General features: G+C 42.1%; 5 protein-coding genes across 6 annotated transcripts; 3 read left to right on the top strand and 2 right to left on the bottom strand.

Moving 5' to 3' along the window:
* Positions 1–5,278: 5,278 nt before the first annotated feature.
* Positions 5,279–75,379, bottom strand: LOC128690634 (golgin subfamily A member 6-like protein 7). 2 transcript variants are annotated; one of them, XM_070089608.1, is made up of 6 exons: positions 73,785–73,921; positions 42,964–43,067; positions 34,456–34,581; positions 13,549–13,723; positions 7,380–7,482; positions 5,279–5,743 (listed from the first exon to the last, which is right to left on the bottom strand). In XM_070089608.1, exons 2-6 carry the CDS (start codon positions 43,009–43,011, stop codon positions 5,599–5,601), a joined length of 597 nt encoding a protein of 198 aa, XP_069945709.1. In that variant the 5' UTR covers positions 43,012–43,067; positions 73,785–73,921; the 3' UTR covers positions 5,279–5,598. The 2 variants fall into 2 exon arrangements, with proteins under 2 accessions (XP_069945709.1, XP_053635336.2); XM_053779361.2 differs by lacking the exons at positions 5,279–5,743; positions 7,380–7,482; positions 13,549–13,723; positions 34,456–34,581; positions 42,964–43,067 and adding exons at positions 65,293–66,818; positions 75,135–75,379 and having other exon boundaries at positions 73,785–73,952.
* Positions 75,380–85,372: 9,993 nt separating this feature from the next.
* Positions 85,373–100,314, top strand: LOC138853366 (dnaJ homolog subfamily C member 10-like). Its single transcript, XM_070089607.1, has 4 exons — positions 85,373–85,510; positions 94,726–94,890; positions 98,696–98,814; positions 100,194–100,314. Exons 2-4 carry the CDS (start codon positions 94,735–94,737, stop codon positions 100,297–100,299), a joined length of 381 nt encoding a protein of 126 aa, XP_069945708.1. The 5' UTR covers positions 85,373–85,510; positions 94,726–94,734; the 3' UTR covers positions 100,300–100,314.
* An 11,895-nt stretch (positions 100,315–112,209) lies between these two features.
* On the top strand, positions 112,210–157,686 carry LOC128690632 (dnaJ homolog subfamily C member 10). Its single transcript, XM_053779360.2, has 10 exons — positions 112,210–112,368; positions 121,119–121,334; positions 121,624–121,836; positions 128,630–128,716; positions 136,503–136,649; positions 143,550–143,763; positions 144,806–144,967; positions 148,954–149,230; positions 153,964–154,162; positions 157,425–157,686. Exons 1-10 carry the CDS (start codon positions 112,210–112,212, stop codon positions 157,653–157,655), a joined length of 1,905 nt encoding a protein of 634 aa, XP_053635335.2. The 3' UTR covers positions 157,656–157,686.
* Positions 157,687–195,884: 38,198 nt separating this feature from the next.
* On the top strand, positions 195,885–198,645 carry LOC128690414 (uncharacterized). Its single transcript, XM_053779093.2, has 6 exons — positions 195,885–196,001; positions 196,977–197,018; positions 197,685–197,768; positions 197,929–198,090; positions 198,249–198,380; positions 198,461–198,645. The coding sequence occupies exons 2-6, from the start codon at positions 196,977–196,979 to the stop codon at positions 198,572–198,574; spliced, it is 534 nt and encodes a 177-aa protein (XP_053635068.1). The 5' UTR covers positions 195,885–196,001; the 3' UTR covers positions 198,575–198,645.
* A 41,447-nt stretch (positions 198,646–240,092) lies between these two features.
* On the bottom strand, positions 240,093–241,825 carry LOC128690415 (uncharacterized). The gene is made up of 6 exons (XM_053779094.1): positions 241,715–241,825; positions 241,034–241,075; positions 240,879–240,962; positions 240,611–240,772; positions 240,363–240,494; positions 240,093–240,276 (listed from the first exon to the last, which is right to left on the bottom strand). The coding sequence occupies exons 2-6, from the start codon at positions 241,073–241,075 to the stop codon at positions 240,163–240,165; spliced, it is 534 nt and encodes a 177-aa protein (XP_053635069.1). The 5' UTR covers positions 241,715–241,825; the 3' UTR covers positions 240,093–240,162.
* Positions 241,826–248,703: the final 6,878 nt, after the last annotated feature.

Raw genomic sequence — 248,703 nt, 5'->3', positions numbered from 1 at the left:
GAACTCCAGGAGCCAATTGCTGGACAAGGTCTGCAGCCTGTCCGGATCCCTTTGTAGTTCTGCCTGGTATTCGTCCGAATGAATTCTTCTCATCAACTTCACATCATCTGCAAACAGGGGCACTTCGGAGTCAATTCCTTCCGTCATGTCGATCACAAATACCAGAAACAGCACTGGTCCTTGGACTGACCCCTGTGGGACCCCACTTGTCACAGGTGCCCACTCTGACACCTCGCCTCGTACCATGACTCGCTTCTGTCTTCCTGACAAGTATTCCCTGATCCGTTGTAGTGCCTTCCTTGTTATCCCTGCTTGGTCCTCCAGTTTTTGCACTAATCTCTTGTGTGGAACTGTGTCAAACGCCTACTTACACTCCAAGAAAATGCAATCTTCCCATCCCTCTCTCTCTTGTCTTACTGCCTTCACCATGTCATAGAACTCCAGTAGGTTTGTGACACAGAATTTCCCGTCCCTGAAGCCATGTTTGCTGCTGTTGATGAGATCATTCCTTTCTAGGTGTTCCACCACTCTTCTCCTGACTACATTTGCTGTCTTTCATGCCTCAGGCAATCTCCCTGTTTCGATAGATGTATTGAATATTGTTGTTAGGGATACACATAGCGCCTCTGCTTCCTCTATCAGGACCCATGGAGAGGTGTTATCCGGCCCCATTGTCTTTGAAGTATCTAGCTTACTCAGAAGCCTCTTCACTTCTTCCTCGGTTGTGTGTACTGTGTCCAGCACTTGGTGGTGTACCCCACCTCTCCGTCTTTCTGGAGCCCCTTCTGTCTCTTCTGTGAACATTTCTTTGAATCTCGTTTTGAGTTCCTCACATACTTCACGGTCGTTTCTTGTTGTCTCTCCTCGTTCCTTCCTTAGCCTGATTACCTGGTCTTTGACTGTTGTTTTCCTCCTGATGTGGCTGTATAACAGCTTCAGGCCAGATTTGGCTTTCGCTGCTATGTCGTTTTCATATTGTCGTTGGGCCTCCCTTCTTATCTGTACATATTCATTTCTGGCTCTATGACCTCTTCTTATTCTCCTGGGTCCTTTGTCTTCTATATTTCTTCCATTAACTAGCACATTTGGCTTTTGCCTCCCTGCACCTTTGGGTGAACTATGGACTCATCCTGGCTTTTTCATTATTCCTGTTACCCTTGGGTACAAACCTCTCCTCAACTTTCTTGCATATTGTTGTTACATATTCCATCATCACATTTACTGGCTTCCCTGCCAGTTCTCTGTCCCACTGAACCCAGTTCAGGAAGTTCCTCATTCCCGTATAGACCACTTCCTTGTAGTTTGGCTTCATTCGCCCGGGCCTTCCTGCCTCTACTGTGTATTCGAAGCTTAAAACCACATGATCGCTGGCCTCAAGGGGTCTTTCATGTGATGTCCTCAATATCTGCACTACTCAAGGCGAATACTAGGTTCAGTCTTGCTGGTTCATCCTCTCCTCTCTCTCTCGTAGTGTCCCTTACGTGTTGGTATATGAAATTTTCCAGTACCACCTCCATCATCTTAGCCCTCCATGTATCTTGGCCCCCAAGTGGCTCCAAGTTGCTATGATGATTGTGTGTACTGCTATTGTTGATATGATGATTGTGTGTACTGCTGTTGTTGCTATGATGATTGTGTGTTCTGCTATTGTTGTTATGATGATTGTATGTACTGCTATTGTGGATATGATGATTGTGTGTACTGCTATTGTTGTTATGATGATTGTATGTACTGCTAGTGTTGCTATGATGATTGTGTGTACTGCTATTGTTGCAATGATGAGAAAACTTACCCTCATTTCTCCTATTGCCACCTTTGCAACATTGCACAGCTCCTGATGATGCACTGAGAAGTGTGAAACTACCTTTCCTAAAGATTTCCACCCCCAGTGGCTTGTCTTGCAGTGTTAAGATTATACGTCTGCGATTCAGATTTCAGATTCATTTATTTCTTTGCAAGTAGTACACTGAGATTATATTTTTTTGCAATGATGGGTTGCAGTGCAAAAAGAGCCTCTATTATGCCTTGGCATTATGGGCTCTTTGCTTTATGAACGCCACTCGCCAACTCTCTTTCTGGTTCTCACGTGTTTCCTTCCTTGACTTTTGCTGTTACCTCCTACAAACGCTCACTCTTCAAACCCCATAAAGCTGCACTCAATTTAGTATTCCTAAGTAAGTGCCTAAGTGAACAGGTTCAACCGAAATCGCTACTGCAGTACAGGTTGGTCAGGTTGGCTACTACACCGTTTGATCAGCTACACAGGTTAGTGATTACTAAAAATATTGAACTAGTACAACATGAGAAGAAGATCCTTTTTATAGAAACGAGGAGAGGCAAGATGGTATTCTTTAAAAAGATTCCCATAGGTTGGCAAGACTTCTTGCGTGATTATATTTATAGTGAGCTTAGAAGAGTTAGAAAGAATACTGAAAGTATGCATACGAAGAAGTTAAATAATCTCATAGCACAGAGTGGCTGGACTACACTGTCTAGCAATAAAATAGTGAACAGCAGGTAGCACTAGGGTTTGGATTAAGTTTCGCCATGACTAAGCTTCTCCATGACTTTGAATTCTATGTATGTCAGTGATATTGGTCTGTAATTTAATGCTGCATGTCTGTCTTTTTTTTTTAAAAATTGGGACTACATTTGCTGTCTTCCATACCTCGGGTAGTCGCTTCTGCTCCCTCTCTCAGGACCCATGGAGAGATGTTATCTGGCCCCATCGCCTTTGAGGTATCTAGTTCGCTTAGCAGCCTCTTCACCTCCTCCTCGGTTGTGTGTATTGTATCCAGCACATGATGGAGTACCCCACCACTCCGCATTTCTGGAGTCCTTTCTGTCTCCACTGTAAATACTTCTTTAAATCTCATGTTGAGCTCCTCACATACATCTTGTTCATTTCATGTGAGCTCCCTTCCTTTCTTCTTCAGCCTAATAACCTGGTCCTTTACTGTTGTTTTTCTCCTGATGTGGCTCTACAACAGCTTTGGGTCAGATTTGGCTTTCGCTGCTGTGTCATTTTTGCATTATCGCTGGGCCTCCCTCCTTACCTGTGCATATTCATTTCTGGCTCGTCGACTACTCTCCTTATTCTCCTGGGTCCTATACCTCCTATGCTTCTTCCATTCTCTATTGCTTTTGGTTTTGGCCTCTCTACACCTCCAGGTGAACTAAGGGCTCGTCCTGGCCTTCTTGTTATGTCTGTTGCCTTTGGGCACAAACCTCTCCTCTGCTTCCTTGCAAATTGTTGTCACATGTTCCATCATCTCATTTATTGATATCTTTGCCAGTTCTCTGTCCTACTGAACTTCAAACAGGAAGTTCCTCATGCCTGTGTAGTCCCCTCTCCTGTGGTTTGGCTTTATTCTTCCTGCCCTTCCTGCCTCCCTCTCAACTTGTAACTCTACTATGTATTCAAAGCTCAGAACCACGTGATCACTAGCTCCGCGGGGCCTTTTGTATGTGATGTCCTCATTATCTGCACTGCTCAAGGTGAATACTAGGTCCAGTCTTGGTGGTTCATTCTCTCTTTCTCTCCGGTAGTCTCCCTAACATGTTGTTGCATGAGATTTTCCAGTACCACCTCCATTATCTTAGCCTTCCACGTTTCTGTGCCTATATGTAGTACCAGGTTTTCCTAGTCAATTTCTTTGTGACTGAAGTCACCCAAAACCAGTGGCTTTGCCCTTCCTACATGGGCCCTTCTGGCCACTTCAGCCAGAGTGTCAGCCATCGCTCTGTCACTCTCATCATATTCTTCTCTTGGCCTCCTGCTGTTCTGCGGTGGGTTATATATCACTGCAATTACCACCTTGGGACCTCAGGACTGAAGTGTTCCTGTCATGTAGTCTCCTGCTTCTCCTTTGTCTCCTCTCTCCAGCTCCTCAAAATCCCATTGGACTTTGATGAGCAGTGCCACTTCTCCACCCCCTCCATTTTTTCTGTCTTACCTCAGGATCTCATACCCAGTTGGAAAAATGGCATCAGTTATCATACCTGTGAGTTTGATTCTTGTGAGAGCTATAATGTCTGGTGCTGCCTCTTCGATTCTTTTGTGCCACTCCTCCTATTTGTTCATTATTCCATTAGTGTTGGTATACCATACCTTCAGTTTCCTCTCCAACACTGTGTTGTGAGAGGTCTGTGGGGTTTGGGGGAAAGGGAGACCTGGCAGGGTGCTGTGAGATTCTTTTGCAGAGTGTGAGGCAGGGGCTGTGAGTGTCGATTGTGGTTTGTATTGGGACAGTATGCTTGGCTGTGGGGTTCTCAGGGTGGTTCTGTTTGTGTTTACACTTGTTGCTCTGTCTGGCTTTGGTTGTTCTCTGCTGACTCAGTCCTTGCCTCTCTTTCTAGTCCCTTGCATTTCTGAGTCCTCTCCCTCAGCTGCTGTCATTTTGATCTCATTCTGTCGTGGTCTAGGAACACCCTCCTGTATGTTGATGATTCCTTCAACTGTGATTTCTCTTGCAGGATCCTGTTCCTGACCATTTCTGTCTTGAAAGTTAGTTTGACTGGCCAGTTTCTCGCCCTCGAGTACCTCTCTATTCTCTGAAAATTTATTATCTCAGTCATATCCTCCTCGCCTATTTCATTGATGATGTTTTCAATCTCTTGTTTTTCTTTCTGCCATCTTTCATTGTATGTCCTCCTTCCCTTGCATGTGTGTGTGTGTGTGTGTGTGTGTGTGTGTGTGTGTGTGTGTGTGTGTGTGTGTGTGTGTGTGTGTGTGTATGTGTGTGTGTGTGTGTGTGTATGTGTGTGTGTGTTTGTGTATGTATGTGTGTGTGTGTGTTAGTGTGTGTGTGTGTGTGTGTGTGTGTGTGTGTGTGTGTGTGTGTGTGTGTGTGTGTGCATGTGTGTTCACATTCTTTGTGCTAACAGGGCAAGGAAAAAAACAACTTTTTAATACAAATTTTGTATTTAACTTGCCAGTGTAGCAAGTTGCTTAAACAAATATATTTTAATAAATAATATTAATAAAAAAAGCTGTTTCAATTATTTGGCATTAACAGTAGAAGGAAAAAAATTTTGAAATGGGGAAATATCAGTTACCAATATTTCTGAGACCTCAAAGGATATGATTTCAAGACATAAGAAATTTCTTAGTTTTCTTGCTCTTCCTTGCATTATTATTATAATCAAGGGGGAAGCGCTAAACCCGTAGGATTATACAGCGCCCAGGGGAGGGGGGATGTGGAAGGCATTCAGGCTTAATTCGGGGAACTGGAGCACAGATCCAATTCCTTAAATCAAGAGCCCCTCACCAACATCAAGGAACCTTCCATGAGGGGCTCTTCCTTGCAAGGTTGTCATTACTGAGCGGAAATGATGGTGCAGCTTACAAAAGTTTTAGTGGAGCAAAGAGTACAAAGTTTAACACCGTCATTTTCACGCATAAATTAAAGGTTGACTGACACTCGGGGCATTTCAGGGAAGACGTAGGAGTTAATTTAGTGAATAAAATAACACTTGATGCTTGAAGAGGGCTGGCATCCTCTTCTGTTTCCTATTTGAGTAAGTGAGGAGGAGAAAAAATGACAGGAAGGGTGAAAGGAAACTAAAGAGATGTGAGAGAATGAAGGATGGGAAAAGTTAAGCCCGAAGTTCACAGATGACAGGTTTCTCGTGGTGACAGGCCACGTCGTGCCACTTGATGCCATCACCATAAAAGTTGTTGAGGATGGCCAGGCAGTTCTCCCGACCATCCTCACGGTTGTCGGGCTGAGGTCGCCGGAGTCTGTAACAAACACAACACATATATGCCATTTCTGGATATTAATTTAAGGGATAAGTTGGGTGTTCCCTAGTGGATATACCAACACACATAATGATAGAAGCATTTGTGCAACAAAGTTGATGTTTGTATATTACATTGTGGATAAATATTTTTTGTATATGCATAGTTGAGTCTACTATATTTTTATAAATAAAAAATACACCTTGTATCAATAATATTTTTTAATATTTTTAATATTCTACTTTTTATAATTATAGAAATGTAATTGTAATTGTAGTATCCGGCTAGTTTTATTGTCAAAATATATTGTAAGTATTTCAGAAGGTCGTAACACACACACTATATCTTTTTGAACTTTATTACATTTATATATCAGTCCACAGCAGGATTCGAACCTGCTCACTCTGCATTAAAAGACGCTGTACTTTATCTACACAGCCAGACCCTGGAAAAGTATGAGCTCCTAGCCAAAACTAGACGGTAACTCCCATACCCCAGAGCATCAGGTTTGTGCAAAGTTATTTCATTAAATCCTGCCATCTACAATCTTGTTTTCAAAAATCTTGATACAGGAAAATAAAAACATTTGATTAAGAATTCCCCCCAAAATGCTGATGGCCGTGTCTATAAGAATCCCTGCAAAAAATTGCTATAAGCTCTATTATGATCAAACCGGAAAAAGCTTTGACCTGAAATTAGATCAACATAAATATAGCATTAGAACTGGACAAGTCTATTGCTCTGTTTATTCATGTGATAGATTTTAAACCACACAATTAATTTTCAAAAGGCCAAGAAAGTTGTAACAAGCAGGTCCATGGTTGACAGAAATGTAATCGAATCAAGATTCATAAAATTAGTACTGATTTTAATATGAATATTAGTTCAGGGCTATATAAATTAGATTAATTTATAATAGAATTTGTGAGAAATTTAAGTTATGTATGACATATCACTCGTAAGGTTCAGGTAACATGTAGCCTGACTAAATTTAAACTTCACTCCCATACTCAGCGTGCTGAGTCAGGTGTAACGTCATGTGTGAGGTGATATCTCAGCCTGAAACAGGCCTTCTCTATCCAGTCTATATTTGTCCAACCTATTTTTATGTTACCCAAGTAATAGCATTTATATCCTTTACTCGTGTACGAATTAATTGCTCTACCATATTGTAATTCTACTACTACAACTTTTGTCACTACTACTACTAGTATTGCACCTCACTCTGAGCCTTATACACCCTCTGTGTCCATATACTGTTTGTATCGGCTTGACAAAGCTCCTGGAGAGCGAAACGTTGCCACAATAAAATGTCACATTAGTTGCACTTGTGTCCTTTTACTTTACATATTGTCGGTAATTCTACCAACATTATTACAGAATTAGTTTACAAGAGCACCAGGGCCACTTAGCACCAGGGCCACTTGGTTATATCAGCAACACCGACTGTGACTTTGCTGCCTCAACCCACCAAGGTTCGAGTCGAGTCCCCATGCAGTATTCAATACTTAATCTCTCTGTCTCCCACTTGAGGATTCTGTGATCCATTGTATTTTCTTTGTCTTTTTCATTGCCTATCCTGACTTATGTCTGTCTCTCATGTTGTACACTATCGATTATAGAGTTTACAACTTACCCTCCAGTGTGTGACCAGTCAGTAACAGTGAAAGGCTCGCCATTTACCCACTTGAAGCCGCTGCCAGACTTCAACCCACCAGTCCAGATGTAGTCCAGTCTCTCTGTTTAAACAAATTCAAATGTATATTACTCCTAAGAACCAAGTCTAGTATGTGTGAGTGTCATATATATATATATATATATATATATATATATATATATATATATATATATATATATATATATATATATATATATATATATATATATGTGTGTGTATGTATATATATATATATATATATATATATATATATATATATATATATTTTTTATTTTTTTTTTTTTATTATCACACCGGCCGATTCCCACCAAGGCAGGGTGGCCCGAAAAAGAAAAACTTTCACCATCATTCACTCCATCACTGTCTTGCCAGAAGGGTGCTTTACACTACAGTTTTTAAACTGCAACATTAACACCCCTCCTTCAGAGTGCAGGCACTGTACTTCCCATCTCCAGGACTCAAGTCCGGCCTGCCGGTTTCCCTGAATCCCTTCATAAATGTTACTTTGCTCACACTCCAACAGCACGTCAAGTATTAAAAACCATTTGTCTCCATTCACTCCTATCAAACACACTCACGTATGCCTGCTGGAAGTCCAAGCCCCTCGCACACAAAACCTCCTTTACCCCCTCCCTCCAACCCTTCCTAGGCCGACCCCTACCCCGCCTTCCTTCCACTACAGACTGATACACTCTTGAAGTCATTCTGTTTCGCTCCATTCTCTCTACATGTCCGAACCACCTCAACAACCCTTCCTCAGCCCTCTGGACAACAGTTTTGGTAATCCCGCACCTCCTCCTAACTTCCAAACTACGAATTCTCTGCATTATATTCACACCACACATTGCCCTCAGACATGACATCTCCACTGCCTCCAGCCTTCTCCTCGCTGCAACATTCATCACCCACGCTTCACACCCATATAAGAGTGTTGGTAAAACTATACTCTCATACATTCCCCTCTTTGCCTCCAAGGACAAAGTTCTTTGTCTCCACAGACTCCTAAGTGCACCACTCACTCTTTTTCCCTCATCAATTCTATGATTCACCTCATCTTTCATAGACCCATCCGCTGACACGTCCACTCCCAAATATCTGAATACGTTCACCTCCTCCATACTCTCTCCCTCCAATCTGATATTCAATCTTTCATCACCTAATCTTTTTGTTATCCTCATAACCTTACTCTTTCCTGTATTCACCTTTAATTTTCTTCTTTTGCACACCCTACCAAATTCATCCACCAATCTCTGCAACTTCTCTTCAGAATCTCCCAAGAGCACAGTGTCATCAGCAAAGAGCAGCTGTGACAACTCCCACTTTGTGTGTGATTCTTTATCTTTTAACTCCACGCCTCTTGCCAAGACCCTCGCATTTACTTCTCTTACAACCCCATCTATAAATATATTAAACAACCACGGTGACATCACACATCCTTGTCTAAGGCCTACTTTTACTGGGAAAAAATTTCCCTCTTTCCTACATACTCTAACTTGAGCCTCACTATCCTCGTAAAAACTCTTCACTGCTTTCAGTAACCTACCTCCTACACCATACACTTGCAACATCTGCCACATTGCCCCCCTATCCACCCTGTCATACGCCTTTTCCAAATCCATAAATGCCACAAAGACCTCTTTAGCCTTATCTAAATACTGTTCACTTATATGTTTCACTGTAAACACCTGGTCCACACACCCCCTACCTTTCCTAAAGCCTCCTTGTTCATCTGCTATCCTATTCTCCGTCTTACTCTTAATTCTTTCAATTATAACTCTACCATACACTTTACCAGGTACACTCAACAGACTTATCCCCCTATAATTTTTGCACTCTCTTTTATCCCCTTTGCCTTTATACAAAGGAACTATGCATGCTCTCTGCCAATCCCTAGGTACCTTACCCTCTTCCATACATTTATTAAATAATTGCACCAACCACTCCAAAACTATATCCCCACCTGCTTTTAACATTTCTATCTTTATCCCATCAATCCCGGCTGCCTTACCCCCTTTCATTTTACCTACTGCCTCACGAACTTCCCCCACACTCACAACTGGCTCTTCCTCACTCCTACAAGACGTTATTCCTCCTTGCCCTATACACGAAATCACAGCTTCCCTATCTTCATCAACATTTAACAATTCCTCAAAATATTCCTTCCATCTTCCCAATACCTCTAACTCTCCATTTAATAACTCTCCTCTCCTATTTTTAACTGACAAATCAATTTGTTCTCTAGGCTTTCTTAACTTGTTAATCTCACTCCAAAACTTTTTCTTATTTTCAATAAAATTTGTTGATAACATCTCACCCACTCTCTCATTTGCTCTCTTTTTACATTGCTTCACCACTCTCTTAACCTCTCTCTTTTTCTCCATATACTCTTCCCTCCTTGCATCACTTCTACTTTGTAAAAACTTCTCATATGCTAACTTTTTCTCCCTTACTACTCTCTTTACATCATCATTCCACCAATCGCTCCTCTTCCCTCCTGCACCCACTTTCCTGTAACCACAAACTTCTGCTGAACACTCTAACACTACATTTTTAAACCTACCCCATACCTCTTCGACCCCATTGCCTATGCTCTCATTAGCCCATCTATCCTCCAATAGCTGTTTATATCTTACCCTAACTGCCTCCTCTTTTAGTTTATAAACCTTCACCTCTCTCTTCCCTGATGCTTCTATTCTCCTTGTATCCCATCTACCTTTTACTCTCAGTGTAGCTACAACTAGAAAGTGATCTGATATATCTGTGGCCCCTCTATAAACATGTACATCCTGAAGTCTACTCAACAGTCTTTTATCTACCAATACATAATCCAACAAACTACTGTCATTTCGCCCTACATCATATCGTGTATACTTATTTATCCTCTTTTTCTTAAAATGTATTACCTATAACTAAACCCCTTTCTATACAAAGTTCAATCAAAGGGCTCCCATTATCATTTACACCTGGTACCCCAAACTTACCTACCACACCCTCTCTAAAAGTTTCTCCTACTTTAGCATTCAAGTCCCCTACCACAATTACTCTCTCACTTGGTTCAAAGGCTCCTATACATTCACTTAACATCTCCCAAAATCTCTCTCTCTCCTCTGCATTCCTCTCTTCTCCAGGTGCATACACGCTTATTATGACCCACTTCTCGCATCCAACCTTTACTTTAATCCACATATATATATATATATATATATATATATCTATATCTATATATATATATATATATATATATATATATATATATATATATATATATATAGATAGATAGATAGGTAAAACTTCTTGCCGAATAAGGCAAGCGAAAATTTGTGTATGCAATAATGTCGCAAAAATCATTCTGAACCTAACAAAGAAAATATATTTCATTGTGTTTGTCTATTATTGAATTATTGCAAACTTATCTAAAATATATTTAGCTAGAGTAGGCTAAATTAAATTGCGCTTGTTATATTAAGGTTAGGAAAGTTTTGTAAGATCTGCAACAGGAAGTTGAGGGGAAAATTCTCTTGGAGGTGAGCAAGAGTATCCGACATATGGCCCACTCAGCCAGAGAGAGCGACACATGGCCCACTCAGCCAGAGAGGGCGACACATGGCCCACCCAGCCAGAGAGAGCGGCACATGTCCACCCAGCCAGAGAGGGCGACCCAGGCACTAGCAACCCACATACTGTCCCCTCTTCCCTTACCTCCCATATGAGAGGTTACAATATTTCAAGCAAGTTACAGAATATGGACAAGTGATAGCACAAAACCGCATCTAATCACTATCAACTAGTCAAGCAAGGATTTCCAATTAGCATATTAATAATAAAGTTGACTTTACAAAGAAACTCCAAAATTTAAGTGTTTCATATGACTTTTTGACTTTACTAGAGAATTTTGATGCCACAACATTGTACACCAGAGTTCCTGTCAGTGACTTGTTTATGTATCTTGAAGAGGAACCAGAAAACTTCTCTATGCTCTATCCCACGAATAGAATTATTGAACTTATTAAATTGTGTTATGGACTGTTAGTTTTATTTGAAGTTAAATACTACGCTCAAAAAACAATACATGGCCATGGGGAAATTCCCTCAGCCCCTTACTCAGTAACATGTGTAGGAATTTCAGTGAGAGACTAGATTCCTTAAAGATATCTTCCAATGAAAAGCAAAATGGTTTAGACGCGTAGACGATGTTCTTTGTATCCTAGAGGTCACGATATTTATGAGCTCCTTCCTAGATTCAGTGGTTTTGTACCGTCAGTTAAGTTCACTACTGAACACGAAGTGGATAACAAACTGTGTTTCCTAGATGTTCTGATCCATCATGTTGACAGGAGATTTAAATTTACATTGTACACGAAGTCAATTAATGTGTCGTCATACATTCACTGTTATTCTAGCCATGAGTCTAGAGTTAAAAGGAGTCTTTTCCTTTACAATGTTCTCGAGAGCTCTGCTTATTTGTATCCCGGAGTATTGATGTGAAATAAATATTAACATTAGCACAAAACTGAGATATCCCAAGTAATTCATTGAGGTGTTATTATCAGCTAGGAAGATTTTCTTCAGGATTGAACCTAGGCAACTGCCCTTCAGGAAAAATACATTGGTTTTGCTTTACAATAAGATTCTAGTCAGATGTGTAAAACACTAAAAAAGTTCATTATAAATACTACCTTCAAAAATAATGGAACGGTGAAACAGAAGTTGAATACTGAATACATTGCCCACCTTAGTTGGTGGTGTTTACAAGGTCCCATGCACACTATGCTCTCTTTTATACGTTGGGAAAACAGGTAAACCACTGGAAACCAGATTAGCCTAACATCAGTACTTGATTAGGAAGGGCCAGGAGTCGAGTGCTATCTTGAACCATTTTAGTACTTGCGATCATCTACTAGGTTGGGCTCAAGTCATTGTACCCAATAGTTCTGTCATTGTTGCTTCTCATTTTCTCTGACTGCGTTCAGAGGGTAGATTGCTACATATTAGTGAGTCTGATTAGGAACACTTGCACATGGGTACAGTTACATAAGTTATGTGATTGCATCTAACATATATAGTAACATATATGTGGGTTGTCTAAAACAAACCAATAATGTCAGAGGGAGTGACTTGTTGATACTGGAGTCTTTGAGAAAGAGGTATTCAGGCTTCTAGGAATATCTGTTAATACAGGTGAATGGTCACAGTTACAAATATTTAGGATGTGTAAACCATCCTCTATATGAAGCAAAGTAGATAAGTTTATGATATAAATATTCAAAATATTTACTTCAAGTAATATCCGGGATATGTAGCGATACGGAATATTCCGCACAATAAGCAATATTCAGGATATTATGGGAGCAGGAATATTAATGCATTTTCGGAATATTTAGCGACAGGGAATATTCAAGATTTCTATTAGCAGTATTCAGAAGAACTTGTGACAAAGAACATTCAGGAGAATTTCTGTAAGGAATGTTCTGCACATTTTCTGAAAAATTCAATAATATTCTCCGACAAACAGTATTATAGTGACAACGAGGCACAAGGGGTTCTCATATTAATACAAAGTTCTGCATAAACCCAGAGTCTTGGTGGAAGAACCACCAGGATCAGAGGATTTCATACTAATACTTGAACAGTTGGAAGTAATTAGATGCAGTTTTGGGCTGCTTGTTTCCTATCTATATTATTCTTCAACTTGCGTTCCGAAAACCTTGGAGGTTCCCATGCACCCAAATGGTGGGTGAGGGGACAGGATGTGGGTGGTTGGTGCCTCAATTTCTCTCTGGCAGGACACACTGACTTACCTCTGAGAGAATTTTCCCCTCAATCGATCTGCTGCAAGTATTGTAACAGTGCATAGCTACTGACGTAGCACGAGAAACATTAAGGCCTTTGCATACTATATATATATATATATATATATATATATATATATATATATATATATATATATATATATATATATATATATATATATATATATATATATATATATATAAGGAATTTTTATGCAAGTTAAATTTCTGAGCATTGCGCACGCATTAACCTGCATGAAAGCATTATAAATACAGGAACAAGCTGGGTATTGGTAAGATTATAAGCAGATAAAGCAACAAACGTAACAGAAACTAACCTCTGGCAATAATACCATAGATATATTTGAGTTCGTCAAGGGAACTGATAGCCAGGGGCTGCCACCCATCACCCAGACGTGTACACAAGCGGGCAGCAACAATGCCAGTGTACATTCTACCACCATCGTGTCTCCATGAGAAGTAATATGCGCTACCACCGTGGCTGTCATCAATCTACAAGAAACATTTAAATATTAGCATCGCCATAAACACGGTCCTCCTCACTTTGGTGTGTTTGTGTGACTTGTAAATGGCCCGAGTCATGGCCCGAGTCAGACCGATGTGGTGTCATAAGCTTCTCCTATGGGCGGGTTACTTAAGTATTCAATCATTGAAAGTGTTACTCCTCATCTTCAAATTAATTTTTTCTGTTAATACAGTTACTTGAATAAATTAGGTATATTATGGAATATAATTTTACATAAACTTTCGCATGTTCAATTACGGTCGCTCAGGTAGGTAATAACTTACCAACAAAAAGCACGATTATATTTAACTGGTAAAAATGCTAGTTAAATCCCACATTTTCTTGGTAACAAGAACGAAATATAACCATAAGGATGTGTTCTATTGTTTGCATTTTATGTGTTATATTTAATTGTTTTTTCTGGGAATGAGAAAATGCACACACACACACACACACACACACACACACACACACACACACACACACATACACACAGGCTAAGGAAGGAAGGCGGAGAGACAACAAGAAATGACCGTGAAGTATGTGAGGAACTCAACATGAGATTCAAAGAAGTGTTCACAGAGGAGACAGAAGGGACTCCAGAAAGACGGAGAGGTGGGGCACACCACCATGTGCTGGACACAGTGCACACAACCGAAGAAGAAGTGAAGAGGCTTCTGAGTGAGCTAGATACCTCAAAGGCAATGGAGCCAGATAACATCTCTCCATGGGTCCTGAGAGAGGGAGCAGAGGCACTATGTGTACCCCTAACAACAATATTCAATACATCTATCGAAACAGGGAGATTGCCTGAGGCATGGAAGACAGCAAATGTAGTCCCAATCTTTAAAAAAGGAGACAGACATGAAGCACTAAACTACAGACCAGTGTCACTGATATGTATAGTATGCAAAGTCATGGAGAAGATTATCAGGAGAAAAGTGGTGGACCACCTAGAAAGGAATGATCTCATCAACGGCAGCCAACATGGTTTCAGGGATGGGAAATCCTGTGTCACAAACCTACTGGAGTTCTATGAGATGGTGACAGCAGTAAGACAAGAGAGAGAGAGGGGTGGGTGGATTGCATTTTCTTGGACTGCAAGAAGGCGTTTGACACAGTTCCACACAAGAGATTAGTGCAAAAACTGGAGTATCAAGCAGGGATAACAGGGAAGGCACTACATTGGATCAGAGAATACTTGTCAGGAAGACAGCAGCGAGGGTCCCACAGGGGTCAGTCCTAGGACCAGTGCTGTTTCTGGTATTTGTGAACGACATGGCGGAAGGAATAGACTCCGAGGTGTCCCTGTTTGCAGATGACGTGAAGTTGATGAGAAGAATTCATTCGGACGAATACCAGGCAGAACTACAAAGGGATCTGGACAGGCTGCAGACCTGATCCAGCAATTGGCTCCTGGAGTTCAATCCCACCAAGTGCAAAGTCATAAAGATTGGAGAAGGGCAAAGAAGACCGCAGACGGAGTACAGTCTAGGGGGCCAGAGACTACAAACCTCACTCAAGGAAAAAGATCTTGGGGTGAGTATAACACCAGGCACATCTCCTGAAGCGCACATCGACCATCCTATATTCAAATCAGGGGATAAGTATGTTTCTTCAAATTACCGTCCAATAAGCCTGACATCTATAGTAGGCAAAGTACTAGAATCAATTATAGCTGACATTATTAGAAGTCACTTTGAAGAGCATAACTTGATAAATGAATCTCAGCATGAGTTTACGAGAGGTCGTTCCTGCCTAACAAACTTACTGACGTTCTTCAATAGAACAATTGAGGCAGTAGACAGTGATAAAGAATATGATATTGTTTATTTGGATTTTAGTAAAGCCTTCGACAGAGTACCTCACAAGAGACTCTTAAGAAAAGTGGCAGCTCATGGTATAGGAGGTAAAGTTCTAGAATGGATAGAGGCATGGCTTACCAATAAAAAGCAGAGAGTTTCGATTAATGGGGTCAAATCTGAATGGGGATTAGTTACTAGTGGCGTTCCACAAGGAACAGTTTTAGGCCCTCTCTTGTTCATAATTTACATTAATGACCTTGATGAAGGGATTACGAGTGACATGAGCAAGTTTGCTGATGATACAAAGATAGGCCGTATGATTCATTCTGAGGAGGATAGCAATGAACTCCAGGAGGATTTAGACAAATTAATGTCTTGGTGTGAAAAATGGCAGATGAAGTTCAATGTGGATAAGTGTAAGGTACTGGTCCTTGGTAATGAAAATAACCCTCGAAGCTATAAACTAGGTGAAGTAGAGCTTGATCATACAGAGTGTGAAAAGGACTTGGGAGTCATGGTGAGCAGAAACCTAAAGCCAAGACAGCAGTGCCTAAGTGTACGCAACAAGGCAAACAGATTACTTGGATTTATCTCAAGAAGTGTAAGTAACAGAAGCCCAAAAGTTATTTTACAGCTCTATTCATCACTGGTGAGGCCTCATTTAGATTATGCTGCTCAGTTTTGGTCTCCTTACTACAGGATGGATATAGACTCATTGGAGAACATACAGAGAAGAATGACTAAAATGATTTACTGTGTAAGGAATTTCCCGTATGAAGATAGACTTAAAGCCTTAAATCTCCACTCTCTGGAGAGACGTAGAATGAGAGGAGATATCATTGAGGTGTATAAGTGGATGACGGGCATAAACAAGGGAGATATTAATAAAGTACTGAGTGTGTCGAACCAGGTAAGAACCAGGAATAATGGATTTAAGTTGGATAAATTTAGATTTAGAAAGGACATAGGTAAGTATTGGTTTTCTAACAGAGTTGTAGATGCGTGGAACAGTCTTCCCAGTGGGGTGATAGAGGCTAGGACCTTGGGTAGCTTTAAGAAGAGACTGGACAAATATATGAGTGCGAGGGGCTGGGTTTGATTGGTGTCATTGGGTACGGGAGTTAATTCTTAGGTAGCTTTGGGTAGAGGTCGTTTTGATAAGGACCTGCCTTGTATGGGCCAGTATGCCTTCTGCAGTGTTCCTCCATTCTTACGTTCTTATGTTCTTAAATAACGGCTGCAGCATATGGGCGCCTAGCAAACCTCAGAACAGCATTCCGACATCTTAATAAAGAATCGTTCAGGACCTTGTACACCGTGTACGTTAGGCCCATATTGGAGTATGCGGCACCAGTTTGGAACCCACACCTAGCCAAGCACGTAAAGAAACTAGAGAAAGTGCACAGGTTTGCAACAAGACTAGTCCCAGAGCTAAGAGGTATGTCCAACGAGGAGAGGTTAGGGAAAATCAACCTGACGACACAGGAGGACAGGAGAGATAGGGGGGACATGATAACGACATACAAAATAATGAGTGGAATTGACAAGGTGGACAAAGACAGGATCTTCCAGAGATTGGACACAGTAACAAGGGGACACAGTTGGAAGTTAAGACACAGATGAATCACAGGGATGTTAGGAAATATTTCTTCAGCCACAGAGTAGTCAGGAAGTGGAATAGTTTGGGAAGCGATGTAGTGGAGGCAGGATCCATACATAGCTTTAAGCAGAGGTATGATAAAGCTCACGGTTCAGGGAGAGTGACCTAGTAGCGACCAGCGAAGAGGCGGGCCCAGGAGCTTGGACTCGACCCCTGCAACCTCAGCTAGGTGAGTACAACTAGGTGAGTACACACACACATACACTCACATACACAGAGGAGGGTCAAGGGAGACATGATAACGACGTACAAAATACTGCGTGGAATAGATGAGGTGGACATAGACAGGATGTTCCAGAGATGGGACACAGAAACAAGACTCAGATGAGTCAAAGGAATGTTAGGAAGTATTTCTTCAGCCACAGAGTTGTTAGGAAGTGGAACACTCTGGCAAGTGATGTAGTGGAGGCAGGAAGATTAGACGAGGTATGATGTAGCTAATGGAGCAGAGAGAAGGAGGACCCAGTAGCGGTCAGTGAAGAGACGGGGCCAGGAGCTGAGTATCGACCCCTGCAACAACAATTAGGTGAGTACATACACAAAGCTGCTGATTATGGGTGACTTCAATCACAAGGAAATCGACTGGGAGAACCTAGAGCCACATGGGGGGCCCAGAAACGTAGAGGGCTAAGATGATGGAGGTGGTACTGGAAAACCTCATGTACCAACACGTAAGGGACACTACCAGAAAGAGAGGAGAGTATGAGTCAACAAGACTGGATCTAGTATTCACCTTGAGTAGTGCAGATATTGAGGACATCACATATGAAAGACCCCTCGGGGCCAGTGACCACATGGTTCTGAGCTTCGAATATATAGTAGAGTTACAAGTGGAGAGGGAAGCAGGAAGGGCAGGACGAATGAATCCAGATTACAAGAGAGGGGACTACACAGGCATGAGGAATTTCCTGCACGGTGTTCAGTGGGACAGAGAACTGGCAGGGAAGTCAGTAAGCGAGATGATGGAATACGTGACAACGATATGCAAGGAAGCTGAGGAGAGGTTTGTGTCCACGGGTAACAGAAATAACGAGAAAGCCAGGATGAGCCCATGTGTGCTAGAGAATGCAAGATGTATAGACGGCAAAGGATTCAGGAGAATAAGGAAAGCAGACTTAGAGCCAGAAATGAATAAGCACAGGTAAGAAGGGAGGCCCAAGAACAATACGAAAATGACATAGCAGCCAAAACCAAATCTGACCCAAAGCTGATGTACAGCCACATCAGGAAGAAAACTACAGTCAAGGACCAGGTAATCAGGCTGAGGAAGGAAGGAGGGGAGATCACAAGAAACGACCATGAGGAGCTCAACATGAGACTCAAAGAAGTGTTAACAGAGGAGACAGAAGAGAATCCAGAAAAACAAAGAGGTTTGGTACATCATCAAGTGTTGGACACAATAAATACAACCAAGGAAGAAGTGAAAAGGCTGCTAAGAAAGCTAGATACATCAAAGGCGATGGGGTCCGGATAACATCTCTCCATGGGTCCTGAGAGAGGGAGCAGAGACGCTTTGTGTACCACTAACAACAATCTTCAACACATCTACCGAAACAGGGCGATTACCTGAGGTGTGGAAAACAGCAAATGTAGTCCCAATTTTTAAAAAATTAGACAGACACGAAACATTAAACTACAGACCAGTGTCACTGACATGTATAGCATGCAAAGTCATGGAAAAGATTATCAGGTGGAGAGTGGTGGAACACCTAGAATGGAATGAGCTTATCAACGACAGCCAGTACGGTTTCAGGTATGGGAATTCCTGTGTCACAAACCTACTGGAGCTCTATGACAGAGTGACAGCAGAAAGACAAGGGGGGGGGGTAAGTAGATTGCATTTTCTTGGACTGTAAGAAGGCGTTCGACACAGTCCAACACAAGAGATTAGAGCAAAAGCTGAAGGATCAGGCAGGAATAACAGGGAGGGCACTGCAATGGATCAGGGAATACCTCTCAGGAAGACAACAGCGAGTCATTGTTCGTGGCGAGGCGTCAGAGTGGGCGCCTTTGACGAGCGAAGTGCTTTTTCTGGTATTTGTGAACGACATGATGGAAGGAATAAACTCAAAGGTTTCCGTGTTAGCAGGTGATGTGAAGTTGATGAGAAGAATTCAATCAGACGAGGAATAGACAGAGCTACGAAGGGATCTGGACAGGCTGCAACCTGGTCCAGATCCTAGGTCTAGATTGGGGAAGGGCAAAGAAGACCGCAGGTGGAGTACAGTCTAGGGGGCTAGAGATTACAAACCTCACTCAAGAAAAAGGATCTTGGGGTGAGTATAATACCGGGCACATCTCCTGAGGCACATATCAATCAAACAACTGCTGCAGCATATGGGCCCTTGGAGTAAGGAGTCATTCGCGACATTGTACACCGTGTACTTCAGGCCTATACTGAAGTATGCAGCACCAGTATGGAATCCTCAGCTAATCAAACACGTCACGAAATTGGAAAAGGTGCAAAAATTTGCAGCACGATTAGTCCCGGAACTGAGGAGAGGTTAAGGGAACTCGACCTGATATCCAACGTGTGTATTTCTTATTCTAATGTCTCCTGACAAACCCCCACTACAGCTTTTTATTAGTGGTGCTATGATTTATGTCAGTTTACCTGGAGTTTACCTGGAGAGAGTTCCGGGGGTCAACGCCCCCGCGGCCCGGTCTGTGACCAGGCCTCCTGGTGGATCAGAGCCTGATCAACCAGTGCCTGGGGGGAAAAGAACGTCTCACTGTAACAACCAATTACTTCATTTTAGTTTTACTCTTTGAGTTATATTTGTTACGGAGTGAAATAGCCATCTGTCTACTTTTCCGGTTATTCCTTTGCTTACATTTCAAGGTCAATACATCATGATCGCAGCTGCAGAGCAATAGACACAAACAGTAACAACCTGGTCTGAACCCATGCCACCCTGGGTCGCTCAGCTGTTGTGATTCCATGTAACATGTTCTTTAAGAATCACCATTAATATAGTTTGTTAATTAGGCTTAAAGCCAATCGATTTCTCGAAGGGTGTCCAGAATATCTTGCTGTCAATTTTGTCAAGGTTGGGAACCAAAGCAATCATAGTACTAGGGGGAGAGAACACAACTTTTTAGTACCCACAGTCAGTGGCCAGGCTTCAAACACCTTTTATTGTACAGCAATAAAGGAATGGAACAGACTACCCGCACATGTCAAAGCCAGTCATAGCATGAACCAGTTCAAGGACCCCAATGGAAATAAGTCACTCTGTCTGACTTTTTTGGGTTATCCTAGGTTCTCTACACATATGCTGCTATGTATGATAATTCTATGTAACTGTATTTGTGTATACCTGAATAAACTTACTTACTTACTTACTTACTTACTTACTTACAAGAAGAGTGCCAAAAGGTGTCTGATGAATGTAGCTACAGAAAGGGAGGGGAATGATTTTCTATTTTTTATCTAACATACGTGTAAATTTTACCTTATTCCTAGTAATGACCCTCGTATTGTAGATAGTCTTAATGACCCTCGTGTAGTTGATAGTCTTTTTAGTATGATAATAAGATGTTATCTTCATTATAGAATAATAAGAAAATATTATAACCTTTATATTATAATAATAAGGTAAAAGGACCACAATGGAAATAAGTCACTCTGTCTGACTTTTTTGGGTTATCCTAGGTTCTCTACACATATGCTTCTATGTATGATAATTCTATGTAACTGTATTTGTGTATACCTGATTTATTATTATTAAAGATTAGCCGGTATTCTCCCGGCCCGGGCCTTTTCCAAGTGGTGGCCCGGCCTTGGCTCCCTCTTTAGGGAGTGTCTGAGACCTAAGTCTCCCATGGGAGGAGGCACAAGTACCCCCTCATCTTTGGAACCAACTGTCCCCAGGCCTAGCCACAAGCTAGGCCTCTCTGGTCTGCCATCCCCGCCCCAAGGGGGCAAATGGGAATGACAGTCTTATGAGCTAAAGGCTCGGGCTCAGGCACCTACCCTACCCTAGAAGGGTTAGGCATGGTGTCGATGTGTATACCTGAATAACTTACTTACTTACTTACTTAACATTAGGATGTGTTTCCGCAAGGCACCTACTGTCCATGTTCACCTATCATTAAAATAGGTATCTAGTCAAAAATTCTTAGTAAGGTAAATATTACTTCTGGAACACATTTTGCCAAAGCACATTGCATATCAAAGCATAAAAAACGGATGATAAATAAACGAGAAAGCCCGAAACAATTTTAAAAATTTACTTTAGTGTACCATTAAACATTAGGTTAAAAGAAAACAAAGTTCCGTCTTTTGAGGGTAACTAAACAATTTGTACTTTGGTGTTGCTGGCACTATGGCAGGTAACTGTAATCTAGTGTTGCTAGGACTGTGATAAGCAACGGTGTCCCATGGCTCGGTTGGCAACACTCTCCCCTCACACACTGAGTGTCCGTGCTTCAATCCCCGGCACGGGTGGAAACGTTGGACATTTATCCTTACACCTGCTGTCCCTGTTCACCCAGCAGTAAATAGGTACTTGAGTGTTAGTCACCTTAAACCTGCTGTCCCTGTTCACCTAGCAGTAAGTAGGTACCTCAGTGTTAGTCACCTTACACATGATATTCCTGTTCAACTAGCAGTAAATAGGTACCTCAGTGTTAGTCACCTTACACTCGCTGTTCTTGTTCACCTAGCAGTAAGTAGGTACATGAATGTTGATAGTCACTTTACATCCGCTGTTCCTCTTCACCTAGCAGTAAGTAGATACCTGTGGGTTGGTCACCTTACACCTCCTGTCCCTGTTCACCTAGTAGTATTAGTCACCTTACACCTGTTGTCCCTGTTCACCTAGCAATAAGTAGATACCTTAGTGTTAATCACCTTACACCTGCTGCCCTTGTTCTCCTAGCAGTAAGTAGGTAACTGAGTGCTAGTCACCTTACACCTGGTGTCCCTGTTCACTTAGCAGTTAATAGGTACCTTAGTGTTAGTCACCTTATACCTTCTGTCCCATTTCACCTAGCAGTAAGTACATACCTGGGCATTAGTCACCTTACACCTGCTGTCCCTGTTCACCTAGCAGTAATTAGGTACCTGTGTATTAGTCGCTTTACACCTGCTGTCCCTGTTCACCTAGCAGTAAGTAGATACCTGAGTGCTAGTTACATTACATCTGTTGTCCCTGTTCACCTAGCAGAAAGTGGGTACTTGGGTGCTAGTCACCTTATACCTGCTGTCCCTATTCACCTAGCAATAAGTAGATACCTGGTTGTTAGTCGACTGATGTGGGTGGCATCCTGGGGGACAAGACTGAAGGACGAAAATAATAATAAGATCTTTATTTCTACAAGTACATGTACAAGGTATACAGTCCTAGCTGACGTCAATGACATACTACTGTATAGAAAGAACCTTGTTATGTGGAGCATTTCAGGCGACCCACACCAGTCGATTAACACCCAGGTACCCATTTTACTGATGGGTGAATATGGACAGCAGGTGTCTTATGGAAACACGTCCTAATGTTGTCAGTCGTACTGGGGATCGATCGCCGGATCTCAGTGTGTTAGCTGAGTGCACTAGGGATCGAGCTACTGGACACCAGTGGGACACAGTGGAAATAAGACAGACAGTCCTCGATAACGCATTGATTTTCTTATATTATCCTGGGAGTCGAAGTCTTAAATCATTTTTTTATGAGTGAGACATAATTTGGTAGATTCAAACCTATCTGATATTATCCAAACACCAAATGACTACGAAAAGGCGATAAATGACATTCCCATTCATTCTGCCCCAGGCCCAGACACATTGAACTCCGTGTTCATCAGGAACTCAAAGAAATCCTTATCATGTGCTATTAACATCCTTTGGAGAGGGAGCATGGACACAGGGGTCGTTCCACATAGCCCCACCCCACAAAGGTGGCAGTAAATCGTTAGAAAAGAACTACAGACCAATAGCGCTAACGTCCCATATCATAAAAATCTTTGAAAGGGTTCTAAGAAGCAAGATCACCACCCATCTAGATACCCATCAGTTACACAACCCAGGGCAACCCGGGTTTAGAGCAGGTCGCTCCTGTCTGCCCCAACTACTGGATCACTATGACAAGGTCCTGGATGCTCTAGAAGACAAACAAAACACAGATGTAATATACGCAGACTTTGCAAAAGTCTTTGACAAGTGTGACCACGGTGTAATAGCGCTAATAATCATTTAGGTTAGGTTAGGTAAAGATTAGCCGGTATTCTCCCGGCCCGGGCCTTTTCCAAGTGGTGGCCCGGCCTTGGCTCGCTCTTTAGGGAGTGTCTGAGACCTAAGTCTCCCATGGGAGGAGGCACAAGTACCTCCTCATCTTTGGGACCAACTGTCCCCAGGCCTAGCCACAAGCTAGGCCTCTCTGGTCTGCCATCCCCACCTCAAGGGGGCAAATGGGAATGACAGTCTTATGAGCTAAAGGCTCGGGCTCAGGCACCTACCCTACCCTAGAAGGGTTAGGCATGGTGTCGATCAATCATTTAGGTTATCGTAGGTAATTTGTGCACATTATTATGCACAACAGTTGTAATCGTCCAAAGATTATGTAATTGTACCTGAATGATATAAACCTCGGCAATTAATTCCGACAAATTCAATTAAATTAAATTCAAGTTTATTCTCTAATAGGGTTACAATGTGGGGTTTACAGGTTTTGGGTATTGTGTGGTTTACATGTTATAAAATACTAATTACAGAGGGGGCCACTAGGACACCTAGCATGGCTAGACATTTCGGACAGACTTAGACTAAATCTTAACATTAAATCCTTACAGATTATGGTATTAAGGCTAAGTGACTACATCATAATTTGTGAGTTTAGCAATGTGAATGCTTTTGTTTTGGCATAATACAAGGTGTCTATATTGGAGTATCATAGGCAAACTTGTGACTAGTTAGGATTTATTATTTTAAGATTAAGATTAGTATTTCTGGGTTTATAGTCAGTGGGTGAGTGAGTGTAATTGTGAACCACCAGGTGGTTATCATGTAGTTAGTTGTTGGGGTGGATCAGGGAGATAAGATATTTTCTAACTGTAATTTTGAAAGTGATGAATGTGTCTGCAGTTCTAGAGTTTTCAGGTAGGGTGTTCCAGATTTTACGTTGGTTTAGAAAGACACAGGAACAAACACTTGGACATATTTATTAGAAAACGTTTCGGTCCTGGGACCTTGATCACTTCTAAAACACATAATACTCAACTGAGTAAAACATCACCCACCTAACAACACAGGAGTCACGTGACCTCATTGTCAACCTGTCCTCATGCCAATATGGCATTCTTAAGGTCACTATTTGACACTCACACCTCACCCCCTGCCTGAGTAAACTGTCATTTTAATGTGTGTGTTATAAGGTCAAGAGAGGCCTGAGCTTGCTACCATCTGCAGCTCACAAGACTGCCATCCCCACGAGCCCCTTTGAGGCGGGGCAGATGGCAGACCAGAGGCCTAGCTTCTCCCTACGAGCCCCGTGAGGGCGGGGACTGTGGCCAGGCTTGGGGACAGTTGGTCCCAAAGATGAGGGGGTACTTGTACCTCCTCCCATGGGAGACTTAGGTCTCGAGATACTCCCCAGATAGGGAGCCAAGGCCGGGTCACCACTACTTGGAAAAGACCCGGGCCGGGAGAATACCGGCGAATAAAAAAAAAAAATGTGTGTGTTAGAAGTGATCGAAGTGCCAAGACTATAACGTTCTGTATGTTAGAAGTGATCAAAGTGCCAAGACTGAAACGTTTTGTGTTAGAAGTGATCAAGGTGCCAAGACTGAAACGTTTTGTGTGTTAGAAGTGATCAAAGTGCCAAGACTGAAACATTTTGTGCGTTAGAAGTGATCGAAGTGCCAAGACTGAAACGTTTTGTGTGTTAGAAATTATCAAAGTGCCAAGACTGAAACGTTCTTTATGTTAGAAGTAATCAAAGTGCCAAGACTGAAACGTTCTGTGTGTTAGAAGTGATCAAAGTGGCAAGACTGAAACGTTCTGTGTGTTAGAAGTGATCAAAATGCCAAGACCGAAAAGTTCTGTGTGTTAGAAGTGATCAAAGTGGCAAGACTGAAACGTTTTCTGTGTCCTAATGCTTGTTCATGTTTCTTAAAGCAAATTATTATTAACTTGAACTCCGTGGATGACACACTGCGACCCGTCATCTTCAACAACAGTCGGAATTATGACTGTTGATAAACAGTGCGTTTTCTAACTTAAAACCTATAAGCAAATTTCTCTCTTTACATTATTTATGCTTAGGTTTGATTACAATTTCATTTAGGGGCTTTGAAATATATTTTAATTTGTTTAATTCAATTACTAGGCAACAATCTTACGTAACTAAAGTTAAATATGAAGATTCCTGCTAATAAGAAATGGATAAGAATTCTATGTGACAAATCTGTTTATTAACAGTCGAATTATGACTGTTATTGTTGTTGTTGATAGGCTGCAACTATACCCCAGCCGTGTCCTGGCCAGCACTGCTCACAACGCTTAATCCGGCACTGTTAATAACTCTTAATCTGGCACTGTTAACAACTCTTAATCTGTCGCTGTTAATAACTCTTAATCTGTCACTGTTAATAACTCTTAATCTGGCACTGTTAATAACTCTTAATCTGTCGCTGTTAATAACTCTTAATCTGTCACTGTTAATAACTCTTAATCTGGCACTGTTAACAACTCTTAATCTGTCGCTGTTAATAACTCTTAATCTGTCACTGTTAATAACTCTTAATCTGTCACTGTTAACAACTCTTAATCTGTCACTGTTAACAACTCTTAATCTGTCACTGTTAACAACTCTTAATCTGGCACTGTTAATAACTCTTAATCTGGCACTGTTAATAACTCTTAATCTGGCACTGTTAATAAGTCTTAATCTGGCACTGTTAATAACTCTTAATCTGGCACTGTTAATAACTCTTAATCAGGCACTGTTAATAACTCTTAATCTGGCACTGTTAGTAACTCTTAATCTGGCACTGTTAGTAACTCTTAATCTGGCACTGTTAATAACTCTTAATCTATCACTGTTAATAACTCTTAATCTGGCACTGTTAATAACTCTTAATCTGGCACTGTTAATAACTCTTAATCTGGCACTGTTAATAACTCTTAATCTGGCATTGTTAACAACTCTTAATCTGGCACTGTTAACAACTCTTAATCTGGCACTGTTAACAACTCTAAATCTGGCACTGCTAACAACTCTTAATCTAGCACTGTTAATAACTCTTAATCTGGCACTGTTAATAACTCTTAATCTGTCACTGTTAACAACTCTTAATCTGGCACTGTTAACAACTCTTAATCTGGCAGTGTTAATAACTCTTAATCTGGCACTGTTAATAACTCTTAATCTGGCACTGTTAATAATTCTTAATCTGGCACTGTTAATAACTCTTAATCTGGCACTGTTAACAACTCTTAATATGGCACTGTTAATAACTCTTAATCTGGCACTGTTAGTAACTCTTAATCTGGCACTGTTAATAACTCTTAATCTGGCACTGTTAATAACTCTTAATCTGGCACTGTTAATAACTCTTAATCTGGCACTGTTAACAACTCTTAATCTGGCACTGTTAATAACTCTTAATCTGGCACTGTTAATAACTCTTAATATGGCACTGTTAATAACTCTTAATCTGGCACTGTTAGTAACTCTTAAACTGGCACTGTTAATAACTCTTAATCTGGCACTGTTAGTAACTCTTAATCTGGCACTGTTAATAACTCTTAATCTATCACTGTTAATAACTCTTAATCTGGCACTGTTAATAACTCTTAATCTGGCACTGTTAATAACTCTTAATCTTGCACTGTTAATAACTCTTAATCTGGCATTGTTAACAACTCTTAATCTGGCACTGTTAACAACTCTTAATCTGGCACTGTTAACAACTCTTAATCTGGCACTGCTAACAACTCTTAATCTAGCACTGTTAATAACTCTTAATAATGGCACTGTTAATAACTCTTAATCTGTCACTGTTAACAACTCTTAATCTGGCACTGTTAACAACTCTTAATCTGGCACTGTTAATAACTCTTAATCTGGCACTGTTAATAACTCTTAATCTGGCACTGTTAATAATTCTTAATCTGGCACTGTTAATAACTCTTAATCTGGCACTGTTAATAACTCTTAATATGGCACTGTTAATAACTCTTAATCTGGCACTGTTAGTAACTCTTAATCTGGCACTGTTAATAACTCTTAATCTGGCACTGTTAATAACTCTTAATCTGGCACTGTTAATAACTCTTAATCTGGCACTGTTAACAACTCTTAATCTGGCACTGTTAACAACTCTTAATCTGGCACTGTTAACAACTCTTAATCTCGCACAGTTAATAACTCTTAATCTGGCACTGTTAATAACTCTTAATCTGGCACTGTTAATAACTCTTAATCTAGCACTGTTAATAACTCTTAATCTGGCACTGTTAATAACTCTTAACCTGGCACTGTTAACAACTCTTAATCTGGCACTGTTAACTCTTAATCTGACACTGTTAATAACTCTTAATCTGGCACTGTTAATAACTCTTAATCTGGCACTGTTAACAACTCTTAATCTGGCACTGTTAACAACTCTTAATCTGGCACTGTTAACAACTCTTAATCTGGCACTGTTAACAACTCTTAATCTGGCACTGTTAACAACTCTTAATCTGGCACTGTTAACAACTCTTTATCTGGCACTGTTAACAACTCTTAATCTGGTACTGTTAACAACGTTTAATCTGGCACTGTTAACAACTCTTAATCTGGCACTGTTAATAACTCTTAATCTGGCACTGTTAACAACTCTTAATCTGGCACTGTTAGTAACTCTTAATCTGGCACTGTTAACAACTCTTAATCTGGCACTGTTCACAACTCTTAATCTGGCACTGTTCACAACTCTTAATCTGGCACTGTTCACAACTCTTAATCTGGCACTGTTAACAACTCTTAATCTGGCACTGTTAACAACTCTTAATCTGGCACTGTTAACAACTCTTAATCTGGCACTGTTAACAACTCTTAATCTGGCACTGTTCACAACTCTTAATCTGGCACTGTTAACAATTCTTAATCTGGCACTGTTAACAACTCTTAATCTGGCACTGTTCACAACTCTTAATCTGGCACTGTTAACAACTCTTAATCTGGCACTGTTAACAACTCTTAATCTGGCACTGTTAACATCTCTTAATCTGGCACTGTTAACAACTCTTAATCTGGCACTGTTAACAACTCTTAATCTGGCACTGTTAACAACTCTTAATCTGACACTGTTAACAACTCTTAATCTGGCACTGTTAATAACTCTTAATCTGGCACTGTTAACAACTCTTAATCTGGCACTGTTAGTAACTCTTAATCTGGCACTGTTAACAACTCTTAATCTGACACTGTTCACAACTCTTAATCTGGCACTGTTCACAACTCTTAATCTGGCACTGTTCACAACTCTTAATCTGGCACTGTTAACAACTCTTAATCTGGCACTGTTAACAACTCTTAATCTGGCACTGTTAACAACTCTTAATCTGGCACTGTTAACAACTCTTAATCTGGCACTGTTAACAACTCTTAATCTGGCACTGTTAACAACTCTTAATCTGGCACTGTTAACAACTCTTAATCTGGCACTGTTCACAACTCTTAATCTGGCACTGTTAACAACTCTTAATCTGGCACTGTTAACAACTCTTAATCTGGCACTGTTAATAACTCTTAATCTGTCACTGTTAACAACTCTTAATCAGGCATTATTAACAACTCTTAATCTGGCACTGTTAATAACTTTTAATCTGGCACTGTTAATAACTCTTAATCTGGCACTGTTAATAACTCTTAATCTGGCACTGTTAATAACTCTTAATCTGGCACTGTTAATAACTCTTAATCTGGCACTGTTAGTAACTCTTAATCTGGCACTGTTAATAACTCTTAATATGGCACTGTTAATAACACTTAATCTGGCATTGTTAATAACTCTTAATCTGGCACTGTTAACAACTCTTAATCTGGCACTGTTAACAACTCTTAATCTGGCATTGTTAACAACTCTTAATCTGGCACTGTTAACAACTCTTTATCTGGCACTGTTAATAGCTCTTAATCTGGCACAGCTAATAACTCTTAATCTAGCAGTGTTAATAACTCTTAATCTGGCACTGTTAATAACTCTTAATCTGGCACTGTTAACAACTCTTAATCTGGCACTGTTAACAACTCTTAATCTGGCACTGTTAATAACTCTTAATCTGGCACTGTTAATAACTCTTAATCTGGCACTGTTAACAACTCTTAATCTGGCACTGTTAACAACTCTTAATCTGGCACTGTTAACAACTCTTAATCTGGCACTGTTAACAACTCTTAATCTGGCACTGTTGTTAACAATAACTGTTAATAACTCTTAATCTGGCACTGTTAATAACTCTTAATCTGGCACTGTTAATCTGGCACTGTTAATAACTCTTAACTCTTAATCTCAGGCACTGTTAATAACTCTTAATCTGGCACTGTTATTAACTCTTAATCTGGCACTGTTAACAACTCTTAATCTGGCACTGTTAACTCTTAAACTAATCTGGCACTTAATCTGGCACTGTTAATAACTCTTAATCTGGCACTGTTAATCTGGCACTGTTAACAACTCTTAACTCTTAATCTGGCACTGTTAATAACTCTTAATCAGGCACTGTTAATAATTCTTAACAACTCTTAATCTGGCACTGTTAACAACTCTTAATCTGGCACTGTTAACAACTCTTAATCTGGCACTGTTAATAACTCTTAATCTGGCACTGTTAATAACTCTTAATCTGGCACTGTTAACAACTCTTAATCTGGCACTGTTAATAACTCTTAATCTGGCACTGTTAATAACTCTTAATCTGGCACTGTTAACAACTCTTAATCTGGCACTGTTAATAACTCTTAATCTGGCACTGTTAATAACTCTTAATCTGGCACTGTTAACAACTCTTAATCTGGCACTGTTAACAACTCTTAATCTGGCACTGTTAACAACTCTTAATCTGGCACTGTTAACAACTCTTAATCTGGCACTGTTAACAACTCTTAATCTGGCACTGTTAACAACTCTTAATCTGGCACTGTTAACAACTCTTAATCTGGCACTGTTAACAACTCTTAATCTGGCACTGTTAACAACTCTTAATCTGGCACTGTTCACAACTCTTAATCTGGCACTGTTAACAACTCTTAATCTGGTACTGTTAACAACTCTTAATCTGGCACTGTTCACAACTCTTAATCTGACACCGTTAACAACTCTTAATCTGGCACTGTTAACAACTCTTAATCTGGCACTGTTCACAACTCTTAATCTGGCACTGTTAACAACTCTTAATATGGCACTGTTAACAACTCTTAATCTGGCACTGTTAACAACTCTTAATCTGGCACTGTTAACAACTCTTAATCTGGCACTGTTAACAACTCTTAATCTGGCACTGTTAACAACTCTTAATCTTGCACTGTTAATAACTCTTATTCTGGCACTGTTAATAACTCTTAATCTGGCACTGTTAACAACTCTTAATCTGGCACTGTTAACAACTCCTAATCTGGCACTGTTAATAACTCTTAATCTGGCACTGTTAATAACTCTTAATCTGGCACTGTTAATAACTCTTAATCTGGCACTGTTAATAACTCTTAATCTGGCACTGTTAACAACTCTTAATCTGGCACTGTTAACAACTCTTAATCTGGCACTGTTAACAACTCTTAATCTGGCACTGTTAACAACTCTTAATCTGGCACTGTTAACAACTCTTAATCTGGCACTGTTAATAACTCTTAATCTGGCACTGTTAATAACTCTTAATCTGGCACTGTTAACAACTCTTAATCTGGCACTGTTAACAACTCTTAATCTGGCACTGTTAACAACGTTTAATCTGGCACTGTTAACAACGTTTAATCTGGCACTGTTAACAACGTTTAATCTGGCACTGTTAACAACTCTTAATCTGGCACTGTTAATAACTCTTAATCTGGCACTGTTAACAACTCTTAATCTGGCACTGTTAACAACTCTTAATCTGGCACTGTTAACAACGTTTAATCTGGCACTGTTAACAACGTTTAATCTGGCACTGTTAACAACGTTTAATCTGGCACTGTTAACAACTCTTAATCTGGCACTGTTAATAACTCTTAATCTGGCACTGTTAACAACTCTTAATCTGGCACTGTTAACAACTCTTAATCTGGCACTGTTAACAACGTTTAATCTGGCACTGTTAACAACGTTTAATCTGGCACTGTTAACAACGTTTAATCTGGCACTGTTAACAACGTTTAATCTGGCACTGTTAACAACGTTTAATCTGGCACTGTTAACAACGTTTAATCTGGCACTGTTAACAACGTTTAATCTGGCACTGTTAACAACTCTTAATCTGGCACTGTTAATAACTCTTAATCTGGCACTGTTAACAACTCTTAATCTGGCACTGTTAACAACTCTTAATCTGGCACTGTTAACAACGTTTAATCTGGCACTGTTAACAACGTTTAATCTGGCATTGTTAACAACGTTTAATCTGGCACTGTTAACAACGTTTAATCTGGCACTGTTAACAACGTTTAATCTGGCACTGTTAACGTTTAATCTGGCACTGTTAACAACGTTTAATCTGGCACTGTTAACAACGTTTAATCTGGCACTGTTAACAACGTTTAATCTGGCACTGTTAACAACGTTTAATCTGGCACTGTTAACAACGTTTAATCTGGCACTGTTAACAACGTTTAATCTGGCACTGTTAACAACGTTTAATCTGGCACTGTTAACAACGTTTAATCTGGCACTGTTAACAACGTTTAATCTGGCACTGTTAACAACGTTTAATCTGGCACTGTTAACGTTTAATCTGGCACTGTTAACAACTTTTAATCTGGCACTGTTAACAACTCTTAATCTGGCACTGATGACAACTCTTAATCTGGCACTGTTGATAACTCTTAATCTGGCACTGTTAACAACTCTTAATCTGGCACTGTTAACAACTCTTAATCTGGCACTGTTAACAACGTTTAATCTGGCACTGTTAACAACGTTTAATCTGGCACTGTTAACAACTATATGATAAACTTGTAGACTAAAACAATGTTCAGTGTTATAAGTAAAAAATTTTTGATTTTTGGACCACCTGAAGATTCGCTGCCGCAGTGACTTAGTTTAGTTTAATATCTTTATTATGCACCCCACACCCATCCTGTGGGCGGTAGTCACCCCACACCCATCCTGTGGGCGGTAGTCACCCCACACCCATCCTGTGGGCGGTAGTCACCCCACACCCATCCTGTGGGCGGTAGTCACCCCACACCCATCCTGTGGGCGGTAGTCACCCCACACCCATCCTGTGGGCGGTAGTCACCCCACACCCATCCTGTGGGTGGTAGTCACCCCACACCCATCCTGTGGGCGGTAGTCACCCCACACCCATCCTGTGGGCGGTAGTCACCCCACACCCATCCTGTGGGCGGTAGTCACCTCACACCCATCCTGTGGGCGGTAGTCACCCCATACCCATCCTGTGGGTGGTAGTCACCCCACACCCATCCTGTGGGCAGTAGTCACCCCACACCCATCCTGTGGGCGGTAGTCACCCCACACCCATCCTGTGGGCGGTAGTCACCCCACACCCATCCTGTGGGCAGTAGTCACCCCACACCCATCCTGTGGGTGGTAGTCACCCCAAACCCAGCCTGTGGGCGGTAGTCACCCCACACCCATCCTGTGGGCGGTAGTCACCCCACACCCATCCTGTGGGCGGTAGTCACCTCACACCCATCCTGTGGGCGGTAGTCACCACACACCCATCCTGTGGGCGGTAGTCACCCCACACCCATCCTGTGGGCGGTAGTCACCCCACACCCATCCTGTGGGCGGTAGTCACCCCATACCCATCCTGTGGGCAGTAGTCACCCCACATCCATCCTGTGGGCGGTAGTCACCCCACACCCATCCTGTGGGCGGTAGTCACCCCACATCCATCCTGTGGGCGGTAGTCACCCCACACCCATCCTGTGGGCGGTAGTCACCCCACACCCATCCTGTGGGCGGTAGTCACCCCACACCCATCCTGTGGGCGGTAGTCACCCCACACCCATCCTGTGGGCGGTAGTCACCCCACACCCATCCTGTGGGCGGTAGTCACCTCACACCCATCCTGTGGGCGGTAGTCACTCCACACCCATCCTGTGGGCGGTAGTCACCTCACACCCATCCTGTGGGCGGTAGTCACCCCATACCCATCCTGTGGGCGGTAGTCACCCCACACCCATCCTGTGGGCGGTAGTCACCCCACATCCATCCTGTGGGCGGTAGTCACCCCACACCCATCCTGTGGGCGGTAGTCACCCCACACCCATCCTGTGGGCGGTAGTCACCCCACACCCATCCTGTGGGCGGTAGTCACCCCACACCCATCCTGTGGGCGGTAGTCACCCCACACCCATCCTGTGGGCGGTAGTCACCTCACACCCATCCTGTGGGCGGTAGTCACTCCACACCCATCCTGTGGGCGGTAGTCACCTCACACCCATCCTGTGGGCGGTAGTCACCCCATACCCATCCTGTGGGCGGTAGTCACCCCACATCCATCCTGTGGGCGGTAGTCACCCCACACCCATCCTGTGGGCGGTAGTCACCCCACACCCATCCTGTGGGCGGTAGTCACCCCACACCCATCCTGTGGGCGGTAGTCACCCCACACCCATCCTGTGGGCGGTAGTCACCCCACACCCATCCTGTGGGCGGTAGTCACCCCATACCCATCCTGTGGGCGGTAGTCACCCCATACCCATCCTGTGGGCGGTAGTCACCCCATACCCATCCTGTGGGCGGTAGTAAAAAGATTACAGAGGTACATAAATGATCCAGGGACTGGACCCCAAAGTTATGATAGCTGAACTAGTTGCCGCAGTGAGAGAACCAGTAACTGATGAACAACTTTCTTTTCATTCTTACTTTTATGTTTCACAAAAATTACCTAACAACCTACTTTAAGCATGCTAATATTTACTTGAAATATTTTCGTTTGATTTATATAACTTATCAAAGAGCTTGTTTGGGTAACTACTGTATATCTAATTCTTAAGCCTGGATAAAGGGCAGGAAAGTGCAAGAATGTTCATTTAGCCTCGATTTGGTAATGTTAGTATTAAAAACTATTGATTTATTTTGATAAGGAGTATTATATGCTCACCACCCGGCCGCCAGAACCCTGAAGCTCAGGTCCTCCCTTGGGAGGAAACCTGTCGAAAATCTGCCTCCGTGGGAAGAACTGACACGCCCCCAGCCCCACCAGCGTCATCAACAACACCAGCTTCATCTGAAAAGAAAAGTGTGCATGAGAATACCTGCAGAACTGCTCGATTTATTGTAATGTCTTTCTCACTGGACAAAAATACCAAAAGTACTACTCCATAGATTGTTGATCACTATCAATAGAGATAGATAAATTTATAAATAGTTTAGCACTAATATATTTTGCCTAGACGGAAAAATGTCTGGATCCAGTCTAGTGACATATTACATGCATAAATAACAAAAAAGGCACAATACCGTGACTGGAACGATACACAAATAACCCGCACATAAAAGAGAGAAGCTTACGACGACGTTTCGGTCCGACTTGGACCATTGACAAAGTCACACTAACTTGACTTTCTCAATGGTCCAAGTCGGACCGAAACGTCGTCGTAAGCTTCTCCCTTTTATGTGCGGGTTATTTGTGTATATTACACGCCTCTGTAATCTTTTTTAACTACCTCCCTGAGGCACTGTAGGGTGAAAGGGAGAGCAACCGGGAAAAAAGCACCTGGGGATCCCCACATAAAGGAAACCACAACAAAGCAGAGATCTGGATAGTCTATGCTCAGAAATATGATATTGTGAAGGATCATTGAGACGAGGAGAACCTAGAACCACACGGCGGACCTGAAACATGGAAGGCTAAGATACTGCAGGTGGTAGCAGTGGAGTGTTTCATGCACCAACATGTTAGGGATGCAACCAGAGAGTGAGAGGAGAGGATGGAGCAGCAAGGCTGGAACTTTTTATTCATTCTGAGTGGTTCTGTTATAGGGATATTATACATCAAAGGTTTCCTCGGTGCTAGTGACCACATGATCACTAATACCGAGAGGTTTTGTCGAAGTAACGGTGGAGAGAGAAGCAGCATGGAAAGAGGAGAGAAGACAAATTTCAAAAGAGGGGACTACAAAGGCATAAACGAAGCTAATGTTCGCATATATGAAGCTAATGAAGAGAATATAAGTAGAAGTGGACAAAGAGAGGTTACAAAGGGCTCTGGACAGGCTGCAGATCTAGTCTAACAAATTGCAACTGGAGTTAAACTCCAGCAAGTATAAAGTTATGAAGTTTGAGGAAATGCAGAGAAAACTGCAGATGGAATACAGCTCGGCGAGCAAAGGCTGCAAACCTTACTCAGGGAGAGGGATCTTGGGGTAAGTATTGCCCCGAGTATATCGCCTGTGACACATGTCATCCAAATAACTGCTGCAGAAATGTTTACCTGGCAAATCTAAAACTAGCTTTAAGACATATAAGTAAAGGATCTTTCACGATATTATAAACGGTGTACTTTATACCCATATTGGAGTATGAAGCACCAGCATGGAACCCACACCTGGTCAAGCATGTCAAAAAATTGGAGAAAGTGCAGAGGCTTGCAACGAGATTAGCCCGGGAGCTAATTGATACATGTTCTATGAGAAGAGGTTAAAGACACGTAAGTTTCCTCAGTCTTCTAATATCATGTTTATTTTTCCACTATAATCTACCTTGTCCATAATTACTATCACATTTGCTTTGTCTGTTTCGTAAAGTGAAGTCCAGGATCTTTCCTTAATTCACGGTATAACTTAACAAATCTTTGAAGACAATTGTGTTGTAGAGGTGTGAGCACAGCTCAGAAACCTTACAAAACAGACAAAGCAAATGCCATAGTAATTATGGACAAGGTAGATTATAGTGGAAAAATAAACATGATATTAGAAGACTTGGGAACTTACGTGTCTTTTAAAGAACTCATCGTGATGACGCTGCAGGAAACAAATACTGGAAAGTGACTGAGCGGGCGGGGACAGATGGGATACGGGGATACAAGGACACAGCTGCAAGTTCACAATACTGATGAGTTTCATGGACGTTAGGAAGTATTTCTTCAGCCTTAAATAGTCAGGAAGTGGAACGACCTGGAGAATGAAGTGGAAACGCAGGATCTATACATACAGTGCTTTAAAAAGATGTAAGATAATGCCCTGGAAGCCAGGAGAGAGAGTTGCCCTTGCAGCGATAAGCGACGAGGCGGAGCCAGGAGCTGTGAATCGACCCCCTGCAACCACAACTAGGTGATTACACACACACGTCTCATAGATGTGCTCAACATTTGTGTCTATTAAAGATATTAATATGTCTTCCTGACCCGGGATCAAACTCTATTAGACATTGTTTAGCTTTTTTGAAATATAATAATAATAATAATAATAATAATAATAATAATAATAATAATAATAATAATAATAATAATAATAATATAGGAAATAATATTGATCAAACATCAGCTTGTCAAAATGAAAGAGTGAACGGAGATGGGAATAAATAGAGGGAGCAGATTTGTGGTGCAAGACCCAGGAATGGCAAGGACGATAGCATTGAAATCTTGCTCTCACCTGCGCTCCCCCCCTCCCCGTCCCCAGGTTCTCCCCCAGCACCCGTCGAATTCATTACTCCCCAGTAAGTTGACAGTTCTTCCTTATTCCCCATCCACTTTCTCCCATTAATTATTTTCCCCAACGCCAGTAGTCAATTCTTCTCTCCTTTCCCAGTTATCTTTAACTTTTTATCCCACTTATCCTTCACTCTCCCACTTGTCCTTTTATCCATATCTCTATTCTCACTTTATCCACTACTTCCCTTGTCAGGTACACGCTGTCCAATATCTTTTTTTCCCCTTCCACTCATTATTTCAAGCACTCGTTACACTCCTGTACTTTCTCGAACCGCTATGATGTCCCGTAGCTCGGTTGTTAGCGCACACAGCTCATACACTGAGGTCCGGAGTTCGAATCCCCAGTACGGCTGCATGACATTATTATTACCTGCTGTCCATGTTCACCCATCAGTATAAAATGGGTACTTGGGTGTTAGTCGACTGGTGTGGGTCGCATCCTGGGACAAAATTGACCTAATTTGCCCGAAATGCTCTGCATAACAAGCGGCTTTCTATATAGTAGTATGTCATTAATGTCAGCTAGGACTGTATACCTTGTACATGTACTTGTAGAAAGAAAGATATTATTATTATTATTATTATTATTATTATTATTATTATCATAATTATAGATCTACCTTGCCTTAGGTCATGCACCAGGAGAGTAGAAACCTTTATCTATGTCCCACTCTCTCAATATCAGAACAGGTCACAAAAACATTCCCACTCTCTCAATATCAGGGCAGGTCACAACAACATTCCCACTCTCTCAATAACAGGGCAGGTCACAACAACATTCCCACTCTCTCAATATCAGGGCAGGTCACAATAACATTCCCACTCTCTCAATATCAGGGCAGGTCACAACAACATTCCCACTCTCTCAATATCAGGGCAGGTCACAACAACATTCCCACTCTCTCAATATCAGGGCAGGTCACAATAACATTCCCACTCTCTCAATATCAGGGCAGGTCACAATAACATTCCCACTCTCTCAATATCAGGGCAGGTCACAACAACATTCCCACTCTCTCAATATCAGGGCAGGTCACAATAACATTCCCACTCTCTCAATATCAGGGCAGGTCACAATAACATTCCCACTCTCTCAATATCAGGGCAGGTCACAATAACATTCCCACTCTCTCAATATCAGGGCAGGTCACAATAACATTCCCACTCAATATCAGAACAGGTCACAAAAACATTCCCACTCTCTCAATATCAGGGCAGGTCACAATAACATTCCCACTCTCTCAATATCAGGGCAGGTCACAACAACATTCCCACTCTCTCAATATCAGGGCAGGTCACAACAACATTCCCACTCTCTCAATATCAGGGCAGGTCACAATAACATTCCCACTCTCTCAATATCAGGGCAGGTCACAATAACATTCCCACTCAATATCAGAACAGGTCACAAAAACATTTCCACTCAGTATCAGAGCAGGTCACAATTACATTCCCACTCAGTATTAGAGCAGGTCACAATAACATTCCCACTCAATATCAGAGGTCACAATGACATTCCCACTCAGTATCAGAGCAGGTCACAATAACATTCCCACTCAATATCAGAACAGGTCACAATAACATTCCCACTCAGCATCAGAGCCGGTCACAATAACATTCCCACTCAATATCAGAGCAGGTCACAATTACATTCCCACTCAGTATTAGAGCAGGTCACAATAACATTCCCGCTCAATATCAGAGCAGGTCACAATAACATTCCCACTCAGTATCAGAGCAGGTCACAATTACATTCCCACTCAGTATTAGAGCAGGTCACAATGACATTCGCACTCAATATCAGAGGTCACAATGACATTCCCACTCAGTATCAGAGCAGTTCACAATAACATTCCCACTCAATATCAGAACAGGTCACAAAAACATTCCCACTCAGCATCATAGCAGGTCACAATAACATTCCCACTCAGTATTAGAGCAGGTCACAATAACATTCCCGCTCAATATCAGAGCAGGTCACAATGACATTCCCACTCAATATCAGAGCAGGTCACAATGACATTCCCACTCATTATCAGAGCAGGTCACAATGACATTCCCACTCAGCATCAGAGCAGGTCACAATAACATTCCCACTCAGTATCAGAGCAGGTCACAATAATATTCCCACTCTGTATCAGAGCAGGTCACAATAACATTCCCACTCAATATCAGAGCAGGTCACAATAACATTCCCACTCAGTATCAGAGCAGGTCACAATAATATTCCCACTCAGTATCAGAGCAGTTCACAATAACATTCCCACTCAGTATCAGAGCAGTTCACAATAATATTCCCACTCAATATCAGAGCAGGTCACAATAACATTCCCACTCAATATCAGAGCAGGTCACAATAACATTCCCACTCAGTATCAGAGCAGGTCACAATGACATTCGCACTCAATATCAGAGGTCACAATGACATTCCCACTCAGTATCAGAGCAGGTCACAATAACATTCCCACTCAGTATCAGAGCAGTTCACAATAACATTCCCACTCAGTATCAGAGCAGGTCACAATAACATTCCCACTCAGTATCAGAGCAGGTCACAATAACATTCCCACTCAGTATCAGAGCAGGTCACAATAACATTCCCACTCAGTATCAGAGCAGGTCACAATGAGATTCCCACTCAGTATCAGAGCAGGTCACAATAACATTCCCACTCAGTATCAGAGCAGGTCACAATAACATTCCCACTCAGTATCAGAGCAGGTCACAATGAGATTCCCACTCAGTATCAGAGCAGGTCACAATAACATTCCCACTCAGTATCAGAGCAGGTCACAATAACATTCCCACTCAGTATCAGAGCAGTTCACAATAACATTCCCACTCAATACCAGAGCAGTTCACAATAACATTCCCACTCAGTATCAGAGCAGGTCACAATAACATTCCCACTCAGTATCAGAGCAGGTCACAATAACATTCCCACTCAGTATCAGAGCAGGTCACAATAACATTCCCACTCAGTATCAGAGCAGTTCACAATAACATTCCCACTCAGTATCAGAGCAGTTCACAATAACATTCCCACTCAGTATCAGAGCAGGTCACAATAACATTCCCACTCAGTATCAGAGCAGGTCACAATAACATTCCCACTCAGTATCAGAGCAGTTCACAATAACATTCCCACTCAGTATCAGAGCAGGTCACAATAACATTCCCACTCAGTATCAGAGCAGGACACAATGACACAGGGCTTAAGAAACTGAAATGCAGTAAGAAAACACAAACTGAGAGTCTAGTACAGCAATACAAATGGAATCACAAACAAAAGAAAGGAAATAAAAAGATTGGTCGACAAAATGCCAGACGCTATACATAACGAAGAAACTAAATGGCACTATACGATGCCATAGTGCCAGCAGGATAATGAGGGAAGAAGGAAGAACAGAAGGGAGAGTGGCATTATTAACAAGGAACAAGTGGAGTTAAGCGCTAAACCTATGTGGGTTATTCAGAGCAAGACATGGTGGAGGCTTGATACTCCGTCTGCTGAGAGCCAGACAGACGCGCTTTCTATTTGTACTCTCCTAGGTGTCAGGAATAAGTGGAGCTTCGGGAACAGCAACGATAACTTAGGGGTCAGTATCAGGACTGGAAGACCCAAGGCAGTAGTGGTGGTAATCAAAACTCACCTGCTAGCCAAGAAGAGTGAGAGGAGAGTAAACAACCCATGGCAGTCACTACCAAGGAAGAGGAGAGTAAACAACCCATGGTAGTCACCACCAAGGAAGAAGAGAGTAAACAACCCATGGTAGTCACCACCAAGGAAGAAGAGAGTAAACAACCCATGGTAGTCACCACCAAGGAAGAGGAGAGTAAACAACTCATGGTAGTCACCACCAAGAAAGAGGAGAGTAAACAACCCATGGCAGTCACCACCAAGGAAGAGGAGAGTAAACAACCCATGGTAGTCACCACCAAGGAAGAGGAGAGTAAACAACCCATGGTAGTCACCACCAAGGAAGAGGAGAGTAAACAACCCATGGTAGTCACCACCAAGGAAGAGGAGAGTAAACAACCCATGGTAGTCACCACCAAGGAAGAGGAGAGTAAACAACCCATGGTAGTCACTATCAAGGAAGAGGAGAGTAAGCAACCCATGGCAGTCACTATCAAGGAAGAGGAGAGTAAACAACCCATGGCAGTCACTATCAAGGAAGAGGAGAGTAAACAACCCATGGCAGTCACTACCAAGGAAGAGGAGAGTAAACAACCCATGGCAGTCACTATCAAGGAAGAGGAGAGTAAGCAACCCATGGCAGTCACTATCAAGGAAGAGGAGAGTAAACAACCCATGGCAGTCACTACCAAGGAAGAGGAGAGTAAACAACCCATGGCAGTCACTATCAAGGAAGAGGAGAGTAAACAACCCATGGCAGTCACTACCAAGGAAGAGGAGAGTAAACAACCCATGGCAGTCACCACCAAGGAAGAGGAGAGTAAACAACCCATGGCAGTCACTATCAAGGAAGAGGAGAGTAAACAACCCATGGCAGTCACTATCAAGGAAGAGGAGAGTAAACAACCCATGGCAGTCACTATCAAGGAAGAGGAGAGTAAACAACCCATGGCAGTCACTACCAAGGAAGAGGAGAGTAAACAACCCATGGCAGTCACTATCAAGGAAGAGGAGAGTAAGCAACCCATGGCAGTCACTATCAAGGAAGAGGAGAGTAAACAACCCATGGCAGTCACTATCAAGGAAGAGGAGAGTAAACAACCCATGGCAGTCACCACCAAGGAAGAGGAGAGTAAACAACCCATGGCAGTCACTACCAAGGAAGAGGAGAGTAAACAACCCATGGCAGTCACTACCAAGGAAGAGGAGAGTAAACAACCCATGGCAGTCACCACCAAGGAAGAGGAGAGTAAACAACCCATGGCAGTCACTACCAAGGAAGAGGAGAGTAAACAACCCATGGCAGTCACTATCAAGGAAGAGGAGAGTAAACAACCCATGGCAGTCACTACCAAGGAAGAGGAGAGTAAACAACCCATGGCAGTCACTATCAAGGAAAAGGTGAGTAAACAAGTCATGGCAGTCACTATCAAGGAAGAGGAGAGTAAACAAGTCATGGCAGTCACTATCAAGGAAGAGGAGAGTAAACAAGTCATGGCAGTCACTATCAAGGAAGAGGAGAGTAAACAAGTCATGGCAGTCACTATCAAGGAAGAGGAGAGTAAACAAGTCATGGCAGTCACTATAAGGAAGAGAAGAGTCCAAAGGGACGAAGTCGAACTATGGATTATAGTATAATTTAACCACAAGGAGATTATGGGAGAAGTGGCAGTGGAAATGAACTAAGCTTTAGTCGATGGAGGATGACGTGGAGAGAGAGAGAGAGTAAGTAAGTAAGTAAGTAAGTTTATTCAGGTATACACAAATACAGTTACATAGAATTATCATACATAGCAGCATATGTGTAGAGAACCTAGGATAACCCAAAAAAGTCAGACAGAGTGACTTATTTCCAGAGAGAGAGAGAGAGAGAGAGAGAGAGAGAGAGAGAGAGAGAGAGAGAGAGAGAGAGAGAGAGAGAGAGAGAGAGAGAGAGAGAGAGAGAGAGAGAGAGAGAGAGAGAGAGAGAGAGAGAGAGAGAACTGTGCCAAAATTCTCAACAGTTCCACGTAAAAATATTGCTCCACCAAAGCCTTTGTTATCAGAGGAAAGTCGTCCGTACACGTCAGTCACGACAATGATGTTAAGTTGTATCTCACTGAGGAATTGTGTTGTGATAATGCTACAATGTGTAGGTATGTGGAGGCAGCGTATCTCAGCTACCTTGTAATACTTAGCAGGAGTGGATGAGTGTGGATGGTGGTGGCTGGTGTGCAACACTTAGCAGGAGTGGATGAGTGTGGATGGTGGTGGCAGGTGTGTAATACTTAACAGGAGTGGATGAGTGTGGATTGTGGTTACGGGTATCCAGCACTTACCTTAACATTAGTGGATGAGTGTAGTGGGTGAGAGACTGCTGGCATCATATATATAGACTAACTTCATCACTAGGTCAAGGCAGCTGCGAGGCTCCACCCTCCTGCTGAATAAAAAACAGTATCAATAGTGACAGCAGTGTTCAGTCTCGCCCAGGGATCACCAAGACTGTGTCACCTCCCTCACTCCTGGTAACTCTCAACTCACGCAAATAATGGGGGAAAATAACACTGTCATTCCATGATGTCAGTCCCTTTCAGAGGGGAAGCTTAACCCAAGAGAAGGGCTCTTGATCTAGGCAATAAGAGCTACTTTTCCTAACCTCGGATGGTACCTGTTTGCCTCTCACACGGCCACATGCACTGCATGACCCTCTGGTAGCCACTGCTTCCGCATCATTGGGCAACAAACTCATGACGAAAACTTTCAACGTTGTGAATAAAGCTTTTTATTTCCCAGAAGTCACGTAACTTAATATACGCAGGAAATACGAACTGATGATATGATAATTAATAATAACATAACTGGAGGGAGACTGGCAGTGTTGTCTACCAGAGGTGATAACTGTCTTTGACTGTGAAGTGAGGGTAAGACTTCCGCTCTGTACCCTTGGCCCTGATCACGCCTCTGCCAGCCCTGCTGCTCACTGTATCCTGGTGCTCACTATATCGAGGTGTAGCTATACTGGTCCTCACCATATCCAGTTGGTCACTATACTGGGTCTCACTATTTCCAAGTGGTCACTATACTGTTGCCTACTACATTCTGTAACTATGCTGGTATTCATTATACTGGTGTTCACTATACTTGTGATCACTATACACTATTATTCATTATATTCTCAGAATACCTATGATGATGTTCACAATACACTGGTGATCACTATATTAGTAGTCACTATACAGATGGTCACTATACACTGTAGTTCACTATTTTCTGAGAGGTAACTATACTGGTGGTAAGTACACAGGTGGTCACTATATATAGGTAGTCACTATATTCAGAGGCAAACTATACTGGTGATCCTTATACGCTGTAATTATCCGTGGTCACTTTGCTGTTGGTCACTGTACACTGGTGGTTACTACACGATGGTGGTCACTGTACACCGGTGGTCACTACACGCTGTTGGTCACCATACACTGTTGGTTACTACACGATGGTGGTCACTGTACGTTGGTGGTCTTTATATTCTGATGGGTCACTGTACTGGTTACAATAATCTGAGGGTAACTATGTAATGGTGATCACTACGTATTGGTGGTCACTATATCCTGTTGTTGCTATATCCTGGTCACTATATCCTGGATGTCACTATACGCTGGTGGTTAATATATTCTAATAATCACTATAACTTAGTGCTTGATATATTATGGTCACTATATCATGATAGTGTCTATCTCCTGGTGGTCACTATATCCTAATGATCACTCTATGCTGGTTATCACTATATTTTGGTGGTCACAATACTGGTGGTTACTATATCCTGGAAGTTGCTGTATAATAATGGTCACTATATCCTGGTGGCCACATTATGGTGACTACACTGTAACGGTAGTCATTATATCCTGGTGGTCACTATACGCTAGTATTTATACTTGTGGTCACTCTGTCCATGTGTTCACTATACCCTAACAGATACTGTATTTTGTTCACTATATCCGGGAGTCATAATAATCTTAACTTTTTCAACTTACTCAAACGTTCTTTAATAATAATAATAATAATAATAATAATAATAATAATAATAATAATAATAATAATAATAATAATAATAATAATAATAATAATAATAATAATAATAATAATAATAATAATAATAATAATAACAGTTATAATTATAATAATAATAATAATAATAATAATAATAATAATAATAATAATAATAATATTATTAATTATAATAATAATAATAATAATAACAATAATAATTCTCTGAACCATACTTCAAACATCGACACCATGCCTAACCCTTCTAGGGTAGGGTAGGTGCCTGAGCCCGAGCCTTTAGCTCATAAGGCTGTCATTCCCATTTGCCCCCTTGAGGTGGGGATGGCAGACCAGAGAGGCCTAGCTTGTGGCTAGGCCTGGGGACAGTTGGTCCCAAAGATGAGGAGGTACTTGTGTCTCCTCTCATGGGAGACTTAGGTCTCAGACACTCCCTAAAGAGGGAGCCAAGGCCGGGCCACCACTTGGAAAAGGCCCGGGCCGGGAGAATACCGGCTAATCTTTAATAATAATAATAATAATAACATACTTCAAAGACTGCAATAGAATATCACTTTGTTACTCACAATCAAAGACACTGTTTATCTCCACATGTCATTGTTTATTCTGAAAATGTGACATTTCATTACATGCAGAAAGCCGATGGTTATGCTGAGTATTTCGGGCAGGCTTAAGCCTAACTTAGGACTACAAGAGCAATAAACATTACATATATGTATTTAAGGTCGTCAAACGTACGCAAATAAGTTATCTGATCAATGTATATGTAAGTAGACATAATTCCTACAGCAGCAGTGGCTGCAGTACCTACGTCGTCCAGTTAGTAAGAATCGTTGTGAATTAAGTCACTTTGCCCGATTTTGGGGGGATTTCATGGGTAGTTTACATATAATAATAATAATAATAATAATAATAATAATAATAATAATAATAATAATAATAATAATATCTTTATTTTTGCATGTACAAGGTATACAGGCCTAACTGACATCAATGACATACTACTATATAGAAAGCCGTTTGTTATGCAGAGCATTTCGGGCAAATTAGGTCAGTTTTATCCCAGGTTGCGACCCACACCAGTCGACTAACACCCAGGTACCCATTTTATTGATGGGTGAACATAGACAACCGGTGTAAAGAAACATGCCCAATATTTCCATCCTTTGGCCGGAAATCGAACCCGGACCCTCACTGTGTGAATCGAGAGCTTTTGCCACCTGACCGAGAATGTCATCATCCTCCAGGACAACGCAAGAGTTCACAAAGCATTGTTCAACGTCACTGGTGATGGGGAAGGGCTCGAATACCCACCTAATTACCCTGACATTAGCCACAGTGATTAGGATTTAATTACACAGGTCAAGCAGTCATTGCTAAGGGTAGGTTTTTGCTCCTGATAGGACAGTCATTGTTGAGCATCGACCTGACTAGGTTAAGGCACTGGCTTAAGCCGGTGGGAGAATTGGACCTGCCTCGCATGAGCCAGTAGACCTGCTTCAGTGTTTCTTCTTTCTTATGTTCTTAGTAAGTAAGTCTATTTAGACACAGGTATACATAAGTACAATTATCATATACAATGTAAATTACTTACGAGAACCCAAAAAGTCACAGTGACTTATTTTCTTCAGGGTTCAAGTCCAGATGGTATTCGTTGTCTCCCTCGTTTACAAAATTTTTTTGCATCATGAAAACAGTTGCTATGAATTATAAAATAACCTTCGTATATATCAATTTCAACTTACAAGAGTTGGCCACCTACTTTTATTTCTCAACAAACACAGAAAACGGAGTGTAAGAAAATTTATGAAACTAATTTTCTTTCTTTCTTCAAGGGATACTAATATAAAATAATCTATCTGCACCTTTAAAAAATAATTCCTTCGTATATGTATGTACAAAAACGAGGTTAGCTTGTTCCCTAAAATTTATGTAAAACAACTCAGCTGAATTCAAGTAACCTACATACTAATATTTATTTATTTTTTTTTTTTTTTTGGGGGGGGGACTAAAACGTGCAAGTCACTACCCTCTCGTATATTATAATATTGTATATTATATTTACCGACAAGTACTAACCCCGTAGGTGTCATACAGTGCTTATTAAATGGAAAAAAAATATGTTTGCTCTTAGTGGATTAAGAGTCCATGAAGGGTACAAATATTTATACAACCATGAACAAGTGATATTATATCAATAACAAACTACGGCTATTGGGGGATCGAACCCGTGTTTTTTCAGCTCGCCTTCTGGGAGGCAAGTCCAAACTAACGACGTTCTAACCACTACACTATCAATGATTTTCGATTTGCTCCCCAAGAGGTGGGCTAGAACAACACGGGTTCGATCCCCGGCTCGCCTCAGTTTGATACATATATCCAGTACAATCGAAGACAGGCTTGTCTTGCTCATGTATCTATATTTATATGCAAAATTCGCAATCTATACAAGATGCAAAATAACCACGGGAGGTGATGTCAAGAAGATCAACCGACCCAGAAATAGCTAAACTCCTTACGATTCATAACCAAACGATCACCAAACTAACTCAAGAAATGCAGGAACTAAAAGCTAGCAATGCAGATTACCTCAACAAGATCACTGCTCTAGAACATAAACTAGACACACTGGAACAACAAAGCAACACCCACACCCAGTCCCTAGACACCATCAACACACTAAAAGACCAAGTCACCCTACTTACTACCAACATTACAGAGGAAAGATCAAGAGTGGACCAACAACTTGCCAATGTCATAACCAACTTCCAAGACCATAATGACCAACAACAGCTATCTGACGCTGTTGTAGTTAACAGCAAACATCTCCCACCCACAGTCACCCAAGAGACCTGCATGGAGACCACCCTGCAGCTTATCAAGGACCACCTTCGCCTTAACATACGTAGTGACGACCTAAAGGATTGCAAACTGATGGGCTACCAAGCAGGTAAAAAAACAGTGCTGTTAAAATTCCAAACTAGCCTACAAAGAAACAACCTACTAAAAACATCTATTTCTATGAAAACTGATGTTTACGTCAATGAGTGTCTTACCAAAATAAGACAAAACCTTCTTTATCGGCTAAGAAAATTAGGCTATGCCCAAAAAATCCACCAGTGCTTTGTGAGGGATGGAAAAATCGCAGTTAGGAAACAGCCCACTGGGAAGAGATACTTCATCTCTACAGAACATGACCTTAAAGCATTCCTAAGTGAGGCTGGACTAACAGAATCAGAGTAAAGTGCAGATAATACCCACAGTCCACAGTTAGTGTTATATTGTCATAAATTTGTGCCCCCCTAAAATTCTAGTACCCCAACTACTTTTGATTGCCATTGTTGTATTCAACGACCATTCTACCTCATAGTCTTAATTGTGTTTAATATCTACAGAATCTATCTCCTTTTTTTACAACTTACCGCATCACTGTTCCATCTTATTTTATTATAAACTAGCCATAACTTGTCCTCAATAACTCTACCTCACTTTAAGAAATACTCAATTGCCCAATTTTATTCTAAAATCCCTATTATTGCCCAATTTTGCTTTAAACTATATTGATCAAACTTATTGTAAACTTCTTTTATTGACCATTTTATTCTATACTTTTTTAAACTAGTATTTTCAACTACAACTTTTATATTATCCTGTCTACCATCTTACTAGCATATTATAACCAAGTCATTGCCATTTTTATTTTTATCATTTTTTTTATTATTATTATTCTTTTGCTACCTTAACTTGTATATTTTATCTTGTCAATTTAAATCTAGTTATACTCTAATTCTTGTAAACAACTTATATAAGACCTTAGTGCAATTACAATTGAGAGTCTTGTGCCTTTTTTATATTATTAGATTAAACTCAGTTGTACTATAGTCAATACCAAATTCATTATATTAGACCATAGTGCAATTACTAGTGAAAGACTGGTGCTATTTTTAATTTGTATTTTTATATTATTAGATTAAATCTAGTTGTACTATAGCTCATTCTAGCTCAAAACATAGACTCTACAACAGTCATTATATTAGACCTTAGTGCAATTACAAGTGAGAGTCTTGTTCTATTTTAAATTTGCATTTTTATATTACTACTAGTTTATACCTAGTTGTACTTTAGTTCATTCCAGCACAACACATAGACAACATCAACTTCATTATGTGTAGTAGTGACTATACTCTATATGACCAAAATACTCTAGCTATAAACTTATCCAAACTTCCCACCACTACAGATATCAGTACTAGAACTCAACAGACAACCCAGGATATAAATAACCATAATTTAAACCTAGAAGATGATTGATCACGTTGACCCTGATCTAAACCTCCATAATCTGACACCCAATCAAAACCTATTGGAAAGTAACTGCCTTTATTACACAGCATCACAAGCCAGCACTATCCTAAACAATGCTAAAAGTCTATCAGTACTTAACTACAACATCAGGTCCTTAAGCAAACACTATGATGACCTCCTGGCACTCCTTGAATCACTAAAGACACCCTTCTCCTGCATTATTCTTACTGAGACCTGGCTTAAGCAGGACACAATCGATATCTTTTTTTTTTTTTTTTTTTTTTTTTTTTTTTTTTTTTTTATTTTATTTAAAACATGACATTACAAAATATAATATGTAAAACTCATTTAAGTCGATAATTAACATAATCCTCCCTACATCTAATATTACACACCACACTTACAACTCCGTGTGGGTACACCCCCCCCCCTCCCTGCTCCCTCATCCTATCACTTAACCCAAACCTGTTGGAGCTACCCAACAGAATTACATGATATGAACAACACTGTTATATACACATCCCTCGAAATGGTACTTAATAATCGACTACAGACCATACAATGCATTGCACTGAACATATTATACAGACATATTACCCCCCCCCTCCGTGGTTATCCAACCACCCCACTATTTACAACCTAACATACTATAAACAATGACGTTGCCTAATCGAAAGTCACACAGCAATGATTCAACGTTAATTTATGTAATTGTCCTAATGGTTCAGTTACATAACAATATGTATTACATAACAATGGTGATATAGAAAAGTCACAAAGACATACAAAATTACTACAAAACCATAAGAATAAACTTAGTCTCAAAATCCAACACATGTAAGCCTTTACACATTTAAACATGCAATTCCAGTGTTAAAACAATAACACAGCTTCAACTATGACATTCAAGCTCTATACAGCTTTATATGGACATTACATAGTACTATTGACAACAGTACAATACAACATAAAATATAACCATGACATAAGTAACACATAAAGACTGTGCCTAGCACGCACCTAACCACAAAAACCTATAACACCACTGTTGCCCAACTTTATTACACTATCTGACGTGCATTAACCTCTTTACTCTCAAAACAAAACTGAATTGCAGAACACCAGTGACGAACAATTATGCACAGACATTAATACAAACATATCACATCATATCTCTGGACACCGTGCATGATCACAGCATCAACACTATGCAGTGCAAGGCACCTAGAAAACAAGTTGGAGCAAATACGTGCAATTATTATAGCAAATCTCCAAATTACAATGTCATTACCGTAAATCAATATTACCACACACAATATGTATAATAAGTATAAAGTCCATTTACACAAAAACTGGCCAGCTCCACAGGTGCAAGCACCCGTGGTCCACATATTATTCACTCATGCATCACTCATCCAACACTCTCGCAAAACTTTTGTTATCCATTACCAGGGAGGCCACCCTGTTTTCACCCCTGACTTCCCTACCCCAGCAACACTTTCCAATCATACCCTCCCCTCCCTCGTATATTACAAGTCTAATAAAACCTGTAACGTAAGTTGCCTATATCCCTCTGAAAAATCCTTCACCCACCTCCTCCCATAAATTTCCTTATTTCTACATACCGTTTTATAGAACGTTAACGCTAACACCCTCCTCTTCACCTCAGTAACCTGTTTGCCCCGCAATCCCCACACTATATAGATATAATCTGCCATAATGTACCCCACAGCTCTGATTACACTTTCTTCCCAACCCCCCACGTCGAGACTTAATGCTCTCAATACAGAAATTCCTTTACCTCCTATCCTATTTATCACCCTATTTAACCACCCCTTGACACTCCTCAGTCCATCACAAAAATATACTACATGAAAAGCCGACTCCTCCCCACCACATATCCCACACTCCCCCCCCCCCGTCAACGACTCGTCTATCCCGTAGAACCACACCCGACGGTAAAATGCCATGCAGAAAACGATACATTACATCCCGAACACGAGGTTGCAACCTCATCCTACTCAACCTATTCCATATACTTCCCCATGCATACATGGGGAAAATTCCCTCTACAGGCGCTACAACCCTCCCGGCTAACAATCTACACAACCTACCTATTTTAACCTTTGCTGGCTCTCGATCCCACGCCAGAGCCCTCAACACAGTTTCACACTCATGCAACTCAACTCCTGTATACATCCGTTGCAATCTGTTATGGATCCTGGCCAAACCCCCCCCACCCACACTTTCCCTCATCACCTCCCTTTTAATGAAGACACATTTGACCCTCCGCTTTAAGTCCAGCAATCCCAGCCCCCCCTTACTTACAGGTAACATTACCACATCCCTCTTAATCCAATCACAGCTCGAACCCCACAAGAATTTAAAAACCTTCCTAAGTATGTTCGTTATTGCCGGCCCAGTTAATGGGAACACGGCTGCCACGTGCCATACTTTGCTATACAGTAAGATATTAACAACAATGGCACGCTGCACAAGGGTCAAATGATAAGGTCACAATGCACCCAAGCGTCCCTGAATCCTTTCTACCATCCTAAGCGAGTTTTCCATGCGTGCCACAGGTAGATCGTCTGCATAAATAAGACCGCAGATTTTTAACGAATGCACCTGCCTCCTCACAACTGCACTACCCCAATCAACCCTACCCGCCCAAGCTCCTAACCCCATGACCATGGATTTATCTGAATTTACCCTCATACCAGTTGCCCCTGCGAACATTTGTACTACCCCGTCTAATGTGTCCATTGACATCCCCTCCCTGATCAGAACAGTTGTATCATCCACATACCCAATTAAAACTGGCCAAACCCTCGCAACCTCACACCCTGGTCCCTCTACGTGACACATACGCTGCTCCATCAATCTATAAAAGGGGTCCTGTACGCACGCAAACAATAATTGTGACATAGGACACCCCTGCCTAAGTCCCCTACCCATTACAATCTTCCCACCCAATCGACCATTAATCTGTACCCTCGCCATTGCACCTCCATACAACGCCTCAACCCAGCCCACTATTTCTTCCCCAAACCCCTGACCCCTGAGGATGGCTTTCAATGCTTTCCGATCCACTCTATCGTATGCCCCTTGCCAATCGAGCGCCACCAAACCTCCCTCCCTCCCCCCCCCTTTTGCCTCCACGAAATCCCTAAGTAACCCATGCCCCTCCACCATAGACCTCCCTGGCAAACCAAACTGAGTTTTTGATACTACCCGCCCTACCACACACTTGACCCGATTTCCCAAAATCTTTGCAAACAATTTATAATCTGCGCATAACAACGAGATCGCCCGGTAATCCCGAAGCGTATGCTGCCCCTTACCCTTCGGTACCAATACAACGACAGCCGTTGCCTGCTTCTCACCCAGCTCACCTCTCTCCTTCATGCAATTTAATAACCTAACCAGAAAATGCCTCAATAATTCCCAATGCTGCTGATAAAACTCTGCCGGGAGTCCATCAATTCCCGGTGCTTTGCCCTTTCGCATTCCACTTAAAGCCCTCCATATTTCCCCCTCAGTTATTTCCCCACCCAGTGCTTCCCTATCACTGTTACGCAACTGACATACCACACTCCCACACACCTGTTCTAAAACCCCATCCTCTACCCCTTCTCGTTGCCAGTACTTCTCATACCACTTGTCAGCAAACGCCCCCATTCCTTCCGTAGCTTGTATGACCTGCCCCTCCCTGTACCCTCCTATCGATTCATGAACCTCCAACCATGGAATAGTCATTGCCTGCTGTCTTTGTTTCTGCCTACGCAATACGCACGATGAAGGTCTATCGCCCCATAACACCTCTTCCACCCCCGCCTGTACCCTCACCGCTTGGAACCTCTCATCCTGTACCTCACGCAGCCTCCCTTTAATTGCCATAATTTCGTCCATTGGATAAGTGCCCGCCACCGCCCCCCTCGCATAGCAACCCCGTAATCTATCCTCCAAATAGTTAGCAAGCCCATATTTTAAAGAATTGATACGTTTCCCTTCCTTTACGTAATAGTGCTTAATCCGTTCTTTAGCCACACCATCCCACCACATCACCACATCCTCTACCCCTTCTATCTCTGCACGTAACCCCTCCCACAGCGTTGCAAATCCCTCTATCCCCTCCTCATCACCTAACACACTTGTATTTAATTTCCAATATCCCCTAGATATACCTGCTAGTGACTCCCACGCCACCTCTGCTACTACCGCCCGATGATCCGAATAAGCTACTTCTATTGTACGGAAAAATGTCAACCCAACCCCTTGAGATATATACAGCCTATCCAACCTAGCAGCGTAACCCCATCTTACAAAAGTGTGCTCTACCTCCCACGCCCCTCCTCCAACCGCATCCCGCAACTGAATATCCCTCAAAAGATCGCGCAAGGCCGCCGACACGTGCCCCGCCCCTTTTGGTTCCACGTCAGCCCTCCTAATAACGCAGTTCCAGTCGCCACCAACGACGGCCACTGCAGGTAAACCACGTAAGAAGAAAACTAGTTCTTCACATACAAAATCCCTTTTTACCCTCACATCATTTTCCGCTGGTGCATACACACATACAAAAGATACCCGCTGTCCCATCCACCACCCATCCACGCGCAATACTCTTCCCCCTCCCCCCCCCTCACTTCTTAGCAACACAAACGGGCTTGCCTCCCTGATCAATATACCCACACCACCTTTCAGACGTGCAGATGGCAGAGTCATGACCTGAAACCCCTCCACCTCGAGCACTCTTCCCTCCTTGAAATTGTGTTCTTGCAGGAACACTACATCCACCCTGTATTTATACAGAAACATTCGAAACCATTCCTTCTTCACACTATTACACAGTCCATTTACGTTCACAGTCATACACCTAAGGCCTCTTTATAGTTTCCAACCCTTCCTCCTCTCTTCATTCATCCCAGGGCCTCCTGCCCCAGAGCCAGCACAAGGCTTCACACCATCAACCCCTCCCCCTTTTTTGCGATGCCTCTTATCGTGACTGCTTCGACGTTGCTCTTCCTTCCTCCCAGACCTCTGCGCCGGCGTCAGGACATCATCTGAGTCTGACGCCGCCGCTCTCTTCCTCGTGATGCCCTCTACATCCATGTTATCTTCTGAGGTTCCCTCACGATGAACCTCAACCTCCACCACGCCCCGTTCCACAGCACACGGCGACAACTCTCTCTTACTAGTTGGCCCGTCAACCCTGCTATGTTTTTTATCCTTACATTCCTCTACAGGCACCGCCGTGTCTCTCACCAGCTCAGGAACAACATCCTCTGCAGGCGGTGTCAATGTCCTTAACACCTCCTGAAGCTCTTCCTCTAGAGCCTGCACCTCCTCCTGCACTTGCACTTCTGTACTTGTCCTTTGTGTAGTAACAGATCCTTTTACATCACAGCTTACCTCACACATGCCATTCTCCTCTTTGGAATCCTCCACCTCTTCACTCCACAAGCGCCCAGGCCCTTGCTTGCGCACTGGGCGCTCAACAGCTATCACGCTGGTAACTGGTGCTTCACCAGTTTGCGCTGGCGCCCTCCTCAGCTTCACGCACTCTGCCGCCATATGGTCGTACGCCCCACATATTCTGCACGTACGTCTCTGTCCGGCATACGATACCATAACTTGCGTCCTGAAGTCCTCCAACACGACGTAAGACGGTATGGGATGTCTCAGAGTCATCTTCAGGGAAAAGGTACCCTCCGGACGTCCCATGTAAGCACCTGCCGTCCACTTGCCCTTTTGTGCCAGATGTACGGTTCCATATGTCTCAAAAACACTCCTTATGTCAGCCTCATCTGCCTCAAATGGGACATTACGTATCTTAACCCACGTAAAGTGGCGAGATACGTCGATCAAACGCACCTTCACAGCTGGAGTAGCGTCAAGACTCACGTCTTGGAACCTCGTCACCAAAGACTCATACACGGACGTGGAATTCAGTTTGAAGAAGATTCTATAAGCCCCATTCAGGGCTACACCATACACCTCATCGTCCTGGATTCCATAGGTCTCCCTAATGATTGTCGGGAGTAAGACTTGCACTGAAGAGGGTGAAATCGCCCCACGAAGCAGCTCAATACCAATGGTATTTACGCGCCTCCTCACACTCAGCGCCATGTTGATACAAGGTAGCTCGCCTGAACAGCAGAGGGGTGCAGCGCACAACCTCACTCGACCGTGGTCAGGCAGCCAACTAGATACCAAGTTGGGGGTGGTATTGCAATCTATTACTCTAACCAATTATCTTGTATTAGCACCACTTGCTTTAGTGATGAATATGGGGAATACATTTTTGCTAATTTTACTGTAAAAAACCTTAAGACACCTATAACAATCGGTGCCATTTACCAGATATCTCACACAAACATCCCAAATTTCAGTGAGAAATTAAAGTCACTAATAACAAACAGACAAATGAATAAGTACCACCTTCTCTTAGCTGAAGACTTCAACATCAACCTTGGCTTACTAGATGATCAGCCTGTAACTGATTTCATCAACAATATGAACAACACACTTCTCATACCGACAATAACTAAACCAACCAGGCTCACTGAGACAAGTGCAACCATAATAGACCACATATGGACCAATATACTAGCCCCCCTTAAATCAGGGATAATCAAAGATAGCACTACAGACCACTACCCTACCTTCCTCCTGACAAACATTAGTAAACCACCACTTGAATACAACAAAGTCTCATTTAGACTCCATAACGAGGCCTCAGTAAGGAAGTTCACAGCTGACCTAGAGACTGTTGATTGGCCTACAGAATTCTCCAAGGCCAATGGTATTGATGACTGGACAGACATTTTTCTTAACAAATTACTTAGACTATACAACAAACATTGTCCTATAAAAACAAAACAGATCACAAACAAACGGCTTGGTTGCCCATTGCTAACCAGCACCATTCTGAAATCCATTGACAAGAAACACCAATATGAAAAGCAATATAGACAGGGCTTAATACACAAAGATATTCTTAAACACTATTCATCAATTCTCACCAAAGTAATAAAGAAAGCCAAACAAGGACCATAACATTGTATCAATCGCATCTGCTAGAAAAATGACAGGATGGATAATGAGAACCTTCAAAACTAGGGAGGCCAAGCCCATGATGACACTCTTCAGGTCACTTGTTCTATCTAGGCTGGAATATTGCTGCACTCTAACAGCACCTTTCAAGGCAGGTGAAATTGCCGACCTAGAAAATGTACAGAGAACTTTCACGGAGCGCATAACGGAGATAAAACACCTCAATTACTGGGAGCGCTTGAGGTTTCTAAACCTGTATTCCCTGGAACGCAGGAGGGAGAGATACATGATTATATACACCTGGAAAATCCTAGAGGGACTAGTACCGAACTTGCACACGAAAATCACTCACTACGAAAGCAAAAGACTTGGCAGACGATGCACCATCCCCCCAATGAAAAGCAGGGGTGTCACTAGCACGTTAAGAGACCATACAATAAGTGTCAGGGGCCCGAGACTGTTCAACTGCCTCCCAGCACACATAAGGGGGATTACCAACAGACCCCTGGCAGTCTTCAAGCTGGCACTGGACAAGCACCTAAAGTCAGTTCCTGATCAGCCAGGCTGTGGCTCGTACGTTGGTTTGCGTGCAGCCAGCAGCAACAGCCTGGTTGATCAGGCGCTGATCCACCAGGAGGCCTGGTCACAGACCGGGCCGCGGGGGCGTTGATCCCCGAAACTCTCTCCAGGTAAACTCCAGGTAAACTCCAGTAGATTCACAGACACTAGAGGAGATATAAAAAAGACCTGGAAAACACTCTCTCAGAATCTAGGGACCCACAAACTGAATAAAAACAAGAATATTGTCCTAACTAAACCTAATGAAACACCACTACATCTTGCACCAACTGAGCCCTCGGAAGTCACCGAGATTATAGTCACTTAAAAACAACTCAGGGAATCTGTCTAATGTCCCACCATTACTGTACAAGCGAGCGGCCCATATCCTTTCGCATGCTATTTCATTACTTTTTAACAAGTCACTAGAAACTAGCACCTTCCCGAAACTACTCAAGATGGCAAGGGTTACACCAATACATAAAGGTGGTGACCCTACAGACTTAAACAACTATAGGCCAATATCGAACTTACCATTGCTATCAAAAATCTTTGAGAAACTCGTGAACAGGAGACTATATTCATTTATAAAAGCACAAAACATACTCAACCCCTGCCAATTTGGATTCAGGAAAAATAAAAGCACTAATGATGCAATCATAAAAATGCTAGATCTGCTTTACACAGCATTGGAATATAAGGAATATCCACTAGGAATTTTTATTGACCTAAGAAAAGCTTTTGACACAGTAGACCACGACATCCTACTCCACAAACTTGACCATTACGGTATAAGAGGCCATGCGCTTGCTTATTTCAAATCTTACCTTACTAATAGGTATCAGTATGTCACCATTAAAGACACAGCATCAACAACATGGCCACTTGATACTGGAGTTCCGCAGGGAAGTGTCCTTGGTCCCCTGCTCTTCCTCATATACATCAATGATCTTCCAAACGTATCCCAACACCTGAAACCCATTCTCTTTGCTGACGACACGACTTATGTCATCTCTCACCCTAATCTTGCCACCCTCAACACAATTGTTAACGAGGAGCTGATCAAAATATCGACTTGGATGACAGCCAATAACTTACACTTAACACTGACAAAACCTACTATATTATGTTTGGTAGCAGAGCAGGAGATGCACAAATTAACATTAAGATCGACAACACTCTAATTACCAGACATAATGAGGGCAAATTCCTAGGCCTATACCTTGACAACAACCTGAATTTCAGCACCCATATCCAACACATAACCAAAAAAGTATCCAAAACGGTTGGGATCCTCTCCAAGATACGATACTACGTGCCGCAAAATGCCCTTCTCACACTATACCACTCACTTATTTATCCATACCTCACCTATGCTATTTGTGCTTGGGGATCAACTGCAGCAACACACCTAAAGCCAATAATAACCCAACAAAAAGCTACAGTAAGAATAATCACTAAATCCCATCCCTGGCAACACACCCCCCCACTCTTCATAGATCTAAACTTACTCCCTGTTCAGTACATCCACACTTACTACTGTGCAATCTACATCTACAGAACCTTAAACTCCAATATCAACCTTGACCTAAAACGCTTTCTTGATAGTTGTGACAGAACCCACAGGCATAACACCAGACACAAACATCTCTACGACATTCCCCGTGTCCGACTAAACCTTTACAAAAATTCAATGTATGTCAAAGGCCCTAAAATCTGGAACACCCTACCTGACAACTCTAGAACTGCAGACACATTCATCACCTTCAAAACTACCATTAGAAAACATCTTATCTCCCTGATACACCCCATCAACTAACTACACGAATACCACCTGGTGGTTTACACTTACACTCACTCACCCATTTGACCATAAACAGAAATATTAATCTCAATCTTAAAATAATGAATCCTATGATACTCCAATACTGAAACTATGTACTGTGCCAAAACAAAAGCATTCACATTGCTAAACTCACAAACTAGTATTTAGTCACTTAGCCATAATACCAACTTACCTCATAATTTGTAATATTTTAAAATAAAGAATTAAACTAAATCTGCCCGAAATGCCTAGCCATGCTAGGCGTTCTAGTGGTACACTCTGTAATCATTATTTAACTACATGTAAACCACACAACAACCAAATTCTGTAAATTCAACATTGTAATCTTTATAGAGAATAAACTTTGAATTGAATTGAATTGAATTGAAGTTGAATGATAGCTTTAGGCCTTTCATGTTGCAATCAACAGGTCATCAGGAGCATGCAATGTTGCAGAAAAGAGGAGGAGGTCCAAGAAAATACGATCGCAGGGAGTTCCTTCGCAGCAAATGAGTTCCCCGTGCTCATATTTGCTTGGACCTCCTCCTCTTTTCGGCAACATCGAGATCATTAAGATCGACAACATTCTAATTGCCAGACATAATGAGGGCAAATTCCTTGGCCTATACCTCAACAACAACCTAAATTTCAGCACCCATATCCAACACATAACAAAAAAAAGTATCCAAAACGGTGGGGATCCTCTCCAAGATACGATACTACGTACCGCAAACTGCCCTTATCACACTATACCATTCACTTATATATCCATACCTCACCTATGCTATCTGTGCTTGGGGTTCATCTGCAGCAACACACCTAAAGCCAATAATAAGCCAACAAAAAGCCGCAGTAAGAATAGTCAAGGACAAGATAAAACCAATATTACAAACTAGTAATACCACAGGAGATAGCAAACAAGGGGACTCCACTAGCAATAGTGAGGATACATTACCAAAAACAACTGGTGAGAGCCCCATTGTTAGTGCTAGTGAGGATAGGAAAGAGACAGGTAAACATGCACCAACAGGGAATACAATCACAGAAACCCAAGGCAAAAGGAAACCAAGCCTGTGCACATACCATGCACTTGGTATCTGTAGGCATGGGAAATCTGGAAAAACAGATGGGACGTGCAACTTTGACCACCCTAGAAAATGCCGTGCCCATATGGCAACAGGAAAATGCAAACTCCCTTCCTGTAAGCTTTTTCACCCTGAAATGTGTCCCTCTTCAGTACACGAAAGACTGTGCTATAACTTAAATTGCCAGGCACACCATCTAAAGGGGACAAAAAGATACAAAACATCCAGACCATGGGAAAACCTGGGTAGCCACAGCCACTCAAGAGGGAGAGGTTTTTTAGTGCCAGGAAGGAAAAAAAACTGGCAGGAAATGGCAGAAATCGTACACCACATCCAGTCATTCCTGGAGTGGAACCACAGTCGATGGCCTCCACTCCAAACCAACAGATACAGATACTAATGCCGGAAAAAAAAAGTCCTCCCCAGTACCATCAATACCACCAGTCCGATGACATTCTTCTTTGCAAATATACAGGGTCTAAAGCCAGCAACGAACAACAAAATATCTTTCATCCATGGACTGCTTGCAGAGGCAAATGCAATGTTCACGGCTTTCACAGAGACCCACATAAAGGATCACTTGGGCAACGAAATATGGATCCCAGGTTACAACCTATACAGATGCGACAGAGTGAACAGGCAAAAGAAGGGGTTGGCCTGTACATCGCAGAGTCATTTGTTTGCACAGAACTGCTTAATGCCTCAAATGATGTAGTCGAAGTTTTAACAGTAAAGATCGAGAACCAAAACCTAGTCATTGTGGTAGTCTACAAGCCTCCGGATGCAACGTCCCAGCAATTCCAGGAACAGCTGTTAAAAATTGACCACTGTCTTGAAAATCTGCCAGTTCCTGCCCCCAACATCTTGCTCCTGGGGGATTTCAACTTAAGGCACCTAAAATGGAGGAATATAGCAAATAATGTTGTTGCAGTGATAACACCAGGAGGCAACTCTGACGAGAACTCACACTCACACGAGCTTTTAAATCTCTGCACAAAATTCAACTTAAACAAGCAAATAATATAGCCTACTAGACTGGAAAATACACTAGACCTCATCTTCACTAACAATAATGATCTGATACGAAATGTCACCATATCAAGAACAATATACTCAGATCACAACAAAATCGAGGTTCAGACATGTATGCGCGGAGCCCCAGACCGACATAATGAGATTAGTCACGAAGGAGCCTTCACCAAATTCAACTTCAATAACAAGAACATAAAGTGGGACCAAGTAAACCAAGTCCTAACCGATATCAGCTGGGAAGATAGACTAAGCAACACAGACCCCAACTTATGCCTAGAACAGATTAACTCGGTGGCACTCGATGTATGCTCAAGGCTTATTCCTTTATGAAAAAGGAGGAGTAAATGTAAAATAGAAAGAGACAGGCGCTCCCTTTACAGGCGACGGAAAAGAATAACAGAGCGGCTAAAAGAGGCCAATATATCTGAAATGCGTAGGGAGTCACTGGTCAGAGAAATAGCAAACATCGAACTTAATCTAAAGGAATCTTATAGGAGTCAGGAATCGCGGGAAGAACTAAAAGCCATAAATGAAATCGAAAGAAACCCAAAGTATTTCTTTTCCTATGCCAAATCAAAGTCGAGAACAACGTCCAGTATTGGGCCCCTACTTAAACAAAATGGGTCCTACACAGATGACAGCAAGGAAATGAGTGAGCTACTAAAGTCCCAGTATGACTCAGTTTTTAGCAAGCCGCTAACCAGACTGAGAGTCGATGATCAAAATGATTTTTTTATGAGAGAGCCACAGAATTTGGTTAACACAAGCCTATCTGATGTTATCCTGACACCAAATGACTTTGAACAGGCGATAAATGACATGCCCATGCACTCTGCCCCAGGGCCAGACTCATGGAACTCCGTGTTCATCAAGAACTGCAAAAAGCCCCTATCACGAGCTTTTACCATCCTATGGAGAGGGAGCATTGACACGGGGGTCGTCCCACAGTTACTAAAAACAACAGACATAGCCCCACTCCACAAAGGGGGCAGTAAAGCATTAGCAAAGAACTACAGACCGATAGCACTAACATCCCATATCATAAAAATCTTTGAAAGGGTCCTAAGAAGCAAGATCGCCACCCATCTAGAAACCCATCAATTACACAACCCAGGGCAACATGGGTTTAGAACAGGTCGCTCCTGTCTGTCTCAACTATTGGATCACTACGACAAGGTCCTAAATGCACTAGAAGACAAAAAGAATGCAGATGTAATATATACAGACTTTGCAAAAGCCTTCGACAAGTGTGATCATGGCGTAATAGCACACAAAATGCGTGCTAAAGGAATAACAGGAAAAGTTGGTAGATGAATCTATAATTTCCTCACAAACAGAACACAAAGAGTAGTAGTCAACAGAGTAAAGTCTGAGGCGGCTACGGTGAAAAGCTCTGTTCCATAAGGCACAGTACTCGCTCCCATCTTGTTTCTCATCCTCATATGTGACATAGACAATGATGTCAGCCACAGCACCGTGTCTTCCTTTGCAGATGACACCCGAATCTGCATGACAGTGTCTTCCATTGCAGACACTGCAAGGCTCCAGGCAGACATCAACCAAATCTTTCAATGGGCTGCAGAAAACAATATGAAGTTCACCGATGAGAAATTTCAATTACTCCGATATGGTAAACACGAGGAAATTAAAACTTCTTCAGAGTACAAAACAAATTCCGGCCACAAAATAGAGCGAAAAACCAACGTCAAAGACCTGGGAGTGATCATGTCAAGGATCTTACCTTCAAGGTGGCCTGGTGGCTAAAGCTCCCGCTTCACACACGGAGGGCCCGGGTTCGATTCCCGGCGGGTGGAAACATTCGACGTTTCCTTACACCTGTTGTCCTGTTCACCTAGCAGCAAATAGGTACCTGGGTGTTAGTCGACTGGTGTGGGTCGCATCCTGGGGGACAAGATTAAGGACCCCAATGGAAATAAGTTAGACAGTCCTCGATGACGCACTGACTTTCTTGGGTTATCCTGGGTGGCTAACCCTCCGGGGTTAAAAATCCGAACGAAATCTTATCTTATCTTATCTTAAGGACCATAACACTGTATCAATCGCAGCTGCTAGAAAAATGACAGGATGGATAATGAGAACCTTCAAAACTAGGGAGGCCAAGCCCATGATGACACTCTTCAGGTTGCTTGTTCTATCTAGGCTGGAATATTGCTGCACACTAACAGCACCTTTCAAGGCAGATGAAATTGCTGACCTAGAAAATGTACAGAGAACCTTCACAGTGCGCATAACGGAGATAAAACACCTCAATTACTGGGAGCGCTTGAGGTTCCTAAACCTGTATTCCTGGAATGCAGGCGGGAGAGATACATGATTATATACACCTGGAAAATCCTAGAGGGACTAGTACCGAACTTGCACACGAAAATCACTCACAACGAAAGCAAAAGACTTGGCAGACGATGCAACATCCCCCCAATGAAAAGCAGGTATGTCGCTAGCACGTTAAGAGACAATACAATAAGTGTCAGGGGCCCGAGACTGTTCAACTGCCTCCCAGCATACATAAGGGGGATTACCAATAGACCCCTGGCAGTCTTCAAGCTGGCACTGGACAAGCACCTAAAATCGGTACCTGACCAGCCGGTCTGTGGCTCGTACGTTGGATTGCGTGCAGCCAGCAGTAACAGCCTGGTTGATCAGGCTCTGATCCACCAGGAGGCCTGGTCACAGACCGGGCCTCGGGGGCGTTTACCCCCGGAACTCTCCAGGTAAACTCCAGGTAAACATAAAGAGCCGCAAAATTTGGAATTCATTACCAGAAAATAAAGTAACCCGGTCTGAACATCATTTTAAGACTCTTCTCAAAAGGCACTTACTCACCCTAGACTAAATACTCAATACTCTGTATTTAGCTTTACCAAAAAATCTCCCAATTGCCTAAGTCTTAAAACTTCAAGACTAGACGCTCAAGTTCATACATTGACTAATACTACATAGTAGTAGTATAAATACCTACCTAGAACAATATTTCCCTACACCCAGATGTAACATTCTCATACTGTAAACTATCAGCAAAACGCAATGTTATATTCCCATAATATAATTTCATTATTTATTATTGAAACTACTGTACAACTTAAACTATGATAAATTTCTTTAGTGTTAACTAGTCTGTAAGCCATTAAATTAAGTATGCCCATAATGCCTAGGCATGATAGAGGCTCCCTTTGTGCTGCAACTCATTATTGTAAATACATAATCTCAACGTACTCTTGCAAAGAAATAAAATTTGACTTTGATTTTGACTTTGACTTATGTATCTCTATTCAAGAACACTCTAAAAGATCCCTGTTCTCTATTTCCTTCAATAATATTTCCAAAAACACCTGAATTGATTATAATTTTTAAAGATTTAATATAAACTTCGAGACTTTCTCATGCAACCTTTTTCCAGATTACTTTCAGCTTACACACTCATGCAGTGTGTGTGTGTTCATGTATATGTGGTTCCAGGGTTTGATTCACGGCTCCTGGCCCTGCCTCTTTGCTGGTCGCTGCTAGATCCACACTCTCCCAGCTTCAAGAGCTTTATCGTTCTTCTCCTTAAAGCTGTGTATGGAACCTGCTTCTTTTACATCACTCTCCAGAGTGTTCCACTTCCTGACAGCTCTAAGGCTGAAGAAACACTTCTTAACATTCCTCTGACTCATTTGAGTTTTCAGTTTCCAGTTATGCACTCTTGTTGCTATTTTCTCATGATCCCATGACATTACACAGTAATACAGTGGAACTCCGGTTTTCGCACGCTCCAGTTATCGGATGTTTTGGTTTTAGGACCGTTTTTTTGTGCGAAATTTTGTTCCAGATATCGGACCTTGATCCCGTAATTGGACGTGTCCACCCGCCCCAGGACGCCGCCACTACGCGTCTCATTCTGCTTGTCACTGGTCCACTGGTCGAGTGAGCATTACTTCTCGCATTCCAAAACATCTCATAATAATCCCTTGCTTTGGTGCTTGTTTATTAACTGGGACTGAGAAATAAGCCACCATGGGCCCAATGAAAGTTCCTGGTGCCAGGCAGCCCATTGGTAAAGGGCCGAGAGAGAGGAGAGAATGCGTCTTCTTCAGTGATTCTGCGATATGTACGATACTAAAGCAGCAGGAGTTGATAAAGGCTATAGTGCCAACCAGCGATAAAGTGTAGCATTAACAGTGTAGCTCCTTCGTTGTTGTTTGAGGTATATAGGGCCACTGACAACACCGCCGCCACCACCAACACTATATATATATGGCCTATGCTGTCAGTGGCCCTTATAAACCCAACAACAGCAACACCACCACCACTCCACATACGTAACGACATATTTTATTCATTCTATAGTGTACATCATGTTTCTATGTTGTTAATATTGTTTATTATGTCATATTAGATCAATTGTGATAGAGAAATAAGCCATAGAGTTGATATTATTGTCATATGCTAGCCATGGTGTGGAGCTAGGACTAGGAAACACTAGCCTCGTAGGCTCTAGGAATAGCATGACCACATCTTTCAGTGGGCTGCAGAAAACAATATGAAGTTCAACGATGAGAAATTTCAATTACTCAGATATGGTAAACATATGACAATAGTATTTCTCCACAATGTTGAGAGTTTCACTGTTAAAATTTTGTTAATATGCGGGAAGAACGGGGGAAAGACATCAGAGAAAAACAAAGGTTTTAATAAAAAGCAAATTGTAAATTTATCAATTTATATATAAGCAAAAATTTATTAAACATTATTATATTGGGAAAAAAAATCGTTCAAGGTAACTTACATGTATAAAAGTAATGTGTATAGGTTGCATATATGAGAAAAAATTTATGATCATCCTCAGAAAAATAACATTAACAAATAATACCAATTATTATTATTATAATCAAAAAAGAAGCGCTAAGCAAATAATACCAATAATAATACCAATCAGGAACATAATAAGTAATCTAATCGTTAAACGGTAATTTTAATCAATGGCATATGAAAGAAAAAAAAAAAAGAAAATCATCATTGGAAATGTTTAATGAATTTGTCTGTAAATGATAACCAAAGCAACGAAAAAATATTACAGGCAAACAGCCATCTGAGGAGAAAAAATGCCCTAAGGGCCAAAAACATAAGCTACTGGCATTTTTTTTTTTTTTTTTGAGTTAAGGATTTATTTCTTAGCATAGTTTGCAATGTGTAATTACAATTTTGATTTGTTAAATACAAAGAAAATCACTATCATGCTGTCCCGTCCTTAAATTCCCTCACCTTGGCATGGAAAAGTCTGTGTCATCTCTTGCTGGGTCCACACCGCTGCAGCTGACTGACGTTGTGATAAATGGTTTAAAAAACCGACAAGTTGTAGAATTGAGACACTTATGCAACATACAGGAATCTTTATTCAGGAAACGTTTCGCCACACATATGTTGCATAAGTGTCTCAATTCTACAGCTGACTGACGTTACAATCCTTCTGTGAGTAAACTGTCTTACATGAATCGTTGGAAACCTAACATCCTGGGTTTGTTCTTCGCGATTATCCTGTCTGGGAGGGTCTTGATGAATATTATATCTTGCTGGTAACACCCCAGTGTTCACGCAGCATCTGGATTGCAACCATGATCATGACATAGGTATGTACTTAACAGTTCCTTCTTCGCTCTGCCGCGAGTTGGTCGCGTTCTGCCGCGAGCTGGTCACGTTCTCCCTGGAGCTGGACACGCTCTGCATCGAGCTGTTCACGCTCTGCCGCAAGCTGTTTACGTTCTTCTCCTAGATAGTCACGCTCTATCCCAAACCGGTCACGCTCTGCTGCAAGCTGTTGACGCTCCACCCCAAGCTGATCACGTTCTGCCGCGAGCTGTTTGCGCTCTTTCCCAAGTTGCTCACGTTCTACTGCGAGCTGATCACGTTCTGACCCAAGCTGATCACGCTCTGACCCAAGCTGTTCACGCTCTGACCCAAGCTGATCACGCTCTGACCCAAGCTGTTCACGCTCTGACCCAAGCTGATCACGCTCTGTCACAATCTGGACGCGCTCTGCCCCAAGCTGGTCACGCTCTATCCCCAGCTGGTCACGCTCTGCCCCCAGCTGGTCACGCTCTGTCCCCAGCTGGTCACGCTCTGTCCCAAGTTGGTCACGCTCTGTCCCGAGTTGCACTCCTTTTGCCCCGAACTGCTCATGCACTGCCCCGAGCCGGTCATGCTGTGCCGCAAGCTGATCATGCTCTGCCACGAGCTGGTCACGCTCTATCCCGAGCTGGCTGCTACTATCCTAGAATAACAAGTCTACGATAACCTATCTAGCAATCAAAAATTGGAAGGAGAAAACTCTAGCAGCAGAAAGTGTTGGTTACAAGCTGAAGGAATAAGTTCTCTAAGAGAGGTGGAAAAACACGCAGTGAAGCTCTACCACATTATTACATATCGTTAGTTGTATACAATAAAATTTGGAGCTAAGTGCTGGTAGTTGTGTTAAATGGTAAGCATAGCTTGAGCAATAGGTTAATTTTATTTAGAAAATCATAAAGAGAGTGTGCATTAATATAATAATAATAATAATAATATCTTTATTTCTACAAGTACATGCACAAGGTATACAGGCCTAGCTGACATCAATGACATACTATATAGAAAGCTGCTTGTTATACAGAGCATATTGAGTCAGTTTTGTCCCAGGATGTGACCCACACCAGTCGACTAACACCCAGGTACCCATTTTACTGATGGTGAACATAGACAACCGGTGTAAGGAAACCCTCCCAATGTTTGCACCCTTGCCAGGAATCAAACCCAGACACTCGCCATGTGAACCCCTCAAGGAAGGTTCCTTGATGTTGGTGAGGGGCTCTTGATTTAGGGAATTGGATCTGTGCTCCAGTTCCCCGAATTAAGCCTGAATGCCTTCCACATCCGCTGTATAATCCTCCGGGTTTAGCGCTTCCCCCTTGATTATAATAATAATCGCCATGTGAAGCGAGAGGTTTAGTCACCAGGCCACGGGGCACCGTGCAGCTGTTGTAAATGTTCACCATTACTGTATAAGGAACACAATGAGATGAAGGGTGTCAAATTTCTGGATTAGTGTAATGCTCTGTGGGAGTCTGAACGAACAACAAATTACCAGTACGATTATTTTAATTCTGAAAAACAAGCACTAAACACGCATGAGTCACACAACAGTGTATAGGAAGGAGCGTGTGTCTGGTAGAGGTTAGAAGAGCTGAGGGATAGAGTAAAATGAGAGTCACAGTTGATGCAATAGGTTAGTTTTAGTTAAAATGTCATCGAGACAACAATTACCTGGAGTTACCTGGAGAGAGTTCCGGGGGTCAACGCCCCCGCGGCCCGGTCTGAGACCAGGCCTCCTGGTGGATCAGAGCCTGATCAACCAGTCTGTTGCTGCTGGCTGCACGCAAACCAACGTACGAGCCACAGCCCGGCTGATCCGGAACTGACTTTAGGTGCTTGTCCAGTGCCAGCTTGAAGACTGCCAGGGGTCTGTTGGTAATCCCCCTTATGTGTGCTGGGAGGCAGTTGAACAGTCTCGGGCCCCTGACACTTATTGTATGGTCTCTTAACGTGCTAGTGACACCCCTGCTTTTTATTGGGGGGATGGTGCATCGTCTGCCAAGTCTTTTGCTTTCGTAGTGAGTGATTTTCGTGTGCAAGTTCGGTACTAGTCCCTCTAGGATTTTCCAGGTGTATATAATCATGTATCTTTCCCTCCTGCGTTCCAGGGAATACAGGTTTAGGAACCTCAAGCGCTCCCAATAATTGAGGTGTTTTATCTCCGTTATGCGCGCCGTGAAAGTTCTCTGTACATTTTCTAGGTCGGCAATTTCACCTGCCTTGAAAGGTGCTGTTAGTGTGCAGCAATATTCCAGCCTAGATAGAACAAGTGACCTGAAGAGTGTCATCATGGGCTTGGCCTCCCTAGTTTTGAAGGTTCTCATTATTCATCCTGTCATTTTTCTAGCAGATGCGATTGATACATTGTTATGGTTCTTGAAGGTGAGATCCTCCGACATGATCACTCCCAGGTCTTTGACGTTGGTGTTTCGCTCTATTTTGTGGCCAGAATTTGTTTTGTACTCTGATGAAGATTTAATTTCCTCATGTTTACCATATCTGAGTAATTGAAATTTCTCATCGTTGAACTTCATATTGTTTTCTGCAGCCCACTGAAAGATTTGGTTGATGTCTGCCTGGAGCTTTGCAGTGTCTGCAATGGAAGACACTGTCATGCAGATTCGGGTGTCATCTGCAAAGGAAGACACGGTGCTGTGGCTGACATCCTTGTCTATGTCGGATATAAGGATGAGGAACAAGATGGGAGCGAGTACTGTGCCTTGTGGAACAGAGCTTTTCACCGTAGCTGCCTCGGACTTTACTCTGTTGACGACTACTCTCTGTGTTCTGTTAGTGAGGAAATTATAGATCCATCGACCGACTTTTCCTGTTATTCCTTTAGCACGCATTTTGTGCGCTATTACGCCATGGTCACACTTGTCGAAGGCTTTTGCAAAGTCTGTATATATTACATCTGCATTCTTTTTGTCTTCTAGTGCATTTAGGACCTTGTCGTAGTGGTCCAATAGTTGAGACAGACAGGAGCGACCTGTTCTAAACCCATGTTGCCCTGGGTTGTGTAACTGATGGGTTTCTAGATGCGTGGTGATCTTGCTTCTTAGGACCCTTTCAATGATTTTTATGATATGGGATGTTAGTGCTATTGGTCTGTAGTTCTTTGCTGTTGCTTTACTGCCCCCTTTGTGGAGTGGGGCTATGTCTGTTGTTTTTAGTAACTGTGGGACGACCCCCGTGTCCATGCTCCCTCTCCATAGGATGGAAAAGGCTCGTGATAGGGGCTTCTTGCAGTTCTTGATGAACACAGAGTTCCATGAGTCTGGCCCTGGGGCAGAGTGCATGGGCATGTCATTTATCGCCTGTTCGAAGTCATTTGGCGTCAGGATAACATCGGATAGGCTTGTGTTAATCAAATTTTGTGGCTCTCTCATAAAAAATTCATTTTGATCTTCGACTCTCAGTCTGGTTAGCGGCTTGCTAAAAACTGAGTCATATTGGGACTTGAGTAGCTCACTCATTTCCTTGCTGTCATCTGTGTAGGACCCATCTTGTTTAAGTAGGGGCCCAATACTGGACGTTGTTCTCGATTTTGATTTGGCATAGGAGAAGAAATACTTTGGGTTTCTTTCGATTTCATTTATGGCTTTTAGTTCTTCCCGCGATTCCTGACTCCTAAAGGATTCTTTTAGCTTAAGTTCGATGCTTGCTATTTCTCTGACCAGTGTCTCCCTACGCATTTCAGATATATTGACCTCTTTTAGCCGCTCTGTTATTCTTTTCCGTCGCCTGTAAAGGGAGCGCCTGTCTCTTTCTGTTTTACATCTACTCCTCCTTTTTCTTAGAGGAATAAGCCTTGTGCATACATCGAGTGCCACCGAGTTAATCTGTTCTAGGCATAAGTTGGGGTCTGTGTTGCTTAGTATATCTTCCCAGCTTATATCGGTTAGGACTTGGTTTACTTGGTCCCACTTTATGTTTTTGTTATTGAAGTTGAATTTGGTGAATGCTCCCTCGTGACTAATCTCATTATGGCGGTCTGGGGCTCCGCGCATACCTGTCTGAACCTCAATTATGTTGTGATCTGAGTATATTGTTTTTGATATGGTGATATTTCTTATCAGATCATCATTGTTAGTGAAGATGAGGTCTAGTGTATTCTCCAGTCTAGTAGGCTCTATTATTTGCTGGTTTAAATTGAATTTTGTGCAGAGATTTAAAAGCTCGCGTGAGTGTGAGTTTCATTGAGATTCTGAGGGAGGAGAACACCTAGAGTGTCACAGCGCTGAAGACTTCATTATCAATCTTAGATAAGATACTTTGTTAAGCCCAGAAAAAGAAATGAATATAGAATCGACAAACTGGGCGGCAGATTTGGTCCACTTAGAATGTATCTAAACCATACCACGGGCGGGGATAGAACCCGCGATCAGTCTCAAAACTCCAGACCGTCGCGTTAGCCGGGAAAGAAAGAAAGCAAGGAAAGAAAAAAAGCAAGGAAAGAAAGAAAGCAGGGAAAGAAAGCAAGGAAAGAAACCAAGAAATAAAGACATTCAGAAAACTATTATCATTTCATCGTAACAAAAAACAATAATACCACAAAGAACAATAAAAAATATCACAATGGGAAAAAAAATACAATTATAAGAAACGGCGACAAAAATTTGTGCCGATCAAACAGAAACAGACAGAGAGGTAAACATAATTGCCAGATTTTTCACTGTAAGATGCCTACGTCAGTCTCCCATTCAACTGTCTTTACAACAGTGAAATGATATTTGTAATTAAGAAGGCGGGCTGAGCATACATGAGATCAGAATATATACCTCTCTACATATTTTCCCTACAAATTTTAAATCTAAACATCTTAAGTAAATAATCGTAACTCTCTAACAGACACAGCTAATTATTACAATCATGATGATTGTCTCTGAAGTCGCAGTCAGACATCACTTGCTGACTTCACACCCCTGCACCTGACTCACCTTACCTTATGCAAAAAAAAAAAAGGAAAAAATCTCATGTGCAGTGCCTGGGAAATAGGAATAATCAAGTTTGATCCAAGGAAAGGGGATGCAATTCCTATTCTTAGCATCATCAGCGTTCCACCTGCATCATGGCAAACGACTTGCTAACAACTAAAAAATTATATTACTGAATGAAAGCATTATTAGACAACACAGTAAGTGTGAGGGGCCCTAGACTGTTCAACTGCCTCTCAGCATACATTAGGGGGATTACTAATAGACCCCTGGCTGTCTTCAAGCAGGCACTGGACAGGCACTTAAAGTCACTACCTGACCAACCGGGCTGTGGTTCGTACGTCAGCTTGTATGCGACCAACAGTAGCAGCCTGGTTGATCAGGCCCTGATCCACCACGAGGTCTGGTCACAGACCGGGCCGCGGGGACGTTGACCCCTAAACTCTCTCCAGGTATACTCCAGGTATTATTGTTATTATCTGTCAGCACAGCTTATGACCCTCACCAATTTTATGCATTAAGAATAAACTAAGTTTATACAATCCTCAATTTATATTCCAGTCACAATCAGTAATACTGTTCATAAAGTTTGATTTAATTACATTTTGTTCAGGCATTAATTTGCTTCTTACAACTTTCTCAGTTTTTAACTAGTCAATTGGGGGATTAAAATTTTTAAGTAACAGTGAGCTGGGCAAATGGACAGGATCTTGCGGCTCTTTATGAATTTCTCTGGCTTAAAAATAAAGTTAGGAAGCATAAAAATGGGACGCTCCTAGGAGACCTCGTAGGACCCCTCCTAGGTGCCCTCCTAGGAGAACTTCTAGGAGCACTCCTAGCAATCTCTGGCAACACTTTAAAGTCCTCGAATATAGCCATAAATCAGAACATCGCTCAAACATGGTTTAAAAACTGGTAACGCGTCGGTCTGGAGTTTTACGACGCACCGCGAGTTCAATCCCCGCCCGTACCGTGGTCTGGTAACGCAGTATATACACGTCGAAATAGCTAAAGTGGCAATGGTTCGGTTTCATTCTTCACAACTGTTGCATTATTATTTGTCAGTAAACTACCAGATGCATCGAGCAACTTCAGTACAGACTCAAATGGTTTTTAAACGTATTAAAGAGCTAAAGGCATCACCCCAAACAGTTTCAAGGTAATAGGTGCGTTTTATGAATTTGTACTCAAGGAATTAAATAGGTTGAGCCCAACCAAAAGGACAGTACATGACAAAGTTCGTCACTTTCCTAAAAATATATTGCAAATGAACTGAAAGTACCATAACTCACAATAAAATTATCCATCACTTTCACTGTGCCAGATGGACTCAAGTCTGCCAGAGTTAAACGTGTTTTCATGAAAAAAATATTAGATCGGATGTCAGTAACTATAAGCCTCGCAGTGTACGGAGCACCACCTGTCAAATCCTCGAGGAAGCAACGTATTACCAGGATTCGTCAGGAAACAGGACAACTGCTTCCTGACGCTGGTCTCAGTCATATGATAACCTGCCACTGGAGCTTATGGTCAACTGACCGAGGCCTTCCACTAGTTTACCCGTCCACCCCTTTATAAATTAAAATTATTACTGCGTGCATTACCAAGAAGTTAGATATCCTAATGACAATAATATCCTGCATAGTTACCAGGGTTGGTCACTATGGAATAGAAAAGGCATTTGGCATAGTGTATTATGTATAAATCAACAATCTATCGTAACAGGCTTAATAAACTAGTTTACCGTCTATCTGAACAACGGGAAAAACAATCAAGGTCAGTAACACATAATCAGAACCCTCGCGAATAACATGTGTAGTTCCACATGGAAATATTTTGGGCCCCTTATTCTTTTAGTGATATGTAAATGATTGTCAAATTCTGTTAAGTGCAAATTACTATTATATCCAGATGATAGTGTTCTGCTAGTGTCAGGAAAATATCCATCGGATAAAGCTAACTAGAGAAATTGGTACATTGTTAATATATATGAAACTAATGAGAACGTACAATAGTACTGCTGAGAATGTGGAAAGCAGCCACAAGCAAGTTGCAAATACAGAAGTATGTACTTCAGTATATACGTAAAGATTATTCATGCTCACAAGAAGCCTCGTAAAACTTAAAAACCAGAGCAAGGAACTCGAGCCTAAAATAGTGCTCTAGTGTTAATATTAAATAATTTTTCGGAAAACCTGAAGATTCGTTGCCTCACCATGAAGTCATATATGTGAGTATACATTTTTTTGTATGGCATTTTGTTAATTTCTTATTAAAACTGATCTAGCAACCTAATGTAACCTTGCTAAATTATTATTATTATAATCAAGGGGGAAGCGCTAAACCCGGAGGATTATACAGCGCCTAGGGGGGGGATGTGGAAGGCATTCAGGCTTAATTCGGGGAACTGGAGCACAGATCCAATTCCCTAAATCAAGAGCCCCTCACCAACATCAAGGAACCTTCCTTGAGGGGGAACCTTGCTAAAATGTATATAAAATAATGTCACTTAATTTATCTTAATTGTCAAAGTATTTGCATAACAGTATTTAACTGTTTCACCTAATTGATTTGAGGCAAAGTGAAAGAGGTGCAAAATCTCAGGTGACTGAGTTTGTTTAGATGTTACTACCAAAGAGTATAATAACTGTTGGAAGTATCAGGAAGCTCACCACCACCTGGCCGCCCCGAGGCACAGGTCCTCTTATCTGGGGGAAGCTAATAAACTGTTGCCGCCGAGGGGAAAACTGAGCTGTGGTCAGGTCAACTAGCGTCACCAGCGTCACCAGCGTCACCAACTTCACCAGCGTCACCAGCGTCACTAGCGTCACCAGCTTCATCTGTAAGTAAAGTACGTGAGAGTTCGCCTACATAACTGCTCGAATTACTGAAATATCTCTCACCGGACAAAATTACCAATAACAACTTTTCTACAAAATAAAACTGATTTCTTACAATTTATAGACCAAGAAGTTATCAGTAAAGTCATGAATGATTACCACAGATTTTTTCCCTCCACCGTGGTCTTTGGAAGAGTTAGAGCAATGGCCAGATATAAACACACATACAGGTCATTACCACTGTAACTAGTTCAGCTATCAGAACTTTGGGGTCCAGTCCCTGGACCCATTATGTACCTCTGTAATCTTTTGACTACCGTCCACAGGATGGGTATTGGATGCATAATAAAGATATTAACTTAGGACTCCATCGTCATGCTTCAGCTTCATATCGTTCCAGACCAAGGAAGTGAACTCGTCTCCAGGCTGAGGGACTGACCACCTCAAACTATTTCTCCAAGACTGATGGACTGATTACATCATCTTTACCTCGTCACGTCTGATGCATACAGTTCATTGACTGAAGAAACCTACTGTGCTGGCGAAACGTTTCAACAATAAAGATACCTAACTGTTACACATGTGTCTTTATCAACTTGTTGATATTTTATACCATTTTCAACATATGTGAGAGTGTAAGTTTATTTAGATACAAGTGCACATAAATACACGTACACAAAGTTATCATACATAGCAACATGTGCAAATTTCCTAAGATAACCCAAACAAAGTCAGATAAAGTGACGTATTTCCACTGGGATACACTAAAGAGTTTTGTTGACATAACAAGAAAGGAGCCTCAGTGGAAAGGACCCCAATGGAAAGGACCCCAATGGAGAGGACCCCAATGGACAGGACCCCAATGGAGAGGACCCCAGTGGAGAGGACCCCAATGGACAGGACCCCAATGGAGAGGACCCCAGTGGAGAGGACCCCAATGGAGAGGACCCCAGTGGAGAGGACCCCAATGGAAATAAATCACTTTGACTTTTTTGGGTAACTGTATTTGCGTATACCTGAATAAACTTACTTAGCACTGCAGAAGGCTTAAGAAAGTTTATTTAGGCACAACTAACATAGTGTAAATTCCCTAGGATAACCCAGAAAACTCAAAATGATACACTGTAGAGTACAGTAACAATGCTACAAGAGGCTCAGGGGGAAGCAACGTATCTGACTCACCTTAACTCAGCAGTGTGGAGAAAGCAGCAGGTAGCAGCACTCTTGTATAACGGATACCTTCAGTTAAAGGTCAAAACACCTCTGTAACTCCTCCCGCTTGTTCTACAAAGAACGAAAATATTCGTTATACAACTCGTCATTCTTGTTCTGTGATTAACACTTGCACATCTCGTTGTATGTATAAGTTCTCTTAATTTCACCCGTACAACTTGAACAACGGTGTACTGTCACCTGGTGTCTTCACTGCTGACACAGCCACCAGCATCAATCCACGAAAACATTTGAAAATAATCGAATCTTATGAAATAGTATTTTTAAGTAGTGGTAAGACATGTCAACATTTTATCGTATGTCTACCTTTACTTGCAAATTACTTAATTAATATTATAACTTATTACATTGTAGATATAATCATGTCATCGGTCGCAAAAGTCACATTGTAATTTCATGATTTGTATTCCCTTGTGTCTTATATATTTCTACTTGAGTTGGCAACACCATTAAAGCTCGGAGGCCATTGGTCAGGATTTGCCAGTGCAGCCTATGACATCACAGGCCTAGGAGGCATGTGCTTTTGAAGAGTCTCTCTTAATAACATCTTTATTTACTACAAGTATATGTACAAGGTATACAGACCATAGTTAACATCAGTGACATACTACTGAGCATTTCGGGGAAATTAGGTCAGTTGTGTCCCAGGATGCGACCCACACCAGTCAACTAACGCCCAGGTACCCATTTTACTAATGGGGAACATAGACAACAGGTGGAAAGAAACACGCCCAATATTTCTACTCTGACTGGGAATCGAACCCAGGCCCTCGACGTGTGAAGCGAGAGCTTCAACCACCAGGCCACCAGAGCCAGTGCTGCGACTCTCCCAATTACGTCAACATCAGTAAGTTACTATTTGTTTTCGCATCAAGAGTTCTACCCAGTTGTGCGGATGGAAGACTAATTCAAGATTGCGTTCTTTCGAAAAAGAAAAAAAAAAAACATAATTTCTAACTCCAACACTGAATGTGCATTTGACCTCAAAGCTATTAGAACCCATCAACCCAACACTGTATACTCACCTATTAGTACTCACCTATTTGTGGTTGCAGGGGTCGAGACATAGCTCCTGGCCTCGCCTCTTCACTGATCGCTACTAGATTCTCTCTCTGCTCCATGAGTTTCATCATACCTCGTCATTAAACTATGTATGGTTCCTGCCTCCACTACATCACTTTCCAGACTATTCGACTTCCTGACAACTCTATGACTAAAGAAATGCCTCCTAACACCTCTTTGACTCATCTGAGTGTTCAACTTCCTATTGTGACCCTTGTTTCTCTGTCCCATCTCTGGAACATCCTGTCTCTGTCCACCTTATCTATTCCTCTCAGTATTTGTATGTCGTTAACATGTCTCCCCTAAACTTCCTGTCCTCCAGTGTCGTCACACCAATTTCCCTTAACCTTTCTTCGTATGACATTCCCCTTAGCTCTGGAACTAGCCTTGTTGCAAACCTTTACACTTTCTCTAATTTCTTGACGTTCTTGACCAGGTGTGGGTTCCAAACTGGTGCTGCATACACAGTGTGGGCCTAACATACACGATGTACAGTATCTTGAACGATTCCTTACTGAGGTATCGGAATGCTATTCTCAGGTTTGCCAGGCGCCCATATGCTGCAGCAGTTATCTGGTTGATGTGCATCTCAGGAGATGTGCTCGGTATTATACTCACCCCAAGATCTTTTTTCCTTGAGTGAGGTTTACAGTCTTTGGCCTCCTAACCTATACTCAGTCTGCAGACTTCTTTGCCCTTCCCCGATCTTCATGACTTTGTATTTGGCTGGGTTAAATTTGAGGAGCCAGTTGCTGGACCACGTTTCCAGTCTGTCCAGGTCTCTTTGTAGTCCTACCTGATCGTCATCTGATTTAATTCTCCTCCTTAACTTCACATCATCTTCAAAGAGGGACACTTCTGAGTCTAACCCTTCCATCATGGCATTTAAATATACCAAAAATAGCACTAGTCCTAAGACTGACTTCTGTGGAACCCTGCTCGTCACAGGCGCCCTCTGTGATACTTCATCATGTAACATGACTCGTTGTTGCCTCCCTGTCAGGTATTCTCTGATCCACTGCAGTGCCCATCCTGTTATACGTGCCTGATCCTTTAGCTTTTGCACTAATCTCTTGTGAGGAACTGTATCGAAGGCCTTCTTGCAGTCCAAGAAAATGCAATCTACTCATCCCTCCATCTCGTGTTTTACTTCCTTACCTTGTCATAAAACTCCAGTAGGTTTGTGACACAGGATTTGCCTTCCATGAATCCGTGCTGGTTGTCGTTTTTAAGCTGGTTCAGTTCTAGGTGCTCCACCACACTCCTCCTGATAATCGTCTCCATGACTTTGCATATTATACACGTCAGTGACACTGGTCTACGGTTTAATGCCTCGTTTCTGTCTCCTTTCTTGAAAATGGGGACTACATTTGCCGTCTTCTATACCTCAATTCAATTCAATTCAATTCAAGTTTATTCTCTATAATGGTTACAATGTGGGGTTTACAGGTTTTGGGTATTTTGTGGTTTACATGTTATAAAATACTAATTACAGAGGGCGCCACTAGGACACCTAGCATGGCTAGGCATTTCGAGCAGACTTAGATTAATTCTTAACATTAAATCCTTACAGATTATGGTATTAAGGCTAAGTGACTACATCATAATTTGTGAGTTTAGCAATGTGAATGCTTTTGTTTTGGCACGATACAAGGTGTCTATATTTGAGTATCATAGGCAAACTTATGACTAGTTAGGATTTATTATTTTAAGATTACGATTAGTATATCTGGGTTTATAGTCAGTGGGTGAGTGAGTGTAATTTTGAACCACCAGGTGGTTATCATGTAGTTAGTTGTTGGGGTGGATCAGGGAGATAAAATATTTTCTAACTGTAGTTTTGAAAGTGATGAATGTGTCTGCAGTTCTAGAGTTTTCAGGTAGGGTGTTCCAGATTTTAGGTCCTTTGAAATACATTGAATTTTTGTAAAGGTTTAGTCGAACACGGGGAATGTCATGGAGATGTTCGTGTCTGGTGTTATGCCTGTGGATCCTGTCACAACTATCAAGAAAGCATTTTAGGTCAAGGTTAATATTGGAATTTAAGGTCCTGTAGATATAGATTGCACAGTAGTAAGTGTGGATGTTCTGAACAGGGAGTAAGTTTAGATCTATGAAGAGTTGCCAGGGATGGGATTTAGTGATTATTCTTACTGTGCCTTTTTGTTGGGTTATTATTGGCTTTGGGTGTGTTGCTGCAGTTGAACCCCAAGCACAGATAACATAGGTGAGGTATGGATATATAAGTGAATGGTATAGTGTGAGAAGGGCAGTTTGCGGCACGTAGTATATCTTGGAGAGGATCCCCACCGTTTTGGATACATTTTTTTGTTATGTGTTGGATATGGGTGCTGAAATTTAGGTTGTTGTCGAGGTATAGGCCAAGGAATTTGCCCTCATTATGTCTGGCAATTAGAGTGTTGTCGATCTTAATGTTAAGTTGTGCAACACCTGCTGTGCTACCAAACATAATATAGTAGGTTTTGCCAGTGTTAAGTGTAAGTTTATTGGCTGTCATCCAAGTCAATATTTTGAGCAGCTCCTCGTTAACAATGGTGTTGAGGGTGGCAAGATTAGGGTGGGAGATGACATAAGTCGTATCGTCAGCAAAGAGAATGGGTTTCAGGTGTTGGGATATGTTTGGAAGATCATTGATGTAAATGAGGAAGAGCAGGGGTCCAAGGACACTTCCCTGCGGAACTCCAGTATCAAGTGGCCGTATTATACAATGAGGCTGTGTTTTTAATGGTGACTTACTGATACCTATTAGAAAGGTAGGATTTAAAATATGCAGGAGCATGGCCTCTTATACCATAGTGGCCAAGTTTGTGGAGTAGGATGCCGTGGTCTACTGTGTCAAACACTTTTCTTAGGTCAATAAAAATTCCTAGTGGATATTCCTTATTTTCCAATGCTGTGGACAGCAGGTCTAGCATTTTTATAAATGACGTTATAAATGAATATAGTCTCCTGTGCACGAGTTTCTAGAAGATTTTGGATAGCAATTGTAAGTTTGATATTGGCCTATAGTTGTTTGCATATGTAGGGTCACCACCTTTATGTATTGGTGTAACCCTTGCTCTCTTGAGTAGTGTCGGGAAAGTGCTAGTTTCTAGTGACCTGTTAAAAAGTAATGTAATAGCATGCGAAAGGACATGGGCCGCTCGCTTGTACAATAATGGTGGGACGTGAGACACATTCCCCGAGTTATTTTTAAGTGACTTTATGATCGCGGTGACTTCCGTGGGCTCAGTTGGTACAAGATAGAAGGAATTTGGGAAATTTCCATGTAGGTAGTCCCCGGCATGGGCATTAGTACGTGGGATTTTACTGGCGAGATTAGATCCTATGTTTGAGAAGAAGTCGTTTATCTTGTTAGCTGTATCAGTGGGATGCAGTGGTGTTTCATGAGGTTTAGTTAGAACAATATTCTTGTTTTCTTTCAGTTTGTGGGTCCCCAGAATCTGGGAAAGTGTTTTCCAGGTCTTTTTTTATATCTCCTCTTGTGTCAGTGAATCTGCTGGAGTAGTACAGTTGTTTGGCTTTCTTTATTAATTTGGTGAGAACTGTTGAATATTGTTTAAGAAAATCTTTGTGTATTAAGCCCTGTCTATATTGCTTTTCATATTGGTGTTTCTTATCAATGGATTTCAGAATGCTGCTGGTTAGCCATGGGCAACCAAGCCGTTTATTCGTGATCTGTTTCGTTTTTATAGGGCAATGTTTGTTGTATAGTCTAAGCATTTTGTTAAGAAAAATGTCTGTCCAATCGTCAATACCATTGGCATTGGAGAATTCTGTAGGCCAGTCCACAGTCTCTAGGTCTGCTGTGAAATTCCTTATTGAGGCCTCGTCATGGAGTCTAAATGAAACTTTGTTGTATTCGAGTGGTGGCTTACTAATGTTTGTTAAGAGGAAGGTTGGGTAGCGGTCAGTAGTGCTGTCTGTGATTATCCCTGATTTAAGGGGAGCTAGTATATTGGTCCATATGTGGTCTATTATGGTTGCACTTGTCTCAGTGAGCCTGGTTGGTTTAGTTATTGTTGGTATGAGAAGTGCATTCTTCATATTGTTGATGAAATCAGTTGCAGTCTGATCATCTGGTACGCCAAGGTTGATATTGAACTCTCCAGCTAAGAGAAGGTGGTGCTTGTTCATTTGTCTGTTTGTTATCAGTGACTTTAGATTCTCACTGAAGTTTGGGATGTTTGTGTGGAGTATCCGATTGTTACAGGCGTCTTGAGGTTTTTTACAGTAAAATTGGCAAAAATGTATTCCCCATATTCATCACTAAAGCAATTAGTTTCTCAGTTTCAGTGAATGTGTTGAAAGTTGTGATTAGTGGCACACACAGTGTCTCAGCTCCCTCTCTAAGGACCCACGGAGAGATGTCCGGTCCCACTGCCTTTGAGGTATCAAGGTCACTTAGCAATCTCACCTCCTCCTCGGTTGTATTTCATCCAACACTTGTTGGTATATCCCTTGTTGGTGTACCCCCCTGTTCTGACTTCCTGAAGTCCTTTCTGTGTGTACTCACCTAATTCCTCACCTAATTGTGGTTGCGGGGGTAGATTCATAGATCCCGGTACTGCCTCTTCACTGGTCACTACTAGGTGATGTGTGTGTGTACTCACCTGAAACACCTGAAACCCATTCTCTTTGCTGACGACACGACTTATGTCATCTCCCACCCTAATCTTGCCACCCTCAACACCATTGTTAATGAGGAGCTGCTCAAAATATCAATTTGGATGACAGCCAATAAATTTTATACCTAATACTGACAAAACCTACTATATTATGTTTGGTAGCAGAGCAGGAAATGCGCAAATTAACATTAAGATCAACAACACTCTAATTGCCAGACATAATGAGGGCAAATTTCTAGGCCTATACCTCGACAACAACCTGAATTTCAACACCCATATCCAAGACATATCAAAAAAAGTATCCAAAACAGTTGGGATCCTCTCCAAGATACGATACTACGTGCTGCAAAATGCCCTTCTCATGCTATACCATTCACTCATTTATCCATACCTTAAGTATGCTATTTGTGCTTGGGGATCAACTGCAGCAATACACCTAAAACCAATAATAACTCAACAAAAAGCTGCAATAAGAATAATCACTAATTCCCATCCCTGGCAACACACCCCCCACTCTTCATAGATCTAAACTTACTCCCTGTTCAGAACATCCACACTTACTACTGTGCAATCTACATATACAGGACCTTAAATTCCAATATTAACCTTGACCTAAAATGCTTTCTTGATAGTTGCGACAGGACACACAGGCATAACACCAGACACAAACATCTCTACGACATTCCCCGTGTCCGACTAAACCTTTACAAAAACTCAATGTATGTCAAAGGACCTAAAATCTGGAACACTCTACCTGAAAACTTTAGAACAGCAGACACATTCATCACTTTCAAAACTACTGTTAGAAAACATCTTATCTCCCTGATACACCCCATCAACTAACTACATAAAAACCACCTGGTGGTCCATATTTACACTCACTCACTCACCCATTTGGCTATAAGCACAGAAATACGTATCCTAATCTTAAAATAATGATTCCAAACTACTCATAAGTTTGCCTGTGATACTCCAATATAGAAACTATGTATTGTGCCAAAACAAAAGCATTCACATTGCTAAACTCACAAACCAGTATTTGTCACTTAGTATTTAGTCAACTTACTCCACAATTTGTTATAATTTAGGGTTAAGAATTAATCTAAGTTTGCCCGAAATGCCTAGCCATTACCTGGAGTTTACCTGGAGAGAGTTTCGGGGGTCAACGCCCCCGCGGCCCGGTCTGTGACCAGGCCTCCTGGTGGATCAGCGCCTGATCAACCAGGCTGTTGCTGCTGGCTGCACGCAAACCAACGTACGAGCCACAGCCCGGCTGATCAGGAACTGACTTTAGTTGCTTGTCCAGTGCCAGCTTGAAGACTGCCAGGGGTCTGTTGGTAATCCCCCTTATGTGTGCTGGGAGGCAGTTGAACAGTCTCGGGCCCCTGACACTTATTGTATGGTCTCTTAACGTGCTAGTGACACCCCTGCTTTTCATTGGGGGGATGGTGCATCGTCTGCCAAGTCTTTTGCTTTCGTAGTGAGTGATTTTCGTGTGCAAGTTTGGTACTAGTCCCTCTAGGATTTTCCAGGTGTATATAATCATGTATCTCTCCCTCCTGCGTTCCAGGGAATACAGGTTTAGAAACCTCAAGCGCTCCCAGTAATTGAGGTGTTTTATCTCCGTTATGCGCGCCGTGAAAGTTCTCTGTACATTTTCTAGGTCGGCAATTTCACCTGCCTTGAAAGGTGCTGTTAGAGTGCAGCAATATTCCAGCCTAGATAGAACAAGTGACCTGAAGAGTGTCATCATGGGCTTGGCCTCCCTAGTTTTGAAGGTTCTCATTATCCATCCTGTCATTTTTCTAGCAGATGCGATTGATACAATGTTATGGTCCTTGAAGGTGAGATCCTCCGACATAATCACTCCTAGGTCTTTGACGTTGGTGTTTCGCTCTATTTTGTGGCCAGAATTTGTTTTGTACTCTGATGAAGATTTAATTTCCTCATGTTTACCATATCTGAGTAATTGAAATTTCTCATCGTTGAACTTCATATTGTTTTCTGCAGCCCACTGAAAGATTTGGTTGATGTCCGCCTGGAGCCTTTCAGTGTCTGCAATGGAAGACACTGTCATGCAGATTCGGGTGTCATCTGCAAAGGAAGACACGGTGCTGTGGCTGACATCCTTGTCTATGTCGGATATGAGGATGAGGAACAAGATGGGAGCTAGTACTGTGCCTTGTGGGACAGAGCTTTTCACCGTAGCTGCCTCGGACTTTACTCTGTTGACGACTACTCTCTGTGTTCTGTTAGTGAGGAAATTATAGATCCATCGACCGACTTTTCCTGTTATTCCTTTAGCGCGCATTTTGTGCGCTATTACGCCATGGTCACACTTGTCGAAGGCTTTTGCAAAGTCTGTATATATTACATCTGCATTCTTTTTGTCTTCTAGTGCATTTAGGACCTTGTCGTAGTGATCCAGTAGTTGAGACAGACAGGAGCGACCTGTTCTAAACCCATGTTGCCCTGGGTTGTGTAACTGATGGGTTTCTAGATGGGTGGTGATCTTGCTTCTTAGGACCCTTTCAAAGATTTTTATGATATGGGATGTTAGTGCTATTAGTGTTCTAGTGGCCCCCTCTGTAATTATTATTTTACTACATGTAAACCACACAGTAACCAAAATCTGTAAACCTTGCATTGTAATCCTTATAGATAATAAACTTTGATTTGATTTGATAATTGTGTGTATGCATGTGTGGCCAGAACGGTATCAGAACCCATCAACCCAACACTGAGCGTGTTTGTGCACTCGAAGGTATCAAAACCCATCAACCCAACATTGAGTGTATGCATATAGTATATGTATATATGTGTGTGTGTGTGTGTGTGTGTGGCCTCTAAGCTCTCAGAACCCATCAACCCAACATTTATTACCTTATTAATTATTATTATTATTATTATTATTATTACTTATTAAGATAAGATAAGATTTCGTTCGAATTTTTAACCCCGGAGGGTTAGCCACCCAGGATAACCCAAGAAAGTCAGTGCGTCATCGAGGACTGTCTAACTTATTTCCATTGGGGTCCTTAATCTTGTCCCCCAGGATGCGACCCACACCAGTCGACTAACACCCAGGTACCTATTTGCTGCTAGGTGAACAGGACAACAGGTGTAAGGAAACGTGTCGAAATGTTTCCACCCGCCGGGAATCGAACCCGGGCCCTCCGTGTGTGAAGCGGGAGCTTTAGCCACCAGGCCACCGGGCCACCGGTGAGGATCCTCAAGGTAGTATCATGGGTCTATTGTTGTGCCTGTCCTATGTGAAAGATATGCCGATCATTGTCAAATGCAAGACTGCAAGTGAGATGATAGTGCTTTGTTAGTGTTAGGTAAAGACCCACAAGACATCGCTAATATACTATCACTAGAACTAGTCAGGAGAACTGATAGGGAACACTGTAGTAAAGAAAGCGAATGCCAGACTAAAGTTCCTCTACAGACAGGCACAGTGTCTACCTTTTGAAGCTCACAGGACTCTATTTCTAACTCTCATACAATGTATTCTTGACTACTCTTCCTCTTCATGGTACTCTGCCTTAACAAAAAAAAAAGAAAAAAGAAAAAAACTAAAAGATTGGCTACAAGTCACCCAGAACAAAATGGTGAGATTCATTCTGGTCTTGGGTCCAAAAGAGAATGTTAGCCACAATGAATTACAACTGGATATGCTGAATGTTGAAGACAGAGTAAAACAACTAAAGCTAAATTATATTTATAAATTTGTTCACAACCAGTGTCCCCAATATCTTACTGCTAATTTTGTTAAGGGCGGGAACAAATGTAATTATAGAACTAAGGGAAGGGAGAACAACTTTGCAGTACCTAGAGTCACTAGTCAGGCTTCAAAGACATTTTTCTATACAGCAATAAAAGAGTGGAATAGACTGCCTGCACATGTCAAAAGCCTGTCATAACATGAGCCGGTTCAAGAAGAGAACCAAAATGTACCTCATGAATAAGGCTACAGAAAGTTAGGAGAGTGATTTCTTGTATGAAAATAACTAATTTTACCTATCTCCTAGTATATCTTCTTTATTTTAACTATTTACATAATTAAGATTCTTACTTGTTTTTAACTTTTAAACATAAATAATAATTATCATAAGGACCCCAGTGGAAATAAGTTACTTTGTCTGACTTTTTTGGGGTTATCCTAGTAAGTAAGTTTATTCAGGTATACACAAATACAGTTACATAGAATTATCATACATAGCAGCATATGTGTAGAAACCTAGGATAACCCTAAAAAATCAGAGTGACTTATTTCCATTGGGGTCCTAGGTTCTCTAAACATATGCTGCTAAGTACGATAATGTAACTGTATTTGTGTATACCTGAATAAACTTAACAACAACCCATCAACCCAACACTAAGCGACCTCAGGGCCGTCACAACTCATCAACCCAATACTAAGCGACCTCAGGGCCGTCACAACCCATCAACCCAACACTAAGCGACCTCAGGGCCGTCACAACCCAACACTGAGTGGGAGCTTCAGCTGGTGTCACCAGAAACATCGGCAGTCAGATAGCAACTTGTTGAGTGGTGGTACACGCCAAGTGTTGTGCTGCTGATCATACACAACATTTACTCATAAAGCTGGTAAAGAAAATACACCTGTATATTGCTGGGGTGTTGCTGCAATACTTGTGTGTAGCAGTTGTAATACATTTGTGTAGTGCAAAGGTTGAAGTGTGACGCCCACGCCTGAAACTGTCAAGCTGGATCACCACTGCCTGAGTGATCCATGGATCATGTTGGCCAGGATGTTGATCATCCTGGTGCAGGAGATCATGTTGGCCAGGATGTTGATCATCCTAGTGCAGGAGATCATGTTGATCATCCTGGTGCAGGAGATCATGTTGGCCAGGATGTTGATCATCCTGGTGCAGGAGATCATGTTGGCCAGGATGTTGATCATCCTAGTGCAGGAGATCATGTTAGCCAGGATGTTGATCATCCTAGTGCAGGAGATCATGTTGGCCAGGATGTTGATCATCCTGGTGCAGGATCATGTTGGCCAGGATGTTGATCATCCTAGTGCAGGAGATCATGTTGGCCAGGATGTTGATCATCCTAGTGCAGGAGATCATGTTGGCCAGGATGTTGATCATCCTAGTGCAGGATATCATGTTGGCCAGGATGTTGATCATCCTAGTGCAGGAGATCAAGTTGGCCAGGATGTTGATCATCCTGGTGCAGGATCATGTTGGCCAGGATGTTGATCATCCTAGTGCAGGAGATCATGTTGGCCAGGATGTTGATCATCCTGGTGCAGGATCATGTTGGCCAGGATGTTGATCATCCTGGTGCAGGATCATGTTGGCCAGGATGTTGATCATCCTAGTGCAGGAGATCATGTTGGCCTGGATGTTGATCATCCTAGTGCAGGAGATCATGTTGGCCAGGATGTTGATCATCCTGGTGCAGGATCATGTTGGCTAGGATGTTGATTATCCTAGTGCAGGAGATCATGTTGGCCAGGATGCTGATCATCCTGGTGCAGGATCATGTTGGCCAGGATGTTGATCATCCTGGTGCAGATCATGTTGGCCAGGATGTTGATCATCCTAGTGCAGGAGATCATGTTGGCCTGGATGTTGATCATCCTAGTGCAGGAGATCATGTTGGCCAGGATGTTGATCATCCTGGTGCAGGATCATGTTGGCTAGGATGTTGATTATCCTAGTGCAGGAGATCATGTTGGCCAGGATGCTGATCATCCTGATGCAGGATCATGTTGGCCAGGATGTTGATCATCCTGGTGCAGATCATGTTGGCCAGGATGTTGATCATCCTAGTGCAGGAGATCATGTTGGCCAGGATGTTGATCATCCTAGTGCAGGAGATCATGTTGGCCAGGATGTTGATCATCCTAGTGCAGGAGATCATGTTGGCCAGGATGTTGATCATCCTGGTGCAGATCATGTTGGCCAGGATGTTGATCATCCGAGTGCAGGAGATCATGTTGGCCAGGATGTTGATCATCCTGGTGCAGGGGATCATGTTGGCCAGGATGTTGACCATCCTGGTGAAGGAGATCATGGCCAGGATGTTGATCATCCAGGTGCAGGAGATCATGTTGGCCAGGATGTTGATCATCCTGGTGCAGGAGATCATGTTGGCTAGGATGTTGATCCTAGTGCAGGAGATCATATTGGCCAGGATGTTGATCATCCTGGTGCAGGAGACCATGCTGGCCAGGATGTTGGTCATCCTAGTGCAGGAGATCATGTTGGCCAGGATGTTGATCATCCTGGTGCAGATCATGTTGGCTAGGATGTTGATCATCCTAGTGCAGGAGATCATGTTGGCCAGGATGTTGATCGTCCTAGTGCAGGAGATCATGTTGGCCAGGATATTGATCATCCTAGTGCAGGAGATCATGTTGGCAGGATGTTGATCATCCTGGTGCAGGAGATCATGTTGGCCATGATGTTGATCATCCTGGTGCAGGAGATCATGTTGGCCAGGATGTTGATCATCCTGGTGCAGGAGATCATGTTGGCTACGATGTTGATCATCCTGGTGCAGGAGATCATGTTGGCCAGGATGTTGATCATCCTAGTGCAAGAGATCATGTTGGCCAGGATGTTGATCATCCTGGTGCAGGAGATCATGTTGGCCAGGATGTTGATCATCCTAGTGCAGGAGATCATGTTGGCCAGGATGTTGATCATCCTGGTGCAGGAGATCATGTTGGCCAGGATGTTGATCATCCTGGTGCAGGAGATCATGTTAGTAAGTAAGTAAGTTTATTCAGGTATACACAAATACAGTTACATAGAATTATCATACATAGCAGCATATGTGTAGAGAACCTAGGATAACCCAAAAAAGTCAGACAGAGTGACTTATTTCCATTGGGGTCCTTTATTATTTCCATTGGGGTCCTTTATTATTTCCATTGCCAGGATGTTCATCATCCTAGTGCAGGAGATCATGTTGGCCAGGATGTTGATCATCCTGGTGCACGAGATCATGTTGGCCAGGATGTTGATCATCCTGGTGCATGAGATCATGTTGGCCAGGATGTTGATCATCCTGGTGCAGGAGATCATGTTGGCCAGGATGTTGATCATCCTGGTGCAGGAGATCATGTTGGCCAGGATGTTGATCATCCTGGTGCAGGAGATCATGTTGGCCAGGATGTTGATCATCCTAGTGCAGGAGACCATGTTGGCCAGGATGTTGATCATCCTAGTGCAGGAGATCATGTTGGCCAGGATGTTGATCATCCTGGTGCAGGAGATCATGTTGGCCAGGATGTTGATCATCCTAGTGCAGGAGATCATGTTGGCCAGGATATTGACCATCCTGGTGCAGGAGATCATGTTGGCCAGGATGTTGATCATCCTGGTGTAGGAGACCATGTTGGCCAGGATGTTGATCATCCTAGTGCAGGAGATCATGTTGGCCAGGATGTAATGCAGGTTAGGATGCTGATCATCCTGGTGCTGGAGATCATGTTGGTCAGGATGTTGATCATCCTGGTGCAGGATATCATGCAGGTTAGGATGCTGATCATCCTGGTGCTGGAGATCATGTTGGCCAGGATGTTGATCATCCTGGTGCAGGATATCATGCAGGTTAGGATGCTGATCATCCTGGTGCAAGAGATCATGTTGGCCAAGATGTTGATCATCCTGGTGCAGGATATCATGCAGGTTAGGATGCTGATCATCCTGGTGCTGGAGATCATGTTGGTCAAGATGTAGATCATCCTGGTGCAGGGGATCATGCAGGCCAGGAGTTTGATCATCCTGGTGTAGGGGATCATGCAAGTCAGGCTGCTTATCATCCTGGTGCAGGAGATCATGTTGGCCAGGATGTTGATCATTCTGGTGCAGGAGATCGGGCAGGTCAGGTTGTTGATCTTCCTGGTGCAGGAAATCATACAGGTAAGGATGGTGATCATCCTGGTGCAAAGGATCATGTTGGCCAGGATGTTGATCATCCTGGTGCAGGGGATCATGTTGGCCAGGATGTTGATCATCCTGTTGCATGGTATCATGCAGATCGGGATGTTGATCATCCTAGTGCAGGGGATCATGTTGGTATGTTGATCATCCTGGTTCATTGGTTCATGTTGGCCAGGATGATCATCCTTGTGCATTGGTTCATGTTGGCCAGAATGTTCATCATCGTTTGTTCTTATCATTTTGGCCAGGATGTTGATCATACTGGCACAGATCATGCAGGTCAGGATGTTGATCATCCTGGTACAGGAGATCATGTTGGCCAGGCTGCTGATCATCCTGGTGCAGGATATCATGCAGGTTAGGATGCTGAACATCCTGGTGCAGGGGATCATGTTGGCCAGGATGTTTATTATCTTGGTGCAGGAGATCATGTTGGCTAGGATGTCGATCATCCTGGTGCAGGGGATCATGTTTGCCAGGATGCTGATAATCCTGGTGCACAGGATCATGTTGGCCAGGATGTTGATCAAACTGATGCATGAGATCATGAAGGTCAGGATGCTGATCATTCTGGTGCAGGAGATCATGCAGGCCAGGATGTTGATTATCCTGGAGCAAGGTATTATGTTGGTCAGGATGATCATCCTGGTGCAGGGGATCATGCAGGCCAGGATGTTGATCATTCTGGTGCAGGGGATCATGCAAGTCAGGGTGTTCATCATTCTGGAGCAGTGGATCATACTGGGCAGAATGATCATCCTGGTGCAGGAAATCATGCAGGTCAGGATGCTGATCATTTTGTTGGAAGGGATCATGTTGGCCAGGATGCTGATAATCCAGGTGCAGGAGATCATGTTTCCCAGGATGTTGATCATCTTGGTGCAGGAGATCATGTTGACCAGGATGTCGATCATCTTGTAGGAAGGGTTCATGTTGGCCAGGATGCTAATAATCCTGGTGCAGGAGATCATGTTGGTCAGGATGTTGATCATCCTGGTGCATGGGGTCATGTTGGCCAGGATGTTGATCATACTGATGGATAAGATCATGCAGGTCGGGATGCTGATCCTGGTGCAAGAGATCATGTTGGCCAGGATGTTGATTATCATGGTGTAGGAGATCATGTTGGCCAGGATGTTGATGATCCTGGTGCAAGGGAGTATGTTGGTCAGTATAATCATCCTGGTGCAGGGGATCATGCAGGCCAGGATGTTGATCATCCTGGAGCAGTGGATCATGCTGGTCAGACTGATCATCCTGGTGCAGGAGTTCATGCAGGTCAGGATGCTGATCATCCTGGTGCAGGGGATCAAGTTGGTCAGGTGTTTATCATCCTGGTGCAGGAGATCATATTGGCCAGGATGCTGATCATCCTGGTGCAGGAGATCGTGCAGGTCAGGTTGTTGATCTTCTTCAAATTCAAATTCAAATTCAAAGTTTATTCTCTATAAAGATTACAATGTTGAATTTACATTATTATTATTATTATAATCAAGGGGGAAGCGCTAAACCCGGAGGATTATACAGCACCTGGGGGGGGGGGATGTGGAAGGCATTCAGGCTTAATTCGGGGAACTGGAGCACAGATCCAATTCCCTAAATCAAGAGCCCCTCACCAACATCAAGGAACCTTCCTTGAGGGGTGTTGAATTTACAGAATTTGGTTGTTGTGTGGTTTACATGTAGTTAAATAATGATTACAGAGTGTACCACTAGAACGCCTAGCATGGCTAGGCATTTCGGGCAGACTTAGTTTAATTCTTTATTTTAAAATATTACAAATTATGAGGTAAGTTGGTATTATGGCTAAGTGACTAAATACTAGTTTGTGAGTTTAGCAATGCGAATGCTTTTGTTTTGGCACAGTACATAGTTTCAGTATTGGAGTATCATAGGATTCATTATTTTAAGATTGAGATTAATATTTCTGTTTATGGTCAAATGGGTGAGTGAGTGAACCACCAGGTGGTATTCGTGTAGTTAGTTGATGGGGTGTATCAGGGAGATAAGATGTTTTCTAATGGTAGTTTTGAAGGTGATGAATGTGTCTGCAGTTCTAGAGCTCTCGAGTTCTTGGTGCAGGAGATCATACGGGTGAGGATGCTGATCATCCTGGTGCAAGGGATCATGTTGGCCAGGATGTTGATCATCCTGTTGCATGGGATCATGCAGATTAGGATGTTGCTCATTCTGGTACCGGGAATTATGTTGGTTTGGATGCTGATCACCCTGGTGCAGGAGGTCATTTTGATCAGGGTACTGATTATCGTTTTGCAGGTGATCATGAAGATCAGTATGTTGATCATCCTGGTGCAGGGATCATGTTGTTATGTTGATCATCCTGGTTCATTGGTTCATGTTGGCCTGGATGATCATCCTTGTGCATTGGTTCATATTGGCCAGGATGTTGATCATCCTGGTGCAGATCATGTTGGTCAGTATGTTGATCATCTTGCTGCAGTGAATCATGTTGGTGAGGCTCATCCTTGTGCAGGGGATCATGCAAGCCACGATGTTGATTATCCTGGTGCAGGGTATTATTTTGGTCAGGATGATCATCCTGGTGCAGGTATCATGTTGACCAGGATGTTGAGGGTCATCCTGGTACAAGAGAGCATGTACTCACTGTATGTTTACTGCAAAAATTCATGTAAATTGTAAAGGAACAGGAAATATTAATAATTATAATACCTTTTTTCCTACAAGTACATGTCAAGGTATACAGGCCTAGTTGACATCAACGACATAATACTAGATGAGATGGGTCCTACACAGATGACAGCAAGGAAAGGAGTGAGCTTCTCAAGTCCCACTGTGACTCGGTTTTTAGCAAGTCGCTAACCAGACTGAGTCGAAGTCTTAAATGAATTTTTTATGAGCGAGACTCAGAATTTGGTAGACTCAAGCCTATCTGATATTATCCTGATGCCTAATGACTTCGAAATGCGATAAATGACATACCCATGCACTCTGCCCCAAGCCCAGACTCATGGAACTCTGTGTTCATCAAGAACTGGAAGAAACCCCTATCATGTGCTTTTAGCATCTTGTGGAGAATTCATTCGTTCATGTAGATTCGCCGGTACTTCTGACCCAGGTCTTCTCTAGATGGCGACCTGGCAGTGGCCCCTCGGGTGGGGGGGGGTGTCATTCATCCTCTTCTTTCTCCTGTCTTCTTACTTGGGGCCTTCTGGTTGGAGGGTGACTTCTTCTCTTTTGCGGTGACCCCCCAGGTGAGGAGTGTCTTCTGGCTTCGCATCTTCATCAGCAGGCGAGTCTCTCGGGTCTTCGGACACTTGTTGCCCCAGTGGACTGGTGGTGATAGGTGACATGGGCTGAGGCTAACTTCAGACTGTACTACTACCCTCAAAACACACAAAGGCTCCCATTGAGCTTTTTTTTCCCACAGCTGCTAAAAACAACAGACATGGCCCCACTCCACAAAGAGGGCAGTAAAGCAATAGCAGAGAACTAGAGACCGATAGCACTAACATCCCATATAAAAACCTTTGTAAGGGCTCTAAGAAGCAAGATTGCCACTCATCTAAATACCATCAGTTACACAACCCAGAGCAACATGGGTTTAGAGTAGGTTGCTCCTGCCTGTCCCAACTACTGGACCACTATGACAAGGTCCTGGATGCTCTGGAAGACAAAGAAAATGCAGATGTAGTACACAGACTTTACAGAAGCATTTGACAAGTGTGATCATGGTGTAATAGTGCACAATATACGTGATAAAGGAGTAACAGGAAAAGTTGGTAGATGGATCTGTAATTTCCTAACAGATAGAACACAAAGAGTAGTAGTAAACAGAGTAAAGTTTGAGGCGGCTGCTGTGAAAAGCTCTGTTCCACAATCACAGTACTCGCTCCCATCTTGTTCCTCATCTTCATATCTGACAGACAGGGATGTAAGCCACAGCACCATGTCTTCCTTTGCAGATGACACCCAAATTTGCATGACAGTGTCCTCCATTGAAGACTCTGCAAGACTTCAGGCGGACATAACCAAATCTCTAAATAGGCCGCAGAAAACAATATAAAGTTCAATGATGAGAAATTTCAAATACTCCGATATGGAAAATATGAGGAAATTAAAACTATATTTGAGTATAAAATAAATTCCAACCACACAATAGAGCGAAAAACTAATGTAAAAGACCTGGAAGTGATAATGTCAGAGGATCTCACTTTCAAAGACCACAACATTGTATCAATCACATCTTTTAGAAAAATGGCAGGATCTCGCTTGTTCTATCTAGGCTGGAATATTGCTGCACACTAACAACACCTTTCAAGGCAGATGAAACTGCTAACCTGAGGGCCCGGGTTCGATTCCCAGCGTGGTGAAAACATTTTGATGTGTTTCCTTACACCTGTTGTCATGTTCACCTAGCAGTAAATAGGTGCCTGGGTGTTAGTCGACTGTGTGGGTCACATCCTTGGGGGCAAGATTGAGGACCCCAATGGAAATAAGACGAACAGTCCTCGATGATGCATTGACTTTCTTGGGTTATCCTGGGTGGCTAATCCTCCGGGGTTAAAAATCTGAAGAAATCTCATCTTATCTTATCTTAACCTAGAAAATGTGCAGAGAACCTTCATGGTACACATAACTGTGATAAAACGCCTCAAGTACTGGGAATGCTTGAAGTTCTTCAACCTGTACTCCCTAGAATGCAGGCGGGAGAGATACATGATTATTTACACTTTGAAAATCCTAGAGTGATTAGTATCAAACTTGCACATGAGAATCACTCCCTATGAAAGCAAAAGACTTGGCAGATGATGCAACATCCCCACAGTGACAAGCAGGGGCGCCACTAGGATGATAAGAATCAACACAAAAAGTGTCAGGGTCCCAAGACTGTTCAACTGCCTCCGTCTTTAAGAAGGCACTGGACAGGCACCTAAAGTCAGTACCTGACCAGCCGGGCTGTGGTTCATATGTTGGGTTGTGTGCGGCCAACAGTAACAGCCTGGTTGATCAGGCCCTGATCCACCATGAGGCCTGGTCATGGACTAGGCTGTGGAGGCATTGACCCCAGAAACCCTCTCCAGGTATACAGTAGTATATAGAAAGCCCCTTGTTATGCAGAGCATTTTGGGGTAAATTAGGTCAGTTTTGTCCTGGGTGGCCTGGTCACAGGCTGGGCTGCAAGGTCCTTGACCCCTGAAACCCTCTAGAGGTATACTCCAGGATGTGACCCACACCAGTTGACTAATGCCCAGGTACTCGTTTTACTGATGGGTGAACATAAACAACCAGTGTTTACCTGGAGTTTACCTGGAGAGAGTTCCGGGGGTCAACGCCCCCGCGGCCCGGTCTGTGACCAGGAAAAGCACCCAATATTTCAACCCTCGCCAGGAATCTAACCTGGACCCTCACCATGTGAAGCGAGAGCTTTTGCCACCAGGCCACAGGCCACCATGTAATATTGTTGCTTTAAGATAAGATTTTATTTGGATTTTTTAGCCCTTGTAGGTTAACCACCCAGGATAACCCAAGAAAGGCAGTGCATCATTGAGGGACTGTCTATCTTGCATAAATATTCATGAGAATTCAATGAAGTTTTTAAGGAGTTAGGAGTATGAGGTACAGTGTTTATCCCAATAGTGCCATCAGGATTTCAGTCTGTGGGGGTTTAAGCTAGGATTCATTGTTATATAGTACTCTCCACCAAAGCAATTAAAGAATTCACTGAAATCCCTTTACCCACAATAAGAACACAGGCACATTAGTGGTCTTCAGTATGTCATGCAGTGGTTGTGTTTGCTTTTATTAATATTTTCCACATTCAGCATTTATTTTAAGGATATAGGCTACATGTGAAAATATGTCAACCCAGTTTGCTATAAGTACAGCAACTCAGCACAGTTGTATTTCATACAGGGCAGCAAGATGTTGGGTAGAACATTACTCTTCAGTTTATTTTATGCACTTGTTCTGGCCGAAGATTTTTATCAGCTGCTTGGGGTGACCAAGAATGCTGACCAAAAGGAGATTCGCAAAGGTTTCAAAGAGAAGGCACTTAAACATCATCCTGACAAGAACACGGTAAGATATTCTCATCAAAACATTGAATAATCAAAACTCGCAAATTTGGATTATCACAAAAATCAGAAATGTAGGTCTGACTATACAGTACACATGCATACTGTACTTTGAAAAGTGCATAAGCAGTATTATTTATTACATTTACATATGCCATATATTTAATGGTCTGCAATATATCATTGTCACTGGACGTAGCTAATTTCTACCTAGGAACTTTCAGATACCTGTAGTTTTCATTCCCATTTACAGAACTCTATTAACTTGTTTATCAGCTATTTACTCTAATGCATTTATGCACCAGTGCTGCTTTACCATCACCAGTAAATTACCTTGAATGAGTTTCGAGAGTCTTTCTACTTTTGAAGCCCAGCCATGGGCCAAGCTCGTCTGGTGCTAGCCTGGTCAACCTAGCTGTTGCTGCTGGAGGTCCACTGCCCCACATATCCATCACATATGTCTTGTGCTGTCATTCCTAATATGTTTACACTTGTATATTTGTACTGTACAGGAGGGCACCAACCTACTAGTAAGTTTCACTGGATGTTTATCAACTTATTGTTTCTTAGTGTCACATTGATATATGCGAATGCTTAAAATTCATGTTCTTTGTTATTTGGTGATTTCCTTTATCCTAACTATTCAACTTAATAAAATTCTTTTACAGTACTAATTACTTGTGTAACACTGGCCATCACCCACTGAGTTTGGGTGACCTAAAGATGAGGACCTTGTTCACTTTCATTCACTCACTTGCTGGTTTACCAGAGGTGTATTGATGCAGTTTAGATGACCCTGAGAACTGCAACATCCTCACCCATCCATTAGAATAAAGGCTACACAGTAGGCTTCTTCAGTCGAATACAGAAAGTAGGCAGGAACAGTAGAGATGTGAAGACGATGTAATCAGTCCATCACCCTTAAAGTCGTAGAATTTGAGGTTGTCAGTCCCTCGGCCTGGAGAAGTTCAGTTCCATAGTCAGGAATTATCTGAAGATCAAGCGACAGTGCGGAGACTTAAATACTGTCGGAAGGAGAGGTGCAGGGTAGTAGTAGTAGTAGTAGTAGTAGTAGTAGTAGTAGTAGTAGTAGTGAGAGGCAACTGAGAGGTCATGTCCCTCTCAGATCCAACCCTTCTCACTTGAAAAGCTTGTGCAAGGTGTTTTCTGTACCAAGATGCCACGGGACTGACAGTCCCTGACAACTGAGGTTGTCAGGGACTGACAACCTCAAATTCTACGACTTTAAGGGTGATGGACTGATTACATCGTCTTCACATCTCTACTGTTCCTGCCTACTTTCTGTATTCGACTGAAGAAGCCTACTGTGTAGGCGAAACGTTTCGGAATAAAGTTGTCTAACTGTTGCATATGTGTCTTACCTAACAACCTGTCGGTATTGTATACCATTTTTATGTTCAGAATAAAGGCACTGTATTTCCCATCAGCTAACTGATTTTCCTGAATCCCTCTATAAATGTTACTTTTCTCACACTTCAGTAGCATGTCAGGCCATGAAAACAGCTTATCTCCACTCAGTCTGAACTAACATGCTCATACAAGCCTGTTGGATGTTCAAGCCTTTAGCACTCAAAACCTTTACCACCTCCCCTCCAATCCCTCCTGGGATGACCCCCATTCCTTCTTCCTTCCACCCCAGTCTATAGACAGTAAAATCTTAGCCATCCTATTCTGTTCCATCCCAAACCACTTCAACAACCCCTCCTCAGCCCTCAGAATTATGCTTTTGGCAACACCACATCATCTTGTAATCTCCAAACTCTGAATTCTCTGCATATAATTTACACAACACCTTGAACTCAAACATGACATCTCCACTGCCTCCAGCCTCTTCCTTTATACATCATTTGTAGTCCATTCTTCACACCTGTATAACTATTTGTACTGGTATTCTCTGGTACATTTTTCCTTTTGCCTCCATGGATAAAGTTCTTTCTCTCCTCAGATGCCTCAAAGTATGACACATTTTCATTCTTGTCTGTGACAACCCCTACTTTGCAATGAATTTATTATCTTTTTAACCCCTACACTTCTCCCTATCATCCTTACATTCACTTCTCCACCTGTAAATATATTAAACAACCATGGTAACATCACACATCCCTGACCTAAGGCCTACTTTTATTGGAAAATAATCACTCTCTCCAGCATACTCTAACCTGAGTCTCAGTAACTGCATAAAGCCTCTTTTTAGCTTTTAGTAACCTACTGCTTATTCCGTACATTTGCAACATTTGCCTTATTGCTCCCCTATCCACCTTATCATATACCTTTTCTAAATCTATTAATGTGACAAAATGTTCCTTACCTTTTATCTAGGTATTGTTCACTTATGTTCTGTGTAAACTCTTGGTCTACATATCCCCTACCATTCCTAAATTATTATTATTCTGCTGCAACCATACTCTCTCTCTCTCACCCTTAACTCTCTCAGTAATAATTCAACCATTTATTTTATCAGTATATTTATCAGGCTTATTTCACCGTAATTCTTAAGCTCTCTTTTGCCCCTTTTCCCCATTATACAAATTAATTATGTATGAATAGTGCTCTACCAGTCTTTAGTGCAGGGGTCGGCAACCTTGTTCTGCCTAGGGGCCAGAGCTCATGTCTGCGAGCAGATGGCTTGCCACACCTATCACCATAGTTAATAAAGATAGTAATACATACTAAACTTTGACATACTGTATATTTAACATCATTTGAGCTGTGGCTCCGTTGGCTGGATCCGGCCCGTGGGCCATAGGTTGCCGACCCCTGCTTTAGTGCTCTCTCATCTTTTATGCATGTATTGACTAAATACAGCAGCTACTCCAAAACTGTATTACCACTTGCTTTTAACATCTCTGTTTTAATCCAATCTGTCCCAGCTGCTTTACTCCCTTTCATTCTACCCATTGACTCGCATACCTTTCCCACACTCACATCTGGCTCTTCCTTATCCCTTTAAGACATAGTTCATACCTTCCTTCCCAGTGCTTGAAACCGCTGCCTCCCTGTCTTCATCTACACTTACAGCTCTTCAAAAAATTCCCACTATAATCTCAGTTCTTTCATTTCTCCATCTAACATAAGAAAGAAGGAGCACTGCAGCAGGCATACTGGCTCATGACTCACGAAATCGTAATGACACGATTGCAAACAAACCATACCCCGGCCGGGACTGAACCCACGGTCAGAGAGTCTCAAAACTCCAGCCCGTCGTGTTAGCCACTAGACCAGCTAGCCACAACACGATTTCGTGAGTCATGTTGACGGCAGTGAAGGGACTTGAGCTAGAGTTCGTCACGGCCACGCTAGCTGGAGATTCGTCTGTAAAAACTTGCATTTGTGGTCACAGTGGTGCCTGTGCTAACCTTCCTATGGTGTAGAAATATACCTAGTTGGACGAATCTTATTGTTGCTAGCTGGTCTAGTGGCTAACGCGACGGTCTGGAGTTTTGAGACTCTGACCGGGGGTTCAATCCCGGCCGGGGTATGGTTTGATACTGGCTCATGCTAGGCAAGTCCAAATCACATCCACTTAAGAAGGATGGAGCATTGCTGCATTTCCCCTCTTTTGCTTTTAGCTGACAGATTTGTTTATCTAGGCATTCTCAACCTTTCTCCAAAACTTTTTTCTTATTCTCAGCAAAATTTGTTAATCAAGCCTTACCCACTCTCTGAGTGGCTCTTTTACATCCCCCAACCACTCTTCTAACATCTCTTCTTTTTTCTTCGTATTTATGTGCAATTTATATGCATGTTTTATGCAGTGTAAACATTTATCATATTAATATTTCCTTTAGGATGATCCCGAAGCACATGAGAAATTTGTTCAAATTAATCGTGCTTATGAAGTTCTCAAGGATGAAGAGCTAAGAAAGAAATATGATTTACATGGTGAAGAAGGTCTTGATGAAAGCAGGTGAGATTATTGTACTTTTTATAATTCACTGCTGCTAAATACTGTAGTTACTTTACTTGCACTGTTTCCAGTGGATTCGAGGTGGACGCCAAATTTTGACTTGCTTGTGATGATTCACATGCTGTGCTTAATGGAGTTGGCCAGGTAAATTTTGAACTGCAGCACAATCTTAGTTTTGACGGATTCAGGTGGTAGACTGTTTCATATTACTCTCTATGCTGATGTAATGATGTTTGTAGACACTGTTGATGAAGGTACAATCCTTCCTCCAAACACTAGTGAATTTATTTTCCAGCTTTTTACAGTATACAGTGGACCCCCGGTTAACGAACTTTTTTCATTCCAGTAGTATGTTCAGGTGCCAGTACTGACCGAATTTTTTCCCATAAGGAATATTGTGAAGTAGATTAGTCCATTTCAGACCCCCAAACATACATGTACAAACGCACTTACATAAATACACTTACATAATTGGTCGCATTTGGAGGTGATCGTTAAGCGGGGGTCAACTGTATAAGTTTTTGCACAATCTAAGCCCAGAATAAAAGTAGTTAGTTGTTTTAGTCTAAGTTACCATTCTTGAACTGTAATTAATATACAATATTATTAACTACACTTAATGTAACCAAAATTTTAAAATGGGAAGGTAATAGATGGCTGCAGAGAAAACACCTCATCGTTTCAGGAGTTGGAAACTATTGACATGTTGTTTACAGTGAAGGCTGGGTTGTCGGGTAGCAGACATTCAACCACCAAATTATGATGGTAATGTTTTCCAGGCTTTAAATTATACTGGTCTGAAGAATTATTTTTGATATAATTAGACAATTTGAGATCGTTTACTGTAAATATGTAACTTGCTAGTGTATATTAACATTCATCTTTTCATATTTATAGCTATTGACAAGATTAATTTTTTTTTAACACAGCTGTGTGACTTTGTCAATGGTCCAAGTCGGACCGAAACGTCGTCGTAAGCTTCTCTCTTTTATGTGCGGGTAATTTGTGTACAGCTGCCATCTCCCACCTAGGCAGGGTAACCTGAAAAAGAAGAAACAAAAGTTATCCTTTTTACATTTAGTAATTTATGCAGGAAAAGGAGTTACTAGGCCCCTTGCTTGCAGCATTTTAGTTTTTTCTTACAACATGCATGGCATTCAAAGGAAGGATTCTTTTTCTTGTTCCTCATGGGGACAGAATTAATGTAGTACTAACAATTTTTTTTTCATCTTCAAGGCAATATTTTATGACAATTTGTGATTTATGTAGATTATGACGATTTGATTCTGATCACCTTTGCCACAGTACCATGACATGCATTGTTTTCTAAACTTTGTTGCCCACACCCTGTATATATTGCTTGCAACTTTGTATTTCAGATCGGGTCAGCAGTATCACTCGTGGAACTACTACCATGATAACTTTGGTATCTATGATGATGATCCTGAGATCATTACTCTCAATAAAGCAGACTTTGGTAAGTAACTATAGTGTCAGCTATATTAAACCAGTACATTCTCTTTGTTCAGTGTTGCCACAAATTCTGCACTTAATCTAAGGTAAACAGCCATCATGGGAGGCTGGGCCTTGATCCTAGTGATGGGCTTGTGATTTTCTCCCACTATTTGCATCAAATAACATCTCTTTTCACTACCCAGGTACTATGTGACCACTACATGTTAGTACGTAGTTTCCAATAAAGATGATAATAATATCTGGATTTTTTTTTAACACTGGCTGTTTCCCACTGAGGTAGGATGTTCTGAAAAAAGAATGCAAGAGATTTTTTTCTTTTTACACTTAGTAATTTGTAATTGTTTTACATGATGGTAGGATTGCTGGTGTCTTTTTTCTGTCTCATAAACATGCAAGATTTCCGGTACATCTTGCTACTTCTACTTAGACTTAGGTCATGCTACACGTACATGTTTTTTTTTTTTTTTTTTTTTTTTCAACAAGTCGGTCGTCTCCCACCGAGGCAGGGTGACCCAAAAAAAGAAAGAAAATCCCCAAAAAGAAAATACTTTCATCATTCAACACTTTCACCACACTCACACATTATCACTGCTTTTGCAGAGGTGCTCAGAATACAACAGTTTAGAAGCATATACGTATAAAGATACACAACATATCCCTCCAAACTGCCAATATCCCAAACCCCTCCTTTAAAGTGCAGGCATTGTACTTCCCATTTCCAGGACTCAAGTCCGACTATATGAAAATAACCGGTTTCCCTGAATCCCTTCACTAAATATTACCCTGCTCACACTCCAACAGATCGTCAGGTTCCCAAGTATCATTCGTCTCCATTCACTCCTATCTAAAACGCTCATGCACGCTTGCTGGAAGTCCAAGCCCCTCACCCACAAAACCTCCTTTACCCCCTCTTTCCAACCCTTTCGAGGACGACCCCTACCCCTCTTTCCTTCCCCTATAGATTTATATGCTTTCCATGTCATTCTACTTTGATCCATTCTCTCTAAATGACCAAACCACCTCAACAACCCCTCTTCTGCCTTCTGACTAATGCTTTTATTAACTCCACACCTTCTCCTAATTTCCACACTCCGAATTTTCTGCATAATATGTACACCACACATTGCCCTTAGACAGGACATCTCCACTGCCTCCAACCGTCTCCTCGCTGCTGCATTTACCACCCAAGCTTCACATCCATATAAGAGTGTTGGTACTACTATACTTTCATACATTCCCTTCTTTGCCTCCATAGATAACGTTTTTTGACTCCACATATACCTCAATGCACCACTCACCTTTTTTCCCTCATCAGTTCTATGATTAACCTCATCCTTCATAAATCCATCCGCCGACACGTCAACTCCCAAGTATCTGAAAACATTCACTTCTTCCATACTCCTCCTCCCCAATTTGATATCCAATTTTTCTTTATCTAAATCATTTGATACCCTCATCACCTTACTCTTTTCTATGTTCACTTTCAACTTTCTACCTTTACACACATTCTCAAACTCATCCACTAACCTTTGCAATTTTTCTTTAGAATCTCCCATAAGCACAGTATCATCAGCAAAAAGTAACTGTGTCAATTCCCATTTTGAATTTGATTTCCCATAATTTAATCCCACCCCTCTCCCGAACACCCTAGCATTTACTTCTTTTACAACCCCATCTATAAATATATTAAACAACCATGGTGACATTACACATCCCTGTCTAACACCTACTTTTACTGGGAAGTATTCTCCCTCTCTTCTACACATACTAACCTGAGCCTCACTATCCTCATAAAAGCTCTTTACAGCATTTAGTAACTTACCACCTATTCCATATACTTGCAACATCTGCCACATTGCTCCTCTATCCACTCTATCATATGCCTTTTCTAAATCCATAAATGCAATAAAAACTTCCCTACCTTTATCTAAATACTGTTCACATATATGCTTCAATGTAAACACTTGATCTACACATCCCCTAACCACTCTGAAACCTCCTTGCTCGTCCGCAATTCTACATTCTGTCTTACCTCTAATTCTTTCAATTATAACCCTACCGTACACTTTTCCTGGTATACTCAATAAACTTATTCCTCTATAATTTTTACAATCTCTTTTGTCCCCCTTCCCTTTATATAAAGGGACTATACATGCTCTCCGCCAATCCCTAGGTACCTTCCCCTCTTTCATACATTTATTAAACAAAAGTACCAACCACTCCAACACTATATCCCCCCCTGTTTTTAACATTTCTGTCATGATCCCATCAGTTCCAGCTGCTTTACCCCCTTTCATTCTACATAATGCCTCGCGTACCTTCCCCACACTTACATTCTGCTCTTCTTCACTCCTAAAAGATGGTATACCTCCCTGACCAGTACATGAAATTACCGCCTCCCTTTCTTCCTCAACATTTAAAAGTTCCTCAAAATATTCTCGCCATCTACCTAATACCTCCCTCTCCCCATCTACTAACTCCCCTACTCTGTTTTTAACTGACAAATCCATACTTTCCCTAGGCTTTCTTAACTTGTTTAACTCACTCCAAAATTTTTTCTTATTTTCATTAAAATTTCTTGACAGTGCCTCTCCCACTCTATCATCTGCTCTCGTTTTGCACTCTCTCACCACTCTCTTCACCTTTCTTTTACTGTCCATATACTCTGCTTTTCTTATAACACTTCTGCTTTGTAAAAACCTCTCATAAGCTAACTTTTTCTCTTTTATCACACCCTTTACTTCATCATTCCACCAATCACTCCTCTTTCCACCTGCCCCCACCCTCCTATAACCACAAACTTCTGCCCCACATTCTAATACTGCATTTTTAAAACTATTCCAACCCTCTTCAACCCCCCTACTACTCATATTTGCACATGCCCACCTTTCTGCCAACAGTCGCTTATATCTCCCCCGAACTTCCTCCTCCCTTAGTTTATACACTTTCACCTCCCTCTTACTTGTTGTTGCCACTTTCCTCTTTTCCCATCTACCTCTTACTCTAACTGTAGCTACAACTAAATAATGATCCAATATATCAGTTGCCCCTCTATAAACATGTACATCCTGGAGCCTACCCATCAACCTTTTATTCACCAATACATAATCTAACAAACTACTTTCATTACGTGCTACATCATACCTTGTATATTTATTTATAATACATAAAATATGTATTACTTATTACCAAATCTCTTTCTACACATAGCTCAATTAAAGGCTCCCCATTTACATTTACCCCTGGCACTCCAAATTTACCTACTACTCCCTCCATAACATTTTTACCCACTTTAGCATTGAAATACCCAACCACCATTACTCTCACACTTGATTCAAAGCTCCCCACGCATTCACTCAACATTTCCCAAAATCTCTCTCTCTGCTCTACACTTCTTTCTTCTCCATGTGCATACACGCTTACTATAACCCACTTTTCACATCCAATCTTTATTTTACTCCACATAATCCTTGAATTAATACATTTATAGTCCCTCTTTTCCTGCCATAGCTTATCCTTCAACATTATTGCTACTCCTTCTTTAGCTCTAACTCTATTTGAAACCCCTGACCTAATCCCATTTATTCCTCTCCATTGCAACTCTCCCACCCCCTTCAGCTTTGTTTCACTTAAAGCCAGGACATCCAGCTTCTTCTCATTCATAACATCCACAATCATCTCTTTCTTATCATTTGCACAACATCCACGCTCATTCAGACTTCTCACTTTGACAATTTTCTTCTTCTTATTCTTTTTATATGTATATACAGGAGGGCCCCACTTATACGGCAGGTTAGGTTCCAGGCTACCGCCGTAAAGCGGAAATCGCCGTAAAGTGGAACACCCTTTTTTTCCACTTATAAATGCATACAAACACTAGATAACAAGTTTACACTAACATATATTAAGTTAGCAATAGAACCAGGCATCAAAAAACAATAAAAAGGTACAATACACACATAGTGCACTCATTACTTACCTTAAAATATTTATAGTCTTAATCTAGGGTGAGACAAGTAGTATTTATTGTAAGAAATCAAGTGTGGTATGTATTGTAATAGCCAGGCTACCTCGCCAGGCCACCCCACCCACACATACTATTCTATGATATTTAAGCATCCCAGAGCGATAAAATGTATATACAGTTCACTCATTACTTACCTTAAAATATTTGTAGTCTTAATGTAGGGTCAGGAGTAAGTAAATGAGATAAAACGAATAAATGAGAGAGAGAAAGAATGAGTACATGAGAGGTAACAGGCGCAGAGTTATGTAAACAAACCAGGCTCCCACATCTTATATTTATGTTTATTTATTCTATTGTGGGGTGTATTTATCATCTTTTTATGTTATGTATCGTGTTTATTATATAATTTTGAAAAAAATATCATGGCTGGATTAATGAAAATGTGTATATTACCGCAATATACGACATTTAATGAGACTCGGTGAGTATTGTTATTATCACCACTTGTGCAAGTCGTCTGCTACCACATCTCACATTTATGTTTATTTATTCTACTGTGGGGTGTATTTATCTTATTTATATGTTATGCATCGTGTTTATTATATAATTTTGAAAAAAATATCATGGATGGATTAATGAAAATGTGTATATTACCGTAATATACGACATTTAATGAGACTCGGCGAGTATTGTTATTATCACCACTTGTGCAAGTCGTCTGCTCACATCTCACATTTATGTTTATTTATTCTACTGTGGGGTGTATTTATCTTATTTATATGTTATGCATCGTGTTTATTATATAATTTTGAAAAAAATATCATGGATGGATTAATGAAAATGTGTATATTAACGTAATATACGACATTTAAATGACTCGATGTATGTAAGTTTATTTAGGTACAGGTATACATAAGTATAATTATCAGAGTATATATAAAATATGAAATAACTTTTAAAAACATTTGAAATTTTGGAGTTTCCAGACAAAATGGAGAGACTTAGTGCTTACTGAGCTCATGGAGAATGTAAACAAACAGGGTGGGGCACGGTGACCGTATTAGAAAGTCAGGTGGGGGGAGCCGTATAGTGAGTTTTGGTCATAATTTGAAACGTCCGTATTAGCGGAACGCCGTAAAGTGAAACGCCGTAAAGCGGGGCCTTCCTGTATATGTATATATATATATATATACAGTGGACCCCCGCATAACGATTACCTCCAAATGCGACCAATTATGTAAGTGCGTTTGTACGTGTATGTTTGGGGGTCTGAAATGGACTAATCTACTTCACAATATTTCTTATGGGAACAAATTCGGTCAGTACTGGCACCTGAACATACTTCTGGAGTGAAAAAATATCGTTAAGCGGGGGTCCACTGTATTACATAAATATATACATTTAAATATATATATATATATACATATATATATATATATAATATATATATATATATTATATATATATTATATATATATATATATATATATATATTATATATATATTATATATATATATATATATATATAATATATATTATATATATATATATATATATATATATATATATATATATATATATATATATATATATATATATATATATATATATATATATATATATATATATATATATATATATATATATATATATATATATATATATATATATATATATATATATATATATATATATATATATATATATATATATATATATATATATATATATACACACACACAAATATATACATACATACATACATACATACATACATACATACATACATACATACATACATATCTCTGGGTTTTCTATTTTACTATTTCTTGTTCTTGTTTATTTCCTCCATGGGGAAGTGGAACAGAATTCTTCCTCCATAACCATGCATGTTGTAAGAAGCGACTAACATGCCGGGAGCAAGGGGCTAGTAACCCCTTCTCCTGTATACATTACTAAAGTTAAAAAAGAGAAACTTTTCTTTTTCTTTTTGGGCCACCCTGCCTCAGTGGGATATGGCTAGTTTATTGAAAGAAGATTTAGTAATTTATACAGGAGTAGTTACTAGCCACTTGCTCCTGGCATTTTAGTCACCACTTACAACACACATGGCCTACAGAGGAAAGATTCTTTTTCCACTTCCTTATGAGTAACTTTATTATCTTGCATCACAGATAATTACATAGCTTGCTCCCAGGCCTTGTTTATATTTTAATGGGTGCAAGATTGGTCATCTACCTAGGGGTGTCTAATGAGTTGACAGTAGTGGATTTAGAGATCCAAAGGCCCAGAAGGGAACAACATTTAAAGGGGCCCCTCATTGCAGTCCATTGTTGCACTAGTGGAAATTTAATTTGAACATTAGAGCCAGGCATTTGATTGATTGTCTTTCTGCCTCTGGCCTGCTGTGAGCATGTTGTAATATAACTTGATTTTTCAAAAGTAAATACAGTGGACCCCCGCATAACGATCACCTCCGAATGCGACCAATTATGTAAGTGTATTTATGTAAGTGCATTTGTACGTGTATGTTTGGGGGTCTGAAATGGACTAATCTACTTCACAATATTCCTTATGGGAACAAATTCGGTCAGTACTGGCACCTGAACATACTTCTGGATTGAAAAAATATCATTAACCGGGGGTCCACTGTATTCAACAAAATAAGAGAGTTTGTAGATGAATGGTTCAGAGAACCGACATGTTGATAAATTAGACACATGTGCAACTCTTGGGTATCTTTATTGAGGAAACGTTTCGCCACACAGTGGCTTCATCAGTCCGTACAAAGGAGAATCTTGAAGAACAGGAGGAGAATGAGGTAATCAGTTCCTCAACCTTGAGTCGATGTGGTCAGTCCATCAATCTTGAATAGAGTACGTACTCTATTCAAGATTGATGGACTGACCACATCGACTCAAGGTTGAGGGACTGATTACCTCATTCTCCTCCTGTTCTTCAAGATTCTCCTTTGTACGGACTGATGAAGCCACTGTGTGGCGAAACGTTTCCTCAATAAAGATACCCAAGAGTTGCACATGTGTCTAATTTATCAAAATAAGAGAGCTTAAAAAGCATTTTGATTTTGGACTCAAAATAGCTTGTATAATATGAATGCTAAAGTGGGTGTAATGGTTATAGAGGGTGTGATAGGTGAGTTTGGGGTGCTAGGTGCAAATGATAATGAAGGGCGGCCTTGGATTGAATGTTGTATAGAAAGGGGTTTGGTAATATGTAATACATATTTTAAGAAAAATTAGGATAAATGTGTATTCAAGATATGATATAGGTCAAAATGACAGTAGTTTATTAGATTTTGTATTGGTAGATAAAAAACTGATGGGTAAACTTCAGGATGTGCATGTTTATGGAGGGGCCACAGATATATCAGATAATTTTTTAGTTGTAACAACAGTGAGAATGAAAGTTAGATGGGAAACAAGAGAATGGCATCAATGGAAATAAGTCACTTTGTCTGATTTTTTGAGTTATCCTAGGTTATCTACACATATGTTGCCACGTATGATAATCTATGTAACTGTGTTTGTGTATACTGTACCTGAATAAACTTACTTACTAAGTAAGAGAGAGATTTATAAACTAAAGGAGAAGAGAGTTAGGGTAAGACATAAACAACTATTGGTAGAAAGATGGGCTAGTGAGAGTATAGGCAAAGAGGTTGAAGAGGTATGAGAAAGGGGAAGAGGGAGAAGAGGAAAGGGGAAGAGGGAGAAGGGGGGAAAAAAGAATCAGGTTAAGTCATGGTGTTCTGAAGTTTGGAGCATTTTACAATGTAATGGGAAAGGAAGGCATTTACAGAGACAAAGCCAGAACTAAGATTCATACAGAGAAAGTTGTGTATGAGGGAGGATTCAACCAGATGACAACTGTGAAAATTAGATGTAGGGTAGACAGAAGACCAGTCAATAGGATGTTTGTGATCTCTGACATGACAGGAAACAGCATTGTTGGTGTCTGTCATGTCAAAGATACAATCATCCTATTGACTGGCCTTCTGCTAAAACTGTCTACCCTACATCTAACTTTCACAGTCACCGTCTGGTTGAACCCTCCCTTATACACAATTTTCTTTGTATGAATCTTAGTCGTGACTTTGTCTCTGTAGATGCCTTCCTTTTCCATCACATTGTAAAATGCTCCAAACTTCAGAACACCCATGACTTTACCTGATTCTTTTTTCCCCCCTTCTCCCTCTTCCCCTTTCCTCTTTCCTCTCTCTCCTTTGGGTTTTCTTTCTTCTGCCTTGGGTATTTGGTCCATCATTATTATTTCCTCCTCTCTGTGTTCTTGTTCCTACCCTTTGTGGGTCTCTAGCTCTCTTGCAGTGCTCCTCTTTGTTAGTCTTTGACTGACTCCACTATTACTACTACTACTACTGCATACTACCACTACTACTACTACTACTACTGTGTACTACTACTACTACTACTACTACTGCGTACTACTACTACTACTGCATACTACTACTACTACTGCATACTGCTACTACTACTGCGTACTACTACTACTACTGCGTACTACTACTACTACTGCGTACTACTACTACTACTGCGTACTACTACTACTGGAAATATAAACACAAATGCAGTATAATGTGATCCTTTATTGACAACGTTTCACCCACGCAGTGGGCTTTTTCAAGTCACACACGGATCTACCTGGGGTTGGAAGGTACGGGAGTATTTATAGTTCAGAACGTTGAGGTCAGGTGAAGATTGCTGCATCAGATGATCTACCGGGTGGGGTTGTAGAGTCTTGGGTAGCTAGGCGGGGATATTGGACAAGTTGTGAGTAGACCTTCTGCAGTGTTCTATGTTCTTATGTGGGATAGCGATGAAGAAGTTTCTTGGCGAGTGGTTCAGCTATGTTATAGAAGCCATTGTTCTGGTTGAAATTGTTGGTTATAGAGATAAACGATGATTCCAGGATTCTTCTGTATTGAGTGTTGTCTTCTGTGGCTATAAGTCTTGAGTTTCTGTAGTTAATTAAATGGTTGTGTGAATTGCGATGTTGTACACAGGCATTCCTTGTATCGTCAGTCCTGCTTGCATATTGGTGTTCTGAAATACGTGTTTGGAGGTCTCTTGATGTTTCGCCCACGTATAATTTGTTGCAGTCATTACAAGGGATTATGTATACCCCTGCAGAGGATGGAGGCTTGTCCTGTCTACTACTGGTGATGTCCTTGATGGTCGTGGTTGTGGAGGTAGATACTTGGAATGATGTTTTGGCAAAGATGTTGGAAACATGTTTGGCAATGGAGTTGGTGGGAAGGACTATGTATCTCTTCTCGGCAGTGTCTTCTCTGGGTGTGTTGAAGATGTTTAATGCTCGCCGTCTGCAGTCTCTGATGAAGTGACGAGGATAGTGGAGTTTGGAAAATACTTGTTCAATTATAGTGCATTCTTCCTCAAGGAACTCGTTGCTGCAGATTCTGAGTGCACGCAGGAAGAAGCCTATAATTACACCACGTTTGGTTTTGGTGTCGTGGTGAGAGTAGAAGTGGAGAAGATCGTTTTGGTTGGTGGGTTTTCGATAGACTTTAAAACGAAGTTCGTGGTCAGCTTTGCAGAGTAGAACATCAAGAAAAGGAAGAGTGTTGTCGACTTCTTCTTCAAGTGTGAATTGGATTGAAGGCTCGACCTGGTTGAGCTTGTCTTGGAGAGCTTGAACGTTGAAGCGTTTAGGAGTTATGAGGAGAATGTCGTCAACATAACGGAGCCAGGTGACAGACGAAGGAATAATGGTGGAGAAACGTTCGGCTTCTAGATGTTCCATGTATAGGTTCGCCAGGACTGCACTGAGTGGCGAACCCATGGGTAGTCCAAAAGTCTGCTGAAAGAGGTGATTTTCGAAAGAGAAACACGTAAAGCCAACACATAGTTCAACAAGGTCGATGAAATCGCTGGCTGGAATGGGAAGATCATGTGAATCGTCAATTTTCCTGCGCAAGAGATCGATGGCTTGTTTAGTAGGTACTTTAGTGAATAGGGAAGTCACGTCAAGGCTGGAAAGTTTCTTGTTCCTGATGTTGATGTTGCGAATGCGATTGAGAAGATCACCTGAGTGTTTGAGATGTGCTGGACTGATAGTGCCCAAGAGTTTAGAGAGGTGTTTGGCGAGAATTCCTGAGAGCTGGTGGGGAGCACTGCCTATTCCCGAGGATATGGGCCTCAGTGGGATACCAGGCTTGTGAGTCTTTGGCAGGCCGTACATTCTGGCAGGTCTGGGGTTGCTGGGCATGGTGTGCAGAAGTTTCTTCCCTTGTTCTGAGCCCCTCAGAATGCGGCGAGTCCTTTGAAGAAAAGTTTTAGTGAGGTTGTCCACTTGGTTAGTTGTGAGAGGTTTGTAGGTATCTGGGTCATTAAGTAGATTAAGCATTTTGTTCCTCTTGGGCACTATCAGTCCAGCACATCTCAAACACTCAGGTGATCTTCTCAATCGCATTCGCAACATCAACATCAGGAACAAGAAACTTTCCAGCCTTGACGTGACTTCCCTATTCACTAAAGTACCTACTAAACAAGCCATCGATCTCTTGCGCAGGAAAATTGACGATTCACATGATCTTCCCATTCCAGCCAGCGATTTCATCGACCTTGTTGAACTATGTGTTGGCTTTACGTGTTTCTCTTTCGAAAATCACCTCTTTCAGCAGACTTTTGGACTACCCATGGGTTCGCCACTCAGTGCAGTCCTGGCGAACCTATACATGGAACATCTAGAAGCCGAACGTTTCTCCACCATTATTCCTTCGTCTGTCACCTGGCTCCGTTATGTTGACGACATTCTCCTCATAACTCCTAAACGCTTCAACGTTCAAGCTCTCCAAGACAAGCTCAACCAGGTCGAGCCTTCAATCCAATTCACACTTGAAGAAGAAGTCGACAACACTCTTCCTTTTCTTGATGTTCTACTCTGCAAAGCTGACCACGAACTTCGTTTTAAAGTCTATCGAAAACCCACCAACCAAAACGATCTTCTCCACTTCTACTCTCACCACGACACCAAAACCAAACGTGGTGTAATTATAGGCTTCTTCCTGCGTGCACTCAGAATCTGCAGCAACGAGTTCCTTGAGGAAGAATGCACTATAATTGAACAAGTATTTTCCAAACTCCACTATCCTCGTCACTTCATCAGAGACTGCAGACGGCGAGCATTAAACATCTTCAACACACCCAGAGAAGACACTGCCGAGAAGAGATACATAGTCCTTCCCACCAACTCCATTGCCAAACATGTTTCCAACATCTTTGCCAAAACATCATTCCAAGTATCTACCTCCACAACCACGACCATCAAGGACATCACCAGTAGTAGACAGGACAAGCCTCCATCCTCTGCAGGGGTATACATAATCCCTTGTAATGACTGCAACAAATTATACGTGGGCGAAACATCAAGAGACCTCCAAACACGTATTTCAGAACACCAATATGCAAGCAGGACTGACGATACAAGGAATGCCTGTGTACAACATCGCAATTCACACAACCATTTAATTAACTACAGAAACTCAAGACTTATAGCCACAGAAGACAACACTCAATACAGAAGAATCCTGGAATCATCGTTTATCTCTATAACCAACAATTTCAACCAGAACAATGGCTTCTATAACATAGCTGAACCACTCGCCAAGAAACTTCTTCATCGCTATCCCACATAAGAACATAGAACACTGCAGAAGGTCTACTCACAACTTGTCCAATATCCCCGCCTAGCTACCCAAGACTCTACAACCCCACCCGGTAGATCATCTGATGCAGCAATCTTCACCTGACCTCAACGTTCTGAACTATAAATACTCCCGTACCTTCCAACCCCAGGTAGATCCGTGTGTGACTTGAAAAAGCCCACTGCGTGGGTGAAACGTTGTCAATAAAGGATCACATTATACTGCATTTGTGTTTATATTTCCAACCCAATGTGTTCCCACTGCCACACATTGGCTCCAGTGTGGCGAGAGGTTGCCAGGGAACTAGAAGGAGTGGTTAGAATAGGAGCAGTGAATTGTGATGATGACTACCACCTGTGTTCTTCCCAAGGCATACACTCCTATCCAACACTCCTCTCCTATCCTGGGGTAAGTGACTCTCAGAAATAACATGTACTGCATAACAGTATATTTTGCAGAGAGTTAGGAGTAACCTAACTTCCGGAGGCCAGATAGTGTAACTGGTTTTGTTTGTAGTAGCAAGCATTCTTCAGTATTTAATGTAAAAAGCTTGCTGGTGTTAATTTATTATTTTTTTTTATTAGCACACCGGCCGACTCCCACCAAGGCAGGGTGGCCCGAAAAAGAAAAACTTTTACCATCATTCACTCCATCACTGTCTTGCCAGAAGGGTGTTTTACACTACAGTTTTTAAACTGCAACATTAACTCCCCTCATTCAGAGTGCAGGCACTGTACTTCCCATCTCCAGGACTCAAGTCCGGCCTGCCGGTTTCCCTGAATCCCTTCATAAATGTTACTTTGCTCACACTCCAACAGCACGTCAAGTATTAAAAACCATTTGTTTCCATTCACTCCTATCAAACACGCTCATGCATGCCCGCTGGAAGTCCAAGCCCCTTGCACACAAAACCTCCTTTACTCCCTCCCTCCAACCTTTCCTAGGCCAACCCCTACCCCGCCTTCCTTCCACTACAGACTGATACACTCTTGAAGTCATTCTGTTTCGCTCCATTCTCTCTACATGTCCGAACCACCTCAACAACCCTTCCTCAGCCCTCTGGACAACAGTTTTGGCAATCCTACACCTCCTCCTAACTTCCAAACTACGAATTCTCTGCATTATATTCACACCACACATTGCCCTCAGACATGACATCTCCACTGCCTCCAGCCTTCTCCTCGCTGCAACATTCATCACCCATGCTTCACACCCATATAAGAGCGTTGGTAAAACTATACTCTCATACATTCCCCTCTTTGCCTCCAAGGACAAAGTTCTTTGTCTCCATAGACTCCTAAGTGCACTGCTCACCCTTTTCCCCTCGTCAATTCTGATTCACCTCATCTTTCATAGATCCATCCGCTGACACGTCCACTCCCAAATAAACCATGCCACAGGTGGGATTTGAACCCGCGGTCAGAGAGTCTCAAAACTCCAGACCGTCGCATTAGCCACTGGACCAACTAGCCACAATAATATTCGTCCAACTAGGTATATTTCTACACCATAGGAAGGTTAGCATAGGCACCACTGTGACCACAAATGCAAGTTTTTACAGACGAATCTCCAGCTAGCGTGGCCGTGACGAACTCTAGCTCAAGTCCCCTCACTGCCGTCAACATGACTCGTGTCATTACGATTTCGTGAGTCACTCCCAAATATCTGAATACATTCACCTCCTCCATACTCTCTCCCTCCAATCTGATATCCAATTTTTCATCACCTAATCTTTTTGTTATCCTCATAACCTTACTCTTTCCTGTATTCACTGTCCTCGTAAAAACTCTTCACTGCTTTCAGTAACCTACCTCCTATATCATACACCTGCAACATCTGCCACATTGCCCCCCTTTCCACCCTGTCATATGCCTTTTCCAAATCCATAAATGCCACAAAAACCTCTTTAGCCTTATCTAAATACTGTTCACTTATATGTTTAACTGTAAACACCTGGTCCACACACCCCCTACCTTTCCTAAAGCCTCCTTGTTCATCTGCTATCCTATTCTCCATCTTACTCTTTATTCTTTCAATAATAACTCTACCATACACTTTACCAGGTATTCTCAACAGACTTATCCCCCTATAATTTTTGCACTCTCTTTTGTCCCCTTTGCCTTTATACAAAGGAACTATGCATGCTCTCTGCCAATCCCTAGGTACCTTACCCTCTTCCATACATTTATTAAATAATTGCACCAACCACTCCAAAACTATATCCCCACCTGCTTTTAACATTTCTATCTTTATCCCATCAATCCCAGCTGCCTTACTCCCTTTCATTTTACCTACTGCCTCACTAACTTCCCCCACACTCACAACTGACTCTTCCTCACTCCTACAAGATGTTATTCCTCCTTGACCTGTACATGAAATCACAGCTTCCCTATCTTCATCAACATTTAACAATTCCTCAAAATATTCCCTCCATCTTCCCAATACCTCTAACTCTCCATTTAATAACTCTCCTCTCCTATTTTTAACTGACAAATCCATTTGTTCCCTAGGCTTTCTTAACTTGTTAATCTCACTCCAAAACTTTTTCTTATTTTCAACAAAATTTGTTGATAACATCTCACCCACTCTCTCATTTGCTCTCTTTTTACATTGCTTCACCACTCTCTTAACCTCTCTCTTTTTCTCCATATACTCTTCCCTCCTTGCATTACTAATACTTTGTAAAAACTTCTCATATGCTAACTTTTTCTCCCTTACTACTCTCTTTACATCATCATTCCACCAATCACTCCTCTTCCCTCCCGCACCCACTTTCCTGTAACCACAAACTTCTGCTGAACACTCTAACACTACATTTTTAAGCCTACCTCATACCTCTTCGACCCCATTGCCTATGCTCTCGTTAGCCCATCTATCCTCCAATAGCTGTTTATATCTTACCTTAACTGCCTCCTCTTTTAGTTTATAAACCTTCACCTCTCTCTTCCCTGATGCTTCTATTCTCCTTGTATGCCATCTACCTTTTACTCTCAGTGTAGTTACAACTAAAAAGTGATCTGATATATCTGTGGCCCTTCTATAAACATGTACATCCTGAAGTCTATTCAACAGTCTTTTATCTACTAATACATAATCCAACAAACTACTGTCATTTTGCCCTACATCATATCTTGTATACTTATTTATCCTCTTTTTCTTAAAATATGTATTACCTATAAGTAAACCCCTTTCTATACAAAGTTCAATCAAAGGGCTCCCATTATCATTTACACCTGACACCCCAAACTTACCTACCGCACCCTCTCTAAAAGTTTCTCCTACTTTAGCATTCAGGCCCCCTACCACAATTATTCTCTCACTTGGTTCAAAGGTTCCTATACATTCACTTAACATCTCCCAAAATCTCTCTCTCCTCTACATTCCTCTCTTCTCCAGGTGCATACACGCTTATTATGACCCACTTTTCGCATCCAACCTTTACTTTAATCCACATAATCCTTGAATTTACACATTCATATTCTCTTTTCTCCTTCCATAACTGATCCTTCAACATTATTGCTACCCCTTCCTTAGCTCTAATTCTCTCAGATACTCCAGATTTAATCCCATTTATTTACCCCCACCGAAACTCCCCTACCCCCTTCAGCTTTGTTTCGCTTAGGGCCAGGACATCCAACTTCTTTTCATTCATAATATCAGCAATCATCTGTTTCTTGTCATCCGCACTACATCCACGCACATTCAAGCATCCCAGTTTTATAAAGTTTTTCTTCTTCTCTTTTTTAGTAAATGTTTACAGGAGAAGGGGTTACTAGCCCATTGCTCCCGGCATTTTAGTCACCTCATACGACATGCATGGCTTACGGAGGAAAGATTCTTTTCCACTTCCCCATGGACAATAGAAGAAATAAAGAAGAACAAGAGCTATTTAGAAAAAGGAGAAAAACCTAGATGTATGTGTATATATATTCATGTGCGTGTCTGTGAAGTGTGACCAAAGTGTAAGTAGGAGTAGCAAGATATCCCTGTTATCTAGCGTGTTTATGAGACAGAAAGAGACACCAGCAATCCTACCATCATGTAAAACAGTTACAGGTTTCTGTTTCACAGTCATCTGGCAGTCATCAGTCATCTGGTGTTAATTGTAATTGAATAAATTAATGAAAGGAACAAAAGTATTTTAATACAAATACAGTAGAACCCCCATATCTGGAGGGGGATACAGTCCAAGATCTTCTGTGGATACCTGAAACCACGGATAGTAGCAAACCCCTTATATGTTTTTTTTCGTTTATATGCATACCTATGATATAGTTTAGTTGATATATTATGCACAATAAGTCAAGAATTATCACTTTTTCACTGATGGCTTTTCTTAGGTTTTGAAGAACTGCCATCATCACTACTTTGGTGCTTTGTGATCATTAGTAAGCAAAATTAAGGGTTATTTTTGGGCCATGGTAAACCATGGATAACTGAAACTGCGGAAATAGAACCTGAGGATATGGGGGTCCTACTGTATTAACAATTTTAGGTGAAAATTTAAGTGTTGTCAAGAAAATATAAATGTACATTAACCCGTAAACGGTCCAAACGTATATATACATTTTTACCGCTAGTGCCCCAAACGTATATAGAGGTCTCCCTCAACATTCGCGTTTTCAACTTTCGCGGGCTTCACACATTCGCGAATTCCCAACCGCCAAATTCCCAGCCGCCAAATCATATTTAAGTTTACCGCGACGAGTCCTTGCTACCCTCCCTCCGACCCCTGCAACTGGCAGCCAGCCCTCCCACCACTGTGTGGTGAGTGTTTTGTTTGTTCATTATTTGCTATTAAACTACAGTATAAATAATGTAAACCTATCCATGACTGCATATTAGAATGGCTATTCGGACAGGTATTGGAAGGTGACATCATGTGTTTACTCTTGAACACAGCAAAGAATCAAACATTTCTGCTACTGATAATAATAATAATAATAATAATAATAATAATAATAATAATAATAATAATAATAATAATAAATACGATAGAATTGAAGAAGGAAATTGTACAAAAATACGAGGGCTGAAGCAGTGGTGGAGGAAGTGGTTGACGCATCGTCAGTGTGGCTTTGTTTATGCTGGAGTGAGTATTAGTCTCCGTGCTCTTCCAAACATTTCACAATAATTCATTGTATTTGGTGCTTGTAGATTGAGTGTGACTGCTGTGTTCAAGAGTAAACACATGATGTCACCTTCCAATACCTGTCCGAATAGCCATTCCAATATGCAGTCATAAATGGGTTGACATTATTTATACTGTAGTTTAATAGCAAATAATGAACAAACAAAACACTCGCCTCACAGTGGTGGGAGGGCTGGCTGCCAGTTGTGGGGGGTCAGAGGGAGGGTAGTAGGGACTCGCAGTGGTGGAGGCAGTGGTATTTAATAACATACATGTTATTAAGGCATAATATATGTATTTAGTACAATTTACGACGTTTTCATGTATTTTATGATTGTTCATGGTTCAACAAGTTAAGGAAGCAGTATTGTATTATATTTCCCTACAATATATTGGGGCACCAAACATTCACGATTTTTCAACATTTGCGAGGCTCTTGATCCCCTAACCCTCGTGAATGTTGAGGGAGACCTGTATACGTTTTATGTGTCATACATTATACATTGCCATGATAAGCCTGAGTCGCCTAGACATGAGAGAATGGGTGTGAGCACTCACTGCGTGCCATATTAAAATAATTGGGGATGCCTGGGTACCATATGCTCTTTTTTCCTATTAAAAAACAGCAATGTTTTTTTTCTCAAAAAAGTTGGGGCACTACGTACATATACATTTGGACCGTTTACGGGTTAAGACTGTTGTGAGTATAGACACTTGGGTATAGTTCAGAAGTCACTTATGGTGATGTTTTACCATGAGTGACTTCTTCAGTCTTAGTATATAGTAGGGATAGGCCAAGGTATCGTTATCAGTATCGGTGGGTATTAGAAGTTTTTATGGTTTCGGTATTAATGAAAAAATGGCCAGTGCCAGCCATCACTTTTAAAACATTAATGTTGCACATGCTTACAAATAGTTGCATTATCACTACCTCATCATTAGGAGTTTTCACATACTCCTAGAGACACACACATACATAGCTTTAAGCAGAGGTATGATAAAGCTCACGGCTCGGGGAGAGTGACCTAGTAGCGATCAGTACAGACACTTCAGCTGACACTTCAGCTGGTTATACATGATTGACTTCTGGAGCAGAGACTAATAAAATATGTCATTGCTTACTGTAAGCAAAGAGTGAGCCACTTAAATTCAAAATTTTAAAATTAAATTTTTGTTTCTTTTTGTGGTACAAAAATAATGTAATTTTTTTTTTTTTAACAAGTTGGCCATCTCCCAACAAAGCAGGGTGACAGAAAAAGAAAGAAAATCTCCAAAAAGAAAATACTTTCATCATCATTCAACACTTTCACCTCACTCGCACATAATCACTGTTTTTGCAGAGGTGCGCAGAACACAACAGTTTAGAAGCATATATGTATAAAGATACACAACATGTCCCTCCAAACTGCCAATATTCCAAACCCCTCCTTTAAAGTGCAGGCATTGTACTTCCCATTTCCAGGACTCAAGTCCGGCTATATAAAAATAACCGGTTTCCCTGAATCCCTTCACTAAATATTATCCTGCTCACACTCCAACAGCTTGTCAGGTCCCAAATATTATTCGTCTCCATTCACTCCTATCTAACACGCTCATGCACGCTTGCTGGAAGCCCAAGCCCTTCGCCCACAATACCTCCCTGTATTAGAATGCTTTATTTGGGAAAAATCGCTTGGCACTCGACCAAACCAACACAGCCTGCCAGAACTTCGCTGTGAACTATTTCGTGTTTCTTCGCATTTTTTTGGTGTATTTTATATTTATTTGTATAAGTCACCATGGGGCCTAAGAAGATTAGTGATAACAGCCAACAAAAAAGAAAATTGGTTGGGAAACATTCATTTGGTACTCGAACAGATCAGCACTTGAACAGCCTTCTGGAACTGATTAAATTCGAGTACCGAGGTTGTGCTGTATATTGGTAGTGGGTTTGTGTCAACCATCTTTAGATATTTTTTTAATGTCAAGTTTGCACCTTTTATAACATTTCTAGTATATTTTTAAATGTTTATACAGTAGTGTACTGTATACAGTGGTACCTCGACTTACGAGTGCCCCACTTATGAGTTTTCCGAATTACGAGCCATCGCTTTGTCAATTTTTTTCTTTGAGTTGCAAGCCAAAATCCGAGTTACGAGCGAGCTTCAGATACACCGCTACTAATTGGCGGCGTATCTAAAGTCAAATCCAACTCTATACCCAGAGGACTGTCAGGTACTTTGTCCCATCCCACATGCTCTTCCAAGACAACTGGTAGGATAAGGGTGGGCGAGTAGAGAGGGTGGTGGATGTAGTAGACATGGTGGTGGATGGAGTAGTACTGAAGGTGGTGGGTGGAGTATACAATATTTCTTGTTTATAAATACATTTTTCTTATTTAAAAACCAATAACACAAAAACTGGGGTGGTGTTTTGGGGGCTGGAATGGATTAATGGCATTTCAATTAATTTTAATGAGGAAAATTGATTTGATATACAAGCATGTTGAGTTACGAGCTCAGTCCCGGAATGAATTAAATTTGTAAGTCAAGGTACCACTGTACTGTGACAAACAGAATAGAAGAAATCAGCTCTAATATACATTACTTAGGTTTGCATACTGTTTGGAGAGCTGGTCATAAGTCTGAGCGGTCAGTAAACGAGTACGTCACTAAGTGAGGAGAGCATGTATGTTATTTTTGGTATATTCCGGTTAGCTGGACTTGAGTCCTCAGGGTGAGAAGTACAGTGCCTGCACTCTGAAGAAGGGGTGGAGATGTGGTGCAGTTTTTGAACTGTGGTATCTGCACCCCTCTGGCAAGACTGTGATAGAGTGAGTAATGAAGGAAGTATTTATTCTTTTCGGATCACCCTGCCTTGGTGAGAAATGGCCGATGTGTTAAAAAATGTAAAAAGAAAAGCTTTAGTTTTTCTGTATGGGTCACCCTGCCTCAGTGGGATACAGCCATTGCATTGAAAAAAAAAAAAGGAATAAAATATAAATTGCCTTTATCAGTCACATGCTATTTTGAAAATAGAAGAGGAGGAATATTTTTTTCTCCCTGTTGGGGAGGGGAACCTTTACCCTGCACACTGATTTCATCTATGGTCCACCAAGATGAATTACTCCAATCGTGCGAAGATGAAACCCAACAGCGGGACAGTAAATGACTCGACCAAACTAGCACTTGTGACTGCCATCAGGGGTAGCCTGCAGGTCAAGTTTAATGCAATTCTCTCGCTAAATGACGCCTTCATTGTTATCTGCAATGACTATATCAAGGCCGATAAACTCATCACCGCCAATGCTACATCCACTCTTACTGAACAAGGATTCCAAGTCGAGAAATGCTTGAAAACATCGAAGAATATCAAGCAGACTTCGATACCAGGATCATACTTGTTCACATCTCAAGAACGAAATTTAGAAACATCAAAAACGCTACCCCTCCACTAACAAGCTTACTTTCAATCAATCATCATGAAGCTGAGCTTCCCCAGTGCTCAGGCTGCAGCCTAAAGCTAGGGCGTGGCTCCAGAGTGATTACTTCCTTTACCCTTTCTTGACATCACCTGCTGCTATGCAGCTGACATGCCTTTCAAGACACTCCCGTGACAGGGAGCCAAGGCCGGGTCACCATCTGGAAAAGACCCAGGCCAAGACAGTACCAATGAATCTTAAGCAAAGCAAAGCAAACAATGACAAGTGTAGTGTTCCTTGGATAGAACTGGGCTATCATAGATTACCACTTTTTTTAAGGAAGAGCAGTAGGGTCTCACAGTATCATAGATATAAGTATCTTAGATAACCGTTTCAAACTTTGAATCTAGTGCTTTTCATTTATTTTTTGAGTTACATACATATTGTTGAAGTTAACTGTATTGTGCTTCCAGTATACAGCATTGTATGGGGGGGAGCTTTTGAAGGTCCCATTAGATCATAACATAACTTGATAGTGCCAGGAACCTACATTAAATTAACAAGTGATTCTTCATGCTCTGTTTGAAGTACGTCTGTCAAAAAAATGTCCTTTAATTTTCATTTCAGAGGTCTAAATATACACAGGAGAAAACAAAGGAGCAGTTGTTGAAATATGTGCTGCAAAAGGTTCAGTCGTCTGCTGTGCGCCTTTCCAGTGCTAACTTTAAAGCATTATTATCAAAGAAGGAATATTCCAACAAGCCATGGCTACTTATCTTCCATAATGATAATGATGAACTTGATGACTTCTGGGTTACTCAGATTAAACTAAGTTCTATTTTAGTAAGTTACCCTTTTTCTAATATTACATAATTGTTATGTGAATGAAAAACTTTGCCAATATAAATTATATTAGGTAAAAGGACACGTGTGCAACTATTGTGACACATTTACTCTGGAAATGTTTCACTCTACAGGAGCTCTGTCATGTCGCATTAGTTGCACATATTCTTTTACCTAACATTGTTGGTAATTCTACCAACATTATTACACTATAAATTATACTTGCTAATGTCATGTTTGAACCAGTTTATGATACTTGTTTAATTTTAATAAGTTGCTTGACCTCTAGGATGGCTTGGTCACTGTGGGGTTTGTTGAGTGCTTCAAGGAGAGGGATTTCTGCAATACTTTAGGTATGCAATCAGGAATCAAGTTTTTTGACATTGGGAAAATCCAGTCTGGAGAAGGTAGAGAGATATCTAGTCTTAATGCCCAGGAGATTGCTAGAGAGGTCCTTCCGCTCCTACCAGAAATGAGACTGCTGGATGAAGACATGTTTAAGGTAGGTTTAGGGAGAAATTGTAATTGTGTGTATGTGCATGTTTGTGTGTGTGGGCAAGCGTGCCACTAAGACTGAAGACATGCTTCTGTTTGTTCACATAATTGTTTTGTCAAAAATAGCTGAAATCCATTAATGTGAGGTTTGTTAATGAGAGGTTTTTACTGTATATATTCTTTTTAATTCTGGGTTTCATTTTATTGTGTGTTTAAATTTTTCATAACTTTGTTGATGTAGACAGCACATCATATTTTACTTTTTCCATGTTTGTCTGTCAGATGTCATAACCAGTTTTTACAGTATTTCTTCACCCATTACACGTGAAAGCTGTTTTGAAGTTTGCCAACATAGTTTATGTTTCTCATCCCACTTGTTGCTCACTTAACTAATGGGTTGGGGTTTTGCTCAAAGGCATTTCCAGTTAAAAATATCCCAATTTTTGGTAGAATTTTTTTTTTTTAGATTTGACTTATTGCTTATATCAAACATGCTCAATTTTTTTATTTTTTTTTTATCTACATTTATGTCATATAATAAAACCTCAGTGTCAGGTATTTTTAAGTTGGAGTCTTAGTTTGTGCAAAATGCTTTGTATAACTATGAGTTTTTTTATCTAAGCCATGACACCTTTGTAAAGTAATTTTTATAGCTTGAATCTATATTCCTGGAAAATACATTTATTTATTAATTGTAGATGCATTAATGATTTGTGGTATTATGCATGTATTAAGGACAAGTATTTTGTTATGCTATAGAAATTGGTCAAGGAATGTAGTTTTTTTTTTTTTTTTTATAAAGAATTTTGTGATGGTTTTTGATCAGATACAGCTTGTCTTCACTTAATGATGGAGTTCCGTTCCTAAGACCACATCGGTAAATGAATTCATCGTCTAAGCAAGGAACATACTACGTATAATGGTAGTGGGTTTGTGTCAACCATCTTTGATATTGTTTTAATGTCACCTTTGCACCATTTATAACTTTTAATATATCTTTAAATGTTTATACAGTAGTACAAGTACCATTCGACTTACGACCGAGCTTGGTTCCGACCAACTGGTTGTATGTCAAAATGGACGTAAGTCAAACCTTTGAAAATTGCCGACATACTGGGTAGGGCATAATGTCAAACCTTTCCTATATAAACTACCTACATAGTACTGTAATGTAATGTACAATCATTATTTCATTCTTTTTTACCATAATTTACTTCTATTGATATATTTTAATTATTTATGTACATACTGTATAATATGTATACATGGTAGTGCACTGTATTGCAAATTTTACACCTCATACAGTATCATAGGTTACTGTTATCTTTAAGTATTGTCGACACAGTGGAACGGGAGAATACGACTGGTAGTGTCATCTTGCCAGAATGTCCTATAACCTATGCCCTAAGTAGAGAAACGATTCTGGAACATGTGTAATACGTATCCGGCTGGCTGGCTGGCTGGCTACCTGGCCAGGTAGGTGGGTGGGTGGGTGGCTACCTGGCTGACTGAATTTGGCTGTCTCTCTATCTCAGTCTCTCTCTCTCTATCTCAGTCTCTCTATCTCAGTCTCTCTCTCTCAGTCTCTCTCTCTGTCTCAGTCTCTCTCTCTATCTCAGTCTCTCTCTCTATCTCAGTCTCTCTCTCTCTGTCTCTCTCTCTCTCTCTCTGTCTCTCTCTGTCTCTCTCTCTCTGTCTCTGTCTCTCTCTGTCTCTCTCTGTCTCACTCTCTCTCTCTCTCTCTCTGTATCTCTCTCTCTCTCTCTGTATCTCTCTCTATCTCTATCTCTGTATCTTTATCTAACTCTCTCTCTCTCTCTCTCTGGTATGCATAAGTAAAGTTATCATACATAGTATAAATTACCTAGGATAACCCCAAAAATCCAGACAGTGCTATACAGTGGATCTGTGCTCCAGTGCCCTAAATTAATAATAATAATGTTAACAATAATTATGGATTTAGAAAAGGCATATGATAGAGTGGATAGAGGAGCAATGTGGCAGATGTTGCAAGTATATGGAATAGGTGGTAAGTTACTAAATGCTGTAAAGAGTTTTTATGCGGATAGTGAGGCTCAGGTTAGGGTTTGTAGAAGAGAGGGAGAATACTTCCCGGTAAAAGTAGGTCTTAGACAGGGATGTGTAATGTCACCATGGTTGTTTAATATATTTATAGATGGGGTTGTAAAAGAAGTAAATGCTAGGGTGTTCGGGAGAGGGGTGGGATTAAATTATGGGGAATCAAATTCAAAATGGGAATTGACACAGTTACTTTTTGCTGATGATACTGTGCTTATGGGAGATTCTAAAGAAAAATTGCAAAGGTTAGTGGATGAGTTTGAGAATGTGTGTAAAGGTAGAAAGTTGAAAGTGAACATAGAAAAGAGTAAGGTGATGAGGGTATCAAATGATTTAGATAAAGAAAAATTGGATATCAAATTGGGGAGGAGGAGTATGGAAGAAGTGAATGTTTTCAGATACTTGGGAGTTGAAGTGTCGGCGGATGGATTTATGAAGGATGAGGTTAATCATAGAATTGATGAGGGAAAAAAGGTGAGTGGTGCGTTGAGGTATATGTGGAGTCAAAAAACGTTATCTATGGAGGCAAAGAAGGGAATGTATGAAAGTATAGTAGTACCAACACTCTTATATGGATGTGAAGCTTGGGTGGTAAATGCAGCAGCGAGGAGACGGTTGGAGGCAGTGGAGATGTCCTGTCTAAGGGCAATGTGTGGTGTAAATATTATGCAGAAAATTCGGAGTGTGGAAATTAGGAGAAGGTGTGGAGTTAATAAAAGCATTAGTCAGAGGGCAGAAGAGGGATTGTTGAAGTGGTTTGGTCATTTAGAGAGAATGGATCAAAGTAGAATGACATGGAAAGCATATAAATCAATAGGGGAAGGAAGAGGGGTAGGGGTCGTCCTCGAAAGGGTTGGAAAGAGGGGGTAAAGGAGGTTTTGTGGGCGAGGGGCTTGGACTTCCAGCAAGCTTGCATGAGCGTGTTAGATAGGAGTGAATGGAGACGAATGATACTTGGGACCTGACGATCTGTTGGAGTGTGAGCAGGGTAATATTTAGTGAAGGGATTCAGGGAAACCGGTTATTTTCATATAGTCGGACTTGAGTCCTGGAAATGGGAAGTACAATGCCTGCACTTTAAAGGAGGGGTTTGGGATATTGGCAGTTTGGAGGGATATGTTGTGTATCTTTATACGTATATGCTTCTAAGCTGTTGTATTCTGAGCACCTCTGCAAAAGAAGTGATAATGTGTGAGTGTGGTGAAAGTGTTGAATGATGATGAAAGTATTTTCTTTTTGGGGATTTTCTTTCTTTTTTGGGGTCACCCTGCCTCGGTGGGAGACGACCGACTTGTTAAAAAAAAAAAAAAAAAAAAAAAAAAAATTGTAGGTAGTAGGTTGGTAGACAGCAACTGCCCAGGGAGGTACTACCGTCCTGCCAAGTGAGTGTAAAACAGAAACCTGTAATTGTTTTACATGATGGTAGGATTGCTGGTGTCTTTTTTCTGTCTCGTAAATATGCAAGATTTCAGGTATGTCTTGCTACTTCTACTTACACTTAGGTCACACTACACATACATGTACAAGCATATATATACACACCCCTTTGGGTTTTCTTCTATTTTCTTTCTAGTTCTTGTTCTTGTTTATTTCCTCTTACCTCCATGGGGAAGTGGAACAGAATTCTTCCTCCGTAAGCCATGCGTGTTGTAAGAGGCGACTAAAATGCCGGGAGCAAGGGGCTAGTAACCTCTTCTCCTGTATATATTACTAAATGCAAAAGGAGAAACTTTCGTTTTTCCTTTTGGGCCACCCCGCCTCGGTGGGATACAGCCGGTGTGTTGAAAGAAGAAAGAAATATGCAAGATTTCCGGTACATCTTGCTACTTCTACTTACACTTAGGTCACACTACACATACATGTACAAGCATATATATACATGCCCCTCTGGGTTTTCTTCTATTTTCTTTCTAGTTCTTGTTCTTGTTTATTTCCTCTTATCTCCATGGGGAAGTGGAACAGAATTCTTCCTCCGTAAGCCATGCGTGTTGAAGGAAGCAACTAAAATGCCGGGAGCAAGGGCCTAGTAACCCCTTCTCCTGTATAAATTACTAAATTTATAAAGAGAAACTTTTGTTTTTCTTTTTGGGCCACCCTACCTTTGTGGGATACGGCCGGGTTGTTGAAAAAAAAAAATTGTTAATTTATATGTTTATATGTTACATAGCATTTATGAAGGATGAGGTTGATCATATAATTGATGAGGGGAAAAAGGTGAGTGGTGCATTGAGGTATATGTGGAGACAAAAAACGTTATCTATGGAGGCAAAGAAGGGAATGTATGAAAGTATAGTAGTACCAACACTCTTATATGGGTGTGAAGCTTGGGTTGTGAATGCAGCAGTGAGGAGGTGTCTAAGGGCAATTTTATTATTTTTTTTTTTTTTTTTTTTTTTTTTTATTATCACACCGGCCGATTCCCACCAAGGCAGGGTGGCCCGAAAAAGAAAAACTTTCACCATCATTCACTCCATCACTGTCTTGCCAGAAGGGCGCTTCACACTACAGTTTTCAAACTGCAACATTAACACCCCTCCTTCAGAGTGCAGGCACTGTACTTCCCATCTCCAGGACTCAAGTCCGGCCTGCCGGTTTCCCTGAATCCCTTCATAAATGTTACTTTGCTCACACTCCAACAGCACGTCAAGTATTAAAAACCATTTGTCTCCATTCACTCCTATTAAACACGCTCACGCATGCCTGCTGGAAGTCCAAGCCCTTCGCACACAAAACCTCCTTTACCCCCTCCCTCCAACCCTTCCTAGGCCGACCCCTACCCCGCCTTCCTTCCACTACAGACTGATACACTCTTGAAGTCATTCTGTTTCGCTCCATTCTCTCTACATGTCCGAACCACCTCAACAACCCTTCCTCAGCCCTCCGGACAACAGTTTTGGCAATCCCGCACCTCCTCCTAACTTCCAAACTACGAATTCTCTGCATTATATTCACACCACACATTGCCCTCAGACATGACATCTCCACTGCCTCCAGCCTTCTCCTCGCTGCAACATTCATCACCCACGCTTCACACCCATATAAGAGCGTTGGTAAAACTATACTCTCATACATTCCCCTCTTTGCCTCCAAGGACAAAGTTCTTTGTCTCCACAGACAATGTGTGATGTAAATATTATGCAGAAAATTCGATGTGTGGAAATTAGGAGAAGGTGTGGAGTTAATAAAAGTATTAGTCAGAGGGCTGAAGAGGGGTTGTTGAGGTGATTTGGTCATTTAGAGAGAATGGATCAAAGTAAAATGACATGGAGAGCATTTAAATCTGTAGGGGAAGGAAGGCGGGGTAGGGGTCATCCTCGAAAAGGTTGGAAGGAAGGGGTAAGGGAGGTTTTGTGGGTGTGGGGCTTGGACTTCCAGCAGGCGTGCGTGAGCGTGTTCGATAGGAGTGAATGGAGACGAATGGTATTTGGGACCGGACGATCTGTTGGAGTGTGAGCAGGGTAATATTTAGTGAAGGGATTCAGGGAAACCGGTTATTTTTATATAGCCGGACTTGAGTCCTGGAAATGGGAAGTACAATGCCTGCACTCTAAAGGAGGGGTTCGGGATATTGGCAGTTTGGAGGGATATGTTGTTTATCTTTATACGTATTTGCTTCTAAGCTGTTGTGTTCTTATCACCTGCAAAACAGTGATTATGTGTGAGTGAGGTGAAAGTGTTGAATGATGATGAAAGTATTTTCTTTTTGGGGATTTTCTTTCTTTTTGGATCACCCTGCCGTGGTGGGAGACGGCCAACTTGTTAAAAAAAAAAAAAATGTTTATTATAATTTTGAAAAAAAATCATAGCTGAATTAAGCAAAATGTCTATATTAACTTTTTATACACATTTAATGTGCCTCAGAGTGATTATTATTGTGTTATTATCATTATTAATATGGTGTCTTCAAGACCAATTATACTCTTAATGAGCGGCTCTGAGACAGACAAGCAGAGAGAAAGACAGACACAGGTAGACAAAAAGACAGACACACAGGTAGACAGATAGACACACACACAGGAAGACATAAAGACAGATAAACAGACACACAGATAGACAGACAGATAGTCACAGATACAGACACAGATATACAGGCAAACAGATACAGACAGGTTTATGTGCAACAGTGAAAACAAATAGAGTTTGAGAGTAAGAGCCTTTCTTGCCACAATCTCCAGTGCAAGATTCAGACTTCCTCTTAGGGGCCATGGTGAAATTTACTGTCCAGTTAGTACAGTTAATACAGTATGATGCTGCTGATAGGGCAGGGTTACTCAAACTGATGCTGCCTGCATGGCGCATTGCCGCTGCGAGTATCGTCAAATATTGTACAGTGGTATGCATCAGCCGGCCCAGCCCAGCTGCCAGATGCACGGTCGTAAGTTGAGTTGACGTATGTCGAGCAGGTCGTAAGTCGGATGGTAGGTGTATACTGTATATTGTAATAAACAGAATATAGAGGAAATCAGCTTTACTATACATTATTTAGGTATGCATACTGGTCAGAGAGCCCATCGTAAGTCCAAGTTGTTGGTAAATGAGTACGTCGCTAAGTGAGGAGAGGCTGTACATTGATGTTTAGTATGGAGATGTCAACCAATAATACATCCTCCTCCCTCTCCTATCTCCTTAGATCAGATAGCTGAGGTGTCACTCTACTGTACTGTATGTATTTTACTTTACATATTTGTACAACATGGTATTAAATGTAGGTATATCACTAGGGTATCCGACGGAAACTGGAGCTGCACGAGGACTCCACATCATGGTTGATACACTTCAGGGGTGACAGTGATGATGATGCATTTGAGGTAAGGCCAAAAAAATTGTTCTCTACTTTTAACTACTCAGTATTTATTTAATATCCTCTCATTAGGTTCTTACTCTCATTGAGACCATGATTAATGTGTTTGTGTTTTTATATTCATTATTCTGTTTCTCACCGCCTAACAGGATGTTCTATATATTTGTATCTTATCATTTAAGCAAAATTATTTTTGCACTGTCCTTGTAATCCACCATACTTCTATGCCTTGTGTATTTCTATTTTGCATAGCCTGTATAGTTAATCCAGTATACTTATATATGGCACTTTGCCTAGTCAGGTTTTTTGCAAAGCCCATCTTTACACCCATTGGTCACTATAATCTTTGCTATATTTCTCCACTATTGTTTTTCCTTTGTTTTAACACTGGCTGTCTCCCACCGAGGTAAGGAGACAAAGAAGAGGAAAATACTTTCAACATCATTTGTCCACTGTCTTGTCAGAAGGGCAGCGACATCACAGTACGGTTGACCTTGCAAATTGCAACATCCCAACTCATGAAATCAAAATAACACAACTGCGAACAAACCACAGTATGCGTGGGGTTAGAACCCATGGCGAGTGATTCGTAAAGCTCACATACCTAGTTGGATGAATCTTATTGTAGCCAGCTGGCCCTGTGGCTTATGCACTGGCCTGGCCTGGCCTAGCCTGGCCTGGAGTTTTACAGCATGCTTGCCATGGGTTCTAACACCACCCGTACTGTGGTTTGCAACATCCCCATCCCATTTTCAGAGTGCAGGCACTGTACTTCCTACCTCCAGGACAGAGGTGTGTTATGTCACCATGGTTGTTAACCCTTTTGGTGTCTGTGCTTTAATATTATGCCTTTGAAGCCAATGTTGGTCCAGTAATATTCCGCCAAAATTCTAACAGCTTCAGATCTTCTGAGAGAAAGCTGGTAGGCCTTTATATGAAAAAATGGGTCTGCATGGTCAGTGTGCACAGTATAAAAAAATCCTGCAGCAAGCAGTTCATAATGAGAAACAAGCTGCGACCGTGTTTTTGATTTAATACAACGACTGCGGTGTATTTTCATATGGTATTTATGGTTGTATTCTAGTTTGTGTGGTCTCATTTGATAGAATGGAAGATATATTACAGAAATAGAGATGATTTTGAATGGTTTGCCAAATAAAAGTAGCTTGAAATTGAGCTGAAATTAGCAAAAATGTTAGATTTTTGACGATGTTCAAGAGTAAACAAATCATGTCCCACATCCAATACACATCAGATGGTTGGTTTAATATACATTCACGAATGCACTGATATTATTTATACAATTATTACAAATTATGCAGTAGTCTGAATAACAGTAAGTCATCTATTTTTTGTGTGAATAAAAATTCAAAATGATAAGCAAGCGTAATATAAGAGGGTCCGGGAGACACGACTAATGAACAGAGAAGATGATATTTTAGTGCCAGGAATGTCTGCATTCTTTATCCTGGCCCCTATTTTTAAATTGGCCTTTCTTGAATTTTGTGTGAAATTGGCCAAATTAGTAATTTCTGATCACTGTTTTGTGTAGTTGAAGTAGGTAAGTGGGCAGTTTCTTGTACTCAGTCAATAGAATAAAAGGAGTTTTAGCAAAATAGCTATGAGTTTGGATGAGTGGAACACAGGAATTGCCCCAAAATAGGGCTCAATGTGGGTGAAACCTCCAGTGCGTAAATATCGCTGAGACCGCTAACTTTGCAAGAGTGTAATTTTGTAAGTCTTCCATCAAATTTTGAACTTTTGATTTCATTACCTTCGAAAAAAGATTCTCTATCATTTCATAAGATTCTTTTTGTTTTTAATTCTTTGACACTATGAGTAAGTTTGCGAGAAGGGGTCTCAACACTCAAAGGATTAAGCATATTTACAGATGGGGTTGTTAAAGTAGTGAATACTAGGATGTTGGAGAGAGGTGTGTGATTAAAATGTGCAATATCTAATACAAAATGGGAGTTGTCACAGTTGCTTTTTGCTGATGACACTGCCTTTGGTAGATTGTGAAAAGAAGTTGCAAAGGTTTGTGGACAAATTTGGGAGAGTGTGTAAAAGAAGGAAATAAAAGTGAACATAATAAAGAGAGAGAGGTGATGAAGATAATAAAGGAGTTAGGTAATGAAAGGCTTGATATCAGGTTGGAAGAAGGGAGCATGGAGGAAGTGAATGTGTTCATATATTTGGGAGTGGACTTGTCAGTGCATAGGTATATGAAAGACGAAGAGAACCGTAGAATTGATGAGGGGGAAAAAGGTGGGTGCTGCATTGAGGCATCTGTTGAGAAAAAGAATGTTATTCATGGAAGCAACAAGAGGAATGTATGAGAATATAGTGGTACCAGCACTCTTATAAGGGTGTGAAACATGGGTTGTGGCTGTTGCACTGAGGAGGAGATTGGAGGCAGTGGAGATGTGTCTGAGGGGAACGTGTGGTGTAAATATTATGCAGAGAATTTGTAGCTTGGAGATTAGGAGGAGATGCAGAGTTACTTAACCCTTTCAGGGTCCGTCCCGTAGATCTACGGCTTTACGTTCAGGGTCCAAACCGTAGATCTACGCCATGAGCTCAGCTCACTCTGATAAACTGTGAGTGGTACATTTGGGCCTAGATATGAGAGAATACATCTATGTGGTATGTGTGCACCACATAAAACAGATCCTGCAGCACACTGTGTATAATGAGAGAAAAAAAATGAAATCATGATTTTTCGATTAAAACAGCAACTTTGCAGTGTTTTTTCGTATGTTTTTTATAGTTGTATTTGCGATTTCTTGGTCTCATTTGATAGAATGGAAGACATATTACAGAAATAGAGATGATTTTGATTGGTTTTAGCATTGGAAATGGCTTGAAACTGAGCTCAAAGTAGCAGAAATGTTAAATTTTTGCCGATATTCAAGAGTAAACAAACAACCTCACACATCTAATACACATCAGCTGGTGGGTCTAATATACATTCACAAATATGGTGATGATATTTATACAATTATTACAGTATTGCATAAGAGTAAATCTTCTATTTTTTGGTGTGAATAAAAATTCATTATGTGAATAAAAAATCAAAATGGAATTTATTTGTAAAGCCTCAAAACATAACTAATGAACAGAGGAAATGTTAGTTTAGTGCCAGGAATGCCTACATTGTTCATTCTGGACCCTATTTTGAAATTGGAGTATTTTGAACTTTGTGTTAAATTGGCCAAATTAACAATTTCCGATCACTTTATTTTGTAGTTGAAACAGTTGACTTGGCGATTTCTTGTGCTCAATCGATAGAATAGAAGTAATACTAGTGAAATAGCTAAGAATTTGGTTGATTGGAATAATGTAATTGGCCTAAAATGGGAGTCAAAGTCGGCAAAATCGCCGATTCGTAAATATCGCTGACACATCAAAATTCGCGAGAGCATAATTTCGTCAATTTTCCACCAAATTTCGTACTTTTTGTTTTATTACCTTCACAAAAAGATTCTCTACGATTTCATAAGAAAAAATAACAAATTTTTTTTTTGAAAATTCTTGGACACTGGTGCGTGACTCCAGATTTGGGCCTTGGACCCTGAAAGGGTTAAAGTATTATCTTGAGGGCTGAGGAGGGGTTGTTGAGGTGGTTTGGACATTTAGAGAGAATGGAACAAAATAGATTGAAGAGTGTATAAATATATAGTGGAGGGAAGGCAGGGCAAGGGTCATCCTAGGAAAGGATGGAGGGAGTGAGTAAAAGTTTTGTGTGCAAAGGGCTTGGATGTTCGGCAGACATGTTTGAGCATATTAGATAGGAGTGGAGGCTGATGGTTTTTTGGACCTGACAAGCTGTTGGAGTGTGTGCAAGGTAACATTTTGTGAAGGGATTCAAGGAAACCAGTTAGCCAGACTTTGAGTCCTGGGGGTGGGAAGTACAGTGCCTGCACTCTAAAGAAGGGGTAGATATATTTGCTGTTTGGAGGGACATCTGAACTGTCATATTTACATACCTTTGACAAAATAGTGATAGTGGGAATGATGGTGAAAGTGTTTCTTCTTCATATTTACATACCTTTGACAAAACAGTGATAGTGGGAATGATGGTGAAAGTGTTTCTTCTTCGGGTCACCCTCTCTCCGCTGGAGACACCTAGTGTGTTAAAAACAAAGGTAATTAGAGGCTAAAAATAAATAACAAAAGGCACAATACATTGATTTTGTCAATGGTCCAAGTCGGACTGAAACGTCGTCGTAAGCTTCTCTCTTTTATGTGCGGGTTATTTGTGAATTAGAGGCTACATAGCCCAATGAAATGCTAAATGTGCTTCTTCCACAAGCTAATGTTAACCAGATGAAGCATTCTCCACTTAAATTTGTTTTCCATATTTTCAGTAACTGTTTTTTTAATATTTGCAAATTTATACCTACACAGTTTAACCCCTTCAGGGTCCAAGGCCCAAATCTGAAGTGGTGCCCCAGTGTCCAAGAATTTAAAAAAAAAAAATTTGTTATTTTTTCTTATGAAATGGTAGAGAATCTTTTTGTGAGGGTAATAAAACAAAAAGTACGAAATTTGATGGAAAATTGACGAAATTATGCTCTCGCGAATTATGATGTGTCAGCGATATTTACGAATCGGCGATTTTGCCGACTTTGACTCCCATTTTAGGCCAATTACATTATTCCAGTCAACCAAATTCTTAGCTATTTCACTAGTATTACTTCTATTCTATCGATTGAGCACAAGAAATCGCCAAGTCAACTGTTTCAACTACAAATTAAAGTGATCTGAAATTGTTAATTTGGTCAATTTAACACAAAGTTCAAAATATTCCAATTTCAAAATAGGGTCCAGAATAAAAAATGTAGGTATTCCTGGAACTAAACTAACATTTCCTCTGTTCATTAGTTATGTTTTGAGGCTTTACAAATAAATTCCATTTTGATTTTTTATTCACATAATGAGTTTTTATTCACACCAAAAAATAGAAGAGTTACTGTTATGCAATACTGTAATAATTGTATAAATATCATCACCATATTTGTGAATGCATATTAGACCCACCAGCTGGCGTGTATTAGACGTGTGAGGTCGTTTGTTTACTCTTGAATATCGGCAAAAATTTAACATTTCTGCTACTTTGAGCTCAGTTTCAAGCCATTTCCAGTGCTAAAACCAATCAAAATCATCTCTATTTCTGTAATATGTCTTCCATTCTATCAAATGAGACCAAGAAATTGCAAATAGAACTATAAAAAACATACGAAAAAATCATGATTTCAGTTTTTTTCTCTCATTATACACAGCGTGCTGCAGGATCTGTTTTATGTGGTGCACACATACCACATAGATGTATTCTGTCATATCTAGGCCCAAATGTACCACTCACAGTTTATCAGAGTGAGCTGAGCTCATGACGTAGACCTACGGTTTGGACCCTGAACGTAAAGCCGTAGATCTATGGGACGGGCCCTCAGAGGGTTAAATATACAGATTATAATCCACTTTCTGAACTGCATCAGCATTGATGTTTTGAAGGTGATTAGGATAGGCATTGTTTATTTATTAGATAGTAATCAATATCTTAATTTATTTTATAAAATTGGCATTTTGTTACTTAAGCAACCCAAAAAACAAAGTGTAATGTGCATTCAGGATAGCATACTTTCACTAAAAGTTTGAAGCCTATCAGAAGCAGCATTCTTTCATTATAATATTGATTCCATTGGTTCAAGCTTTTTAATTTTTATATTGAAAAATTTGTACCCACACTAACTAAATTTATTGGGTATTATCCTGTCCATAAGTTGCACCAGCCATTAAATATTGAAACATTGTAGAAGAGGAAGACTTGAAGATTTTTAACTTTATTTAATAGGAATAAATTTTCACACTGTTTCCTATGTAAAATTGGTAAAACGATGCCTACGCACTCCAAAAATGATCCCAATCATCTTCTAATTAGCATATACCTTTTTTTGAATATTTAAAGACGATTAGAATGGACTTTTTTAGTTATGGTATAGGAATGAAATACACCTACCATCCAACTTATGACCGAGTTCGGTTCCGAGAAACCAGTCATAAGTCGAAATGGACATAAGTCGAACTTTACTACTGAATATCAACATAACATTTTTGTAATGACTTTATTTTATTGTTTTATTTTGGTATTTCATGTTTTACTTTACTTTTTATGCTGTTAGTACTGTATTTTATATTGTAAGGTTTAGGATAAACACTGTGTACAACACAAACACTTGTTTATTTCCCAGAAATTTGGCATAAAAAACACAGTCGTAAGTTGAGTCATTGTATGTCGAGCAGGTCGTAAGTCAGATGGTAGGTGTATCTAGAATTGGCTGTATAACATTGATTGTAGAGCGCCTGCACATGTCAGTAAATGTATGGTCTCTTCCCACAGTACAGTAAATGAGTGATGAAAGTTTGAATCTGATCAGATAAAGAACTTTCAAGTTAAGGAAAGTTTGGAGTTAGAAAAAATAGTCAACCACTTAAAAGTTTCCCTAACAAATTGGCAAAAAATCTTATGTAATAATTTGCTAGAGGGTGATAAAATGTACATTATTTTTATTATTTTTTTATTATCACACTGGCCGATTCCCACCAAGGCAGGGTGGCCCGAAAAAGGCCACCCTGCCTTGGTGGGAATCGGCCAGTGTGATAATAAAAAATAATAAAAATAATGTACATTTTATCACCCTCTAGCAAATTATTACATAAGATTTTTTGCCAATTTGTTAGGGAAACTTTTAAATAAGATGTGCATTTCTAAAATGCACAAGAAACTTCAGTGAATGTTGTACATAGTGTAAGTCCTCCTCAGTCTGAATTTCAGTAATTTTTTTATCCACTGTATCCAAATACTGTACCAACCATAATCTTAAATTTAAAATTTTGAGCCTTCAGACCTTCCCCTGAACCTTCAAACCTTCCCCTGAACCTTCAGACCTTCCTCTGAACCTTCAAGCCTTCCTCTGAACCTTCAAGCCTTCCCCTGAACCTTCAAACCTTCCCCTGAACCTTCAAACCTTCCCCTGAACCTTCAAACCTTCCCCTGAACCTTCAAACCTTCCCCTGAACCTTCAAGCCTTCCCCTGAACCTTCAAACCTTCCCCTGAACCTTCAGACCTTCCCCTGAGCCTTCAAACCTTCCCCTGAGCCTTCAGACCTTCCCCTGAACCTTCAGACCTTCCCCTGAACCTTCAAACCTTCCCCTGAACCTTCAAACCTTCCCATGAACCTTCAAACCTTCCCCTGAACCTTCAAACCTTCCCCTGAACCTTCAGATCTTCCCCTGAACCTTCAGACCTTCCCCTGAACCTTCAGACCTTCCCCTGAACCTTCAGACCTTCCCCTGAACCTTCAGACCTTCTCCTGAACCTTCAGACCTTCTCCTGAACCTTCAAACCTTCCTCTGAACCTTCAAACCTTCCCCTGAACCTTCAAACCTTCTAACCTTCCCCTGAACCTTCTAACCTTCCCCTGAACCTTCAAACCTTTCCCTGAACCTTTGTGAGGATGTTACCTATAATACTAGAAAAATCAATGTTTTACTCATTTATAATTGAACTACTATCCCAAATTATTTTATTTGCATATAATGTACTCCCTTTTTGCATGAATACTTGAAGACTACTCTCCATTTTTTTTATTTGGCATAATAGTAGATAACAGATTATGTAGATTTTTCTGAGTTTACCTTTCTCTAACAGAACTTCTCTTGTATATTATATTTTAAATGGTTAAATTGCAAATTTGTGAGGAATTTCATAATTTGTTTTCCTCAACAGATTCGCAAGTTGCCGGCTTTACTTCCATCTCTTAATCTTGGAAGAATTGAATGTTCTCAGATGAAGAAGCAGTGTGATGAGCTTTACATTGCTAAAACACCGTCATTCATCTTGTTCAAACCTGGTGGAGGATATGAATTACATCATGTAAGTCCATTCGAACCAGTGCATTATTTTATTGTGCTTAAACTAGGCTGCTGGAGTGAAATTAGCTAATAATGGGACTAATTTCAGGATTGTAGTGCAACAGTAGTTAGTTGGTAGACAGCAACCATGCAGAGAGGTGCTGCTGTCCTGTCATGTGAGTGTGAAATGGAAACCTGTTTTTTGTTTACACTCTGGCTGGATTACTGCTTTTTTGTGCCCTGTGAAAATGCACAATGCCACTTCAGCTTTACTCAATATTTACTTTTCTGTGTGTTTCTTAACAACTTAGTCCTGCAATATTTCCTTTATAATTTTAGAGGCTTTGGGGAGTAGTGAGCATCAGAATTAATAACAGATATCAGTGGTCATTTCAGTCATATCCCAGGTGATGGAAGGTCCTAGGTTAGAATCATGGGCTGGGGAACAATAAAATCCTTGGCTCTGAGGATGTCATTAAGCTGTGGGCAGGTACACCACATCACTTTTGTCTCCTTGACAGCAAGGAAACTATACAAATATAATTTTAAGTTCTTTAATAATCCCTTTTAAGATAGACTTCCTATACTCTCATGAGGTTTTGTCTTTTATTTGTAGTGTGTAGACATCGTTATCATAATTATCGAATAATTTAGCATTAGTTGTTGAAGGATAAGTTCCTCATTTCTATACAACAGTTTGACATATGTTAAGATTTATGATTTTCGTTAAACTGGATGTTTACATTGTATGTAAATGTTCAAAGGCTAGACAGATACTGCAAGGAACTTGCAATCCCATTCATTGACAACTGGAACAACTTTTATGGCAAACATGATATGTATGCAAGGGATGGGGTTCATCTCTCTGGGGCAGGGGTGGTAGCACTTGCAGACTCGATTGAGAAGGCCATTGGTGAAATGCCTATGATTTTAAACTGATGGAAGATAGAGGTATGGGTGTGTGTGGGAAACAAGCAGGTTGCAACACTTGGGTTGGAAACAGTAAATGTATAAAAGGCATTCAGCATGAAGTTATAAATAAAGACAATAGAACAGGTCAGCAAACAAAGGGGGACAGCAGAGGGCAGCAAGGGACTAGCTCCCTTAAGGTTTACTATACTAATAGCAGGAGTGTTAGAAATAAGATAGATGAGCTAAGATTAATTGCAAGTGCAGGAAACATAGATATTATTGCTATAACAGAGACCTGGCTCAATCTGAAAGATAGAGAGATGCCCTCTGAATGTCACATACAAGGCTATAAATTATTCCACACTGACAGGGTCAACAGGAAAGGTGGTGGAGTAGCGATGTATGTCAGAGACAATTTAAATTGTTGTGTTAGACAAGATATTAAATTAGAAGCGTCAGCCACTGAATCTGTTTGGTTACAGCTTCTCGAGGGCCGAGAAAAACTAATTTTGGGTGTGATTTACAGGGCCCCAAATCTTGATAGGGAGTGCAGTAAACTTCTATGGGACGAAATTCGTAAGGCATCTACATACGAAAATGTTGTGCTAATGGGAGATTTCAACTATAGACAGATTGACTGGAGCAATTTGACAGGAAATTTAGAGTCGGGTGACTTTCTTGATACGATCCAGGATTGTTTTTTAAAACAGTTTGTGACAGAGCCAACTAGGGGAAATAACCTCCTTGACTTGGTTCTTGCCAGTAGGGAAACACTAATTAATAATCTTGAGGTTAATGATGAGCTTGGGGAGAGTGATCACAAATCACTCAGTTTTAACATATCATGGAATTCCCCTAATAATGGCAATCAAGTCTCCGTCCCTGACTTTCGCTTGGCTGATTTCATAGGACTGAAAAATTACTTAGGTGGGCTGAACTGGAATGACCTGACTAGGGGTCAGGTAGGTGGTGATGGTTGCCGATATGATGCTTTCCAGGGCATAGTTCTAGCTGCTCAGTCAAATTATGTTCCAAATAGGGAAATCAGATCAAACAAAAATGATCCTAAATGGATGAACAATAGATTAAAATATCTGATTGGTCAAAAGAGAGGCATATATAGGCAAATCAAAAGAGGAGAGGGGCAATTAAGAAATCGATATATTCAGTTAAAGAGAGAAATAAAAAAGGGAATTAGAAAAGCAAAAAGAGATTATGAGGTTAAAGTTGCAAGAGAATCGAAGACTAACCCAAAAGGATTCTTTCAGGTATACAGAAGTAAGATCAGGGACAAGATAGGCCCACTCAAAAGTTCCTCGGGTCAGCTCACTGACAGTGATAAGGAAATGTGTAGAATTTTTAACACATACTTCCTCTCAGTTTTTACACAGGAGGATACCAGCGATATTCCAGTAATGATAAATTATGTAGAACAGGACGATAATAAACTGTGCACTATTAGGGTCACAGGTGACATGGTCCTTAGGCAAATAGATAAATTAAAACCTAACAAATCCCCAGGCCCTGATGAACTGTATGCAAGGGTTCTAAAGGAATGTAAAGAGGAGCTTAGCACACCTTTGGCTAATCTTTTCAACATATCACTACAAACTGGCATGGTGCCAGATAAGTGGAAAATGGCAAATGTGATACCTATTTTCAAAACAGGTGACAGGTCCTTAGCTTCGAACTATAGACCAATAAGCCTAACCTCCATAGTGGGAAAATTTATGGAATCAATAATTGCCGAGGCAGTTCGTAGCCACCTTGAAAAGCATAAATTAATCAACGAATCTCAGCATGGTTTTACAAAGGGGCGTTCCTGCCTTACGAATTTATTAACTTTTTTCACTAAGGTATTTGAGGAGGTAGATCATGGTAATGAATATGATATTGTGTATATGGACTTCAGTAAGGCTTTTGACAGGGTCCCACATCAGAGACTATTGAGGAAAATTAAAGCACATGGAATAGGAGGAGAAATTTTTTCCTGGATAGAGGCATGGTTGACAAATAGGCAGCAGAGAGTTTGCATAAATGGGGAGAAATCAGAGTGGGGAAGCGTCACGAGCGGTGTTCCACAGGGGTCAGTGTTGGGCCCCCTGCTGTTCACAATCTACATAAACGACATAGATGAGGGCATAAAGAGCGACATCGGCAAGTTTGCCGATGACACCAAAATAGGCCGTCGAATTCATTCTGACGAGGACATTCGAGCACTCCAGGAAGATTTGAATAGACTGATGCAGTGGTCGGAGAAGTGGCAGATGCAGTTTAATATAGACAAATGCAAAGTTCTAAATGTTGGACAGGACAATAACCATGCCACATATAAACTAAATAATGTAGATCTTAATATTACGGATTGCGAAAAAGATTTAGGAGTTCTGGTTAGCAGTAATCTGAAACCAAGACAACAGTGCATAAGTGTTCGCAATAAAGCTAATAGAATCCTTGGCTTCATATCAAGAAGCATAAATAATAGGAGTCCTCAGGTTGTTCTTCAACTCTATACATCCTTGGTTAGGCCTCATTTAGATTATGCTGCACAGTTTTGGTCACCGTATTACAGAATGGATATAAATTCTCTGGAAAATGTACAAAGGAGGATGACAAAGATGATCCCATGTATCAGAAACCTTCCCTATGAGGATAGACTAAGGGCCCTGAAACTGCACTCTCTAGAAAGACGTAGAATTAGGGGGGATATGATTGAGGTTTATAAGTGGAAGACAGGAATAAATAAAGGGGATGTAAATAGTGTGCTGAAAATATCTAGCCTAGACAGGACTCGCAGCAATGGTTTTAAGTTGGAAAAATTCAGATTCAGGAGGGATATAGGAAAGTACTGGTTTGGTAATAGAGTTGTGGATGAGTGGAACAAACTCCCAAGTACCGTTATAGAGGCCAGAACGTTGTGTAGCTTTAAAAATAGGTTGGATAAATACATGAGTAGATGTGGGTGGGTGTGAGTTAGACCTGATAGCTTGTGCTAACAGGTCGGTTGCCGTGTTCCTCCCTTAAGTCAATGTGACCTGACCTGACTAGGTTGGGTGCATTGGCTTAAGCCGGTAGGGACTTGGACCTGCCTCGCATGGGCCAGTAGGCCTTCTGCAGTGTTCCTTCGTTCTTATGTTCTTATGTTCTTATGTCTCTACCACTGCCTCTATCACTGCCTCTACCACTGTCTCTACCACTGCCTCTATCACTGCCTCTACCACTGTCTCTACCACTGCCTCTATCACTGCCTCTACCACTGTCTCTACCACTGCCTCTACCACTGCCTCTATCACTGCCTCTACCACTGCCTCTACCACTGCCTCTATCTGCCTCTACCACTGCCTCTATCACTGCCTCTACCACTGCCTCTACCACTGCCTCTATCTGCCTCTACCACTGCCTCTATCACTGCCTCTACCACTGCCTCTATCTGCCTCTATCACTGCCTCTACCACTGCCTCTATCACTGCCTCTATCACTGCCTCTACCACTGCCTCTATCACTGCCTCAACCACTCCAGTCACACTCAATCTACAAGCACCAAACAATGAATTATTGTGAAATGTTTGGAAGAGCAGGGAGACTAATGCTCACTCCAGCATAAACAAAGTCACACTGACGATGTGTCAACCACTCCCTCGTATTTTTGTACAATTTCCTTCTTCAATTATATCGTATTATTATTATTATTATTATTATTATTATTGTTGTTATTATTGTTATTATTATTAGCAGTAGCGGAAATGTTTAATTCTTTGCTGTGTTCAAGAGTAAACACATGATGTCACCGTCCAATACCTGTTCAAATAGCCATTCCAATATGCAGTCATGAATGTGTTTACATTATTTATACTGTAGTTTAATAGCAAATAATGAACAAACAAAACACTCACCACACTGAGTGGTGGGAGGGCTGGCTGCCAGTTGTGGGGGTCGGAGGGAGGGTAGTAGGGACTCGCAGGTGGCTGGAAACTTGAATATGATTTGGCGGCTGGGAATTTGGTGGCTGGGAATTTGGCAGTTGGGAATTCGCGAATGTGTGAAGCCCGCGAAAGCTGAAAACGTGAATGTTGAGGGAGACCTGTATATTGGCAATGATGACAGCAATTTGTTACATTAACGTGCTAAATAAGCCATGGATTTTAGAGTCTTTTAAGTCATATGAATCAGTCTGTTTAGAAGATGGTTAGTAGTGTCTTTGACCCATAGCCAAAGAACCCAGATTCAGTCCTGGGCAAGTTGAGATGTATAGGCATATCTTCTTCCTTTGGCCTTGTTCTTCTAGCAGTAAATAAGTACCTGGGTGTTAGCATTTTGCATGTATACTTGCTGTAAACAGCGTGTAGAAGGCCTGTGAAAATCACTCGTAATCTGACTTTAGCTCTTAGTTTCCAGTATAAAACTCTAGGTAGTGTTTATTTTTAAGCTTAGTGAAAATTTAGGGCTGCAACTTGAAGTTTAATATGCACATCCAGCACATAATAAAGGTCTCCAAAGTAGTAGGGATCCTTTCAAAGAATATTACTGTGTACCTAAAACAGCACTACTTGTATTATACCACTCCCTAATCTATCCTTACCTCACCTATTGTATTTGTGCCTGAGGATTTACTACATCAGTTAACCTAAAACCAATAATAAATAAAAAACCTGCTGTGCAGACCATCACCCATTTCACACCCTTTCCCTGCTCATCCAAAATTTAATTTACTTAACCCTTTGAGGGTCCGTCCCGTAGTTCTACGGCTTTGAAGCAAGAGTCCAAGCCGTAGTTCTATGCCATGAGCTCAGCTCACTCAGATGAGCTGTGAGTGGTAAATTTGGGCCTAGATATGAGAGAATGCATCTATGTGGTAAGTGTGCACCATATAAAACAAATCCTGCAGCACGCAGTGCATAATGAGAAAAAAAAACTGTGACAGTGTTTTTGGATGAAAACATTGACTTTGTGGTATGTATTCATATGTTTTTTACGATTGTATTTGTGGTTTCTTGGTCTCATTTGATAGAACGGAAGATATATTACAGAAGTAGAGATGATTTTGATTGGTTTGAGGACTGAAAATAGTTTAAAATTGACCTTAAACTAGCAGAAATATTCAATTGTTGCCAATATTCTAGAGTAAACAAATCATGTAACTCATCCAATACGCGTCCAACTGGTCTGTCTAATATGCGTTCATGAATGCGCTGACATTATTTATACAATTCTTACAATAATGCACAACAATAAATCAATTTTTTTTTTTTGTAAATAAAAATTCTGTGTGAATAAAAATTCAAAGTGGAATTCATATGTAAAGCCTGGGAACATAACTCATGAACAGAGGAAATGTTATTTTAATGCCAGGAATGCCTGCATTGTTTATTCTGGACCATATTTTTAAATTTTGTGTAATTGCCTAAATTACCAATTTCTGATCACTTATTGGGTAGTTGAAATAGTTGATCGGGCGGTTTCTTGTGCTCAATTGATAAAATGGATGTCATACTGGAACACTGTAATTGGCCTAAAATAGGACTCAGGGTGAGCAAAATCGCCAGTGTGTAAATTTCGCTGATACAGCAAAATTTGCAAAAGCATAATTTCGTCAATTTTCCATCAAATTTTGTACTTTTGCTTTCATTACCTTCAGAATTTTTTTTTCTACCATTACATAAAATAATTTTTTTTTTTTTTTTAAATTCTTGGACCCTGTGGACACTTTTTATATCGAGGGTCTAGATCCCTCAAAGAGTTGAGAGCAAGGCAAGCACTGATAATAATAAACATGAATATAATGGAAAATCACCGTAGTAGCGAAGTGCTCTAAAGCGAAAACATCTTAAAGCGAGGCTCACTCATATTTTCATAACTCCATTATGGAATTATGGAATTTTCCCTTGTAATTTTGCACTTTTTTTTTTTTTAGCATTTAGCAATCAAAAAGTGGTTTGATTTTCTTTATTCCTGCAATGTTTATTATGTATACCTTCCATATAAAATTGTACTTTTTACTTTTAACTTGCAGGGTCGCTTACTAGCACACGACATAGCAGTGTTTGCGAGAGAAGGCGCTTCAGCTCCACGTTTCCAAATATTAACTCCTCAGAAATTTCCTAAAGTGCTTAGCGATGGCACAAATTGGTTTGTGGACTTCTATGCTCCATGGTGTCCACCATGTATGAAACTGCTGCCAGAGTTTCGGAAAGCAAGCAAGCTTGTACACACGCCTATTAATTTTGGTAAGGATGATGTGTTGATGAGTGCTGTCATATAAAGTATTGTTTTCAAAGATTGTAAGAATGAAATTAAAATGCATTATAAATTCTATCAATTTTTACCTCTTTTTTTTAAATAGGTTGCTGCATTCTATAAACAAGTTTGTTACTTTACATGTCCAGTGTTTTTTGAAGCAAATACTAGCGATAAATGTAGAGATGTAAATCACCTTCTTTCAACAAACCAGCCATATCCCACCAAAGCAGAGATGCCCAGATAGAAAAATGAAAGTTTCTCTTTCCAACTTTAGTAATGTATACAGGAGAAGGGGTTAGAGATGTAAATATTTTTGAGCAAGCTACACAAGATAAAATTATAATGGAAACATCAGCTCACTCAAATTGTATAATAAACTGTATTCTGCTTTATAGAAATAAAGTTTGTATTTGCATTTAACCCTGATTACCTCCACCTCTGCCCCTCATTCCTTCCCATTCCTCAAGTCCTGTAAGGCTCTTGTCTATTTACCAGTTCACTGTGAATTTATAACAATAATTCTTCTGCTTTCAACAAACGAACCTTATCCCACCGTGGCAGAGTGGCCCAAAAGAAAAAAAAAAACGAAAGTTTCTCCTTTTAAATTTAGGAATATATACAGAAGGGGTTATTAGCCCCTTGCTCCTGTCACCTTCTACAGCACACATGGCTTACAGAGGAAGAATTCTGTTCCACTTCCCCATGGAGATAAGAGGAAATAAACAAGAACAAGAACTAGTAAGAAAGTAAAAGAAAACTCAAAGGGGTGTGTATATATATGCTTGTACATGCATGTGTACTGTTACCTAAGGGTAAGCAGAAGTAGTAAGATGTACCTGAAATCTTGCATGTTTATGAAACAGAAAAAAGACACCAGCAATCCTACCATCATGTAAAACAATTGCAGGCTTCCGTTTTACACTCACCTAGCAAGACAGTACCTCCCTGGGTGGTTGCTGTCTACCAGCCTACTACCTAGGATAACAATAATTATGATACATAATTTCTGACTATTGTATATGTTTGCAGGGAGCATTGACTGCACACTGCATCATGAGCTGTGTTCCAGGTTCAACATTCACCAGTATCCCACCACTATACTCTACAACCAGAGTGTACCTCATGAGTACTTGGGCTATCACACTGCTGCACAAATTGTTGAATTTGTCAAAGACACTCTAAATCCTGCAGGTCAGTATATTGTAAAGAATAAAAAGTTACAAAACCGTGACTGCAACAATTAAAAAAAAAGTATACTTAGGAGAGGAAAGTTAGGATGACGTTTCTGTTTGTCATGGACCAGGTGGGATTTGACAAATGTCCAGATGGACCAGAACTTCATCCTAACATTCTTCTAGTAAGTGTAGGTCTTAATTGGACAGTATATTGTAATTTACCTGCTTGTGATGACTTGTAACCATCCCACCCCAATTGGGATGGGATAGTTAGTGTTTGTTGTAACCTTGGGTGTCACTGGCTGGGGTATCCTGCACCAGGGTGGCTGTCACTACAAACATTCATGTGTTTGCTATTCATGCACCCATATACTTCTCATTTATGTGTGCTCAAAAGTTCACACCTGCTGCTCCTGAGTTGTGGCAGGTGGATATAGGTGAAGGAGAAGTTCAGTACTAGGTTTAATGAACCACTCAGTAGAGCATGCAGCACTTAGTGGGTCATGCAGCACTCAGGTTATGCAGCATTCAGCAGGTCATGCAGCACTCAGTGTGTCATGTGGTGGATCATGTCGGGTATTGATGTAGAAAGTGCCTAGATATTTGGCAAAATTTTGAAAGGAACTGTATTGTACATGGTCATGTCAACACTCACACACTTCTATATCAATAAACATCAATAAGAATTAAGGTTAAATAGTTTTCTTTTCTCCTTTCACACCCAGCTGTCTCCAAGGAGGTAGGGGGACCCAGAGAGAGAGGCAACATATTCACCATCATTCATTCAATTCCTGTCTTGCCAGAAGTGTGCTGACATCACAGTTCACCTGACCCTCTGAATTATGATGTCACTCTTCTCCTTCAGAGTACAGGCACTGTACTTCTCACCCCAAGGACTGAAGTCTGGCTAATCAATTTTGAGGTGTTTCATTAATGTTACCTCGTTCACACTCTAACAACACATCAAGTTGTAAAGTTACAAACACCACTTGTCTCCAATCACTTCCGTCTAACATGCTTACACAAGGCTGCTGGATATTCAAGCTCTTAGCACTCAGAACCTCTTTTTATCCCCTCCAACCTTTCCTGGGATGACCCCTATCCTTCCTCCCTTCTACCCCAAATTTACAATTCCTCTTGGTCATATTATTGTGCTCCATCCTCAGTACATGTCCAAGCCACCTCAACAACCCTTCCTCAGGTGAATTGTGGGGCCCTCTTATTTCTCCCTAGTCTTTCGTTTGTTAGGTAGGGCACTGAAGAAACAAAATCAGGGAAGGAGATGCTCATTTGCTAGGTGTCTGACACCAGGATTAATGGATATGGAGTGAACACTGTGGTTCAAGATCAGCAGATCCTGATCATTAAGGCAAGACCCAGTGGACAATGCTGCCATTCAAACTCCTCCCCATCTTCCACCATTCTTCTTCTTCTTTCAACGTACCAGCCGTATCCCACTGAGGTGGGGTGGCCCAAAAGAAAAAACTGAAGTTTCTCCTTTTAAATTTAGTAATATATACAGGAGAAGGGGTTACTAGCCCCTTGCTCCCGGCATTTAAGTCGCCTCTTACGACACGCATGGCTTACAGAGGAAGAATTCTGTTCCACTTCCCCATGGAGATAAGAGGAAATAAACAAGAACAAGAATTAGAAAGAAAATAGAAGAAAACCCAGAGGGGTGTGTATATATATGCTTGTACATGTATGTGTAGTGTGACCTAAGTGTAAGTAGAAGTAGCAAGACTTACCTGTAATCTTGCATATTTATGAGACAGACAAAAGACACCAGCAATCCTACCATCATGTAAAACAATTACAGGCTTTCGTTTTACACTCACTTGGCAGGACGGTAGTACCTCCCTGGGCGGTTGCTGTCTACCAACCTACTACCTACATCTTCCACCATTCTTCTCCATATTTGACTGAAGAGGCCACTGGCTGGTGAAATGTTTCCTCAATAAAGATTCCCAAATGTTGCACAAGTATCTCATTTTTCAACTTGTTGGTTTTCTAAACCACTGACATCACATAACAATGTAACAGATTTAACTCAGGACTCGTTAGGCTCCATTCCAATAAGAAAAAGGTAGAGGAAAAAAAAATCGTTATTTGGTGCTTCGTTTAAAAACTTCTGAGGTCAAGCAGAAGACTGAGGTTTCCATATCTTCCTGCTGATGCTGATTTTGTGGACTCTGAAGCAGTCAAGGTCCTGCCTAAGGTAACTATGGTTGGTCTTTAGCTTTCTTGCTCAATTGAAGAAATTGTTTCCAATATTCTTATTAAGACTCCAGAAATCAGGGAACTCTGAAAATGGTTGTGACATGAGCACAGTGACTTTTTGTTGAGTTATTAATTATTTTAGGCAATTTTTTTTAGTAGATCCCCAGGCACAAGCACCATAGTTTTTTATTTTTTCCATATGACCAGACCTTTCACTTTGTTCTATCCCATCTTCCTTTGCATAGTCTGTACAGACTCGATCTTCTCTGGACCCACTATCCTCTCCTAGTCCCACATTTCTTCACCTTTCAATCTGCAGAAAGTAGCTTCTTGACACTCTAGGTTAATATATCAGTCTCCTTTGGGTCCCTCCTTGTGTGCATCACTCTACCTATTGACTAGGGAAGAGTTTGTGTCTTGAGTGTGGAGGGACATCAGTCACCAGTGGCTGGGTAGCCTGTTCATTCCTCTTTATTCCTAGGCATTGTTCTCCATCTGGTCCCTGTCCTTGGGTGTGGCAGGCACTCAGTGTAGTCCTTATGCACCTTTATATAGGCTACTGCAGACCTGGGGCTCACATCCATCATCTCCAGATGGTTGCCTCTCCCACTTGTAGCTGGTGTTTTAACCTGCTGGACATGGTAGAACATTTTCCTTTTTTGTTCCCAGTTCCATTCTACTCAACCCCTCATCGATGGAGCACAAGTCACCTGCCACTACCTCTTATCCTAGATGGGAATGATCATGATCTCCCTGTCCATTATGAGACTGTCTTTCACCTAAGGCTTCCTCAAGACTCTGGGACAAGTTGGCAAGTTTTAGTGGTGCCTCTCACTCCTTGTCTGCAATATCTCTGACCAAGGCCCTCTGGACTCCTGTTCCATTTCCTTTAAGAATTACCACACTTTTTACTGTCTTCTCATGACTTGGAACACCTTAATCTGGAAGTCGGGAAGTAGGACTTGATGCACCTTCGGATTCTTTCCAATTTTTTACATTGGTCTTGAGGACCACTTAAAACACACATTATGTAGATTTTCCCTAGGATGAACCAATAAAATTACTCTGCCTTATTTTCAACACTTTTGTATTTTTCTTGGTTTTTACTTTCCCAAATGCATTCAACTTTAGTCTGGCAAGTTCCTATATATTAATGCAATTTACTGAGGAAATGTGGCTTGTTTTTACCAGTGTTGGCAGTTGATGAAGGTAGTAACTGGTGCTGTCTACCATATGTAGGTACAGGGATTAGGACAGATCAGTTTTTTGCACACACTGTCATATCAACAAGCAGCAGCTGCCATGTGTACCATGGTAAGGATATGTGGCAGGTGATGGTAGTGGTATTAGGTGAGGCTGCTTGCCACATGTTTATACAGGGTGAGATCTTGGGGGAGTTACAAACCTTTCCTTGATTCATCTTCAAGTACACTTATTAACTCATATTTAGTCTTCACTTTGTGCTCCAGTAGTACTTATGCTTGAACTTATTGTTCCATTTCTTTTAATTGTTGTAGGATGGTAACTATTTTGTGGCATGTGTACTTGGTTACACTATATGACTGTGACAATAGGAATGGCAAGTACAACTTTTGACTTTTGATGAAGAAAAATGCCGTAATATTGTGTAATTTTTCTTAAGAGACTTTCAGTATAGTCATAGATTTAATTCCTACAGATTCTTAATTCTGTTCCTAAAGACTACTTTATAATCTTGCAGAAATTTCCATATTTAAGTTTTCATTGTTTATCACCTGATTTAGTTGTGTTGTTTTGTTACAGTTGTGAAGCTTGATGATGTCAAATTTGAGAAACTTATAAGTAACAAGCCAAGAGGTGAAACTTGGGTGGTGGATTACTTTGCTAACTGGTGCGGTCACTGCAGAGACATGGCTCCCGAGTACAGGAAGTTTGCCCGCATGATGGCGCACCTTCCTAATATTCATGTGGCAACTATTGACTGTGCAGAATTTGGCAGTATTTGTAGAACTCAAGGAATTTCCAGCTACCCTAGCATCATGCTTTACCCTGCCTCTAGCTTGGGGACTCGACAGGTGATGTAAGTAGTACACAAGTGATCTAAGTAGTTCACTAGTTTTATGCACAGGTGATGTAAGTACAGTGGTCCCTCGTTTTTCGTAATTAATCCGTTCCTGGAGCCGTTACTATAAACGAAATTTACGATTTGCGAATCAATTTTCCCCATACGAAATAATGTAAATACAGTTAATCCATTCCTGACACCCAGAAGTATTAAAACAAAAAATTTTTTTACATGAAATATACATATAGTACATAAACAATACAATGGGAAATAATGAATGAAACATTACAGCATAACACTTACCTTTACTGGAGAATCTTCTTAGTGTATGGGAGACTGGAAGAGGAGAGAGATTGGATTGTTTACAGTTTGGAAGGGAAATCCCCTTCCAGCAACACCTCAGGTACCAATTGCTTCTCTGGGGTTGCTTCTCTTCTCTGTTTCTTAATGCCACTAGGACCACCTTGAGAGTCACTCTAGTCCTGTCTCGCAAAGTAACTGTGGAGAGAGCTCTGTTTCTGGCGTCTCTTTAACACTTCCCGAAAATGGCCCAAGACTTTGTCACTGTACATATTTCTCACCTTCTTTACCACAGGCTTGGCACTAGGAGCTTTCTTTGGAGCCATGGTAGCTTATTTAGCAATTGCAAGCACTAAAATGAGTGGAATATTATGAAATATTTCGTAGGAGCACTTGAGGGGACCTTCACTCACTGGTAAACAATGCCAGACTGGCTGGGTAGGGAGGCCGCCCCTGCTCACACCGTGCGTACGCATCCCGGACGAACTACTATTCGCAAGTCAACCTATGAAAAGCGAGTCCATGTTTATACGAAAATACCCCTATGATTGGCGAAATTTACGATTGCCGAGAACTACGAAAAGCGAGGGACCACTGTAGTACAAGTAGTACACTAGTTTTATGCACAAACTGTTTGTTAGTTTTGATGTACAGGTTTTCCCCTCACTTTGAGGTTTCACATGGTATGCAGCCTCCTCAACAATGATCTTCCAAGTGTATCACAACAACTTATGCCTATTCTTTTTGCTGACGACATGACTTTTGTCATCTCCTATCCAATCTAGCCTCACTTAACACTATGTTATCGAAGAACTCTCAGAATAGCAACCTGGTTGACTGTCAGTAAACTTACACTTAATATAGATAAAGCCTTTTACATTATGTTTGGGAGTGGAGCAAGTGAGGTCCAACTAAACATTATGCTTAACAACATCCTTATTGCTAAACACAATGAGGGAAAATTCATGGGTCTGCACCTTGATAGCAACCTGAAATTCAATACCCATATCCAACACACAACAACACAAGTATCTAAAACAGTTGGCATCCGTTCAAAGATAATTACCTATGTGCCACAAACGGCACTACTTACACTATACTATTCACTGATCTACCCCTACGTCACCTATGCTATATGTACCTGGGGGTTCCACAACAACAAATCACCTAAAACAAATAATAACCCAACAAAAAGTGTGAATGATCTCACAATCCAATGCTAGACAAAACACACCCCCACTCTTCAAAGACCTAAACCAACTGACTATACAAAACATTCACTCATACTGTTGTGCAGCCTACATTTACAGAACAATCAATCCTATTATAAATCTCGGCCTGAAACGCTTGCTTGGCAGTTGCAATAGGACTCGATACTAGGCACAAAAACCTCTGTGACATTCCCCATGTCAGGCTAAATCTTTTCAAAAACTCACTGTACATAAAAGGGCCCAAAATCTGGAAAACTCTGCCAGAAATCTCCAGAACCACTGGCTCATCTAGCATTTTTAAAACTACAGTTAAAAAACACCTTATCTCCTTTATCTATCCCACCCCATCTTAAATACATATGTAAAAACTATGCATGCATTTGCTTAATATCATGAACATAGGTAAAACTTTATAATCAGTATAATCAATATATACTTACTCTTAATATCTGTATTCATCTCAAATGTTAATCACTATTGTGTCCACTTAAGGTTAATAATCAAAATTTTACATTTTCTCTAAAAGATTTATTAAAGAGATTTGGGTGTGGGGGAAATCCAACGAGCATGTTTTGAATGAAATCTTACGGCTGTTTTTTTACAGTTTGTGTCTTGCGTTACCAAGTCAAAAGAAATTGAACACCCAACCTGATGTATTTGGTTGCTCAACACAAAGTCTGGACTATGGGGTAAAGGGAAGGAAGAGAAGTAGAGAGATTATGTGTTCACAGGTTGGAGAGAGGGGGTAAAGGAGGTTTTGTGGGTAAGGGGCTTGGACTTCCAGCAAGCGTGCGTGAGCGTGTTAGATAGGAGTGAATGGAGACGAATGGTACTTGGGACCTGACGATCTGTTGGAGTGTGAGCAGGGTAATATTTAGTGAAGGGATTCAGGGAAACCGGTTATTTTCATATAGTCGGACTTGAGTCCTGGAAATGGGAAGTACAATGCCTGCACTTTAAAGGAGGGGTTTGGGATATTGGCAGTTTGGAGGGATATGTTGTGTATCTTTATATGTTTATGCTTCTAGACTGTTGTATTCTGAGCACCTCTGCAAAAACAGTGATAATGTGCGAGTGTGGTGAAAGTGTTGAATGATGATGAAAGTATTTTCTTTTTGGGGATTTTCTTTCTTTTTTGGGTCACCCTGCCTCGGTGGGAGACGGCCGACTTGTTGAAAAAAAAAAAAAAAAAAAAAAAAAGGTTCATTACATGTTCACTTCGGTCCAGACAGAGACAAGCTAGTTAGTGGTGGAGGGAGGGTCAGAGGGAGAAAAGTGATAAAATTTGGGATTTTAATTTTTTTTTATTTATTGAATTTGATACAGTGAGTGCATGACTGTTTTGTGCCTGTCTGGTATGGTTATAACTTTTGGTAAAAGTAGGTAAGGAAATATGGACTTTTTTTTTTTTTCCTTCTTTTTTTTTTTGTTTTGTGTATGGATTATGATTCAATTTTTTCTCAATTATTTTTCAACTGAACTCTTTCTTTTTTTTTGTATGGATTTGGAAAAGGCGTATGACGGGGTGGATAGGGGGGCAATGTGGCAGATGTTGCAGGTGTATGGTGTAGGAGGTAGGTTACTGAAAGCAGTGAAGAGTTTTTACGAGGATAGTGAGGCTCAAGTTAATGTAGGAAAGAGGGAGGTTATTTCGCAGTAAAAGTAGGCCTTAGACAAGGTTGTGATGTCACCGTGGTTATTTAATATATTTATAGATGGGGTTGTAAGAGAAGTAAATGCGAGGGTCTTGGCAAGAGGAGTGGAGTTAAAAGATAAAGAATCACACATAAAGTGGGAGTTGTCACAGTTGCTCTTTGCTAATGACACTGTGCTCTTGGGAGATTCTGAAGAGAAGTTGCAGAGGTTGGTAGATGAATTTGGTAGGGTGTGCAAAAGAAGAAAATTAAAAGTGAATACAGGAAAGAGTAAAGTTATGAGGATAACAAGAAGATTAGGTGATGAAAGATTGGATATCAGATTGGAGGGAGAGAGTATGGAGGAGGTGAATGTATTCAGATATTGGGAGTGGACGTGTCAGCGGATGGGTCTATGAAAGATGAGGTGAATCTTTGGAGGCAAAGAGGGGAATGTATGAGAGTATAGTTTTACCAACGCTCTTATATGGGTGTGAAGCATGGGTGATGAATGTTGCAGCGAGGAGAAGGCTGGAGGCAGTGGAGATGTCATGTCTGAGGGCAATATGTGGTGTGAATATAATGCAGAGAATTCGTAGTTTGGAAGTTAGGAGGAGGTGCGGGATTACCAAAACTGTTGTCCAGAGGGCTGGGGAAGGGTTGTTGAGGTGGTTCGGACATGTAGAGAGAATGAAGCGAAACAGAATGACTTCAAGAGTGTATCAGTCTGTAGTGGAAGGAAGGCGGGGTAGGGGTCGGCCTAGGAAAGGTTGGAGGGAGGGGGTAAAGGAGGTTTTGTGTGCGAGGGGCTTGGACTTCCAGCAGGCATGCGTGAGCGTGTTTGACAGGAGTGAATGGAGACAAATGGTTTTTAATACTTGATGTGCTGTTGGAGTGTGAGCAAAGTAACATTTATGAAGGGATTCAGGGAAACCGGCAGGCCAGACTTGAGTCCTGGAGATGGGAAGTACAGTGCCTGCACTCTGAAGGAGGGGTGTTAATGTTGCAGTTTAAAAACTGTAGTGTGAAGCACCCTTCTGGCAAGACAGTGATGGAGTGAATAATGGTGAAAGTTTTTCTTTTTCGGGCCACCCTGCCTTGGTGGGAATCGGCCAGTGTGTTAATAAAAAAAAAAGTTCATATTTTAGGAGCAAGAGGCTAGGAACTCCTTCTCCTGTATATATTACTAAATGTAAAATGAGAACTTTCATTTTTCCTTTTGGGCCACCCCACCTCGGTGGGATATGGCCGGTGTGTTGAAAGAAAGAAAGAAAGAAACTCATATTTTGTATGTAATAAGCTCTTATTTTTAGTAAACATTAGTCATGAACTGTGGAATCTGCGAAGTCTCAGAGCAAAATCTTATATTTTACATGCTACATTTGGTTTGCATTATGTGAATTCACCTGATGTGAATTTGCCTTATGTGCAAATGCCAAGAACACATGTATCACATAAAGCAGAGAACTCTGTACTTTACTTACATTAACAAAAATAATGTTCAACCATTCTTAAAAACAGAGTGACAATTAGTTGTTTTAAATAGAAGTAGTTGTGTTCTTATATAACTTATACCATGTAATCCTAAACTTTCCTCCCCTAGGAAGTTCAATGGATGGTCTCGAGATGCAGCAGCCTTCCGTCAGTGGACATACACCAGCCTTCCTTCAAAAGTGGTTGATTTAGATGAAAAATTGTATGAAAAAATTCTTCACAGCAAACAGCCCTGGTTGGTTGATTTTTATGCTCCATGGTGCAGTCACTGTCAAGTGTTTGCTCCAGACTTTGAAGATGTTGCTCGGGTAAGTGTTTTACTGGTTGTATTAATATTTCCTTGCTCATTTTGGAGGTGAATTGTCATTTAACTGCACTTTTGAAATTTGAGGCATTTGTGACTGTGGTCAGCCTGACTTACTAGCAGCGAACCCTCAGTTTAAATGACACAATAGCCAGGAGAGGATGTTTGTTTGTTTGTTTGTTAAGTCTGAATAAGGAGATTGTTTTTCCATAATCATAATGATAATGAATAATTCTGAATATAATGGACTTTTTAACCCCTTGAGGGTCCATCCCATAGTTCTACGGCTTTGAAGCCAGAGTTCGTGCCGTAGTACTATGTCATGAGCTCAGCTTACTCAGATAAGCTGTGAGTAGTAAATTTGGGCCTAGATATGAGAGAATGCATCTGTGTGGGAAGTGTGTACCATATAAAACAATTCCTGCAGCACGCAATGCATAATGAGAAAAAAAAAACAACTACGATTGTGTTTTTGGATTAAAACAGTGATTTTGCGGTGTATTGTCGTATGATTTTTAAGGTTGTATTCGCAGTTTCTTGGTCTCATTTGATAGAATGGAAGATGTATTACAGAAATAGAGATGATTTTGATTTATTTTAGTATCGAAAATAGCTTGAAATTGAGCTCAAAGTAGCGGACATGCTCGGTTTTTACTGATGTTCAAGTGTGAACAAATCACATCATACACAAATAACCCGCACATAGAAGAGAGGAGCTTACGACGACGTTTCGGTCCGACTCGGACCATTTACAAGTGACTTTGCAAATGGTCCAAGTTGGACCGAAACGTCGTCGTAAGCTCCTCTCTTCTGTGTGCGAGTTATTTGTGTATTGTTCCAGTCGTGGTATTGTGCCTTTTTTTGTTATTAAATCACATCATGCATCCACTGCACATCAACTGGTGGGTCTAATATATGTTCACAAATGCGCTGATATTATTTATACAATTATTACAATATTACATAACAGTAAATCTATTTTTTGGTGTGAATAAAAATTCTTAATGTGAATAAAAAATCAAAATGGAATTCATCTGTAAAGGAATGCTGTATTGTTTATTCTGGACCCTATATTGAAATTGGAATATTTTGAACCTTGTGTGAAATTGGCCAAATTACCAATTTCTGATTACTTTATTGGGTAATTGATATAGTTGATTGGGCAGTTTCTTGTGCTTGGTCGATAAAATAGAAATGATACTAGCGAAATAGCTTAGAATTTAGTCGACTGGAATAATGTAATTGGCCTAAAATAGGAATCACCAATGTGTAAATATCGCTGATGCAGCAAAATTTGCAATAGTGTAATTTCGTCAGTTTTTCATCATCAAATTTCGTGCTTTGTTTTATTACTTTCAGAAGAAGATTCTCTACCATTTTATAAGAAAAAATAACAGATTTATTTTTTGAAAATTCTTGGACCCCCTGGACAAGTTTCAGATTGGGGGTCTGGACCCTGAAAGGGTTAACACCGGTTGTTTTTCACTGCAGCAGGTTGACATCATCACCCCTTCCCTCACCAAAAAAGATGACACTTTCACCATCATTCATTAATTAGTCTTGCTGGAGGTGAGCTGACATTGTGGTTTATGTGACCCACTGCAATATTCCCACCCCTCCTTCAGAGTTCAAGCACTGTCTTTTCCTCCAACCTTTCCTGGGACAATCCCTACCTCTCTTTCCCTCCACCCCAAATTTATAAACCCTCTTGGACATACTGTTATGCTCTATCCTCTACAAATAAACACTTCAACAGCCCTCTGAATAATATGCTCAGTAACCCCCACACCTAATCTCCAAGCTCTGAATTCTCTGCATAATATTCGTATCACACATTGCCCTCAAACAAGACATCTCCACTGCCTCCAGCCTCCTCCTCCACTGCAATATTTAAAACCAATGCTTCACATACATACAACAGTGTTGGTCCTACTATACTCTGTTTCCATTCTTTCCACAGATGCCTCAATACATTGCCTACCTTTCTTCCTTTTTCACTACTGTGGTTTTCCTCATCTTTCATAGACCCATCCACCACCAAATCCACCCCCAAATATTTGAGCACATTTACTTCATAGAATTGACGAGGGGAAAAAGGTGAGTGGTGCACTGAGGAATCTGTGGAGACAAAGAACTTTGTCCATGGAAGCAAAGTGGGGAATGTATGAGAGTATACTTATACCAATGCTCTTATATGATTGCAAAGCATGGGTGGTGAATGTTGCAACATGGAGAAGGCTGGAGGCAGTGGAGAAGTCGTGTCTGAGGGCAATGTGTGGTGTGAATATAATGCAGAGAATTTGTAGTTTGGAAATTAGGAGGTGTGGGGTTACCAAAACTATTATCTGGAGGGCTCAGGAGGGGTTGTTGAGGTGGTTTGAACATGTAGAGTGGATGGAACAAAGTAGAATGACTTCAAGAATGTATAAATCTGTAGTGGAGGGAAGGCGGAGTAGAAGTCGGCCTAGGAAAGGTTTCAGGGAGGGGGTAAAGTTGGTTTTGTGTGTGAGGGGCTTGGATTTCCAGCAAGCATGTGTGAGTGTGTTAGATAGGAGCAAATGGAGACAAATGATTTTTAGGACTTGATGTGCTGTTGGAGTGTGAGCAGGGTAATATTTATGAAAGGGTTCTGGGAAACCGTCAGGCCGGATTTAAGTCCTGGAGATGGGAACTACAGTCAGTGCCTTCAGTCTGAAGGAGGGGTGTTAATGTTGCAGTTTTATAATTGTAGTGTAAACATGCCTCTCGAAAGACAGTGATGGAGTGAATAATGGTGAAAATTTTTCTTTTTCAGGCTACCCTACCATGGTGGGAAACTGCTGATGTGTTAATAAATAAAAAGTAATTTACTTCATTCTCTTCTCTTCAATCTGATATTCAATCTTTCATTGCTTTGATGTTTTGTTACACTCATTACTTTGCTCTTTCCTATACTCACTCTTAATTTCCTTTAGTTAGATACCCTCCCATATTCCTCCATCAGTCTTTGTATCTTCTCTCCTGAATCTCCCATAAGAACCCTTTCATCAGTAATGAGTAACTGTGGCAACTCCCACCTTGTATTAAATTTGTTAGAGGCTAGTAACCCCATCTCCTGTATACATTACTAAATTTAAAAAAGAGAAACTTTAGTTTTTCTCTTTAGGTCATCCTGTCTTTGTGAGATATGGCCAGTTTGTTGAGAAAAATATATGTATATTATTTATCCAGGTTCTATGATGATCATTTTGACTTTGTTCTGCAATTATAATTAATTTCTTTCACAGGGTCTGGAGGGTTCTGTGAATGCTGGGAAATTAAACTGTGAGAAATATCGCAGAGTATGCCAAGGTGCTAGTGTGCATGCTTATCCTACTGTCCGTCTCTACAGAGGCTCAACCAATGGTAATCGTCAGAGTACAGAAGGAATTAATTTTCAGAATCTCGATAAAAATGACATCATCAATAGGGTTCCTCAATGGATACCCAAATATGGAAATAAACATGACGAGTTGTGATGTTGGTTTGTATTAATAAATTTCTGTATCATTTCCAGTTTTCACTTTAGAAAATGACATCCATGTGTGAGTATTTGATTACATCTTCCTAGAAAATTTAAGATTATAGTTCATTAAATTTTTGTCTGTGATTATAAACCAAGACAATCTCTTTCCATTTTGTGTGAACATGTAAAAGTGTTAATCTAAAATACATGCAGTATACTCTTCAGCATTTTAAAAAAATTAAATATTAGGAGTGACATATTGCATTCACTGCTGACAAGCACATGTGTTGCATACACTGCTGACAAGCACATGTGTTGCATACACTGCTGACAAGCACATGTATTGCATACACTGCTGACAAGCACACACGTTGCATACACTGCTGATAAGCACATGTGTTGCATACACTGCTGACAAGCACATGTGTTGCATACACTGCTGGCAAGTACGTACATGTGTTGCATACACTGCTGACAAGTACGTACATGTGTTGCATACACTGCTGACAAGTACGTACATGTGTTGCATACACTGCTGACCAGTACGTACATGTGTTGCATACACTGCTGACAAGCACATGTGTTGCATACACTGCTGACAAGCACATGTGTTGCATACACTGCTGACAAGCATATGTGTTGCATGCACTGCTGACAAACACAACTGAGGTACAATGGTGTATGTAATTGACTGTTTACCCAGGTTGTGTCACGAAAGAATCTCGCATTTTTTATTTTCTCCGAGTGTTATTAATAAGTTTTATATACAGGTCTCCCTCAACATTCACGTTTTCAGCTTTCGCGGGCTTCACACACTCGCGAATTCCCAACCGCCAAATTCCCAGCCACCAAATTCCCAGCCGCCAAATCACATTCAAGTTTCCCACCACCTGCGAGTCCCTACTACCCTCCCTCCGACCCCCGCAACTGGCAGCCAGCCCTCCCACCACTCAGTGTGGTGAGTGTTTTGTTTGTTCATTATTTGCTATTAAACTACAGTATAAATAATGTAAACACATTCATGACTGCATATTTGAATGGCTATTTGGACAGGTATTGGACGGTGACATCATGTGTTTACTCTTGAACACAGCAAAGAATCAAACATTTCTGCTACTGCTAATAATAACAATAGTAATAATAATAATAATAGTAATAATAATAATAATACGATATAATTGAAGAAGGAAATTGTACAAAAATACAAGGGAGTGGTTGACACATCGTCAGTGTGGCTTTGTTTATGCTGGAGTGAACATTAGTCTCCCTGCTCTTCCAAACATTTCACAATAATTCATTGTTTGGTGCTTGTAGATTGAGTGTGACTGGAGTGGTAGAGGCAGTGGTAGAGGCAGTGGTAGAGGCAGTGATAGAGGCAGTGGTAGAGGCAGTGATAGAGGCAGTGATAGAGGCAGTGGTAGAGGCAGCGATAGAGGCAGTGATATTTACTAACATATATGTTATAAATAATAATAGTACATTATGAATAACATTTATTATTATTATTATAAATGTTATTAATATTAACATGTACTATTATTATTTATAACATACGTATATGTTAGTAAATACCACTGCCTCACCCACTGCCTCTATCAGTGCCTCTATCAGTGCCTCTATCAGTGCCTCTATCAGTGCCTCTATCACTACCTCTATCACTGCCTCTATCACTGTCTCTATCACTGCCTCTACCACTGCCTCAACTGCTGAATTATTGTGAAATGTTTGGAAGAGCAGGGAGACTAATGTTCACTCCAGCATAAACAAAGCCACACTGATGATGTGTCAACCACTCCCTCGTATTTTTGTACAAGTTCCTTCTTCAATTATATAGTATTATTATTATTATTATTATTATTATTATTATTATTATTATTATTATTATTATTATTATTATTATTATTATTACTATTGTTATTATTATCAGTAGCAGAAATGTTTGATTCTTTGCTGTGTTCAAGAGTAAACACATGATGTCACCGTCCAATACCTGTTCAAATAGCCATTCCAATATGCAGTCATGAATGTGTTTACATTATTTATACTGTAGTTTAATAGCAAATAATGAACAAACAAAACACTCACCACACTGAGTGGTGGGAGGGCTGGCTGCCAGTTGCGGGGGTCGGAGGGAGGGTAGTAGGGACTTGCATTGGTTGAGGAAGTGGTGGAGTCTGTGGTATTTAATAACATACATGTTATTAAAGCATAACATGTATATATTTAGTACAACTTACAATGTTTTCATGTATTTTATGATTGTTCATGGTTCAACAAGTTACGCAGTATTGTATTATATTTCCCTACAATATATTGGGGCACCAAACATTCACGGTTTTTCAACATTCGCGAGGTTCTTGATCCCCTAACCCTCGCGAATGTTGAGGGACACCTGTACATATTAAACTGTACAAAAATTTTATATCTACTAATATCTATTAGATTTTATTAAACTACTTGATATACATATCTAAATTGATGAAATTGATTTAGAAACAAATCATCCTTTTTTTAATGAAAAAATTTGTTAAGAAATAGATATAAAAATGTACTTAAAAAAATCTCCTGTAGCTTACAAATTTTTTTTTTTTTTTTTTTTTTTTTCAACAAGTCGGCCGTCTCCCACCGAGGCAGGGTGACCCAAAAAAGAAAGAAAATCCCCAAAAAGAAAATACTTTCATCATCATTCAACACTTTCACCACACTCGCACATTATCACTGTTTTTGCAGAGGTGCTCAGAATACAACAGTCTAGAAGCATACACATATGAAGATACACAACATATCCCTCCAAACTGCCAATATCCCAAAACCCCTCCTTTAAAGTGCAGGCATTGTACTTCCCATTTCCAGGACTCAAGTCCGACTATATGAAAATAACCGGTTTCCCTGAATCCCTTCACTAAATATTACCCTGCTCACACTCCAACAGATCGTCAGGTCCCAAGTACCATTCGTCTCCATTCACTCCTATCTAACACGCTCACGCACGCTTGCTGGAAGTCCAAGCCCCTTGCCCACAAAACCTCCTTTACCCCCTCTCTCCAACCCTTTCGAGGACGACCCCTACCCCGCCTTCCTTCCCCTATAGATTTATATGCTTTCCATGTCATTCTACTTTGATCCATTCTCTCTAAATGACCAAACCACCTCAACAACCCCTCTTCTGCCCTCTGACTAATACTTTTATTAACTCCACACCTTCTCCTAATTTCCACACTCCGAATTTTCTGTAAAATATTTACACCACACATTGCCCTTAAACAGGACATCTCCACTGCCTCCAACCGTCTCCTCGCTACTGCATTTACCACCCAAGCTTCACACCCATATAAGAGTGTTGGTACTACTATACTTTCATACATTCCCTTCTTTGCCTCCATAGATAACGTTTTTTGACTCCACATATACCTCAAAGCACCACTCACCTTTTTTCCCTCATCAATTCTATGATTAACCTCATCCTTCATAAATCCATCCGCCGACACGTCAACTCCCAAGTATCTGGAAACATTCACTTCTTCCATACTCCTCCTCCCCAATTTGATATCCAATTTTTCTTTATCTAAATCATTTGACACCCTCATCACCTTACTCTTTTCTATGTTCACTTTCAACTTTCTACCTTTACACACATTCCCAAACTCATCCACTAACCTTTGCAATTTTTCTTTAGAATCTCCCATAAGCACAGTATCATCAGCAAAAAGTAACTGTGTCAATTCCCATTTTGAATTTGATTCCCCAAAATTTAATCCCACCCCTCTCCCGAACACCCTAGCATTTACTTCCTTTACAACCCCATCTATAAATATATTAAACAACCATGGTGACATTACACATCCCTGTCTAAGACCTACTTTTACCGGGAAGTAGTCTCCCTCTCTTCTACACACCCTAACCTGAGCCTCACTATCCTCATAAAAACTCTTTACAGCATTTAATAACTTACCACCTATTCCATATACTTGCAACATCTGCCACATTGCTCCTCTATCCACTCTATCATATGCCTTTTCTAAATCCATAAATGCAATAAAAACTTCCCTACCTTTATCTAAATACTGTTCACATATATGCTTCAATGTAAACACTTGATCTACACATCCCCTACCCACTCTGAAACCTCCTTGCTCATCCGCAATCCTACATTCTGTCTTACCTCTAATTCTTTCAATTATAACCCTACCATACACTTTTCCTGGTATACTCAATAAGCTTATTCCTCTATAATTTTTACAGTCTCTTTTGTCCCCTTTCCCTTTATATAAAGGGACTATACATGCTCTCCGCCAATCCCTAGGTACCTTCCCCTCTTTCATACATTTATTAAACAAAAGTACCAACCACTCCAACACTATATCCCCCCCTGCTTTTAACATTTCTGTCATGATCCCATCAGTTCCAGCTGCTTTACCCCCTTTCATTTTACGTAATGCCTCACGTACCTCCCCCACACTTACATTCTGCTCTTCTTCACTCCTAAAAGATGGTATACCTCCCTGACCAGTGCATGAAATTACTGCCTCTGTTTCTTCCTTAACATTTAAAAGTTCCTCAAAATATTCTCGCCATCTACCCAATACCTCCATCTCCCCATCTACTAACTCCCCTACTCTGTTTTTAACTGACAAATCCATATTTTCCCTAGGCTTTCTTAACTTGTTTAACTCACTCCAAAATTTTTTCTTATTTTCATTAAAATTTCTTGACAGTGCCTCTCCCACTCTATCATCTGCTCTCCTTTTGCACTCTCTCACCACTCTCTTTACCTTTCTTTTACTCTCCATATACTCTGCTCTTCTTATAACACTTCTGCTTTGTAAAAACCTCTCATAAGCTACCTTTTTCTCTTTTATCACACCCTTTACTTCATCATTCCACCAATCACTCCTCTTTCCTCCTGCACCCACCCTCCTATAACCACAAACTTCTGCCCCACATTCTAATACTGCATTTTTAAAACTATTCCAACCCTCTTCAACCCCCCCACTACTCATCTTTGCACTAGCCCACCTTTCTGCCAATAGTCGCTTATATCTCACCCGAACTTCCTCCTCCCTTAGTTTATACACTTTCACCTCCCTCTTACTTGTTGTTGCCACCTTCCTCTTTTCCCATCTACCTCTTACTCTAACTGTAGCTACAACTAAATAATGATCCGATATATCAGTTGCCCCTCTATAAACATGTACATCCTGGAGCCTACCCATCAACCTTTTATCCACCAATACATAATCTAATAAACTACTTTCATTACGTGCTACATCATACCTTGTATATTTATTTATCCTCTTTTTCATAAAATATGTATTACTTATTACCAAATTTCTTTCTACACATAGCTCAATTAAAGGCTCCCCATTTACATTTACCCCTGGCACCCCAAATTTACCTACTACTCCCTCCATAACATTTTTACCCACTTTAGCATTGAAATCCCCAACCACCATTACTCTCACACTTGATTCAAAACTCCCCACGCATTCACTCAACATTTCCCAAAATCTCTCTCTCTCCTCTACACTTCTCTCTTCTCCAGGTGCATACACGCTTATTATAACCCACTTTTCACATCCAATCTTTATTTTACTCCACATAATCCTTGAATTTATACATTTGTAGTCCCTCTTTTCCTGCCATAGCTTATCCTTCAACATTATTGCTACTCCTTCTTTAGCTCTAACTCTATTTGAAACCCCTGACCTAATCCCATTTATTCCTCTCCACTGAAACTCTCCCACCCCCTTCAGCTTTGTTTCACTTAAAGCCAGGACATCCAGCTTCTTCTCATTCATAACATCCACAATCATCTCTTTCTTATCATCTGCACAACATCCACGCACATTCAGACTTCCCACTTTGACAATTTTCTTCTTCTTATTCTTTTTAGTAATCTTTACAGGAAAAGGGGTTACTAGCCCATTGTTCCCGGCATTTTAGTTGACTTTTACAACACGCATGGCTTACGGAGGAAAGATTCTTATTCCACTTCCCCATGGATATAAAAGGAAAATTAATAAGACCAAGAACTATTAAGATAAAAATCAAAGAAAACTCAGATGAGTGTGTATAAATAAATGTGTACATGTATGTATAGTGTGACCTAAGTGTAAGTAGAAGTAGCAAGACATGCCTGTAATCTTGCATATTTATGAGACAGACAAAAGACACCAGCAATCCTACCATCATGTAAAACAATCACAGGCTTTCGTTTTACACTCACTTGGCAGGACGGTAGTACCTCCCTGGGTGGTTGCTGTCTACCAACCTACTACCTACAAGCTTACAAATAGTCATTTAAAACTTAAGATGCATTTATGTGAAGCTTCTATAAATGTCCAGTCTTAAAAACAAACATTATATGCATACAGTATTGTTAATATTTATCTTAAACAATACAGCATACTTAAATGCTTTGTGCATTATATGTGAAATGTTATATAAATAGGTCATTGTGATCTGGCCATAAGTTTGATCAATGCAGACAAGCAGCTAAAGTGATCTGAACCAAAGTTAAAGCATTTCCAAAGATTTTATAGTTCATTCATGATATTTGTGTTATTCTCACTTTGTTGTTACTAAATAACCACATTGCAGAATAACAGATTCCTTGAAATACCTTAATGTATTCTTCTGCCCTATATTTCTCTAGCTTTTCCTCTTTCCCTAAATCTCTTATCTCTTTTTTTTTATTCCCTGCCTAAATTTCCAAATCTTCCTTGCAATTATAAAAATGATTTAAAATTTTTTTAGGGTATATTAGTTTACTTAAACCTATAAAAAATAAATATTGAACCATAAATAAGCAGATTAGAGGAAATGGCAGAGGCACATCTGGCAGTATGGTGTGTAAGCAAGCTCATATCTGCATATAGTGCAAGGATGGTGTGGAAGACACATATGTACACTTATGACATTTATTAAAGGAAAGATTTAGGTACAAGTGGGCTCTTCAGTCCCACTATAGAGACCTCTAAGAAAGGAGTGTATGTAGTGGATGGAGTATATGTAGTGAGACAGTAGCGTGTTGTGAGCAGTGGGATCAGTGGATGAGCACAGTAAAACAATGTTCTAGACTATGGAGAAGAACTCTTTCTCCAGGCTCAGGGACTACCCATTTTAAAACTATGTCATTAAGGGTGATGGACTCATTACATCATCTTTACGTCTCCACTGCTTCCGCTGCCTCTGTATTTGAGTGAAGAAGCCTACTGTGTAGGCAAAACATTTCGTAATAAACATACCTAACTGTTGCACGTGTCTTGTCAACATCCTTCAAACAAGGTCACCCAAGTGCTATAGGTTTGTAGGACTCATAGTATCCAATACTCAGAAAATGATTGCATTTGCCTCGCATGTCTTTCAGCCTCCTACATTCCCTCTTCATTCTATCTTCAGTTGTAGGGAATTTGATATGTACATCCTTGATAGAAACATCAAAAAAATTTTCACCAGAAAAGCCCACCATCTACATTGTGCTACCAGTCACAAACGTGGTATCCAACATATCAGGTAATATCACCAACAACCATCCCAATATAGCTACAATCTCTTCTGCCTCTATCAAAGATTTCATACATAGGAAGCATAGAACAGTTCTAGTTACTAGGAAAGGAGTCAGTCATATCCTGTGACAGATGTGACAAGATGTAAGTGAAATGGCATGGTCCCTCAAACTAAGAATTCTCGAAAATAAATCCACTTGCAGCCACGACACTTTAAGCAATGCCTGCTTATAACACAGAAACAACAAGGGAAACTTCATGAGATGGGATGATCCCTAGCTAGTCATCCATGAAAGTGACTTGTGCAGTTAGGAAAAGCTTAGAAAACCAACCAACACAAAATGGGCAAATTGAATGTCTCCAGGTATTTGCCAAATAAGTTGTTTCCTAACCTGGACACAGCCAGCAAATCAAATGATGCCACTACTCACATCTCACCACAATCTCATTTCATGTCACCTGTCTTTGTCCACCATATACAGTGGACCCCCGCTTAACGATCACCTCCCAATGCAACCAATTATGTAAGTGGGTTTGTACATGTATGTTTGGGGGTCTGAAATGGACTAATCTACTTCACAATATTCCTTATGGGAGCAAATTCGGTCAGTACTGGCACCTGAACATACTTCTGGAATGAAAAAATATCGTTAACCGGGGGTCCACTGTACTCTATTCTATTCTTAGATATGTCAGTATTATTGTTTCTTGTAATAAATGTCATTATTATTGTTTCCTGTAATAAATGTCATTACCTGTAATAAATATCATAAATGTCTTTCACATATTGCCAGCATTAGCCTATCCTATACAACCATGTGAAGGTGGGTTGAATTTTCTTATTCATGTTAATTGTAATTGTTCTAATACACTGGCCGTCTCCCACCAAGGCAGGTATCTTTAATGTTTGTTTATAAAAACATTTTTAGTGACAACCCATTTTTGTAGATGATTTTTAAATAAATATTCAGCAAGTGCACAGGTTTGTGGAACATAATACCAGTAATGACCCAGGTATTCTTTCATACCTGAGTATGTTCACTCGTATTATGGCATAACAGTATCTTGGTCTACAAGAATAATTCAGACTAATTAGATTTAAACATCCAGTCATTAGATTTAAGTAGCCAGACAGATATTAAATTTAGGCCAAAGATATTTGATTTGGGAAAATAGACATTTTTTCATGCATAAGCTGCAAACCATGCTATCAAAACCAATGACTTTTCATGAGTTTATTAATGAATGATAGTGAATACTGGAGTATGAAGTTGTCAGGATTAAGCCAAGGAACTGGATCTATCCTTTCCTTCCAGAGACTGAACCTGAATGCCTCTCATTTTCCAGTTGCTATATCGCTATGTTTTTAGTGCCTCCCTAATTAAAATACAAAATAATTGACAGTAATTGACTAATATAACTGCACTGTATAGAAGTAAATAGAGGTATAAGCAGTGTGAGCAAAATGAACAACACAAAAGCATTAGGACAATGATGAAAACAATTAGCACAGCTGCAACAATGAAACAGACCTCTGCTTGTGTAACATTCTCTTGTTGCATCTGATATCAATATGGCAGGTGTTTGGAACATCCTTAAACACCATCAATCTGGGTATTATGCATATAGCAAGGAAGACCTTAGGACTACTAGAGGAGACCATATTGAAATGGTATAGGACAGAGGCAAGAAAAAGGTGCTTTTCCTTGTTGAGACAGTGTTCTCAAGACAGAACAGACTGAAGGATTTGATAGAGAAAATGAAAGGAAGCCTCTAAGTGACTGCTTTGAAAGTCAAATAAATTAACTGCAAATTTAGCCAAATAAATAACTAAAAGTTAAGTCAGATAAATTAACTACACTCACACTGCTTCACCTCTCACACCACACCTCACGCCTTACACTCTGCTCACTTCCTGTGTCACTAGCTATTATGGTGAAAATACAAGGTTCCTGGAGATACAGTGAGGAGTGTGCCTGTGCACTCTCTCCCCCATCTGTCTGTCTCTCTCTCTTTCTGTCTCTGTGTCTGTCGGTCTCTCTCTCTCTCACTGCTCAGAAAACAAATGTGATTTTTATATCTACAGTTCTTGAGCAATCTTTTCCAAATAATTGAGAAACTTGGTTTAATAACATGAACATAGAATAATAATGCATTTACTGAAAACAGTTAAGTAATTATTAATCTACATTCAAGTAATTAATCTACAGTTGTTAAGTAATCTCTGGTGAACAAATCTGAAGTCTTTGCATGTCCTACATAAAATAAACAATGCAAATATGAATGCTTTTGGTAAAAAAATAGCAGAGAAAAACTATTGAAACTGCATTTTTTAAATTTGCACTGATTCTAACTTCAAATCAGTATTTGTAAGTCATAAACTGGTTCCATATTTCTAATATTGTAAGTGTAGAACACTGTAAGTCTGAGACCTACTTTACACCCTGTCACAAGGTCCACAAGCTTAGTAAACACTTGTATGGTTACTTCTTAATTACAGCAGTTATGAACTAAGCTCTATAAAAATGAGATACTTGAAAACACTGATTAATATTCAGAGATATTTGCTGGAGGACCTTGTGTAGACAAAGCTAGATAATCATAGCACGTGAATTAAGAATCCCATGAGTTTGAGGGTTTGACTGTAATTGCTTTATAGCCCATACTGGCAAATGACAGTTAACTGGTACACATCAAACCTAACTTGCAGCTTCTCTCCTACACCCACCTGCACGACACTGTTAAATGCAAATGATATGCTTTAGTTTAAATTTCCATTAAAAACAGGCTTTTAATGTAACAAATTAATCCATGACTTCATATTTCTTGTTGTGAGATTGTACAGTATTTGTAGGTGGATAGTAATAGCTTAGTGTAACACACTTCTGCCTGTGTTTTTCAGGTATTGTAGTTTCTCAATTGTACTTCAATTTTCTTTTTATAGCTTTCTTAACTCAAGATTTTTAAAGAAGCCCTGATTACTGAATTACATTAGCAATTAAGTTGGTGTATTACATTAGCAATTAAGTTGGTGAATTAGCAACCTTACAATGACCTTTTTTATTAAATTTTATTAAAAATTGGTTTGATTTTAATAAAGGTTAATAATTAAAAAATCAGACTTAAAAGAATGGTGACATGTCAGTACGTGTATTGATATTAATGAGTTTCTTACACTGTACTACATATTTAAAATTGTTATGGTCCATGAAAACCTTCGCCAACTACCAAAATTTACAAGACGGAGCTCCTGTAGCTGTGCTGCCACGTGTTGCGACTCTCAACATTATTATTTCATGTACCTCATTTGTAGAATTGTATCCAAATGAAGTAAAATGTTACTTTAATATAAAAACAAGTTAGAAACATGTGGTAGACTCATTTTGATATAGTTCAAGAACTGGGAAAAGCATTGATATATAGGATGTATTTTATGAAAATATTTGTGTAACAAAAAGGTTTTATAGGTAGTCTACAGGAATTTAGTGTATATCATATCATGGTAAATTACTTTGCTATTATTTGCAATATTTAATGTGCCAAGATAGAAGATTTTGATGTATTAATTTTCAGATGACAGTAAACAATCTGATGTGTCTTTACTTGCCAAGACACACTGCTTTATGAAGCTTGATATTATATTTTAGATGCCTATATGTGGTACATTTTAATTGTTTTTATTTAGAGAGACTGAGGCTAAGCAAAGGTAAAGCATTTATAAAATTTAGTATGCTACTGTATAATTAAATTTAGTATGTATGTTATTGTGTAATAAAATTTTCGGAACTTAGTAATTTACGCTTGAGAGTCTCTGGAGCTCTTCCTTTGTTTCTAACAGCTGAGTCATTGTTTGTAATAGCTAAGTCATTGTTTCTGACATCTGAGTCATTGCTTGTAACAACTGAGTCATTGTTTGTAGCAACTGAGTCATTGTTTGTCACAGCTGAGTCATTGTTTGTCACAGCTGAGTCATTGTTTATAACAGCTGAATCATTGTTTGTAACAGCTGAGTCATTGTTTCTAACAGCTGATTCATTGTTTCTACAACTTATTTATTTGCTAATCTTTATATTAACTTAGTATTAAAAATGTGATATATTTTTTAGCCCTTTCACTGTCCAGACCCCCAAAAAGAAACTTGCTCTTGATGTCCAAAAATTAAAAATAAAAAAAAATTCTCTGAAATGTTAGAGAATTTTTTTTCTGAAGGTAAGGACACCAAAAGTATGAAATTTTATGAAAAATTTCTGGAACTATGCAGGCACAAAGTTAGCAGTCTTGGAGCGATTTATGCACCGGTGATTCTGCCCACTTTTGAGTCCTATTTTAACCCTTAAACGGTCCAAAGAGATCGACATTCAAATTCGTAGTGCTACAAAAGCAGATCTACTTTTTTTTACATATTTTCAAATTTTTTTTTTTTTTTTTTTTTTCAACAAGTCGGCCGTCTCCCACCGAGGCAGGGTGACCCAAAAAAGAAAGAAAATCCCCAAAAAGAAAATACTTTCATCATCATTCAACACTCACCACACTCACACATTATCACTGCTTTTGCAGAGGTGCTCAGAATACAACAGTTTAGAAGCATATACGTATAAAGATACACAACATATCCCTCCAAACTGCCAATATCCCAAATATAACAAATATAACAAAAAAAAAATGTAGGTAAAAGTTTTTTTTACACGTTTTCAAATGTAAAACAAAAAAGAAGACCTACATTTTTTTACATACTTTCAGATGTTGAAAAAACGTATATATACGTTTGGACCATTTAAGGGTTAAATCAGTTCCATTGTTCTAGTTTGACCAGATTTTTAGCTATGTCACTAGTAAGCCTTCTAGTCTATTAATTTAGCACAAAAAATTACCCATTGAACTATTTCTGCTGCCCTATAAAGTGATCAACATTCGGTAATTTAGCCAGTTTCACAAAATTAAAAAAATACCAATTTAAACATTCCTGGTAATAAAACAACATTTCCTCTGTTCATTAGTCACATCCCCAGGCCTCTTCTGTATTACACTTGCTTTTCATTTTGAATTTTTATTCACAAAAATGTCACATATCAGGGAGAGGGAGAATAGTAAGTAACTCAAGTAGGGTGGAGTCAGTCCCTTCTTATCCTTAACCTGTAAGCACTGGTAACGTGAGGTGCCCCGGTGACTATACCGACTCATCTCATCACTACACACTACAGTGGACTTAACTCACCTCCACTTAACTTTTACCCTATAACAGAATAAAATACAGACGGGAACAGTGATTATTCCACTCAATTACAGTTTATTAATATTTGTATAGGGATATTATTCCATTCTCAGACTATCTTGCAGTAATCTCTAGACAACCTTGCTCTATATGATTATAATAATCTAGACTATCTCACAACCCATTGTCAACAACAGTGGCCTGAATTGATACATAAATTGTATTCTGTCAAACACCTAGAGCTACTCTGTGAGAATTGTCAAGTTTTGTTGTCAGTTCACCATCTACTAATAGACTGTCCTCTCTACCAGCGAGCACACAGAGTTTATGTCTGGCGTTGTCACCGCTCTAATATCCTCACTTTATCTAACCCAATCACTGGCAGCCCCACCTTTGATGCAGACTCCTATTTGACTTTTTGTCAGTAACTGCTTTAATACACCAACTTTGATTATATTTTCCCTTTAACACTCCCTATTACTATTACTGACTCTGCCTCTTTCATACTCCTAATCCTTGCTGGTCTCTGATCTTGGCATATCTCATCTTTAGCACATCCTACCCTGCAGCGCTGTATGATCCCAGTGGATTTAGCGCTTAGTTATAATTGTTATAATAATAATAATAATAATTGTACAACAATAAATGGTGAAAGAGGAAGGGGGATAATACAAGAATCTTGAGACTGGGAAATACAATTAGTTGAAATTGAATTATATACACTTACAGAACAGTCATTAGAACAGCTCCGTCCTAGGAAACCAGCCAATATCTAGATACAGGTCCAAAAACCTCATACTGGCAACAGCTATCTCCTCACCTGGTCAGAGCCCTACCCAAAGTCTTCTGACAGACCCTCCAACTCTGTGCTCAGGCACAGCTCTCTCCTTTCAGTCATTTCCCAGAGAGTATATCCTCCATACTCCCCCTTAACTCCAAGTCCCGGATCACCCTCCATGGAGGCACACCACATGTGGCTTCCACAAACACTTGGTTCCCCTACTAGTATTAGAGGTTTCAGATTTATCAACCACCACTCCTTTCTTCAGTAATTGTTACTTTGATCCCCTGGAAGTACAGGTGCTCCTCACTTAACGACTAAGTTCCGTTCCTAGAAAAGGTCATTAAGTGAATTGGTTGATAAGCAAGGAGCCTCCCCTTATCAACATTTCAAGCATACTGTACTGGTAGTGGGTTTGTGTCAACCATCTTTAGATAATGTTTTAATGTCACCTTTGCACCATTTATAACATTTTTTGTATATTTTTATAACTTTTTTGTATATTTATAGTGTACTGTATACTGTACTGTATACAATATACCAGCTGATTGTAGAGCTGGTTGTAAGTCCAGGCAGTTGTTAAACAGGTAGGTGGTTAAGTGAGGAGTGCCTGTAACAGTACCTCTGCTGTGACGTAAAATTTGTGAGGTAGTTTGTCAGCATCACAAAAACAGAAGATTTACTCTATCTCGGATAATAACACACAACCAGGAAAGATTGTTCGTGTTTTATCGTGTTCTAATAATTAAATCAGACCTATTAAAAGCCCATAAAACAGACTGGGGGTTATATGGGGGCCTTACCTGTCCTCTGAAACATTGGCAAAAAGAGAATGTTTCTGCTATTTTGAGCTCAGTTTCAAGCTATTTCCATTCCTGAAGCCAATCAAAATCATCTCTATTTCAGTAATATGTCTTCCATTTTCTCAAATAATACCAAAAAGCAGCCAATAAAACCATAAAACCATCTGAGAAAATACCCTTAAGTTGCTATTTTAAACTATTCACAGTTTTTTTTCCCCGTCATGCAGTGTATGGGGCAGGATTTTTTCAATATGGTGCGGTCTCACTGCACAGACCCATTCTTTCATATCTAGGCTAAAATTTTCTGCTCACAGCTTAACTGAGTAAGCTGAGCTCATGGCTTAGATTTTTTTTTTTTTTTAAGAACTACATCTAGGACAGGGACAGGGTTAACACAAGATTCACCTTGACTGGTTTCTATCTCTTAACTTTAACACTATTAGAAAAATCAGCTAGCCATGATGACCACTGTTGTCTTCTAGCTTCTGCTAATTGTGATGAGCGCTGTTGTATTCTCTTCTAGCTTGTGCTAGTTAGCTGTCATGAACACTTGTATTGTCTTCTAGCTTGTGCTAGCTATTATGACCACTGTTGTATTGCCGTCTAGCTCGTGCTTGGTATGACTTCTATATACCCAACCATTTCCCTCATGTATCTCACCCATCATTAAATATACCAAGAGCATTTGCTTCACCTACATTGATTAAAGATGGGACTGATACAGATGACAGTAAAGAAATGATATTGAAGTCCCAATATGACTCAGTGTTTAGCGAGCTGTTAATCAGACTAAGAGTTGACAATCTAAATTATTTTTTTATGACCGAGACTCAAAATTTGGCTAATTCAGGAATTTCTGATATAATCCTAACATTACAAGACTTTGAAAAAGCAATAAGCGACATGCCCATGCACTCTGCCCCAGGCCCAAACTTGTGGAACTGCTCATCAAGAACTGCAAGAAACATCTTTCACGTGTCTTAAATATTCTATGGAGAGGGAGCATAAACATAGGTGTCATCCCACAGTCACTAATAACAATGGATATAGTCCCACTCCACTAAAGTGATAGTAAAGCAATTGCAAAGAATTACAGACCTATAGCACTAATGTTCCACATCATAAAAATCTTTGAAATGGTTCTAAGGAGCAAGATTACTTACCACCTGGACACCCAACACTTGCACAACCCAGAGGATCATGGGTTTAGAGCAGGTCACTCCTGCCTCTTAACTACTGGACCACTATGACATGGTCTTGGATGCAATGGAGGATAAATGAAATGCAGGTGTATACACAGACATCGTGAAAGCCTTCAACAAGTGCGATCATGGTGTAATAGCTTACAAAATATGTGATAAAAGAATAATTGTTGAGGTGGGTAGATGGATCTATAACTTCCCAACAAATAGAACACAAAAAACAGTAAACAGAGTAAAGTTAGAGGCAGCTACAGTGAAAAACTCTGTTCCATAATGTATAGTACTCTCTACCATCTTTTTCTTCATCCTCATAGCTGTATAGTCCTTGTGGCTTAGCGCTTCTTTTTGATTATAATAATAATAATTCATCCTCATATCTAACATAGACAGAAATGTAAGCCACAGCATCGTGTCCTTTGCTGGCGATACCAGAATTTGCATGACAGTGTCATCCACTGATGACACTGCAAATCTCCAAGCGGACATTAACCGAGACTTTAAATGGGCCTCAGAAAACAATGTGAAATTCAATGAGGACAAATTTCAATTACTCTGCTATGGAAAACTTGAGGAAATTAAAACTGGATCGGAGTATAAAACAAATTCCAACCACACCATAGAGCAGAAAACCAATGTGAAGGACTTCTGGGTGATGTCAAAAAATCTCGCTTTCAAAGATCACAACAATGTCTCTACCATATCTGCTAGGAAAATGATAGGATGGATAATGAGAGCCTTCAAAACTAGAGATTCCGAGCCAATGATGATTCTTTTCAAATAGCTTGTTCTCTCTAGGCTGGAGTACTGCTGTACACTTCCATCAAGGAAGGTTCCTTGATGCTGGTGAGGGGCTCTTGATCTAGGAAATTGGATCTGTGCTCCAGTTCCCTGAATTAAACCTGAATGCCTTCCACATCCCCCCACAGGCACTGTATAGTCCTACGGGTTTAGCACTTCTTCCTTGATTATAATAATAATAACTGCTGTACACTAACGGCCCCTTTCAAAGCAGGTGAAACTGCACACTTGGAAAATATACAGAGAACATATTTCACTGCACTTAAAGGTACCTAAATTATTTGGAATGGTTGAAGTCATTTGACCTGTATTCCTTGGAACTTGGAATACAGTCGAGAAAGATGCATGATAATATACATTTGAAAAATCCTAAAGGGACTAGTCCCAAATTTGCACACGGAAATTACTCCCTACAAAAGCCCCTCAAGGGAGGTTCCTTAACACTGGTGCGGGGTTCTTGATCTAGGGAATTGAATCTGTGATTTGGTTCCCTGAATTGAGCCTGAAGACCTTTCATCCCCCCCTCCCACATGCACTGTATAATCCTACAGGTTTAGTGCTCCCCTGTGATTATTATAATAATAAAAATAATAATAATAATTCCTACAAAAGCAAAACAGTCGACAGGCGGTGCAACATTCCCTTAATGAAAAACAGGGGAGCCGTAAGTACTCTAAGAGACAACACAATAAGTGTTAGGGGCCCAAGATTGTTCAAATGCCTCCCAACATACAAAAGGGGGGGGAGGTACCAATGGAACCCTACCTGTCTTCAAGAGGGAGCTGGATAGTCACCTGAAGTCAGTACCTGATCAGCTGGGTTTTGATTCGTACGTCGGTTTACATGTGGCCAACAGGAACAGTCTAGTTGATCAGGCTCTGATCCACCACAAAATCTGATCATGGACTGGGCCACGGGGGATGTCGACCCTCGGAACACCCTCCAGGTATAATATCTATTTGCTACAAGTACATGTTCAAGGCATACAGGCCTAGCTGACATCAATGACATACTCCTATATAGAAAGCCGCTTATTATAACCTGGAGTTTACCTGGAGAAGGTTTCAGGGGTTAATACCCCCACGGCTCTGTCTCACCTCCCACCTCCCATCCCCATGCCCTCCTCTCCACATGACCCTAAACCTCTCTCTCCCACACCTCCTCAATAGCATCGCCCTCCTCCCCCTTCCCCCACTTCTTTTGGAACAAGAAATCAGCATAATTGCTCATGCCTTCTGTAGTATTCAGTACCTGTCCCTTGTGATAACCACCCATATTCTCACTTACCTCCAAGTTTAAAATAGTCGAATCCTTCTGCCTTACCCTAAAACCTCGCAAAACACTTCCCGAAGGTTTATCACCCCACAGCACAGCTTCTATTCCCGCCCTTACACGTACTGCATCAAATCTACCATTATGTAACTCTGCCAACCTGTCCTTGAGTTGCACCATGTTTCCGTACTGCCGCCCCCCCCTTCCTCATAACACCCATTTAGCTGATATTCAAAATAATTTTGCAACCCATACCTCTACCCTGCCTCTTCCCTTCCCTTCCTCTTATAGAAACCTGCTATACCTGGCTTAGCATGCCTTTCCCACCATTCTAAGACACACGACTCTACCTCTCTAGAATCCCAAAAAGTTTGCCACCATTCCCCAAAAGCCATACTCACCTCCTCACTCCTGGAGTTTACCTGGAGAGAGTTCCGGGGGTCAACGCCCCCGCGGCCCGGTCTGAGACCAGGCCTCCTGGTGGATCAGAGCCTGATCAACCAGGCTGTTGCTGCTGGCTGCACGCAAACCAACATACGAGCCACAGCCCGGCTGATCCGGAACTGACTTTAGGTGCTTGTCCAGTGCCAGCTTGAAGACTGCCAGGGGTCTGTTGGTAATCCCCCTTATGTGTGCTGGGAGGCAGTTGAACAGTCTCGGGCCCCTGACACTTATTGTATGGTCTCTTAACGTGCTAGTGACACCCCTGCTTTTCATTGGGGGGATGGTGCATCGTCTGCCAAGTCTTTTGCTTTCGTAGTGGGTGATTTTCGTGTGCAAGTTCGGTACTAGTCCCTCTAGGATTTTCCAGGTGTATATAATCATGTATCTCTCCCTCCTGCGTTCCAGGGAATACAGGTTTAGGAACCTCAAGCGCTCCCAATAATTGAGGTGTTTTATCTCCGTTATGCGCGCCGTGAAAGTTCTCTGTACATTTTCTAGGTCGGCAATTTCACCTGCCTTGAAAGGTGCTGTTAGTGTGCAGCAATATTCCAGCCTAGATAGAACAAGTGACCTGAAGAGTGTCATCATGGGCTTGGCCTCCCTAGTTTTGAAGGTTCTCATTATCCATCCTGTCATTTTTCTAGCAGATGCGATTGATACAATGTTATGGTCCTTGAAGGTGAGATCCTCCGACATGATCACTCCCAGGTCTTTGACGTTGGTGTTTCGCTCTATTTTGTGGCCAGAATTTGTTTTGTACTCTGATGAAGATTTAATTTCCTCATGTTTACCATATCTGAGTAATTGAAATTTCTCATCGTTGAACTTCATATTGTTTTCTGCAGCCCACTGAAAGATTTGGTTGATGTCTGCCTGGAGCTTTGCAGTGTCTGCAATGGAAGACACTGTCATGCAGATTCGGGTGTCATCTGCAAAGGAAGACACGGTGCTGTGGCTGACATCCTTGTCTATGTCGGATATAAGGATGAGGAACAAGATGGGAGCGAGTACTGTGCCTTGTGGAACAGAGCTTTTCACCGTAGCTGCCTCGGACTTTACTCTGTTGACGACTACTCTCTGTGTTCTGTTAGTGAGGAAATTATAGATCCATCGACCGACTTTTCCTGTTATTCCTTTAGCACGCATTTTGTGCGCTATTACGCCATGGTCACACTTGTCGAAGGCTTTTGCAAAGTCTGTATATATTACATCTGCATTCTTTTTGTCTTCTAGTGCATTTAGGACCTTGTCGTAGTGGTCCAATAGTTGAGACAGACAGGAGCGACCTGTTCTAAACCCATGTTGCCCTGGGTTGTGTAACTGATGGGTTTCTAGATGCGTGGTGATCTTGCTTCTTAGGACCCTTTCAAAGATTTTTATGATATGGGATGTTAGTGCTATTGGTCTGTAGTTCTTTGCTGTTGCTTTACTGCCCCCTTTGTGGAGTGGGGCTATGTCTGTTGTTTTTAGTAACTGTGGGACGACCCCCGTGTCCATGCTCCCTCTCCATAGGATGGAAAAGGCTCGTGATAGGGGCTTCTTGCAGTTCTTGATGAACACAGAGTTCCATGAGTCTGGCCCTGGGGCAGAGTGCATGGGCATGTCATTTATCGCCTGTTCGAAGTCATTTGGCGTCAGGATAACATCGGATAGGCTTGTGTTAATCAAATTTTGTGGCTCTCTCATAAAAAATTCATTTTGATCTTCGACTCTCAGTCTGGTTAGCGGCTTGCTAAAAACTGAGTCACGAGTCTTGCATTTAATTTCCAAAAACCCGATTGTATCCTAACCATACCTTCCCAATCAAGATCTGCTATAACCGCCCTATGATCAGAAAACCCCACATCAAAAGTCCTGACTCCCAACACATGTACAGCTTCCGTTGCATAGATCCTATCTAATCTTGCAGCATAATCCCGTCTGACAAACGTATACTCAACCTGCCAACCCCCCCTCTCCACAACATCTAAAACCCCCACGTCTCCAAACACATTACGTAACAAGCCCAACATACACCCCGCCCCCCTCGGTTCCACATCCCCACCCCTAATAACACAATTCCAGTCTCCCCCTATTACAGTGACTAAAGGTAAACCCCTTAAATAGTACATCAAAAATTCCCTCACAAAGTTCTCCTTGACTCGTGCGTTGCCATCTGCCGGCATATACACTCCTATAAAACAAACCCTCGTTGCACCCCACTCCCCCTCCACCCTCACGACCCTCCCCCCCTTCTTCCCACCCCAAAATACGCAATGGACTGGTTTAATTTACAGCCACAGCAACCCCACCTTTTAACCTCAAAGAGCCACTCACATACAACTTATATCCTTTCAAAGACAACTCACAACCAAACTTATAATTGTGCTCCTGAATGAAACATATATCTACATTAAATCTCTTTAAAAACCATTCCACCCATACTCTTTTAACCTCGGCTCTCAGGCCATTAACATTGATCGTTACAACCTTGAATTATGACAGTAAAGGCGGCTTGCCCCGCCGCCTTGGAATGGCACCCGCGTGACCTGGCTGCTGACTAGAGCCCCGTTTGTCACCTTGTCTGTCCAGTCCCCCAACCCCCCCCTTATCCTTTGAACCTTTCAGTACTTCAGCACCGCTACACCCACTCTCCGGGAGATCCAACCTGGGCTTCCAAGACTTCTTCCCAGGTCTCTGCCCTGGCGTTAAGATGTCATCCATATCAGACGTCCCAGCTGTTCTCTTGCGTGAACCTCCGTCTCCACATGTAACCTCCTCTTCCATGCACGCTCTGTGCACCTCAGCCACTACCGTGTGCTTCTTCCCCTCATTGCACATGGTCTTCCCACGTCCCGATGAGACTGTAGTCTCCTCCAATGAGCGTCCACGCTGCTCATTATCCAGACTCCCCTCCACCTCACTCAGGAAGGTATTCAAAACCTCATCCAACATTCCATCCTGTTGCATTACAGGCTCACTGTCATCGTTCGTCGTCGTCTGCTCAGGCCCCGTCCCCACAGGTAACGTAGCACATGAGTCTGTCTCCGCCTCTGCTTTATCCACTTCCTCACTCCAACTGCACGATGCCTGCCTTTCGGCCACATCTGTCTCCTGCACCACAGGACCCAACTGCTGATCAACCGGTGTTGGCATCTGTTTCCTCCGTCCTGGTTTCCTATGGCATTGGGCTGCCGTATGGTCAAATGATCCGCACAGCCTACAAGTCCGCCTCTGTCCTGCATAGTATACGTAGACCTGCGTTCGGAACTCTTCCAGTAAAACATACGAAGGAATTGATTGCCGTAACGTCATCTTCAGATTGAAGGATCCCTCGGCAGTCCCACATAAGCCCCTTCCTTCCACACTCCCAATTCCGCCGCAAGAATCTTGCCATAACGACGGAAGACCGCAACCACATCATACTCTGTAGCTTCAAAGGGCACATTCCTGACTTTTACGTATGTCACATAGTTGGATACATCATGTAGACATACCTCCACTGCTGCATTCACGGCCATCCTCTTCTCGTGGTACTTGTCAACTATGCTTGAGTAAAATCCAGCATTTATAAATTTGATGAAAATCCTCGTAATTCCGTTAACAGCCACACCATAAAGCTCTTCATTGGGTATCCCATACACATCACGAATAATCGTAGGGAGTAGCACCTGCATTGTAGAACTGCTTAGGGCCCCACATACTAATTCCACACAGACAGTATTCACACGTCTGCCATGTCTATCCGCCATGTTGATTGCTCAAAACAGGCAAACTGTGCAGAAAATCAACTGAATCGGGAGCGCCTGCGCAGCACGTCCACTCGGCCCGGAAGCGAAGAGGACAATGAAGGTCCACCATTACTCCTCTGTGATCCGAAAAAACCGCGTCCACCACATGCACTCTGCTCACTATTACTGTTCGGGGCACATACAAGCGATCCAGTCTAGCCGCATATCCAAGTCTAACAAAAGTATGTTCTACAACCCCACTTCCTCCAACGTCCATTAACCCCACTCCATTTAATAATTCTCCCAAAATCCCTGAACAATACCCTGCCCCTCTAGATTCCACATCCTTACGCCTTAATTTTTTTTTTTATATTTTTATTAGAAACCTTACAAAAGTACAAAGGATGCATAATAATAGTACAGGAATACAAAACATTCTTTTGTGCTACTAGTACCAGGTTATTCCTGGCGGTAACAAGTATTATAACATCTTGTTATAGCAAACAATACACGCTAAGACCAACCTCACTAAAGTATAACAGTCATTAATAGTTGCCGCCAAGCCATTGTACCCAAAGAAAAACACACCAAAATGAAACTTTACATAGTTTAACAATATAAACTGATTACCTGACATGTCCTATTACAACAAAAACATCATACAAATGTACAACATCACAAGATTACTAAAGTTGAAATTTTCACACATGACTAAAACCACAACCACCTTTAACACACAATATATGTACTACACATATCATGTCAGTAAAGTAAAATGACCCTAACCAAAGTTACCATAACAACTACAAAACAAGACTAAACCCTAACATACCCGCTATGACAGGGTACAGAGTATTGGTTAAGTTATGTTACATTAGATCCTAATCAATAGGAATTCGGAAGGAACGTATGATTCCTTATGCACAATAACCATAGAGAAACAGTATTTTACTATCATTAATATGTTAATCCTCTAATACAATAATTCTGATACAGAAAACAGAACAACATACATGTAACATACAATAATAAATAACCCAAAACAAGTTTTTATAACAAACCTCGGCACATTAAAGGGTTTAAAACCAAACCCTATACATAATTTTTTTTTTTACATATTTTTATTAGAAACCTTACAAAAGTACAAAGGATGCATAATAAAGTACAGGAATACAAAACATTCTTTTGTTCTACTAGTACCAGGTTATTCCTTGTGGGAACAAGTATTATAACATCTTGTTATAGCAAACAATACACTCTAAGACAAACCTACTAAAGTTTATCAGTCATTAATAGTTGCCGCCAAGCCATTGTACCCAAAGAAAACACACCAAAAAGAAACTTTACATAGTTTAACAATATAAAATGAATACCTGACATGTCCTATTACAACAAAAACATCATACAAATGTACAACATCACAAGATTAACCAAAACTACCATAACCTCTACAAAACAAAACAAAACCCTAACATACCCTCTATGACAGGGTACAGATTATTGGTTAAGTTATGGTACATTAGATCCTAACCAATAGGAAACCGGAAGGAACATATGATTCCTTACACAATAACCATAGAGAAACAGGATTTTACTATTATTAACATGTTAACCCTCTAATACAATAATGTTGATACAGAAAACAGAACAACATGCATGTAAAAAACAATAATAAAAGAATCCAAAACAAGTATTTATAACAAACCTCGGCACATTAAAGGGTTTATAACCAAACCCTATACATAATTATACCTCCCACATATGTATATAAACCGAAAATCTTGTCCACAAGACTTTGTTGGTTTAACCCCATAAAAACATGGTATAGACCCAAAACCTATACATACACTTAAATTTTTTCACATAGAACCTTCATCTGACAATAAAAGTTAAACGTAAGACTAAAGTAGTAATAAGGATAAGGCTGCTGTAATGTGCCAGTCCCAAAAGAACTGACACGTATCTCAGAAAAATTTTGTGTTGATACCAACGTGCCAATCTAATTACTTAAAAACGAGATCCTAAGGGCTCGGTATCCTGGCTTTCAAGGAAATTTTAACCCCAGTGAACATAACCATCAGGCTTAGAAATATAACCCTGGAAACCACACTTACATCTCACTATGACAAACATTCTCGTGAAACATGGGGTACCATCCATACCTAATTCTCACTACCTTCCTCTTACACACTACATCAGTTCCAGATAAAACCAAAAACAAACCCCCCCCCCTTTACATCCCCCCATAAGGAGACCACTCCTTTGTCCCTCCTCAGGGACCCCGCCTAAGGGAACCCACAGTGAGGTTCCTATAACCTTCCGGGAAACTTTTTTCCCAAGACGCCCCATAAACCAACTTATTCCTACACTTCGTCCTATAGAATCTAGCCTCCAACGCTTTTATCCTCATATCACCCCTTAATCCCCTCATTCCCCATGAAATGTCCAGATAATCCACTATGATATACATTATAGCCCTTCCAACATCCCTAGGCACTCCCCTTACATCTAGTAGTAAAGCCCTTAAAAGCGGCAAACGATCCCCCCCCTACAGTCTGATAACCCCACCCATCCATGATCTCACCCCCTCCAAGGAGGTACAAAAGAAGACCACATGAAACGCCGTTTCAACATCACCACAAAACTGACAAAAAGCCTCTTCCACAAACCCCATACTACGTAACACCTCCTTGGAAGCCAGAATCCCCATGATAAACCTATATACTAATTCTCTTACTCTAGCCGGTATCCGAAGCTTACTAAAATCTTTCCAAATAACCCCCCAATCATACGTTGGATACACGGCTACCCCTTGCATAATTCCTTGACCTTTCACTACCCTCACCAACCTTTTCACTTTGATGTTATCCACCTGTTGCACTGTCAATAAAAATCTCAACATATCTTCACAAACCCTCAATTCCTTCCCACTCCACCATTTACGTGCCTCCTCCATAACTCTTCCTACTTTAGCGCCCCTCACACCCCCTTCCCTCATATACCTCCACTTGATATATACAGCCATTACTCTCAGTCCTAAAGGCAACAAACCTAAACCCCCTCTCCGAACATCCGTCATAACTACCTCCTTATTTAACCATGCCCTCCCAAATCCCCACACAAACTTCAGCACCCTCCTCTGCATTTCCACAATATCTCGTACCTCTAAGGGAAAAACCTCTGCCACCCCCCATACCTTGCTATAGACAAGTGAAATTACCACCACTACCCTCTGATGTAAAGCTAAGTCCCTCGCACTTAAACCTCCTAGTCTACTTAAAACCTTACCCGTGACAGACTCCGAATTTACCCTTCTGCATGCCTGCACTTCCGCCAAATACCATATCCCACATACCTTGATTCTGTCAACCACTGTCCATCCTAACCCCATCCCCAAGCCCCCCCCCCTATCCAATTACCGACCTCTAGTAACCTTGATTTCACCGTATTAACTCTCATTCCGGTATTCATACCAAACATCTGAATCACTCTACCCACCCTCCTTAACTCCTCCTTACCCCTTAGCAAAACAGTAGTATCATCCACATACCCAACGATGCCCCCTTTGCACCCCCCTTCCATCTCCTGATTGTTCATTACCCTCTCAACAGACTCATAAAAAGGATTCTGCACACACGCAAAGAGCAGCTGTGACATCGGACAGCCCTGCCTCAAACCTCTCTCCATTGGTACACTTTCACCCAACCTCCCATTGACCTGTACCCTCACCTCTGCCCCATCATACAGGGTGTTCACCCACCTCACTACCCCCTCCCGAAACCCCAACCTCTCTAAGCAAACCCCTAAGAAATCTCTGTCCACGCAATCATAAGCATTCACCCAATCTAAACCTAGTATTCCCCCTCCTGTACAACTCTCTAGAAAATCCCTAATCAAACCATGTCCATCCCTCATCCTTCTTCCTGGAATTCCCAACTGTCCCCTATGTAACACTAAACCCAACACTTTCCTCATTCTGTTGCCCAAAACCTTAGCAAAAATCTTGTAATCCGAGCACATTAACGTAATCGCACGGTAATCATTCAAAACTCGGCATTCCTTCTTTTTGGGCACTAAAACCGTGACACCCGTTCTTTGTGATTTCCCCATCCTCCCACTACTTAACATACAACTCAAAACCCCCACAAGACAATGCCGTACACTCCCCCAATGGTACCTATAAAAATCGTTTGGTATTCCGTCTATGCCTGGGGTTTTACCCTGGCACATCCCAAAAACTGCCTCCTCCACCTCCTCTACATTAATACTACCCTCGATTCTGTCACTGTCCTGCTCACTTAATACCCTATTAAACCCTTCATCCCCAAACCGTCCCTCACCCACTCCCCCGCCAACCCTCCTCCACTTCTCCCTAAACCAAAAATCTGCATACAAACTAATATTTTCCGTGGTGGATAGGCCTTGACCCTCCTCAAAGCCACCCCCCCCTGTACCTGCCTCAATATACGCCAAGGTGGTCTTCGCCTGCCGTTCCTTAAACCTCCTTAATACAAAACCCGATGGCCTATCTCCCCTTAAGACATCCTCCAACCCTGCCCTAACTCGAATTGCCTCAAATTTTTCATTGTGAATTTCCGCCAACCTATTTCGCAAACGTTCCATGTCCTCACTCCGCCCCACCCGTTCCTCTGCATAACAGTCATTTAACTGACCCTCAAGATAATTTTGTAGGCCATAGCTCCACCTAGCCATCTCCTTACCCCGTACTTTAAAAAATTTCGCAATTTCAACTTTAGCCCTCATTTCCCACCAATCCAGCAAATCCATTTCCATATTCCTAGTCTCCCAAAAGGATTTCCACCAATCTTCAAACCCCGTAGGGTCACCCTCGTCCCTAAGTAGCCTTACATTTAATTTCCAGTATCCTGCATAAACTCTCACTATGCCATCTACCCTCAAATCTGCTATAACAGCACGATGATCAGAAAAACCCACATCGATAGTCCTCACCCTCTCCACACCTATGCCCTGCCAAACATAAATCCTATCTAACCGTGCCTCATATCCCCTACGAATAAAAGTGTGCTCCACTCCATATCCCCTACTTCCCACCACATCTACCACTCCAACATCTCGCAAAACATCCCGCAGAACCCCCAAAATACAACCCGCCCCCCTCGGAACCACATCACCCTTCCTAATGACACAATTCCAATCCCCACCAATCACCGTAAAAGCAGGTAAACCTCTCAAGTGATATACCAGAACCTCGCGTACAAAATCCACCTTCACTCTAGTGTTACTAGTTGCTGGCATGTACACACCTACAAAACTAACCCTCCTGGCCCCCCAAAACCCATCCACCCTGACAACCCTCCCACCCCCCCCCTCCTCCCAACACAGGATACGCAAAGGACTGGTCTCCTTTACCGCCACAGCCACACCTCCTTTCAACCTCAAAGCATCACATGTAAACAACCTATAACCTTTCAACAACAACTCACATCCTAACCTATGGTTATGTTCCTGCAAAAAACAGACATCAATACTAAATCTCCTCAAAACCCACTCTAACCATACCCTCTTGACCTCGGTTTTAAGACCGTTTACATTGAAAGTTACACACCTGAATTTTACAAGAATGGCGGCTTACCCCTGTGCCGCTGAGGCTTACTTGGTCCTCCTTTCATAGGTCTCGGTTCTTCTCTATCAATCCCTCGTTCCTGCCCTCCAACCCCTCCCTGTCCCTTCCCACCTAGCTTCCCATTGCCCCCCCCTCCTCCCGGACTTGCCTTTGCTACCACAGCTGCCCACATCTTCTTCCCAGGCCTCTGCGCTGGTGTGAGGACTTCGTCCATGTCTGATGCCCCCGCTGATCTCTTGCGGGAGCTACCCTCTACACACATTTCTTCTGCAACCACATCTTCTTGATGGACCTCCACCACCACATTGCTCTCCTTTCGAACCTCACTCAAGTCTTCCTTACCCTGCTTCTGTTCATCCATCACCTTGTCATCACCTGACCTCACATCACTTTCCACACCATGCTCCGACTCTTCCAAAAAATCCTTCAGCACAGCCTCCAAAATCCCGTCCTGAGCTGACTCTGCAGTATCTAACGGTCTGTCTGACAGCGATATTCCCTCCCCCCCCCCGTTTCCACTGGTAGTGTAACACACGTCTCCAAAACCACCTCTGCCCTGTCGACCTCCTCACTCCAAAGGCCTGTACCCCGGCTTTCCACTTCACCCATCATAACGTCCGCGGCTTCTAATGGCGTATCCACAGAAGCTGTCTCCTGACGCCTAGGGCCCTGTCTCCTGGGGCATTGTGCCACCATGTGCTCATAAGAGTCACATAAACGGCACGTCTTCCTCTGCCCTGCATAGTGTACAAAAACCTGTGTCCTATGGTTATGCAATGTAACATAAGATGGTATCGGCCTCCTCAGGGTCATTTTCAGTGTGAAGGATCCTTCCTGCATCCCCTCATAAGGGCCGTCCCTCCACATTCCCATGCTCGTCGAGTGTACAGTCCCATAACTACTGAACACCTCTTGTAGGCTGTAGTCTGTTGCCTCAAAAGGTACATTCCGTACCTTCACCCAAGTAAAATACTTAGACACATCATGCAAGCATACTTCCACTGCCGTATTGATACTCATCCGCCTTTCTTGAAATTCGTCGACGATGGTAGAATAGAAGTCAGCCCTCATGAACTTCACGAAGACCCTTGACATACCATTCAGTGCCACACCATACAGCTCTTCATTGGGGATGCCATAACAGTCCCTGATAATGTTTGGCAGGAGAACGTTCATCGTGGCGTTGCTTAAAGATCCTCTAACCAGCTCAATGCAGACAGTATTTATGCGCCAGTACAGTCGGTCCGCCATCTTGGTGCTAATGCTATGTTTTCCTCACCAGGTGGCGTGCAAGAGAACCTGTAGAAGCGTCCTCTCTCCCTGCAGGTCGAGAGACGAATGCCCTATACATAATTAAACCTCCCACATATGTATATAAACCGAAAATCTTGTCCACAAGACTTTGTTGGTATAACCCCATAAAAACATGGTATAGACCCAAAACCTATACATACACTTAAATTTTTTCACATAGAACCTTCATCAGACAATAAAAGCTAAACATAAGACAAGAGAAGTAATAAGGATAAGGCAGCTGTAATTTGCCAGTCCCAAAAGAACTGACACGTATCTCAGATTTTTTTTTTTTTTTTTTTTTTTTTGAAACCAACTTGCCAATCTAATTACTTAAAACCGAGATCCTAAGGGCTCGGTATCCTGGCTATCAAGGAAATTTTAAAACCAGTGAACATAACCATAAGGCTTAGAAATGTAACCCTGGAAACCACACTTATATCTCACTATGACAAACATTCTCGTGAAACATGGCATACCATCCATACCTAATTCTCACTACCTTCCTCTTACACACGACATAAGCTCCAGAGAAAAAAAAAAAAAAACCACCCCCCCTTTACATCCCCCCATAAGGAGACCACTCCTTTGTCCATCCTCAGGGACCCCGACAAAGGGAACCCACAGTGAGGTTCCTATAACCTTCCGGGAAACTTTTTTCCCAGGACGCCCCATAAACCAGCATATTCCTACACTTCGTCCTATAGAATCTAGCCGCCAACGCTTTTATCCTCGTATCACCCCTTAATCCCCTCATTCCCCATGAAATGTCCAGATAATCTACTATGATATACATTATAGCCCTTCCAACATCCCTAGGCACTCCCCTTACATCTAGTAGTAAAGCCCTTAAAAGCGGCAAACGACCCCCCCCCAACAGTCTGATAACCCCACCCATCCATGATCTCACCCCCTCCAAGGAAGTACAAAAGAAAACCACATGAAACGCCGTTTCAACATCACCACAAAACTGACAAAAAGCCTCTTCCACAAACCCCATACAACGTAACACCTCCTTGGAAGCCAGAATCCCCATGATAAAACGATACACTAATTCTTTTACTCTAGCCGGTATCCGCAGCTTACTAAAATCTTTCCAAATAACCCCCCAATCATACGGTGGATACACGGCTACCCCTTGCATAATTCCCTGACCTTTCACTACCCTCACCAACCTTTTCACTTTGATGTTATCCACCTGTTGCACTGTCAATAAAAATCTCAACATATCTTCACAAAACCTCAATTCCTTCCCACTCCACCATTTAGGTGCCTCCTCCATAACTCTTCCTACTTTAGCGCCCCTCACACCCCCTTCCCTTATATACCTCCGCTTGATATATACAGCCATTACTCTCAGTCCTAAGGGCAACAAACCTAAACCCCCTCTTCGAACATCCGTCATAACTACCTCCTTACTTAACCATGCTCTCCCAAATCCCCACACAAACTTCAGCACCCTCCTCTGCATTTCCACAATATCTCGTACCTCTAAGGGAAAAACCTCTGCCACCCCCCATACCTTGCTATAGACAAGTGAATTTACCACCACTACCCTCTGATGCAAAGCTAAGTCCCTCGCACTTAAACCTCCTAGTCTACTTAAAACCTTACCCGTGACAGACTCTGAATTTACCCTTCTGCATGCCTGCACTTCCGCCATATACCATATCCCACATACCCTGATTCTGTCAACCACTGTCCATCCTAACCCCATCCCCAAGCCCCCCCCCTAGCCAATTACCGACCTCTAGTAGCCTTGATTTCACTATATTAACTCTCATTCCGGTATTCATACCAAACATCTGAATCACTCTACCCACCCTCCTTAACTCCTCCTTCCCCTGTAGCAAAACAGTAGTATCATCCACATACCCAACGATGCCCCCTTTGCACCCCTCTTCCATCTCCTGTTTGTCCATCACCCTCTCAACAGACTCATAAAAAGGATGCTGCACACACGCAAAGAGCAGCTGTGACATCGGACAGCCCTGCCTCAAACCTCTCTACATTGGTACACTTTCACCCAACCTCCCATTGACCTGTACCCTCACCTCTGCCTCAGCATACAGGGTGTTCACCCACCTCACTACCCCCTCCCGAAACCCCAACCTCTCTAAGCAAACCCCTAAGAAATCTCCGTCCACGCAGTCATATGCATTCATCCAATCTAAACCTAGTATGCCCCCTCCCGTACATCTCTCTAGAAAATCCCTAATCAAACCATGTCCATCCCTCATCCTTCTTCCCAGAATTCCCAACTGCCCTCTATGTAACACTAAACCCAACACTTTCCTCATTCTGTTGCCCAAAACCTTAGCAAAAATCTTGTAATCCGAGCACATTAACGTAATCGCACGGTAATCATTCAAAACTCGGCATTCCTTCTTTTTGGGCACTAAAACCGTGACACCCGTTCTTTGCGATTTCCCCATCCTCCCACTATTAACATACAATTCAAAACCCCCACCAGACAATGCCGTACACTCCCCCAATGACACCTATAAAAATCGTTTGGTATGCCGTCTCTGCCTGGGGTTTTACCCTGGCACATCCCAAAAACTGCCTCCTCCACCTCCTCTACACTAATACTACCCTTGAGTCTGTCACTGTCCTGCTCACTTAATACCCTATTAAACCCTTCATCCCCAAAACGTCCCTCACCCACTCCCCCGCCAACCCTCCTCCACTTCTCCCTAAACCAAAAATCTGCATACAAACTAATATTTTCCGTGGTGAATAGGTCTTGACCCTCCTCAAAGCCACCCCCCCCTGTACCTGCCTCAATATACGCCAAGGTGGTTTTCGCCTGCCGTTCCTTAAACCTCCTTAATACAAAACCCGATGGCCTATCCCCCCTTAAAACTTCCTCCAACCCCTCCCCAACTCGAATTGCCTCAAATTTTTCATTGTGAATTTCCGCCAACCTATTTTGCAAACGTTCCATGTCCTCACTCCGTCCCACCCGTTCCTCTGCATAACAGTCATTTAACTGACCCTCAAGATAATTTTGTAGACCATAGCTCCACCTCGCCATCTCCTTGCCCCGTACTTTAAAAAATTTCGCGATTTCAACTTTAGCCCTCATTTCCCACCAATCCAGCACATCCATTTCCATATTCCTAGTCACCCAAAAGGATTTCCACCAATCTTCAAAACCTGTAGGGTCACCCTCGTCCCTAAGTAGCCTCACCTTTAATTTCCAGTATCCTGCATAAACTCTCACTATGCCATCTACCCTCAAATCTGCTATAACAGCACGATGATCAGAAAAACCCACATCGATAGTCCTCATCCTCTCCACACCTATGCCCTGCCTAACATAAATCCTATCTAACCGTGCCTCATATCCCCTACGAATAAAAGTGTGCTCCACTCCATATCCCCTACTTCCCACCACATCTACCACTCCAACATCTCGCAAAACATCCCGCAGAACCCCCAAAACACAACCCGCCCCCCTCGGCACCACATCACCATTCCTAATGACACAATTCCAATCCCCACCAATCACTGTAAAAGCAGGTAAACCTCTCAAGTGATATACCAGAACCTCGCGTACAAAATCCACCTTCACTCTAGCATTACTAGTTGCTGGCATGTATACACCTACAAAACTAACCCTCCTGGCCCCCCAAAACCCATCCACCCTGACAACCCTCCCCCCCCTCCTCCCAACCCAGGATACACAAAGGACTGGTCTCCTTTACCGCCACAACCACACCTTTCAACCTCAAAGCATCACATGTAAACAACCTATAACCTTTCAACAACAACTCACATCCTAACCTATGGTTATATTCCTGCAAAAAACAGACATCAATACTAAATCTCCTCAAAACCCACTCTAACCATACCATCTTGACCTCGGTTTTAAGACCGTTTACGTTGAAAGTTACACACCTGAATTTTACAAGAATGGCGGCTTACCCCTGTGCCGCTGAGGCTTACTTGGTCCTCCTTTCATAGGTCTCGGTCCTTCTCTATCAATCCCTCGTTCCTGCCCTCCAACCCCTCCCTGTCCCTTCCCGCCGAGCTTCCCATTGCCCCCCCCTCCTCCCGGACTTGCCGTTGCTACCACAGCTGCCCACATCATCTTCCTAGGCCTCTGCACTGGTGTGAGGACTTCGTCCATGTCTGATGCCCCCGCTGATCTCTTGCGGGAGCTACCCTCTACACACATCTTCTTGATGGACCTCCACCACCACATTGCTCTCCGTTCGAACCTCACTCAAGTCTTCCTTACCCCGCGTCTGTTCATCCATCACCTTGACATCACCTGACCTCACATCACTTTCCACACCATGCTCCGACTCTTCCAAAAAATCCTTCAGCACAGCCTCCAAAATCCCTTCCTGAGCTGAATCTGTAGTACCTAACGGTCTGTCTGACAGCGATATTCCCTCCCCCCCCGTTTCCACTGGTAGTGTAACACACGTCTCCAAAACCACCTCTGCTCTGTCGACCTCCTCACTCCATAGGCCTGTACCCCGGCTTTCCACTTCACCCGTCATAACGTCTGTGGCTTCTAATGGCGTATCCACAGAAGCTGTCTCCTGACGCCTAGGGCCCTGTCTCCTGGGGCATTGTGCCACCATGTGCTCATAAGAGTCACATAAACGGCACGTCTTCCTCTGCCCCACATAGTGTACAAAAACCTGTGTTCTATGGCTATGCAATGTGACATATGATGGTATCGGCCTCCTCAGGGTCATTTTCAGTGTGAAGGATCCTTCCGGCATCCCCTCGTAAGGGCCGTCCCTCCACACTCCCATGCTCGCCGAGTGTACAGTCCCATAACCACTGAACACATCTTGTAGGCTGTATGCTGTTGCCTCAAAAGGCACATTCCTTACCTTCACCCAAGTAAAATACTTAGACACATCATGCAAGCATACTTCCGCTGCCGAATTGATACTCATCCTCCTTTCTTGAAATTCGTCGACGATGGTAGAGTAGAAGTCAGCTCTCATGAACTTCACGAAGACCCTTGACATACCATTCAGTGCCACACCATACAGCTCTTCATTGGGGATGCCATAACAGTCCCTGATAATGCTTGGCAGGAGAACGTTCATCGTGGTGCTGCTTAAAGATCCTCTAACCAGCTCAATGCAGACAGTATTTATGCGCCGGTTCATTCGGTCCGCCATCTTGGTGCTCTCTCCAGGTAATGCTATGTTTTCCTCACCAGGTGGCGTGCAAGAGAAACTGCAGGTCAAGAGACGAATGCCAACCCCACCCCCTCCAACGTCCATTAACCCCACTCCATTTAATAATTCCCCCAAAATCCCCAAACAATACCCTGCCCCTCTAGGTTCCACATCCTTACGCCTTATCACACAATTCCAATCACCACCAATTACAGCTACACCCGGCAAAACACGCAAATAATATACTAGGACATCTTTCACAAATTTATTTTTAATATGCACATCTCCCTCTGCCGGACCATACACACACACCAAACTCATCTGTACCCTACCCCACCACCCATCTACACGAATCACCCTCCCCTCCCCACCCTCACAATGCCTCACTACGAACGGGCTAGTTTCCCTTACCAGGATGGCAACTCCTCCTTTCAACCTTATCGCATGCTCCACATACACATTATACCCATTCACTTTCAACTCATAACCTGGTCTGTAGTTGTGTTCCTGCACGAACACCACATCAACACTATTACGCACCAAATATTCACTAAACCATACACACTTTCTCTCTGATCTCAATCCATTAATGTTCAATGTCATGCACTTGAAGCTTACAGAGTGGTTTTCCTTCTTGACCCTGGTACTGTCTTGCCACCAGATCATTTCGTGACACCTCGGTCCCTCTCCCCCCCTTTAGAAACGCTCTTAACCAACTCCTGCCCCTTAGGGCCGCTGTGTCCTCTCTGCATAACTTCCGCCCAGGACTTTTTGCCAGTGCGCTGAGCAGGCGTGATCACGTCCTCGGAGTCAGATAGCGCAGCAGCGCACTTCTGTGATGCTCCCTCTGCTTGCATCATGTCGTCTGTTACATTGTCCCGGTGGACCTCCACCTCCACCGCTTGCATCAAAATATTCTTATCACACTGCGCAGACCGCAGATCCTGTTCCATGCCCTGATCCACAGCAGACCCAAGAACTAGGTCTGGACTCCCAACCTTCCCAATACTCTTGTCAGCCAATAACACATTTAAAGCCATGGCTAATGAGTCTTCCACATCGCTATCACTCGCAGTCGGGGTGTTCTCTACAAACACCTGAGCTGCGTTCAATGAAGGGGTGTCCCCCCCTCGTCACACCTGCTGTCTCCATCTCCTCCGCTCTCTCGACCTGTGTACGAATGGTATGAGGGACTGATTACCTCATCTTCTGTACATAGTTCTACTGTCTTCAAGTTATGTCCTAGAATTTGTATTGATAAAGCCACTGGATGGCGAAACGTCTACAATAAAGATACCCAGATGTTGCACATGTGTCTTACTCTCATCTTGTCGGTATTATATACCATTCGTACACAACTTGTCAGACACTGCAACATCATGGAATCTTAATTCTGAGGACATGTACATAACCTTCACGACTACGACAACTACTACTACTACTAACCCATCTCTTTGGGAAGGACCTACTTCCACTGGGGAATCCCGCCTACCAGTGAATTTGCCCTCGTCTGCTTCACCTGACGTTACTATATAAGCGCCAGGATTCTTTCTTCTGCTTCAGAATCTCCACGACTATGGTGCTGTTCGCACCTACTCCTAGGTTGAGGGACTGATTACCTCATCTTCTGTACATAGTTCTACTGTCTTCAAGTTATGTCCTAGAATTTGTATTGATAAAGCCACTGGATGGCGAAACGTCTACAATAAAGATACCCAGATGTTGCACATGTGTCTTACTCTCACTCTCTCGACCTCCTCACTCCAGGACCCACCTTCTGTAGGCAGTCACATAAGGCAAATCTTGCTCCTCACCCTTCTCTACTGCTGTATGTCATTGCCGTTGTTCCATGTTGCCACGCCTCCTTCCACACAGAGCCGCTAGGTGATCATATGACCCACACAACCGACAGGTCCGGCGTTGCCCAGCATATGTCACAAACACCTGGGTCCGAAATTCTGGCAGCTCTACGTACGACGGAATAGGGTAACGTAACGTCATCTTCACAGAATACGTTCCTTTGAGTATCCCTGCATATGGCCCAGTAGCCCACTTCCCAACAGTGGCCATATGTACCGTACCATATTTGCCCATCGCAAGACGGATGTCAGAATCATCCGCCTCGAATGGCACATTTCTAATCTTAATCCATGTGTAATGGCGAGAAACGTCGTGAAGTCGCACGGTCACAGCGGAGTTAACTGTCAAAGTAACCTCCTGGTACTTGTCTACCACCGCCTCATACACACTTGCCAAATTAAACTTGACAAAGATCCTCGTCGTGCCATTCAGCGCTATTACACATATCTCCTCGTTAGCAATACCATATGTATCTCGTATGATTGCAGGTAGTAGCAGGTCCATAGTAGTTCCTGTCACAGCCCCAAGGATAAGCTCAACACAGACTGAGTTTATGCGTCTCCGGCTGGCCTGCGCCATGCTGTGAAAATATAACTGCCACTAATCAACGCCAGGGGCAGCAGCAGTGCATGTTCTCACTACTCAAAGGTTGAGTGACGAAATGAGGTAGCTCGCCTGAAAACAGCAGAGGGGTGCAGAGCACAACCGCACTCTACCGTGGTCAGGCAGCGAATGTGTGTGCTTGACGTAAGTTTTGGCTGTATGTTATACAGATATATCTAGCCAGTTTATAGACGCATTCCTTTTGTGTCTGAGATTTTTGTATACGGGTTTATTGTAACTGTAATGAGTCGGTTTTGAGATCTAAGCTGTTTTCTTTGTATGTTTATTTGTATTTTGGTATATGTAAAGCTGTAATGTTAGGGATAAGTATGTAGATGTTCTAGTAGGATTATGATGTTAGGTTTTGGTTTATTGATTAATGAGAAGGCTGGAAGTAATTGTTACATTTTCTCGTATATATTCTTTTCAATTGTAATGAGCCTTTGTCATATGTCATGTTATATGTAAAATTTATATGTAAGTTAGGTTTTGAGTCATTGAATGTTTATATATGTCAGTTCATGACCCTGTTACTGTGTTTATTTGTAGCCATGTTCTTGCCGTAAGTTATTGTTGTATGTTATACAGCTATATCTTGCGAGTATATAGGTGCAATCCATTTGTGTTTACCTGGAGTTTACCTGGAGAGAGTTTCGGGGGTCAATGCCCCCGCGGCCCGGTCTGTGACCAGGCCTCCTGGTGGATCAGCGCCTGATCAACCAGGCTGTTGCTGCTGGCTGCACGCAAACCAACGTACGAGCCACAGCCCGGCTGATCAGGAACTGACTTTAGGTGCTTGTCCAGTGCCAGCTTGAAGACTGCCAGGGGTCTGTTGGTAATCCCCCTTATGTGTGCTGGGAGGCAGTTGAACAGTCTCGGGCCCCTGACACTTATTGTATGGTCTCTTAACGTGCTAGTGACACCCCTGCTTTTCATTGGGGGGATGGTGCATCGTCTGCCAAGTCTTTTGCTTTCGTAGTGAGTGATTTTCGTGTGCAAGTTCGGTACTAGTCCCTCTAGGATTTTCCAGGTGTATATAATCATGTATCTCTCCCTCCTGCGTTCCAGGGAATACAGGTTTAGAAACCTCAAGCGCTCCCAGTAATTGAGGTGTTTTATCTCCGTTATGCGCGCCGTGAAAGTTCTCTGTACATTTTCTAGGTCGGCAATTTCACCTGCCTTGAAAGGTGCTGTTAGAGTGCAGCAATATTCCAGCCTAGATAGAACAAGTGACCTGAAGAGTGTCATCATGGGCTTGGCCTCCCTAGTTTTGAAGGTTCTCATTATCCATCCTGTCATTTTTCTAGCAGATGCGATTGATACAATGTTATGGTCCTTGAAGGTGAGATCCTCCGACATAATCACTCCCAGGTCTTTGACGTTGGTGTTTCGCTCTATTTTGTGGCCAGAATTTGTTTTGTGTTGGGTTTCTTATGTCAATGGCCGAACCTTCAGGATTGAGATCCATACTGTTTCCTTTTATTTTTATTATTATGTATACTGTACTGGTTTTAAATAAAATATAAAAAAAAAAATTATCTTTAAATTATTAAGATACAATAGAATGGCTTAACGACAGATGATCGATGCCAACCACATCTAGCGGCGGTAAACAAAATTATTTGTATGAGAACTATACTGTAAATACCTGGGAAAACATTTCATAATTTACATAATAAGAAAAATATCACAATGTCAGTAGTATAAGTTAGGATAATAATAAAATAATAACAAGTAATAACGAAACAAAAACGATAATTCTAGCAATAACTTAACACAGATGCTGTTGCAGTAATTGGTTAATTTTGGCTAATAAGCAGAAATTTTTGGGTAAATTAGATACTATATGGAAAGAATACTTTTATTATTATTATGCTCAAAAAGAAGCGCTAAACCACAAGGGCTATAAAGAACACTTTAATGTTTAAAATTATAAATCTAGTAAACCTCTGTTATTGGTTGAGAGACTCAGGAGAGGGAGACCAATGATACATGAAGCTTCTCGTCTTGGTAACAACTGTAGAAGTGTGGGAGGTAATGAGGTAACCCGCAACTCTTATTGCTTCATTCTCCTGGTATCCTCTCAACCAACAACTCCACCTAGACATAGCTAAGGTCAGTATACTTCAAATAAATACATTGGATGTTTTAAAGACTTAGAGATTTCCTTAAAATTTTATGATTCACTAATTTATTAATTGGTTTAACGAGTTTTAATATTTGTATTACTATACTTTTTATATAACGGCTGCCCCTCAAGGAAGGTTCCTTGACGCTGGTGAGGGGCTCTTGATCTAGGGAATTGGATCTGTGCTCCAGTTCCCTGAATTAAGCCTGAATGCCTTCCATCCCCCCATAGGCGCTGTATAATCCTACGGGTTTAGTGCTTCCCCCTTGATTATAATATATAACGGCTAGATTGTTAAATGAGACTAAATTAGCTTAGTCTAAACGACAATTTAAAGCATATAAGTAAATTCTTTAAGAGTCTCGTGAGAACTATACTCTTGTATTTTAGTGCCAGTACCAGTCAAGAGGTTCCTTTGACGCTGGTGCAGCGCATTACATCCCTTGTGGCTTAGCGCTTTTTGTTAATTTGACGCTAGTGAGGGGCTCTTCATCTAGGGAATAGGACCAGTGCTCCAGTTCCCTGAAGTAAGCCTGAATACCTTAAATTCCCCCTCTCCTCCACAGGCGATGTGTAATCCTATGGGTTTTAAGCGTCCCAATTGTATACCCAGCTGGTTTGAGCAGCTTAAAACGCTTAGGAAAGGCTTTCGTAAACACTTAGTTTATGGTAATACTATAGAAAGAGGGAAAATTCCCACTTTAACTTCACCTAAATAGAAATTGCCTTACGCTGTAGCGTAAAATCAGGAACTTTAAAATTTCCTAGTTTTATTTTTCACCATTTTCCCAAATACTGATAACTTTCATACTAAATCATACCTGTCAAATTTATTTCCTAGCCTTCTGTAAGCGAAGTAACCTAGACGTCACGTACAATTAAACTCAAATTTCTTCAGTAATTAACTTTTATTGTGTAATTAATTAACTTTCAATTGGTAAATTTTCTGTACTTCGTTGCAGATGGCTCCCCTCGTGCTTCTAGTCTTCGGATACATCGCTCTGGTAAGCTTCAACTTTATTTCTCCTTTTAAGCTAATAAAATTTTGACTCTTGGTAACTTTCCGTGGAGACTGCCAACGCCTGCGAGTTGAATATATGCCAGTATAGTGAAAGGTAACATTGCCTGCAGGGGTAGGTTTGGCCACAGACCAGTGTGGTCTCTAGGCCCAAAGATCCTGTCTAGTAATTTTGTCATGCAAAGTCATTTAGTCTTGTTGTAAACGTTGCATGGATGTACTGTCTTGTAAACTTCACATTCTGTAGGCATGTTCTACCTGTAATGGTGCACGTTGAACCTGCCAGGTATCCTGGGTAGGAGATATTCACTGTTAGGGCTATCTGTAATGACTCGTGCTTTAACTAGATAAATTTTTAATAACCCCTTTTCGGGTTAGGGTACACAGCCAATGGAGAGGGAAGGTGGATTGACCAAGGGGATGACTCTGGCCATAAGGTGTAGCGGATGTTAGTCTTTTAGTTTGATTAGTATCAGGCACAACTGAAACATTTCTATTTAGTGTAGGGCAAGGGGTTTAAGTACCATAATGTTCAGTTGTGGTCGGTGGCGTATTTAGGCAGTGTAGGAAGCTAGTTTGTCTTTACTCTTAATATATTGTAATTGCATGGTTTTTAAAACTTCAATTTTTAACTTTAATTTTACTATTGCAGATTCGGGGCCAAGCAGTTCCTACCTACGATCCTCATTTACCCATTCAGCTTCCAACGCAGTCTACCTCTACAGTCACCGAAAAGGTAAATCTATACAAAAGTGCTACAGTTTCCCAAATAAAAGCTTAATACCTTCCATTCCGTCCCCCACCCCCTTCACAGGCTTTATAATCCTACGGGCATAACGCTTTAACATTGTAATACAAACATGCTCTATCTTTCTTATTGTATCATTCTCTTGCAGACTACTGTAACTCATACACTGAGGGAGACCACCACGTCAGACGTGTGGGTGACTGATCAAACAGTCGTCACATTGACAGTAACGCAAGCATCCACTCAATGGGACTTCTTGCCTCAACAGCCACAAACAGTAACCTCTGTCATGAGAATCACTTCCACACCGGTAGGAAGTGTACCATAGTAATTTTTGAAAAAGCACTAGTAACCTACATAAATAGGTTCCTAGCCTACAAATTTGATTACTATTAATCCTCCTTGGTATAAACTTCATTCCACTTTTGCCATCAAATTTACAGCTGTAAAACTAACTTCCACTTGCAGGTAGTGGTAGTGACCGCTACAGCTGTAACCAACTCGGTGAGAACAGTGGTGTCAGTCTTCAGTCAGTTCGTCACTGTTACAGACACTGTAAAATACTGGCAAACAATAACTCACGTTGCAGTCTCTCACGAGGTACTTAAACTTTTTATTAAAGACCAGGGTGAGCTTGAGGTATGTTGAACACTTAACTAATTAAACCCTAATTTCCCCAGATTCAGACTGTTCCTGTTGTCACTACACAAGAACTACTACAAGAGATAATAACTACTGTTACACAGATTTTAACTACTACAGTTACTTCGACAACTGCTCGCTTCTATAATTGATTTCTTGCTTCTACTGGATGAAGACTTAAATCTGACGTTATTACTGTATTTAAATTAAATTTTGCACTGAACTCTTTTCACTTTCTCCTATTCTTGGATAGGAAAATTTTTCATAATGCTGAAAGTTACCTTAAAATTTCCTATTTAAGGTAGTGATCATAGACCTTGTCTCTAGTTAACCCTGACCTTCGTAGCAACTGTTTCACTGGACTGAGTGGCTTGCTTCAGAAAGGCACTAGAGGAAGGTTCCTTGTTGGTGAGGAGTGCTCTATATAGGAAATTAAACAAGACTACCCTCCACATTCTTCCCCCCCCCCCAAGTGCTGGTATAATCCTACGGATTTGGCGCTTCCCCTTCATAATTTGATGGCTTAAATTCCAGGTTCATGCAAGTCTTAAAGATTCTGCATTGGAATATTAAAGATCTAAAGAGCATCTCTTCCCTTATCTTAAATCTAATGCATTAACCTCTTGTACAGTAGTTCTCTTCAATGGGAAGTGGCCTATCTGAAGCAGTGAGGTCTTGCTCTGAGGAATTAAACCTGAGTCTCCTTCCTCATAACCTAATTACCCCTCCTTTTTTTTTTTTTTTCTATCCCTTCCCCTCCCATCACTCTATCCCTCATACTGTTTTCAGACTGGGATCCTTTCCACTGGCACAATATCTAGGTAGGGGGAAGGGTACAGTGGTCTAAAAAATTCTACGTACATGATTTAGTTTGCCATGGAAACGGATCACCTGGGGATGTCCCCACTCCCTCTAAAGGTCTCGCGTGGCGGCTTTGGGTGTCTGGAAGCTGCCTTCGGGTTCTAGGGGGTGGTGTGCTCTGGCTGGTATCCAGCTGCTCTTCTATCCACTAAAGTGGCTCGGTAGACGAGAGGTTCTCGGATTGTTACACAAATAACCCGCACATAGAGGAGCCTATGACGAAGTTTTGGTCAACTTGGACCATTTACAAATCATTAACTTAATTGAATCGAGAGTACCCTGGTAAGACCCATATAGGTGGAAAGAGTTTGAGAGGATATTTTTAGAGGTAGGAAAAAAAAGCCAGAGCTAGACCCAGCTGTGTAGCAGTAAGAGGCTTGGTAGAGGGACTGGTTGCTGGGCAGTGCCGACTGTCAGAGATGGCACAATAGAGGACTGGGCTCGGCATTGGAGGCAACAAACATAATAGGTAGTGTCACAGCTAGTTTTCTAGTCTACCTCTCGGAATAGCATGTGGTGGAGAGGAAGGCATGATGGTCGGCGAGAAGAAACCATACGTAAAGGAGAGCAGGATGCCTATATATAGGCAGGTGGTAGTAGTGGAAGGTAGGAGACATGCTAGTCAAATATGAAGTGGAGCACTGCAAGGGAGCTAGGTGCCCAGAGGGAGTCAAAGGTGGGGCAGTCGGCAAGGAGGGAAGATTAAGAGTTAAAGCAGTGACAATGTTGGAGGTAAATTCTAAGTTTGTCGAATTTACAGAGCACCCCTCCACGAGAAAGATCAGAGTGCCCGATCTGAGGACAGGAGAGCACTCTCAATCTTGGCATCGATAAGAAGGAAACCTAAATTTGGCTTGATGGAATATAATTTGTTAGTCATATCGGAACAAGGGTGTTGCGAAGGCAGAGACTACAGCAAAAGTCAGTATGGGATAAATCTCAAACTGGGAGGTCATGTACCACTGCCTGCACAGCATATTCTGCCTGCTCATTGCCCTAAACATTATTTGGGACCCAGCAGAAAATGTTTGCTAGAAATGCAGCCTCTTCAAGGGGAGGGGGGCTCCTTAGTATGAAGCTACTGGTCTGAGGAATTAGACCTGTCGGTCTCCTTTCTCAGACCAAACCTAATTACCCCCCCCCCACACCTTATCTTCCTCTTTTCCTTTCCTCTTTCCCACCCCTATTTTTGCCCCCTTTTTTGGCCTTTGGGGTTTTCCCACAGGCATGCTAGTTCCTAGGTAGGGGAAAGGGTACTGGGGTCCATCCCATTCTGTTGCAATTCTTGGCAGTGGTGCAGTTTGCCGTGGAATCTAGATCGCCTGGGGATGTCCCGATCCCTCTGGTATCCCAGAGGGTGGCTTTGGGTCTCTTTCGGGCGACAGGTGCATCTCTGGAAGCCACCTTTCAGATTACAGGGGTGGTGGCCGAAGGAGGTATGTTTTGTAGTGGATATCCGGCTGCCCTCATTTGCCCAAGGTAGCTCGGCAGATGTGAGGTTGCTATCCTGGATTGCTGGTTTACTGGCATGAAGGGTAGGGTATGGCATGGGTTCAATGCTGCATCTGCACTACTTGCAGTGTTGAGGTCCTCTTGGGCATTTAGGGAGATTTCTGGCCCTTTCATTCCTCCTAAGAACTATCACTCCCCAGTCTTTTTTCTTAAAGTAACCTAACCATGGAGCACCAGATTCCAGACACCACTACCTCTGGGCCCCTTATGGTTAACACACCCCGTTCTGACCTCGCCTAGTCTTTAGGCCAATCTTCAGACATTCCTAAGGCCCCTGTACGTCTTGCTGGTGCTGTTTAGTCACCAGCTTCAGGTGCCAGGATTTCAACACTCCATAGATTTGTTTGACCTCCACTCTGACTATGCTCCTCTTCAAGGGGGGCTCCTTGGCATGGTGAAGAGGCTCTTGGTCTGAGGAATTAGACCTATCGGTCTTCTTCCTCAGACCGAACCTAATTACCCCCCAATCTCCCCTCCCCTATCCCATCCTCCCCATCCTCCCCTTTTTCCTTTCCTCCTCCTCCTCCCCACTCCTCCCTTTTGCCCTTCCTCTTTTTGTCCTTTGGGATTTCTCCCACAGGCGCGCTAGTTCCTAGGTAGGAGAAAGGACACCGGGGTCCATCCCATTCCGTTGAGGTTTCTTGGCGGTGGCGTAGTTTGCCGTGGAATCTGGATTGCCTAGGGATGTCCCGATCCCTCTCCGGTATCCCGGAGTAGCTTTGGGTGTCTTTTGGGCGACGGGTGTAGCTCTGGAAGCCACCTTTCGGATTCCGGGGGTGGTGGCTGAAGGAGGTATGCTTTGTGGCGGATATCCGGCCGCCCTCTCTTTTGTCCACCGAGGTAGCTCGGCAGATGTGAGGTTGCTATCCCAGATTGCTGGTTTACTGGCATGAAGGGTAGGGTATGGCACGGGTTCCATGCTGCATCTGCGCTACTAGCGGTGTCGAGTCCTCTTGGGCGCGGAGGGAGATTTCTGGCCCTTTCATCCCTCCTAGGAACTATCCCTCCCCGGTCCCCCCTTTTTTTTTCTTTTTTTTATTTTTATTTTCTTTTCTTCTTTCTTTTTTTTTCTTAAAAACAAAAAGAAAGAAGTAACCTAACCATGGCAGCCCTAGTCCATGAACCTGGTACCCCCGGGCCCCTTCTTGATACCGCACCCCGTTCTGACCCCGCCTCGTCTTTGGACCACTCTTCAGACATTCCTCATGCCTCTGTACCTATTGCCGGTGCTGTTTCCTCACCCGCTTCAGGTACTGAGGCCTCGACTGACTCCTTCGATTTATCAGACCTTCGCTCTCCTCTGACTATGCTTCCGGCCTCTCCCTCTACGGTGCGGCAATTTTCAAATCGCCGACCCGTTCCACGTCGGACCAACTCTGGTCCCACGCCTAAACGTCAACGACAATTACCTGCTGATGATACTTCTCCACCTTCACCTTCTCGTTCTTCTCAAACGATCGACACGTCCTTCACTACCTTTCCACGCTCAGTTTCAGACTGAACAGTGGACTAAATTCTTCACTTTACGACCAACTTCCTCTACTGCCTATCTTTCTGACCATAGTATTGGCAAGGCACTCCTACGCCATGTTGGTAAAGATATTTCTTTTCATGCTCTTAAGAGCGGTACGCGCATCATTACCGTACAGAATGCTACCCAGGCTCGTGAGCTCTCTCGTCTTACCCATATAGATACTGTTCCTGTCACCCTTGAAAAACATCATTCCCTCAATTCTTGTAGTGGTACCGTTATTCTGCCCCATACCATAGTTCAACAAAATTTCCAGACATGTGGCACCGACATTCTAGAACAGCTGGAACTCCAAGATCTCCCAATCCTCAAGGTAGACACTTACGTTCTTCCTGCCCGTGGGCGGAGACGATACCCTAGCAATGTGGCTCGTTTAACTTTTGACAGCCGAGAACTCCCATCCTCCGTTTATATAGCAGGACATCGGTTACAAGTTCGAAAGGTGATCCCTACACCACAACAGTGTAGAAATTGCTGGCGATTTGGCCATCCAGCGAAATATTGCAGATCTATCGCCGAATGCCCAGTCTGTGGTGCCGATGACCATTCTAATACGTCTTGCAATCGATCTCCCTCTTGCCTTAACTGTCATGAGGCTCACCCTTCGTACTCTCGCCGTTGTCAGGTCTATTTAAACGAGCGGGAAATCCGTTACCTCAAAGAGACAGAAGGTCTCCCTTATGCCATGGCAGTTTCTCATCTCCGCCTCCAAGGGAGACTCCCACGTGTTTCTTATTCCCGTGTTTCAAAACGTCCCCCCACTTCTGGTATCCCATCTTCTACACCCACCTCTGTGGTTACCTCTCCCATAATCACTCCTGTATCTAATCCTTTTGCTGTCCTCGGCTCAGACGTCCCTACTTCAACGCCTCAGTCTAATCTCGCTTCTTCGAGTTCTCTCTTACAAGCCTCAGTATCGACGAGACCTCGTACGACACCTCTTCCCAATCGTCCCTCTACTTCTCAAAAGTCAAAAAAAGGTCCGGTAACACCTCCTACCCATCTTCCACCTCCTCATTTTACCCTCCCTGTCTCTGTCCCTAGTTCTTCCCCTCTCACTGGCTCAGTTACAAGTGCAGAGGTTCACCCTCCTCCTCGTAATGTACCTTCCTCCCCTGTTCCCTCCCAAGTTTCTTCCTCTTCTGCCACCTCCCAGGTTCCTGTCTCTTCTGTCCCCTGCCACGCTTCTCCAGTTCCCTCCACCCTTTCGCCCCCCCCCCCTACCTTGGTACAGTCCAATACAGTTCCAATCTTTACTCATCCTCCCCCTACCATTCCCAATATTGTCTCCCATACGACATCTCTGAATTCCGAAACACTTGAAGCAATCTCTGAATATATTGCAGAGACCAAACCATCAATGGACACTGATCCACCTTCCGCTCTTCCTCTCTCCTCTGCTCCATCTGCGCAACTCCTTTCTTCACAGCGCACCGTTCCTTCGCTGCTTGAACATTTTCCACTGCCTCCGCATGTGGACTTTTCTAACCCTTCTAGTCCGTAGGAACCCTTACCTGCGGATTTCAAGTATCTTTATCATTGCCAATCATGGCCTTTTTACAGTGGAATATACGCGGCCTCAGGGGTAATCGGGGTGAGCTTCAGATGTTACTCTCCCAGTTTGCCCCTGTTGGTGTTTGCTTACAGGAACCAAAATTACACTCTGCTGTTATTTCTCACATCTCAGGCTATAATTTATTGTATTCTTCAGATCCTTTTCCTGATGGGACCTTTAATGAAAGTGCCCTTCTTCTCCGCACTGATATTCCGTACCATCAGCTATTTGTTCATACTTCGCTGCATTACACAGCAGCCCGTATCCACTTACATAGGTGGTATACGCTCTGTTCTTTATATCTCTCTCCTTCTCGGGCATTATCTATTCCGGATTTTGCCTTCCTTGTTTCGTCATTACCGCCACCGATTCTGTTACTTGGTGATTTTAATGCCCACCATTTCCTCTGGGGAGGGTCTCACTGTGATTCCCGTGGAATTCAGTTAGAGGCTTTTCTTGCCACCCACCCCCTCCATGTTTTAAATACAGGTACTCACACCCATTTTGATCCTCGGACTCATACTCTCTCTTGCATCAATCTCTCAGTTTGCTCTTCCTCCGCCGCATTAGACTTTACTTGGTCTGTTCTCCCGGACTTACATGACAGTGATCATTTCCCAATCATTCTTACTTCCCCTTCATATTCGCCACCTCTTCGCACCCCACGCTGGCAATTTAATCGGGCAAATTGGAACCTTTACTCACACCTGACTGTTTTTAAAGAGGTTCCTTCTTCGTCCTCCATCGATGAGCTTTTACACCTCTTCTCGTCCTCCGTTTTCACCGCAGCTTCTCATTCTATACCCCAAACTTCGGGCAGGCATTCTCAGAAATGCGTGCCTTGGTGGTCTCCTGCTTGTGCTCGTGCAGTACGTTTGAAACGCGCTGCATGGGGCAGGTACCGGTACAATAGAACCACAGAGCGACTCCTTGATTTTAAACAGAAGCGTGCGATCGCTCGCCGTGTCATCCGTGATGCTAAACGCACTTGCTGGCGAGATTATGTCTCCACCATCACCTCTGCTTCCTCTATGAGTGCAGTCTGGAAAAAAGTACGAAAACTGAGTGGTAAATATTCTCCTGACCCGGCTCCTGTTCTGCGGGTTGCCGGTGTTGATATAGCAAACCCACTAGATGTTGCCAATGAAATTGGCAATCATCTGGTCCGTATTTCTCAGGGACTCCATCTATGCCCCTCATTTCTTTCCTCAAAGTCTGCCAGAGAGTTAGCACCCTTGGACTTTTCTTCTCTCAGAGAAGAACAGTATAATGTGCCTTTTACACTTCAAGAACTGGAGGCAACACTCTCAGCTTGTCGATCATCGGCAGCTGGGCCCGACGACATTCATATTCGTATGCTACAACATTTACATCAGTCAGCCCTTGCAGTCCTATTACACCTTTACAATCTTATTTGGTCACAAGGAGTTCTTCCACAGCTGTGGAAATCCGCCATTGTTCTCCCTTTCCGCAAACCAGGCACTACGGGACATGAAACCTCCCACTATCGTCCCATTGCTCTTACCAGTGCAGTTTGCAAAGTAATGGAACGTCTAGTAAATAGACGTTTAGTGTGGTATTTAGAGACACACAACAGTCTCTCCACTCGTCAATATGGCTTTCGTAAGGGACGTTCTACCATAGACCCCTTACTGCGCTTGGATACGTATGTTCGTAATGCCTTTGCGAATAACCACTCAGTTATTGCCATATTTTTTGACCTTGAGAAGGCATATGACACAACTTGGAGGTATAATATTTTAGCCCAAGCCCACTCCTTAGGCCTTCGAGGCAATCTACCATCCTTCCTTAAGAACTTTTTAACTGACAGGCATTTCCGTGTTCGGGTTAATAATGTGCTCTCCCCGGACTTTGTCCAAGCTGAAGGTGTCCCCCAGGGATGTGTTCTGAGCACAACACTTTTTCTCCTTGCTATTAATGATTTGGCCTCTAGTCTTCCATCAAATATTTGGTCATCACTCTATGTTGATGACTTCGCTATTGCCTGTGCAGGCGCTGACTGTCACCTCCTTACAGTTTCTCTCCAGCATGCAGTCGACCGTGTTTCCAATTGGGCCACCACACATGGGTTTAAATTTTCCAGCACTAAAACCCACCAAATCACTTTCACTAGACGCTCTGTCATCTCTGATCATCCTTTGTACCTCTATGGCTCACGTATCCCTGAACGTGATACAGTCAAGTTTCTGGGCCTCCTCTTTGATCGTAGGTTATCCTGGAAACCTCACATTACCTCTCTGAAGGCAACTTGTCACAGCCGGCTGAACCTTCTTAAAACCCTTGCTCATCTTTCGTGGGGAGCTGATCGTCGAACCCTCCTTCACCTACATTCCACCCTTATTTTATCGAAACTTGATTATGGTGACCAGATCTATTCAGCGGCATCTCCTGCTACTCTCTCTAGCCTTAACCCCATTCATCACCAAGGATTACGTTTATGCCTTGGTGCTTTTCGCTCTTCCCCTGTCGAAAGCCTCTATGCAGAAGCGAACGTTCCATCCTTATCCGATCGCCGTGATGCCCATTGCCTGCGCTACTATGTACGCTCTCATGATCTCCGCAATCCTTCCATTTATAGAATGGTCACTGATATTAGTAGACATTCTTTATTTGTTCGCCGCCCCTGCTTACTCCGTCCCTTCTCTCTTCGCCTTCATTCGCTCTTGTCTTCTCTTCAACTACCACCTTTCTATGTACATGTAGCATCTCACTTTTCCCTACCCCCCTGGGAGGTCCCAGCTGTTCGAGTCTGTTCTTTCTCCCTCCCTTGCTCGAAAGCCCAACTGTCTACGGTCGCTTCCCGCTCTCTTTTTCTTGACCACTTTCACTCTCATTCTCATGCCATTGCTGTGTACACAGATGGCTCTAAGTCTTCTGACGGCGTAGGATTCGCAGCAGTGTTTCCGGACAGCGTCGTACAAGGGCATTTACTATCTTCAGCTAGTATTTTTACTGCTGAATTATATGCCATCCTTACAGCACTTATCCGTATTGCATCTATGCCTGTGTCATCATTTGTGGTTGTCTCAGACTCCCTTAGTGCTTTACAGGCTATACAAAAATTTGATACACCTCACCCCTTAGTCCTCCGTATCCAACTTTGGCTACGCCGCATCTTTACTAAGCATAAAGATATTGTTTTTTGTTGGGTCCCTGGTCATGTTGACGTACAGGGCAATGAACAGGCAGACACTGCTGCGCGGTCAGCAGTACATGACCTACCAGTTTCTTACAGAGGTATTCCATGTACGGACTATTTTGCTGTAATATCTTCCCACCTTCACACCCGTTGGCAACAACGTTGGTCTACTATGCTCGGCAACAAACTTCAGTCTATTAAACCGAGTATAGGTTACTGGCCGTCTTCTTATCACCAGTGTCGAGGTTGGGAGACTACTCTCTCCCGTCTTCGCATTGGCCATACTCGTCTTACTCATGGATATCTCATGGAGAGGCGTCTTGCTCCTCTCTGTGAGAATTGCCAAGCTCCATTATCAGTCAGCCACATTCTGTTGGACTGCCCACTTTATCAACGAGCACGCAGAATTTACCTCTGTCGTCGTCTTCGCCCCGCTGCTCTCTCTTTACCTTCCCTTCTCGCTGATGGACCCACCTTTCATCCGGACTCTCTTATTGACTTTTTGACAACGACTGACTTACTTCACAAATTCTGATACTTTCAGCCCTTTCTACTTGTATCTCTTGCTACCCTCTACCCCCGTACTATCCCCTGCCCCGCTGTTTTCTGTAACCTGCTGATCATCCCCCCTCCCTCCTGCCATCCAATTCCCTTGCTTCCTTCCCTACCCTGCAGCGCTGTATAGCCCTTGTGGCTTAGCGCTTCTTTTTGATTATAATAATAATAATAATCCCATACCATAGTCCAACAGAATTTCTAGACATGTGGCAATGACTTTCTTGAGCAGCTGGAACTCCAATATCTCCCAATTCTCAAGGTAGACACTTGTTCTTCCTGCCTGCGAGCAAAGACGAGACTATACCCTTGCAATATGGCTCGTTTAACTTTTGACAGCCATGAATTCCCATCTGTTTGTTGCAGGACATCGGTTATAAGTTTGGAAGGTGATCCATACACCGAAAGTGTAGGAATTGCTGGCGATTTGGCCACCCAGCAAAATATTGCAAATCTATAGCCGAATGCCCAGTCTGTGGTGCCGATGACCATTCTTGTACATCTTGCAGTTGAACTCCCTCTTGCCTTAATTCTCATGAGGCTCACCCTTCATACTCTCGCTGTTGCCAGGTCTACTTAAATGAGCGGAAAATTCGTTGCCTCAGAGGCAGGTCTCCCTTATGCTATCCTCTTCAAGGGGGGGCTCCTTGACGTGGTGAAGAGGCTCTTGGTCTGAGGAATTAGACCTGTCGGTCTACTTCCTCAGACCAAACCTATTTACCCCCCAATCCCCCATTCCGTATCCCATCCTCCCCCTTTTTCCTTTCCTCCTCCCCACCCCTCCCTTTTGCCCCCCCTTTTTTTTTTCTTCCCCTCCCCCCCACAGGCACGCTAGTTCCTAGGTAGGGGAAAGGGTAATGGGGTCCATCCCATTCTGTTGAGGTTCTTGGCAGTGGCCTAGTTTGCCATAGAATCTGGATTGCCTGGGGATGTCCTGATACTTCTCCGGTATCCCGGAGGGTGGCTTTGGGTGTCTCTCGGGCGACGGGTGTATCTCTGGAAGCCACCTTTCGGATTCCTGGGGTGGTAGCCGAAGGAGGTATGCTTTGTGGTGGATTTCCGGCCGCCCTCTTTTGTCCACCGAGGTAGCTTGACAGATGAGGTTGCTATCCCGGATTGCCGGTTTACTGGCATGATGGGTAGGGTATGGCATGGGTTCCATGCTGCATCTGCACTACTTGCGGTGCTGAGGTCCTCTTGGGCATGGAGGGAGATTTCTGGCCCTTTCATTCCTCCTAGGAACTATCCCTCCCCGGTCCCCCTTTTTTTTTTTTTTTTTTTTTTTTCTCTCAAAAACAAAGTAACCTAACCATGGCAGCCCTAGTCCATGAACCTGCTACCCCCGGGCCCCTTCTTGATACCGCACCCCGTTCTGACCCTGCCTCATCTTTGGACCACTCTTCGGACACTCCTCATGCCTCTGTACCTCTTGCCGGTGCCGTTTCCTCACCCGCTTCAGGTACTGAGGTCTCGACTGACTCCTTCAATTTATCTGACCTTCGCTCTCCTCTGACTGCTTCTGGCTTCTCTCTATGGTGCAGCAATTTTCGAATCGCCGGCCCGTTCCACATCAGACCAACTCTGGTCCCACGCCTAAACGACAATTACCTGCTGATACTTCTCCACCTTCTCGTTCTTCTCAGAAAAGATCGACACGTCCTTCACTACCTTTCCACGCTCGGTTTCAGACTGCACAATGGACTAAATTCTTCACTTTACGACCGACTTCCTCTACTGCCTATCTTTCTGACCACAGTATTGGCAAGGCACTCCTACGCCATGTTGGTAAAGATATTTCTTTTCATGCTCTTAAGAGTGGTATGCGCATCGTCACCGTACAGAATGCTACCCAGGCTCATCGCTGTATAGTCCTTGTGGCTTAGCGCTTCTTTTTGATTATAATAATACTCAGGCTCATGAGCTTTCTCGTCTTTCCCATATCGATACTGTTCCTGTAAATATTGAAAAGCATCATTCCCTCAATTCTTGTAGTGGTACAGTCATTCTGCCCCATACCATAGTTCAACAAAATTTCCAGACATGTGGCACTGACATTCTTGAACAGCTGGAACTCCAAGATCTCCCAATCCTCAAGGTAGATACTTACGTTCTTCCTGCCCGCGGGCGGAGACGATACCCTAGCAATGTGGCTCGTTTAACTTTTGACAGCCGTGAACTCCCATCCTCAGTTTATGTAGCAGGACATCGGTTACAAGTTTGAAAGGTGATCCCTACACCACAACAGTGTAGAAATTGCTGGCAATTTGGCCATCCAGCGAAATATTGCAGATCTATCGCCGAATGCCCAGTCTGGGGTGCCGATGACCATTCTAATACGTCTTGCAATCGACTTCCCTCTTGCCTTAATTGTCGTGAGGCTCACCCTTCATACTCTCGCCGTTGTCAAGTCGACTTAAACGAGCGGGAAATCCGTTACCTCAGAGGCAGGTCTCCCTTATGCCATGGCAGTTTCTCATCTCCGCCTCCAAGGGAGACTACCTCGTGTTTCTTATTCCCGTGTTTCAAAACGTCCCCCCACTTCTGGTATCCCATCTTCTGCACCCACCTCTGTGGTTACCTCTCCCATAGTCACTCCTGTAGCTAATTCTTTTGCTGTCCTCGGCTCAGACGTCCCTACTTCAATGTCTCAGTCTGATCTTGCTTCTTCGTGTTCTCTCACAAGCCTCAGTAGCGACGAGATCTCGTATGACACCTCCTCCCAATCATACCTCTACTTCTCAAAAGTCAAAAAAAGGTCCGTTAACACCTCCTACCCATCTTCCACCACCTCCTTTTCCCTCCCCTGTCTCTGTACCTGGTTCTCCCCTTCTCACTGGCTCTGTTACAAGTGTAGAGGTTCACCCTCCTCGTACTGTACCTTCCTCCCCTGTTCCCTCCCAAGTTTCTTCCTCTTCTGCCACCTCCCAGGTTTCTGCCTCTTCTGTCCCCTTCCACGCTTCTCCAGTTCCCTCCCTCCTTTCGCCCCCCCCCCTACCTTGGTACAGTCCATTACAGTTCCAATCTTTACTCATCCTTCCCCTACCATTTCCAATATTGTCTCCCATATGACGTCTCTGAATTCTGAAACATCAATGGACACTGATCCACCCTCCGCTCCTTCTCTCTCCTCTACTCCATCTGTGCAACTCCCTTCTTCACAGTGCAGCGTTCCTTCGCTGCTTGAACGTTTTCCACTGCCTCCGCATGTGGACTTTTCTAACCCCTCTAGTCCGTAGGAACCCTTACCTGCGGATTTCAGGTATCTTTATCATTGCCAATCATGGCCTATTTACAGTGGAATATATGCGGCCTCAGGGGTAATTGGGGTGAGCTTCAGATGTTACTCTCCCAGTTTTCCCCTGTTGGTATTTGCTTACAGGAACCAAAATTACACTCTGCTGTTATCTCTCCCATCTCAGGCTATAATTTATTGTATTCTTCAGATCCTTTTCCTGATGGGACCTTTAATGAAAGTGCTTTTCTTCTACGCACTGATATTCCGTACCATCAGCTATTTGTTCGTACTTCGCTGCATTACACAGCAGCCCGTATCCACTTGCATAGGTGGTATATGCTCTGTTCTTTATATCTCTCTCCTTCTCGGGCATTATCTATTCCGGATATTGCCTTTCTTGTTTCGTCATTACCACAACCGATTCTGTTACTTGGTGATTTTAATGCCCACCATTTCCTCTGGGGGTGTCTCACTGTGATTCCCGTGGCTTTTCTTGCCACCCACCCCCTCCATGTTTTAAATACAGGTACTCACACCCATTTTGATCCTCGGACTCACACTCACTCTTTCATCGATCTCTCAGTCTGCTCTTCCTCCGCCGCATTAGACTTCACTTGGTCTGTTCTTCTGGACTTGCATGACAGCGATCATTTCCCCTTCATATTCACCACCTCTTCTCATCCCACGCTGGCAATTTGATCAGGCAAATTGAAACCTTTACTCACACCTAACTGTTTTTAGAGAGGTCCCTTCTTCGTCCTCCATCGATGAGCTTTTACACCTCTTCTCGTCCTCCGTTTTAACCGCAGCTTCTCATTCTATACCCCAAACTTCGGGCAGGCATTCTCAGAAATGCGTGCCTTGGTGGTCTCCTGCTTGTGCTCGTGCAGTACGTTTGAAACGCGCTGCATGGGGCAGGTACCGGTACAATAGAACCACAGAGACTTCTTGATTTTAAGCAGAAGCATGCGATCACTCGCCGTGTCATCCGTGACGCTAAACGCACTTGCTGGCGAGATTGTCTCCACCATCACCTCTGCTTCCTCTGAGTGCAGTCTGGAAAAAAGTACGAAAACTGAGTGGTAAATATTCTCCTGACCCGGCTCCTGTTCTGCGGGTTGCCGGTGTTGATATAGCAAACCCACTAGATGTTGCCAATGAAATTGGCAATAATCTGGTCCTTATTTCTCAGGGACTCCATCTATGCCCCTCATTTCTTTCCTCAAATTCTGCCAGAGAGTTAGCACCCTTGGACTTTCCTTCTCTCAGAGAAGAACAGTATAATGTGCCTTTTACACTTCAAGAACTGGAGGCAACACTCTCAGCTTGCCGGTCATCGGCAGCTGGGCCCGACGACATTCATATTCGTATGCTACAACATTTACATCAGTCAGCCCTTGCAGTCCTATTATGCCTTTACAATCTTATTTGGTCACAAGGAGTTCTTCCACAGCTGTGGAAATCCGCCATTGTTCTCCCTTTCCGCAAACCAGGCACTACGGGACATGAAACCTCCCACTATCGTCCCATTGCTCTTACCAGTGCAGTTTGCAAAGTGATGGAACGCCTAGTAAATAGACGTTTAGTGTGGTATTTAGAGACACACAACAGTCTCTCCACTCGTCAATATGGCTTTCGTAAGGGACGTTCTACCATAGACCCCTTACTACGCTTGGATACGTATGTTCGTAATGCCTTTGCGAATAACCACTCAGTTATTGCCATATTTGTTGACCTTGAGAAGGCATATGACACAACTTGGAGGTATAATATTTTAGCCCAAGCCCACTCCTTAGGCCTTCGAGGCAATCTACCATCCTTCCTCAAGAACTTTTTAACTGACAGGCATTTCCGTGTTCGGGTTAATAATGTGCTCTCCCCGGACTTTATCAAAGCTGAAGGTGTCCCCCAGGGATGTGTTCTGAGCACAACACTTTTTCTCCTTGCTATTAATGATTTGGCCTCTAGTCTTCCATCAAATATTTGGTCATCACTCTATGTTGATGACTTCGCTATTGCCTGTGCAGGCGCTGACTGTCACCTTATTACAGTTTCTCTCCAGCATGCAGTCGACTGTGTTTCCAATTGGGTCAGCACACGTGGGTTTAAATTTTCCAGCACTAAAACCCACCAAATTACTTTCACTAGACGCTCTGTCATCTCCGATCATCCTTTGTACTTCTATGGCTCCCGTATCCCTGAACGTGATAGTCAAGTTTCTGGGCCTCCTCTTTGATCGTAGGTTATCCTGGAAACCTCACATTGCCTCTCTGAAGGCAACTTGTCATAGCCGGCTGAACCTTCTTAAAACCCTTGCTCATCTTTCATGGGGAGCTGATCGTCGAACCCTCCTTTGCCTACATTCCACCCTTATCTTATCGAAACTTGATTATGGTGACCAGATCTATTCAGCGACATCTGCTACTCTCTCTAGCCTTAACCCCATTCTTCACCAAGGATTAAGTTTATGCCTTGGTGCTTTTCGCTCTTCCCCTGTCGAGAGCCTCTATGCAGAAGCGAACGTTCCATCCTTATCTGACCGCCGTGATGCCCATTTCCTTCGCTACTATGTACGCTCTCATGATCTCCGCAATCCTTCCATTTATAGAATGGTCACTGATATTAGTAGACATTCTTTATTTGTTCGCCGCCCCTGTTTACTCCGTCCCTTCTCTCTTTGCCTTCATTTACTCTTGTCTTCTCTTCAATTACCACCTTTCTATGTACATGTAGCATCTCACTTTTCCCTACCCCCCTGGGAAGTTCCAGCTGTTCGAGTCTGTTCTTTCTCTCTCCCTTGCTCGAAAGCCCAACTGTCTACAGTCGCTTCCCACTCTTTTTCTTGACCACTTTCACTCTCATTCTCATGCCATTGCTGTGTACACAGATGGCTCTAAGTCTTCTGACGGTGTAGGATTCGCAGCAGTGTTTCTGGACAGCATTGTACAAGGGCATTTACTATCTTCGGCTAGTATTTTTACTGCTGAATTGTATGCCATCCTTACAGCACTTATCCATATTGCATCTCTGCCTGTGTCATCATTTGTGGTTGTCTCAGACTCCATTAGTGCTTTACAGGCTATACAGAAATTTGATACACATCACCCCTTAGTCCTCCGTATCCAACTTTGGCTACGCCGCATCTTTACCAAGCATAAAGATATTGTTTTTTGTTGGGTCCCTGGTCATGTTGACGTACAGGGCAATGAACAGGCAGACACTGCTGTGCGGTCAGCAGTACATGACCTACCAGTTTCATGTAGAGGTATTCCATTTACGGACTATTTTGCTGCAATATCTTTCCAACTTCACACCCGTTGGCAACAACGATGGTCTACTATGCTCGGCAACAAACTTCAATCTATTAAACCGAGTATAGATTACTGGCCGTCTTCTTATCACCAGTGTCGAGGTTGGGAGACTACTCTCTCCCGTCTTCGCACTGGCCATACTCGTCTTACTCATGGATATCTCATGGAGAGGCACCCTGCTCCTCTCTGTGAGAATTGCCAAGTTCCATTATCAGTCAGCCACATTCTGTTGGACTGCCCACTTTATCAACGAGCACGCAGAATTTACCTCCGTCGTCATCTTCGCTCTGCTGCTCTCTCTTTACCTTCCCTTCTCGCTGATGGACCCACCTTTCATCCAGTCTCTCTCATTGACTTTTTGACAACAACTGACTTACTTCACAAATTCTGATACCTTCAGCCCTTTCTACTTCAATCTCTTGCTACTCTCTACCCCCGTACTATCCCCTGCCCCGCTGTTTTCTGTAACCTACTGATCATCCCTCCTCCCTTCTGCCATCCAATACCCTTGCTTCCTTCCCTACCCTGCAGCGCTGTATAGCCCTTGTGGCTTAGCGCTTCTTTTTGATTATAATAATAATCCCTTATGCTATAGCAGTTTCTCATCTCCGCCTCCAAGGGAGACTACCCCGCGTTTCTTATTCTGGTGTTTCAAAACGTCCCCCCACTTCTGGGGTCCCATCTTCTGCAGCCTCCTCTGCGGTTGCCAGTCCCATAGTCACTCCTGTATCTAATTCTTTTGCTGTCCTGGGCTCAGACGTCCCTACTTCAACACCTCAGTCTGTCCTCCCTTCGTGTTCTCCCTCACAAACCCCGGTATCGACAAGACCTCATACGACACCTCCCAATCATCCCTCTACTTCTCAGAGGTCCAACAAATCTCCTTTAACCCCTCCTTCCCTTCATCCACCTCCACATTTTACCTTCCCGGTCTGTGTGCCTGGGTCTTTCCCTTTCAGTGGCTCCGTTACAAGTGTGGAGGTTCATCCTCTGGATACTGTGCCTTCCTCCCGTCCCCTCCCAAGTTTCTGCCTCTTCTGTCCCCTTCCACACTTCTCCATTTCCCTCCACCCTTTCGCCCCCCATCCCTACCATGGTACAGTCCATTACAGTTCCGATCTTTATTCAAACTACTCCTCCCATCTCCAATATTGTCTCCCATACGACGACTCTGAACTCCGAAACACTTGAAGCAATCTTTGAATATATTGCTGAGACCAAACCATCAATGGACACTGATCCACCCTCTGTTCCTTCTTTCCTCTTCTCCATTTGTGCAACTCCTTTCTTCACAGGGCACCGTTCCTTTGCTGCTCGAGCATTTTCGTTTGCCACCGCCTGTGGACTTTTCTGACCCCTCTAGTCCATAGGTACCCTTACCTCCGGACTTAAGGTATCTTTATCGTTGCCAATCATGGCGAGCTTCAGATGTTGCTCTCCCAGTTTTATGACTTCGCTATTGCCTCTGCAGTCTCTGACTGTCACCTCATTACAGTTTTTGTCCAGCATGCGGTCGACCGTGTTTCCAATTGGGCCACCAAACATGTGTTTAAATTTTCCAATACCAAAACTCACCAAATAACTTTCACTAGATGCTCTGTCATCTCCGATCATCCTTGGCTCATCTATGGCTCCTGTATCCCTGAACATGATAGTCAGGTTTCTAGGCCTTCTCTTTGACCGTAGGTTATCCTGGAAACCTCACATTACCTCTCTGAAGGCAACTTGTCACAGCTGGCTGAACCTTCTTAAAACCCTTGCTCATCTTTCATGGGGAGCTGATCGTCGAACTCCTTCACCTACATTCCACCCTCATTTTATTGAAACTTGATTATGGTGACCAGATCTATTCAGCGGCCTCTCCTGCTACCCTCTCGAGCCTTAACCCCATTCATCACCAAGGATTTTTTTTTTTATATTTTATTAATAAAATCCATACAACAAATATAAATCAAAATGAGAAAGCGTTACAGGACTGCTATCCAATAAACAATATTACATACACACATCAGTGTTCTGTGTAAAAGCAAAACTCCTTCCCAATTCCTAGGATACAGACCAAGACGAATAATATCAACAAAACATAATGGAGCTACCCTGCAAAACAAAGCTATACCGTGGTTACACACAAAAAAAATATCCACGATATGTAAAAATCTGTGTCTGCATAATACACTGGAAATAATCGTACTGCTTACAATAATGCATGGCATAAACAATAGAATGAACTGACGTAATACACAGAAACTTTTACTATGGTTATCCTAAAGCAGTCATCCATCAACCCCCCCCCCCCGCAGAAACCCACTTCACCCCACCAATTTATTCCCTACTACCAAATGTGCTTACAACCGATCCATACCTTGTAACAAAAGTGAAATAGTCAATATCATCAGTAAGATATCGAGAGGCATGTAATATACAGTACTTGGCACAATAATGGACCACTCAAGAAGACCGCATCATATAAATTATAGCACAACATAGGAAAGAAGTGTTTTTTGAAACAAACATGTTAAGACTATTACCCACTTAAAACTTCTACCATTAATTAAAACACAAATCTTCCAGCACACACTTTACGACTCGCAGGTCGCATGACATACATTGCTGTGACTCTTATGTACTTAGTAAAACCAGTACTAACAGGTGCACACAGAATACATCGCAAAAACAATTGCATTACAAAACTCCAAACAATTCACACTATATGCAACTAACACCAACCTGGCAAATTAGAAAATTTTGTATAACATAAACATTAAACACGGCGTAGCCTCTGTTGGTGACTTAGTGGTTCAACATAACTCAGCATAAGAAAACCATACCTTGGTTCTGAGTACCACTCCCCCCCCCTTTCTCAGACTATGATACTCATTCACGCCAGAAAGACACTATACCCCAGACCACACAAGGTTCTCTTCCTTCACCCTACATTACACCCAGATTCACCATACACACCAAATAAAACATACAGTCCAGACGCCCAAAAAAAAAAACTAACTCTTCTCTCCCCCCCCCGGGAGACCAACCCCTAGGCCCTACCAAGCGATTATACCTACCCCCACCTCATTACTCCCGTAACGTTTCCATCGTTAGATTCCTATACCCCAAAGAAAAAGCTCCCTCCCAGCATTGCCCATATACCTCTCTATTCCTACATTTCGTCCTATAAACATGACACATCAGCGCCTTGACACGCATCGCACCCCTAAGCCCCCGCATACCCCATGACACATATAAATAGTCAAGTACCAAATATGACACAGAACGTCGTACAGCATCCGAGCAATCTCCCATTTCAAGACTCAAAACTCTAAGCATCGACAAACCCCCCCCTCCCACTCTTCGGAGAACACCCTTGAACCAATCCCTAACCTTATGTAAACTGTCACAAAAGTATACGACATGAAACGCCGTTTCCGGCCACCCACACCACGCACAGGTCTGATCCTGGGTCATTCCCATAATGTACAATTGTGCCTTGGACGCCAAAATCCCGAGGAGGAATCGGTAACCAGTTTCCCTAACCCGTGGTTGTAAGTGCAATTTCTTGAACCCCTGCCATATAGTCTTCCAATTATATCCTGGGAAAACCTCAGCACCGATGACTTCCGCCGATGTTATACCTATATTATCTAGTTTACCTGCCTTAACTCTCACAGGGTTTTGCACCATCAATAAGTGCCGTAAACACCAAGGATTACATTTATGCCTTGGTGCTTTTCGCTCTTCCCCTGTTGAGAACCTCTATGCAGAAGCGAATGTTCCATCCTTATCCGATCGCCATAATGCCCATTGCCTTCGCTGCTATGTACGCTCTCATGATCTCTGCAATCCTTCCATTTATAGAATGGTCACCAATATTAGTAGACATTCTTTATTTGTTCGCCGCCCCTGTTTGCTCCATCCCTTCTCTCTTCGCCTACATTCGCTCTTGTCTTCTCTTCAGTTACCACCTTTCTATGTTCATGTAGCATCTCACTTTTCCCTACCCCCCTGGGAAGTTCCAGCTGTTCAAGTCTGTTCTTTCTCACTCCCTTGCTCGAAAGCCCAACTGTCTATGGTAGCTTCCCGCTCTCTTTTTCTTGACCACTTCCACTCTCATTCTCTTGCCATTGCAGTGTACACAGATGGCTCTAAGTCTTCTGACGGTTTAGGATTCGCAGCAGTGTTTCAGGACATCATCGTACGAAGGCATTTACTATCTTCGGCTAGTATTTTTACTGCTGAATTGTATGCCATTCTTGCAGCACTTATCCGTATTGCATCTCTGCCTGTGTCATCATTTGTGGTTGTCTCAGACACCTTTAGTGCTTTACAGGCTATACAGAAATTTGATGCACCTCACCCCTTAGGCCTCCGTATCCAACTTTGGCTACGCCGCATCTCTACCAGCATAAAGCTTAGCACTTCTTTTTGATTATAATAATAATACCAGCATAAAGATATTGTTTTTTGTTGGGTCCCTGGTCATGTTGACGTACAGGGCAATGAACAGGCAGACTCTGCTGCACGGTCAGCAGTACATGACCTACCAGTTTCATATAGAGGTGTTCCATTTACTGACTATTTTGCTGCAATAGTTACCCACCTTCACACCCGTTGGCAACAACGTTGGTCTACTCTGCTCGGTAACAAACTTCAATCTATTAAACTGAGTATAGGTTACTGGCCGTCTTCTTGTCACCAGTGTCGAGGTTGGGAGACTACTCTCTCCCGTCTTCGCATTGGCCATACTCGTCTTACTTATGGATATCTCATGGAGAGGCGCCCTGCTCCTCTCTGTGAGAATTGTCAGGTTCCATTATCAGTCAGCCACATTCTGTTAGACTGCCCGCTTTATCAACGAGCACGCAGAATATACCTCCAACGTCGTCTTTGCTCCGCTGCTCTCTTTACCTTCCCTTCTCGCTGATGGACCCACCTTTCATCCGGACTCTCTCACTGACTTTTTGACAACTGATTTCACAAACTCTGATGATACCTTCAGCCCTTTCTACCTCAATCTCTTGCTGCCCTCTACCCCCGCACTATCCCCTGCCCTGCTGTTTTCTGTAACCTACTGATCATCCCTCTCCCCTTCTGCCGCCCAATACCCTCGCTTCCTTCCCTACCCTGCAGCGCTGTATAGCCCTTGTGGCTTAGCACTTCTTTATGATTATAATAATAAAATAATAGAAATGCGGCACAACCAAAGTTGTATACGAAGAACTAGGATTAGACCAATCCAGTTTTTTAAGATCGACTCCTTTACTGCATTGCAGACCACTACAAACGTTGAGGTAGGCAGTACAATTAATTGCAGTATGGCATACAATTCAGCTATGAAAATGCTAGCCCAGTCTAATGCAATTGCACAACGCTGTTCAGGAACATTGTTGTCTGTTCACAAACCGACACCATCAGAGGATTTAAAACCATCGGTGTATATTTTCAAAACCGTCCATGAAGAAAAAGAAGTCAGTACCATGGATGGAACAATTCTTAACTGAAATGGCATGAGAATGAGATTGGAAGTAGTTAAGGAAAAAGGAGTGAGAAATAACTATGTATTTAAACTGGAAAAATAAACACAAGTGGTATAATGTGATTCTTTATTGACAACGTTTTGCCCACACAGTGAGCTTTATCAAGTCACAGATTACCTGGGTGAAAGGTACGCAAATATTTATAGGATGGAGTCAGGTAGAGAATGCTGGATCTGGACGTGCACGTGACAATCGTCTGAGTAGGGTGATTGAGGCTAGAACCTTGGGTAGCTTTAAGAAGATTGGACTAGTATACGAGTAGATCTTCTGCAGTGTTCCTCCATTCTTATGAGGGATAAAAAAGTTTCTTGGCGAGGGGTTCAGCTATGTTTATAGAAGCCATTGTTCTGGTTCAAGTTGTTGGATATACAGATTAGTGATGATTCCAGGATTCTGCGGTATTGAGTATTTTCTTCTCTGGCTTATATACTGTAGACTACAATATATAAGTCACATCTACGGCCATATGCTGTACTTTCTACTTGAGTGATGGACTGAACACATCGATTCCAAGCCGAGGGACTGATTTCCTCAAACTACTACTATCCCTACGCCTCTGCTTTGTATTGGACTGAAGAAGCCACCGTGTGGCGAAACGTTTTCTTAGTAAAGATTCCCATATGTTGCACAAGTGTCAATCTTCAGACAAACGGGAATGGGAGAGCAACACCTAGATTACCTCGGAGGCCTAAGGAATGAGCTTGGGCCAAGATGATGTATCTCAAGTAGTGTCATATGCCTTTTCACGATTTAAAAAAAAGACCAATAGCCTAGTGGTTACTAGCAAGGGCATTACGAACACGAGTATCTAAGAGTAAGGGGTCAATAGTGGAGCGGCCCTTACGAAAGAAACTTGCTAGTGGAAAGACTACTGTCTTTAAATATCACACCAAACTTCTATTTACTCGACATTCCATCAACTTGCAAACTGCATGTTATGATAGAAACACAGGCCTTATCTCTAGGCTTTATTGAACATAGAATCTTCATAGTACTTCTGCAACAACAAAATATAATGACTAGTACATCTAATAACTGCTTCTACAGGGATGGTGATGTCTTGCATATGTCAAGAGAAAAGTTATAACTACAGGCCACATATTTAAACTCACCATGTAATCTGCATCACTAATATATTGATATAAAAGAAGAGACTCACATACCATGTGTTGGCGCCCATGTCACACACCAAACTGTTGTTGTTGTTAAGGGCCCCGAGAGGTGGTGCAGTATTATCCTGTTGCTGCTCCCACAGGAGCAGTATCACTACAATCTCCCCCTTCTAAAATATCAGAGACAGTAATCTCCCAAACTGTTAGGTGGGCGACGTACACGTCCCGACCTTCGTATTATTATTATTATTATTACAATCAAGGGGGAAGCGCTAAACCCGGAGGATTATACAGCGCCTGGGGGGGGGGGATGTGGAAGGCATGAAGGCTTAATTTGGGGAACTGGAGCACAGATCCAATTCCCTAAATCAAGAGCCCCTCACCAACATCAAGGAACCTTCCTTGAGGGGACCCGACCTTCGTAGCCCTTGAGCCTCTTCACCAGGTTCAATATTTTCCAGTGGGGTTTGACTAACTGCTGGAGCAGAATCCTCTATTTCTGTAGGGGTAGTCTTTTCCAGGAGAAAACGAAGCATCTTTCACATCTATTGGTGTATCTTGAGATTCCACACTAATTGGGATTTTAACTGGGGCTAAATGTCTTGTAGATACTGTAGTCTCTTCACCATTTTGGTAGCGAATATGGGCATAATGTGGATTAGCTTGCAGGAGCTCTACCTCTTCCACTAAAGGATCCGTCTTGTTCATCCTACGGTGACTCTTCAGGAGAACGGGTTCAGGATGACATAACCAAGTGGGCACGGAGGCTCCTGTAGAGGAACGACATGAATTGTTGAGGAGTCTTTCATGAGGGGTTGCATTAGTAGCTGTGCACAGCAATGATCTTATAGAGTGAAGAGCATCAGGTAGGACAGTTTGCCAGTGTTCAACAGATAGATTTTTTTTATATTTTTATTTAAAACAACACAATACAGTAAATAGATAAAAGAACACAGTATCAGTTCTTACTCAAAATTATAAATCTCATTGTCTAAATGAACACAGACGATTAACGTTGTGTTGTCACAACTGTCCCTCATCCCATATACATTACATCCAATGTAACTATGTTAAGTAAGATTACACAAGATAACATAACAATATTCATCATTATTATTATAACCAAGGAAAACCCAAACCTACAATCTGCATTATTTTTTCCACTTTGTTATTTATATATTATTAATCCACATAATCTTCAAACCCTCCTTTACAATACTCATTATTGCCAGTGCCGACACAGCTGACACTTCTACCCCCCCCCCCCGTATGTACAGTCCCCATTCTAAATAACATACATTAATTTCCCTAATGAATGGTCATTGAAAACAATTTCTACTAAAATAACCCAACCCAGCAGACTTCCAAACAAAAACAGTCAGGGTCATTATAAGACATGTAGGAACGAGTCCTGCAATCATATATGTATACATATACGCATGCATATACACATACGTGTATGTGCACTTATTCATAAGAACAAACTAAATCATACATAGAAATAAATCACTAAATGACTTGTCTGCAAATAAACTAAATATTACAATCTATGACAGAACTATACCAAAGACATTGGTTCCCCCAAACACCCTACACATACACAAAGTTAATGTTACTGATTAACACTCAATATATAATAGGACCTTCCATACAAAATAAGGGTATATATAAACCCCATCAAATACTTATATATTTTCGTACATAGTGCATAATGTACATATTCAATACAATAAAAAAAAAAAGAGGTGTATGACAAGGCTGAATCTATCTTCAGATTAAAAATATATAAGACATAACCTCACATTATACATATAAATATAAACCTCCTATATAATGATTCTTATAACAATAAGGGAAAAAACCGAAAATCACATACAACTTTTGACTATGATTTTACAAAAATTCATAAGGTCTACATACCCAGGAGCCCCCAACGGCTCCCTACAATAAACTTTACCCACATCAACCACCGTGCAAACCAATCAACCATACCTCACCAGGCTTCCAATCACACCAAGAGGGCGCACCACTGAAGAGACCAACCCCTTGCCTCTCACCCCATACTCAAACGGAGTAAACGTTCAACAGTAAGTCCACGATATCCCTCCGGAAAACTAATTACCCACCTTCCCCCGTATAATTGTTTGTTCGTACATGCTGTCCTATAAAAACTCGCCGCCAACGCTTTTATCCTAATGTTCCCCTCCACCTCCCTCATCCCCCAAGAAACATACAAGTAATCAACTATTACATATCTGATAGCCCTTCCCACCTCTTTGGGTACCCCTCCCATATCTAACATTAAAGCCCTAAGGGGTGATATCTGTCCCCCCCCCAATAAAAAGAAAACCCTCTTCAACCACAATCTTACCACCTCCAATGCAGAACAAAAATATACTACATGAAAAGCCGTTTCAACTTCCGCACAAAAAGCGCATGACGCCTCTCTCACAAAACCCATTCGTCTTAGCACCTCTTTCGATGCTAACGTCCCCATAAGAAATCTATATACTAATTCCCTCGCTCTTGCCGGTATTCTTAATTTACTAAATTCCACCCATATCACTCTCCAATCATATGTGGGATACACTGCCATCCCTTGCATTAATTCCTGACGACGGCCCACACCCACTAACCGTTTTACCTTGAGTTTTTTAACATTGCATACCTTTAACATAAACCGCAACATGTCTTCACACTCCACTAAGTCCCTGCCACCCCACCATTTGCGGATATCCCCCATCACCTCTCCCACCCGAAGCGCCTTCACCCTAGACCCTAATGCAATCAATCCCAGTCCTCCCTGCCTTACCGCAGTCATTACTACATCTTTGCCCAACCACGCCCTCCCATAGCCCCACACATACCTTAAGACCCTTCTTGGCATTTCCATAATATCCTGACTTTGTAATGGGTAAATTTCCGCCACTCCCCACACCTTACTATAAATCAGCGTATTTACCACCACAACCCTTTGATGCAAGGTTACATCCCCGGCCCTTAGACTCCTCAGCCTACTCAAAGCTCTGTCCATTACCATTTCTGAATTAACCCTCCTGCTCTCCTGTGCATCTGCCAAAAACAAAATCCCACAAATCTTTAGCCTATCTACAGTTATCCAACCAAACTCCTCCCCCAAGGTCCCTCCTACCCAAGCCCCTACCTCCAACAACCGTGATTTCTGCTTATTAACTCTCATCCCAGTTGCATTCCCAAAAATCTCAATTACCCTTCCCACTTTTCTTAAATCTTCAATCTCATTAAGTAAAACAGTTGTATCATCTACATAACCAACAATATTCCCACAATATCATCCACTCTCCCCCAACCTTCCCATCCCACCATCAACCAGAACATAGAAAGGATTCTGCATACATGCAAAGAGTATTTGGGAGAGTGGACACCCCTGCCTTAAACCCCTTCCCATGCTTACTGAACTACCCAACCTCCCATTTACCTGTACTCTCATTGATGCATTCTCATACAAAGTCCTCACCCATCCAACCACCCTCCCTCCAAAACCCATTCTCACCATACTCTCAATCAAAAATTCCCTATCCACATAATCATAAGCTTTCTCCCAATCCAGACCTAGAATACCTCCCTTGTTACTACCCTCAAGGAAATCCCGAATACGACCATGACCTACCCGCATACTCCTCCCCGGGATACCAAACTGTCCCCCATGTATCACCGACCCCATGACCTTCTTCAGTCTATTACCCAAAATTTTCGCAAAAACCTTGTAATCAGCGCACATCAAAGATATTGCACGGTAAGCACTCAACTCTCTACCCCCCCCTTCTTTGGCACCAAAACTATGACACCCGTACTTTGCGATATGCCCAACTTCCCACTAGTTAACATATGGTCCAATAGCCTAACAAAACACTGCCTAATACACCCCCAATGTGCTCTATAAAAATCATTTGGTATACCGTCTATCCCTGGTGTTTTCCCGGTACTCATCCCGAAAACTGCCTCTTCCACCTCAACCTCACTTATACCAACCTCCAACCCCACTCTATCCTGCTCACTTAAAACGCTATGGAACCCCCCTTCAAAAATACCCTCCCAGGAACCCCCCTCCCTCCAACTCCATTTCTCTCTAAACCAACTATCAGCATAGAGACTCATACTTTCCGTATTGGATAGGACTCGACCCACTGGATACCCTCCCACCCCAGGGCTTGTCTCCAATTGTAGAATGGTGGTTACACTCTGTCGGTCCCGAAATTTACGTAAAACATACCCAGACGGCTTATCACCCCACAAAACATCCTCTAACCCCGCCCTAACCCTAATTGCATCAAACCTATCATTGTGTAATTCAGCTATTCTACTCCGCAGTCTGTCCATATCATCCCTCCTACCACCTCCCCCAACATAACAATCTTGCAACTGTCCCTCTAGATAATTTTGCAACCCAAAACGCCACCTCGCCTCCTCTCGTCCCCTAGCCTTAAAAAAATTCGCTATTCCAGGTTTTGCCTGCATTTCCCACCAATCTAACAGATCTATCTCCCTGTTCCTAGCCTCCCAAAAAGGCAACCACCAATCACTGAAAAAAGGCCCCTCCCCCTCCTCCTTAAAGAAGCCTTACATTTAATTTCCAGTACCCAGAATAAATACGCACCACTCCATCCCACATCAAATCTGCTATTACCGCTCTGTGATCAGAAAACCCCACATCGAAGGTTTGCACCCTCACAACATCTATACCCTGCTTAATATAAATTCTGTCTAATCGCGCTTCATATCCCCTACGGACGAACGTATGCTCCACTAGGTAACCCCCCCTCCCCACCACATCAACAACCCCAATATCTCGCAATACATCCCTCAGCACACTCAGCACACAACCCGCCCCTCTCGGTTCGACATCACCACTCCTAATCACACAATTCCAATCACCTCCTATTACTGTTATAGCAGGCAAACCTCTCAAGTGATACAGCAATACTTCTCTGACAAAATCTACTTTTACCCTGATATTACTAGTTGCTGGCATGTAAACTCCCACGAAACTAACTCGACTCTCACCCCAGACGCCATCCACCCTCACGATCCTCCCCCCCCTCCCCCTCTTCCCAACCAATGACACGCAAGGGGCTGGTCTCCTTTACCGCAACTGCTACCCCACCTTTCAATTGCAAACCACTGGTTACATACATCCGATATCCTTTCACCCTCAACACACTACCAGCCCTGTGATTATGCTCTTGCAAAAAGCATATGTCAACATCAAACCTCCTTAAAAACCACTCCAACCAAACTTTCTTGACCTCAGTCTTAAGTCCATTAATATTAAGCGTGACACATCTGAAAATTACAGAAGGGGCGGCTTTCCCCTATGCCTCTGGGATTTACCCACTGCACTTTTCATATTACGTGTTCCTTTACCACTCGAGTTTTCCTGTGCAGTCACCTCCCCCCTCCCTTTCCCAATTTGCAACTCAGGCACACCTCTACCACTATGTGTCCTCGGCTCCACAACCGCTGCCCATGACTTCTTCCCCGGCCTCTGCCCCGGGGTAATGACCTCATCTATCTCTGATGCCGCAGTTCGTTTCCTAGAACTCACACTTACACATATCACCCTCAGACAAATCCTCCTCGTGTACCTCCACGGCCACCACATGCTCTCGCCCAATCTTACTCAAGTCTTCCTCAACAATTTGTTGTCCCTCCAAAGTTCCAGCTTCACATGAACTGAGGACACCTTTTGCACAGGGTTCCTCCTCATCCAAAAAATCCTTGATCACATCTGCCAATAACCCATCCTGGGTTGAAGCTTCCTGGACGAAAGTCTCCTCAGATGTCACCTTCAACTCCCCCGACGCCCCTGGGAGAGTGACATGTCTCCGCCGCCGCCACCTCCCGGTCGACCTCTTCGCTCCAGAGGTCATTCCTCCGGCCTCCCGAGGCATCAGAGCCAGGCACCAAATTACACGACTGTTGAATCACAATTGGAGTGTCGAGAATTCGAGAAGCCCGCCTCCTAGGACACTGGGCTGCCATGTGCTCATAAGAGCTACATAGACGACATGTTTTCCGTTGCCCAGCATAGTACACATAAACCTGTGTTCTACAACCGATCATCGTAACATAGGATGGTATAGGCCTTGTTAAAGTCATTTTAAGGGTGTAAGAACCTTCCGGCATTCCTTCATATGGACCATCCCTCCACACCCCCATTGTTGCAGAATGCACTGTCCCATAACTTCGAAAAAACTCCTGCAGGCCATAAGCCGTAGCCTCGAAGGGTACATTCCGTACCTTCACCCATGTGAAGTACTTAGAGACGTCATGTAACACAACATCCATCGTTGAATTCACACTCATGCGTTGTTCCTGGTAATGCTCGACAATTCTTGTGTAGAAATCGACTCGTAGAAATTTCACAAAGATTCTTGTTAAACCATTAAGGGCGACGCCATACAATTCCTCGTTGGGAATACCATATGTATCCCTGATGATGTTAGGGAGAAGGACGTTCATCGTATCTCCACTTAACGTACCACGAACCAGCTCTATGCAGATAGTATTCACTCTCCGTACTGTATGTTCCGCCATGTTGATATCCCAATGAGCAGCGCACGTCCTCACTACTCAATGGTTGTTGCTGAACTAAGGTAGCTCGCCTGAAGACAGCAGAGGGGTGCCGAGACACAACCGCACTCCACTGTGGTCAGGCAGCGAATGACACCAAAGGATTAGTACAAGTGTCTTGACAAGCAAACTGCCAGAGGGACAGGTTAGGGAGCAACTGTATGTAGGGTGGGCGAGTCTACATTATCAGATTCATCTCGAGGTAAAGGTCTAGACTCGCAGGGATATGTTAAGTGGCTTAAGGGTTGGGGATTTGGACGCAAATGAAGGTATACACTGGAGAAGTGATACTTGGTAATTTGAGGGAGTGTGTAGACTGAAACAAGGGGGGAAGGTGAAGTAGGGACAGCAAGATGAGGATGGAACTCAAGAGGCCAAGATTGTAAAAGGAGGGTTAGTCTACTGGAAGTGACGGTCAGGCAATTGTGGAAGTAGGCACCAAAGTTCAGAGCCGTCTAGAGAATAGAATAAGCAGTGAAAGTCCCTTGGAGGTGGAGGGGAAAAACTGCCATGGCACGAGAGAAGCCCTTTAAGATAACAGATCTTAAAAATATGGCAACAATAGGACGAGTGCCTTTTTGCAGTTAAGGCAAGAGGATGGGTGTCTGCAGTATTCTGTACTAGACCTAATTCTGCTCTAGCCTGCAATATTTCACCAGGTGGCCGAAGCACCAGCATTTTCGACTGTTGGAAAAATAGGGATCACCTCTCGCACTGAGTTTTCCATGCTATGTGAATAGATTGTGGCCGTACATGGCTGTCAAAAGTTTGTCCTGCTTCCGCCTGCCGGTAGTGTCATCTTTAATGACAGATTCTGGAAGTCGCTCCAGAAAGTGTTACACCTAAGGAAGTTCCATTATATTATAGCATGGGAAAGAATAGATCTAAAGATGCACTTGCAAATCTTAATGGGTGTGTTCACATCAAGAACTGAAAGGTTTTGCTACTCAAAACTAAAGGAAATGTTCTGCCCAACTTGGCAAAGGAGCAAGTTACCGATGTGGCTAGGAAAATAGAAGTTGGTTAGAGGAAACTGGTAGGGTAGTCATTGACAGGTTGAAGTAGTTTGGAGGCAGGCAGTCTTTAGTAGTGTACAATGTGAATCTACAGTGGAGAAGCTGGTATCAAAGCTGCACAGAGGTCAGAAGGGTAAAGGGCATGTCAGAACAGCATTACCAGAGGGTAACAAAGTTTTTTTTATATTATTTAAAACATAGAACAAATACAATAATGTATAAGTATAAAATTAAAAACCATACTAGATATTACAAGACCTCTAGTACACAATCCCGGTACATTTAAAGAACACCATAGATAATGGCCATATTACAACCATATACATAACCCACAACCATATACATAACCTACAAACCCTCCTTTTACAATAATCATTATTGCCAGTGCAGACACAGCTGACACTTCTACCCCCCCCCCGTATGTACAGTCCCCGTTCTAAATAACATACATTAATTATCCTAATGAATGGTCATACCCTGACCTCATCAAAACCTTAATAAGTATTTACCTAAGAGTTGGTAGTGCATGAACAAGACACAAAAACATAAATTTACAGACTAAAACAGATATGAAACATTACATTCCTATACACATACACTGTAATAAGTAGAAGAATATACACCACCAATATAATATCAAATATTAATGTTAACCATGAATTACAAACTTGCAAAACATTGCATATCGTGAAGTTCACGCACAAAATACAAGATAATACACCACATGCTACATTAGCGGTACAATACTAGGCTATGTAAATAATTTAAAGAACCCTAGACTAGAACATGAATAAGTATTATCCAAAAGGTTCATCATGATTTTAGTAACTTAACACCAAACTCATTTATAACACCTAACACGCCACATACAAACTTACCAAGACGTAACATACATTCCACAAGACTTATACTTTCGCTGTGCCTTCTAGCACGTGCCTAACTAGTATTACTTACAAATATAGATACAAAAATTTTAATCTAGAGAACTAATCCTTATCCACACACGTTTACATAATAGGTAATTACTTTAAATCTGATGCAGGAACACGTAACAAAAATGGCAAAAATAACTCTGTTCAAGGAACATAGTGAAAGGAATATCCTCTCAAGGAAAGTTTAAAATTCAATTGCAAGACCAGTACAAGCGAAACATAATACGCTACCAAAGGAAAATATACATATATAATTTATATATTTAAACTGCCATTTACACCTTCCCCATCAAGGGAACTAAGCTAAACTGATAATCTTTCACAACCTCTCATCTAGTCCCACACGAGTACCTCCAATCACACCCAATCACCCATCATTGCGCACCCAAGGAGGTGAGCCCGTTGAATACCCCTGAACCCCCCCCCTTTTACAAACCGACTCACCCCGGCAGTTAAAACCCCTTATAACGCCAATAAATTCCCTATTGTTAGGCCTCTATAACCCTCGGAAAAAAACCTCATCCCACCTTTTCCCAAAAATGTCTCTATTGCGACACAAGGTTCGATAAAACGTCGCCGCCAAAGTCCTTCTCAGCACATCCCCACCCTCCTTCCCCCTCATACCCCACAAAACATATGTAGTCCACGATTACACATGTTAAACCCCTTACCACACCCTCATCCACACCACTCATATCAAGACTCAACGCTCTTAATACAGACACACCTTGATCCCCCACCCTCACCACAACCTTATTCATCCATACCCTGATGCGCTCCAAACCCTCACAAAAATAGACAACATGATACGCAGTCTCTTCCCCACTGCATATGCCACCCCCTCCCCCACCCTCGATAACCCTCCTATCTCGGAGCATCGCTCCCGATGGCAAAATCCCATGCAGGAAACGATACATAACCTCACGCGTCCTAGGTCGTATCCTTAATTTACTAAATCTTCGCCATATTACATCCCATGCATACATGGGGTAGATCCCTTCAATCGGCGCCACTACATGTCTAACAATTTACACAAAGTTCCCACCTTTACTTTTCCCGGTTCCCTGGCTAACACTAAAGCACGTAACACTTTCACATTCCTTCATTTCCGCCCCTCCATGCACCTGCACTCATCACTTCCCTCTTAATAAAAACACATTTCACGCGCTTTTTCAAGTCCAACAAACCTAACCCTCCCCTACATACTGGCAATGTCACTACCTCCCTTCGCAACCAGTTGCACCCTGAGCCCCACAAAAATTTGAACACCATTCTAAGAATACTCGTGATCGCTGTTCCTGTTAACGGCATCACTGCCGAAACAAACCAGACTTTACTATATAGTAATACATTGATGACAATTGCACGTTGCCTAAGGGTTAAATGGTGAGGTCGCAGCATTCCCAAACGTCGCTGCACCTGTTCCACCATCCTATTCGAATTGCTAATCCTTGCAGCACTCAGGTCAGCCTCATAAACGACCCCACAGATTTTTAGACTCCTGGTTCTCCGCTGCACAACATCACATCCCCAATCTAATCTCCCTGCCCACTCTCCCAGCCCCATTATCATTGACTTTTCCAGATTTACCTTCATCCCAGTAGCTCTCCCAAAATTGTGTACAACTTCCTCCAAAAGACCTAACCGTGTCTCCTCACTCACCAAAATAGTTGTATCATCAACATAGCCCACCAAACCAGGCCAAGGCTTCTGCTCACCATCCCATCCCCCGTCCTTAGACGATCCTCCACCATCCTATAAAAGGGATCCTGAACACATGCAAACAAAAGTTGTGATAATGGACATCCCTGCCGAAGACCCCGCTCCATGGTGACTCCCTCCCCCACACACCCATTGATTTGCACCCTTACCTTCGCGTTTGAGTACAACGTATTCACCCACCCCACTATTTCTTCCCCAAACCCGTCATAGGAGAATATCCCTCAAAGCCTTTCTTTCCACCCTGTCATAAGCCCCTTGCCAATCCAACGCCACCAACGCCCCTCTTCCCCTTTCCTTGTCCTCCAGGAGCCCCTTATGATCCCGTGGCCCTCGCCCATTGACCTACCAGGCAACCCAAACAGACTCAAACACGACCCTCCCCACAACACATTTAAGCCGATTCCCAAGAATTTTCGCGAACAATTTATAATCAGCACAAAGCAACGAAATGGTTCGGTAATCCCGAAGGGCACTCTGCTGTTTACCCTTCGGGACCAACACCACCACCGCCGTTGCCTGTGATTCTCCCATCTTACCTCCTTCCTTCATGGCATTCATTTTAACTACTAGGAAACCCCTAAGCAGACCCCGGTGCTGTACATAAAATTCGCTTGGTAAACCATCGATCCCGGGTGCCTTTCCCTTCATGTCCATAAGGGCTCTCCATATTTCCTCCTCCTCAATGACCCCACCCAGTGCCTCCCGATCACTCCTCCCCAGTTTGCATGGCACATACTCACATACCTGCCCAAGAACCTCTCCATCTACCCCACTACTTTTCCCATATTCCTCAAACCATCTATCTGCATATGCATTCATCCCCGTGGTTTCCCGTAATACCTGACCCTCTCTAAACCCCCCCCCACCAAAGAAATGACTTGCAATCCCGGTATTGTAGTCGTTCGCTGTCGTACCTTCTGTCCTCGCAGCACACAAGCCGATGGCTTGTCGCCCCAGAGTACTTCGTCCAACCCCGCCTATACACGTACCGCTGCAAAACCTCCTTGCAAATCCCTTATCCTGCCCTTCAACATGTGTATATCCTCCACTGGGTACACCCCGGCCACAGCCCCCCCCTAGTAACAATCCCGTAATCTAGATTCTAAATAATTTGACAAACCATACCGCAATTGATTAATGCGTTTACCCTCCCTCACAAAATTGACGTATTCTTACCTTAGCCACGCTATCCCACCATCCTACCACATCCTCCTCAGTCCTGTCTGCACAGAGCTGTTCCCAAAATACTGCAAAACCTTCCACTCCCTCCCTATCCCTCAAAACCATCGTTTTCAGTTTCCAATAACTTCCCTGCCTACGAGCCAAAGCATCCCACCCCACCTCCACTAATACCGCCCTATGATCGGAAGACGCCATCTCAATAGTTTTAAAAGACTACCAAAACCCTCCGAGATAAATATAACCTGTCCAAACGAGCCGCATATCCCATTCTTATAAACGTATGTTCCACCTCCCACAGACTTCCCCCGAAAGCATCACGTAACTGAAGGTCTCTAAGCAGGCCTCCCAAGACTGAGGAAAAATATCCCACTCCTCTGGGTTCCACGTCTGCCCTCTTAACTACACAATTCCAATCCCCCCCCCACAATCGCCACGGACGGTAACTTGCGTAGGTAGTACATGAGCTCCTCCCGCACAAAATCCATCTCCACTTTCACGTCACTTTCTGCTGGGGCATACACACAAACGCCACTCTCTCCCATCCACCATCCTTCCACACGTAATACTCTCACCCCTCCCCCCCTTCATCTGTGCAATACAAACGGGCTCGCCTCCCAGATCAACACGCCCACTCCTCCTTTTAAGCGCTCAGACTGCAACACATAAGCCTGATACCCATGCACCTCTAATTCACGACCAAGCTTAAAATTGTGCTCGTGCACAAAAGCTATGTCAATCTTGTACCTATTCAAAAACATCCTGAAGCAGTCACGTTTAACACCATCACACAGACCATTAATATTTATTGTTACACGCCTGAGGCCGGCTTAAGGTTTCCCTCCCCGCCTCATGTCATGACTTCCCTTACAAACCATTTCCCTGGGCTTTGCCTTCGCCACATACTCCACCCTCCTTCCCAACCATCCCGCCCCCTTCTGTTGTGGCCCTCTCGTAGTCACTGAGTACCATAACCCCATGTCTTTTTCCCTGGCCTTTGCACCGGCGTCAGAACATCGTCCGAATCTAACGCTGCTGCCCTTTTCCTTGTAGCTCCTTCAGTTTCCATATCAGAGTCCTGGGAGCCAGCACAATGGACTTCCACCTCTACCACCCTTAATCCACCTCCATGTCCTTCCATGGCACTCACACTGTCCATCACAGGTGCCACCTGATCCTCCCCCTCCTGCACACACCTGCCCTGATCCCAGGTTCCTGCTCACTGTGACTCTCCACCTCCATAGACTGTAACAGCCTGCATCACCGTCTCCAACTCCTCAATAGCTTTCACTTCTGCACCCACCTGCACCTCTTCACTTGACAGCTGTACTGTTGATGGGCCAGGTGATTCATGGATCACCACTTCTGATTCCACAGGAGGAGCTATCACCTCGTCACTCCACAAGCTACCACGCCCTCCTCCTTGCCTCCGTTCTTCCTCAGGCATCGGTTTCTCATGGACAGGTGCTCTGCCCCTTGCCGGCCCAGGAGCCATATTCCGCTTGCCACAGTCTGCCGCCATATGGTCATATTCGCCACAGTCGGCATGTACGCCTCTGCCCAGCATACACTACCATTACCTGGGTCCTAAACTCCTCGAGATATACATACGAGGGTATAGGATGCCTTAGTCATCTTGAGATTGAAAGAACCCTCAGGATATCCTGTGTAAGCTCCTTTTACCCATTTACCAGGTTGGGCCAGATGAACAGTTCCATAACGTTCGAAAACATTGCGTATATCCACTTCATCAGCCTCAAAAGGCAAGTTTCGGAGCTTAACCCACGAATAATGTGATACATCCGTCAACTTGACCCTCACTGCCGGTGTTACGTTAATGCTGACATCTTGATAACGATCCACCAACGCCTTGTATACTTGAGCAGTTAGCACCTTCACGAATATTCTATACACACCGTTCAGTGCCACTCCATACAAATCCTAGTCTCTGATGCCGTATGTCTCAATTTTGGACAATAACACCAACTGACGTAGGCGTTAAAGCCCCACTAATGAGCTCAATGCCCACAGTATTCACTCTTCTGCGCACACCTGGCGCCATGTTGTTGACTGAGTAGCTCGTCTGGGAAAACAGGCGTGCAAAGCACGACCACACTACCTCATCCAGGCAGCAAATGCAGTGTTACACCCAAGGAAGTTCCATTGTATTATAGTATGGGAAAGAATAGATCTAAAGATGCACTTGCAAATCTTAATGGGTGTGTTCACATCAAGAACTGAAAGATTTTGCTACTCAAAACTGAAGGAAATGTTCTGCCCAACTTGGCAAAGGAGCAAGTTACCGATGTGGATAAATTGTGATTTTTGTGGAAATTGGTGTCACGCCCCTTCTGCAGATATCCAAGAACTAGCTACAAGCAGTATTAAAACAGGGAAGTGTTTTTGGGTATGCCCAAATGAGGAAAATCTGTGGACTAAAATCACAAGGGTATTAAAAGAGGATAATATCAAAGCTGCTTTCATAGACAACCTGGAAGCTTTCTACAACAGATGGGAACATAAAAAGTCTGTGCTGAATGGTACTGCCCTTGATACTGGCCATGTAGCCAGAAACTAAGGCTGGAGGTGATGTCCTGGTAGTCAGTAAATGTGGGGCTGATAGTGCTGTCCTGGTAGACAGTAATGGTGAAGCCGGAGGTGCTGTCCTGGGAGACAGTAATGGTGAAGCTGGAGATTTTGTCTAGGTAGTCGGGAATTATACGCAGGAAGGAATACATATAAATGACCTCAGGGGACAGGAACCGTAGTGGGGAAACAGTGTAGTCAAAGATAAAACCAATATTGCAAACTAGAAATACCACAGGAAATAGCAAACAAGAGGACTCCACTAGCTATAGTGGAGATGTATTACCAAAAACAACTGGTGGGAGCTCAATTGTTGGTGCTAGGGAGGATAGGAATAAGACTGGGAAATATGCACCAACAGGGAATACAGTCACAAACCCAAGGCAAACGGAAACCAAGCCTGTGCACATACTATGCATTTGGTATCTACAGACATGGGAAATCTGGAAGAACAGACGGGACGTGCAACTATGACCACCCTAGAAAATGCCATGCCCATATGACAACAGGAAAATGCAAACTCCCTTCCTGTAAACTTTTTCACCCTGAAATGTGTACCTTTTCAGTACAGGAAAGACTGCTATAACTTAAATTGCCAGGTACACCATCTAAAGGGTACAAAAAGATACAAAACATCCAGGCCATGGGAAAACTTGGGTAGCCACAGCCACTCAAGAGGGAGAGGTGTTTTTAGTGCCAGGAAGGAAAAAAACTGGCAGGAAATTGCAGAAATCGTACACCAAATCCAGTCATTCCTGGAGTGGAACCATAGTCGATGGCCTCCACTCCAAACAAACAGATACAGATACTAATGCCGGAAAAAAATCCCCCCCCAGTACCAACAATACCACCAGTCCGATGACATTCTTCTTTGCAAATATACAGGGTCTAAAGCCAGCAACAAACAAAATACCTTTCATCAGTGGACTGCTTGCAGAGGCAAAGGCAATGTTCGCGGCTTTCACCGAGACCCACATAAAGGTTCACTTGGACAACGAAATATGGATCCCAGGTTACAACCTATACAGATGTGACAGAGTGAACAGGCAAAAGGGGGGGGGGGGGAGGGTTGGCCTGTACACTGCAGTCACTTGTTTGCACAGAACTGCTAAATGCCTCAAATGATGTAGTGGAAGTTTTAGCAATAAAGGTAGAGAACCAAAACCTAGTCATTGTGATAGTCTACAAGCCTCCAGATGCAACATCCCAGCAATTCCAGGAACAGCTGTTAAAAATTGACCACTGTCTGGAAAATCTGCCAGCTCCTGCACCCAACATCTTGCTCCTGGGGGATTTCACTTAAGGCACCTAAATTGGAGGAATATAGCAAATATTGTTGCATTAACACCAGGAGGCAGCTCTGATGAAAACTCACGAGCTTTTAAATCTCTGCACAAAATTCAATTTAAACCAGCAAATAGAGCCTACTAGACTGGAGAATACACTAGACCTCATCTTCACTAACAGTGATCTGATAAGAAATGTCACCATATCAAAAACAATATACTATGATCACAACATAATTGAGGTTCAGACATGTATGCGTGGAGCCCCAGACCGACAATGAGACTAGTCACGAGGGAGCATTCACCAAATTCAACTTCAATAACAAAAGCAAAGTGGGACCAAGTAAACCAAGTCCTAACCGATATAAGCTGGGAAGATATACTAAGCAACACAGACCCCAACGTATGCCTAGAACAGATTAACTTGGTGGCACTATGTATGCACAAGGCTTATTCCTCTAAGAAAAAGTAGTAGATGTAAAATAGAGACAGGCACTCCCTTTACAGGCGACGGAAAAGAATAACAGGGCGGCTAAAAGAGGTCAATATATCTGAAATGCGTAGGGAGACCCTGGTCAGAGAAATAGAAAGCATCGAACGCAAGCTAAAGGAATCTTATAGGAGTCAGGAATCGCGGGAAGAACTAAAAGCCATAAGTGAAATCGAAAGAAACCCAAAGTATTTCTTCTCCTATGCCAAATCAAAGTCTAGAACATCCAGTATTGGGCCCCTACTTAAACAAGATGGGTCCTACACAGATGACAGCAAGGAAATGAGTGAGCTACTCAAGTCTCAACATGACTCAGTTTTTAGCAAGCCGCTAACCAGACAGAGTCGAAGATCAAAATGAATTTTTTTATGAGAGCCACAAAATTTGGTTAACACAAGCCTATCGATGTTATCCTGACGCCAAATGACTTCGAACAAGCGATAAATGACATGCCCATGCACTCTGCCCCAGGGCCAGACTCGTGGAACTCGTGTTCATCAAGAACTGCAAGAAGCCCCTATCACGAGCCTTTTCCATCCTATGGAGAGGGAGCATGGACACGGGGTCGTCCCACAGTTACTAAAAACAACAGACATAAACCCACTCCACAAAGGGGGCCGTAAAGCAACAGCAAAGAACTACAGACCGATAGCACTAACATCCCATATAAAAATCTTTGAAAGGGTCCTAAGAAGCAAGATCACCACCCATCTAGAAACCCATCATTTACACAACCCAGGGCAACATGGGTTTAGAACAGGTCGCTCCTGTGTCTCAACTATTGGATCACTACAAGGTCCTAAATGCACTAAAAGACAAAAATAATGCAGATGTAATATATACAGACTTTGCAAAAGCCTTCGACAAGTGTGACCATGGCGTAATAGCGCACAAAATGCGTGCTAGAGAAATAACAGGAAAAGTCGGTCGATGGATCTATAATTTCCTAACAGAACACAGCAGTCGTCAACAGTAAAGTCAGAGGCAGCTACGGTGAAAAGCTGTTCCACAAGGCACAGTACTCGCTCCATCTTGTTCCTCATCCTCATATCCGACAGACAAGGATGTCAGCCACAGCACTGTCTTCCTTTGCAGATGACGCCCGAATCTGCATGACTGTCTTCCATTGCAGACACTGCAAGGCTCCAGGCTGACATCAACCGAATCTTTCAGTGGGCTGCAGAAAACAATATGAAGTTCAACGATGAGAAATTTCATTACTAAGATATGGTAAACACGAGGAAATTAAATCTTCCGAGTAAACCAAATTCTGGCCACAAAAATAGAGCGAAACCCCAACGTCAAAGACCTGGGAGTGATCATGTCGGAGGATCTCTCCTTCAAGGACCATAACATTGTATCAATCGCATCTGCTAGAAAAAGTGACAGGATGGATAATGAGAACCTTCAAAACTAGGAAGGCCAAGCCCATGATGACTCTTCAGGTCACTTGTTCTATCTAGGCTGGAATATTGCTGCACACTAACAGCACCTTTCAAGGCAGGTGAAATGGCTGACCTAGAAAATATACAGAGAACCTTCACGGCACGCATAACGGAGATAAAACACCTCAATTACTGGGAGCGCTCGAAGTTCCTGAACCTGTATTCCCTGGAACGCAGGCGGGGGAGATGCATTATATACACCTGGAAAATCCTAGAGGGACTAGTACCGAACTTGCACACTAAAATTACTCACTACGAAAGCAAAAGACTTAGCAGACGATGCAACATCCCCCCCAGTGAAAAGCAGGGGTGTCACTAGCACGTTAAGAGACCATACATTAAGTGTCAGGGGTCCGAGACTGTTCAACTGCCTCCCAGCATACATAAGGGGGATTACCAATAGACCCCTGGCAGTCCTCAAGCTGGCACTAGACAAGCATCTAAAGTCGGTTCCTGACCAGCCGGGCTGTGGCTCGTACGTTGGTTTGCGTGCAGCCAGCAGCAACAGCCTGGTTGATCAGGCTCTGATCCACCAGGAGACCTGGTCACAGACCGGGCCGCGGGGGCGTAGACCCCCGGAACTCTCTCCAGGTTAGGAAAATAGAAGTTGGTTAGAGGAAACTGGTAGGGTAGTCATTGACAGGTTGAAGTAGTTTGGAGGCAGGCAGTCTTTAGTCGTGTACTATGTGAATCTACAGTGGATAACCTGGTATCAAAACTGCACAGAGTCAGAAGGGTAAAGGGCATGTCAGAACAGCATTACCAGATGGTAACTAAAAGTTACCCTGAGAATGTACTGGGTTTGCAGAATGGTCCGAAGGCATGCCAAGGTCTGTTGGGGGGGGGGGGGCGCAAAGGATGGAAAATTCCTGCAGTAAATGGTCCACGAGGCTGGTCATTGGTGTCCATACCCATATTTTATTGAAACCAATTTAAGTGGGATGGAGGAATGAAAGGCATTTTATATCCTCTTCCAGGCCCAAAAGGGCCCTCAGTGTAGAAATTTCATGGAACCCACGTCATACCCTACCCTTCATGCTGGAACACCAGCAAACTAGGGTAGCAGCGCCACATCCACAGTGACCTCGCTAGACTGAAGAGGGCAGTTAGATGCCTACCACAAGGCATTCCTTAGGCTATCCTTTCTCAGAAGCTCAAGCCTGCTTCCAGACACCTCTCGCGTGAATGACATTAAGCGGGCCCCCCCACCCCTATAACTCCTTAAGGGGGGGGGGGACTGGACAGATCCCATGGCAAACCATCAAGGACCTTCCCTTTAGAACTTCATGGTTCCAGGACTTTCGAGGTGAATTATTAGAGCATTTTATAGCCGAATCTCTGAATTCTTAACTATTATTTTTATCATGTCCAATCTTTAAACATCTGCTAGTTTAAGACAGTGACTTACAAGTTATCAAAGAGCTTCGTATAAAATTTTGGTTACACCAAATTTCTAGTAAAGACAAAGGAAATCTGCTGGGTACCTCGTCATGTAGACGTTAAGGGGAAACTAGCAAGCCGACTGTGTCGTCAGCAGTACTTTAAAGTTTCATACAGGGTTATTCCAGTCTTAGCCGTATCCCTAGCCATTTCCGCAACAGCGTTCGTCCGAGCTCATAAAATTACAGGCTACCAAGCAATGTTAAGGATTATGGGCCTATGTACGTTGCGATTGGGCGAGCTTCCGGCTTTGCATCGGGCGAAGCGTTAATACGGGGGTCAAACTTTGACACGGGGAGCCCAAAGATTTCCTGTACAGGAACAGGATAATACATCTATAAAATGTAAATTTGTGCGAATTAGTAAATGTAGAGCTTTTGTAGTGGCACAGTGCCATACTTTTACTGCTTTCCTGAAGTGCAGGCTACTCTGAAGCAAGCCATTAGCCTTAATTTGTTGTGTAGTGGTTACGAAGTTATCAGGTGGAACTTTGTAGAATAAAAGGCCTATGATTAGTTATAAAAAAAAGATTGGGAAAGCTGATTTTGTGCAGTCCTGCGCACTACCTGCTTAAAGATCGGGGGGACAGAAAGTGTTAAGAATTTTGAATAATTTAATTACAGTAATTGCGAGTGATTTAAGCATTCATCCATCAGGTCAAACAAGATTTTAATTATAGAAGCGAGCAGTTGTCGAAGTAACTGTGGTAGTTACAATCTGCGTAACGGTAGTTATTATCTCTTGTAGGAGTTCTTGTGTACTGACGACAGGAACAGTCTGAATCTGTAGGGAAATTAAGGCAAAATTAATTACCGGTTTAAACATATCTAAAGCTCAGCCTGGACTTTTAAAAAGAAAAGTTTCAGTACCTCGTGCGAGAGTGCAACGTGAGTTATTGTTTGCAAGTATTTCACAGTGTCTGTAACCGTGACGAACTGACTGAAGACCGACACCATTGTTCTCACTGGGTTAGTTACTGCTGTAGCGGTCACTACCACTACCTGCAAGTGGAAGTTAATTAAAACCGAGTTAGCATCAGCAATCTTGTGGAAAGGAATTAGGGAAAACCACGTATTGGAAAGGAGAATCTTAATATTGTGTACGGTAAAATTCTTACCGGTGTGGAAGTGATCCTCATGACAGAGGTTACTGTTCGTGGCTCTTGAGGCAAGAAGTCCCATACAGTGGATGCTTGTGTGACAGTGAATGTGACAACTGTTTGATCAGTTACCCACACGTCTGAAGTGGTGGTTTCCCTCAGTGTATGAGTTACAGTAGTCTACAAAAAAGGAATTTCTTTTAACTAAATTAGAGTAAAATAAGAGTAAAATTAGATACACACACGTGTATTATATACATTATATATACATATTTATTACACTTGCCTCTTCAGTCACAGTAGAGGTACGTTGTACGGGAAGTGGGAGGGGGAAATGAGGATCGTAGGTAGGAACTGCTTGGCCCCGAATCTGCCAACAAAATAATATAGTAAAGAATTAGTTTAAATTTTTGGGGAAAAAAAAAAAAAGATTAGGCTTACCAGGGTCATGTATCCGAAGACTAGAAGCAAGAGGGCAGCCATCTGTAACAAAGTTCAGAAAATAAAATTTGTGAAGAACTTTGACAATGCATTATGCAATGCAGTTTTAGGAAGAGGCATGGAAGTTTAGAATGGGGGAAAAAAAAAAAATTTGGTGGTATAGTGGGAGGAGCCAGTTGAAGATTATTTTGCCTAATAAATAACTAGTTCCTGTAATTGAAGGTGTGCAACTCCACCAAGAAAGTTAAATTTTGACGTAGGTGTAGTGGACTTAGTTATAAACAAAAAGTTTTAAAAAGTAAAATTTAAATTCTAGCCTAGCAGTAGGTCTTAAGAACATTAACGCAAGTGATTACTCGTCAGTACCTTGCATACTAAGGACTAGTGAGGCAAGATTAATTACAGCTTCATAATAGCTGTAAGATTACACGCTTTAAAAGAACTTCACTGACACAGTAAGCTTTCAGGAGTAACTAAGAAAATAGCAAATGCAACATCTTAGTTTAATTGCTGCCGTGGGAAAAATTATGTACCAATACAGAAATATAACTCAAAACTCGCTAGCTTTCGTTAAACTATTCCATTAACAATTACTTAAAAACTGAAAAATAAAAGCAAGTATATCGCTTAGTTTAGCTGCGTAAATAAAACATCCAATATGCTTATTTGAAGTGCATTTACCTTAGCTGTGTCTAGGTGATGTTATTGTTGGAGAGAAGATCAGCAGAATGAAGCAGTAAGAGTTGCGGGTTACCTCATTACCTCCCACACTTACTAAGAAAGTAACGAATTACTACAACAGTGCCTGTTAAGTTGCTAGAATTGTCGCTTTTGTTTCGTTATTACTTGTCATTATTTTATTATCATAACTTATATTACTGACATTGTGCTATTTTTCTTATTATGCAAATTATGATTTCTTTTCTTAGGAATTTACAAATAGTTTTGTTTACCACCACTAGATGTGGCTGGCATCCATCATGTGACGCCAATTTATAGATAATTATTATGTTTCAGGAATCCGTTTTCAACAAACATTTCATTATGAAGTGGCTATACAGTTTAGAACAGATCAAAGACGTATTTTAGTTACTTGTCACAATTCAAAACCTCACAAGTATGAGCGTAGATTTAATAGAGACCATTCGTCTCAACCTGCGGGGTGAGAGGACGCTTTCCGAGACTACCACATTTTGCCACATAGTGGTGAGTTGAGTACTTGGATACCAAAATGGCGGAACGTACAGGACGGAGAGTAAATACTGTCTGCATTGAGCTGGTTCGTGGCACATTAAGTGGCGCTACGATGAATGTCCTTCTCCCTGGCATCATAAGAGATGCATAAGGTATTCCCAATGAGGAATTATATGGCGTTGCTCTGATTGGTTTGACAAAAATCTTCGTGAAATTTGTACGAGCTGGCTTCTACACAAGAATCGTCGAGAATTACCAGGAACAACATGTGAGTGTGAATTCAGCGGTGGAGGTCGTTTTACATGACGTCTCTAAGTACTTCACGTGGGTGAAGGTACGAAATGTACCCTTCGAGGTTACAGCGTATAGTCTACAGGAGTTTTTCAGCAGTTATGGGACAGTGCATTCTGCAACCATGGGAGTGTGGAGGGATGTTCCGTATGAACGGCTGCCGGAGGGTTCTTACACCCTCAAAATTCTTTAATAAGGCCTATACCATCCTACGTTACGATGACCGGTTATAGGACACAGGTTTTTGTGTACTATGCTGGTCAGAGGAAAACATGTCGTTTGTGTAGCTCCTATGAGCACATGGCAGCCCAGTGTCCTCGGAGGCAGGCTCCTTGAGTTCTGGGGCCTCCATTTTGTGATTCAGCAGACGTGAGATTTGGTGCCTGACTCTGGTGCTTCGGGAGGACGGAGGCCTGACCTCTGGAGCGAGGAGGTCAAAAGGGAGGTGGCAGCGGCGGCGGCGGAGACGTGTGTCACTCTCCCAGGGGCGTCGGGGGAGACGGTGACACCTGAGGAGTCTTTAGTTAAGGAAGCTTCGACCCAGGATGGTTTATTGGCAGATGTGATCAAGGATTTTTTGGATGGGGAGGAGTCCTGTGCAGAAGGCGTCTTCAGTTTATGTGAGGACGGAGCACAGGAGGGACAATAAAACTGGGAGAGAGCCTTGAGTAAGGAAGGACTGGAGCTTGTGGTGGTCGTGGAGGTACACCAGGAGGATTCGCTTGATGGTGATATGTATGTAAGCGGAAGTTCTAGGAAAAGAACTACAGTGTCAGAGATAGATGAGGTCATCACCCCGGGGCAGAGGCCGGGGAAGAAATCATGGCCTTAAGACAGAGGTCAAGAAAGTTTGGTTGGTGTGGTTTTTACGGAGGTTTGATGTCGACATTTGTTTTTTTGCAAGAGCATAATCACAGGGCTGGATGTGAGTTGAGGTTGAAAGGATATCGGATGTATGTTAGCAGTGGTTTGCAATTGAAGGGTGGGGTAGCAGTGGCGGTAAAGGAGACCAGCCCCTTACGTGTCATGGGTTGGGAAGAGGGGGGTGGGAGGGTAGTGAGGGTGGATGGTGTCTGGGGTGAGAGTCGGGCTAGTTTCGTAGGTGTTTACATGCCAGCAACTAGCAATACCAGGGTAAAAGTAGATTTTGTCAGGGAGGTCTTGCTGTATCACTTGAGAGGTTTACCTGCTATAACAGTAATAGGAGGTGATTGGAATTGTGTGATACGGAGTGGTGATGTTGAACCGAGAGGGGCAGGTTGTGTGTCGAGTCAGCGCTGTATAGCCCTTGTGGCTTAGCGCTTCTTTTTGATTATAATGCGTGTCGAGTGTTCTGAGGGATGTATTGTGGGATGTTGGGGTTGTTGATGTGGTGGGGAGGGGGGGATACCTAGTGAAGCATAAGTTGGTCCATAGGGGATATGAGGCGAGATTGGACAGAATCTATGTTAAGCAGGGTATAGATGTGGTGAGGGTGAGAGCCTTCGATGTGGGGTTTTCTGATCACAGGGCGGTGATTGCAGATCTGATCTGGGATGCAGTAGTGTGTATTTATTCTGGGTACTGGAAATTAAACGTAAGGCTTCTTAAGGAGGAGAGGGAGGGGTCTTTTTTCAGTGATTTTAAGGTTAGGGGACGAGAAGAGGCGAGGTGGCATTATGGGTTGCAAAATTATCTGGAGGGACAGTTGCAAGACTGTTATGATGGGGGAGGTGGTAGGAGAGATAGTCTTCGGGGTAGAATAGCTGAATTACACAATGATAGGTTTGATGCAATCAGGGTTAGGGCGGAGTTAGACGATGTATTGTGGGGTGATAAGCCATCCCGGTTTTTTATACGTAAATTTCGAGAACGTCAGATGGTAACCACCATATTACAATTGGAAATAAGCCCTGGGGTGGGAGGGTACCCAGAGGGTCGGGTCCTATCCAATACGGAAAGTATGAGTCTCTATGCTGATAGTTGGTTTAGGGAGAAATGGAGTAGGAGGGAGGGGGGTTCCTGGGAGGGAATTTTTGGAGGGGGGTTCCATAGTGTTTTAAGTGAGCAGGATAGAGTGGGGTTGGAGGGTGGTATAAGTGAGGTTGAGGTGGAAGAGGCAGTTTTAGGGATGAGTACCGGAAAAACACCGGGAATGGACGGTATACCAAATGATTTTTATAGAGCACATTGGGGGTGTATTAGGCAATGCTTTGTTGGGGTATTGAATCATATGTTAACTAGTGGGAAGTTGAGCAAATCGCAAAGTACGGGTGTCATAGTTTTGGTGCCAAAGCAGAGGGGGGGGGAAGAGTTTTGAGTGCTTATCGAGCAATATCTCTGATGTGCGCAGATTACAAGGTTTTTGTGAAAATCTTAGGCAATAGACTGAAGAAGGTCATGGGGTCGGTGATACATGGGGGACAGTTTGGAATTCTGGGGAGGAGTATGCGGGTAGGTCATGGACGTATTAAGGGATTTCATCGAGGGTAGTACTGAGGGCGGTATTCTAGGTCTGGATTGGGAGAATGCTTATGATTACGTGGATAGGGATTTTTTGATTGAGAGTATGGTAAGAATGGGTTTTGGAGGGAGGGTGGTGGGATGGGTGAGGACATTGTATGCTGATGCATCGATGAGAGTACAGGTAAATGGTAGGTTGGGTAGTCCTGTAAGCATGGGGAGAGGTTTAAGGCAGGGGTGTCCGCTCTCCCAAATACTCTTTGCATGTATGCAGAATCCTTTCTATGTGCTTGTTGATGGTGGGACAGGAGGGATGGGGGAGAGTGGAGGCTTTTGTGGGAATATTGTGGTTTATGTAGATGATACAACTGTTTTACTTAATGAGATAGAAGATTTAAGTAAGGTGGGAAGGGTACTTGAGATTTTTGGGAATGCTACTGGGATGAGAGTTAATAAGCAGAAATCACGGTTGCTGGGGTTAGGCGCTTGGGTAGGCAGGACCTTGGGGGAGGAGTTTGGCTGGATAACTGTAGAAAGGCTCAAGATTTGTGGGATTTTGTATTTGGCAGATGCACAGGAGAGCAGGAGGGTTAATTCAGAAATGGTAATGGACAGAGCTTTGAGTAGGCTTAGGAGTTTCCGGGCTGGGGACGTAACCTTGTATCAAAGGGTTGTGGTGGTAAATACGCTGATTTATAGTAAGGTGTGGGGAGTGGCGGAAATTTATCCCTTATGAAGTCAGGATATTATGGAATTACAAAGGAGAGTATTAAGGTATGTGTGGCGTTTTGGGAGGGCATGGTTGGGCAAAGTTGTGGTAATGACTGCAGTAAGACAGGGAGGATTGGGATTGATGGCATTGGGATCTAGGGTGAAGGTGCTGTATGTTAAGCAGAGGTATATTCGGGCAGGGGGGGAAAGGGGTCTTCGAGTGGGGGAGGTGATGGGGGATGTCCGCAAATGGTGGAGTGGCAGGGACTTAGTGGAGTGTGAAGATATGTTGAGGTTTATGATAAAGGTTTGCAATGTTAAAAAACTCAAGGTAAAACGGTTGGTGGGAGTGGGTCGTCGTAAGGAATTACTGCAGGGGATGGCAGTGTATCCCACATATGATTGGCGAGTGATGTGGGTGGAGTTTAGTAAACTAAGAATACAGGCAAGAGTGAGGGAATTAGTATATAGATTTCTTATGGGGACTTTGGCATCGAAAGAGGTGCTAAGACGAATGGGTTTTGTGAGAGAGGCATCATGCGGTTTTTGTGGGGAAGTTGAAACTGCTTTACATGTAGTATATTTTTGTTCTGCTTTGGAGGTTGGAAGACTGTGGTTGAAGAGAGTTTTCCTTTTATTGGGGAGAGGTCAGATATCACCCCTTAGGGCTTTAATGTTAGATATGAGAGGGGTGCCCAACGAGGTGGGGAGGGCGATCAGATACATAATAGTTAATTACTTGTATGTCTCTTGGGGGATGAGGGAGGTGGAGGGAAACATTAGGATAAAAGCGTTGGTGGCGTGTTTTTATAGGACAGCGTGTAGGAACAAACAATTATATGGGGGATGGTGGGTTACTAGTTTTCCGGAGGGATATCGTGGACTTACTGCTGCACGTTTACTCCGCTTGGTGTCGGGGTGAGGAGGAAAGGGGTTGTTCTCTTCAGTGGTGTGTCCTATTGGAGTGATTAGATGCCTGAATTGGAAAGGTTGACTGGTTTGCAAGGTGTTTGATGTGGGTAATGTTTTTTGCAGGGAGCCGTCGGAAGGTTGTGTGCCGGATATTGAGTGTATGGGTTTATTGTGGTGTATGTCAGGGAATGGTACGGCATAGTCCTTTTGTCTGGTGTGCATCTGTCCTTGGACGGTGCCGGAAGATTCCTCGTTTTTCTAGAGGTTTGCTCTAGGTATCGGGGTATTAAGTGTAATGTTCTTGTGGAGGTATGACATGAATGTACATGACTTTGTATAGCTCTGCACGTATGGCTGCTTATTGCATTGTGTGCAGACCTATAATTGTCATAGTTTCGATTATGGTGTGTAACTAGTCCTAGGGTATGAAGGTAGACTGGTTCTATTTGGTTTAGGTTGGTTTAGTAGGCCGGTGGGCCTACAAAACGTGAGGATGTGGTACCATGATTGGCATATTTGATACTCTGTTTGTATGCATGTAAATCTGTGTAGAGGTATGTTGCCTAGGGATACTTGTGTGTTACATGCAATATTTTGGGAGTACCTGCAGAAGAAGGGTGAACCAATGTATAAAGGCTCCGGGGTATGTAGACCTTATGAATTTTGTAAAAACCACAGTGTTAAAAGTTGTATGTGATTTTCTGTTTTTTCTTTTATCGTTATAAGAACCTTTTTGTATAGGGAGTTATATTCATATGTATACGTGGAGGATATGCTTTATATATTTGCATCTGGTGATAACTTTATCCTTGTCATATTTTTTTTTAACGTATAATTAAAGGGGTACATTATGTACGAGAATATATAAGTTATTTATGGGGTTTATATATACCCTTCTATTTGTATGGTAGGTCATGTTATATATTGAATGTTGCCCGTCAACATTAACTTTGTGTTGATAAGTGGTTGGAAGGTTGTGGTGATCACGGATATGGCCCTGTTGGCTCTGTTTTTTTTTTATCTTTGTGCATGTAGATGTGTTTGTGGGAACCAATGTCTTAGGTATAGTTCTATTGGTGGATGTAATATGTATTTGGTTTATTTGGTGTCAAGTCAATTTGTGCATTATTTCATGTATATCCAGTCTTTTCTGTGTGCACACATGTCCACATACACGTATGTGTGTGTATATGCATGTGTATACATATACATATATATATGATTATAGGACTTAATCATACATGTTTTATAATGACTCCGCCTGTTTGTTTGGGAGTCAGTATGTTTTTTCCATAAGCTGGTTGGGTTTATTCAGAAGTATTTTGTAATATCAATGTGTTAAAATGTATTGTGTTTTTTGAGAGTGTACTGACATAGTCTGCCACGGTCTTTTGATCTGTTAATTGTCGGCTTGTGATTTTTCTTTTTATATATTATGTATATGTTGTTCTTAAATAAAATATAAAATAAAAAATTTAATAGAGACTGAGTCAGCAGTTTATATTCCCCCTAGAATATTTGTTAGTTTATAATAGCTTAATAATACACCAAGGTAGTGTAAGAAATACAGAAGCACACAGTGGTAAATGGTTTTAGAAAACAAACAGGTTGATAATTGAGAAAGTTATGTAATATTTGGGTATCTTTATTCTGGAAACGTTTTCTACAGAGGAGACAACAGAAGCAGTGGCAATGTAAAGATAATGTAATCAGTCCATCAGGAAGTGGGTCCCACCGAGCAGGTGGCTGGTGATGAGGTGGAGGACGTGGTGAGCAAGCAGAAGGAGGACTATGTGGGGCCTGGGACTCTGCGGATGCGACATCGGAACGTGAGGTGTACTACCGGATGGTGGAGGTAGAGGTCCATTGTGCAGCCTCCCAGGACACTGACATGGAGGAAGAAGTTGGCACATGGAAGAGAGCGGCGGCGTCGGATTCGGACGATGTCCTGACACCGGGGCACCGACCCGGGAAGAAGGCATGGGTTGACGGGGTTCGCAATGGCACCCATGGTAAGCAGCAAAGCAGGTGGTTGGGGGGGATGGGGTGGTGAGTGCGGCAAAGGTGGTGCCCCAGGTCCTGGTGGGATTGGAAAGAGTGTCATGGGGCGGCAGGGATGG

Source organism: Cherax quadricarinatus, chromosome 29 (assembly GCF_038502225.1).
Source record: "Cherax quadricarinatus isolate ZL_2023a chromosome 29, ASM3850222v1, whole genome shotgun sequence".
In the NCBI taxonomy this organism is placed as follows: Eukaryota; Metazoa; Arthropoda; class Malacostraca; order Decapoda; family Parastacidae; genus Cherax; species Cherax quadricarinatus.
The sequence above is the reverse complement of the archived record's forward strand: the minus strand, read 5'-3'. Positions and strand labels throughout refer to the sequence as shown.

Coding starts and splice junctions, on each gene's coding strand:
- LOC128690634 (XM_053779361.2), bottom strand. CDS start 73,952: ATGAAGCTGGTGACGCTAGTGACGCTGGTGACGCTGGTGAAGTTGGTG. Junction 66,819..73,784: donor CTCGGGGCGGCCAGGTGGTG/GTGAGCTTCCTG, acceptor TTGTTATTCTAG/GATAGTAGCAGCCAGCTCGG.
- LOC138853366 (XM_070089607.1), top strand. CDS start 94,735: ATGTTGGGTAGAACATTACTCTTCAGTTTATTTTATGCACTTGTTCTG. Junction 94,891..98,695: donor ATCATCCTGACAAGAACACG/GTAAGATATTCT, acceptor TATTTCCTTTAG/GATGATCCCGAAGCACATGA. Junction 98,815..100,193: donor GAAGGTCTTGATGAAAGCAG/GTGAGATTATTG, acceptor TTTGTATTTCAG/ATCGGGTCAGCAGTATCACT.
- LOC128690632 (XM_053779360.2), top strand. CDS start 112,210: ATGTGTTCCCACTGCCACACATTGGCTCCAGTGTGGCGAGAGGTTGCC. Junction 128,717..136,502: donor GTGATGATGATGCATTTGAG/GTAAGGCCAAAA, acceptor TTTCCTCAACAG/ATTCGCAAGTTGCCGGCTTT. Junction 143,764..144,805: donor ACACACGCCTATTAATTTTG/GTAAGGATGATG, acceptor ATATGTTTGCAG/GGAGCATTGACTGCACACTG.
- LOC128690414 (XM_053779093.2), top strand. CDS start 196,977: ATGGCTCCCCTCGTGCTTCTAGTCTTCGGATACATCGCTCTG. Junction 197,019..197,684: donor TCTTCGGATACATCGCTCTG/GTAAGCTTCAAC, acceptor TTACTATTGCAG/ATTCGGGGCCAAGCAGTTCC. Junction 197,769..197,928: donor CCTCTACAGTCACCGAAAAG/GTAAATCTATAC, acceptor ATTCTCTTGCAG/ACTACTGTAACTCATACACT.
- LOC128690415 (XM_053779094.1), bottom strand. CDS start 241,075: ATGGCTGCCCTCTTGCTTCTAGTCTTCGGATACATGACCCTG. Junction 240,963..241,033: donor TCTTCGGATACATGACCCTG/GTAAGCCTAATC, acceptor TTTTGTTGGCAG/ATTCGGGGCCAAGCAGTTCC. Junction 240,277..240,362: donor ACGTTGCACTCTCGCACGAG/GTACTGAAACTT, acceptor ATTTCCCTACAG/ATTCAGACTGTTCCTGTCGT.